This window comes from Gasterosteus aculeatus, chromosome 2 (assembly GCF_964276395.1).
Source record: "Gasterosteus aculeatus chromosome 2, fGasAcu3.hap1.1, whole genome shotgun sequence".
NCBI lineage: Eukaryota > Metazoa > Chordata > Actinopteri > Perciformes > Gasterosteidae > Gasterosteus > Gasterosteus aculeatus.
The window spans coordinates 8,034,979-8,250,177 of record NC_135689.1 but is presented as its reverse complement, the minus strand read 5'-3'; the positions used below and the strand labels follow the sequence as shown (position 1 = coordinate 8,250,177).

The following is a 215,199-nucleotide window of genomic DNA, read 5'->3' as shown; positions in this document are numbered from 1 at the left end:
AAAGATTTGGTAATTTTACTGAACGAGATTCAAAGAACCGAGTCGGTAAAATTATCCGAACTTCCCATCACTACTTCCCTCGACAACAGCGGGCAGGTCGGGGCGCGCCCTTGACAAAAGAGGGAGATTGGCACTAAAGGCCCATGGGCTGCCAGGGCCCTCCGCCCCGCCCACTTCTGATATCTGTAGGACAGGTAACCATGCAGACAGACGGCGTCACACCTGTAATTATTCCTTCACTTTTGTACTTCAGGACCAGACTCACCTGCTCTTGAGCTGGCGCCGCTTCCTTCTAACCAACGGATTACCAGACCTGCCTCAGTCCCTTTGTCGTGAATACCATCTCGCATTGTCAGTGTATTACGTCTTAAAAATGTTATTTAAAAAAAAAGAGAAAAACTAGTCCCACTTCAAGAAAAAAACGGCATAGTGTACAAGAAAAGTAATTGATATCATTGTAGCTACAGAACAATTATATTAAAAAATATAGTGAAGTCTAAAAATGGCAAAGCGCCATCAAAAAGCCTCAGTAAAACATGTCAGAAACGTAATAGTCATGGGGGACTGTAAAAAGGTCATTCAAAGTAATGAATATGTCAAAAGAAGTCATAGTAGTTTGCAGGAAAAAATGTAATAGTATGATGAAAGCAATCCTTGTTTTGTATGTTGAAAAGAATCAAAAGTCATAAAATAATATGTCAGATAAAGGTTAGTATGTCATAAAATGACATTAAAAATGTCCTAAAAGTCATAGGATTGTCACAAGTCACAGCATTGTAATTAAAATAGTTATAGTTATATCAGCAATTTCATTTAAAAAAATACAATAGATGATATAGAATTTCACAAACACCAACACCAGATATATTAACGCAGGTAAGGTTCTGACTTGATAGGCTATTGGTTGTTTTACTTAAAGCATCCAAATGATTACTTCACTCTTGCAAGTCAATAAATAAAACAAACTGCATTAAATGCTGGTTAACAACCTCCCGTCGTTCCTCTGCACCGCCAGCAGAGGGCCTGCTGACTCTGAGCTTTGGTGGAAGACCTCATCAATGAGCAGTGTTGGGAGAACTGTTTGAATCGCCTACTTAAGTGATAGTAACGATGATAGCATATGGTATTAAAAGTTTACTTCTACTCTGCTGCAACTAAAGGTTTTTGCATCTATAATTCCACGTAGACAGAAGTATTTAGGTACCAATAGCAAACACACGTGTAAAAAAGGCTGATTGGGCGTGACGTAATAGATTACATTTTTGTATAAAATTATGTAAAAGCAGCATTCTTAGTTTAGTATACTGGCTTATGCAAAGGCTAATTTGTAAAGTAACTCAAATAAATGTAGTGGAGTGAAATGTACAATATTTCCACGAGAAAAGTACTTCGCTCAGGTTCACTGCTCGACGGTTCTTCTAAACACATCTGACCTTTTACTTTCACATTCATTTGTTTAGGTTTACCAAAGACAAATTCTATTCAAATCAGTTCCGAGTGCAAGTTGTAACAAACAGAAAATGTCGTGCTGAAGAGGAGTTTGTTCACCGGACTGACTGGAAACAGAAGGTATGTTGATTCATAGACGAGTTCCATCCTAATTGATCCTTACTAATTAATGAACTTATAAGTTCCTACATCTAGGACAGCGGCAGTGCAAAGCAGACAAAACAAATTAACTGTGAAATTTGAATAGATCTCAAAAATACCACGTTAATAATGTTGAATGCATCTTCCACTCGTTGGTATTAAACACAGTGCATCTTCTAGTGCTCATGATACGTTCATTTATTTACATGCACCAAAACAACATGTTGCATTCTGTTTTTGTTTTTTTAAAAAGCATACGATACAAATTTTTATTTTTCCAAAACCATTTCCTGGACGAAAGGTACTACTTCTTACATGATTAAAACTGCTTAGTCACCGAGCTGAAGTGGACTGCAAACGAAGACCTTCATGTACAATGTGCGCAATGCGCAAATAAAATGCAAATAAGTATAAAATCTGACTAGCAGATGTCAATCAAAACTCTTCAGTGGGAAAAGGTCACGGTGCAGCTCACAGCCCCATCCCAGAGGGAAACACAGCAGCACCTGTTAAAAGGAAGGAAACCGCTTTCAGTCCAACCGATTACGTTTCCCAGGAACTCCTCTATTCTGACCTCAATTGTTACATCAGCATCAAATTCATTGTTACGCCGTACTTTTTGGGCTACCTCGACCGTCTCCTGTGTCCGACTCTGGAACTTTCCAGTCCAGCTGGCGACCCTTTTCGTAGAGTCCCTTAAGCACCTTCCTCACTTCGTCGTTCCCCCCTCCGCGACTCAGCTCCAGGTACTTCCTGTATAGCTGCAGGGCGGTGCGTGCATCCTCTATGCTGTCGTGGGTTTCCCCCTGGATGTTGAGCTCTAGGACCGAAAAGAAAAAGACAACCACGCTGCATCTCAACCTTCGATGACTTTATGCCCAATATTCGCTCCTTTTGATCCGTTTTCTAGTCTTTACCAAACTCCATCTGACTCTTCAGCGGCTAAATGCTCCACCAAGTTTACCAGCTACTTACTCACTTTGTCTCTCTACTGCAGAGCACAGAACTTTTTCACTGAAAGCAGCTGCCTTGTGCGACTGAAAACCACACTATCATCAGTGAGATGGAAACTGAACAGTAATCTGCCGTAAAGCTGAACAATGAGCTGAAATATGCTTGGGTGCCGCGTAGAATTGGAGGAACTGTTAATCATAAGCAGCGTATTGAGCACACCCGCCTTCACTTACCTAGGAAGTACCAGGCGAGGAATCTCAGAGAAATCATCCTTTTGCGAGGTAAATGGAACAGGTAGACCGTGTCGACGACTTGGTCCTTCAAAACCTTAGAGACAGAAAGGAAATGTCTGCATTGCATGTATGAACTACATAGTAAAACGAAATGAAATCAGGCCTTAGCTTGTGAAATAACATACCAATAAATTAATAACCCGAAAGTCCTTCTGTAGACCGTGACCAACGAAGCGAACTCCGGTGTCGATGAGGAAGCGCAGCTTCAAGTAAGTGGACTTCAGCGTGGTCAAATGCTTCGAAGAGATCTTTGCATCCAGGTCTCCTGGTTTGATGCCAGAATATTGAGTCAAATAGTCGACCACCTGGAAGGACAGACATTCGCAGGTGTTAGCGGCCCACAGCGAGAGCGGCTGTTTCACGGGAAAAAGGTACGCTACCTCTCCAGGGTTAATGTTTGACTTTCATTAAAACTAACAAATAAAGTATTTCCTGTCAAGCTGTAAGAAAGTACGTGCAGTGTCTCTTGTCTTGTAACTAAACCAATAATCAATCAATCTTTACAATCTGATGTCAATAAAGATTGGTACATTTTCTGTGATGCTTACGTCTTGTGGAACAGGAACAGAAAACAAAAGACAACACGGTCCAACCTGTGTTGATAAGCTACACGTTTCAGAACTTCCCAGAACTGCTTTATCACCGTCACAGACAAAATGACACAATGAAGGAAACATGATCACATGATGTTATCAAATAAAAGTCTCGTCCTTGAGTGCAATGGGCTTTCCACAACATTCAATGCTTCCTGTAAGGGGCACGTTAACGGGGGGCTTCCTCGCTGTTTTACACTGACCTGCTCCTGAGTCGATATGTAGTCATCGATGAAAGGGACCCCCTCGTTGGGCCCCTGACCCCTCACGCAGGTGATCCTGGCCACGGACATCTGACTGGGCTTGATGGTCGACTTGGTGCCGTCACTGCGAAGCTCCGCCTCTTCCTGCAGAACACACAATCACGAGGGTGAATCGAAATGTTCCACCACAACAACAAACCGCATTAGTATGAGAATCAACACACTGTACATTATAGAAATGGTTGGGTTACGAAAACCCGGACACACCTGGTTGAGCGTGACAAACTCAGCGTCCAGCCCCACCAAGTCCCCGGCCTGCGGCATCTCGCTGACCATGAGGGGGATGAAGGTGGCGTGACTCTTCCTCTGCTTCCGAGCCAGCGAGGCCTCCGTCAGCAGTACGCTGGCATCTATGGGGTTTTTAACTGAGACAAACCCTCAAAGCATGAGCGGGCGGAGAACACGCAGAAAACCTGCACAGAAATCCACCCGATTTGTTTGTCTTAAAACGTACTGCGCAGGTCGTATTTGGTGTGGTAGTTCCTCTTGGCATAATACAGAATGCCTGGCACCTTCCAGCTCACATCAAACTGGGCAGCTTCGGTCTTTAACAAAGAAAAATGGAACACTTTGACATGACTGGAAGGATGGCATCTCTCAAGCATAAACTCAATCAAGTACTTACCTTGTCAATTGGCTCGATTAAGAAGTCGTTGAAGAGGTACCATTGCTGATGTGTGACTCCCTGAAACGGAAACAGATTTTCTCCAGAAAACAAAACCCTCAAACGAACTTTGTCTCAACCTGCAGAAGCAAGTATCTGTTGGACCGTATTTTCCGATCCAAGCTTGGCTCACCTCTTTTCTTTGATGGTAGGTCTCTCCTACTTTGATGTGTGCAACCAAGTTTCCACCCGTGCGAGCGTCCAGGATGTGCGGCACAGTGACCACCAAGTCGTAGACCGACGCGCCCTCCTCCTCCTCCTCAGCGGAACTTAGCTGATGAGAGAATGTAAAAAACGATGCCCGTTGCATGTGAGTCTTTGCACGGTACAAGAGTCACGGTGGGTGTTTTGATGGAGATCTTTGGCGTTCACCTCCTCTCCTTCAGGCCAGCTGCTGATTTCCAGTCCCTGGCTTTTGCTGATGGACATCTTGAGACTCAGGGGGATCCACACGTGTCGCAGATCCTCCGCTCGCGTGTCAAAGGTGATGCCCTCCATACTGCAAACGCCCTCCCCGCTGCAGGGGATGCAAAGCACTGTGAAAGGGAAGTATCTACTATCCACACTCTACTGAATAATGTGTCAATTGATCAAATCCATAACTGCCAAACAGGTGAGCCTCTCAAATTTAAGATTTCCTGCTCATCTCTCTCTTAGAAGGTTTTACAAGCTTGAAGATGTGTGGGGGAATTGCAAAGGGCCTTTTCTTTAAACTATTGATGGTATAGAGACACAAGCGTGAAATTAAATGATTTCATTAATCAAAAATATGAATCTGTAAAAGAAATGACTAACATTGAAAAACTATAACATCTTATATAATATTGAGTGAAGAGCTCTTACTCCAAGCACCACTCGGTGGGCATTGGCAGGGGCGGCTCTTTAGGTTTTGGAGGTTCCATGGCTTCTTTCTTGATGGCCTTATTGAAGGCGTACTGTGAAGAAAGACAAACCACATTTACGGAATGACGACGGATATGTTATGCATTCGATTAACTGTATTTGTAACTGCCATAATGGAAACAAAGCAAGTAACGAGTGTCATTTACCTCCGCTTGAACCTTCCAGAATTCCGCCTCTTTAGCACTGTTCACTTCGCAGTTGATGACCAGAACATCTGGGAGACATCGGATGTTGCGTGTCTGCACCTAAAGTGGTGCACAGAAACACTTGTGATGCAGAAAAGACTTATTTAAGATCACAAAGGTATATGCACCCGAATGGAAGCTGTAACTCACTGTGGGTTGATACTTCTCACAGTTTTCACACCACGCCTGGGTGCTCTGCTCCAGACAGATGCTTTTCTTCAAGATCTCAGCAAAGTCATATTCTTTCACTGTCTTTTCTGGCGAGTCAAAGTTACAAGAGCGCAGTCAACCGTTAGCTATTATTATTTCACAGTAACGGGCGAGAGGTTATACATGCACTTGACTTTCAAGGCCAAGCTTGAGGGACCTAACGAGTCCATCTGTAAACAGCAGTGTGAACGAGTGCCATGGACTCACCTTGAGAGTTCTGCTCGGGGTAATGCATGGTGAAGAGCAGCGAGAGGGAGGAGCGGACCGTCTCCTTGCCACAGCGACACAGGCTGCTGTTCTCCACCTCACATCCAAATAGTTTCCCGATGGCGGACTCACCAGAAGATCCCAGAGTACTGCGGAAATGTGTCGGACACATTAGGTGACCGCTTTTACACCTCCAGACTCGATGTGGGTGCATGACAAACCCTTCTCTGACCTGCTGCTGGCTCCCCTGTAGGCCTGCGGGCCCTCCTGCTCCTGCGTCTCCTGGTGCAGCTGGGTAAGAATGAAGCGGTTCCAGCTCTGGATTAAGCGGCCGAGTCGCGCCTTCCCCGTTTGCTCGTCTGAGTCGGCGAGGATCAGACCCAGCGCCGAGGCCTCTGGGATGGTACGAAACGCTCGGAGGAAGTTACTGGCCTTGAGGAGGCGGAGAGCTCGGATTAGGAAATCTACACGGCGTGCAATGGGAAGTAGCAACACGATCAGAGAAACATTTTCAGGCAGCTACCTGACACGGGTCTCCGCGTGACAGATCCAACATGTGGAAAAGGAAGCCAAGCTCACAGGCCAAGCAAAACTCCTTCTGGCACAAATGATTCTGCACCAGGTACCGGATTGGCTCCAGGAAATATAGTACCTAGAGACGGGAGACAACAGCCAAGCACCAGGCAAAGAAAACCACGTCTTTAAAATCATCTCTACAACTAAAATACACAAAGAATCGTCCTCGTTTCTTACCTGAATCATGCAGTTGCAGTAAGCATTGGGAATGTGAGGCTCCAGACCAGCAAACAAGGTCCTGTTGTAATGTTTGAAGTCAAAGTCCTCCAATCCAAGTTTAGAGTATTTAATTGTGACCTGATCCGGCACAAGGATACAAACATATTCTTACACACAGCAACAGCAAACAAATGATTAAAAGAGGATTGTTACTTTTTTCCAAAAGTGCTTTTATATGAAAACCAATGACGAATATGTTGAGTCCAACCTTTCGGTACTTTTTGGGGACCATGTAAAGGTGTGGCTCTTCATCACGTCCAATTGGAGATTCAGGGACCTGGTTGTAATTATCATAATCCAGTTCCACGTCTTTAATTTTGTAAGGAACCTGAAAGAAGAAAAAAAATAGACTGTTGAAATCTTTAAATTAATGTGACACTAAAGAGCCTAATTTTTTTTAAATTTTCAATTTAGTACGGATAACACAATAGTGAGACCGTTAAAATAATGTGTTTTGTTTGCATCTCGACGGCCATACATCCAGAAATGCCTGTTTTAAAAGTAGTGGAGGATCTACACCGTTAGACATACCTGGTTCCGAGGACGGGTGCGAGGATTTGCCGCATAACCAATAAACCCAACTGTTTTTATAGTGCGCAGGATTTCCGGGTCCACAGGAGGAGCTCGTCTGTTGGAAAGAACTATATTAGACCTCATTCATAAACCGGCCGCACCAACCAACTTGTTCCTAAGTGCCTTGCAGCAGTGATGAAGGAGATTGATTCGACAATTTTTCCCAAGGCGTCCAAACTTCTTGTAGGAGTCACGTGCAATTAGTCTGCTGTTATTCAAGCCAAAATACATTCACTAATTGTTTGTTTCAGAAAATGAAGCAATTTCACGTTTGGTTCGAATTGCAGAACCTTGACTCTGCATTGCGAAACAAAGGCTAATATGAGTGCGCATTTGATGAATCCAACAATGGCGCACTCATATGTATGAAGGGAAAAAAGCATTGGCTAACCACGGCCGCAGAAAAAAGGAAGGAATACATTCCTAACAGCGACGCTGTGGTCTATACCGTGTTCATGAATCAGTTTGATTTTTTTTTTCTAAAAGTAGTGATTGTTGTTAATTTCTTCTATCGTCGACAAATCCCACGAAGAGACAACAAAAAAACAGCGTGTTTGTCTGTCCCTTGGTACTTTCCGACTTCCCTATCTTGTCCCAAGCCGTTGGGTTCTTACTGAAATTTGGGAGCCTTAGCTAGTAACATTTTGAACAAAGAATCGCTTAAAACCGTGGGAAGAGGAAGTCATATTTGCTGGGAACAATTTTCAGCCACATATTGGATAATTTTTTTGGAATGGGTTTGTGGACCAAAGTAAAGCTCCAACATGCAACGGAAAAATGTTGTTACTGTTGCTGTGAATAGGGTTGTCACGTATAACAGCCGGTGAGGTACTTGTGACTGTGTTACCTCGGGCTGGGTGTAGCCATTGCAGTGGACCACTCCGACAGCAGATGCTCGGTGCTGGTGAGCGGCATGGGTATAATCGAGAGCGGCAGCAGATCGTGGTTCCAGTCCAACTGAGGCAGCGTGTCCACAAGGCAAGGCAGAGCAAAATCCGTCTCCCTGGAGTAGTCATTAAATGACACCTCCGGAGCATCAGACCACAGGTGCACGCATCCACCCGAGTCCCCGAAGGCCAGGGCTTGTTTGCTGGACGATACGTCGAAACTCATGAGCAGTTGTCCTACGGTGTTGACGTGAAAAATGTCCGCCATATTGGCGAGACCGGTGGGCTCACAGAACTGGCACTGACCTTCAGAAAGGAACAAGAGGAAGGACATTATTCACATTTTAAAACTTATAACACGATGAAGACTACTCGAGGAGGACCCCACGCACCAGTCTGTGAGATGATTGCCAGGCGTGATGTGTAGGTGGGAATGAACCGCAGGAACAACGGGTCCACGTGCACCTGAAGCGGCGTCACTGCTCGCATCATACGGAGGTCATAGACCATGAGGAACCGGTCGCATGCCAACCCATTCATTCCTCGGCTGGAAAACCCGCACGCAGCCAGCAGGTTTCCATGAACGTCAAAGTCTGAAAGGCTGCCAGAGAAGGCGTCAAACTCGTGCTCTGTTTTGAAGCTGCGCAAGTCCCGAAGGGTGATCTGTTTTCAACCAGAAAGGGAAACTAAGTGCTCTGCCAGCCGGAAAAACAGCTCTTTTAGAAACTGATTTCATCAAGTTGTTCTTACCTTGCCAGAAGTGTGGCCACAGTAGAAGTAACGACCCGTTTGGCGCATTATCGCCACCCCAGGCAAATTAACACTGAACTGTGACAAGAAAGTAGACAGTTGATTACTTACTTGTATGTTATTTTATATAATGTGACAAATGATGTCCTATGGTCCAGTGCTGTATGCATAGATACGTATGGGTATTGATAATCGTTCACCTTTTGGGTTTCTTGAACAGTATTCAAGTCAAGTTCAACCGCATAGTTTTGTAATCCACCCATGAGCAAGGTGTTGTTATCAGTCATAAGGAGACTGTGCATATCGGCTCCTTCGTCCATCCTGGATTGTACACATACACAATAATCAAAAACATCTTCCCATCATCAGAACCCGGGTCCCCACTGACTGACTCATCACATTGTCCTAAAGGAAATCCCCCTGCACATCCCTTCATACTCCATATTTAAATACACTTTAACACATTTACATACACTGGTTATCTGTTTGCAGGTGCACTTCATTTTTATTTAGTTATGCTTCTATTTTATATTCTTCGGTATTTGATTATAAATTGAATATGTTCATATTTCCTACATAGTGTTGTCCAAAAACTTATTGTATTTTTTGTCCAATGAACCACTCGCAATGTCAAATTCCTTCTATGTCCAACATACTTAAAGGCAAAAATGTTCCTGTTGCTGATTCCTGATAGTGATTATCGTACAGCTGCAGTTCCTCAAAAATCCATCACAGCACAAGAACAATCGGTTCAATACTTTGAGACACTTACGGGTAATCAAACATTACAAGGCCGCCACGAGTGTGGCATTTGAGGTTAGACTTCGAAAGGAACAGGACGCCCGTTTCCAAACTCTGAATGTGTCGAATGTCGTCTGATGCATGCGCCTGGAAAGAAGAATGTCGGCCCATCGTAGGTCCAAAGAAGGAGGTTACATGACCCTAAAGAGAATGATTAGAAAAACAAGATGGAATGACAAATAATTAATGCATTCAACATGAAGCAGACTGAAACGTGCAGGCTGTGCTACACTTTGTCTTTGGCCACTCTTTTCCATCACAAACGTATCCTGATCTTACTCTGTGGTTTCCCATCCAGAGCATTTCCTCCTGGAGATCAAAATGTGTTGCTGTGACGGGGATGCCAACTTCAGAAACCGCACTGTGTAGTTCTGAAAACATCCCCTCCATAAGGTGCACGGGCTCGGTCCCCGTCCCAGAGAGTCCCTCCGGGTCGAGCTCCACACCCTGCATCAAACTGGGGTTTAGGTGGGGGTCCATGGAGGGCTCCATCCCCGCGTCCAGTGTCCCGTGAAGCCTGGGTGGGTAGTCCCCCATGCCGGCGTCGAGACCGTCAAAGTTCATCATAAGTAGGTTTCAGCTAAATCAACCTGCAGATGAACAACAACAACATTACGTACCGTTAAATAACAATTACACCGTAGCAAGTACATTGATTTCACTTTCTCCTCATCTTCTGGCTTATTCTCATGGTGGCTCTGACTGGGGCTCTCAGAAGCTACTGTTATAGCTAACTGCTAGCGACACTATCCAGAGCCAAAAGTTAGTGTGTATTTGTGAAATGCATAAAATAAACGTTACAGAAAGCTAAGCTAACTTTTTCTCTACTCAACACGCGTTAGCGTCGGTCGCCGTTGACGGTTAACGCAGGCTAATCCGGCTAGCTAGGCTAAAGCTAGCAGGAAGCAGACAGGCAGCTTCTAGACACAAAATATCCGCATTACTGAAAAGTGTGTTTTTCATGATTACTGAATGACTCGGAATATTAATATGAGGTTTACACCAACCTCTTCTCTTGATAAGATAGAAGTCCATGCTCACTTCATGCTCACTTCACTCACAATAACAACACACAATGAAAAAAACACTTCCGGAGCAAACAGGGCTGCGTTCAAGGGTCGCAGTGTTTGTAAGCGTTTAGTCTTCAGAGACAAAGTACATGTAATTGTTTTTTTTCTTTGTCATCTGTACAGCCACTGCACTCAATTCGTACTGCATGTGACAATATTACTTCAATAGAGTTAATACTTAAAATAAATGGAAAATCTCGTGTTTATAAACTTCTTGACGGCTTCATTGTAGTTGAATCTGAAAAAACGACAGTAATAAATAAGAATTACGTTTAGCTGACAGTGTTTTGCTTGTAAAGGAGTATTCTTGGTGTTGCTACTTTTACTTAGTTAAACAATCTGAGTACCTGCACTACAGGTTATTGAGATAATTTCAGAAATATCACATTTGTATGGCTGAAGCTGGATCTAAATTCAGAGCTAAATGAATCTATTCGATGATCATCAGAAAATGAATTGACAGCGATTTCAATGATTGCTAAATGTTTTATATCATATCTAACAACAACAACAACAACAACAACAACAGTAACAGTTACATTTATAACAGGACATTTGAAGGTATCCCTTAGGTTTTAGCAATTTGTAACAGTATTTTTTGTGGGGTTTATTTATTTTCTTGAGCAAACATTGATTAATTGTGAAAATAATCAGACAAATATTTTCCAATACATGTGTTAAGTTGCATCACAAACTTAATGGCAATTCTGTGCTTAACTATTTATGACTGACTCCTGCTGTGACTTCACTGTCACTGATTCAAGTTGAACATTTGCAACAAACACATGGTGCACTTTGGCCTTATGCCTGTTGCATGTGTTTATATTTATCTAAACACATGCACATAGTGTGTTATTGTAATTATGTGGAAGGAGGGCATAGCAGTATAATAATTTAATTGTAGAGAGTAACTTGTACACATGACAATGAATACCTTGAATGTTGAATGTCCTTACGTTCAGTACAACACAGGCGGAGCTATTTACTGTGTGTAGTGAGGCAACACAAAGGGGAAGATTAAGGAAGCCTTCCCATCACGTTTTCCTCTCCCCCCAAGGCTGCGTTCTTTCCCCTCTGCTCTTCTCCCTGTACACAAACAGCTGCACCTCCAGTCACCAGTCCGTCAAGCTCCTGAAGTTTGCGGATGACACCTCCCTCATTGGACTGATCTCTGGTGGGGACGAGTCCGCCTACAGTTGGGAGTCTGACCATCTGGTGTCGTGGTGCGGCCAGAACAACCTGGAGCTCAACGCTCTAAAGACAGTGGAGATGGTAGTGGATTTGAGGAAGAGCAGAGCCCCACCCTCCCCCATCACCATGTGCGACTCCCCCGTCACCACTGTGGATTCCTTCCGTTTCCTGGGCTCCATCATCACCCAGGACCTCAAGTGGGAGCTGAACATCAGCTCCATCACCAATAAGGCTCAGCAGAGGTTGTTCTTCCTGAGGCAGCTGAAGAAATTCAACCTGCCAAAGACGATGATGGTCTACTTCTACACGGCCATCATCGAGTCCATCCTCTGCTCCTCCATCACCGTCTGGTACGCTGCAGCCACAGCCAAGGACAAGGGCAGGCTGCAGCGGGTCATCCGCTCTGCAGAGAGGGTGATCGGCTGCAATCTGCCGTCCCTGCAGGACTTGTTCGCTTCTAGGTCTCCGCAGTCAGGTTCATGAACGGAGCCAGGTCCCCCACTGACTGACTCTGACATTCCACCGGTCACTTTCTTTCACACTGCACACGTCACTGACACTTGTTACTTTTCACTTGTCACTTTTGTCAGTTTCTGTTAGCTCGTGCACTTTAGTTTTTAATTTTTAAATATTTTTAACTTTAACAGCTTTTTTAAATATTCATTTATGTTAAAAAGACCCATCGCCTTATATTACTAACCCATAGCATTATTTTATTATTTTTTATTTTATTCCTTGTGCACTGTTGTCTTGTCGTCCATTGTCGTACTGTCTGCTGTTATGCACCAACCGCCAAGTCAAATTCCTTGTATGGCTGACATATTATGGCAATAAATGTTTCCTGATTCCTGATTTAAACTAAATTTCAGTTGAAAGGGGTTTCTCTGGTAAGAGGGACAGATCGTGGACACAGATGGAAATTTTGTCTAATCTGTAAAGATGACTCTGTAAAGCTCATTGTGACTCCCAATTGTAAAGGTTAATCTCACTTCCTCGACACAGACATCGATGTGAAACCTGATTAGGAGACATTAATGTTGTGATATGTCACAATAGGGTCACACACGTTCTAGTTATATGACAGGTGTAAATTGTTTTTGGTATGAATATTGAATATATGTCATCAAAGCAACCCCAAAGTGACGAATTGAGATCACAAAAATGTATAAGTAGAATAAAATTAGAATACAAATAGCCTCGTTCATAATAGCTCATGTTAATTAACTTTAACTATTGTGATCATAACACACAATCAGTCTTTTTCAGGATTGGAAATTAATTCCATCTCATGTGTAATTGTTTAGCTCATTACATTTAGTTTAGTTTAGTTAATCCACTAAAATCACCTTGAAAGAACACATTTTGCACAAGCTGTACTTTTAGTTACCTGAACTGTATTTGTAATGATGTCATTATTCGATTATGTCATCTTTATAAGGCATATTTAATCGACTCTTCCCCTTTTTTTTTTACCTGTTTACCTGTTGGTAATATAATCTGACCTCACCTTTTCTTGTGTTCGTTACCTGTAATATGGATTTGCACTGGACGTGAATTTGCGGGCTTTTGAAGGTGCGGTTTATTTCACGGATATAAAAAGCAGCCGCACGCTGCACAGATCGCTCACATCACTCCGCTCACAGCCGCTGACCGGACGCAGCTCATCATCAAACAAGACCCGACGCCAAGACGCCCCAAAAGACGACATGGATTCTACTTTCAAGTCGTTCGCAGCGCTTTTCCTGCTTGTGGCGGCCGCGTCCTGCGCTCCGACCGGCCACATTCCGAGAGACGCATGCGGGGATGTGCGGAGCAGCTCTCAGCTGCTCAACCGTGTTGCTCGAATGGTTTCCAAAGAGGTACGTGTGTTTTTGTTTTTATTTTTAAGTTTATTTCATTATTTTGCATCATCAATGCAAATACACATCGCGAAACATTGGTGATAAAAATGTCATATGAAGCCTCATATTTTCTTTTGATGTGATATATGCTTTTTATACAGGTTTTATTTTGAAGCATACGTGTACACTGTTTTTTACCGTCAGTTAATCAAAATGTTTTATTTCAATGCTATCATTAGTGTTTATTTAATTCGTGATACAAGTTCAACACTTTTGCCAAAACATCTAAATACTATTTAGTACAGTGTATTTGGTCATCGTGGTGCAGGGGGTAGAGTGAGTGTGCTGGGGTTGGAGGTTCGAGTCCCAGCTGCCCCACGTTTCAAGTCGAAGTGTCCCTGAGCAAGACACCTAACCCCTAATTGCTCCCTGGGCCAAATGTGAAAAGCCATGGGTTTAAAGTGTAATGTAAGTCGCTTTGGACAAAAGTGTCTGCAAAATGACCTGTAATGTATTTGAACAGTACGTGATAATGTCAATATTTACCAAAATAAACACTATGTTGACTGAAACATGAACATTATAGCAGCATTCATTGATTCATATGTTTACTATTTTCCATTTAACGCAAAACTCTTACTGAGCCTGTTTGTCTCAAATGGATTGTAGGCACGAAATGGATCCAAAGACATAAGCAATTTCTACACTACACTCCTCTGGATAGAGGCGCAAGATATGTGTGGCCCTGAGAATCTCAAACAGGAGCCTGCGGTAAGAAACACATAACACATTAATTGTATCCTGCAGTGCCACTAAAAACTCAATGGACGTAAAACAATGACATTCTTCTCAAGTCTTCCTCTTCTCCTCCTCTCCTTCCTCAGACATGTCTTGGGAAGATGCTCAACGTCCTAGGGACCTACATCTCTGAAGTGGAGAGGGTTGCTGGATTTCCAAGCTGCTCAGAGTCTGTCCGCAAAGTGAAGCCGCTCATGCAAAAAGTGCTCAAAGACATGCACAAATGTGTGAGCACAAAGCTAGTGAGGAATCACCCGAGGGTAAGCTCAGTCGCATGAAATAAATGTTGCAGAAAAAAACGTACATTGGGAAATATATAAAGCTTAATAGCCACCCATCAGTCAGTAATCTGTGCCGCATCTATTAGGTACTGTTGGACAAACTTTTTTCTTTTTCTTTTTCTGGCCCAACAGGAGTCGCACACCGGTGAAGAAGTGACTGATCCCATTCCATTCTGGCAGGAGGATCTGCGGTGCTACTACATCATGGACCGACTGTTCTCCTTCTCCATTCTCAGCGCCCGAGTCTTTGCTGTTGGTGATCCGGCTCATCACACAGACGGCTCGGCTCAAAATTGCATGTAATGCATATGAAATGTTTGCTGATGTACAGCTTTTAATTTTACAAGAACCTCACGTGATCACATTGATCAAAGTATCTAGTACAGCCTTCTATGGCTGACGCATCTACAAGTGTTCCCACTCTTGTTGTTCCCACGTGGAAAGTATTTCCAATGGAATTATTATCTAACATATTTATTCAAATCATATTTAATAATGTATTTATTGATATTTATTCAGATAATTTGTTGTTTCTATGTCCTTTTTTCAAGAGAATAAATATAATATTCATAACAGGCATCACTTTTATCATTCATGTGTTGTGGTTCATTAATGTTGTCCCAGTATTTTTTGATGTTGGTTTTTCTTTTCACTGACAAACATTTGTGGTAAACATTTAATCACTCTACTCAATTACTGCACTTTCTGTGAACGAATAACTAAATAACACCCAAACAAATATGCTGAGACAAGAAGGAAGCTGTGCTTTCCTGAAACAGTCCTGTTGTTCTCCGGAGAACCACAGCTTCCTACTTCCTTCCTTCCTTCCTCATTATAGTGCTCAGTTGATCTCTTTCACTCATTCTGATGCAATGTTGTCTCAGTAGTAATTCTCTGGAAAACAGGTGGCAGCAACCTGATTTCTCAACGAGGAAGTGTGTTCTCCAAAGGAATTAATATCCATGTCCTCATCTTGCCTTTGAAAGAATAAACTCCCATATGTGTGGTCATCAGCAGGAGGAGTGACATCATGAATGTCACAGTCATTTAGCACTTATCTTCAGCAGCACTTTAGCAGCACTTATCTGAGAGAGAATGATGAAACGCTCAAATGAGTTGCTCAGCAGAAGGAACTAAATTGTAAAACAACAGAAACAAAAGTAAAGTTGATATAACAGGGCATATAGCAGTAAAGGCACCTTTACTGCTCACCCTAATAAAAAAACAAACCTTGAGGTATCTTACATTTGTTTTTGATCTCAAGCTGCCGTGATGGAGTAGCGATGAGCGGAGGCAAGAAGGATTTTTTTTTGCATGAATGAACATATTGATGTTACAGTAGCTTGTGTTTGCATGAGGGGGGTGTCAACTGAAATGTCAATATGCTATAGTAAGTTACGTGTGAGATTTTATGATATGTAAAAAATCCGGCTTACTGTTTTCTGTTATGTAAATAAGAATTGATTACGATGCAGAAGGATACTGTGTAATTTGTGTCAATAACATTATCAGAAATCATTCACAATAAGGTAAACAAAGATAAAATGTTCAAATAAACACATGTGACTTGACTCGCAAACCGGTGTCCCGTGCATCTAAAGACGAGTCATCTTTGACGTAACTTAGCTAATTATATTTCTCCCCTCTCATGCTTCGGGGAAGTAATCTGCTGAGCGTGCTGGGAATAGCCTGTGTGTTTTGGTTTTTCTTTCCCCACCTGACGCAGTGATTTTCCCTTGTCCAAAATATTTCTTCTCGCTATGTATCTGTTACATTACATTATTACATTACAGGTCATTTAGCTGACGCCTTAAGCGACTTACATTGCATTTTTAACCCATGGCTTTTTACATTTTGGCCCGGGGAGCAAGTAGGGGTTAGGTGTCTTGCTCAGGGACACTACGACATGGTACATGGTGTTTGAACCGCCAACCACGTGGTTCCCGGCGCACCCGCTCTACCCATACGCCACCGTCGACCCACCTGTTGCAATGTTGATTATTGTACCATGCGCTTGGTTTACTTTACTTCTCCTCCTTTGGATGCAAAGTTAAACCTCAGTTAAAACAATGCAAGACAACTTGCTGAGAAACTAAGACGAGAAAAAACGGTCTAGTGGTACTTTGCTCAATGGTTTATAGGCATTGCATTTTTGTTTGTGAGCTCCTCAACGATATCCATTGCATTTTAAAGGGTAGATGTATTTGATTTGTGTTTTTAGCCCTCAAGGGGGAAAACTGGTAAATGCATACATTATAGCATTTAATCAAGGTTAACAGATAACACAGTTGATCTCCCTGGGATACAGGTTTAGCAGCATTGTTTTATTATTCTGATCCTGATTTGTCAGCTACTTATTTAGCTAAAAAGGCCGACAACAAAAAAGTCCCATTGGGTTATTTCCTTAATAAAGTTCTTAAGAAAACAGGATAGATCTGGGTGTCAATATTATGAAATAAAATGAATACACAGTGAATTGATCCATATCTCCTACCCCTTTGCAGTCGAGTAAATCTGTTAAAATAGGTTGTTAGCTAAATAGATGTTATTTGATAACCTGGACAACAATGGAGCTCTCTGGCACAGAGGGGAGCTATATCAGGCTTTAATATTACTTCTTAGTGGAGTATATTTTATAGTTATACATATATAACTACAAAAACTTGTGTTTCATTTTATTTTTATTGTATAGGTTTTGTCTAATAAACTGCCCATGAGGAGCAAATATAGCGATGGAAGAAGTATCAAGATAATTTAATTACGTAAAAGTACTCATACTACACGGTGAAAATACCCTATACAAGTGAATTTCTGTATTCATAACCTTACATCATTATTGTTAGCAAAATGTTGTGCTGTAAATTCCTTTACTTGTTATTAGTGATATTTCTAGATTAACATTAGTGCTGCAATAATGTGAATGTTGCAATATACTGCTTTAGTTTTTTAACGTTTTGCCCATTTCTCTCACCTTTGCATCTTATTCGTATCTTAATCTACATTCATGCATATTATACGAACAGTCAAACTTGTAGAGGCAGCAACATCTTGTAAGAACCCCAGGCCTTTAAAAAGTGTGATTGCAGCTTTGGGCTGCAGCGTCATCCACGTGATTCAACGCTGTAACGTTAAGATGCGTGTGTCTACACCTTAAGAAGCTTTGTTCTCAATGACGTTAAAACTATTGCTCACATTCACTGGGGGATGGTGGGACTTTCTTGGAGATCAAGTACTCTCTCATACGGGCCTCCCCACCTCTGTACTTGTCAGGGATGTGGACAGGTGTTCTCAGGCTGGAGTTTTTCTGCCGGAAAAAAAACGGAACCAGCGGGGAAGGCGGGGTCAGAGAGAAGAAAAAACAAGGAATTTCCTGTTTAGCTACGACAACACAGGAAGGTAAAGTTTGCTCTTTAACAATATTACCTTTTTTAACCTCCAAAGTTCGAATGGGCGAGGCTAATTTATTACGATTTAGCAGAGGCCTTTTTGGTTTACTACTTCGGTCACCTGTTAGCTCGTAAGCGGCCGTTACATCTCGATCAACGTCACTTCGAACTGACGTTAGCATGTCAACCTGTAGATAGCAGCTAAACTAGTAGCTTTCAAGCGAACGTTTTGTCACTTAAAACTACATTTCAAGCTGCATGTTAAACAAAGTGTTTTTTTGTGACGTGTTGCAGTTTTGTCCTAGTATAATATTTCAGAATTAAACGTTTTTGCTGCTTTATTATAGTTTTTGGTGCCGGTTGTTGTCTGAATGCTGCTTAAGACGTAACGCTAGCTGAGTGACGTAGTGAAGTTTGAGAGGAAGCGCTTGTTTAGTTACACAGAACAGTTCAATGGGGCGGTTTTTTTTGATATTTCGATCCAAACAACGATTAGTTTGTCGATAAATCGTTTAACGTTACACCAACTCGAGAGGGAACTGGTACCAAACCTCCGAATATCAATTATGCAGTGATATAATGGAAACCCCTTTTCTCTTACGTTGGACCAACTGTTTGTTCAAATTACACAGTTTTCTGTTGCTTGACTTGTAATTTATCGACAGGTGGTTTCAGGTTATTTTTGCTTCATTTACCAGGTCTGTACCTTGCTCTCTTATGAAATAAACTAAATGCCCTTTTCTTATTTCTTAATTTGTGTATGAACCCTTTCCATAAATCGGCATTGGATTCTGACTCTGCTCAAGGGAATTAGCCACAAGTCACAAATTGCAGTGTGACGTTCAAAACGTAATAACTAGTGAAAGGTTGGAGGGTAAAAAAAAAAGAAAAAGGACGGCACATGTCTGTTCAGAGTGGCATATTAAAATGTATAATTATTAAGGAACCAAAAAAAACAAAACATGGAACCAGTTGATATTGACTAATTTATTCATCAAATGTTTAATTTAGTCAGTTATGCCATTTTGACAAAAATGATTTTAAACATATTTAAAACGTAAAAATGTAAAACCCTCACAGGCTCTCAAACTTCCACTTACGAGGTGACGTCAGTCAAGTCTCCGAGGATTCAGAGTTTAGGGTGGTGATTGGGTCTATGAGACTAAAGTCCCAGCAGGGGATTAAAAAGTCTGTTGGGTGCCCCAGATGCTGGTTGTCAACATCCTGAAGTGTTACATTTAATCCCTCCTGTGTATTTAAGATGAATGTGGGCGTAGCTCACAGCGAGGTGAACCCCAACACGAGGGTGATGAACAGCAGAGGAATTTGGCTCACCTACCTGCTGTTGACCGTCGTGCTGCACATCGTCCTGCTCAGCATTCCTTTCTTCACCGTCCCGCTCGTCTGGACTCTTACCAACGTCATCCACAACCTGGTCAGTTGAAGATAGCTATGTATAGGATCCATCACAGATCGGATATATATCACTCACACCCACAGATATTTTTTTATTTTGATATTCATCCTTTCTAGCATCACCGGCAGTGTGAAACCATAGTGGTCGTCGCTTAAAAAGCAATGATCACAATATGCTGATGGAATAGTTTTTCATTTGGAGAAATGCAGTTAATCACTTTGTTTATTTTTGCATAGCTTAGCATAAAGACTGGAAACTAGGTAAAAAGTTAGCCTCGATCCAAGCAAGAGTTAACAAATATCCACTTACACGCACGCACACATACAACTCAATTTGATTAGGACGCTATACATCTGTTTAAACTGTAGAAAAAAACATATATTTCAGTTTTAAATACAGCAGTTATGTGCTCAACTAGTAAAAAATTTAGTATTTATTGGAAGAATATACGGGGGGGCATTAATCAAAATTTCCCAATACCAGGCTATCTGATGACCTTTCTAGATTAGCCAAATTAGACACCGTTTTCTTTTTTATATCCATCAACACTGTCTTGATGACCAGCTCTGCAGTCTGAGCGGTACTTCTTGAAAAAACAGCCTCTGTGGTTTGTCCTTTGCAGGTGATGTACCTGTTCCTTCACACAGTGAAGGGCACTCCCTTTGAGACACCCGACCAAGGCAAAGCCCGTCTGCTCACACACTGGGAACAGATGGATTACGGTGTCCAGTTCACATCTTCGCGCAAATTCCTGACTATCTCCCCAATTGTTCTGTAAGTATGATCAAAAAGTCCTCTGCAGCGCTGGGACAACTTGCGGCCTTTTTTTGTAACACAATCTGGAAAAAATGTTTGGACTTATTTACCTGTCGTCAAGCTTTTTGTTCTCACACATCTTATTTATTTTGATAACCATTACGGGATGTCTTGCGTCATCTCTCGGTTGAAGTTTTGCAAAATTTCCCTTTAATGAATCACACCTCAAACGCATTGTCTCCGAAACGAAAACAATGTTTTTGGTTGTATCTTGATAACGCTCTATTAGCTACTTTGAGTCACAGATAGTGATCTGTGCATTTGTACAAATCGGGTGACTGGGTAGTTGCCAAAAGTTATTTATCTGAGAAGCAAAATGACACTCTAGCGTCCGTTTCACTGTGGCTTTAAGATGATGCTCTTCAAAGAAACAAATGGAGTTTAGTAGCACTATGGAGAAGTTTTGCTGTGAGTGGGCTCCTTTTTTGTATTAGTTTCGACCACATGTTCATAGTCGATAAGATACATTAATAGTTTCACAATATTCCACCGATCAACAGTTGGCAGTAATGCATGAAGATATCAAACCCTTTGATGTAAAAGCCAATAAAGAGTGCCAGCTTTCAAACTTCTTCAAACTGCCACAGAAACGGCAACTTAGCTCAGCTATCATCACTTTCCCTGTTAGTTGTAGCTTGATTTGTTAGCTGTACAGATATTTTCATATTTGAGACTTGACCGTTTACCATGTTTGTTTTTTGCTTCAGTGCGAGGTTAATGCTAAATTGACACTATTCTTCTCTGCAGGTATATTCTCGCCAGTTTCTACACAAAATATGATGCCACGCATTTCCTTATCAACACAAGCTCCCTTCTTAGTGTTCTCCTCCCAAAGTTGCCTCAGTTTCATGGAGTACGGATATTTGGGATCAACAAATACTGACTGAACACTGAATTTTAACCACCAACGATGGACTCCTAGTTTTGTCTTCCTGCTGAACTACTAAATGTTTGGAGATTGAGGAGAAGAGAACCAGTTGGATTTGTCTTAACTGTACGGACTGTGTGGAGTATTATATGAAAGTAGCTGTTTCTGCTGCCTCTTGCAGCCTGAAAGAAAGTAAACGCACTGCCGCTTCCTTAGGAAAGTCATTATTTTCTTTGCTGACATTCCCGATGTATGTTTGTCAAAAAGCCAGACACTATGGCTTCTTGAAGGAGCACATTTAAAGTGTGTAGCTTTTGAATATGATGCTTATTACATTCTTGTCTGTCTCTGATTTCTGTTACAAGCTGCACTGGCTGCACGTCTGTAAACTGTGTCTGGTTGTTTCCGTGGGTGCAGTGTGATTCATGTGCTGAATGACACGTGCAAGTTTACGTTCATGCTTTTTCCTGATTTACTGTGAAGGATTTATTTTCAGTATGCATTCTACATGCCTACAATAAACACTGCAGTCTTGCTACCACACACATAATCATGTAATTTACTTCTTTTCTAAAGCTGAAAGTTGTTTCAAACTCATAAAATGAGCAGTTGAGAGCGCTACACGGCGGGAAGGCTTGGTCACCTTATCTCATCTTACCTTACCTTAAAGGTCAAGTAGAAACATGTCAAATTCCTTTCATGTGTAGGCTCGATTGTTGGCCAGTTTAATAACTGGGGGAACTCCAGACACTTTACATGACACAACGGTGCACAGGCCGTGAATGCATGTGCAATATGCTTGTGTATCCGAGGGATTCCCCCGCCCTCTCCCTCCTCTTCTGCATGCAAAGTGGCCAGTGAGGGTTCCCTGTTTGGGGAAGTAGGTTGTAGGAAATGCTCCGGTGGAGTATTCCCATCTGATCCCGTGAAACACGCAAATGACGCTATGCCTAATCAGCTGTTTCATACACGTGTTATCAACAGACACAGGTGTGTTCCCTGCCTTGAAATTGTGTGAGGACATTCATGTCAATGTAAAGCAGCCAGTGGTGGGATGCAGAGGGTAATTGGGCTAAATGTCATCAGATATGGCCCACTGAAACCTGAGAGTGGGAGAGAAAAGGAAGGATACAGTTTTCCAGCCCCACTTGAACAGCAAATGTTGAAGATCTACTCCAGTTCCATTCAAGTTACGTTATATAAGACATTAATCAAAATCAATAATGGCAATGGGTTATGTCATTAATCAAACAAATGTGCCCACATTTTATTTTGAAATGAAAATATCTGGTTTATATTATACACTGAAATGATCAAACATTCGATCCATTTGGAACAAACATGTTCCCTTTGCTACTTTTTCAAACCTTTTGGAGACTAAATTGATAAACCTTGCAGTAGAAGACAATAGTATTCAGATGTTGTCTAAAGGGAAAATTACAGATGTGCTTAAAAGCAAAATGCACTTAGCGTAGGTACCAGTAAAAAACAAAGTTATTTAGCACCAGTGTGGATTATTATAAAGTAGATGCAGCACTGTGCGTAGCGTTTTATGTTTCTGATCAAAGTAAAGCTACTTTTTTGACTCTGTTGGGTAGTTTATTTAGAAGTGCATTATAGTCTATGATTTTTTAATCCTGTAATATGTAAATCCTGATTCATAGTAACTACAGCTGTCGAATACATGCAGTAAATAGATCAATGTATCCCTCTGACAGGAAGTACAAAGTCACAAATATATTTTCGTATAGGATGAGTATCTAAAATTGTACAGTACTTAAGACATTTTTAAAATAATAAAAACGTGCTTTTGGATTTAACTAAAGCCAAGAGATCATGTTATTAACATCGCCACCTTTTATTTCAAATCTTATCAATACAATGATGCCAATTCATGCTTAAGAGTATATTTTTTATTCAAAATACTTTAGGTGAATACTTCATGTCCATTAAAATGAAAACAATTAAATACTAACTTGAACAAACATTTTCTCCCTGAGCTGAAAGAATATTAACCACAACCGTCTCATGCTGCGAGTTCACCGCAGGGAGAGCGTATCCCAGGCTTACGTTCAATATCTCTGCGATGAACACACGCTTCAAAAACTAAAAACTTTAAAACCTTTTCTAAGCTTAAGACAAACAACTAAACATCACACAGTAAAAAGTTCATTTCTGTGTCGCCATTTTAACAGCCCTGAAAATAAACTCGGCTTTAGTGCAAATTCTTTGAAATTACTTGCATATTATTAATACCGATGACAGATCTGACCACGCGCTGTTCTGTCTGTTTTTTTTTCATTCAGAGCCTGGACTCGAAGTCCAGACCGATATCACAATTCAGAGTTTTATTAATCCAACTTCCGCAGTAATCTGTCAGGACGCCTGGACATTTGCGGAGCCCCGGAGAGCCGTTTCCCCCCCGACCCCTCTGTGAAAAGGCAGTAATAAAATTGTCGCTGTTTTCGGAACGTCTTGTAACACAGCGGTCTCACTCGGGTATCACCATGGGCTTTATGTTGACTTGTTCCTCATCGTCGTCGTCTGTGTCGAAAAACTCGTCCTCAAAAAAGGATCCTCCAAAGCCGTATTCCTGTACGTGAACGGACACTTCATTTGACATCAAGTGAGGAGACCCTTCAATGAAATCAGCAAACCTGTAAAATACAGTGACAGTGTGTTCAGAAGTACCGAGATACTAAAACATTTTTTTACGTCAAACTAAAAGGGATATTTGGAAACACTTTGATGAAAAACAAGGCATGACTTATTGCATAAGAAATATGTGAAGGCACTAAAACAACTTTTTATCAACTCAAATCAAATCCCCTGATCAATAAGTAAAAAAGCTTTGATTAAACATTTGTTAACCATTGGATCATAATTTATTCTGCTTTGAGTAACAGTTAACCCCCATAGCTAACTATACCTTTTTACAAATATGTCAAAAAACATACAACATTACATCATTAATAGACTCATACATGAATGTTCACTGCACTTGAACACACTATTTTCCCACTACTTGTCAACCTGACAACAGCTGTGTGCAATAACTAACTTTAAAGTGAGAAACACAGATTTTGCATCCGTCCACTCAGCTTTCTCCATCAATACTGACGGACTGATTGCTGCAATCCACAAAATTTACCATCAACACTGATTTGACCGTGAATTTTCCCTTTGAATGTAGATATGTGTGTGTTGTAGTAACAGGGTTCAATTGACTCTGGCCAATAGGCAAATTGTAATTTATTCATTACACTTTAGCATTAGCGAATACTTTTATCGGCTAATATTTTTTATGCGTTGTAATCTTGGAGGAACATCACATCAGGACAGGCACCTTTTCGGGGACTGAAGCCTGGACACGGCCTTCCACGGGCTGAACTCGGGGCTGTTGCAGTGCTTCCTCAGCTCCTCTAGCGCTCGTAAAGTTTCTTCCTCCCCCTGCTTTTGATACTCTTCGTCACTCAAAAGGCGACGTGGCTCCGGCTTCCAGCGAACATACCCTTTGATTTTCCTGCACAACACAGCAGGAAATGTATATAGAACCAATAACTTGAAACACAGGGGATTATTAAGTCATTTTCAATAGTATCAAAAACAGCGCTTAGCAATACAGATTGGTGGGAACTTGTATAATGTGGGACACTTCTGTTTACCATCATTCAGCTCTAGTGCAATACATGGGATAACAGGAACGCTATATCGCACAAGTCTTTTTCGTGTATTGTGCTCTTACGCCACCTTCTGTCGGCTCTGTGCACACCCACCTGCATGCAGCCACCGTCAGAGACACCGGGTACTCCAGATTTTTCGAGAACACAGCTGCCACGATGATGGAGAATGCCACTTGCTGAATTTGAATTCCTAAATAAATCAGGAGTAGGCCTAAGAGCTGCAGCGTCCATGACAAGATGTTAATGCTCTTTGCATCCACCAGAGGGCCGTAACGGTAACACACAGCAAAAGTGATGAATCCCACCACTGCAACGTAACCTGACAAACACAAAAGGAGACATTTTGATCCTTTTTTTTTAAAGGTTAAAATACAGTGGATTTTAAATGTTAGACATACATTTAGATTGCGGGTCAACAGCACTCAGTATGTTTATTTTGGCTACTTAAAATAATGTGGAAATTATATGCAGACTATTTAAAAAACTCACTTTCAAACTACATTTTGCAACTGTATCCTGATCATTTAATAAAAATGAACATACAATCTCCAGTACATTAGGAATTATGTTAAATCAGTGGCAGCTGACATGAAGTCATAGCGTTGAATATTTATACTTGCAAAAAGGACATACAGCAGCATTAGATTGACTTTTTGTAATAAAACCAAAATGAAATGCTGTTTAACAAAAGACACCAAACACATAAAAGCAGTAACTTTGATTTACCCAAGATACTAACCAATATCCAACCAGGGTTTACATTCCAACAGAAGGAAAACAGCTGCTTATGCACTGTGACACTGATTTGAATGAATAAGGAAACAAAACAGTGTCTGGGTCTGTAGGACGGAGACGACACAGGGAGAAACCCAGGGTTTGTTAAATAAAGGCTGCCAGCAGACAGGTTAGGTTCACAGAGTCAGTCACCAAGACAACAGAACCAGAGTTTAAGTTACCTTTCTTTGTAAAACTAAAAAAGATTTTTCCCTCACTAAACCTGCTTTGTGAAACGGGGCCCAGGGGGCAGCTGCGATTAGTGTTTGAGGGGGTGTTAAATTTAGTGGAGGCTTATCAAACATGCTCACTAGTCTAAAAATAGCTAGTCTTATTTGGTCAGATGTTTCATACACAAGAAAGGGCATAGTCTGTAAAGTGTGAGGGTTGGTACCTAACACCACGTTCCAGTGGTTTTGCAGAATTACGCCGAGGTTCCTGAAGACCAGTTGGATGGCGTACACAGAAAACGACCAGCCGCCAACAATAAGGACATAAAAAGGGCTTTTCTGTAAGGGCAACAAGAGTGCAATCATTAAATATGAGGCCAAAATGATTTACCTCATAAAATCAATTCGTTGGCAAGGAAATTCCTTACCTTTGGCAAAAAGCGGGCCAAAATGAAAAAGAGTATAATGAGTGAGGCAATCATGCCAGTGCTCATACCAGCAGAGTAGAAGAAAAGTTGACTCCTTTATTGACGGGAGGGAAAAAAAGAATTACAAAATTGTTGATATAGTTGTAAAATCCTAACGATCAAAATGATGAGGCAAAATAACCTGCTGAGTGATCCTGCAAAGACAAACAAAGACGCTCCAGCGAGGAAAACCAAAAACAGGTAGATATCAAACTCTGAAAGGAAAAGGGGAAATTGCGTTGAATGAAATATATTAAATTACCAGAAAAATGTATTTGTCCTCACTTACTACGAAGGGGCTTGACAGTGTACTTGGTTTGGTCAGCAGGATCGACCTTGAAGCACATCTCCTTGGTGAACAGATTGACGTTAATAGAGGTTTCATTGTGCCGCTCTCGTAACAGGCTCTGGAACCAGCCCCAGATACTGAAGCGATCCAGGTCCTGCAGCTGCTCCTCACCCGCCACAGTTTCCACCTTAAACACGTTTGAACTCCACACTTGGACCTGTCAGACATAATCAGATGTTATGGACCCAATCAGCCAACTCTCCCCATCATTCTGTAGAATATAACTTGTTAATAACCGTTACGGGCTCGTCTTATTTATTTTTTTATGTCACAGATGATCATAACATTTTGTAACTTTAAACCACATGTTTGTTGACATTATCTAATTATTTTGGGACAAGTGCATCAAAATACATTTCTCGGTTCAGCTATTCACCATTTGTGCAACTTGCCTGAATTCTGGTCCACGTATGCCTCCAATTTGGAAACACTGAATTTTTGTAACAGAATCTGTTGGACCCTGACATGACGTACTCCTCTCCATCCCGAAGATCGGTCACGCGGAGTTGGTTACCTGCATTTGAGGAGAGCACAGATGCATTTAATACTAAGGTTGCATCACCTGTCGATGGATAAAATGAACTGTTCAAAGTCACAAAAAGCTGAATATTAAACAAAAGACGACTGTTTCCCTAAGCCACGTATTTGAAGGATACCGCCGGTATTGCATTTGTTTGCACTGTCGTCGTATAATTACCTCACACGGGTGTTCATTTATCAGTGAATATCCAACAAATCGCTGCAAGTTAAAACACGTTTGTGTTCAGTGACGCGCAGCTTCTATAATCAGCATGATCGAAGGGATCTGATGGCTGCAGATCATTTACGATTCAGATTTGTTCTCAGCTAATTTGAAACACTACCCGATCGAATTAAATGTCCCCCTGAACATAGAACGAATCCGAAAAACGACCAGCAGTGTCCGGGCGAAGCATCAAATCTCTTCTGTAGTTTTTACTTTTATCATAAAGCTAACGTTAGCTTGGCCGATGAAACTTGTTTTAAATATGCACCATATTACTTAAGGTCTCCATTATTGCTGTACAACACCGATTCTTACCTCGTTCCTGTAATCCGGATGTGTGCGGTAAGCAGAAAAGAAGCACTACTGAAAGCCTTAGTTTAGCATTCAGAGGGCTGAAACCGTTTGTCATTTTCATGCATCCCGCCATGATGAGCCTCCGTACTGCTCTGGCCCGCCCTTTCCGCCTCAAGAAAGATTGATTGAGTTACAGGCCGTCCAGCCAATCACAGAGTCATGATATGTGTCGTCATCGTTATTGTGCGTTCAATGTCTCTCCAAATGACAGTAGAGATAATCGTGTGGCTGGACTAATCTGACGGACGCAGCAGGTGCAGAACTCCAGATAGAAAGAATGACTTGAAAGCTACCATACCGAGATAAATGTTCATAAAATAGCTCAGAATTGGTCAGAGCTTGGATAATAGGTATGTTAGAGTTAGTCTTTGTTTTGGAAAAAAACTAAACCCTGTGTTCTCCCTCTTGTGGACAGCCAGTGGAAATGTCATCAACAGGCCTAAATACTCTTAATTCTTGCTATGCACAGCACCACTGCCCTGAACCAGACGCCTATATGGAGAACACCATTGTTCTCCATCACATGACACTGCATCCTAGCTGCTTTATCATTGTGGTCCACAGTTTACGTGCTTAAACTGAAGCCTTCTGCTATACATGTGTGATGTTTTTGAGGAACTAACAAAAATGTTTATTCATTCATTTCCTGAGCTTGTCTTGAAAATTACAGTAAACATTTACATTTAGCTGATATTATAGGTCCATTGTGCTTTTTTGTCAAAGATACAACTCACTGAGGCCTTTGTTTTTGACACTTGTAGCACAATAAGCAAACAAGCCCATCTGCAGTGAGACCAACTGGTCCACAGGGAGGGTCCCTGCATTCATCTTATCAGCATACATTTGAGAAGGAATGCAGCATGACTCCGAGGTAGCCAATGCTTTGATGAAACATAACACAAAGAAGAGAAAGGGAAATGCTGGAAATGTTGCAAATTCAACAATTTAATTATCAATCAATCACTTGCTGAAAATGGAAAAGTGTTTCATTCAAAGCATAAAAATGAGATTTGAATATTACTATTTTATAGTAAATACAAGGACTTTGGATTTGTAACAAAAGAACATTACTTTGAGCAAAAAGTCAACTGTTGAGCATTAACATAATATATAAGAATAAGCATATTGTCACATTGACAATGCTTCCCGCATTTGTTTGGTTTCATTTGACGTATCTAAGCATATTGCTTAAGACCACATTTATTCATCAGTTTGAGGATGTTGCTCAATTTGTAGAAGAGGAACTTCTAGACAAATTGTTTTTTTTATTTTATTCTACTGTGTGCTTTTGGAAAAAGGCTGAAGGAGGTTCTGAACCAGAACCCAATTTATAAATTAATTTGGGTGATGATGTTATTGCCAAAAATAAACACTTTATTTCAATATATTGTTCACTACATTTCCGAGTATATATATATTCATTTATATATGTATATATCATATATATATATATTTATATATGTCTATATTTATATATGTATTTATACATGTGTATATCATATATAAAAATAGTTGGTTTGAAGCATTAAGTAGAAGAATTACTCAAGTCATAATATCTCTGTAAATGTAGGTAACGGTACTTATGGAAATGTATTTTACCTTTCTTCATTATGTAGTATTAGTTTTACTGAAATAAACGACACGTATATTTCTTCCATCTCTGCGAATAACCTCGTTTGTAGCAGCGAGCAGACGCAGTTCACGTCTTTTGGAGAGTTGTGTCTTTAAGGAGGAGACCCTGAAGGCGGCATGATGCATTTCGGTCAATAAATGGAGAAGTAGAGGAGAGTGTGAAGAGAAGAAGTCGAGGGAGGAGCGACGATCAACGGCACAAGTTAACAGTTCCACACGCAGTCGTCTTCGCCTTTCATCGCAGGGTTTCGCAGACTTCTTCTTTTAAGGTACGCCTCATAAAACCGCCGAAATAATGAACTTTTTAAAAATTCTTTATGTTTGCCGTTGTGTGACGGAGAATGTTTGAATATTCTTTTCTAAAAGAAACAACGACAACAAAACAGGCGCGTGGATGGATGCTTTTATTTTCACCGTCGGGAATGAGGCGTTTCTGTCTTTCGTGTTTACGTTGGACTAACTTAGTTATCAAACCCTTCAAATGCAATAAGACAAGGGATCTGTGGATGATCTAACGTTAAGTTAGTTATGCGACAAAGCAGACATTGTTGGTGATTTAACGATCTGCTTCCTCCCCAAATCCATCCGGTCGATCCTTTCAATTCCGTGTTAAATAAAGTTCTGAGCACATTATTTAATAGCATTTTAAGCATTCTAATTTAAGGACTGTTTACACAAAGTAACTGGTTAAGTTGACTTTAAATTTAGATTTAAAAAAAAAGCCGTCGCTTTTGAGTTGTGGTTCATTATTGGCTTTATATAATCCAAAAATACTAACGTTAGTTAGTTCAGGGTTCCGGGCGTTTTTTGTTTTTTTTAAGAGCTTAAACTGTGAATCTGAAATCAATGACTCATTTTTCCTTCTGCTTCTTCTCATTACAGCTGATGTAACGCTAATGTTCATGACGCTCTGCCTTGAGAATGTGACAAAGCTGGCTTACATTTAAATCTGCATTTGTTTTGATCCAGAAAACCGATCCTTTATCAACCATGGCTGTCGAGGGCGGAATGAAATGTATCAAGTTCCTGGTTTTCTTTTTCAACCTAATCTTCTGGGTGAGTATTTGCTAACCACCCAACTCTTTAAATGTTTTCATCAGAAGGTAGTAGAGTGGAAAAGGAGGGCGACTGACCGTAATGTTACTCGTGTGGAGCCAAAACTGAATCCACAAGAAAGAAAACCGGAAATCAGGCCACTTTTATGTTGTTGAGAGTTTTTCACCCGGCTGTATATACAGATATCTGTCCATTTCTCCTTTTTCAGGCCCTCGTGACGTTGAGAGTGAACTCTAGTCCCGTTAACCTTCTTTCACGTTATATTCGTTCCAAAAATCACCTGAACACTTCGTGGCTTGTTTTCTGGGGGTGACCGCTGGGCCGTGTCTTTGTTTTGTTGAGCTTTTGCAGCCAGAGAGGTGGGGATGGTGGAACGGGAATCCCATGACCAGGTTGAAAAGAGTGACAAAACGGCATCATGTGACTCGTCCAGATCAACACTTTTTTTTATTTTTGACTCCGTTCCTTCACTCAAGCTGTGCTACTGAAAACTACACACAGTCAACTCTGTAGCGCGGAGCCAATCTCCGGGAATGATCTGTCATCGGAGGAAGTACTGAATGACACGTTGTATTTAGTTACTCTACACAGAGCACACTTACAAGACTTCCAACAAAGCTGATTTTCGTTGCTGATGGTGACACTTGCTGCTCGTGCTTTTGCGAGTATCTTTAGACTTTTGGTTGGACAAGACATTTGAAGATGATGACAACACACACACACACACACACACATTATAGACTGATTAAAATAATGATCATTTATAAGCAGTATCTGATTTAGTACATATTTGTAACACACTATGATGTAGTTGTAACCAAGTGTTTATAATCAAATATACTAGCGGCTAGTATATAAACCGATCGCGCCGCTTTTATCAACAAATTAATATTTTAAGATCTATCCTGGATCTCTGCTCTGTTTGCCTGGTCGTTTCACGGTTTCATGTTTTCCTACGTCAAACATTAGCCACTTATTTGACAAATATTTACATTGGTGTTGCCAACTAGTAGAGGGCCTCCGCTTCAGTGAGGGCTTAACATGAAAAACACACTACCAACATGGCAGCCAATCATCTAACATAAAGGCTCACTGTCTAAATATTGATGTCCTTGTTTGGTGTTCATTTTAAATGATACTAAAAGGGCACTCGCGGTGTTAAAGAAAGCGAACCATAATGTCAATATACTCTGGCATTTTTCCAGGTTCCTCCCAGATTCTTCATTCATCCATTCTACACCGTTTCACAGAGTTAGAGGTGATAAATTGTACCTCTAGCTTGCGGGCAGTTTAGTGAATCCTGGGGTTTATATTTATTTTCATCAAAGCGAGTCGACTATTTTGCTTTTTTTTTTTTTTTAAAGATGCTAAGAAAAAAACTACTGTCAAGAATCGACAAATTCAGTTTTCAGAAAAAGAAAACTGTCATTTCAATAAATGAAAGGACTCGTTAGGCCATACGATTATATTTAATTCATGCTATTATACATCAAGCCTCTTTAAAAAGCGCTATATAAATAAAATGTATTTATTTTATTATTATCTATTTCTGGCGATTGACTCAACTGACAGTTTGAGCTCTCCAGGATGAATTCATTTCCTGTCATGGAATTGCACCACAGCGTGATGCTCGATGATCAGCTCGATGATTCTCAAGCCCGTTGGTCCCAGCTGATCCCAGTCAAACCGTTCACCCGCGCACTCTTGTGAAAGCTTAAAATAACATGCTCTTGTTGCCCCACCGAAGGAGAAACTTGTGTTAACACATTATCATCTGATGGTTTCATATCTGCGTACGGAAACTGAGGTCCGTCGCAACTTCCTCAAACCGTTATTGCTTAATCAGTGATGTCTTCATATCTAAGAAGTTTGAATCTTTTATAAGCAAGTGAATATCTAATTGGTACATTTAAATATCCTTTATAGAGCATCCCTCTAAAGTTGATTGTTTTGTTTCCCACCTGTAGCATTTCCAGCAGGTATTTTAGGCAGTATGGCTCTATGGATGACAATGTCACTCTTTGACCGGATATGATATCGGCCGGATTACCGTGACATTTTATTCTGACTGATGTCTTCAGCCAGTGTTAATTAGCAGATGTTAACATGCTAACGCATAAAAAAATATACATAATACATATTTTACCGAACATTTGCGTAATGGCTCCGTCGATTTCATCATTATTGCGATTTCCAGAACTCCTGTCCCAGCCTGTGTGGAAAAGTTGTACAAATATATGAAATCGTTATCGAACCCTTCAAAGGAGGAAAGACTAATATTTGACCACGTTTAAGGGTGTAGTGGTCATCAACCATTTTTCACTGGCGTGATGGTGGTCAATGGGGAAATGCTTTTTGAATGCATTAATTACATTTTTCATTGCAATTCAAACCATATGAATTCAGATTCCGTATATAAGAGTAAATATTTTTGTTTCATTTAGCAATTCAATTTCAAAATGAGACATCCAGTTCCTAATCAAACTAAAAATGATTACGACCAGTCTTACATTGTGTTACTAGATCATCTGTCGGCTGAAAGCAAGAACGTTTGTATTGCATGGAAAAAAAAAAAAAAAGATCCCAAAAATTCCAACTTGAACTAACCATCCCCTTTTCTTTTTTTCCGCTCCAGCTGTGTGGCTTAGCATTGATTGTCGTGGGAATCCTGGTTCAAGTGAGTTTTCACAAATCTCTGACCATCCATGATGTGTCCGCCTCAGCAGCTCCCATTGTCATCATCGTAATCGGCGTGGTGATTTTCTTCATCGCCTTCTTCGGCTGCTGTGGTGCCTGGAACGAGAACTACTTCATGGTCACCACGGTAACTCGCGTAGTCTGGTGTCTGTTCAACCGTTCAGCAAAACGGCTCAATTGATGAACAAATAAATGTGTTCCGCAGCTTAGAATCCTAATTACGTTGATGTAAGTCACTTTAATTGCTCTATTTTCCCCAGTTTGCCATTTTTCTCTTCCTGATCATTGTTGTCGAGATTGCGGCAGTAATCGTTGGATACGTCTACAAAGACAAAGTGAGTGGAGAATCTTTTTTTTTTTTTTTCCTGCGACTGCACGTAACGCCCTGCAGAAGCTGCGATTTAACTTCCATGTTTTGCCTCCCACGTAGCTGTCGGCCATCGTCCAGGATAGTCTCAACGACATGATTTCCCATTACAATAACGGCACACCTGAATTCAGAAAGGGTTTGGATCAACTGCAGAAAGATGTGAGTTCAGCGTGACTTCTGCTACTCACTGTTTGCTGGCAACACCCTCACACAACACCGCTGCATCCTGTTGGTCTGCGCTGCATGACATGACGTTGTTACACATAGCACTGTTGACGCAGGTTATATCCTTTTACTTTATATTGCCGGCGTGTCTGTAACGGATCCCGTATATGAAAAGACGTGAAACTTACTGCAGGTGAATTTACTCCATTATTTTCTTTCTTCCGTTAAAATATCTTTCGTTAAACTCCATCGTAAACCACCACCGTAAGAGCTTTTTGCCCTTTGTCCTACGGGTCCATTAAACTAACTTACTATAATTTTAAGAATAAATTCGCATCTGTCAACAAGATCCGTACATTCGCATATGAACATTTCCTTTTTTACCTTTCAAAATAAAAGTCACTCCTTTTCCGGAAGGTCTCTGGGGTAATTTACAGTGTCCTTGTTAAATGTTTTTCACTTGATTCATTTGCAGTGGAAGTGCTGCGGTGTGAACAATTCCTCTGACTGGAATCGCTTTGAACCTAATAAAGATTCTGTGCCTGACTCGTGCTGTGTGACTGAAAAACCCGGCTGTGGAAACGGGACAATGAGAAACCCGGATGCAGTGCACCAGAAGGTATCCCATTCAAATGTTTTTATACATCAACATCATTTTAGATTAAAATTATTTAAATATGTTTTGTTTTTTTTTGTTTTTCAAGACTTTGGAAAGGAAATTGTACCGCTGACCAGTCAGAGCTCTCTGACAGACAAAGCTCCCATGTAAAAGTGGCAATATTTGTATGGGTCTGAATTCTTTTAAATTAATGGCAGATGCACCTGCGCACATTAATCTGTTGATGTATTGGTTTGTCTCGGGCGAGAAGAGAGAAGCTGTGTGTTGCAAAAAAAACAACGTTGCAGTTACACATGCTTTGAATGCTCTTTTAACTCATTATTTCAAACCTCCGATGGTACCACAGTTAACCACACCACTCACTACCAAACTGCTCACAAAGCGGGCGGCTTGTTGCTGGACACGGTCAAACATCTACCAACCTAAATAGACAAGAGAGGAAACCGGAGCTGGACATAAAGTAAATATTAGACAAAAGAAAGTCCAATGGGATACTAATGGTTCTCAGACGGGTGCATGCATGTGCATTAGACATCCGTGTGGTAAAACGTACCTCAAAATCTGTTGGTTGACTTTTTGGAAAACCAACATGGATTATATTGCTTTAAGAACAAGTAAAAGGCCAACGATTTCCAAATTTGGTGTCATATCAACACGGTAAGGCCACAACGTTAAACACAATTCAAATGTCTCACAATGAAGCAACAGGTCTCTCAAATGACAACTCAACCAGGAAAATTTCCAATTGGAATCAAACTGTTTTTTGTTGTTATTGTAGGGTTGTCGGGAAGCTTTGGAGACTTTGCTGAAGAAAAACATCCTGTGGGTGATCATTGCAGCTCTCGTTATTGCTGGACTGCAGGTACGCAACATCGATAACAAAAAGCAATCTGTAGATAAAGTAAAGAATGAGGGGCACAAATCCTTTCATTACTAAACTCTACTTCCTAATATTTCATTTGAAATAGTGATTTATTTTGATCTGTTCTGCTGCTCTCATTAATTCAAGCCGCAGTTGATTAAAGTGCATGTGTGTGTGTGTGTGTGTGTGTGTGGTCCTCTTTTAATTCCAGATATTGGGCATTGTGTTCTCCTGCTTGTTGATGAAAGGCATCCGCAGCGGCTACGAAGTCATGTGATTCATCTGCACACCTGAGGAGTCGTCTGTTCATGTTGCACTTATTGGGATCTTCATTAGGAAACGTTTTATATGTTCATCCTTCATATAGAACGCTGGTTCTTTTGTATTGATTTTGGATTATTTACTTCGGTTAACAATATGTTTAAATACTGTATGTATTTAGGAAATTACAGAAAACATTATTCTCCACTGTAATGTTCTGTTCTAAAGTTCTTCTTCAATATGTGAATTCCAACAGTTTTACTTGTTATTTTAAGACTTTCAATCTGTTTTTATGCTTGACTATTTGCCTGTTTCTGTTATTAAAGTCTTTAAATTACATCCGAATGGTAAATACAAACAGAAAATAACCTTTTAAAAAGGGTATTTATTTTCGACAGGGTTCCATTACAATATATATAATATTGGCACAGCAACACAACATTCAAAACCTGTTGAAGTAATATGTGTATATAATAGCTCCGGAGAAAAAGTAAATTACAATGCAAGACTTAAAAAATATATATGCGGTAGCTCCCGTAGGAATAATCATCTTTTTTTCTAAATGTTTAACAGAAAATAACTAGTCATATTGCAGATGTATTGTGCCAGACCTTGTGACAGGCGTAGGAAGTGCATGACATTTCCTATTTTACACTTTTAACACACCAAACATCAGCACTAATGACATGCAGTTCCATTTAGCAAAACACGTTAAATAGGTCTGACCAGAATAAGTTAGTGTTTTAGCTAAACTACAAACAATAAATTAAAGTGCCATCACGATTATTTTGCAATAGCTTTTTGAAGGATGTGCTGCACAGCAAAAAGTAAAATGAAATACAACACAAGCTTGAATGTCTTTGCAATTGCAAACATTGATTGGGGCTTTTTTCAATCTCTAAAGTATTCATCTTTTAGAAGGTGCTTTTGGGTAATTACTGACTTCAGGTCGACCAGTCCTGAAAAAAAATCTTCCGTAGAAACTGCAGCAAGAAAATTCCACTAGAAGCAGAATTATTAAATGTAAACTAACAGCGAAGCACAAAGTGAGGTAAATGTATAAGACGCTAGAGTACGTGTTTGATGTGTATGTGTGAAGACATTCTAACACGCCCACTTACAAGCGTTCTTTTTACGGTGTTTTAATGAGGAATGACTGAACATTTTTTAAGTTCCACAAGTCAAATATTTACAGCACACAAAGCGCTGATAAACTTATTAAACAATATCCTCTTTGTCTCTGTAGGTGAGTAATGATGTGCTTAGTAGTAAACAAATGACGAACCTGAGCTTTATAGTTGTGTGTAGCTTGAGATAAAGTAACAGGTAATCATTTTTCACCTCAACAACGTCACTTAATATAGTTTCAACGACTCAAAATCAATTTCAGTCCCCCTTGAGGGTCTGAATTAAATGAGAACTCAACAGCTTGTCTGAGTCTAAATGCACCGGCCTCATTGTGCAAATTCTAAGTAAAATTCCATACCCCTGCCCTGTTAAAGACAAAGAAGATTCATCCTATTTTTCCCATATAAATCCTGTTAATTGGGAATGTATTTGGCAAACGGGACAGTTTTAAGCCTTTTGGTACTATCAAGTTTTGGGCTGTTTTTCTTCATAAACCTCCTAATTTTGTCAAGAACAAGAAAAGAACGTTTCTTCCGTGGAAAAAAAGAGCGAAGTAGTGCTGCCGGTGCACATGGCAGAAGCTAATCACAAGAGCAGATTGCTGCTTGCTTCCTGTCAGTGTCGGCTGGCTGCGGTCGGGTAGTTGGCAGAGAGAAACACGATGCAGTGCAAAAGCAGCGACACCTCTGAGTCTGCAAGAAAAACAAACAAAAGAAGCACAACAAACAGTATTACATTTTAGAATAGACGCGTGTTTAGGAAGGAGGGGTTTAAGTAGCAGTACGACAGCTGGGAAGGGAGTTAAATGAGAATTTCAATACTAATTTTATATCGATGCAGGTGAACTCCATATCAGTCTGGTTACTCCGTAAGTGTAAGTCATTTAAAATAAAGCCATTTGCCAACGACTACAGGTGCATTGTGGATAATGCAGGAGTCCCGTATTGACGGAAAAAAAAAGAATCAAGCAATAAAAAAAATACAATAGCATCTATTTTGATCCTTTATCAACTGGCTCAAGGCTGTATTCTTAAACCAGTTATGGTTTAAATTTAAAGTGTGCAAACTTTAAAACTAATTCTACATTCAGAAAGAGGGACTTCAAACATCAGTTTAGCCTTACTTTTATTCTGTTGCACCAAAATATTGGCTTGGCTGCCTTTTTTTTTTACAAAAAAACTGCACATCCAAATGAAAATACCTTTCAGTGCAGAGGACACCTGAAGCCATTGGGATAACCACTCTCGGGATTGACTAATGCCAAGAGCATTTGAGTGGAGTCCCCTCACATAGCAAGCCTGAAAAAAAAGTATTTACAAAACAGCTTAGTAAGTTCGTCATGTAAATCATATCCTGTGAACATAAAGCGCTTCAAGTCGTGTGGAGCGACTGACCTGTCTGAGTTCCGATTCACTCAATTGGTGTGGGCCAAGCCTGCTGAGGGCCCGGTCCAGCTGGAGAAGCTCCAGCGCATGGCTGTTCAGCCGCCGGCCAATCAGGAAACCCGGGAGGCGAGGAGTCAGGAAGAGAAGCGGGCTGGCGTGCCTCTGACAGACAGGAGAGAGACATGGTAGTGATGTGAAGTAGCACGTCGCGTACACTGGATGAGTGATGCTTGTGCAGACGTTGGTGTGAGACGTTAGTGAAGAGGGAAGGTAACTGACCATCTGATCCACACTCATCCTGCGTATACCCAGAGGCGGTCCGGAAAACAGGCTGCGGACTGCGAGGATTTCAGACACTTTAGGATTTGCGCCACTTTGCACCTGAGATCGCACGGAGAAAACCGTTCATCAAAATATAGAAAAGATTTTCAGAAAGACAAAGTCAGAGCAAGTCAGAGAGAATATATGTGTGGCCCTGCAACAATAAAATGGAAAAATCAGTCTAATAATGTAATATATAATACTATATGAGTCGTAGAGTTAATTTTTGGGCAGAACCTTTACTTCCATTTAGAACACACTTAGGTAAATGTAGCTGATAATACTTCTGTACTTCCAATTCTTTCTTTTTTTTAACGCTTCAATTTACTCAAAATGAGTGCATGTATAGTTTAAGAATGAGACAGTACCGGTACATGAGTGAGTTGATCAATTTTGGTTATTGTATCGTTTCAACAACAACGCTCCTTTTCCCATTCACAACGTGTCGGATGCTGCTCCGCCTTCGAAGACCTTGTTCATGTTAGCAATTATGATTAGGCATATCCTCAACAGAAGAATGTATTTTATAGCCAGTGCAAACAGCGTGAAATTTAATTCACATCAATTATTTAAATATGCCAGCAAACACCCCGGTGGTGCATTATTTTTTCTCTCTAAATGAGACTAAAAACCGTCAACACGCCGAAAACTAGACTGTCTTCAGCTTCGTGGTGGTGACATGGTTGGGATTGTATTCAGGCTTCCAGAAACATGACACAGAAATATATCTTGCACCATAGAGTTTACTTTCTGCTCCAATCCAAAATCCAATAGAAAAAACAGTGGAAGTAGTATGATGCTCACTTTTGGGTTGGGCCTATCAAAACAAGCAATGTTGCGGTGCTTTTATTGTGTGAAATGAGAAGAATACTATATTGAGTATTCATATGACCAAAGTGCTCCGATATGTTCACTCACTTTAGCGCACAGGTTCTTCAGGTGACTCTGGAGCTGGCCGTCTTTGACCCGCTGGCTCGTTTTCTCGAGCCCTTTCAGCACTGGCCAGTGGTGCCGGACGCGGTAGGAGTGGTACAACCCGCGGAACTCTACCTGTTGCTTCGGAGTCCAGAAATGAGGGATCAGGAGCTGGCGGGGGAAAAAGTACCTGGCAGTGCACAGAAAGGGATGGTAGCAGAGAGAGGAGGGAGTGGAAGGATGGTTAAATATATATATGTCAACAGACACGATAAAGATGGACATTCCAACACTTAAATTAAAGAGCAAAACTAACATCACCATCAATAGTTTCAAATTGCTTTGCTCAATATGAATAAGAGGAATGTCTAATTATATGTAAATATGGTAATTTCAAAGTAACTCACATCAAGACAAAAACCAGGTAGTTGGCAAAGGGAGGGATCGATATCATCATCAGCGGAACAGCCTTCATTATGTCCCTGCGAAACTGTGTAACAGATGATAAATGAGTTTGCGAGGCAAACATTATAGAGCGAAAAATTAAAATATTGCTGAATAGTGCAGCTTAAACATCCAGAAAATAATTGTTTTCTGTGAAATCTGCTGCTGAATTTTAGACATTTGATGCGATTCATTTGTTTGTTTGATTAAAATGCAAAATCATACTGAAAAGTGTCCAAATATTATCAAAAATCCATTAGATGACAATCACTTTATCACTATGTATTTTACTCAATACCTGTTTAAAATCAGAACCATATTTAGATTTGATCAAAAGCGGTGGAGGAGACTGACCTGTCTGAGCTTCTCCATGTCCCTGTATGGCAAATCCTTATACTGCATTCCATCAGAAAACATTTTCATTTTGATCCTCTGCACTTCTTTCCCATCTTGCAACATTAGCTTGACTCCTGGAATGATTAAATTATTATTATTTTTTTTAAAAAGCCTTCAAACAAGATTGTAATGTGCAGCAACAACCAAAATAGCATGGACAACATGACACGTTATTTTGTCTCTAAAGCTCAGGTAGAGAATTCAGTGCTGTACATAAAGCTATGTTTATCATACATATACATAAGTAGTGCACTGCACTACAATCATGGAGAGCAATACACAGAACAGCTTTACAACAGACTGTGATCCTTTTCCTGAACCAAAATTCATCTGAAAATCTTAATATACCAATCATTCCTTTCCACCTTTAGCTTAAATTTAAACAAACAGCAAAAGATCAGTGTGACGGCTAAAATACATGTAGTGTATGTAAGATTATAAATACAGTATTCAAGATGCCAGTGGTGAGTTAACGATTGATCCTACCTTCCTTAAATGTGTGATAAAGATGATAAAAGCGGGGAAATCGCCTTTTGAGGAAATCTTCATATTTTGCATTTACACTCTGGAACTTGGAGACTACATATCGACCGATACCTCGTCTCACTTGGGATGATGAGTAGTGTCTGCACAGGGGCAACCTGTTGAACAGAATCTAAATAAAATCATCCTAAAAAAAGCATGCCAGAAATCTTCCATTTTGGTTTGTATATTTCAGAGAATAGAACACAAAAGTAATCAATGTAATACAATTAAAGAATTAGAGCAGAGGTCTTCAACGTTTTTCAAGCCAAGGTCCCCCAAACTGATGGCGAGGTGGAGCAGGGACCCCCTATTCTACGGAGTTTGGTCCGCCATCTTTTATTTTTGACGTGAGCATAAACGCGATCTGATTGGCTGGTGCCTGCGCTGTCGTATTCGAATGAAAGGAGCAGTGAGTGAACCGGTGCCCAGCTTGAGAGCTGCTGAGAGAAGCTGAATGTGTGTGTTGCGGACTGACAGATAACGTCTTCTCCATCAATTTATCCGTTCGCTTCAATATGTTGGATTCATGTTAATGTGTATTTCAAGACCATAAATAAAATTCTGATTATGAAGACATTTACATTTGTGGGGGGAAAAAATTGTCTTATCAACCAAAGATTTCGCGACCCCCCTGCAGTACCTTCGCGGACCCCTTGGGGGTCGCGGACCCCCTGTTGAAGACCTCTGAATTAGAGGGTTGGTATAGAAATATACAGAGAAATATATGAATTGTCAGTATGACAGGAAAACTTTTCAAAATAATTGACATAAACCCCCCCAAAAACATTTTGCCCGAAATCTGTCTAGCTACTTTAATACACTATATTGGGTTATGTGAAGAGAAAAACATGTTTTATTTTTATCATGTATAACCCTCTAGTATAACGCAAATAAAGGGTCCATTACTTATCCACTTGCTGGGTTGAAGAAAGATGGAAGATTAAAATAAAACAATAAATGTCAAAAGTCCATTTAACTTAATAAGTTAGTCATGACCATTTTTGACAGAGGACACTAACGTTACACCTCTAGTAGTTTTGAGTGTATAAAACCAAAATACACATAGTTTAATGATGCACGTGTTCCGATGAAACAGCAATGCGATATGATTTCAAGATGAAGTGGACAACATATCTTCCATCACATATCCGAGTTCGTAACGTTACTTCTCATTAAACACGGGCGGTTAAGTATGTCCGGATATGCAGCTAGCTTAAGTTAGCAAAGGTTCGAGTCAGATGGGAGAAAAACAAAGAGACACGTCGTGGACAGAGTGCAAAGCGTTTTCAACATACCTGGACTGGCAGGACACGTGAGGAGAGTAAAGGCTTTTTGTTATGGTGTTTGTCCTGAGACCACATAGTCGGGTCAAAGACAAATGGCTACACAGCTTGGTGCCGAACAGCGCCATGTTTCACACAGCAAACTTCCGCCTACGTTACCGTAATGACGCGCAACTACAGCAAGACCAGAAGTACATAGAAAGGCTTTTTTACCGTAATGTTTTTTGTGTACACGAGTATTCAAGATTATTTACTCTTATTTACATGTGTAAGTTGTGTTGCAACCAGCCTCTCGGACAATTCCAATTTTTAAAATAGTTAACGCTGCAAATAAATACAACAATAAAGTAGGACTTACATATTATGATAATACGGGTAGATGAAATTCAGCGTTCTGATTGGTTGAGAGTGAGTCATGGGGTGTGCATTATTGAGCGATACTGTACCGTTCCTGTTTACATGGTTACAAGTATTATAAAGCAATAAGGTACTTGGGGCAGTACTTTATCTTTAATAATGTAACAGTTCGAGGGTTGCCTCCCGTACCTTATTGCTTACATACATCAATTACACAAATATGAAAATATACAAACTCTTGCATTTATTTAGATTCCGCTTAAATGCTTTTTACAGATTTGATAGAAAAGCGGTTTTTGCTTAAACCGGAAATCACGTGACTTTACAAAGCGAGCGAAAAAATAAATTTGGGGCGGAACAACGAAATCCTTGAACCCGTGTAACGTTAATTACTGGCAGCGACCTGGAGAAAAGCGAAGAAAGGTCTCTATTATTTTGTTATTAGTGGAAATGGCATGTTTCAACAGACTATATTTACACTAGCTGTTGCAAACTTGTTGTAAATTTAAATTTTAAATTTGACGTTAACGAGGCGTCACGCCACGTTCTATGCTAGCAAACTTGGCAAACGTCACCAGGAAAATGTTTATTCATGCGCTATTTGAAGGCAATGTTTGGCGATTTTGAGGCTAGTTTACAGTGCAGCAATTGTTTCCTGAAAATCTGCCTTTATTGCAAAGTAACTGCCTTAAAATATGCCGTTCCGCCCCATTGATCGATCGTACCTAGGTAGCTAACGTCAGCAAGTTGCATTCCTGGTGCCTGATGGGGAAAAAGCAGACCTGTGATGCGGTGGATTACTTAACTTAATAGTGTAAAACCGTTAACAATAAATACTCTTCGTTCTGAAGTCATTTCATTTCGAAGTTTAATCAAAGCCGACTGCGTTCATACTTTGTTTTTTGTGGTACTTGCTTCCAAATATAAGTTAATTCCTGATTGGGTTTCTTTTCCCCAGGCGGCTAATCGGTCACCCACACCCACACACACACAACATCAAGCACGTGCACACGCGCACACAAACACACACACAAGCGCGGCGTCACGTAATTTAACTAAGGTAACGTTACTTAACGTTAGTATTTTGTTTCAAAGTAGTAAACGCTAATTGCCATACTTCTAAGAAAACGTTTTTAAAAGAACATATCTACCTCACAAGAAGACTGTAGAATTGTCTTTTTTGTTCATTCGGTGTCTTTGCCAGTTTCTTCTGTAGATCCCCGCTAGCGATGGCGACCACCATCACATTTGGAACCACCAGCTCTCCATGCAACACCGCGGCTGCCGGGAGAGCACTGGTAGAGGAAACTGGTAATAGTTGAGACGTGTTTCTACATTTAAATCTTGAGTTGGAGTCCTTTTGTAAATATTAAAGTGCGTAATGTGTTAATTTGTCCTGCGGCTTTAAAGATGAAAAAGGAGACAATGACCCAGAAAAACTTCTCCAGTGCCCTTTCGACAAGAACCACCAAATCCGTACCTGCCGGTTCCCATACCATCTTATAAAGTGCAGAAAGGTGAGTCGAGTGCTTGTTTACCGCAAATCCCATCAAGTCTGGAAAATATTGTAGCTTGACACACTGTACTGATCGGTTTATCGTATGATTGAACTGTAAATTTCCATTTCTGTTCCCCTCATGGACGTAGAATCATCCGAAATTGGCCAGTGAGCTAAAAACTTGCCCTTTTAATGCACGACACCTGGTCCCCAAGCATGAGCTGATGCACCACACCGAAACCTGTGTGGACCGGATATCTGTGGACACGGAAGACGGTATTACAACCACTTTGCTGTCTGTTCTGTTCCTGCAGAGTCACCATGTGTTCACAGTGGTTGCTAGTTGAATTCTGTCCTGTTTTCACAGGGGGAAGCACGGATAACGATTGTAACTGGCAGGTGCCACTCAGTACTTGGGTGAACCCGGACATGTCTGAGGATTGGGACAAAGGTATGATAACTAACCATAACTTGGTTTTACTCTGGGAATTTTGTGTGATTAGAAGAAACTCAATATAATGTGTTAAATGATCTATTAATATAATAGGGATCTTTTGGAGGTGCTGGTAGACGGATTGTCTTGAGAGTTGGGCTATTTGTATGCCGTCTTTATGCTAAGCTAACCGCTGTATGCTTCATATTAAGCACAGACGTGAGTGGTATGGATCTCCTTTAACTATTTGCACAAAAGTGTACTTGTCTGCTTTTACAGTAACTATCAGTGCTCGAGTTACAGAAATATTCAGTACATGGTGTCGGAGGCATTTTCTTATCTTATCCCCTTGCAGCCTCTAAACCGGTTTTGTCTTGCAGAGGCTGATAATGCTGCCCCTCCATTTGTGTGGGGAGAAACCACCTTTAATAACCAAAAGTAGGTGGTCGTCTCCTGCCAGCATTCCGCTTGCCACTTGTGCATGTTTTTATTGTACTTTTTAACGGTTTTGTCTCGTTTCCACGCAGACCGGAGGCGAGGCCCACCAACAACCTCGGTTCAAGTTTTAGAACTCCTAATACCCTCCCATGGTCTGGTTATAAGCCATAACGTACATGCCATTCAATTTAAAGCTTAATGTTTGGTGTATTGTAGTTATTCAAATATATTTCTTTTAATGTTTGTTCTTAAACGATTTTGCCCACATGCTTCAGATGGTGCAGTGTGGAGGACTTGGTCACCTAGTTAGTGGGGAGGTTACAGATTGCAACCAACTCTTGGTAGAGCTGCTTAAATGCTTCATGCTGTTCCTTTTTTATTGATTACTTTTGTTTAGTCCACTGGTGTGGGAAGTTCCCTTAATGCAGAGTATAATGACTGTTTGTTTGTGCGTGCTTTTGAAACTTTTTTTTTTCTTCTGTTTCGGTCATTTTGAATATCTTGTGGTTTTTATATTAAAGACATTTATTTCAAATAGTCGTTTTTGCTTAAAAAAAATCTCCTGTGCAAGGTATGAAATTTATTTAGGAAGATAAATTCTATTGAGCCTCGGGGACCACCAAATTACCAAATGAAACACAGGGCGGGACTAATATTTCAGTCTCCCTGATTATGGAAGCGGCCTCGTACAAATGGCGTCGCTGTCATCACATGTCCACTGGATGGCAGTGCTCTCCAAGCAGTGGCACCACCAACTTGCTACTTGCCTTTGAAATACTGTAAAAATATTTGGCAAGTATCAGGAAAATACTTTTTTACCCAATCGTTGCACACATACATTTTTTTTTTTTCTTTCTTTGACCCGTTTTAACTAATTATTTCATGCTTATTTGATTTGGTCCAAAGTGACTGTCACAATGCTTCATGTCAAACGAGCCACCTAATTACAAATCTGAATTATTCCAGAGATCCAAAGGAAATGCAATGTATGATTCTGTTTAAACACATGGTTTTGCATCGCCATTGCCAAATAACTAAGTATTTAAACTGTACATAAACATTTATTCATGAAATACAATGTTTTCCGATCAATGTAGTGAAGGAGGGGGAAAATGTTTAATATTTCCCTTTGTGATGTAGTGGAGGAGTTGATAGTGGCTTGAAAGACCTTATTTTTACTTGGCTACATTCCACCAGTGGACAGATGACACTAAGTGTTTGGATAATTGAGGCCGGCCAGCCAGAGGCCTCTATCACATCAAAGTGGCATTATTACTTGACAACTCTCTATCTTCGTTGTGGCTATTGTTAGAAGTGTTCAGACAGGCTTCTGTGCTGCCCTGTCAATGTAAGGATGAGTATGACTCCTCAGAAGAAAGTACATGTGGGCCGTCTGTTTGGAAGGAACCCAGGTGTCCATCAAGGAAGCCTTGCCATCTCTTCTTGGATGTTCTCTCATCTTCAACCTTGTCCGGCGTCGAGTTGCAACGGCTCCACTTGCCAATCCACAACTTCCCTTTCCCAGTATAGAGATATTAATGTTATTTGTAATGGATATGTAATATTTTCACCTGAGGATTAAAGAAGCACAAGGCATCTTGAGTAAAACCTACAAATACAATTTTAAAGGTGTGAAATGAGATGGCAGACGATCAACAACCACACCAGTAAAAGCATGTCATAATCCTGCATTTAAAAGAAGTCCACGTTACAAAAGTATTACTTTTTTTAGTGCTTTGTATACTGTTGGGTAGTTAAAGGTACCAATAAATCACACTTTATCAGCTGTCCTATGAATGACCACTTAGTAGCCTACATAAACATTGACTCACAGCATTTAAGTTTTGAATGCTTGCAATGTCCATTTTATCCTAATTAACATACAATTAAATGTTAGTCTAATCAATGATGAACATGTTTGTGTTTACAATAATACAATTCTTCCCAGGATGCTTTCTTCTAACATCACAGTAACAAGATCAGTAATAGATTAATAATAGATCATAATTGAAACAATAAGTTTGATGCCAAATTCCTATATAGGTGTCAACCAACATTCAATGAAACTAAATAGGCTCAGTACATCCTGTTCCAAACTTGGTATCCAGTACAAGATACCCAGAAAATCCGGTACGGCAAAGACAAACTGAACAACTCAACTCAACTTCAACTCTCATATTTAAATATCTTGATTCAAATACTTGTAAATATTGTCTAATTATGGCTTACTCCACCAATTTGGTTTGATATCCAATTCATTTTCTACAGACCTTTATATTCCACGAGGATGAATCCTACTGACTTTGTGTTCAGAATTTGTTCTTAGCCTTTTATATTTTTCAATCAGACAAAGTGCACTTTGTAATAACTGTGTCTTCTGATTGAGCTGTACTGTGACTTTAGTCCTCTCAAATGTGGTGCACATTGGAGTAGTTTTCTGTAATTTAAACACCTAAGAAAGGAAAAACAGCCCCGCAGCTTCCATATAGTATTAGCATTTTGCCACCACGGCCCACCCACCCCAAACCTTCTACCCCGGGGGTTTTAATCAGCGTGGCTGAACAATGGCGGTTGGGCCGCATCTGATACTGTAAAATAGTATTGGTGTTTGACCCCCTATAAACAGCTGCTAAGTGCAACAACACGGCCAAAAAGGTGCTTGTACAGAAGCAGGGAACAGAGGTGGCTGATAACCACGGAGACACTGAAAGGGCAAAATTCTGTGGGCATACATACAATCGAGAGCAGCAATTCCCAAAGTGTGGGCCGCGTCCCACTGGTGGACCGCGAAGGTACTGCAGGTGGGCCGCGAGAGGTCATTTACAATAAATAAATAAAATGTTTTTAATTTTCAATTTTGAAAAGTTTGAAATTAATATCAAAATATTTATGATGCGGTTAACCGATTAACCAATCGATTCTTATATATGGATCAATTGGTTAATCGGTTGATCCATACTGGTTGTACAAGGCGCTCTGCCAAACATGCCAAAGCTCGGTCTACGACGGCGAGATACTGAGCGGGCGCTCAAGCGCGTGAGATATGCAGCTTGTTTCAGGGCGCGCTGGAGAAACAAAGCTGTCGTTCTTGCCGAGCATTTAATGAGATTAAAGAGCGAGAGACGGCGCCCTTATCTTTACAGGAGCTGAACCATCTTAACGGGGAAAAAGTTATTCTAAAAGGGGCCCTTGGCAGGCGGCGTGGCTGGAAAGCAGCCGACGTTTTAAGGCGTGGATGGCAAGATGAAAAATGTTCTAAAATAAGTAATTCATTGAAGGTGCGGCTTATTGTGCGGAAAACACGGCACATGAGCTCCGGAGAAAATGGTATACAAAACATACATTGTCGGTTAATACATTTTTAGTCGGTTAAATTCTTAAGGCCATTTAATCCTCCCTAGTTTATGTTTTGATCAGAGTTGTGATTAAAGGTTTGGGTGGGGCGCAAAAGATTTTTTGATTTCAAATTGGGCCGCGGCATTCTTGAGTTTGGGAACCGCTGATCTAGAGTATATTAAGGGGGTATGAGAGACGAGATGGGGTCGATTAACCTCCAACTCCTGGTTTGCCCTTTCAGCTTGGTCATTTGTGTGCGTTGGGGAAACTGGAGTGGATGGTTGCGGAGCCACCAATGGTGGAGCAGAAGGCCCTGCATAGTCTTGAGAGTATGTTAGAAGGTATGACCCATGGGGGTGGTGGGGGCTCAAATTCTATCTGTAAAACTCTCATCACCCTCTCTGATCCTCACCATGTGATAAATATACTGCATGTCAAACTTTCAAAAAATCCAAGCCCCCTGGATTAGAAAAGGGCAGAGTGAATGAATCTTGATGGGGCTTCCCCTTGATAGTCTCTGCGCGGCGATAGAACTCCATCTTTTTTTCTCAGGAGGAAGAAGTCCAAAGTTTAAGCGGAAGGAGAGTGGCCGTAGGATTCCTGCACGAGATTAAACAATCTGATTCTCCTAGTCGTCTATTTCATGTAGGCGAGAGGGACACGTAGTGCGGAAGGTGGCGTCCGACATGAATTCGATCGCAAAGTCTACCGAGCCAAGAAAACATCCTGGGGTAATGGCACAAGCAGCAAATGGGTAAACGTATATAACGAGCGTTATTAAGATACGCCTATGCCTTTTCGTGCCAGGTTAATTGTGTTGGAGCAAACTGCATGGATTCTGCACACGATACACAACACTACACAAGAATGGCCTACTTCTTTTGGTTCTTTGGGAGGATCCGTCTAACTTGACCATTTTTCTGTTTGGGCTAAACTAAACCGGAATTGTTTGTGCATGTTTTGATTATATTTAAAATGGCAGAAAACATCATTTGTGTCATCATTGCCTTCATCCCCTCATGTCCTCTGACTGGATGCTGAAGGGAAACACAATTACCTTTTGATCTACAAGTGGAATGAGAAGACTGGCCGCAATAGAGGGCTAGCTGGTTAGCATGCTCATTTCAGCAGTTCATGTTAAAACAACCACCTTCCGCTTTGTTACAAGTAGTTCAATGGTTGCTGTGGTAGGAAGACCTGGTGAAGAGAGGAACTGAAAATAATTTGAATTTCCTGTATCCCCCTTGAAACTACCTAAGAAAAGCACTAAGAGGAACCTCAATTGTTAGCTTTTGTGTTTAGAAAACAACAACGGCGCACGTATCAGAGCACGAGACTCCTTTCCAGCGGAACGCCTACTGGATTGACCACAATCTGTGCAACTCAAAAAACCTTGTTCCCAAACGTGACCACGTATTGCAACACAAAAAGTCTGAATTAAACTCATCGGGTTGGTTTGCTCCTCCTCCTCTCTGGTACTATTATTCTCATCAAAAGAATTCCAGTCTCTCTTCCCGTATAAAACAAACTGATTCCCTCACCCAATTCTCTTCCCTTTCTTTCTTGTACCACGCCTCTTTACACCTGGGGGGAAAAAGAGCCTCTGACTTGTTGTTGACTTTTGGGAGGGGACACGTTTAGCAGGTCTAAAATGGATACTGTACGCCTCAGCTTTACCCAGCAAACCCTCTGTTGGTAAGGCACACACATTCTCCCCCACATTTTGGGTTGTGTCACGCTGTAGGGAAACCTTGCCTAGTGACGGTATTGTGTAAACCGAGCGCGGCTCCCTCCACCAGAGTCACAACGTAAGCTATTTCAGCCTCGCTGTCATTGCTGGGCAGTCATAGCTGACCGACCCTTGGGTCATGGACCTCGAGGCAGGTGTTGGCACATTGCCTGTTTTGGACCACTATAGCGGATCTCAGAGGCCCACACACCATTCAAGGGTGCACCTCATTAACCTATACCGTGTTTTCTTCATATGACAAGATGTAGATGTACGTTTCAACGCGTGCACACACACACACAGACAGGTACACACCCACCCACTTTTAAGAGTGTTGCACTATACAATGGTGAAGTAGTCTGAGTCACTTGAGACGGCACTGGGAATTCTACCAGATTCTAAATAGAGACCAGCACATAACTTGGACGAAGGTGAACGAGGCTATATTTCTTCAACAACTGGTCTACTGCCAACAAAAGAAGCTATGCTTCACTCAGCCTTACAAAGCACACACATATCAACACACAATGAATATACACAACGGAAGATAAACAGGAGATTTACTTACTTACCTTTATATTAAGGGAGATACAGTGGGGAGAACAAGCATTTGAGACACTGCCGACTTTGCAGGTTTACCCACAAAGCATGTAGGAGCATTTTTGTCATAGGTACTCTTGTGTGTGACGGAATCTAAAACAAAAATACAGAAAATCACATTGTATGACTTAAAAAAAAGAGATTTTGCAGTTCATTGCATAACATAAGTATTTGATCACCTACCAACCAGTAAGAATTCTGGCTCTCACAGACCTGTTAGTTTATATTTAGGAAGCCCTCCCGTTCTCCACTCATTACCTGTATTAACTGCACCTGTTTGAACGCGTTACCTGTATAAAAGACACCTGTCCACACACTCAAACAAACAGACTTCAACCTCTCCACAGTGGCCAAGACCAGAGAGCTGTATAAGGACATCAGGGATAAAATTGTAGGCCTGCACAATGCTGGGATGGGCTACAGGACAAAAGACAAGCAGCTTGGTGAGAAGGCAACAACTGTTGGCGCAATTATTAGAAAATGGAAGAAGTTCAAGATGATGGTCAATCTCCCTCGGTCTGGGGCTCCATGCAAGATGTCACCTCGTGGGGCATCAATGATCATGAGGAAGATGAGGGATCAGCCCAGAACTACACGGCAGGATCAGGTCAATGACCTGTAGAGAGCTGGGACCACAGTCTCAAAGAAAACTATTGGTAAGACACTGCGCCGTCATGGGTAAAAATCCTCTGCTCAAGCCAGCGCATGTCCAGGCCTGTCTGAAGTTTGCCCATGACCATCTGGATGATCCAGAGGCGGTATGGAAGAAGGTCATGTGATGAAAATGGAGGTTTTTAGTCTAAACTCCACTCGCCGTGTTTGCAGGAAGAAGGATGTGTACAACCCAAAGAACACCATCCCAACCGTGAAGCATGGAGGTGGAAACATCATTCTTTGAGCATGTTTTTCTGCAAAGGGCACAGGCTAACTGCACCGTATTGAGGGGAGGATGGATGGGGCCGTGTATCGCAAGATCTTGGGTCGCGGCTGGGTCTTCCAGTATGACAACGACCCGAAAGACACAGCCAGGGCAACTAAGGAGTGGCTCCGTAAGAATCACCTCAAGGTCCTGGAGAGGCCTAACCAGTCTCCTGGGCCTACGAACTACAGGAAACGTATGATGTCTGTAATTGCAAACAAAGGTTTCTGTACCAAATATTAAGTTTGGCTTTTCTTATCGTATAAAATACTTATGTCATGCAATAAACTGCGAAATATTTTGTTTATTATTGATACAATGTGATTTTTTGGATTTGTTTTAGATTCCGTCACTCACAGTTGAAGAGTACCTATGATTAAAAATCTGCTTTGTAAGTGGGAAAACCTGCAAAATTGTCAGTGTATCAAATACTCGTTCTCCCCACTGTATATTGTTAATTCTATCTTTATATTGTTTACAAGTGCACTGGATCGTAAGAATGACAAAAGCAGTTGGAACATGCAGTCTTAAAATTTTATTTCATGTTTAGTCGCAGTAAAATATAACTTGAGTGTAAAAATAAACCCAAGCAAATTTCCCCAGTTAATCTGGCAACAACACCACCGATTTTAAAACAGATTCAAAATAATCTACATACAAATCCAGTGTGAAAGACAGTTTTATACATTATATTAGCTGCACAATGACAATTCATGATACATGAATTATACCACTGAATGTTTCTGTAGGTTTAACCTAGTGTAATACACAAAACCATATGGTGGCATTACATATGAAGCAAACTGGAGCTCTGTGAAGTATTTGACCTAAACTGAACTTTTTTCAACACTTTATTTTAAGATATCACATTAACGCATTGTAGGATATCTTATGTGCAATTTCTAAGTCGAAATATTGTTATTAAAAAAGCCAAATGATTCCGCGTTACATGCATATAGTTATAGTGCAGTTATAATTTGTATGGAATTTGTACCAGTTTAGGAAGTGCAATCATCTTTGTTTTTAGGGCACCTTATTGTCTGTAAGTTGCTTGTTTGGTCCATGATCTGGCCCGTCTGCAGAGTTGACAATTTCCTAGAAAAACAAACTACAAAGAGCATTTTGTGCCACCTCTACATATGTATTGCTTCTGCAACTTTTATAACTCATTTACTCATAACACAGAAAAGCCCTTTTCTTCTAGAGAGGTTTAATCCTTTAGGATTCTTCTTCTCCAGGATCCTCAGACTGTTCTCTTTGGCTGTTATATGAACTCCAGATTATAGATATCACAGGTCTCCAATCCCAAACTCAAAATGGAAGTGTATCCATGAAGATTTTGTCCACAATCTGTGGTGGTGGAACAAGATCCTCTAATTTAAGGTAAAATATGCGCTGGTAGCCTTCGGTGCACAGAGTCCTGAGCTCAGGCAGCTTCCCGAGAAGTCTAGACAAATAATTTGGCCGCAACAAGTCAGAGTCACAGCCTGAGATGTGATCTTTAAGGCAATCGATGAGCTGGTTCTGCAGGTCCTCCACACGTTTTGGCTCCTTGAGACCATGTCTGTCTGCAGAACAAAACAAGATACAGGTTGGATCCTGAAATAGTACTTTGGAACTGAAATGACAAATGAAAAGGTTTCCTTTTGCTTATTTGATTTTAATAAGCTATAAAAAAAGACCACAAGTCCAGGTTGATATAGGAAAATCAACCTGTTAATAGAACGTTGACTAATAAGTCAGATAATACACCACTAAAGCGGACACAAGTGTTAATGCTGCTGCATTGGAACTATTCCTTGGCTGTACATCTAAACGTGCATTGTGGTTATGTTTAGTGTGCTGTGGTATATTACTTCTTCTTTGCTCTATGGGGAACACTAGGTCGTGTTACATTCTGTCGTGTACACCTGTCGCAGCAATCTGCAATGTGCAACAGCCTTATACTGTCCCCATTAATGACACATTGTGCAAGTGTTCCTTTTTGACTAAAGATAACTCTCAATAAACTTTAAATCAGAAAAAAAGAGCTGGTTAAAGCCTGATATCTATAATTATAAAGGCGGATGTGTCAACTAATGTTGCAGGATGACGGAAGTTCTCACCAGTGATTATAACCAGGGCTGCAAGACATGAGCAGGAGGGAACGTCGAGCTTAATGCGACGGAGACTTTGAGAAAACTCCAAGATGGAGTCAATCCAGTCACCAAAGCCTTGGACGCACTGCGTCTTGTGAAGAACGACCCCATTACAGAAGATAAGCGTGTTCATTTCAGGATTTGACCTTTAAAAACGAAAACCAACGCATGTTAGTGATTTTATCAAAGACAAATCGGGAAACTTACACTTATATGTAATAAACACGATGACACTTTCATAGCGGGATGCACTCACCGATAAGCAAGACGCAAGATGAAGAGTTCAATGAATGCAGATTCCAGTAGCAGTTCCTGGTCTTCTAAGCAGAACTCAGAGTAACCCGGAATGCTCTTCGCCCACTTCTTGATGGTCTCCATTGAGGATGTGAGCAAGTCGTAAAACTGTTTGATGTCGCATGCCTCCACTTTCTGGTTGGGACTGACTTCGGTCTCGCCAAACTGAAATCGCAGACATCAGAGAGGTTGAAACTGACGCCTCAGTGTGTAATAAAATATTCCCGAAACTTGAAAGAGAGAAATATTTTTACCTTGGAGTAATCCACCTTTTCAATGCGGGGGTTTGAGTCGATGTGGGCCCTCACAAGGGACGCGATCATGCTCACTGGAGACACAGAGGCTGTCGCATCCTGGACCACCTTTGGCTTTGAAGGCAGACGACCTCTTCGTCCTTTGAGGCTGTCCGTTCTCACAACTGCAAAAATTGGTGCCAATTGTTGTAATCAGTTCATCTTCAGCATCCTATTTCTAGGCAATTCACCTGGGTTTGTACTGAACTCACCTTCCTTCACCATGCCCACAACTAGACACTTTTGGAAACGGCAGAACTGGCATCGATTCCGCCTCCTCTTGTCTACAAGACAGTCTTTGTTGGCGAGGCAAACATACTTTGAATTTTTTTGTACTGTACGCTGTGAAGCAAAAATACAAAGAATCACTCTCAACCTTCCTCCAGGACTGACACAACACACGCAATCTTTGTAGAGGAATAGGGTAATTGCATACCTTGAAAAACCCTTTGCATCCCTCACAGGTGCGAACCCCATAGTGCTGACAGGAGGCATTGTCCCCACATACAGCACAGCAGCCCTCATTCCCACTGGAACTCTGCAATTTGGGCGATACGGCCCCATCAAGTTGGTCGGTGCCATCGAGATGGCGTGCTTGTTCCATCCCCATGGCGGGGAAGGTCAGTGGTGACTGCTGAGGGTGCGTCGAGGTGAAGGCATCATGCTCTTGTAAGTGTGGTTGACCCAAATTGCACATGTCCTCCACAGCACTAAAAGGGAAGAAAGTGGGCTCTTGTGGCAGCGAGGTGTCCTCTGCCGCCCAGTACCCTGGATTGGGTGAATACGGCCCAAAGGCTGAATCCCAGTTGGACGCATGCTGACCCTGGAACCGGGGGGTTGGAGGAGACGAAGTCGACGCAGGGCTGCCAAAATAATCTGACCCACCAGGGGACACGGCCTCATCCAGGTAACTCAACGCGAAGGCGCCGGGGTAGCAGCCGTAAACCTGGAGGTCATCCAATTTCAGGGGGGTCTCCTGGCCGGACGATGAGGTGACGTTGGCAGGGGCGGCAGTGAACTGACAGGAATAGGCATCAAAGTCGCCACCGTGAGTGTCAACGAGGGAGCTGATGCTGGGCAAGGACGGCACAGAGAGGCGGTCCCCGTGGCTGCTCATGTTCACAGTCAGCTTGGCAATAAAGTCTTTGCTCTGAAGCTCCGGGGCGCCGAGGCTGTTCTCATAGAGCTGAGATCCATGCTGGGAGTGTATGCAAGTCATGGCTGCAAGACTGAAAAAGATGTAGTCAAAAACGTTAGAGATAAAAAAAAAAAACACATGGGTCTCACATGGGGCAGAATTGAGCAGCTGGGCCCTATTTTACTCTCCCTTTCTGTGCAATTTATAGAATATTATACCCCTACACAACACATTCTACCCCATTGTTTATTCTATAGTTATTCTGTACCTTACTGTGTATTCTGAACATCACTGTGCACGTTAATGCTTTGTGCTGCTGTTTAAATGCTGTACTGCATTTCAATGTCTCAGTACAGTCTGCAATGACCATGAAGTTCATAAAGTTTGAATCCAATTCAGGTTTAATACCAATAGACTTTCAGTTTTGGTCCAGAGCAATAAACAATGTGAGAAGTTAAAAGCAAATACTGCAACCGTTTTAACTAATACTTTATACTTCAATATTCATGTTATAAAGAAATGTATAGCTTTGTGCACGAATATGCTAAATATTGGCATAAGAAAAATACAATTTGCAAACAGTTCTACTCCAGTTATCATCTTCAATACCCAGTTTCTCGTGATAAATGGGTGTAGCACTGAAACATGCAGGAGCTGTGAATACTTCACTTTGTACTGCATTAAATGGGGAAATGGTGGCTACTTTCTCTTTAAATTCGTTGTAACTCCCAGGTGTTACTTAACTAAAAAAGAAGAGTTTCCGCATTCACGTACAGCGTATGTACGAATCATATAAAGACAACTCAAACATATTTCCTACCTTTTGGGTCCGTCTAAACGTTTTTTGAGTTGTATGTAATCCACAAACAGCCGTCAGTCATCTTCTGTGTATTCAAACTGAGGAGCAAGTCCCTGCGCACTCACGTCCCCGCACACACTTTTATACTCGCGTTACTGTACCCATGACGTCCGCGAGGTTTCCATACAAGGCTGCGCGGTGGGCGGGGAGATTTCCATCCGCTGGCCAATCACAGCGCGCGTTCGAGAGAATAGACGTCAGATGACGCACTTCGGGATTCCGTTGACGCGCGTATGCCGAAGAACCGCAGCATTGTCCTCCTCTCTACACGAACACGCGCACACACGCACACCCACACACCCACGCACACAGGCACACGACTAAACTCAATAAACCTGGATAGAACTTGATGTTTTGTGAAGCAGGACGTTTACACACCACCAGAATGCGATTAGGTGGCTCATGTTTTAATATTATTTTTTTAGTTTTATGTTTTTAAAAACTATGAGTTAAAAACAGGAAGAGACAGACGTTTCTATTTATATACACACGCCCACACACACACACACATACACACACACACACACACACTCACACACACACACACATTAGATGACAAAACTGCCCGTTACCTGCTACAGGACCTGCATGAAGTAGTTCTGCACCAGAGTTGGAGAAATGAAATGACACAAGGGGCTAAAGGTTTGCAAAGTGTAACCTGGCATGTCTTAATTTTACTGAAAATGTCTTAGGAAAAAGACAAAGAGGACAATATCCCCTGACGTGGTGGTTCCTGCTGTAAAGGCGTCTGCCGAAGAGTAGTGTAGTATTCTCGCATCAGAAAACTTGACATTAGGAACAGCAAGGAGCAAAAACAAGTTACTTAATCCAGCAATGTACTAAAACTGTGTTCCAAAAATTGTAATATGTTGTTCCTATAATTCTGTCCGTACAGGGAGGGAAAACGTCAGTTGAAAGCAGGCCACGCGCACACATGAAATAGAAATTAGCAAAATATTTGAGTAGAGGGACTCCGTTCTGTGGCACTGTGATCCTCGTTCTTGCTGTCTGTTCACGGCCATCGCTGCAAGATGGTTATCATGTGACTAACATGAGTTCCTTCACAACATTTTTGGCTCGTGAGCCCTTGGTGGCTGACTGCAGTGGAAATAAATCGCTGTCGCATTGAAGGTTTAATCATCTGTGATTAATGATCTCAGTTACCAGACAGACACGGGGCAGATTTTGTGACAGCACCTTTTAGGGCAGAGATTCATTTGAAACTACCACAGTAACAGTTGTAATGTGCATTTCTTCGTGCATCTGTCTGAGAGTTTCAACGTTCTGTGATGTGCAATAAATGTGTCTGCAGTAAAAGTACGTGCAACCCTTCTCCCACACAAGCACACACACACTGTACTTGTTATGTATTATCACGTGAGCGTAGCCACAGCTCAACCCGCCACCTGTTGCTCCTCCAGAGCGCTATTTTTGAGCTGAGAAGATGTTTGTCATTGTGGAGAAGTCCTCCAGTTCTTCAGGCCAATCTCGTCAAACCAGTAAAACACGCCTGTGCTTGTTTTTGGAGATGTTATTGATGTTATTGATTTTAAATCAGCCAAGGGACCAGAAGAACCACGTGGGAGACCCGCGTTGTAATGAAACTGATAACAGAGAGATCCCACCAGACAGGCCGACAGCTGCATGGAGTCAAATGAGAGCGTGTCTAATTACTGCAGTGGTGGCTGCAGACACAACTGGTGCACTTTGCTTGCTTGTCACCGTTTGTATTTCCCCAAAGGAGACAATGGACTAAATTATATTTGCTTTTAAAGTCTGGTATGGTCTGATCTAAATAGAATAAATGGCACAGTGTTTTCACCTTATGGCACCAGACCTAAAGTTTGGAAACCAAAGACGAAAAGAAAATGGGAGAGAAACTTTTCAAGGGATAGTAATGGATTCTTTTTTTTTTCATAGACCATAAAATTCCCACATATTTGAAAAAGCTGCTGCATCAATGACGGAAACATTACCAAGGCCATCTCCAGACTTCTCTCTTTTTTTAACCAAACATGCTGGGCAGTTTTCTGCGGCTCATACATTTACCAAAGGTCTGACATGTGTCCTTATCGGGTTTCCCTTTCCCGTCTCAAATGCAAAGAGCATCAGACATCACATGTAAAAGATATCACACATACAGTACCATACAATTGAACAAGAAGGTGTGTCCAAACCTTTGACTGGTACTACATAGATGACATAAATGATGATCTTAAACTTCAGAGCTTTTACTGTCTGTTGTTCTCAACTTGTGCTGACGTTTGCACCAAGGGGGGGGGGGGGGGGGCAGCTTCACATACTCTTCATGCCTCATCCAGTAGTCCAACATGACACTCTAAAGCATTGGTCAGCGAAACTGGCCTTCCAAAAATATTATCTGACTCACCAGTTTAGTTGGAAAATTGAAGGGTCAGAAAGTCTTTTGAAAAATGTACCGAATGAATAATAAAAACATTCATCAATGACATACTACATCTCCCAATATTGTTCAACCAGAGTGTTTGCTACGGCAAATTGAATGAAAACATATACAATTGTAATCCTAAACCAATAAACAAAGAACAAGCCGGCTCTAAAGTGGACAAAGCCGCCACCAGATGTCAGTTTTTTTAATGCCAATATTTATTTATTTTTTTAAATCTTTCAGTGTCTAACTTTTGGACTGATATAATCAAAGAGACGAGTAATGTTTAATAATAACGGCAAATTATGTCACAACTCTTGTATTCTTTAATGTCGCCAAACCACGGACATCAGCAAACGCCTGTTATTTGTGACTGTGACCTAAAACAATGAAACCACAGGGGAGCAGTTGATTGAGCGGATATCACAAGTCACTGAAAATGCCTGTCTCAATTTCCAGCGACTTTTACAAAATTAATTAAAGTAAAATATGGTTTGGTACGTTTCCTGCCCCGTCATTTACAGTCGCTGTGACTGATGTATTATGGTAAATTCTATTAGAAGTGTCAAGTGATCACAAGATAAATTTGACGAGATGCAGGATGATTAACGGGGATGGAAAGACGAGAAAAAAAATCTGTTCTGACTCACACATTGTTGTTTGACAGCATAGACAAGACAAGGCCATTTTATTTCAATAGCACATTTAAACAAAACGGCAGTTCACATAAAACCATTTAAGACGTCCTAAAAAGTTAAGAATTGATTGAAACATTAAAAAAAGATTAAAAAAAGACCATGTTAAATGCGCTGAGGGGCTCAGCAGACCTGCATACTGAATTACATTAACATTATTGATAAGAGTTGACATTTCTAAAAATTGATTGTAAGTATAATTTACATATTACTTAGTCGCTGGTGTCAATAAGTCTGTGAAGGTTCACAGTTTTTTAATCGTTTCACCGGGAAAACCCTTAGAGGGCTTTTGGATCTTCAAATTAAATTCAGAAAATGTTGTTTTTTTAATTTGGTGTGACCACAGTGACCATATAAGATGACATCCCCTGATATCGGACTAATGTTTTTGGTCTCATCCTCAACGACACTTAACCAACTCACAGCCAGAGGGCAGCATCCTGACACGACTGAAAGCCTCATCTGAGTACATTTCATAATCACAAGACTTCTCATCCATCTCATCCATCTCGTTGATTTATGACGACAGTGTCATTGATTGACAAACAAATTTAGCAACATATTAAGCAATTATAATATATATAATATATCTGTAAGGAAAAATAGAACATAACAATACTTGAAAGTAGGATAAAATAATGTCAACTAAAATCAAGAGTTATTTAGGAATCAAAAACCCCAGCACATCACAAACCACGGGACATTAAACATAACTAACATATGTCTCCTCAAGGACCTAAAGTGTAAGAAGTGAGCGATGGCCACGATTGACAAAATAAACTCCAAGTGAGAGGACGATTATGTTGAAAATAGGGAAAATTACTTCACGGCTGAGACCCACTGGATTAAAAAAAGATGCCTTAAATAATGGAGGATGTAAACAATTTACACATGTGATGTTATTCATTATAGGAGCTCATCACATTAATGCTAATATGAGAAACGGGCCTTCTGATAAACTCTCCACGGTAGCTGTCAGGGCTGAACAATTACTACCGTCCAGATGACATTAAGCGAAAATGACGCGAGGCTCAGCTGTGTCATCACCAGAGACATTTAATCACAGCGCAGTGTGAATAATGAGCACTTTCTTCATGCTTATGGATGTCACCCGGGTGGACAAAATCTTTTCTGTCATCCGTTTGCAGGTCACAAGAATGTCCCCCTTTGAGTCTTCCCACTCGCACATTCCTCTCTCATTGACTGCCCACACACACACACACACACACACACACACACACACACACACACACGGTTCTGCTGGACAGTCCAGCTCCGCGTTCATTCTCAGGGGCCAACATGTCCGTGTCACTGGGGCACAGTATTTAATAGTCTCCGGGCCCACTTTCTTCTCCTAGCTGTGGATTATTGAGCGACAGTTTATCAGATGAGAGAAGGTGGTGCGTCTTTTACCTGTAAACTCAGCCAGATGTTCCTGCTTGAAATAGTTTTTTTCACGTAAGGACCCACTATAAGATAAATAGCACCCCTCATGTATGTCCCAATGGAATGATTTGACATAAAACATTTTTCACACTTGTTGTTATGTAAATGTAATACATAACAATGGAAGGTATATGAATATATATTTTTTTAAACAGCATTATGTGAAGCCCTCAATTCTTTGGCCAAGCCAGAAAGCTAGTGGGCAGTGATGTGAACAGCCTCCCTATCTGCTCACAGCTCTGCACGGCCTCCGCTGTGGGCTGCTGGTGCCATTGTTTTGATTCCTCTCTGGGACAGTAGCCATCGGTGACTCACCATCAAGCCCCTTTTTCATCTTCAGTGCGTTTCCTCTTGTTTTTCCAGATACAGTTGAAATAGCCGGGGTTGTTGTCTCAAAGTTTCCTGGACCTGTTTACGGTCAGGAACCATTTGTTTAAAAGTAAGCGTGGGGATTTTATATCATAAGAGTGTGTGTGAACAGGGGTCAATTTTGCACTGATGCAAAGCGAAATCCCCGAACAATACAAGGCCCGGCCTGTCAGTATGAGACAGGGACTGAAGCAAACTCGTAGAGGGTGGAAGAGAAACGTCAGCAGTTACAGCCACAGCTGCCATTCAGATGAAAATGGATAATAGCTTTGCCCAAATGCGCTTATGTTTGGTCTCTTTTCAAATCACAATGAATTCCTCGGTCTCATCAGCGCACACTGCAGTCAGTGTGAGACGGATAGATGGACGTAGATGGAAATGTATGAAGAAGAAGAAAAGAAGGAGAAGGAGAATAGCCGACAAACCGCAGAGTGACTAGACAGACGCACAAAGTTCCTCCTTTCACCTAAACGTCCACAAAATAGTAATGTCACAACCTGCGGCGTCTACTTTCAAAGTCGTCATTCGCACCTTAACGTATCGTTTGTATGAATAAGAATTATGCGCGTGTGTGTCTGTTTGTGGGGGGCTCATTGTAACCACAGATGAGTCACTTCTACCTTCTCGGGTTAAGAGTGAGGGCCTTTGAGGTGGAATGAGTATGGGCCACTGCTGAATATTTTTAACTGCGTCAGAAAAAAAGAAGCAACTCACAGCGTGACGCCGGCCTCTGTACTGATTGACACCCACTGTGGCTTCATTTTCAATGTTTTTTGTGAGTCGTCCTCAGAACAGAGAATTTCAGCTAAATGTAATCTTTGTGTTTTCTGGGAACGTGGTACAGTATCTTTGGTCCGTCCTCTCTTTTCCTTGCATTGGAAAAAAAACACACAAAAAAAACAGTGAGTCAACATCCTCTCTCCTTTTGGGCAAACACCGGAGAGTACGACATTCTCCGCAGCCCAGGCGCGCTCTGCTCTGCAGACTTCAGACAGACACGCTGTCTTCATTTGCTCTGAGGTGGTGGGAGGTGACGAGTACTGTTGGCAGTACTCGCCTGTTGGCAGTACTCGCCTCTTGGTAGTATTCGCCTGTTGACAGTACTCTTTGGTCGGTGGGGACGTTGTATTTGCACGACGTACCCTGGGAGAAAAAATAAACCCTGTTCGGAACAGAGTGATCCGTACCACTTCCTGTCTGGAGACAGGAAGGAGTTACTGTAGTCCTCTTACTTTCAAACCCGGTGTGGACGTCTGATGGCCTACAGGTTATTATTTGTTTATTGAATTAAAAATTAAATGTTTGTGGTGTGTTTATGTGAAAAAGGTGATGCCTTTCTAAAAATATTTGCTGTTTCAGTTTCTAGTAAAATGTTTCGACCTAAACACACACTGTGTTTGAAGATATAACCCTATGACGCTTCCTGCCATTGTATTTGAGGACTTTCTCTTTTTTCGTCACACTAGCGGTTGTCAGAGGTTTCATACAACAACATTACATTACGTTTTCTCAGAAACTGTTTTTGTCACAAATAGGGCCTACAGAAGCATTCTCAGTACCACATTCTGTCTGTAACTGGAATGGTGATATAGTCAAAAATTGGGTAACAGGAGGGCAAAAGAGTCAATAATAATCTCTGTTTATGTTCACTTTTTCCATTGGATTCAAAACTCTGCTACCAGTCTCATTTTAGCAAGTTAGAACACATTAGCTACATAGCAATTATAGCTGCAATTTGATGTGATAAAATAAAATAAAAACAGTAAATAGTGGATTAAGTTCCCTTCCTGGTACAGACTTGTGTTTACTCTCCCTCTGTGTTGTGAGTGTGTGTGTGTGTTTGTGTGTGTGTGGATCAGAGAGGAAGCGACTAAACGTTGGCAGGTGGTTCCTTATCTTACTTTGTGCTGTCATCATAAAACAAAACCCCTTTTAGTAACAGAACTTCCAGTGGTACACCATATGTACTCCGCTGTGTGGCTAATACGTCTCAAATCCCTACAAATCAAAGAAAAGTCAGACATTAAGTTTAAGCTAAAGTTCAATCCAGATTTTTATCCTAATCTAACGTATTTCTGAAGCTTTCATGAGCAAGACATGAGAGAGATAAACGCAGAAGTTGATCCAAACACAGTCACATGTGTAGTAGCATTAATTCTACAACTACTAAGCCTACAAATGAGTCATTCCTTCATTCAAGCCTAACCGATACTTGTGTATCGGTGTTTTCTGTGTTAATGTCAAAGCTAAACCGTCATGACAGTCTGACATATGAGCAGCACAGGGAAATAAAACCACAGGCTAGTCAATGACAGAGGAATTCACACCCGTCACTCGCTTAAACAGGAAATAAATACGCTGTTAGAAACGGAGAGAGGTAACATCTGTATATGCATGTGTGTGTGTGTGTGTGTGTGTGTGTGTGTGTGGGCAGTGGCGTCATTTAAGTCTTATTTTGTAAGTGGAGAAAGCATGAATAGATATGATAAATAGAATGTGTTGCTACAGTAACTTTGTTAGTGTTAATGTAAGTTTTGGACGCTTCATTTCTTTTTAAATTTAAAACTGTTTTTATTTTATTGCAATATAGCTTTTTATTAAAAAGTAAATTAATAAGAAGTTAATTGAGAAAACATATTTTAGAACCTCAAATATATTATTTAATGTGTTAACTGTTATTTTTATACCTTAATGAGTCTTCTTGATCGAGCACCATGCATGTCGAATTGATCTTTTGGATCCTGCAGCTCTTGGAGACTTGTCGTGAATCGTATTTAGGATGGTTGATAAAATAAAAATCTGTCCAACCCTTAAATAAAAGGCATTGACTGCGTAACTGAGACGTCCATAGCAAGCTGCTGGGTGGAAATTATAAGCAGCAATGTCAATGAAGTGGCTGTAAAAGACACCAGGAGACAATAAGACCTTTAACGTATCAGATCCCTGCTGCTGCTGCTGCTGGGAAACACACAACAGGCAGAATCTTTATCTCAGATACACACTATGAAGAGCATGAGGATGTTGTTTCACTCATGTCATGCTGAACAGTGCTAAACTCTCTCTTTTATGAACATTTTTCGAAGTAAGGGGTATTTTTTACCTGTAACCTTTGACCCCTCATCATGTCGTTAACCCTCACCTGTTGTCTCTCGAGGCAGGTGTTTTTCGCCTGTGGTCTCTCTGTGTCATTTTACTGCACGTTAACTGTGCTCTCTCTCTCTTTGTCAAACACACACAGTGATAATCGCCTGCGTGCCATGCTGTCTTTTTTTGACCGTTGTGTTCTCTTATCTTGGATTTCCGTCACATTTGTCGACCACATCCCGTGACTTGACAGCCCGTTCTGACTCCCACATCACAATCAGATGCAACAGGCTCCAAGTGCCCCACAGGCCTCTGTCGCTTTGAGACACCGAAACCATTTCAGTAATATTTCAGAGTCAAACGGGAAAGTTTTTGGTGGTTTTGGCTGGTGTCCTTTCCCCCGTGCATGTGTTTTAAGATGCTGCAAGTCTGAAGGCATCAAGTCGCTTCCTTATTTTTAACATCTGCACCATTCCTTTGACCAGGGCCACAACGGCCCGTCAGAAACTATGACGCACGCCGTGTTTGAGAAAGAGCACTCTGGTCTGAGCTGTTTCACCACAGAGGCTCGACTGCGTCCTGCAGGCCCTTCCGCTTCCTCTTTCCTATTGCTGTTCCTTTAACACCACAGACCAGCGGCAGCAGGGACAGTTTTTGAGTTTTCCGTTACGTTCACCATTTCCTAACGTTTTACACAATACAAGTAATTATTTGAAGCAATGGTCTCCCTTTTCACTAAATAAAGGTGCTCTCTTTTTTCTGCCATGAGTTTATTTTTTGCCGCAGTATTTGCTTTTAGACACCAGTTTGTCTTTTTATTGATCCTATTGTTTTAAGAACACACCTTTAAAAAAATGTAACCTAAACGATGGAGAGAAAATGATTCTGTTCAAATTTCCAGATATTCTGGTCACAGTAAGACCCATTTAGGAACTAAAATCGGTAATTATACTTGGAATAATGAGAGAGAACAGCACATTCTTTGTAAAATAGTGGTGTTTTAACAGTAAGGCAACATCAACAAATGTGCAACAGCATTATTGGCTAGTCATCCCCCTATGCTAACTGCCCACTGGCTTGATGCTGACCCCCTTTGTTAGGTCATTGTCTCTGTTAAATGGCCCTTTAACTAATTGTTTTTAGTGTACCATCATCTTGAATAATCATCCCCTCGTTATGCATTCTGCCCCGTCGCTCTAAACCCACGTTTTCAAGCACCGGCAAACTCGCATAACAATCCCTCGTGTCACCCCCTCCCTGCTCGTCCTTAACGTGCCCACAACAGTCGGAGGGCTCCGCTCAAACACATGGCCGCATACCATCGCTCACCATCGTCAACAGTGCTAATGCATCTGTGAATGTGCAGCATAGAGGACAAAAGAGATCCACGCCGGAGAGGGTGACCGCCGTGACCTCACGGGTCAGCTGGGAGCCAGGTTTGAAAGGACTCTGACCAACCCCCGCCACACACACACAAACAGAGTGAGCGCTTGGACTACTGAAGTCACCATGGGAATATGGGAGCGTGGAAGAGAAGGAATCAGCATTCGTTTGCAGGAGCTGAAAGAAAACGGTTGTGTTTGGAATTTTGGGTCATGCCTGTTCGCCGCACATTCCTGTGTCACGGACGAAACAACAGCCTCCCTTCTGGATACCTCACGCCACAAAAAGCCTTGAAGCGTCCGAGACCAGACAACCGCCTCCAGAACTCGAGCGATAACATTCTTCAAAAACGGAGAGTTGTGGAGCCTTGAAGGCTCGCTATATTTAAAAGTATCACATGGAGTAGGAAGCATTTCCACTGGGGGGAAATTACAAACAGATTGTGGGAATTGTAGCTGCCAAACTTACATTAGCGCTCAGATTTTTAGGGGGAAAGACAAACTGTTGTGGCTTGTGGAATAAAATAGCTTTTCTTGCAAGTTCTACACAAAACAACAAGAGTAGGAAGATGACATAATTTATTTTCTGGAACCTTGACTTCAACAAGACAAAAACAGAATCAATATGAATAAACTAAAGTAGATATCACGGTTGTCTCTAACTAAATGTTGCATAAAAATTATAACGTGTCATTTACTCGGCTGTCAAAACAAAAATTGCATTGGGTAAAAACGGAGAAATCTTTTTCATTTTGTACAGTGACATGTTAAAAATAAATAAATAACTTAAAAAACTAAAAAGGAAAACAAAGGTTATTTACAGCTTGGAAACCTCGAGGGCCACAGAACATGTGGCCACGTGATCATTTGGTCGAACGTGGAGATGTGCGACCGCACAGCCATTAACTTTGGTCTCTCTACAATCTTCTCTTTTTTCTTCTTTGGTAACTTAAGTGGACAGTCGCTGGTGCTTCAAGTCTCTGGGTCTGCGGCGTTCAGCGCTTACAGTTTGCTCTCCTCCTCCTCTAGCGGTCGGTTCAACCCGGGGATGAACTTGAGGAGGCGCCTGCGGAAGCTTTTCTGTTTGGGCTTCCGCTGCAGCGAGCTGAACCCCCCCTGCTTCTCCCCCGAGGGGGTCGACTGCGATTGAGACCCCCTCATGTAGCTGCGAGTGCTGGCGCTGCGGGTCAGCTGAGTCTTGGCGGCGGCGAAGAGCTCGCTGGCCGGCCGCAGGCGTTGCTGCTGCCTCTGCGGCGGCTTCTGCTCTTTATTCTTGTCTGCGGCGCCGGTCGAGTCCGCCGGGTACAGGCAGGTCTGGTAGAGCGGGTCGTCCTCGGTGGCCGTGCTGAGGAAGCTGGCGCTGCTGCTGGTGCTGCCGGTGCAGCGCAGGGCCCTCTGAGCGGCGGGGCTGGGAGTGCCGAAGCTGCCGTACATCCCCGCCGACTCCAGGGACTCGTAGACCGCAGCGTCGCTGAGCACTATGCCTTCGGGAGAGAAGGGCACGGTGAGGATGGTGGACACGTGTTCTACAGGCATGCAGGGAAGTATTCAAACAGCTGAATGTTTGTCAGCTAGTTCAAAATGTAAATCATTGTTGCTTTTATGCAAGAGCATGGCAGATCAGCAGTGACACAGAGTGGGTTGAGATCACAAAAAGGACATTTCACTAATAAAAGACGTACCATGAACGAGCCTCTGCTCCTGCACCATCAACGACCGATATTCATCCCATTTCTCATGGAGAGTTTGCTACAAAAAGGAAGTGAGAAATAGGTCAATGATTGACAACCAAACCACAACAAACTATCAAAAGGTACATCTACCACAAAGTAACTTGTGTACAGTTAGAAACGATACTGCAGGGGTTTGTACAAGTTAGTTAAAACTAAAATCGCTCAACAGTTTACAGCTCATGTATAACAGACACTTAAAAAGTAATCAGTGAGGACACCGCTTTTCCTTCACGAGCTACCACTTGTGAAATACACAATACAGATCATTTTGAAATGTTATATTCACAAGAATAAATCACTACCCAGTGAAGTGGGCCTGTAAAAACTATAATGTTTATTTAGCGGTCGAAATAAATAAAAAAAATTGTGTAACCTTTTGGTAAAACAATTTGAGGAAACTATATGCAGAAACATAAATTCTACATTTTTATTTTCCCTGAAGCGCACACGTTCCCAGAAAAGCAAGTCAACTAAATGCAGTCCCCCCCCCCCACCCCCCCCCCCTGTAGTAACATGGACCGCACCATTAAGTGATGAATACAGTTTGTTCCTGCGTGTTGGGCAGCAGGTCAGTCTTTAAACCGTTGGATTACTCCCTCGGAGAGAGCGGCTCTCTCACACTGGTGGATTAGAGCGGCACAGCTGCCGTAATCTCTGGGGGGGAAAGCCGGCAGCTTTTTAACAGCCATGGGTTTGAGAATGTCCGCTGCCATCAGTGAACTGCTGATGCAACAGGTGGTGGTGTGGGGGGGGGGAGACAGGTGCGAAGGGAGGGGGTGTCATATCTAGTATGTAACATGCGTGTGTGTGTGTGTGTGTGTGTGTGGTGGACGGACACAAACAGGCCGACTCGCCGTCGACAAAAAAAGCCGCTGCAGCACCGGTGGAAAGAAGAAACCGCTCACCTTCAGAAACTGCAGCCGGGCTTCCAGTTCCGCTTTTCGGATCGTGTCGCTGTAAACCGTCTCCAGCCTTTAAGCGTGAGACCAGAAGACAATGGAGTTATTCAGCGTTATGGGGAAGCACTTATTAAAGCAACAACGTCGGAAAAGAGCAATAAAAATAAATGAAAAAAAAACATATGAAAAGGGTCTTTTCATGAGAGGCGGGAACGGGCTGGTGTCAAACAGTTTACAAGGGAGGGGGTTGGGGAAGGAACAGATACAATTTCCACTCGAGACACTTTAAGTGAACCAAATGCTTTGAGTTACACGAGTGGGTGACCGGTTTATAGAGCTCGTTTTCACCCCAACAGTTTACACAGACCCCAGTTGTGAGGGTAATTTGATGATGTCAGTCTATAAAACTGTGCCCACTGAGCCCCTCTGACGCGGTTCACCTCACATTTTCAGCAGCGGCTCTCGAGACGCCGCTAATTTTCCTTTTAATCTTTTACGAGGAGGATATGGAAGTGCGGTTCAGATTAAACACGCTCGGCACTCATCAGAGATGCTCAAGATACTTCAGCTGTGGATGACAATTTTTTAACGGAGTAAAATTTGGCATTTATATTTTTTAACTCTTGGCTTTTAAGCTGCCAGAAGGCTCGATTAAGGACTGCTGGGCGTTTGGTTGAACAGCTTCTGAACGCGACTCCTCCAAAACCTTTCCCGTCGGGGATTAAGGGAGTCTGTGTCTGGCTGTTTCAATAGCTTTCTGAAACAGAAAATTGACACCTTCCTCACACAAGACCAGTGCCAGCGTTTGAACTTTTCCTACAGAGCCGCCCATTCCTCTCACAATAATATCCGGCACTTTTCATGTGACCGACAGTGGGAGGGAGGGTCTGAAAACGTGGCGCCTTTTTCCCCCAATATCTCTCGTGCCTCTTCGTGCTGACCTGCTTTTAAACTTGCTCGTGTCGGTTCCTATAAATACTTCTGCCTTTTGAGGCAAAAGTCTGTGAAATGTCAATTTCCCACAGCCTGAGGCAACATTTTCCAATTGCTAACTTTGACTAAGCAACAACCCATAACACAAACATATGCAAATTAGCAAACACATAAAATCACTTAGATATCTTTTGGTTATATGATATAAAAAGGTATACGTTATTAAACCATTGGTTCTCAGTCAAAATAATGAACTCCTACACATGTAAAGTGACTTAAATTTGTATTAACCATCATTAAAAGTGAGAACTTCTAATTTGATTAATAGAACAATATCTCGGACATTAGACCCCTCTCTGTTTTGCGTCCCCTCTTTCTCTCTTTTTCCTGTTAGGACACGTCCCTCTTGTAATTTACATGATGTTTTCCCTTTTGCATTAACCTTTCTAACCACCTAGTCAGCCGCACAACACTCTTCTTTGTCTCTGCTTGACGATCAAATCACTTGCACTAGAATAAATGAAACACGTCCATTAATGAGGTGAAACCTGAAAGCTCTACAATGTGGTTTTTTTTCATCGGTGTACCTGAGTGTGTGTCCGCACGCCCGGATGAGCTGAACAATCTCCTTGTGCCGAAATCCCTCCACGGTGGCCTCGTTCACACTCGAGATGGTATCCCCTGAACACACACACACACACACACACATGCACTTTAATCAACTGCGGCTTGAATTAATGAGAGCAGCAGCCAACTGAGGCTTGTTTGATTCCAAATGAAACCTCGACACACGTGCAACACAAATGCGGAGGCGGCGCGTTAATGGAGTGAAGCCGACTTCAAGGCGCTGAAGCCATATTTGTTTCCTTTATTTCTGAGGCTCTCATTGCTCCACGTCGGACTCGTTAGATGTGGTTTGGACTCTCTAGCGTGACAGGAGCCTCCACCACGGTTCAGCACAAAAGCCCATTTTCCTCTTTTCAAAAGCCACCGCCTATTGTGCATCACGCGATCGTCACTGTGTCCGCCGGGAGACACGGGGAACAATAGAGCGAGCATGTGAGGAATGTATGGAAGTGAAACTGAAGTGACATACGCCAGTTAGATGAGGGGAAGGAGGCTGAGGAGCACCTTACTTCTTCTTTGGCTCGCTGACGGAAGCAGTAAGGCTGGGAGCGGCTGACGGAGCGGCTGACGGAGCGGTCACGAGTTTTTAAACTGACTTACGTTATCCACGGGCCTTATTTGGTCTGTGGCATTTAAAAAACAAATCCATTCGAGAAAGCCACTGGCTTTGAGACAAGAGAGCTTCTCCTCATCTCACGTCACAAAAATGCAATTTTACTTTTAAAAATTACTGTCACTCATTTGTTTCTATCTTTGAGTTTCTTTCTTATTTAAATGATGCACATATGGAAAAATTCATGATTGCCAGTTAAACGAACACTTCCTTTCAAACTGGCATTTGGGAGGTTGTCTGTGCTCCACTATCTCTCGCACGTGGGCGCGAGGAGCTTGTAAATATGCGTCTTTGTTGAATGGAAAATGAGGAGGCAAACAGTCGTGTTTGTACTTCCCTATAGCAGATGGCCAAAAAGACGCGTGTTCTTTTGTTGACGTATGTAGAGGCGTATTGGCTGCCAGAAATAAAAAGAGGGCAAGACACACACACACACACACACACAAAAAGCTCCTAACACACTCACTTCCCCTCAGGACTATAACGAATGTTGCTCGGGCCTAAAATAAGTCCATAAGAGAGAAACACAAACTCACCAACTTTGAGTCCTGCCTGCTGGGCCGGGCTGTCATCGTGCACCTTGCAAACGAACGTGCACATCTCAACAGAGTTCTGGTCTTGATGGTGCAGCCCGTAAGTCTGAAATAGACGGAAACAAACTATTGAAAAAGACTTCCCTCTACTTGATGTGCCGGTATTGTCTCACACAATGCGATTGATGTCAACAGTTTCGAAATAATGTGGCCATACACGACACCAGGCCGATGAACCGACGAATGACGAAGAGAGGAAGCCGTGACGGACGGAGCAGGAAAGCAGATCTTATCTCAACATGCAGCGGCGTGGCTTGAGGTTGAGGGAACTGTAGTGGTTCATGAATATCATCTGAATGCAGTTTGGTTGTGGTCAAAGATGGGGTCAAACACTCTATTGTGTCATGAAACATAGGCAGTACAACTCAAAGTTCAGCCTCATAAACACAGATCGTTGTTGAAAGCTAACCAGATATCACCTTCCTTAATATGCAGCTAATATTTGGTTGTCTTAGAAACCTTTTGTTGTTACTTCCCCATGTATTTGCACGCTCTTGCTAGTATTGGTGTGCCTCGTCTCTGTGCAGAAGGTCAGCGCTCTGCAGGCCACAGAGAGATTTCCCCTTTTCACGCGACCATCGGTCAGCCAATTCGCAATTGGAACTGTCGAGTTCCGTCCCTCAAAGGCGGTCGTTGTAACCCGGACGAGTGTCTTTTATGAAACATTTGCAATGATTGCGATCCCTGCGGCTCAATTTCCTCTCAGCTGCCTGGAAGATAAACAAAACCAGGCAAATATCATTTGAAAGCAAATAAAGAATTTGCATGCTGGAAGCCCAACTCCACATTGGTGCTAAAATAACCGGCACCCAGGGAAACGCGCGATTTAAACTCATGTTACTCCTTCTCTGCTGCACGTCCAACCGGCCCTCGTGATCTCACGTCCTCCTGGCGGCAGGAAGGGCGGGAACCTCCGTCCAAACCGTAAATAGAACAATACGACTCTTCCTCCGCGCAGTTCTCCCCTCACAGACACTCAAACACGGAACATCGCTGCTCAACCCGTGTTCGAAAGCTATTTAAAGAAATCCGTCTGCATGACAGAGTGAACGTTGCGAAGCGGCGCCGCTTCGATGCTACGGAGGGAGGATGCGGTCGGGCAAGTGCAGCGGGAGAGCGCAGCAGGTATGGCGCTGGAAGCCTGTGAGCAAACCGCACCGCTTCAAATACAGACGCTTGGAGAAAAAAACAACAACAACATATCTTCCCTCCAGTCATGGGACCAACATTAACACAGCTATTTGACTGATGCATGACCTTTCACCCGTGTCAAAGCAGGCAAATGCCGGGATTAAGAGATTTACATATTATGGTACAAGTTACAGCATCTGCCGACAGATGTGGACGATCAGGGGAATCCGGTTAAAAAATCACTGGAGAGGCAAACAACCCTTCTGGTGGATATTGCTATTGATCCTCCTACCTGGATCTCGAAACCAAACGACTCCTCTTCATTTTTCTCCAGGACCACCACCTTTCTGAAACAGGATAGAGACAATAAATCATTTCTTCAAGCAAAAAATACTTTTTTTAAGATGAGGCATTGCTGAAACAACTAATTTAGAGTAAAGAGAAGGAAAAAAAGACTAATAAATAAATGCATGAACTAAGCCCACCCATCGGCTTTCTAGGCCCATGATATTGATGTTAAAAGACTAATTTATGAAACCGCATTTTTGTAAATAAAGACAACGTCAGGATGAACAGGCTGTTTACGTCCAGCTCTTCACTCCTCTCTTCCATATCTAAACTGCACAGGACTTCTTCTGTGAAGCGGAATCCGGACGTCACAGCTACACGTACATTACGACGGCCCCAACGGGGCAGCAAAACACATGAAAATTCATGACGACCCTCAAAAGAATATCATGCCTAACAATGTTGTGGCGTGTTTGAATGTGGGCCTTTCACTGAGACGAGGCGGCTCACTAAAAAACGCTCAATGAGTTGATCTTGGTGAATTTTATTGGGATACTGATGTAAACTTTTTTGGCTCTATTTTTTAAACTTCTCTACTACGTGACATGAGAGGATATTCATAAGTGATCATGTAAGAAAAAAAACACCGGATGTTGGACAAATTAACAAATATTTTGTTGCTCATCAACATGTTAGTGGATGTGATTCTACTACGCTTTATTTATCTTTAGACATTTAGGCACTTTTTGAGGAACGCATCATAATTCTTTGGGCCAGGAGAATGTTGAGACAAAATATTCACCCATGGCTACTTGTGATCATTTTTAGGAGGAAGTCTTGAGGCGGAATCATATGGAGCTTAATGTTAGATGCCAGTGAGAGGATGAAGAAGATTTGTACCTTTGTGGTTCTGGAGTCAGTGTTAAAGGTTTCCACTTCTGCAACCCGCCACCCTGCGAAGAGAAAAACGAAACAACACATGAAGCGTGTCAGACACCTGCGTTACTCATGAGGGTTTCCCCCCCCGGACATTTCCAGGACACACCTTCCGTACACATCAGTGCATCAACCGCTTCATCGGTTCCTCAAAGCCATTGAGGCCTTGAAGGCCTTGAATGAAGGTTTAGAAACATCAGAGGAGAAAACCAGAAATGCGCGCCTGGCCGCTGTTTACTTCTCACAGTCACCACATCTTAAGAGCATCTAAACGTCGCCTCAATTTCGCGCTAAATCTGCTGCCTCCAGGCACTCGAACTGTTGACCCGTGTGAAACTTCAGGTCGCCTCGGAGCAGTTAGTACAGATTCCCGCCTATTTAAGAAACAATTAAGACACACTTGGGTTAAAATAACCACCACAATGACGGCATTGAGTGAAAAGTCAGCAGTGGGTCTGGACTCGGCCCTACCTGACGGTAAAAATAAGGACGGTACCCGTCCAGAAGGCTCCACTAAATCACTTACAATCAATCCTCGTCTGTTCCAACTCGATTATTTTCAAATGCTGCCCCGTATAAAAGGCCGCTGTGTGCTACAGTCTCTCGGCGCAGTAAAATGTTGCTTTCTTTATGTCCCAACACTCGCAGAATTGTCCCGCTCCCTTCTGAATGAGGGCATTTATTACTCTCTGAGGCCGACGGGGGTGGCTGGAGCAGGATCTCTGTGGAAGTGTTTGCACAATGCACTGTTGTAGCCCTTCCCTCCAGCCACTGCACACACCACGTATGCATGCATGTGTGTTTGTGGGTAACGATGCCTCTCCTCACTGTACACAGGGACACAAGTCTGTTGTAAACTGGTTTCCAAACGGGATGCCAGAAACACCAAAGGAGGTAAAGTTACAGAATTGAATACAGCTTTATCAGGCACACAATAGCCAGGAGAATGAGCCAGTTGACCCACAAGAAATGCAAGCCAATGTTATGCAACAGCGGCTGGAGCTGGTGTCATTCTGGATCATCGTCAGTTCCTACACTTCATTATTCAATTATGGATTCATCAATTAAGGCTTCCTTAAAGCTATCAGGTTAAAACTTTGGTTTATCTTGGATGAACCATACGCTCTTATTTTGAAATAAAGGCAACATGCATAAATGATGATTGGTTAAAAATACAAACCTTTATAATAATAGTTTTTTAATTTGAATATTGGGTTTTTGTGCTAATACCAGTGTTGTATATTGGTGGTATTAGTAGCACTAAATAACAATATTTACAACAAAAGTTTCTCATTTACCTACATGTGATTAATCTCCAAAATCCTATTATTGTAAATATATTTCATCACTCATCACAGGGAAAGGACCCACTAGTCTGTGAATTAACCTGAATTGGTTTTAAAATCCTCCTCATTTTAATCTGTACTCATATGAAGTACCTGAACCATCATTAATCAATTTCAGTGGGTGGTCCACACTTGCCCCTGGATGGGCTACCGTTGACCTTTCAGTGAAGATGACCTCTGTGAACCTGCACAGCCTCCCAAAAGGGAGGGATGGAATGATTGTGGTGACAAATAAAATAATCATGGGGGATTTCTGCATAATCCTAAATACCTTCATGAGTGGGTTGAAATCTGTCTGACTCACTATTGTGGTGGGGAAATAAAAAACAGAACTGGATTTAAAATAAAATAAACGGATACTTTTCATACTTTGTTTATGCAAGGAGACCTACGGATTTATGATGAACTTATATATGACGGTTTTCAAAAATGATAACACTGACTTACACATATTTTTTGCACTTTGCAAAATAAGCAATTTATTTGACTTATTTCAGAGAGTAAAAAACTCATAACTCGAAAAGACTATTTCATCTTAAAAGTGACATTTGGCAGCTTTTAACTGAACCAATAACTCGCGACTACTCAAAGCCACATGAGGGACACACTCGATTGTTCCACGCGCTCGTTTACCTTTTTGAAGTTCCTGGGCAGCGTCCCTCCAGAGTAAGCCAAAGTCTTGTGGTTGTAAACCTCCAAGGAGTTTGTCGGTAAGACAACAGTCCTGCAACTGTCTGACTTTGACGAGGGGAAATAAATGTCGCTGTCTTGAGATGCGGTTCCGCTCTCTGGCTCGCTAGAGTTCACCTTCTTCAGCCTCCTGAACGTCATGTTGAGCTCATATAACCAAAAAAAAGTTGTTGTTTTTTTTAAAAAGGTGACGAAAGCGTTGCGGAAAAAAATGATTATACAAAATATTAATAAAAATATCTTGTCCTCAGAGAAAGGAAAGAAAAGAAAAAGAAGCCCCCCCCCACTCCGAGCCTTGAAAGATGCTGACCGAGTTGTGGGCTTCAACGTGGAGCCAACAAACTACACTTTAGACTGGAGAGTTCCTCGTGAAGAGGCTGGGGGCGGGGGCTTTTGTTGTGAAGGACGCGGGTGAGTGCCAATAGGGATGTTGACGCGCATCCGTCTCTGCTGCCTTCAGGTGCGCCTCGGACGATTCGGTTTTCCATTTCGGGAAGTGTTTTGGTTTTGGGGTTCGCAGGCTGCTGTAAAATCCGGCGGAAAGTAGTGGTTTATATCCAAGAAATTGGGGGTTAAAATCAAGAAGGAATAGAGTACGCGAAGTTATAGTATAGCAGAAATATCATTAGTAATCACTTTAGTCATTATTAATTCGGGTCATTGATTAGTCGTTTAAATTATACCTTTTTCAAGCACACATGCCAAATATGTACAGGTCCCACCTTCTTAAACGTAAGAATGTAATGATGTAAGTGACTTTACTCAACTGGAAGATATTCATAGGATTTTTTAACCCAAAGGGGAAATTTAAAAATAAATGGACACACTGAGATTAGACTTTTATTAGTGCATCATGTTTTTCATATATGTTAAAACGTGTATTGAGGGGCCACTTAATGCTGTAGCATATTTGCACCAGCTAAGAATAACTCTGTAAGGCTGATATGTAACATTAATCTTTAATTGGGTTTCTTGTGTTTCATGTATCAATCTGACCGGCAGCTTCTTTGCAAAGTTTCCAAACATACAGCATGGCAGTGTTCATTTGTCCAAAATAATTTGAAGGCAACATTTGTTTCTGGCAGACAAACCTCTCATTAAACGTTAAGGGCAATATTACTCAGACAAAACAATATTTATTCCAAGCTAAATTCTTGCTTTGTTGAACAAAGAGATATGATGTACAACGAGGAGTTAAGGACTTAAAGAGGCAAAGAAAACTATTATTTTGAGTCAGTGGAGCAGATCATGTTGCTGCCACCAGACGCCCCCCTGTGGTAGGAGAAACAAACTACCACATTAATAATGAGCTCTAACGACCACTGGTCCAGACGATTTATTAAAATCTCCACACAGCGTGTTGTTTCAGGCAAGTCACATATACATCTTCCAGATATATTGAAATTATACGAGTAGGATTAAGCATTTAAATAATTTAGTTGGAAGTGAACATATCTTTGCTTGCTTCCGAACACACAGTTAAGTGAATTAATTCAATGGAGCAACATGCGTCCCTCTTTTAGTAATCATTCTCACATTACAGTTCCCAAAATAACTTTCAAGAATCTTCTAACAAATTAAATAACTGCAGTCACATTCTGAAATGTAATCTCCCCGAACCTTCACTTTAGATTTCGATCCGACACAAATACTTATCTGTCTTTTGGAGCATCTTTACAGCCCCAACAAAAATAACAACACAACATCGATTATGCACATCGGGCTCTCTAAAGTATTCTACTAAAGCCATCATAGAGAACAGATTATAAAAAGGCACATGAAGCTGAATATTGTTCCAGTAGCGTGAAATTCACACTAATTGTTACTTTAAGTTTGTAGAGAGAGCAGCGTTTCCACTAACTGTGAAGCACTGAAGCACAGAAGCAGCGAGAGAGTTTGGTATTGGTAAAAATACCAAATACCAAAGAGTACATTTGGTCAAAATCATTTTGTCACAACGCAAACTATTTCTTATCCGCCACTTGAAGTCACACAAAGCCATGCTTCGGTTATATGTTACAGAGATGCAGTTATCTTAACTTTGACAGTTACGGTGCAATTATTCTACAATATAAACATTCAAACTATTGTATTTTTTTTCTTTTGTAAAGTGTCATTCCTCTATTTACAGAAAAACATGTGTGCACGGCTGCTTCTGAGCGGTTTACTTGTAGTTGAAAAAACCAGCTGATTTTGCCTGAGGAGCCATCAACATACTGGCTTGATTCTTGTGTGTGATGTGAATCTGAAAAAGGAAATACAGAAAGCAGAATGTTAAGTAAATGTTGACACAATGAAATCAAAAACATTTCTACTGATGTCACTGCTGAAAAAAGGTTTGCTTTGATGTTCAGTTCATGTTCCTTAGGAGGAGAAATATGCGTTCTGTACCGTGCAGGGAGGCTGCATCCACGGCTCTCCATCTATCTGCATCGGTAAGGCTTTCTTCACCCTGAGGGTAAAGAGGAGCGGCGTCAGAGAACATCAAATCAATGACCCTAATGTGTAATTAAAATACCAAAAGAAAAGGCCGGCATGTGTAATTAATGTTATGTAAAGAACCGTGGGATTATCCTAAACCGGTGATCAAAGTCAACCGCAAAGCCATTGTCGAGACGTTTAAGGCTCAAAGCCGGACATGTCGGAGCATGTCTTTGAGGCCGTTTCTCACCTGATTGTAATCTGCGAGGTCTTGGCGAGCCTCACCGCACTCTTGAGCCCCGTGTATATCTGTCCCATCTCCATGGCTCCTTCGAGGCCGACGACTTCTAATCGACGGTCACTGAGATCTGGCCCGGGCACAAAGACATATTGAACATTCAATCGCTGAGACAATAACACATTTCGGTCATCATTTATATTCTGAATATAGTGGAGCATTTAGAGCCTTTATTCATAATTGTTCAGGTAATAAGGCAGATATGTTCCTCAGAAGCTTTTAGAGACCAGAAATAAACCCCAAAAGAGAGTCAATATCAGACAGGTGGACACAAAGACACACTCTAAATGGATGCTAATGGTCTGTGCATGCTGGATGTGTAACTGTCTGATAAACAAGTTCCCATACAATCTCGTCGTGTTTGTTGAGCTTGTTGTTGCTGACCTCAAATGGCCCGAAATAAATCAGTTAATGCAGTATTAAATACTAGACCAGCATGGAAACACGCCTTTAACCACGCCAGAGCCAGCGTCATTTACTGCACTTATTGATCGTGCTAAAAGACCATCTTAAAGAAACACAAATTGATTTTCTTTATGTCCACTTGGGAGCAGCGGATCAAGCAGAAAACGTTTCTCTATTCTTCGCTTCCTCTTTAAGCTCTGTGTGGTGCAGAGCCCCAGATAATGTAGGTTAAATCCCACATGCCCTCTGGTCTAACTAGCCAAAGACCAAATACCTTGGGAGGTAACTTTCAGGATTTCTGGGTCGACGATCACATCCGGCTCTTCCTGACTCGTCATTCCCTTCGCTTCACATTTTTTGGTCTCACCCCATAGGTTGGAGCCGCCGTGCATGCTGGGAATGTTTAGCACAGCAACCCCTTCTAGAGACAGGCTGCTGAGGTCCAGTGGAGTACCGCAGCACTGAAGGAGAAACAGCGGCAGGTCAGGGACATCACGCCTGTGCTCGGTGTGCTCGTGGGATTTTTTCTCACTGCAGAAGAGTTGACGCAGCCGATGCAGCTCACTCACCTCGATCGTTAGACTTTCGCTAAGTTTCTTACAGGAAGCGGAGATGGTTTCTGAAGTCGCAAATTCGAAATACCACAGCTTGTTCTTCATTCTGCATTCAGGAAAACAACAAAACAAAAAAGATTCTACTTTGCATGGAAAACTTTCTCCTGTTATCACAAAGCTCTTCAGGAGTCAAGGTGGAACGCTTGCTGAAACAAATATTTTCTGTCGCAACAGTTTTATTCTTTCTTTTTTTTTCACCGAAGACAGAAACAATTCAATTAAACTGACATTCCTCAGGTTTATGTTCCATCCATCCATCCATCCATCTTCAACCGCTTATCCGGGGTCGGGTCGCGGGGGCAACAGCTCCAGCAGGGGACCCCAAACTTCCCTTTCCCGGGCCACATCTACCAGCTCTGACTGGGGGATCCCAAGGCGTTCCCAGGCCAGTGCAGAGATATAATCTCTCCACCTAGTCCTGGGTCTTCCCCGGGGCCTCTTCCCAGCTGGCCGTGCCTGAAACACCTCCCTAGGGAGGCGCCCAGGGGGCATCCTCACCAGATGCCCAAACCACCTCAACTGGCTCCTTTCGACGCAAAGGAGCAGCGGCTCTACTCCGAGCTCCTCGCGAATGGCTGAGCTTCTCACCCTATCCCTAAGGGAGACGCCAGCCACTCTCCTGAGGAAACCCATTTCGGCCGCTTGTACCCGTGACCTAGTTCTTTCGGTCATGACCCATCCTTCATGACCATAGGTGAGGGTAGGAACGAAGATTGACCGGTAGATCGAGAGCTTTGCCTTCCGGCTCAGCTCTCTTTTCGTCACAACGGTGCGGTAAAGCGAGTGCAATACCGCCCCCGCTGCTCCGATTCTCCGGCCAAACTCACACTCCATCTTCCCCTCACTCGTGAACAAGACCCCGAGGTACTTGAACTCCTTCACTTGGGGTAAGGACACATTCCCTACCTGGAGTAGGCAATCCATCGGTTTCCTGCTGAGAACCATGGCCTCAGATTTAGAGGTGCTAATCCTCATCCCGACCGCTTCACACTCGACTGCGAAACGCTCCAGTGAGAGTTGGAGGTCACAGACGGAAGATGCCATCAGGACCACATCATCTGCAAAAAGCAGCGATGAGATCCGCAGCCCCCCGAACTGTAAACCCTCCTCCCCCCGACTACGCCTCGATATCCTGTCCATGAAGACCACAAACAAGATTGGTGACAAGGCGCAGCCCTGGCGAAGGCCAACCCCCACCGGAAACGCCTTCGACTTACTGCCGAGCACCCGAACACAGCTCTCGCTTTGGGCGTACAAGGATTGGATGGCCCCAAGCAAGGACCCCCTCACCCCGTACTCCCGCAGCACCTCCCACAGTATCTCTCGGGGGACCCGGTCATACGCCTTCTCCAAGTCCACAAAACACATGTAGACTGGTTGAGCATACTCCCAAGCCCCCTCTATGATCCTGGAAAGAGTGAAGAGCTGGTCCGTTGTTCCACGACCAGGACGAAAACCGCATTGTTCCTCTTCAATCCTTGGTTCGACTATCGGCCGAACCCTCCTTTCCAGCACCTTAGAGTAGACTTTACCCGGGAGGCTGAGTAGTGTGATACCCCTGTAATTGGCACACACTCTCTGGTCCCCCTTTTTAAAGAGGGGTACCACCACCCCGATCTGCCACTCTTTTGGCACTGTCCCAGACTTCCACGCAATGTTGAAGAGGCGTGTCATCCAAGACAACCCCCCAACACCCATTGCTTTTAGCATCTCTGGACGGATCTCATCAATCCCCGGGGCTTTGCCACTGCGGAGTTGTTTGACTACCTCAGTGACTTCCACCAGGCTAATTGACGATGATCCCTCCTCCGCCTCCAGCTCCGCCTCCACCAAAGAGGGCGTAGTAGTTGGATTCAGGAGTTCCTCAAAGTGTTCCTTCCACCGCCCGATAACCTCCTCAGTCGCGGTCAACAGGGTCCCATCCTTACTGTACACAGCTTGGATGGTTCCCCGTTTCCCCCTCCTGAGGTGCCGGATGGTCTTCCAAAAACACTTTGGTGCCGACCGAAAGTCCTTCTCCATAGTTACCCCGAACTCCTCCCATACTCGCTGCTTTGCCTCCATCACGGCAGAGGCTGCTGCCCTTCGAGCCTGTCGGTACACTGCAACTGCCTCTGGAGTCCCACCGGATATCATAACCCGGAAGGCCTCCTTCTTCAGTCGGACGGCTTCCCTGACCACCGGTGTCCACCACGGAGTTCGAGGGTTACCGCCCCTTGATGCACCTAAGACCTTGAGGCCACAACTCACCGCCGCGGCTTCAGCAATGGAGGTTTTGAACATAGACCACTCTGGTTCAATGTCCCCTACCTCCACAGGAATGTGAGAGAAGCTCCGCCGGAGGTGTGAGTTGAAAATCTTTTGGACCGGGGCCTCCTCCAGACGTTCCCAGTTCACCCTCACTACACGCTTGGGTTTACCGGGTCTGTCCCGAGTCTTCCCCCATCCTCTGACCCAGCTCACAACCAGATGGTGATCAGTTGACAGCTCTGCCCCTCTCTTTACCCGAGTGTCCAGAACATGCGGCCTCAGATCAGACGATACGATTACAAAATCGATCATTGATCTTTGGCCTAGGGTGCTCTGGTACCACGTACACTTATGAACATCCTTATGTTCGAACATGGTGTTTGTTATGGACAATCCGTGACTAGCACAGAAGTCCAGTAACAAACACCCTCTCGGGTTCAGATCAGGGAGGCCATTCCTCCCAATCACGCCTCTCCAGTTATCTCCATCGTCGCCCACGTGCGCATTGAAGTCTCCCAGTAGGACTATGGAGTCCCCTACAGGAGCCCCATGCAGGACTCCATTCAGGGTCTCCAAAAAGGCCGAATACTCTGAGCTGCTGTTTGGTGCATATGCACAGACAACAGTCAGAGTTTTCCCCCCCACCACCCGAAGGCGTAGGGAGGCGACCCTTTTGTCCACTGGGGTAAACTCCAATGTAGCAGCACTCAGCCGGGGACTTATGAGTATCCCCACACCCGCCTGGCGCCTCACACCATGGGCCACTCCGGAGTAGAATAGAGTCCACCCCCTATCCAGGAGTTTGGTTCCAGAGCCGAGGCTGTGCGTAGAGGTAAGCCCCACCAGATCCAACTGATAACGCTCCACCTCCCGCACAAGCTCCGGCTCCTTCCCCCCCAGAGAGGTTACGTTCCACGTCCCCAGAGCCAGCATCTGCCGCCCAGGTCTGTTCCGTCTAGACCCCCCACTGTCACTGCCACCCTTGTAGCAGCGCACCCGACCCCATCGGTTTCCTCCACAGGTGGTGAGCCGATGGGGAGTAGAGTGTTGGGCTGCCGCGTCACTCCTTCGGGCTGTGCCCGGCCGGGCTCCGCGGTAAACCCGGCCACCAGACGCTCGCTGTCGGGCCCTCCATCTGGGCCTGGCTCCAAATGGGGGCCCCGGGCTTCCTCCGGGCCGGGTAACTCCTTCCCTCTTCCGTTTTTTCATGGGGGTTTTGAACCATTCTTAGTCTGGCCCCTCGCCTGAGACCACTTTGCCAAGGGTAACCCTACCAGGAGCACAAGGCTCCCGACAACACAGCCCTCAGGTTCATAGGGACACACAAACCTCTCCACCACGATAAGGTGACGGTTCCCAGAGAGGTTTATGTTGTTTTCTTGAAATGTTCAAGGTGTGATTTTAAAACTGTGTTGCATTTCATTATTGTGCGAAATATATACAATAATATTTTTAGGTAACCATATCTTATGCGTATTCATTTCATGTGGCTGTAACCTTTTATTTAGGTGGAGAAAAAAAAACACTCTATAACTAAAACAAAGTTTTTCACCAAAATGTTGAATGTCTACCTGCTGTTAAATTTCTGGGGATGTTTCTCCCTCATTGTGTGAAACCGGTGGGCGATAGAGGCGTCCTGTAACCACAACAAAACACAGCAATTATCCAAGTGCCAAACTGAAAAACACTTCCTCTCTCGCGGGATTGAATTCTGTTAAACTCACCACTCCAATGGAGAAGTAATTGTTGATGATTTCATACGGCACTGGGTCGCCCTTCTCCTGGTTCTCATCCGGGATGACCTGCACTGTCCAGCGGTCCATCAGCACCTGAGAGCTCCCCTCGATATCTTTAAGAATACGACTCAAATCTTCACCATCGTATCCTTCAAAGAGAAGACACACATAAAGGCCGACGTGACTTATAAGACACAAATATGTGGAGAACTCGTTCAGTGATTCACGTTCAAACAGACACACACAAACAACCCAGCAACATGCATCTATGCAGCAAGCTGTTTTAATTTTTCATGACAAGGAAACACTCAAAGCTCTTGTCTTCTCACCTCCGCCCCATCGCAGGCATCGCGCAAGGTCATTTCCTGTGCCCAGAGGAAGCACCGCGACAGGTGGTCGCACCAGCAAATTGGCTTTGTCTGATAACATGAGAATGACAAAAGGGGCAATGCAAACAGGAAAACAAGGGTTTAATCAGGAAGCCCTTTGTGGGGCAGCCCCTTTTATAGAGTGATCGATCAATCTCACCGATCGCGTCCAGAATCCAGCCGACTGTGCCGTCTCCCCCGCACACCAAGATCCTGTAGTTCTGCAGATTTCGGAAGAAACTGAGTCTGAAAGACGGGGGAGATTATAAACAGCAGAGCATTTAGTATTCAGGACACTGTGGTCTGATAAAATGTAATATGTGGCTCAATTGATTCTAAAATTAAAAAAAAGCTTATTTCTATTTAATGCTACTAATAATCGGTTGGACTATCTACTCACCCTGGTGCAGGTCCGCCATTGCAAAGGTTGTGTACCTGCCGTGGATTCAGTAAATACTGAAATTTGTGCAGGACTCTGCAATACAACACACACACCAGGCTCAACAATATGAACGTATTACGCAGCCATCTTTTCACAAACATTTCCTTTTCTCACCTTTCTCCCTGCTTCCCACCACTTTTAAGGTTAACAAACACTAGAAGAGGATGGGTGTTTGGCACAGGGCTGATCTGTTGAATGATACGCACATTTTGTAGTTTGATTAACTAATTTAAATGGAACCCTGTCATTGTGAATATTAGGCATTGAATAGGCTTTGTTGGGAATAACAATAGTACCTGAAGCACTTGTCCATCAGGAGTCGTATTGAGCTCGCTGTCATCTGCTGCCCCCGAGCCGCCATTTTTCACATTGTTTGGTCTTTCCTTTAGGGACAAAAACAAAGCAAAATGTGTGAAAATGTTATAGATCTTCCTGGCTTTCAAGCTCAAAAAGAAAAATCTCTCTAGACCTCGCCACACAGGAGGGAGGGAAAGGTTTCTAAACAACAAACAGCCCTGAGCTGATGTTATGCGTTGGTGTGACAGGCAGTGTTTGTATTGCATGTGTGCCCGGGGATAATTATGTACCTTTATAACAGGATATATTGCCCACGGAGGCAGGATATGGTCTCTGAGGGGCCCACAGGTGCACTCCGTTGGTTCCTGGTCAGCACATTCATCATGACGCTGTAAAACATAAACAGTGACACGTCGAATAAACTTCCAGCATAACGGGGACGACGACTGACAGGATCCAAATGTATCTTTAAAGGGTTTTGCTTCAATTACTTCTCACTGTGTAAAGACAAAGTCAATTATTGGAGGAACGGGAGGGAACAAGCCGTTACAGAATGAATGTGGGTGCCTGGTAACACTAATGCATAATTTATCCTCATTGCTAAACATCAGTCCCACGTCAGCACACGTCCTCACCATCGTGTGGCACCACACACAGTGTTTGCCCGTTAAGCCTTGAAGGCTCTTGATCTTCTTCTGGCATTTTTCACACTTCCTGGAGTCACAGTTCCCACTCACCCAGTCGTGTGTTGGAACCTGAAATGTGAGATGAATGTTTTAAATGTGCACTCAGACTGCAAGCGTCACTGGGAATGTTGTCATGGACGCACGGGCATACCCCCGTTTCTTTCTTTGACTTCACATACGTCCTGGTGCAGGGGGCCGGGTTCCTGTTAGCACAGCGTCCGTGGACTGTGTATTTGCAGCCTGCACATCACATCACATAACTCAGCTGTTAGAACATTTTTACATCAATATCACGGCTGACAAGAGCATCAATCCAGAAAACGCCACTGCAATTCTCAATTTTGGCATTAGTTAGCTAGATGTCGCCCTCTTCTGGGGAGTTCTGGTACTCACAGGTGCAGCAGAGTCCTTGTTTCCTCAGACCCAGCAGCATGCTCTGGCACACATTGCAGTAAACAGGCTTATTGAAATGTTTCATCTTCCAAAGGTGCTGCCCGTCCTTTTGAGTCACCTGCCAGTCGAAGGAGCAATCGTTGACGACGATAATGAAACAGACAAAAAAATGAACATCACGGGGTGGAAAAAATTAATATAGAAAAGTAAATGTAGCAAAAGAAGCATATATATTTTTCCATTGTTAAAATGTGGCTAAAAATACACAAAAACCCTTTCAATCATAAAAACATTGGAAGGCCAATGTGCATTTCACAGTTATTTTCCACACCTACGCTTGAATAACCTTGCCTTAATGAGATGGCTGATTATGCAGTATGTAGAGGCTCTATATATAATTACATACAGGGCGACAACATATTCAAATCAACACTCAATATAATCTCAAATTCTCAACACAAGATTAGAAGGTTGCTTTCAATCCGTTTGAGCGGCCGGTGCTTTTATCTGGATTGCACCATTTGCACATTTTTTTCCCCCTGACATGATGAATCATCCTATCGCTTACTCCATGACACATAGCCAGCAGAACCGAGAAAAGGCACACAGCCACCGGGAGGGGCCTGAATTCATGCACCCCGGGCTTCAAATGTCCATTGGTGGCTAGAAATAGCCTGAGGGAAGTCCCTGGCATTGTTGTAGAGGCCAAACCCAGCAGCAGAGTCCAGTCTGTGGTTATAGACCGCCACAGTCAGCGGGTAGATACGCAGTCTGAGGGTAAGTGGCTGTTACTGGCAACGGAATAAACAAGGCTCATAGACCCAAGACAGACCTTGGCCTAGGTGTTACGTATACACCCAGTGTAAAATGATACATTTCTTTGGTCAAGTGTAGTTTCTGTAGATTGCTTCTTTTTGACAAGTCCTTTGTCAAATGTGGAAAGAGAGACTGCAGAGTAAATGGAAAACACTTAAGCACTCTAATGCTGCAGAGCTTGCATGAGAGGAGATGACATTACCACACCCTGCAACACTGAGTCAGCAAAAAGGCCCCTATCGTTTATGTGTCTATAAGGGAGGAGGCGAAGGACAGAGGAGCCACAAGAGCAGTTAAGAGGGTTTTACGACCTGCTGTAAAAGGAAATGTGTATCTGAGAAACACGACAGAGAGGAAAATGCTTCTATAGTACCTTAAGACCCAACAACACCAGCAAGGGAACGTTGTTCATGCCTCCCTCCACCCACTCCTCCAGAGACACTGTACCGCTGCTGTCGGCATCAATTGCTGTCATCATGTCCTTCAGAACCTGATGAAATGACATTTGATTGTAATAATGCAATCAGCACACAGACCTATATTACTTAGAAGAACCATATGGTCTCTGAAAGTGGTCTACGCGTGGGAGTTTGTGGATTTTGCATAGGTGCATATACCACCATATACCGGAGGCAATGATGTAAACGGTTTATCATAAAAACAAATGTTTCTCACTATACACACATTAACTATATTATCAGAGTAGTGCATGTGTGTGACACTTACTGGCCTCAGCTCTGACACATCCCATCCAAGGTATTCTGCAGCATGCATCATCTGAGCAATAATCCGATCCACTTCCTGTTTGAAAATCAACAGACTTGTTTTGGTATTGTGAGAGGTCTAATGCAGTCCTTCCGCAACTAAAACAGAACCTTTAATCTTTAATTTCACAGAACTTACAGAGCTGTCGAGGACTCCGTTCCCATCTCTGTCATAGAGCTTGAAGGCAACTACAGATAAAGGGGAAGTTAAAGTGCTGCGTCAAGTTATCACTCATGTTATCTTGGGCACAAAAGAACCAAAGGACTCACACTCCAGCTTGTCCCTGGGCTGTCCATCCTCCAGCAGAGAGAAGTAACACGAAACATCCTTCAGAAAGACCTCTTCTACAGGAGAGACAGAACGATGTCGGTCAACCACAGCTGCTCAAACGGCACCTCATAGGCTTTTGGGGAGACGTGAAGCTACGCCAAAAAGGGCCAGGGCATGAAGTGATACGGGCATGCAGAGAAGTAGCATGGAGACAGTGAGTTGTGTTAATACATGGTGCATAATCTCACTGGCATAATCTCCCTGGGTGGGTTCAGAGTTTTGGAAGGAGCAGAAGAGTCGCTGGCAAAGATCCACAGGAAAGTCCTCCACTTCTAAATAAGTCTTGAGGAACAGACGGAAGCCTTCTTCATTGATGCACTGCAAGAAAAAAAATAATCAGGAGACAGTTTTTTGTGAGATCTAGAATTAAATGTTGTAACCCTCTTTGTATGTGGGTGTGTCAACTTGTTTTGAGCTTGCGATTCATGTACTCAAATTGCATCCAGTGGGGGTTGAAAGGCATTTAAAAGCTTCAGGGTTTTCATGTCAAAAAGGCCAAAAAAAGAAACCCCTGAATCATGATGTTAGTCCATCTGTTTGGCTCGGTATTGGCCTTCCTTGCATCATAATATGCTGCAGGGCTAACAAGCAACTGTCCCTTGACAACGGTGAACCACAAACTCAATTCTTGTTGACATTATCAGATTTCCCCTGGTTGAGACCCATGCCGAGCTGCCCCAGTAATAAACCACAATGCTGCCAAATAACAAAAACAAAAAGGACAAAAAAAAGACAAATTAAACTAAGACCACGGAACCAGTATCATAAGTTAACACGCAGACCAACATCCACAAATTGTTATTCAGTGCGTTTTGACAGCTATGAACTAGAACTTTATGACAGCATTTATGCTTTTTGTCATAAATTTAAAAAAACATTTCCTTCCAATCATCTAATTACGCTGGCTGCGGCTAAATCATCCATCTGAAATCGCAGCAGTTGCTTCCTGCACAAATTAGTTGGCACTGTCACCCAGTGACACCACAGCACAGGAAAGATCTTTTTCAATCCCATTTGCGCTTACACTGCACCGAGCAGTTCGGCACAGCCCTGCTGCGTGGGCACGACTAGGAAGGTAATTCACAGTGGCGACACCGCTCGCCTGCCCTGAAGATATTTCCCTTGGACAGCTTAGTCAACGTGAACGATTGGTCTGATTCTTATTAATTAGCGCAGCCTAATCATTAACTGTTCAATATACATCAATCAAATGCCTCATTAAGCTGCTCCACTGAGACATGCAATTCAGTTCAGTCATTTCTGTGAGTGAGTTTTGGACCTGCGGGCGAACAGCAGGAGTCACCCCCCCTTCCCCTCACCTCTCCATGTCTGTGCCGGGCCAGACGACCATCTGCATCAAATTCCCTCAGCACGTCCTTGACTGTCAAGCGGCAGTCTGGAAGCAGAAACACGCAGGTCACACACACGTAAGCGTGGCTCTGAAAAGCAGATTTCTCACATATAACTCTACGGTGTGTTCTCATTTTAAAATGCCATGTTTTGGAAACATCTGGTACGCATGCAGTATGAACACACTAAGAATCCAGACTTATAAGGATAAAAACAATAAAGGTCTGCGTGCCTTATTTGCAAAAATATAAATACTGTGGCAGGCTACAACCTCTTCTAGATATGAGTGAGTGTATACGAGCGTGCGAGTGGGTGGAAGTGGAAGTGAAGGGGGGCGTTAAGCGCTGAGAAAGGGGCCCATCGTTCTTTACTCACATTCAATGTACTGCTGTAGCTGGATAAAGTCGACAGGGTTCAGTTCCTTTACTTCTGGCTGTGTGGGGGCAGACATGGTGCCTGCTTCTGCACAAACCGCCTGCCTGTGCGAGAGAAACAGTGAGACATAGACGGAGTGAAAAGAGAAGGTGGGCGCGTTGTAGCCTGCCTCTTTGTAGAACATAAAAGCACGGCTGCGAGCAAAAGATAGCATCTTCCATCTCGCTCTGTGAAATCCACGACTAGACAGGGAGAATTTCACCACGACGCACAGTTTGAGCGGCGCAGAGAGACGGACGATACGTGGAGCCGTGCCGAGCATCTGTACGCTGAACACGGGGTGCCTTTTTTCTTTTTTTGGTGAACACAATGAATGACCTTTTAATGACTTATTATAGCACTTGTTTCCTTGTTTGCTCTGAAATGGCGCTTCTCTGCCAAGAATTAACGGCCGGTGTTCTCACGTCTTTATTATCTCTCACCATCAGTAACATGTGACTAGCGACTGAAAACTGGGCCAAATGTTTGGTGGAAATGATGTCAGGTTAAAGCTCCCCATGATACTTGGACTTTAGGGATTCTCTGCACCTAAATTAGTTATTAGCTAGCTAATATTTCATTTTTATGAAACACCAGATACAGGGAGCATTTGGTTCAGTTCAGCTGGAAGTGCAATGCGGTAGAAAAATTGAGGTAAGAGAAAAAAACAAGTGTTTGTAGGGACCTCCCCTCCAAACAAAAAGGAGAAAATTAAATGTCATACAGAGCTGAGAGCGAGCATGTAGTTTGGAGTTTTGAAATAAACATAAAGTTCAATCATAATGGAGGAGATGGCCTAATAACAGGAAACAAAGAGACACGCGTATATGCATTAATCATTTAAGAAAGAGGAAATACAAGGTAATGGAGGGGAGAAAGACACCATCAAAACATCCTGTGTATTATTGCGGATGTCGATGCATGCCAGTAAAATACCAACGCACTTTCTGATCACGTCAAGGAGTTTTACCTGCCAGAAAATCGTTCCATGCAGATCTATCATCATCAAGCAATAGGACACTTTTCTCGGTTTTTAGGAGCTAACATTTGAGTTCAAGCAAAGCCACGTAATAGTTTGAGATTAAATAACACAATCTCCTCATTCGCAAACAATGGGGTTGAATTAATGAGCAATAAAATGCCTCTTAGTTGTTGTTTTTTAGGTCTGGCACAACTGGTAGCTTCTAATGGCTAACGTAAGCATATTGCAGATAGATATAATGGCAATTACTAATTAAATTGACTGACTTTTGTAAGCCACTTATAACGTATATAGTTTTCAGACTATAGATTTTTTTCCATCACAATGAATTGCATTACGTTTTGGCTTAATTACATTTGAAGGTACTGCGGTTGAGACAACAACCTCTCAAACCTGCACAAATTTTAATAGCCCACTGACAAATTTTTAAAAATGTATGGAAATCAATGGCAAATGGGGCCTGGAACACAGTAGGAAAGTTAAATGCGCAATGAGAATCCCTCAAATTCTAAATATACTGAACCTGGCAAACCATCTTTGAGGAGTTGAATTTGCACGTAGGCCACTGTAAATGTGATCATTCTATCATCAAATGCCCAAAACAGAAGCCCATAAAAGACAGTGTGGTGGTTTTCAGTCCTGATGAATAGGACCTCATTATAATAGGTTTTTCACACCGTTGTACGCAGGTGTTATAACAAATTTAAGTGCAGCCGGCGCAGGTATCAGTGACGGCTGCCTGATCTTCCGAGTACTTAAAAAGGACAAAGAACGTACTGCGAGAAAAAAAAATAATCTAAAATTAAAACCCACTCCTTACATGCCATTGTCTCTATTTGCGGTATATCTGGACTCTGAAAGGTTCACACTGTCCTCCCTTAATTCCCTAAAAGGTCAGCTGCGTTGCCTAGCAGTTCTGTTTATGCAGCCAATCAGGTGTGCCGGGTCTGTATCAGCAGCAAAGTGATACATGGAGGAATCATGAAAATCCATCTGGCACTGATCACCTGATCCTCTTTATTCTAAAAATATGATTCTACCTCCGTCTTCAAATGCCGTCAAAACGAAGTAGTAAGTAAAAAATAGAAAAGACGCCTCGTATTTCATAAAAATCAGAGGAGCTGTTTGTCCGCTCCTGTTTTCATGCTTTCCAGAGGAGCGAGTATCATCATCATCATCGTCGTCGTTGTCTGGTTCAAGAAGACATCAAGCCAATCTGAGTAATCTGATTCCTCACTTCCTGATTAGATAATGATTTGCATGCACATTTGCACAGTGGAAATCAGGACCAGTCAAAACACGGAGCATAGGAAGCATTTTATAACACTTATGGATCAACAGTATGAATATTTTAGGTGGTTGGAGAAGGGTCTGAGGCTTGTTAAGACTTAATACAGGCCAGGTCGCAAACTGCATCTTGGCCCAGCTATCCAAAAGGTTATACTGGTGAGCTTAATGGGAATTTTAGATGCTTGATGACGCATCGGTTAAAATGGCTTTATAGGAACATTTAAGAGGTAGAGGCTCTGCAGACGTGATAAAGATTTAAATGTCAGCTCTACTGACAAAAAAAAAGAGGTATGATTCTGTTCGAACAAAATGTAATTCCATAAAATCAGTACAGCGTTAACAATGCTGGACATATTCTGCACAACAATACACACTAGAGCTGCGCTCTCCTGGCTTTATGAGGGGCCACTAGTGGTTCTTCAAATAGAGGTAAAGAACCATTTTTAATTTAAAAAGGGTTCTTCAAGCAGCAACGGCTGCCTCACATAAACCGCTGGAAAACCATCTGTTTAGAATCACACGCGTGCCTTGACTTCTGACCAAGCAAATGAATAATACCAAAGTAACTGCTACACAAAACAATTACAGGGAAATAATTGCAGACTTGCAGTGAACAGTTCAGGTGGCATTTCCCTTCACACGTGACCTCTTATTGTCTAAAACTGTCAACAACCGTACGTCACTCTCTTCACCGGAATCCTCTCCAGGTAAACTTGGGCCACGACCTTTCTTTCAAAGCCGGCAAATATCTGCGCAAGATGTTATGACGCCCACGCCTTGTGTCATGGAAATGTGCTGTTTTGCAACAGCACTCGCAGGGTGCGAGCCGCCGACTGCCTCGCTCTGTGGTTGGAAAACACTGCGTAGGTTCTTCGAACAGAGAGCCAAGTCTATGTCTAACGCCGGGCCTGTGTGTTCCCCTCCTGCAAACTACACACATCTTCCCCGAAGTGTGTGTAGATTACATCAGGTTAGCAGAAGGGGAAGGGGGGGAGAGGGGGACAGGGGGGGGGGCGGACATGCTCCGTTGCTATGGAAAGTGTTTCCCTCCATCAGCTGCTCTCTGTCACATCAGAGCCACGAGTGACTAAGAGGTAGAACGAGGCAGAGAGGGAGGACGCCGACATGGGGAAGAAGAGAGAGGGGGGGGCAATCCGTCTAGCTGTGAGTCCCACCCTCCCGCCCCACCCGCCCGCGGATTCAACTCCACCTACGCAATGAACCGCGTTTGGCCTTCAAAACCAGAGGCCACGCTTTAACTTGCCTTCTACATGCAGACGCTACTGTGAGTCATTGCGTCAACACACCCTCACTGCTGTAAACGGTCTGTTTGCCTCGAGGAGAGACGGGGGAGGTGGGGGTGGTGGGGGGGTCACCCTGCCAGCCATGTCAGGAGTTCCACACGAGCAGTGCAGTAATGTGTGACTTCTTGGAACTATTATGGCAAGGAGCCACGCGTATGCAGCTCTAGAGCTGCAACCAGTAACCACGACTTCCCCTGGTTGTTTTTTTTCTTCTTTCTGTTGTTTAATTATATTAAATATTGCTGTTTTTTGTGTACTGAAGGGCGTGTTGATGAGCAGAAATAAAGTTTGAATATACCTTTGCTTCAATATGCGTCCTGGGTCCAGCTGGTGTATGATTCATCAAGTGAAAATGCAAAACCCCGGGGTTGAATCTAATGCGCATGCTAAACCGGAGCAAAACAGGGTTTCCCTCGTCTACTGCTATTGTGTGGACATGTTTGAATAATCGGCGGGTATGCAAACTACAGGAGGCTAAAGTTAGTAGAAACCCTGGAGAACCTCAAGCACAATCAACATGGGTTGTAAATCTCACCAAAACACTGAAAGGGAAAAACAACAAAAGACTTTCACCACAGAATGAATCACACATTCTTGGGAAAATGTGGGCGAGGCTCTGCTCACTCTCAGGCTTCAGAGCGAGGGGACTGCACATCACTCGGAGTTCAGACTTGAATGTGAATTATATAATCATTTTTTATTGTGTGTGTGGAGGGCAGCCTTATAGAACACCGCGCTGTGCTCAGGGAACATAAACCTCCAACCTGCTCGGACTTGAGGGAGTGCGTGCTGTCAGACAGCAGCCACGTGACCGTGATCCACAACTGAAAAATAAAACGGCACTTTTTTCAATGATTTGAACTGAGAGTAATGACTCGTGGGAGCGAAAGTGGTTAAAGTCATAGTCCGGAGCACAGGACTCCGGCATACTCGAGGGGGATAACTGAAGGAAGTCAAGGCTTACTAGAAGATACAAACTACTGGATTTAGAGAAGGGAAATAGTTTACAAACAGCATGTATTCCCACCATTCACACTAGCTATGCAAAATAGCCACAGCTGACATTTACAAGCCTAAGCGCAGATTGCAAAGTGTGGCTGCAGTTAAACCCTCTAATGTAAACCTTAACAATGGGAGAACCGTCCTGACTACAGTATTGATTGTCTGTGCCTGAAGAATCATGCAGATCAAAACAGATGAATTCCACAGAGACGCCACAGCTTTTAACTAATGTGATTGCAATAAAGACACAGCTCGAGCGGGAAACTATCACCTGGAAATGAGGTAGTTAAAAAGGAGAAAGTATCCGGTTAATCCTGTTAATTCGCTTTCCCAATTTGCAGACAGGTGAGAGGACTGTGGAGGAATTTGTTATCCAAACAGAAGACACAAACACAAAGGGAAGCTGCTGAGGTGTTTCATGTCCATTTCAACAGGGAGGCATCCTGCAACCTAATCTCAGATGGGTCATAAATCCAACCAGGAATGGGGCGGTTGACCTTTTCACTCAATGCAAAAGTGATCAATAACGCTGCAGCATGTGTGGTTAAATAAAAACGTACAGTGGAGTTCTTTGCATCTAAAGTATACACTCCTCCACCTGCTTCAGATCTCTGTGATCTCCCATCTGGGGTATGAAGGTCTCTATATAGCAGCTGCAAAGGGAACTAGAACCATGAGGTTTGAGGTTTTTGCTGTTGTTTTATTTAAGGGCAAATGAGCGTGCATTGGTATATCTGTGCTCTCTTGTCTGTTGTTCGGCTGAGTGAATTACTGCGCAATTATCACACGATTGACTATTCGCTCAGCGCACGGAGCGGAAAGCTTTCGATTCCTAAAATACGCAAAATTGTTGCAAAACAGTAGCAGAAATAAACACAGCAGCAGGCTGAAATGCCTCGGCTGTATTAGACCGCGGTGCAGTATCGTTCAGGGTTTAAACAGAAACTTCAATCAATCCGTAGAGTCCGGACCTCTTTACTGTTTGTATTTCATAATCATTTACCTTTTTTTATACTGTCGCCACTCGGTCGTTTCGTCTCAACGAGGTCGTCGTCGTCCGGTTCAACAAACCGGAACAAAAGAAAAATTTTAAAAACCTGCTTTCTGCTTTCTCGAAGCGGGTCGTTATAACTTCAAACGGCGAGAGAAACGGCAGCGGCGGGCGCGCGGAGTGGAAGCAGTGAAGTCACGCAGGCAGCGGATCCCTCCCGCCACAGAGCGCCGCCTCGGCCGCGGCGCGCGCTGCGTGCGCCGCGACACGCACATCCCGCGCAAAGTTGCGGGAGTGAACGCTCGTTTAAATGTATCGGTTAAAAAAATGCTACAGACGACTCGTCCAAAGAAACGGGGAAAGGGCAACAAAAAGCAGTTCACCGTGATTTTATACATTGTGTTATGGATTAATTGATTTCTCCATGTTCCATATCTTGAGAGCGTATGCAAATAACGTAATGTATCATGGACTCCTTACGTGCCATGATTTGGTGTTAACATGCTACAAGAGCATGACGCGTTAGCTCTGAGTGAGTGTAATACTACACGAATTACACTGAATATTCATTAAAAATAAAATTTGCTCAAACATAAAACCGTAAAAGGGAGGCCACTGTAACAAAAAAATTAAAATGAATGCTAGCTAACTAACTGTAGTTCAGTTTAACATTTGAGGGGTTGACGTTGGCATAGCCATGGCTAACGTTAGCTAAGGTAACATCACTTTTGCAAAAGCATATGAAGACGACTTCTCCGGATTTATAATATATAATGCATTTTTATAAATTAAAATACCCAAGAACATTATTCCCTTATACTTAATTGCCGATGCCGCCCTTGTACTTGTAATGCCTACCATAAATACATTATATATATTATTTCATTTTCAAACCATGTATTTTAACTTATTTTATTTCTTAGCTTTTTCTCAAAATGGTCATTGCTTTTGGACTACTTCTCTGGAATAGTTTGTTATAAAAATGACTTGAAACCAATGGGCATATTTTCAGTGTGGTCCTTCTTTTATTTAATGAATACTTCCTCCACTGGGCATCCAGGCCCTAAAAATGTGTACCGCACATGTTGTAGAAATGTTCATCAAAACAGATTATTTAACATATTCCGAGGTGTACTCAGAATGTGACTGCTGTACGCCTTACAGCGACCAACCACATCACAGGCTAATGTTTGTAGACAACAGGGTAAAGCACCGGATTTCACATTCCAGTGACCACAATGGCGAGGGATTAGGCTCCACAATGAGGACCAGGCCGGCACGAGAGCATAACAGACATGGAAAACATGTGGGTGTCTGGGCTAGACATAGAAAAGGAGAGTGACACAGGTCAGAGCAGACAGACCTTCGTCCCAATTTAAAAAAATTATTTCCTCTTTGAATTATATTGACCTGGAACAACAGCATTTCACATCTCCTCATAGCCCAGATTTTGGAAAACTTGTTTACTCTACACTAATGTTTTTATCTAATCCTTTCAGCCAATGTGCCCTGAAGAAATCTCCCACCCAGTGGATCTCTGATGACATGGTGTGGTTAAGTAAGGAACTGCGTTATCTTCATAATTAAAATGCTTAATATAAAATCTTATCACATTGAGGAAATATTCTTTTGGGATGAAGTTTGAAATGTTTTATTACTTTTTTGTCTGTACAACACAGTACATAACAGACACAAAACAAACAAAAACAGTTAAGAGGAAAAATAATAAAGGGTACAATATAAACTGATGTATACTGCACGTCTGTGGGCTTTCATACTGGGTGGTTGGAGTCGTTTGTCTTACTACAGCAATAACTGATCAATGGCGAAACATTTTACCCTTCAAAAGCTGTAAGAGTGACTTTACAAATATTTGACATTCTCCGAGCTATGGTTCGTGGTTTGCAGACTGTAAAGGAGAAGATCAATGACTATATTTCAACTGTCGGAAACAGAATTACCTAAAATATCTAGTGAATCCTTATGATTTGTCAAACAAATCTCATTATACACAATTTAAATCTCAAATGTTAAAACTGCTAGTTTAACACTTTAACTGGACCCAACATACCATACAGACTATATTTACAACTGAGGCAACAGAGAAAACACAAAATCCATTTTCTTCCTGCAATGAACTTCAAATGCACCTAAAAAGGCAGATTTCCATACATCAAATGGTAACATTTTCAAGCATGTTTGTGTAAAAGGCAACATAATAAATAAAACAAATGGCACAGAAGGTTTAGACAATCAAAACTCAGAAGCACAATGTCTTGTGGAATATTCACAAGAAACTAAAAACTAAAGCAAGCACACAACAAAAATCTTCAGAGTCAACAAATTGACAAAACAGAACTGAGATAAAACAAAAATCACAATCCAATTACAGTGAGCGGAATAAGAGAATGACATTTATAATTCAATATAGTATTTGTATTTACAAGCATTTATACAACAGAGAGCATTAAACTGGAGTTTAAGCTTATTACTATATTAGGACATGGAGCAGAACAATGAGATTGTTCACTGCACCAAAATATAAACCTTGTAAACATCACATCTCACCTTTAATCTCAGATATCAGTCAGATTAAGTTTCTATTAGCCAGGTTCCTAATATATATTTGTCCTTACTTTAAGGCATAGGTATCAAGCGTAGGATTGAGCCTCTTATAAGATATTCTTTGAAATAAGCCAGATTCAATCAGAAGGCTTTTTTTCGCTCCAAACGAGGAACGCTCTACTCGTCTCAGCGAAACCCCTCCCCCTCGCCGCCGGGCCAAACGTCTTCCCGCTCGCCTCTGGACCAGGTCAGTACGCTGTAAAAAGTTATAAGATCTCCTCCACTCCGTGTGCAAAGATCATCACCAGGCCCGGCTCCAGGATCATGTCCTCCCCCATATGCTGATTCTCGCAGGCCATCACCACCACGGCCTGCTTGCCAGGGATCCGCTTGGCGACGTAGTTCTCGTAGTAGCGCCTGTTCATCTGCCGCGTCTCCAGCGTGGCCAGACCCTGCGGCCAGTTTCGCTCGTGGGCGTTCTCGATCAGGTCGTTCACGATCGAGAGAGGACAGCCGCTGTCGATGAGGGAGCGCTTGATGACGGCCTGAAGCACGGCGTCGGGGGTGGAGATCATGCCCCCCCAGCGTGTCACTCTGGCAGGCTGCATGGAGTTCACCCACCTGAAGATGAGGTAAAAAGGGAAGATTAGGGACAGAGCGACAACTCTCGGACAAAGGTAATATTAAAATACAAGCATTGGATGGGGTGACATTTTACTTACTCCAAGATCTCGTTGTACTCAATGCTCTCCTCGAGGTTTTGGAGATTAGGATTAGCACTGCGGATTGCTCTCATGTAGGCTTTTAGCAGCTGAATGTCCCGTTTCTGGAAATTAAAAGCATCATCTATATTGACTGCTATCACAAAATACTCCAAATCAATTTAGAAAAGGGCCTATTAGTAATATTACTGATCCAAACTCTTTTCAGGACTCCAATCAATGCCATAGAGGATGCAAATGCAGAGCATGTTGGGATCCGCTATGTTTGCACATTTTAACACTAGCCTGTTTTTAAACAAAGCAATCATCATGATGGAGAAACATCCATATTTGTCTATATTAGTCCTGCTTCTGAATGTGTACGTGTGGCATGTTTAGCTGAGAAAAGAGAGTAGCCTTTACTATACGACAAATATTTGCAAAGCAAGTGAAGACGTAATACATTTAGAATTTCATTGATTTCCCAGACATCCTAATTAGACGGGCTACCTCGAAAGTACTTTTTCAACGGAACGATTGCGCAGTGAGCATTAAAATGTCAACTGAAAGCACTTTATTTTCCATGTACGCCGCACAGACATTCACAGGCCTAATGAATGAACTCTATTACCATTCTGCTTTTTACAGCACAGCCATCTTTACTTTGCAACCACAAACTAATCAATGCGGTCAAAGAAACCAGACTATGTCTACAGGCACCTACGAAGGAGTAAATAAATAAGAAACAAATGACTAAATTAAGGGTCTGATAATTCTTCATTGTAAAAGATACGATTAGTCAGGAATGGGCAAGATGTTGGTTTAAACAGATCGATCTGATTTTCTCATTAGTACACGATGGAACGAAAACATTACAACTAGCCAGAAGCCACCAAATTTGGGCTGTACTGCCAAATTACCCCCCCTTTAGCAGGCTTTTATTTCCCTTTAATTAGTCCGTATTCTCTTGGAAAGCCCTGTAATAGCAGTGCCTTATGGGGTAAACAGATAATTATATATTAACATTCTACTTCTTTGTTAGATAACTGTAGAGGGAAAAAACTCCTAGGTCTCATTGACGAATTAAGATAAAATCGAAGCCACAAATCCGCAGACTCACTGTCAATATAAAGTAATTATGGAACTATGCTCATGAACTTCAAAACCTGTTCCACAGCTTGCTACATACCATATTACATACCACATACCAAACTTAATAAAGTAGTTCGCAAGAAAAATAAGCAGGAAAATGTTCTTACTTGTTCCCCCAACTGGTGTTTATGCTCCACTACCGTTTTCTCCAGGTCCGCAATCTTTGTCTGTTGCTGCTGGACGACGCTCCGCAAGTGTTTAATACAGTTATGGTTGGGCACCTCATCTTTAGGCATCTCATGCCTGCAAAAGTCAGGGAGTAAATAGAGGATTTAGAAGAATACCATAAAGAAACACACACATTGAACAGTGACAAATATTCATCTTGGCTGAGCAACTGCGGTGTTCTGATTAGCTTCACCTGACATGTCCCTGGAGATTTGTGACGCTTGGGTTCCAAAGGGTTACTACAAATTAATAATTGACGTACCCGAGGGCTACGATGCATTGTTCCTCTCCACTCACCCACACCCCTCCTCGCAGTTGACAGGCCTTTTGGGGTTATGTTCACAGTCCTTGAGGTGCGATTGCAGCTGGTCCAGCCGCAGTGTGGCCGTGCAGCCGAAACCTGCGTTGTCACAGCTGATCTGAAGTTTGGACAGCATGTTACGCATGATGCGGGGCACCGGTCGAAGGTGAGCTAGCGTCACGACCGTGCGATCAACGGGACATATCTGCTGCTGGGCAAACCACTGCGTTATGCAGGCGTTGCAGAAGGCATGCTCGCAGTGTGGAGCCTGAAAGGAAAAAGGAGAACACAGAGACCGAAAAATAAAGCCTTTGAAATGCGCCGGGATGAACAGGAGTGGGGTAATCTTTCAGACAGGATCTTGCCTGCACTGGTTCTTCGAGCACTCCACTACATATAGGGCACAGCAGGTCTTCATCCACCTCCCCTTGGAACCTCGTAATGTCGTACCCCATGGTACATTACTGGTGTCCACAACCTCCTGGGGGGGAGACAACAACATCAAGGACATGTGATTTTCAGGCAAGTAAAAATGCATATGGTATAAATGTATATAAATACTTTGAACCTACCTCACTCATAAAAGGCCTCAAACGCTTCCATTCAGCTCTCAATACAAAGCTGATACATCACATCTGGCAGCTCTAATCTGTCTGGTGACACAGACACACCCACTGCCTGCAAAAAAACCAACGATATCCACACGGATTATTTGGTTTTCAATGTATTGGATGGCTTATTGTTTCGGCTGAGCTGCGATACACACTCTAGATGACATTATGATCCAAAGAAATGCTGCTTGCTTACAGACATAATTCAATTACCGGGATCTAGCGATGCATTCTGATCATAATCAGAGGCAAGCTGTGCTCTTAACCACGATACCTCGACACAAAAGGAAGCAACAGAGGGAATCTTGCAATGCGACATAAATATATTGGGTTATTAAATATATAAAAGCATGAAAGCACAGCCATGTTCGAACACATCCGAGAGCCAACAAGTGAAATCCTCGATGCGTGACGTTGGCGCGGCTGTTAGTGTGTAAAACAGCACCAGCCGAGATTCGTCATCCCAGGAGACAGTCCTGTTGTCCTGGGTGACTTGTCGTGGCTGACCTAAATTCCGTGAAAACGGTACACACCGGTTCGGAGGCGACGCACAGGTCCCCCCCTATCGCACTCAGCATGCCTTGCAAACAAGCTAACGCCTCCGAGCTAACGCTAGCTAACGTAACGTCTGTGATGTTTACTTCAACGTTGTACATTTACGCCGAATCGCAGGCTATTTGAGTTTGTGACGAGCTGCACTCGTGTCACGCTGAGCGGACACCACTAAAGCTGGAGTTCAGAGGTCAGCAGAGCTTTCTCACCATGAATTAAACGAGGCGAGCGCTTGCAGCTCAAAGTGTAGCGCTGGTAGCGCCTACTGTACCGTTGGTTTCCTCTGGACATTAGCCGTCCAGCTAACCGCTCAGTCCGGAGCGACTACGCCGACAAACGGCTCATTACGACCACGACCACCGGAAGAAAACGCTGTAACGGACTGATGGACTCACTTGAACGTGTAAAAGAACAGATCCTGATGCCGATGTTTGTGTGTTTTCTGACGCCCTACTGTTGCTAGTAGCTCGCTCGCTAGACACGTCCCGTGCTACATCCTACACCTCTGCGTCGTCGTCGATACGCAAGCGGGCGGATACGTCATGACGTACAGCGGCGGGCTTTTGATTGGTCCGTGAAATCAATCAATCAATGGAATCTTGGAAGCGTTTAATCATTTTGTTCAAAGAACCCTTTAATAAACACATTTTCTACTGTAGACAGAATTAGAAATACGCTTGATTACATAAAAAATGTTATATTTTACACTAGCTGTCATGCATCAGCTGAGCACTGTGATACTTTGTGTATGACTGAATGATGTGTGGAATTCATTTATAAATGAATTGATTTCGGTAGTGTGCATTTTCCCTGTTTGTGCAATGTGTTTCCAACATCAATAGATCGCTGCCTCATTTCACCTGCACGCGGACTTTTGTGTCGTTCAGGTTCGAGAGTAAACACCGCAAAGTGTTCTCAACATTTGTCCTCTTTTTGTCTCAATTCATTATTCCCCCCCCCCCAAAAAAGACACATTCTCAGCGATGCACCGTTGCAATTCCCTGTAGGAGACAAACCGTCAGGAACGGAGTAACAGCCAGCACAAAGACAGTAATTGCACTGCACCAGAATGTGACGACATGGCAGGACAGAAGGAGCAGCACATTGAAAATATGAGTCATCATCAGTCACTACCAGTGTTATTTTAAGTCTTCACAATGCCTGTAGAATTTAATCTAGCCCTCGGCAATGTTCGCCGCAGTTCACGGTTAATGGACAACCATGTGTAGATTTGTCTTTTTGACTTTGAAATTACATTTCTGACAAAGTATTAAAGTGGAACCCTGAAGATCCTTGTTCAGTTGTGACGTTTTCACATTGAAAATAATATTTGATTCAAACTTTTAAGGACAAATAGAAGCATTTTACCCCCCAACTGTATTTAGATTTATAGCTGGGAGCTAGTCCATGAAATTTGACAGAAATGCTAATTCCGGGTGAACGACGCTTGTAGAACTACATGATCCAAACCACTGATTCACCCTAAAAAAAAACCTTCAAACTCAAGAGGTATTTAGCAATAGCACTTTATTGAACACAAACAACCCTAAGCCACAATACTGAATGACAAGACCAATTGGCTGCAGCAAACATTTTATAAAATAGATTTAGGTTTAATGTCACTAAATTGTTTGTTTTTTCTTCTTCTTCCTTTTAACGTCAGAAAGACAGATGCAGGTTTTTCCAAAACAGTGAATGATCTTTTACATATTTAACATTTCTGTAACAAATCATCATTCACATGTTCACACAAAGGAATAACAAGGCAAAGTGCTTTCAGGATTGCATTGTCAAAAACAGAAAAACGAATGGCTTGAGGTTTAGGTGTGACATTAGGTGGGTGAGGAAGGGAGAAGGGAGGAGGAGGGGGGTGGGGCAGTGGGGACGGACCCACCCTGGTTCAGGTGTGGGTGGATGGGTTGTATGGGAGACCCTGGTCAGTAAACCTCAAACCTTTCACCTCGTCCTGTACCCCCGTGTGGTCAAACCGGATGTAAAACGTCAGGGCAGTGTGACGACAGGCGCCTGTGTAGCGGAATTTGGTTCGGCGTGGACAAACGGATTCAAAAAGGCATACGGCTCGAGGGGCTCAAACTCGCCCCCGTACAGAATTACGAATCCACCCCGGCTAATCTTCTTTGAGACCACGTGTGGTATCATTACAACAACTGCAGGGCAAAAATCGATCGCTGGCCCAGAATGAAGCTGTAAACGTTGAAATTATGCTCGACAAAAAGGGCTGGACAGGGACGTATACGTACAGGAGGAATCCAAAGAAATACGTGGTGTTCAACAAAAAAAGAAGAAAAAAAAAAAGAAGCCAATGCACAGTTGCTTATTTTCAAAAAAGATGACTCCTCTGACCATTCGCCACTGAATGTTAAAGGGGATAGACTATCTTTATAATCATAACATTGTCTGGCTTCACATTCCAGTGGTAATTTGTCGTATAAATGCTTCTCATAAATATTTATTCAAATAGACATATACACATACAGCACAACCAAGCACACCTTTTTTTAAATGTTTTACTACCATTGCTTATGATAAATCTGTATTCCTGTACTGCGAATAGATTTGTTTTACTTTTTTTGAAGTCAGAACAGGCGAAGCGACAAAACAATACTCACGGCTGCAAAACAAGGAGGTAGGAGAAATGCTACTGAATAACAGCGAGTGATGCTAACGTGATCGTTCACTTAAATAAATGCGAGACTCTGCTTCGGCTCAACTTCTTGGAAGTGCCAACAGTTGCTGTTCCAGTCAGTGTTTTAACAACTGCAACGTTAAATTTCCCCCTTTTACTGACCGCCGTAAACGCACACACGAGAACCCGAAGGCTCCAGATGAAGACTGGTGTAGCTGTTGTATTTATCTCAGAGGCCCCTTTTTTGCCTCACAAAAATTAAAATTGAGTCTTATCCTCGTGTTTTCTGCCTGGTCATAAAAATAGTCTAATTTCAACAGAGCAACTTCATTGCTCGTGTTGTCATCACAGGTGGAGAAGCCACGCTGCTGGTGATGGCATTGACTCCTTTACACACAGTAGAATAGTATATTTGCAGATTTGTAAATGAGGTAATCAGCGTTAGGCTAAATAAGGAACCCTGTCATTGACACACATGCCCACTTCATTCACCAGCAAAAAAAAAAAAAAAAAAAAAAAGATTTCCTCAATCAGCGGGACTAGAAAATCAAATCAACTTTGGAATGTTGGGATGGATGAGCTCAACGGTCTTTTTTTTGTTTGTTTGTGAAGCAGCACTGTAAAACTATTTGATTGTAACCCATCACATGCCCTGATTCAGAGTCCCTCCTCTGTATCTCCCCCAGATAAGCCACTCAAAAGCAAACAGGACACCCTTTTCTCTAACCGTCGCCCCACCCCCCTTCTTTTTAATTGCCGCAGCAGCAGATCGGGACCGGCTTTAAGTCCAGTTGCGAATGGATTGTTAACAGCTCGCCAGCTGCAATGAATAAGGGGCAACATCTACAGTGAAGAGGACTAAACGCAAGCACACGAAAAGGGACGAGCCGCTACCAAAATGTCACAGAACATGCAGTATTACATCCTTTCCTACGGTAGGCTATTCCTAATAGCACATTCAAAGGGGGCTCCTAATGGGTAAACTCTGTGATATGGCTCTGCTTTAGAGAAATCAAGCTTCGCTGCGAGAGGACGACTTTCATCCCGGTCCGTAGTCAAGTCTATAAAAAGGTGCTCCATCAAGAGATCGCTGCCTCATTTCACCTGCACGTGGACTTTTGTGTCGTTCAGGTTGGAGAGTCAACACCGCAAAGTGTTCAACATTTGTCCTCTTTTTGTCTTAATTCATTATCCCCCCCCCCCCAAAGACACATCCTTTGCTGGTGAAAACAAACGGCACTTTCAAAAAAGGGGAATGTTTTTCTAAAACCACAATCACAGGACCGCCAAGTAACAAATTCTGAAAACACATACGCTGTACAGAAGATATAAATCTCATGAGTTTGTACAAGCTTTAGGCTACACGCTGAAAAGGGAGGGAACACGCAAGAACCCTTAATGCTTAACATTGAAAACAAATATAAGGCATTTCATAATTTCCTTTTATCCGCATACATCACTGACAGCAGGTCTAAATATGTTTGAGAAAACATTTCATTCAAAAGAGGAAGAGGATGCATATACACATCTACACATGCAAATGAAAATGTCCGCCGGCTATAAACCGGAAGCCTAAAACTACAACAGCATCAAAGTCCATCAGCGAAAATAAAAATAGAAATTACGCACCTCCTCAAATCTGTCAGTCAACTTGTGCAGGCAGCTTTTAAAAGTCGGATATCACAGTTTTGAGAATGAAATACCAAAAACTCAAACACTCCCAAATGCCACCTCTCTGGACACAAACTGAAGGACCACTTGAGATCCTTCATGTGCTACAGATTAGTGACTTCTGGTGTTAACAAAAAGGGCATATTTTAATTTTTTTCTCTTTTTTCCTTCAACTGAGGAAGCGATAATAAGCAAAAAGGTTATTGCACTTTTTATCTTTTGTCTATTTCAAAACGAGGTCAGCTTGAGAGAAGAGGATTCATGCCTTAATGTCGTCGGTGAGACCACAAATGTTACGTCACTTCTACAGTATGATCACACAGTTATTAACACCGCACACAGCTACTATCGCAAACCCTACTCGTAGTCAGTCTAGCCTAAATAACACAAAACAATCTCTACAATCGATTTGCAACACAGTCACAACAAACGGTATGCCTCAACTCGATCTGCAATGCACGGACCGCCTCACAACTCCGCATTGAGAGCTTCCTAATCGTCGACGAACACCGTGGAGAACAAATCAGAACGAGGCTCTGAGATTCCAGACACTGGTCTTTCTACAGTTAATGTCGTACTGACAAAACTCGTGTTCTCGAGGAGTCCAGTGGGTTTTTTCCCCTTCGCGGGTTTGCCTAAAATTTGGTGTAAAGGCGCCTTGATGTTGGGAGAGCCAGCCGAGCCCCCAGAGGTGCCTTCTTTGGATTTGTGCTTTCGTACAACCGATCCCCCATCCAGTCAATGCTGGATGTGCCTGAAATCGCAACAGTAATGTGCATTTTATTCTGCCCGCCCCCCCCACTCCTCCCCAGACTAATACAGAAGGCTTTTCTTTTCTTTTTGTTCCTCGGGTCACATTGGGTTGAAATAATCAAGCTCAGAGGGAAAATGAGCCGTGTCGTGTACTTTCAGTGTAATTTTTTTTGTTTTATCCCATTATAAGGCTTCTGGGAAATACAAATGGAAGACCGTACCTTTCGGTAGTAACGAATAAAAAGGCACCATGCCACCACTGTGCTCAATATCACACAGGTCCTATTGGTGGGGGGGGGGATTAATAACCAACTGTTCAGGTGGGGAAGGTGGTCAAACTAGCATTAGTCAAACAGTCAAATTGTATCGTTTTGACTTTCAGAGGTAAAGTTTTATAGCTACTTTCATTCCCCGCCTTAAATTAGACTGAATCCTTTACCCTTTGACTCACGCAAGATAATAAGACTCATCTGTTGGTCGTAATGAAGAGAAAGAGTTAAAACCGCTTTTCTGTTAAAAAAAAAAAAGGGGGGATGTTCGTAAATGTTGTGACATGCATATATTGAAAGGTCTCTCACACACAAACTACAAGAGAGAAATCGACACCACTGGCATGAGAAGAAATCACAGAGGAGAAATGTCAGCGTCGTCACACAAAAGATCACTGATGAGGTAAAACTGCAGGTCCAATAAAAAGTACAAGGTGCAGTTGGCGGCCCGTTTGTAAGGTAGGAAACATGAGACATCTGCCCACACTGATCCAACGGTTTAAGCAGAATTACACTACCCACAAACTGAGAGACCACAACATTTCAACTCTTTGTTAGCAAAGCTGTACAAGCATTTTTGCAATATAAATTTACTTTCCATCCAACCTATTGTTTTTTTGAGGTACACCACTTTTATCTGCAGGGAAATTTGGGCTCTGGATGACACAGAAGCCGAAGTCGATTGGGGGGTGAATTCTGAATTTATTCATTCACAGTGGCAAATATGGCGATATCCTAAGCAACAAATCTCTGCACCATGGCAACCTTGAGCGATGTGCTACCTCAATAGACGTGTGTGCTTCTAGACACCCAAAATAAGCCATGAATTCTTTGTTTTACAGCAATCCAAGCAAGCGGTATAACTCGACAGATGTTGCAACTTATCAGGTACTGCCAGGTATCATTTCCCTTTTCAGCTTTTAAGGCAAAAGGCTCCAACAGTGGATCACAGAGTTGAATGGAAATTTGCCATTTACTTCAAGTAAGAACCGAGACATCCATTGAGGCAAATCAATTCTATACCAATATATGCTATGCTTTTTTTTTTTTGGACATCATTTTTTTTTCTCTAGGTAACGAACACACACACACACGCACGCAAGCACGCGCATACACACACCTTGTTTAACGCCCAACCAAGGGATTGCTTTGCCAATACCAAAGGGACCAACTTGTATTCTTCAAAAATGTCCAATTATACAATAGACTTTAACAAACACCAACGCGTTAACAAAATACTTGGATTTAAATACTAATATCCCATGCACAGATTTCTTAGACGAATATAATTGGACATGCAGCTCCAAACACAAAACTTTAATAACCCTGCCTACTTCTGAATTAGTTACTGACCAAGTAATAATGATTTATGTCTAAAGGCAAATAAAGGTTTCTATGGCACTAAATGGGTGTAGCTTAGGTGCATTTTTGTCAAATATAGGCTATTAACAAGTATGTGTGATCATATCTACTGTCGACCTCCCCCCCCCTTGTTTTACTGTAAGGCAATCTCAATGGAATGGATGAACGTGAATGTTAAATTCATCTAAACTCTTGTCTTCAGTTTACCTTGTAGGCTACACTCCACACAAATATATATGTATGGAGACAGAGAGATATTATACAACAGCAGGCCTATTCTCCAACAATGCCACAAAAAGAAAAACTATCCAGACCATCAATGCAGGAAGACGACTCTACATACTGTATCATTTGTAGAGAATTCAGTTATTACATGCTACCTGTATAGTCATATCTACACAAGACAAATGAAGAGCAACAGTTTAAAGTCGGGAGAAAGCTAATTATCCTGCTCTAAACTGACCCGACATTCATTTAGTTAGAAAAAGGTAATGGCTCAGATTTGATGGTCAGACTGTAAACTGCTGGAACGTATGCATAAACACATTGCTGATTTTCTAAAGAGGTTCTCTCCTCTCGACACATTTTTGGCAATTAGGCCTTATTAGTGACAAAAGATTATAACATCCAACCCGCATTTGAATCTTCCATTGGCATTTATGCGATGATTTAATGACTTGGCCTACACGGACGGCAGTGCAATGTTTGTGCTGCACACGATCTCTCACACACACACACACACACACACACACACACACACACACTCTCTATTGCTACAATTGGACTTTTCATTGCTTCGCCGTTTCTGACACCAAATATATTGTATACTCCACTCGCTTAGAATTGTTACGATATAAAAATTGTGATCTAGCTCCATGCACGATTACTCAAACATCACTGGTACGCGAAAAGAAAAAAGCCTGTATAAGAATACTGCAATACAACAAAGGGATTCAGTTACAACTTGTACAGTTGTAGGGGCTCTGTTTACTGGTAAACTCACAAGAGGAGAAGGAATAAAAACAAACAAGGGTCTGAGAGCACCTAGCGATGTGGTAGCGGGTTTGAGGAGCCTGCCTGAGGAGTCGGTTGAGCCACTCGACTGACTTTAAGCAACGGAGGCCACAGTCTGTGTGGCTAACAGTAGGCTGGGTGAGGAAACCTTGTCACTTCTTTTGGGGCCGGTTGTCCAGCCATAAAACACAATAATAAAGTCAGTGGGCCATACCCCGAAGTACTTGGAGACACTTTTTTTTCCTTTTATAAATAATGCATTATTAGAGTACAATTTTGTTACAGCCTTTGCTTGTCTGTTGGAACCCTACCTTCCTGTATTCAGCAGCAACACACATGCATGTAAACATAAGTACATACATTACATCTGCTCTATTTTGCACACTTTGAACCTGAATGTACTAAAGTGCGTTCTTGACTATCTAATTAAGTGCTGTGGGATTACGGTTAAAAAGGAATTAAATTATGGAACATCCCATCAAAAGAAGAAAAAAAAAAAAAAATGTAGACGTAACCATCCTGCTGAGATCTGATTGGATTAACAAAATTCTGCCTGCTGCTATTTCAGCACAGATCCTGAGATTACAAACCCTTTTGTACCTATCCCGAATGTTCATAATAATAATGTAGTTTTCTCATGAAATTCGAGAGAACAAAGGCCGGGGATCACCAGTTACAGACACTCCATTTCATGTCAGTCAGTTATGGAGGTCAATTGAAATGCAAACTATGAAAGTATGACACTGACAAATAAATGTACTGAAATGGACTTTGCCATTTTTTGTAAATTATGTCAAATTCAAGATTTTTTGCAGGGGTATTTAACGACATCTACCAGTCTAGGTTCACATCGCTCAGCCAGTCCACTAATGTGTGCAATTGTGCCACTTCATTACCAGCGGATATGACGTAATCACACCGATGACAACAATCCAACGCAGTGTAATTTAACCACCAGCAGATGGTCTATAAAACCCAACATAAAATAAGAACCGACAAAGTAGCATTAGATAGAACATCTAAAAGTCACAAACAGCTCTAGTGGTCCGATACAATCATCTTTAGTACCAGAAATGGAAGGAGACAATAACACGAACACCAAAAAAAAAGCACATATTTGGATTTCTGCTATTCCTGAAATCTAAACAACAGGTATTGGCCTAAGCAAAGATCCCTCTCCATTTCCCTCCAAGCCCCATCTGCCTTCATCAGGGATATCAACTTCATGGTCACTTGATAATCCCGGGGACATATGAACATACGCCGGGCAATTCCCCCTCCGAAAGAGACTATGAGTGCAACTGTGGTTCAATGCTGTTGCTCTCAAATGGGCGCAAAGATAGTCGCTCTAAGGGCTCATCTTATTCTGCCATTATGCGATCCAACTGAAATGATGTGTTACAGAAGGCATGGGTCAAAAAGGCATTTCATGAGACGCCGTAAAGGCAATCCAGTGCATTTGTGTTGACACTGACAGTAAAATGCCCCGGCACACACAGAGCCATTCGTTTAGTCTTTAGGTAATTTTCCATGAAATAATAAGGAACGAAAACAATAATCAAAAAACACATTCCAGGGAAATAAAAGCCCTTGTGACAGTGATTGTCTATTCAAAAACGTTAAACCAAAAAAGGCCAAAAGAAAATATTGCTTGAAAACTGCCCAATAAAAATAGCAAACATTACTCTTTAGCTGTTCAAATGGATCGGAGATGACCACCGAGACGTGGAGATACGAGCTAATGGATGTTTAAGTTCACCAGCTCCAAGAAATACTCCTTTAGTGAGTTTGTTAAAACCACAAAGCTGATGGCCGCTTCAACCTACAAAAAAAACAAAAAAAAAAGCGTCACGAGTGCCTAAAAACCCAAACTGATCGCTCCCTTTCAATAATTAGGCCTTCTGAATTTGGAAATCTTTCCCAAAAAAACACTGTTAAATAGATGGGAAATAAATTGAAATGGCTTGTTCATTTATGTGCTCAGATATATGAAGCTTTGATGAGGTGTTGTTGGCAGATATTACTAGGAAAGCCTTCATCTAGAACTAAACAAGGCCTCAGTCAGTCCCTATCCTACAGTAGTTCTCCAAAGAGAGAACCAGAGGCCAACGGACCCTGGGTGAAGATGAAGGAGCTGCTAAACGAGTTGACGAGGTATATCAAGATCTATTGTCTTTCTCTATACAGTACAGTTCATCTCAAATAAATAATTTATAGCCATAATAGTGTTGATCAACTTTGGTCATAAGTTATATGCTTCGAAACCGTCTAGCTTAACAAACACTTATTTAGCATCTTTAAAAACACGACGTCAGCATCGAGAACAAATCAATGTTGCGACGCTGACCCGAACATTGCTCTCCTTTGGAAGGAGACGTGCTAACGTGCTCAGCAGCATTACCAAATTAGTTTAAAATGCCAAACAATTCTAGGCCGTACATTTAAAGTACACTATGGAAATAACATCTTTATGACCTTTTTCCTAATTTCGGATTGTACTGTAGTACACAAGCATTGCACTCTTAATCAAAGTTTTCTATTTTTCCCTTGTGTGGTTCCTTCATAAAAATTCTAGGTTAACGGACAATTAAAAAGAAAAAAAAAAGAAAATAGAATTTAAAAGAACAAATAAACAAACTCTTTGATCATTATTTTGGGAAGGCTGTATGTTCCTCTACAAGGTCACCACAACTAAACATGATATGACTTATATATCGAGTGATATGAAGAGAAAGACAGGTGAGGATGCAGAGATCTCCATGCTCTTAGATGTCGGTTGTATAATTATGTCGGCATGGCTTTAAAGGGTTAAATGGTTTAGAGATGGCCAGATTGCTAGTGTTTATTTTGGATGCCACACTTCATCCGAGTGACCTTGTAGAACAATCGGCCTCTACATATCAAGCACTACCGGGAGATGGAGGAATCTAATTGCATATTAGGTTTGACTGCACCTCAAGAGAAGAACAAACACTCACACGCACGGACACACTCACACACATACACAGAACAGACATGTGGGTGGGTGCTCTCCTGGTCCTCTGGGCCATGTTAAAGGGAGCCCCCCCCCCCCTGGTGGTGATGATGGTGATAGCAGCTGACTGAGGGGGGCCACGATGACCTCACTCAGACAGACACCCGTCCAGCCCAACCGGCGCGCCGTGCCGGTCTTTGACGTAGCCGTTGTGGAGGCCGTTGCTCGGCAAGGGGGCGCAGGCGGCGGTGATGCCGCAGTGCTTCAGCAAGTTGAGACCCGTGGAGGGGGAGACGGTGGGAGAAGGGCAGGAGCTGGAGGAAGGGTCCCGCTGGGGGAAAGGCTTCATGGTAGAGAGGATCAGAGCCAGGCAGTCAGCCACGTCCTTGTTGGGAGCGCAGGCCAGGGCCGGGGTATGGCCTGATGGACAGATGACACATTCACATCAGACCGGCGACGATTCCTCGACCAAATCGTTTTCTCAAAAAATTCCAGATGCAAGTGCTTTGCATGAAGGGTTTGTTGCACTTTTGGCAACACCAAGCGTTAAAAGTGATATGTCAATGTGCTGTTTAGAGCCCGTTTACTGCCCCAAATTGGGCGATCTGAAACCATGCTGTGTTGTGGAAAATGATCACAAAACCCTCATGCTCAACGTACACAAAAATATCCAAACCGCAACTCCCTTTCAGGCAACACTTTATCTAATCGGCCTGGATGAGCTGTAATGGCTAACCAAGCGCCGACAGGCCTCACCTTCCTCATCCACAGCCAGCACAGTGGCTCCTCTGCTCAGCAGTGCCTGCACCACCGTAGCCAGGCCGTTACGTGCTGCAAGATGGAGGGGCCTGCAAGGGAATGTGGGAAAGAGTGTGAGGAACAGGTGGCAGATTGACTACAATAAAAACAGGTTAAGAAGACAAAGTCTTTAAGGGGCGGATGTAGACAGATGACAAACATGGCCGACAGTTTTAAAATGCCCTTTTTCTTGTAGATAGCTTGAAAGTATTGCGAACTTTCTCACATTTGCAGAGCGCTGTTGGTGGCATTTATGAGTGTTGGACTGTGGATTTCCCCCAGAATCAGCAGGGCACACATCTCGTGGGCCTGATGGACAAAACGAAAATAAAAATGAAACGTGTACATACTACTTGTTGTATCTCATTACATTCAGGTGTTAATACTTATTGGACCTTGCTGCAGGCCAGGTGCAGGGCAGTATTGTTGTTCTCATCCAGCAGTGTCAGGTCGGCCTTGGCCCGGTGAAGGAGGATGGCTAAGGGGAAAGCAAGACCGTTATTTCAGACTAACCAGAGTGTGACGAGTAACAGTGCCACGTATCGGCACATAAGAAACCCACAAGAATAACGGGTCAAAGACTTACCCACGGTGCCACTGTGTCCCTTGTCGGCAGCTACCATTAGAGCGGAGCATCCACTGTTGTCCACTGCGTTGATCTCGGTACCGTGGCGGAGCACCAGCTGAAGTCCCGCCACGTCCTCCGCAAATGCAGCGGCGTGCAGTGGGGTCCTACGGGCGCAGACAGAGACAGTCCAAACAATTACTCCACGATCAGTGCTATGGCTCCAGGGGCTGCGGCAGTGCAACACGCGAGGCCTTCACGGCAAATTACTTGATTGTTTTTGAAGGGTTTTCCACTATAATCTTTTCTTTTATATTTAGTGTCTTTCTGATTAGACTTATATTAATATTCTGTCTGAAAAGCTTTGCAGAATGATATTCATTTGCGCTGATGTCACTCAAATACACAGCACCGAGCAACAAAATGGGACCCATTCTGAATGTTTACAACTAAAACTGAAATATCTGACTTATGTTGTTTTTACATCACAACCGTATAGACATTTCTCCATCAATCGAGCGTTAATACCTTCACATTATATAGTGCTTAGACCTGCGTTATCATTAAAAAAAGATGACATTTCTGCATTCTCACCTTCCTTTGGCATCTCTGGTGTTAATCATGTGGACTCCGGCAGACTCCAGCAGCCTCTCTGCAGCACCGCTGTGTCCATTCATCCTAAAAGCAAGACCGGAGTTAAAACCAGACCTACTCGTTGTGTGGTTTCTTTAAAGACATTAGTTTTGACATGATGAGACATGTGGCGAAAGCCCAAGCTGGATACTCACAGAGCACAGTGCAGGGGCGTGAAAGGATTTCCCTCTTCATGGATACATGTTTTAAATTCAAGTAAAACCTCCAAACAGTCTTCATGCCCTAAGAAGAAACACACCCAGCATTGTAGACAACAGATGTGACAGTGACTCATTGCGACATTTAGGGATTAACCATTTGAAGTCGATCAAACCAAGCCAACCTTTGTAAGCAGCCCAGTGTAACGGGGTGTATTGTTTGTTGTCCAGCAGTTTGTCTTGGTGGTCTGTTGCCATGGCGGCCTGCACCATACTGGCCAGGATCTCCGTATGGCCTCTGGATGCGGCGTAGTGCAACGGTGTCCTACCCTGCACGTCCCGACACAGTGCGGACGCCTTGTGCTCCAGCAGGGCTGTCACACAGTCATCGTGGCCCAACACCGCCTGAACACAGACCAGAAAAAGGAGATGAGACCATCTCCATTGATACAAACAACTTGGACTGAGAAAAGTAACAATTACGTTAGACATTATAAATTGTGGACATCCTTTCCTCCTCTTACACCTTTTGATCACAGCAGCATGTATAAGATTTAAGCTACTTTCCTGGACAGAGATCTTGCCTTCCTAGATCGGTCTCAATGTTATTTAATAGATCACATTTGAAAAAAGTACCCCAAATAGCCACCCAATTGCCTGAGCACTGTTGCTTTCATCTTAATGACCGCTTGACAGATTGTGAGAGTAAGACTAAAAAAAAAAAAAATGGGGATTAAAACATCAATCCACTGCTGGATGCCAGCTGAACTTTTTCAAATAGATTCACATTTAAAAGCCGGAATTAACTAATGACTTCACCATTGACACCTTAAAGCGCTTCCCTTAAATTCCTAAAAGTCACAACCGAAGTCTTGAATGAGTCAATGTGGTGCAGCATGTTTGTCGACCTACCCCTCTGTGCAAAGATGTGCTACCCCTCTTGTCCTTGGCATCTGGCAAGGCATCCTTCTCCAACAGGTAGTGGACACAGTCAGTGTGACCTCCCAGAACAGCCAGCATCAAAGGGGTCCTGGAGGGGACAGAAGGAACAATTTATGCGGATTGGTTTGATTTGCTCTAGAGATTAAACCGTTTAGAATAGCTGAATATACAAACTGGAGCAGTGCTTTTCAAAGAAAACAACTCACTGGCCAAATTTGTCTGCAACATTGGTGAGATCTCCTTCCTCCCCATAATCAATCATCATGCGCAGGCAGTCTGAGTGACCGTTGGAGGCTGGTATGAAAGACACCACGGGAGATAATTAAAACACCCGTTCTCTGTAACTTACAAATGGTGACCATTAAGGCTGGCAACGGTGAGCTATATCGTTACATGGGAAATCTTCTGTATACCTGCAACATGAATCGGAGTCCACATGAGGCGGTTGTCATTGAGGAGACAGGAGGCTCCCTGAGCCAAGAGTACCTCCACGCAGCGGGCGTAGCCTTTCTGTGCAGCCAAGTAGAGCACAGAACGCCCCGCGGCGTCCTGCATGTCCACATAGGCTGCAGTCTCTGTCAGCACGCGCAGCGCCTGCCAGTGGCCCTTATCAGCCTGAGGGAGCAGAGGAGGCCGGTCACAACTTTGCATGTAGTCAGCATGAAGAGGTTGACAATAACCGGTTTAAACCAGAATTGATTAAGTGAGAAACACTCACAGCAAGATGCAGAGGACTGACTGGAATACTGCTCTCTATGTCTCCTAGTGCATTAAAGGACATCTCCAGGAGCTGAGAAATAGACCAATTGGATTTTTTATTTAATTAGATGAGGAGATAAATAAGCACCGTACACAAATATAAATCGAAAGCTGCACGTGAACGTGTTTTCATCATGCACAGCCTACAAAAAGGATCCCATTCATTAATGGTATTTGGCTAAACAACACGACTGGAAAAACATTTCACTCTATGGAGAAAATAATTGTGTAAATTGTAAATCTATTACATCTGCTTAAGTGGAATACCAGCATGAGCACATTTAACATGGGACATTTTGGGTTGTTATTAATACATGTGCAAAGTAAACTTGTGAAATGATTTCAGATAAAAAAAAAACATAAAAACTCACCAGCTCCAGGTTCTGTTTGTTGCCATGGTAAGCTGCATAGTGAACAGCACTGTAACCCTTCGAGTTGACCATCGATGGATCGGCACCGTTGTCCAAAAGATGCTCCAAGCAGCTGAAATTAGAGATGACCAAAATGTGCAGAGAGGGGATAAAGCATAGAGCGGGTCCCATCAGTAACTTTAAAAAGTTGTTGGCACGCAATTATATGGCAACTTGCATAAACATAATATAGTATAGCTGTCAAAATTAACGCGATAATCTATCAAATCATTATGGTCGGGATTAATGCTAAAAAATATACTACTTATAGTTACTATTACTGAAAGAACGTTTGGGAAACGTTCTGGCTAAATGCCGAGAGATTGTTGGCACTTTAAACACAGCCGTCAAATGATGTTGTGGAGGAGAGTTGAGCGCAAAATGCACGAGGACAACAGGAAGAGTCGCTTGTTCAAGATGTTCCACCCGGTGGAATTCTGCCTTGGAGATGATCAAATGTATTTAGTCGTTTGCTTAAAAAAAAAATACAACTAAACAGTGTCTAAAATACACGTTTTCTAAAGTGGTTACTTGTTCATTTATAAGATTTAGTCCTTCGAAGAAATACGGGCTTTTCTAAAATGAGAGATTAATTGTCGTTTTTTAAAATCTTTTTAAATATTGACAGCCCTACAATTTATGAATGAAATTGTGACATGTATACTACTTATCATGTGTATGTTGGGTATGCTTTGCAGGATAAATATGTTTAAGTACCTTAAATAGATGCCTGTGTGCATGAATGTTAATGCAATAACGGTTGAAAAAGATACTGTGTTTCCATGGCAACCGATACTGAGCCTTTACAACCATTCCGTTGAGTGAATTTTAGGAACAAATATTTTCTAATAACAAATTTTCTATGTTTATTCAATTTTAAGCCCTGATCACATTTTTCAGGTTTCAGTGAAGAAGGAAGGAAATCAAACTCACAAGTACGACTCCTTCGCCTCATCCTCGTCATTCTGATGGTTCCCAGAAAAATGACGATCAACTCTGAAAATCATAAGAAATGCTATGATCCAATAAACCTTCTTGTATTTCAGTATAACAAATCATTGCAAAACCATTTCTTAGCGTGTTGTGGAGATGGTTAGACTGCTATCTAACAGAAAATGTATGATACTCAAAAGTGAATGCAAATCAACTAGGAAATCAAACATTCAGTAGACATATGAGCAAAAAAGCTGAGAAAGATTGTGGTTAAATTTCACGTGACCGGGCTGCAGCACGACAGTTTGACACAGAAGGAGAGAGAACCTGCTGAAGGCTTGGGAGGCGGCAGAGTAGTGCAGGGGAGTACAGCCAGTCTGGTCAGGTTCGTTGACCTCAGCGCCGGCGCTCACCAGGGTCACAGTGCACTGGTACCTCCCATTAGCAGCCGCATAGTGCAACGGGGTCCTAAAAAGGGAGAGAACAATCAGTCAGAATAGTTACTTTAATTACTGTCACAGCAGCACCAAGTTAACACATTAAACACAGAGGAGGAGAAACTCACCTTCCCATTATGTCCCTCTTATTCAAGTCGGTACCGCTACTCAAGAGCAAGTTCAGACATTCAACATTTCTGTAAAGGAAAAAAGGATCGTGGAAAAGGAAATCAAGTTAGGGATTAAATGAAACGTGCTACCACAACATTATGGGTCATTGTAACACGACAAAGCAGATACAGCATCTTACCCTCCGGAGGCAGCAGCGTGTAGACAGGTCCTTCCGAAGTTGTCAGGGGTGTTTATGTCAAACCCGGCGGAAAGTACATGCTCCTTACTCATGGATGAAACTATACTGTACAGCTGACCTGTGGGGTAATGAGGTGACACGATGTCGGTAACTACGGCGTCAAAGCGCATTTCACGCAGGGAGATTTTGTTTGCAAATATGTGTGGAACGAAGACGAACCTGAGGAGAGTAACTTGCGACAACAGTCTGAAAACCCGTACAGCACCGCTAAGTGCAAGGGAAACATTCCACTGATTCCACGCCTGGGAATGACAAAACCACACGAACAGAATATTACACACCAAACAGTCATTGTGGAAAATGGAAACGAAGGATGCAATTAAGTTACTAATTTGTTATTTAATCTAAATGCAGATCTAAAACATAAGAAAATCTATCGAATTAACAGGAATTATAATTTAAGTAAAACTTTTAATTAACGCAGCAATACATTTGTTAATTTGTGTAATATCGGATATATTGGTGCATTTCTACATGTAACCCTATTTATAACAAACTTCCTAATTGGTGCCAAACAATACTTAATGTGTAATAAAGGCTTTACTGTGCACAATTAAACCCATCTGGAACACAACTTGAGGCTTCTTCCTGTACCTGGCCGTGTCTGCTCCGTTGGTCATGAGAGTGCTGATCAGCAGTTCGTGGCCGTACTTAGCAGCAACGTGGAGAGGAGTATTGCCATACTTATCCACACAATCAATTTCCCCACCTGGTGTTAACAAGGGAAGAGGGTTTATGCTAAAGACTCTTCGGGATAAACATCTCAGAAATCAGTCAGGCGGCACAGTCATCTTTACCGTTTTGGATGAGGATCTGAGAGCGTGTGAAGCGTCCATGAATGGCTGCCATGTGCAGGGGGCTCTTCCCTTCTTTGCTCTAATAAAAAAAGAATGATTCATTATCTTGAGTTTAGTTCGTAGGAATTACAATTCACAGATTTTGGGAGCAAGCCTCAGACAGCCGCTACAATCAAGGATCGAGGCCAGGATCCCGAAGGAGCATCTCAAACTTACAACTTAGCATGAATGTTTTGACAAGTTCTATGCAAGTTCTGTGCTTCTGCACATTAAAGTAGCTTCCACCCTGTCGGCTATTCACACATAGGAATATGATACAGTTTAAATGAGACCAGCCTCACTTGAACACATGTTAAGGAAATGTTCTTATTTCCAGCAGCTTGATACGTGTGAGATACAATGTTCCAGCACAGCACTTTTTTAACATTTTTTTTTTTAAATCTCCTATTTTGAAATAGACTTTAAAATCTAGGACGATGACCAATGACCATGACATGTGGTGCAGTACCACATCTTAACATTTCATTATCAACACGTCATGAACAGCAGGGAAAGTAAATGTCATTTCCATTTGAGACACATCTCATACCTGCTGGTTGACATCTGCCCCGTTGTTGACCAGCAACTCCAGACAGAGGGCACCGTTGGTGGAGACCGCAGCCAGGTGCAGAGGGGTGAAGCCGCACTTGTTTGGCTGATTAACATTAGCTCCATGGTTCACCAGCTCAGTAGCCACGGCCTCCTGTCCCGTGTAGCAAGCCACATGAAGCGCAGTGTTTCCGAAGCAATTGGGCTCATCAATCTGACGGCAAAACAAAAAACACCAGAAGTCAGTGTGCTTGAAACGCAGGAGTCCTACAAATCATTAAATAGTGGGACATTTCAGCAGGTAATAAAAGACTATCAATTTAACTATGTGACAGTTAATGGGCAGACAGCAATGCAGCGTAATCTGGCTAAATATAAAAAGCGTTTTATGACAACTTTATCACTACATATAAACCAAATCGCTCACCTCTGTCCCCATCCTCAGTAGGTACTTTACAATTTCAAGGTGACCACTTGCAGCTGCAGCATGGAGAGGTGTGTATCCCTGCTTATCCTTGCAGCTCTTGTCGGCACTACGGGAAACCAGCAACTTCACAATCTCTGAATGCCCTACGAGAAACACAAAAAAGGGAGACAACAATGTAGCATTATCTTTAACACAAATCATACTCAAATTGGAGGATTCAGAGCAATCACGCCACTAACAGAGTGGTCAATCGCTGATTGTTGTGTGTCTTTTACTTGGCGACATGATCAGACATTGTTTGAGTGAAACATGCCATGAACAATAGAAGCTTTTATCGCTATTCAACTATGAAAAAGTGCGCTGTGTGCAGAATTGGCAAGAGAGCGAAACTTGCTTACCCAAGTAAGCAGCACAGTGGATGGGCTGTCTTTCCTTCTTATCGATGGCACTCAGGTTGGCCCCTTTGTTCAGCAGTAGCTTCACCATCTGCAATAAATACAATTTTTAGGAAAACACAGGCTCTTGAGAAAAAAAATATCAAAATAGGGAGCCAATAACGCATGACTTGCCTCCTGGAACCCGCTCTGAGCTGCGTGGTGCAAGGCCGTTCTGCCAGTGCGATCTGCCATGTTCAGGTTGCTCAGCTGGGTCAGCAGGGCCTCTGCGCAGCGAGTGGCCCGGTTGGCAGTAGCCACATGCAGCGGTGTCTGCCAGAACTTGTCTCGCGCATTTGCCTCTGCTCCGCGCCTCAGCAGCAGACCCACTGCCCTCTGGGGGGGGGGGGGGGGGGGGGGGGGCAGGAAACCATCACAAGAGCTCAGAGCATATATTTGGATCTGCGGTTTGCTAGATTTCCTCCAGTCAGCACAGTATTTTGGTGCATACATGTAAATAAGTTATAAAGACATTGTGGGTTAATACATATTGGGATTAGAGGATTATGCCACCTGGCAGAAGATACAAGTTTATTGGTTACCTCATTCCTGGAAGCAGCTGCCCGGTGCAACGGTGTCAACCATACATGGTCTTTAGCATTTACAGTGGCACCTGGCAACCAAAAAAATAACGCAATTTAGAAGGTGGAATGAGCAACAACAAAACAAAAAAAATGCATGGTAAATTGGCAATGTTATGTTTGTTGGAGTGGTTGAGAAGAATTTGAGCATGCACCACACAGTATTTACGCAGAAGACTCAAAATGAACTCAAAGCCAAATATCACTGATGCATTTAGCTGTTCACTCACCTGATTCAATGAGGAGGTCCAATATATGGACGTCACCCACACAGGCAGCAGCATGAAGTGGTGTGCGGCGCTCTTGGTCCTGTGGGGATTAAATCCATTAAAAAGGGAATATGAGATTCAATCTTCAAGGATATGGGTAGCATGGCCAAAGTCCTTCGTTATGATAACCCGTTTGCATTGCAACTGCGGACAGATTATACATACCAGTGCATTGACATCCTCCTGTTTGTGCAATAATAGTTGAACTTCTTCAGCATTACGATTGAAGATGGCCTGTACCAGAGGAGGCTGCAAAACAGAAATAGCTGCTCAGTTACGTAGGATAGCACAACCATAACGTTGACTCGGAGCGACGATTCGTTACATTTTCTCTGCGCCATATTGAGTGTAATGGCTTAATGGCATATCGTGATGTTACATGTTGTATTCGCAGTAGCGTTGGGTACCGAATGCGATTCTTGTTTCTTTCCAAGAAATACACTGAGCCCTGGCTGAGGCCTGCAGGCCCTTGTCTATCGATTTACGTCAGCTAGCTAAAGCTGCTATGTAGCTAATTCTGCTACTCGGCCCAGAGAAGGGCCGAGACATGAGCAGCAACAGCCTTCGTGTTGACGTATGTATGCCGAACAGAATAGCAAATCACCGGTGATTGTTGCGATATGCACCTAAATAAGCACGCACGGCCAAGAAGCCATAAATGAAACGACCTGCTCCGCGGATAAGACGTAGCAAGCTGCGCACATGAACTGGGCTCCTCCAGCAAATAGACTGCGCCACAGCATAAACACGGGAGCGCTTTCTTTCGTCGTTACCTGGTCTGCAATGTTATGTACTCCCATCTCCCAAACTCAGCCAGGACGGAGCTCCTTCATGAGGATAAAACTTGGAGGTATATTGCGGTGCGCTACTGTATCCACTTTTCAGACTACACCCATAGTTAGTTACAAACAGAAATGCGGTCTTGATCTGTCACTGTTGTTGTCTGCATCCGATGTCTGCTTTGCGATACAGGCTACGACTGTGCTGGTCCGCCTACAGGCGTGGCGGTCTGTCTCCTCCCGCTTGAGAGCAATGGCGCCATCGTGCGAAAGGCAGCAGCGGTCCTTTTTAACACAGAACGGAGGTTACAACATGGAGGGCACTGACGTCTGGTCCGTCTGCGAGGTCAAGCGAAACGTTTAGGGTCGGCTGGTTCGGCACAGCAAAGACTGTAGTCGAAGCTCTGAAACCCGGTTGCTACGGATCATATTTTGTTGGTGATTTTTGAGAAAATAATTTGGACGCGTTTTATCTATCTGTTTTGTAGATGCCCTTCGCCTCTGTTGTCATGGAGATCTACCACCATGATAGTCGTCAATATAGTCGTCTAATAATAATCATTGATGATATTATCAATTATGGTAATACTTCGCATTACCTTTCTGAATAGAACACTTTTTTAACGTTTGAAAAAAAGAAAAAAAGTACATATATTGGGTATTGCTAGAATCGATTTATAAATTCATTAATGAAATTATGGTTTGGAGTGTATATGTTTAACATGATTTGACGTTAAATACACACCTTAAATCCCATTAAAACATGACCCTCCAACACAGTGGGAGGCAGCATTTCGAGCCAGGCTCGTTTGGCTCAACAGGAGATCAGCAGACCAGACCGGCGTTTCATTTCGCCGCAGAAGGTCGTTCACAGCTGGGAGTTATTTAGCACTATTTGCAACCGAAACCAGACCCACAGATTATATTGTATTGAACGTTTATAACTCTAAGTGCGTAGTGATGTGACTATTGCTGGAAAAAAACCCAGAGGGACGCGGGTGTCGGTCGCGTTTAGCCACTCGGGCTCGTTATGAAACATTGCTAGCGAACGTTGGCTAACGTGGCTAACGTTAGCAGCTAACGGACGTTAAGGAAGCTGCCGTTGGTTACGCTGACAGCTCTAAAAGCGGCTGGAGACGTTGCTGAGGTGACCTCACACAACCAGCCGGTAAACGCCAACCAGTTATTCGGGGCATTAGTAATAGTAACTTAGTATAGCTACGTTGGCGCTAATACACCCGTACTACGCAGGGTGTTTGAAGCGGACATTTGAAGCCTTCTGCCTTGGTCTTTTTCGACCAGACCCATTGCTCAGCTTCTCGGACCCAGGATCTGTGCTCGTTAAACTGAGTGGCTGACTTGATGGCAGCCACGGCCGGTGCCCGGCGGTTACCCATGGGCGTACGGACATTCAGTGACCTCCTCCACGTCGCCTGCGTGGGCACACCTCGCTCGTGTCGCCCAGGGGTGCTTAGAGGATGCCTGCGACAGAACATTAGGTAAGCTTGCCGCGGAAACTCAGCGGGTCGTACCAAGCTCAGTCAGTCAGTTAGCTAGCTAGCAATCTTTAGCATCGAAGAGTGGAGAGATTACAAGCCAAGTTAACGTTAAATTAACTTTGTCGGGGTTGTATGTATGTTTTCTTTAAAGTTAGGCCATTCTTAATTATGGCAAGCACTGGGATTCCTAGGAGGTCTCCCAGTTCATGCTTGATAATTCCTATTACATAACATTACGTATTCTATTACGTAACACCTAAACCTAGTTAACGTTCGCTAGCTATATGTTGTGTGGTTGTAGAGTTGGACACTTGTAAACTTGTGTGTTACAAGATTTGAGTAATGTAAGATTTATTTTAATTTTAAGTACAAACAACAAAAGAAGTCTTTATCTATGGCAGCAGTATTAATGCAAAAGCAACTAATGATAATTTCGGGATATTCTGAAGGCAGTATCGCTATTCTCAGTAAGTAGTGATGCAATAGTCATGACACATTTTCTTAGAATGTACAGATTACCTACTGGAACATCTAGTAGGTGGTGGTTGTCAAATGACATTGCGTTTTACTATCCACACAAGAGGCCCAACTCAGAAAATACCAGCACACCGAAAGCTTCCACCACCTCCTGGTTGACCCTATTGTGTGTTGTCATTGCCCTTAGCATCTGGTAAAGGGACCATACTGTCATGTTGTGGACTGTGCCTGTCGCAGGTGGCACTCTTTTCCAGAATGTGGCTCACAGAAAAATCTTTCGCTTACCTTTTTTAGACACTTGTCGTCATGCGGCATTTTGATGACAAGAACTCCCAAAGTGCTTTGCCTTCAAGACTGGGACACAATGACAGCTGCTCCTCCTCACAGCCGAAACTTCATCAGTTTCACCAACAAAAGGAAGGAGTACTCCGAGCGTAGGATACTTGGGTAATTCTCCAATATGTGCGACAAATAACTCACTTTTGTGTTGTTTTTTCTTCCTTTTTTTTAAAACCTCAACCGTCCAATGTGTTTTTTCTCAGCTTTTCTATGCAGGAAATGCATGATGTGGTGGCCAATGTTGACGAATACAAGCACTTTGTGCCCTGGTGTAAGAAGTCCCAGACCATCATGAAAAGAGCAGGCCACTCCAAAGCCCAAATTGAGGTCGGATTTCCTCCAGTGGTGGAAAGATACACGTCTATGATCACCTGTGTCCGGCCCCATCTAGTCAAAGTAAGTGTCAGTTCTGTAAATCATTGTATACCCAGCATGTCTATGGATTATGTATATTCTATAGGGCTACTATGTGAATGCAACTATGTTAAAATATTAGCACTTGACGAAAAGCAAAGCTGTCTTAGACACACAATAGTTATTAGTTTAAGCAGGTCATTTTTGTGATGCCAACAGCTACTTAATATCTATGTCTAATCAGAGATTTTTTTTCTGGGGGATTTTAGGCGGTGTGTACGGATGGAAAGCTATTCAATCACTTGGAGACGATATGGCGCTTTAGTCCTGGTATTCCTGGTTACCCTCGCACCTGCACGGTAGACTTTTCTGTAAGTAGCCCGCAGCTGGCTTCCTTTGATGCTCAATACCATTCTCAAGTCTGTACGGTACATCAGCAGATAATTACTTAGCTGAGGGAACCAGCTAGCCGGCCGGAGATGTCCAAACGACTCGTTAGGGTTTTTCGACTGGATGTGCTGTTTCCGGGGTCTCCTCTCCGTGGCGAGACACCAGGAATTCACTGTTTTTGTGGAAGCTTCACATCAGTGAAGTGTACGAGAAAGCAAATACATATTTCCCAAAGGGTTTGAGCTATAGCCGTTCAAACTATTGTATATTCGCCACATTTTACAGCATGCCTACTCCGTGTCATATACTAAAGAGATCATTTTTTTTCTGTCTAACAGATATCCTTTGAGTTCCGCTCTTTGCTGCACTCCCAGTTAGCCACCATGTTCTTCGACGAGGTCGTAAAGCAGAATGTCGCGGCGTTCGAGCGGCGGGCCGGTAAGCTCTACGGCCCAGAGACTCGTATCCCGCGAGAGCTGATGTTTCACGAGGTGCATCAGACGTGATCTCAGGAGCTCTATGTTCTCATCTGACCTTAAACCATACCAACTGTTTATTCCCTTTATCGACACAAACCTGCATGATGCTTCTTATTCTGCCGCCGCCTCAGGTCTGCAGCGCCACATAGACATTCAACTGTAGTAAGCTCTATATTGGAATTCCCGCATCAACACATTCTTGTTTATCTCCTCTGTGTGGTAAGTCTGTCAAATTTCCTCCACTTAAAGGATGCTTGTTTATCAGAAGGAACCCCCCTTTCACCTCACTTCCATGAGAGTTACAAGCTTTCTTTGTGTGAACGCAACAGTAAATCATTGCATCATCATGTTACCAACTATTATTATTATTATTATTATTATTATAGGGCTTTTATTTTTAAATGGAAAGCACAGTGACACTGAACAAAACATGCTTTTTGTTACTTAGAAACAGGCAAAGACTTTTACTCTCACCAGGGATCAAGGCTCGTTCATCGTGATCTCAGATATAGGCTACACTGACGCAAAATACACTCTGTGTTCTCTTTTCAGTTAACTTTCGCTCCTTATACCGTAATCTTTGCCTCCAAAGTGAAGTTTTTATCTATTATTTAGATAGCAAGACAATTATTCATTTAATGCTTTTTAATTTATTCTTCAGAGTTCATTTGCATATTCTTGCTGTTTTCTTGGGGTTCAAAGGAATGTTGTGACGTTATTAAAGGGCAACATTTTTCATGGGGAAAAGTAACTTCTTCATTAGTCCGCTTTGGCCTCTATTTACTTTTTGGTTTGGGACATTTTGCGTTAATTTGGATGTTGATGTGCTGTGAAAATGGTGTTTTTGAACATTTAAACTTCCGCGGTCAACTGCCTTATTTTACAGCCAATAACAAGTAACTATTTGTTGACTAACAGAGGGAGGGAAATCTTAACTTTGTACCAACAAGTACATGTGATAAACTGAAGACGACTGAAATACTCCATATGGGATTACAAATCTTTTCCAGGTTCTCTAAATGATCTGCTTCAAAACTTGGACATGATTCAATTAATTAAAACCTGCTGTGTCAAGATTAATATATAACTCCTGCTGTTAAAGTTAGTCTCTTTGTACTTCACAGTTCACTAAAGGTCATCAGCATGATGTTCCATTTCCATCATGTATATTAAATCCGTCTGGGCTGCAGAATAAAACATTCTAGATCATTTATCACTGTCTATTGCTTTCATGGTTATTTTGCGGGGAAGTTGAGTTCCACGTGCAAATATTATGCATCGAGCCAAAAACAGCATCTACATGTTGCATTTATGCTTGACTTTTTAGTATTTCTATTTCATATGTAAGGCTTTATTCTAAAGTACCTCGACTGCATCTGCCGTTTTAAGAGTTGACCGTGTTCAAGTTGCAAAATGTCAACGGATAAGTGTGTGTGTGTGTGTGTGTGACCTTCCTCGTAATAGGCAGTGCGTTATGTCCACATCTCATACCTCAATAGGGATATTTTCAAAGCTGTATTTGTTCGAAGGCTAACGTGTTTTGTTGTCACGGTGATTGGAAATGAAGGATAATTAATCAATGCACAAAGAATGTTAAATCAGTCCAACTTTTCAAAAGATATTGGTGCTTATGTCTTTATAGATCAATTATTTTGGACCGTATTAGGTATATTAGTTGTGGTTCTCATTGTCCAATGTGGCATAATGTAAAAGTGCACTTTTCTTTTTGCTGGACATGTTCTATATTACTGTATTGTAGTTGGCAATACTGTGTAAATTAAATAATCATAAATCACATTTACATAATATATGTAATCCCCTCAGTTCTCCAGCCCCAGAGTAAAAGCAGTTGTGTGAATGAGCATCACTACAGCAGCAGTCCGCTATGTACACAATGATGGACACACCTCACCACTGGCTGGAGAGTTGCTCCCAACAGAATATATTTTGCGTTCATTAACCTTGCACCTTTTCATCGACAAGCTTAAGTCTTCTTGTAAATACTGTGTGTATTTCAGAGCTTTATTTCAATAAAAAAGTGGAATTTGTTTGCAGTGTTGTAATTTGCAGAGTAAAAGACATTTAAATGCAGCGCCGCTGAACTTTAACCGAATGGTGTGATGTCAGAGGGCAACGTGGCGCTCCAAAAAGGCAGCTGACCGGCACAAGAAACCAGAGCGGGAGGGCGGTGGTGGTATTTGGGGCAGTTATTAATAACAGTGCATAGGAGCTGGGAATTTGTAACCTCGATCTTCTTTCTTAATGTCAATTGTATTTATTTAAACTCGGGCATAGTCAATCATCTTGTCACAGAGGAAGAAAAAAATAGGGCTAAGGGCATTACAGGAACATTGATGTCTCTGGGTATTCAAAGGATTGTTTAAAAAATGCAACCATCTAACCTTTGAGCGCTTCTGTTGTGACGCAAAGTGTCTATGTTTAGACATGAAGGGCAAAACACTGACCCCAAACCAGATAAGAGTCTATTGCAATTACTCTACAGGCCCTTTTTTTTTTTAAACTAAGAAAATGAGATGCAAGAAATGTTAATAAAAACGTTTCTTTTTATTGAGTTTGCCTCAAGTTTATCTTGCCCTTATGACACATCCAACCCCAAAGTGTTTCTCTGATCCACCTGCGACGAATAACCCCAGTTATCATACAACCAGTTCTCTATGATCAAAATAACCTTATCTGCTGAACAACACAACAAAAACAAACATGCCTGAAAGAAGATGGAAGCAGAGATTCATACGCGTGAAGTACTTTGTGTGGAGGGGGGGGGGGAGTGGGATGGAATAACTTAAACTACACAGAAATGGAGTGTTGGCAAACCCAGAACCTGAGAGCAAGCTTGAACTATGCAAGTGAGACGCCTGGAGAAACAGCACCAACTAAGCCCACAGCGCAAAGCAAGAGATCATGTATGTACAAGATAGCTGCAGTTTTCCTTTGTTCATGATCACAATGTGAGACTGGATACTACATTGTTGGTAATCATTGTGGTAATAACAAGCAAGTGGTCGCACAGAGCTCATACATTCAAGCTATTTATATATATATATACCTATGTACACAACGTATAAATAAAACCACAAGATCAGACCCAAAGATTATCGTTTTATACATTGTCAACACCAAAGAAGCTCTGTAAAAAGGGACACAATCAACCTGTGGGGCGGGGGGACGGGTCCCTACAACTAAAAATTAGGAAATCTAATCAAGCAAGTGCTCATTTTGGAGTAGTTGATGTTTAAAGCGCTCTCCTGTGGGGATAAAGTCAAACACACTCAAATAAGACAGGATCTTTACAAATACAAAGCCCCCTCCCACTTACATATTCAAGCTTGCTCTTAAGGATTTATCACAGGCTGCCAAATAGAACACCCTTTGCACAAATCTTTACTGTACATTCTTTATTCTCTACCATTCAGAAGACCTTTCGAGTAGAGAAACATTAAAAACAGGAAAGCATATTAACAAAGAATAATCATTTCTATATAGACGACAGTTATTTTGATCATAGAGCCAATACAGGTCGCTAGTAAAAGAAACATAAGAACTACAAGTTGGAGAAAAAGGAGGGATCAACGATTTAAAGGGGCAGTATCTTTTAACAGATTTTCACAATCTTATCTCTCTTAACAGCGTGGTCATTTTATTGCTGGGGACCTTAATTTGTCAACTGGAGTGTTCATAAATGGGAGTGAAACACATGGATGACTGGGAGGGATGACATCTGGGAACATTGCATAGAGGAAACTAGGTGGGGCGCCTGTATTGCAGGAAGAGGGTCTTTAGCTTTAGGATATGTTCAAAAAAAAAGAGTCACTGCATTTGCCAAAAGCAGCAAAAGGTCGAGTTAGGTACTTAACTTTAGATCTTTTAACAAACGCAAAAGTAAGTGTTGATCACCTCCACAATTCCCTTTGAATGCCACTGCCTAGTCATAGTTCAGACCCAGCACCCAGTGACACACACAGGCAGTTCACAGGGGATGCTAGCAGACATATAATGGGACATAGTTTTGAGCCTAGCATTGGTTACACTTACGAGTTTTGGAGACCTTAAAAGGGAAAAACCGTCTTTTTAACTAAACACTAAATGGTGAGACGGTTAAAAAAAACAAGGCCCTTCTTGTGTGAAATGACATTAAAAGCGTACTGTCTCTTTGAAACCCATTGAATCCCTGGGGTTGGAAATGACAGGGGGGAGGGGGTGGTGTGTGTGTGTGTGTGTGTGTGTGTGGTCGGGGGGGGGGTGAACCACTTATGCCTGCCTTTTGATGTTGCCCCCTTCCTCCCACACTGACCCCCGGCTCTTTTCAGGTGCTCCTTCAGCCTGACTTGGCTCCCACCAGTGTCATCAGTCCATCTGTGCTCATGGACTTGGGGCGCTCCAAGGGGAAGCCCAGGGCTCTACTCCACACCAGCTGGGCCAGCACGCCGAGGGCCCGGGACACGCCGAACAGCACAGTGTAGTAATTCATCTCGCTCATCCCGTAGTACTGCAGACAGATGAAAGAGAGAGGGAGGGAGTCAGGGCCGTCGGTGGCCACCGTAGGCAGACTGATGCGTGATCAGCACACGCCGCTCACCTGCAACAGCACTCCGCTGTGGGCGTCTACATTGGGCCAGGGGTTCTTGGCCTTGCCCTGCTCCAGCAGCACGTTGGGCACGATCTTATAGAGCTGGGCAACCATCTTGAACATGGGGTCGTTGGGCAAGTGCTTCAGGGCAAACTCGCGCTGACAGGTGTAACGGGGGTCGGTCTTCCTCAGGACGGCATGGCCGTAACCCGGCACAACCTGCAAGGGAAAAACCACAGGCCCTCATCTTCTGAACTGTGCTGCGACGACTCGGCATCGTAACATTTTAGAAGAATCATTCGGGTGGCAAAGGAAGGGTTGGTAATCTTCAAAAACAGATTTGTCATAACTCTGTAAAAATCTGGTACAAGTTGCTGTTGCAGGATTTAATCTTGGCCAGAATGCAACAACAGATGTCTATAATCTTTGGGTATTAAAAGGTGCATCTCAGGCTGCGAAACCCTATTGCCTTCGGTGTGGACCAATAACACTTAAATGATTGGCAGTGTGGCAGATATGACCATGTCAATCCTAAAACCACTTAATATTAAACGCAAAAATGTGTTCATAATGATGTGGTACATAACACAAATAGATAGCAGCCCGTTACAATACTTGGAGAATTGGTAGAGGAGGTGGCGTCTTTACCCTTCCAGACTTGAGGGTGTTCCAGATGTAATCCCTCATCTTCTCATCGGACACCTCTCCACCCAACTCCTTCTGCAGGGCTGTCAGCCACACCAGCACCTCCTGTGAGATGCAGAATATTAAACAATTACACTCAATTAACAGTACACTGTACACTGTTGACTGACTTTTTGATATTACGTCAGCTTGTAATTCATTCCATACAAGGCAAATGTTCAGATCAGATTTGCGTGGTACAAACCTGATTAGCGAGGCCGTGCAGAGGACCAGCCAGACCGTTCATGGCGGCGCTGAAGGACAGATAGGGGTCGGACAGAGCGCTGCCCACCAGGTGGCTGGTGTGTGCGCTGACGTTGCCTCCTTCGTGGTCACTGCGACATCACAAAATAAAAGGAAAGCATTCAAATAAAAATGCAAAAAAACATGTTCGCTCAATGATTCTCATGAGTGACATTTTGTCTGAGATTAAACAGACAGTGAACAGAAAGGGACAAACTATTTGTCAGATGAAATGGGAACCCCGGCGTCTTAATGAAACTCGTTCATGTGCAGTTTAAATGTGAAATGCATTCACCTTAGATGGCACGTTGTGTTTGGTACATAGGTGTGATGCCATAACAAAGTACAGATTGTGCAACATCCAATGACGCCAGTATTTATGGCTCTACATCCTTGAACTCGCACGAGTGCCGGCCAAAGCAGGAAAGCAGTAGAGGCAGCTCCACACAAACGTCAGCGTAAATGGCCAAACGAGACCAGTCTTACTTTGGTGTGAGGTGCCTTGAGTTATTGAGGTTATCTGAACAGTGTTTAATGGTCCAAATTGAGATGTTTTTAGAGCCTAGCTCTCTTGGCTTTATCAAATGTCATTCAAGTACATCCAGAGTGCTCCATCACTCCCTACTCCTTCAAGTACCAAAGCTGCATCATACTCTGAAAGGATTGCTGGAAGGTGCACCTGTGGATGGTGAGGTAGAGCCGCATTAGCTCAGTGAACTGGGCATCGCTGTAGCCCAGCATGTTGCTAAAGTTGTGGGACCAGTCCAGGTTTGAGTCGATGGCTCCGATGCTGCTGCCTTCGCGGTACAGGTTGCGGTAGATCTTGGCAGCAATGCAGGGCAGCTTGGCAATCAAGTCCATGGAATCTTCATAAGCAAACTATGGGAACCAACACAAAACGGGACGTAGGTCAAAGAATTCACGAGTCAATATTATCTCACTTCGAACAGACATTTCCACGTGCATGTCGTGCAGCCGCTCAAAGAGGAGATTTCCTGTACGAGTGTAGAAAAGAACTCACCTCCCAGTACTTGGACTTATGGACTCCCTCAGAGTAGGCCCGCGCAAAGCTGCTCTCGCTGTTCAGAGCTGTGATTGCGGCACTGAACTGCGACATGGGGTGCAGGTTGGTGGGGAAGTTATCCAGCATGGTGACGACGTGAGAGGGAAGTGCTGCTCTCTTCGCCCACTCTTTGGACACCCAGGTCACCTGGAAGGAACAGGATCACATATTACGAGTGGGACCCTAAACACGCTGCTCTATGAACCTCATGTTAAGAATACAATTTGAGCTGAACAGGTGCAGCTAAAACGGCTGAGTAGAATAGTGAAAGGTTGGGGCCGGCTAAACGGTGAAGGCGTGTTACCCAGTGTTTCACACACACACACACACACACACACACCAGGGCAACAATAATCATGTTGGCACTAGTATCAAGTTCTTGATGTTCTGTGAACTGATCTAATATTCATGACTCTGCAGGAAAACTGTGTGTGTCCATGTATACCGGCACTGACCGATGGAGAAAATGAACAGCTGCACTGCCCGCCCTCATTAACAATCTGGCACAATCATCTATATCATCTTTGAAGCTCCGCTCACCTGCTCCTCGGTGGGCACCTGTCCTGTGACCAGCAGCCAGAAGAGGCCTTCGGGCAGCGGCTCCTCGCCTCCTGGAGCTTTAGGCAGCAGCCCCTGGCACTCTGGAATGCTGTAGCCCCGGAAACGGATGCCCTTTGTGTCGATGGAGCGAAGACAAAATGGGTAAATTATCCGGAAGCGAGTGAGCCACCAATGAAGGTGTAATTTTATGTGGTGGCCTGTTAAAGTCGGTAATTGTTCTCAAATATTTTGGGGGAATGGCTTTGGAGGCAGGCCTTAAAAGACGAGCTCTCAATCTTGTTTAGTTTCGCGACTGGAGCTATTGCTTAGGTAGTGCAGTTACAGAATGAAATGGTTTGACACGAATGCACATCATTACTAGTGTAATATGCAGCTACAATAATCAACGTCTAATGTATTTTAAAGATTACAACACAACACGCAAGTTTGAGTCATCTTCTTACTCTGACACATCATCTACTCACTGACACGGACGTTTAAGTAAACCAAAAATATAAAAACGGGTGACTCAGTGGGAGAACTCGTAGTGTTAACCCCTACGCCCCACCCTCCACTACGTGACTCATTTCACTGTTTATCCAGTTTTTTCGTTTTTTTTGTCTTTGTTCGGTAGGGGTGGGAATCTCTTGGCACCTCACGATTCGATTCCGATTCAGAGGTCAACGATTCGATTCTAAACCGGTTATCGATTCTAAACTGATAAAACGATCGTCGATGCATCTCGATTTCCTAAAGTTTGCTACTCAGAGGTTGCTAATCACTTCCTACTTTATTTGATAATTAAAGAAAATCAGATGAATTACCTTCTCTAATTTTTTATAAGAGAAAAATAAATATTTTTCACAAATATGATTTTCTATCAATGCAAGAACCAATGCAGCTTGCATTTCAACACAATATGGAAGTAGCCTATGTCTGCTACCACTGAAAGCCACAAATGAAAGCTCTCAGCTTAATTGAGACAACTAATCAAGAGAAGTGCCTTCAGAGGAGGCACTTCTCCTCATCACAGAATGGTCTTGGCCCCAAAAAGCCAAGGGCATCCAAACTATACAACCTGTACAATGCTTTGTGCCACTTTTGAGGAAAACTGACCTCATCAGGATCCAACACAGAGGTCTCGTACACCAGACCCTTCATCCCCCTCATACCTCCATAGATCTGTGGATGGAAACAGAAGCATATAGTTAATATATCTATTAATTAAATAATATTTGTTTCAACAAAGGCAAGTGTAAAAGTGTAAGAAGACTATACCAAGAGTACTATACACTGTACTATGTTGGGCCAACGGAGTAGAGGGTGCAGGCCTGATCAGTAAGATCAGTGTGTTTACTTAGTTACAGAATTAAATGGTTTGAACATCAATGTACTTTATTACTAGTGTCATACGCAGCTACAATAATCCCAATTAAAGCATTTAAAAAGATTACGACACAAAGGTTACGTAAATTTGAGTCATCTTCCACTCTGACAAAAATGTAAAAACGGGTGACTCACAACTTCACAGGGGATAACTCATAGAACACGCCCAGGTCTTCAGTCAGATTATTCTAAAATCACTATGGCAACGAGCCAGAGGTAACAGGTGTAGTGAGTGAGGGCTATTGTACCCCGATGTGCATGTATTTGCACACATAATGGGAGCAATGTGCAGTAGGGGTCTGAGTGACGCAGGAAAGCCTCCCATTGTGGACCGAGGAAGACGATCCAACAGTGATACCTGACAGTTAATAAGGCCATGAAGGCCAGGACGGATTAAGTGACGCCAACATGCCCTTGACTAATCCACATCAATGTAGACGGCCTAGATGCGCATTCCTTCATTGTCACGTTTAAACGGCAAACTCCTCGGGAGTCACTCACCATGTCAACTGAAATCTGTCCTATGTTGGTTTTGCCATATTGTTGTTTAAAGTTTTTGATCCTTGTCTGTTCCTTAGGGATGAGGTCTGCTAGAACATCCTTCAGATTCTGTAAGGAAAAAAAGACACCAACCACTGAGAATGAAATACTTTCCTTCAATGTAAGCTGGTTTAAGACTTTGTGCAAACATTTTAGTTATAGGTTTGGGTTACAAACATTTTAGTTAAATAAAATCTGTAGGCTTAACAAAGGTTAGCGTGTTTCAGAATTATTCAAGTGTCTTTTCCAAATGCCCCTTACATTACAGAATAAGAACCAGGTTATAATCTGAAGCCTCAGACCCCCCTGCAGTGGACGTAGTCTACTTACAGTTGTTGATGCGCTGGCATTTCTGGCAGCCACAAGGAAGTTGGTGGCATTCTGCGAATCAGACCACCAAATAAAAGGATTGAGTATTAATAGCACAACCATACAATCTAATAAAAACACAAAGGCTAGAGCAGCGGTTTTCTATAAATCCACTTGTGTCCAAAAAAAATGTACAAAATCAGTTTCTGTATTGTGATTGGAAGGCATTTAAATGAAATGTACTTAAAACCTGAATTGTGACTTAGAAAAAGGGAGAACAAGATAAACAATTTCCATACGCCTTTTGTTAATAAAATAATTACTTAGATCAAACATTTTTCTAAGTTATATAGAAGCTTGTGACTGTTGCTTGAACTGGGAAAAGACTATGGGGAGACGTACAAGTTTAAAAACAAGAACTACAGGCCCCGTTTATGGAAGTGTTGAGACACTAGTAATGTCATTGAAAGCGCAGTAGTAACAAGTTGAGCTTGCTTCTGCTCACCACCGAAAAAAAAGAAAAAGACACCTGTCAGCTTGGAAAAATGATCAATGGGAAAAGGGGAGGAGTTTCACAATGAGATCTCCTAGTCACAAAAAACAAAAGGTAGGATCACAAATCAGCACTCACACATACTATCCAGCTGAGAGAGAAGGTGATTACAGTAACAGCTCAGGGCCTTAAATATACAGCAGCAGTTTTACTCTGTCGCTCCCACGTCCTGTCTGGGAGGAAGGTTACAGCAGCTCAGAAGGGTGAAGGAGTCAACCCATTTAATATGAGCCATTTAAAAGCCCTGCAACTCATCTGTAAACTAAACGAACCACACTAAGCAAAAACAAATTACTTTCAACAAAAAATATCAATCAACTGAGGCAAGAAACCATGTTGACATCACCACACTGAAACACTACTGTCCTTCCTCTCAGGGCATGAATCATGTGATCTGCCTCATAAATTCAAAGATACAAAACATTCATGTGCGACTACAAAGCAGCGCACTTCTGTGCAAAGATTACAGCTGATAAAAGTGTGAGACAGTTATATCTGCATATCGCTAATTACAAGAGTGATAGTAGGACTAGGACACCTCCACCTATGTCAAGAGAGGACACCTGAATCATACTACAGCAAGTATTCCGTGTCAGAGGTCAGCAGAGTTGGACACTAGGCTTCAGTCGGCGGAAGGTTACAGTCAGCACGGGAGGCCACTGCCACTGCCTTTATCGGTGATTGGGTGACAGGGGGCTGACCTGAGCACATGAGTCCCGGTAACATCATGACATACCAGGTTAATTATTAAATCAGTTAATCACACGCTTAAAAAAAGAAAACGTGCCAACTGAGATTAAGCATTTAAAATGCTGCAGTGGGACGTCTGGATCCACACCAGACCACGGGGACCCCCGACACGGTGTTTTGATACTTTAACGTTGTGGAGATAAAGATAATTGTCTGATATCGTAAGCTGAAGGTCGACCGGGGTTGCGTTAGACGAAACAAGAGCTTAAGTGGAGTTCAATCAGAGTGTCTGAAACCAATCGACAATAGTAGTTACTTATTAACAGCAGATACACGTTCGCATCGACTTAAAGGGGGTCTAACGTTGGTCGCTGACGTTTGGTTTTAAAAAAACTATTCAGACAGGCGGTGACTAACGTTATATCAGGCCAGCCCGAGTAGCACGTTGGCTAACCACAGGCACGTTGACACACGCTAGCAACTCAAAAAGGTTATTGCTATAAAAAATCTCTATACAAGACACATCTAGAGATCGAGGAAACTCGTAAAGGCCTTTAATCCGTTTTAGGAAACTATTAGCCACAGCATTTCACAATGTGGTTGGTACGGCTAAGCTAGCTAGCTAGCTTGCGATTACCTCACTGGCCGGCTAAACCTTTGCCATTAGCTTTCGCAGATAGCATCGACAACTTTGACTTCTAATGTGGCATCCACGCCGTTCAAAGTCCACTCACCTTTGCATTGAGGAGTTTAGGGCCTAACCTACTGACAGCGAGAAAAGACATTGTGTCTGTGTCAATTAGTTATTTCCAATCGTTCTTTAAAACTAAGGAAGCCGCTGCCAGTGCACCACGGAGCTGGTTGAAGGTGCCCCTCCAGAAAGCAGAAGGTTGAAGAGGGATTCGGGCCCGCACGTAGCAGGGACGTTGATTGGACGACGGGCTGAATCAGGCACCACAGCGTATTGCTATTGGATTGGCTGGGCGGCTTTTAGGTATAAGCTGATTGGATAACGCCCCTTTCTCTTTCTATGACGATGTGTGCGCACTCGGGGTCTGTTCAAGAAGGACGTTTTATGAAGTCTCTCCACTTTCCTATCCAGTTGAAAAAAAGTAAAGCGATACTTATTGAAGCTACCCATGCAACGACCTTTAACCTAGATAATGTGACGATGATCTTCCACGACACCAAAACTAGTGCTGCCTATGTGTAGGTACGGTTCAAGGGCGTCCTGTATGTGGCTCCAATACAAGAGACTCTGAGCTTTGCTGTTGAAAATGTAGTAATCAATATCAATGGGGCACGTTCAACAAAGATATTTGGTTTTCTGAATTCAATTATACTAAAAAATAATGTTATTTATGCTTTTTTTATTACCCCTTTCCAGTTTTCGTAGATTGCATGTATGTATGAATTATACTAAATTGTATTATTTTTGGCATTCTTATATCAGTGTTCATGATCTTTGTAGGCGTATAAAGGCTTAATAGCTGATATTTGTTCTGAATGCCACAACTTTACTTTCGCAGAGTTCAAAGTCAGTAGTTACCAAGTGTGAGCAAATGGAAGGATTTTTAAATGGCTATGTTTCACAATCATGAAGTGTAAAAGAACCCATCCATATTTCTGCTGTAAAACAAGATGTTAAAACGTTAACGTTGTCAATAATTGTTGGAAAATAGGGGCGGCCGGTTGTCTAGATTCAAGAACCATTCATTTTAAAACCCACTCCAAGCAGTCAACGTTTTTGATTTGGTTGATAGTTTAATAGCCAAGACCTAGATCAACTTTCTTTTAGGACTGTAAATTAACAGCTCAACAGAGTGTTCAAATAAATCATTTAATTCTGCGCATCACGATATGTTTTTAAATGGTAGCAAAACAGAAACATACTGTACTTTGAAATACAGTAAAAAAAACAGACAGTCCTACTTAGACGTTCTTGCAATCGTCCTTGAACCAGATCTTGCAGCAAAGTGATGCAAAAACAACAAGTGAATAATGTCCCCAAAATAAATTTGGCACATTAGAAATTATCCATACGGGTCATTAAACTTCGTTTAAGCAGGGAATACATTGTTCAAAAGACCTGAAATAACCCAGATTTATCTTACAGAATCTGACCAGCAGGGCCAAGTTGTATGTTGTCTTATAGTTCAGTATTAAAATATCTTACTTTGTAGGAATGGAACAGAGCATCAGAGAATGATCCAGTAATAAGAATTTTTCCCAAATATATTCCCCGGTTGTTGGCAGATTTCATATTTTTAACCCTAATGGGTGAAATATAAATCTGCAAAAACCCGTACAACTCTATGTAAACTAATCCACATCATGCAGCCATTACGACATGCACGTTTCAAAATCTTTGTAAAGGTTTGGCAGAATCAGTAGCCTTTTTTTCCACATCAGCTGAAGTAAATTTAGTAAACAAACTGTTTGAAACACACAGTATAACAGCAAACATAAATGTGTGCAAAACATTTTTCCAGACGTTGTAGGACGTGATGTGATATGTTTGGTCCCCACTCCTCTGCTCTTGTGCCTGGTAATCCGACCCAAGGTGATGCACGAAATGGCCTCCAGGCCAAAGTCCTTTAAGACAGCAGGAAGGGGCTCTGGGCTCAGTCATCTTCCTCCTCGTCATCCTCTACTGGTTCTAGGAAGGTGCTGCGCTTCAAGCAGGATTGGAGGTAGTTCACCACCGTCCGCTGGAAGTGCTGGATGCTGTGCGCCTCCCTCAGAACGTGGCCCTCATCTGGATACAGCTGCAGGGTATAATTGGCTTCTACCTTCACCAGTCGGCTCAAGAGTTCTGCGCTGTGCTGGAAGTGTACCCTCGCTTTGGCCAAACACACACACATACATTTCAATCAAAAACACAAAATAAAATTGTGTGTTTTACGTTAGCTCTTTTTGCTGATTTTAATGTAACGTTTCTTTGAGTACTATGCAAAGTGCTGTACAAATACAATGTATTATAATTATTAAAATGTAACAAAATCTCACCGTCTGCAGTTCCATGGAGGATGAGAAAATTCTCATCTTTTAGCTTGTTAACCTCCTCCAGCAATGAGGCAGTCTGAAACAACATGCCATCACAATATACACGTTTTATTAGGTACAGTAAGCCAAAACTAATGCTGTCCAACAGAACAGTCCAACAATATATCCCACCTTCATATTCATCATGTTAAATGTTTAGATTTGAATGAAACTGCATTTTTTTAGGGGCAAAAATAAATCTGTAAGTGAGAATATATCCGTAGCCTCACCGAGTACGCATGCTCCTCCTTAGCTGGAAGGCCCAGATACCTCTCTGAGAACGCAGCACCTGAAATAGGTGCAATAAATTCTCCTCAAACATATTGGTTTGATGTTTTGGTTTCGACACAATTGCAATTAAATTAAATTTGAATAGTTAATCATGTGATCGCAACTCACTATAAAGCCTGAAGTCAGTTATCGGGGCCACAGCGGCTGTGCATTGAAAGACTTTATCTGTTGCAGTTAGCATCTTCAGAGTTAAATATCCGCCAAATGCCTGCAAGGAGAAACCGAAAAATCAAAGCATGCGTTCGCTTTAATGGATTCAACAAGAGTTGAGTTTTCTTAATAAAAATATATAAAAAGCCGTGACCTTGCCATAGAGGATTATTCGGCGATCGTCAATGTAAGGCAGTTGCATCAACAGCCTGAGGATATATTACATTATTTAACCAGTTTACAGGCAACATTCTCCCATTGCAATTATAGAGCTTCATTTTGTTTGTGTGTCTAAACTTACTCTACAACTCCAAGGTAATCTTTGACTCTAACTGAGCCAAGCTTGCGCGGATCAACGGTGGTGGTCTTCTGTCCGCGGCCAACCCCGCTCCTGCCATCCACCCAGGCCAAGGCCACGTTGTGAGTGCCGGAGAGGACCTGAGGCCAGTCGAGGGAAAATTCCTCCGTCACCGACTGACTGCCAGGCACCCCGTCCCTGAGCGACAAGACCAACAGGATCAGCGAGTACGGAAAAAGATGCTGCAAAACAGGTGACCTAAAATAACTCTTAAACTGCGGTTTGTTCAGGGATGCTTACACGAGGACGAGCAGGGGGTGCAGGTTGGCCTCGTAACCCTGAGGTAGAGATAGTTTCAGGTGTAGATCTAAGGAAAGCAAACCAGTCAAATAAGGTTAAGTGGCCATGCATGTGTTAGGATTGTCGCTACATTTACAGCCTCTGCCTGAGATACTTCTGACCCTCGGAAGCACGTAATGATGATCTCTAATCTGTCCAAAACACAAAGAAACCTGCAGAATTATACTAAGACAATGATTGGCCCCAAAGCAGAGGCATGGCAGACAACAATAATTACCACATTTTTTACAAAATGAATTGGTTACTCTCCACCCCTACTATGTTTGTCCCTTCCAGGCTGAGACACTTGCTGCCAGTGCTTAAAATAGTCTGACTGCTTGAGAAGGGCACTCACAGTGATCTTTGAAACTGTATTTGTGTGTCCATTATGCTAAACATCAAACGATATGAACCATTCGTTTTCTTTGTCATACCATGGTTGTCTGCCGGAAGTGTCCTAAACAGAGTCTCAGGAAGCCTCTTGTCCTCCAGAGCTTTAGACAGAGGGCTGTTATCCTCCAAGATGACATATCCTACATGAGATTAAAGACCAGTGTGTCAGATTATTAATCCTAAATATCAAAACGATCAAAAGATATCAAAAGATTTATGTTGAGGGCCAAATCCTCATGATCTCCACGCCGACGGCTCAAACTGAGAACTGCAGGCAGAGGGCAGTGTTCACACGCCTCGGATTGAAGACTCTACGTTCTGGTGTGTTTGAATATAGCTTCCTCTGCAGGCTGTAGCAAGAAACTGCAAACAGGGTTGTGTGCGTGTGTGTGTGTGTGTGTGTGTGTGCGTGTGTGTGTGTGTGTGTGTCGTTGTATAATCCGACAAGCAGATGCAACACTCACTGGAGGGGTCCTTTGTACTGTGCACCGTCACTTTAGGTATTCCTGGGCCTGAGGAATTTTTCAAAAGAAAACATTCAAAAACCAACTGTCTGGAAGGCGTGAAGCTTCAGAGCTTACTGCTTGTCTTTTGTGTTTACCAATTACCTAGACAATAGAGGATGAAGTAGGATTGATCGGGGCTGAATTCAGCTTTGAAGAAGCGACATCCGTCTATGCGATTACAGGAGATGCAGCGGCGCTGAAACACTCCATCCAGGTCCACACTTGGACACAAGAAGAAAAGAAACAAGGGTTATTGACACACAACAGAGGAAAAGGTCAGTCTGGAGAGATTTTAGCAGCGGCAGGACAAGTTCAATTAATTGCCGAGATGTTACGGAAAAAGGTCGGTGCCTTGAGACCAACTAAGCAGTTGACTTTTGAGAAATAGGAATAATTACAGACCACATTTAAACAAGCGTCGGACTACATCATGTTGTGCCATCTCCTGAAGCCCAAAGCGATGTAAGCTGATAGAAAGACGCGAGGCTGATGTGGGAACAGAAAAGCGTGTCTTCCGTGTCCACACAGACGGCCGTAGTCCACTACGGTTATCCTCTCTTTTATTTATTTCTTGGCCTCGAGCATGAAGGACGTTTCACGTGTCAACACATCAACGTGCAGTTACTTTTCTGAATGCTTGCACAGCCAGGACGGCAATGTTGGCCACCTACTTTGTACCGAACAGAAACACATTGGATGATATTAAGGATATTCATAATGCTCAGAAGATAAACCTATTTTTATCATCCTCTGACTCTTCAGCTACCACAACCATGAATCTTAACTTTTCTACTAAAAGGATCTCCAAATCTACGTCTAAGATTCACTGGCATATATTGGCTGTAGACTCTGGTTCTACTTTAAGACCTACCAGCACAGCTTGTTTTCTCACAACAATAACAATAAACAATAATGTTTCTGCCGGAGTAAAAAAAATAGTGTAGATTCTTCCACCATTTCTGATGGAAGCATGTTTACCTGTAGAGGTGTCTGCTCTGTCGAGATTCCTCCGCGCTCAGGAAATAGCTGATGATTGGGAAATACAAATCACAGACATAGCAAGTTGTATATCAACACTGATCTCCTTTGGGCATCTTAGCCTCATCATAATTATTCTGGACTATCAATTATTCACGATGAGAAGACATAGATTTACATACTTCAGCATGTTAAATCACACGTACTTTGTAAAGCACCATTAGGGAGGGTGAATTGAATAAATCAAATGTGAAGTGAATGTGCATCAAAGCATCCAGCGTCAACTACCCACCTCGATTTAGAGTACCGTGAGACAGAAAGACAGGCAAAGAGCAAAGAGCTTTAGGGCCGCAAACACCTGACTAGATCTTCAATTGACTTTGCTTGACTATCTGTGATGCTCAGCCAGTCGGTTCATGGGGGGTTTCCGCCCCCAGCAGGATAAAAGCAGATTTAAGTGATTACATGCTCCGTTAAAACTTCACTAATCATTTAGCCCCTTTCAGCGGTGAAGCATTGCGACAAGTAAAGTCAAGGTTAAAGTAGTTTATTTAGGCCTTTTTCCTCACTGCTAGTTAAAGAACCTTATTTGTACCATTCACCCAGTGTCTGGCCTAACAAAGGAGTTTGTTATTCAGTAGCTGACGCGTCTAGAAATAGCTTTCTGCTTGGAACGAGAGACAATCATTTGAATGATGGCCACTGTTCCACTCTAACCCTTCCTGTATGTTCATAGTTAGGAGCCTCTAGCTGCTAACTGCTAGCTGTAAAGCCGTCCACACACACACTGAGACTGTCACGTACATTTTTCCAGCCTTCTCGTCGAGGGCACAGAGCGAAATGACGTCCCAGCTCCCTGATGTCAAGAAGCGAGCGGGGACGGAAGGGATGGCAGCCTGCGTTACAAAAAAAGAACTATGGGAAAGCCAGCTGATACACACGATTAAAAAAAGGCACAAGGATACAACACATCTGTGTCAAAGGAACGGGTAACAAAGCAAAAATACAGTTAAAAAAGTTAAACCAAATTAAGGCACCGACGACTACAAAGAGTGTCCAGGAACAGAGCGTTTTAATGGTGTGTTTTTCGACATCGGGGAAAAGGAAATAGGAAAGGAGATACGTATGATTTGACTATCACAGATGTCCCTTATGGTTTGCATGAGCCCAAAGATGTCTCAGTATTATTGGTTCAATATTCTGCCTTGCTGTCCATGTTCTGATCCCGTTTATTGGTCCCTATGTGTGTTTGAGGTAACAATGTGGGTTCTCACCTGTTCTGTGCCAAGAGGCCAAACAGCTATGTAACATATGCAAAACACATCAATAATCTGTCCACTAATGGCAAGATCGCACAATAAAAAAGATAATAGATCATCATAAAACTGCTCTCCTTGACACGCATTGATTGCTAAATTGTAAATAACGGAACTTTTTTTAATGATGCCAAGACCGCAACAGCCATTAAAGTAATAGCTGAAATGGCTTCTTAGATAAAAGGTGGTGTTTCAGTAATTAGGGACAAAAACAAATGCAAACCAATGGCTTCAATAAAAAAAAAAGAGTGCAGAGGATATCAAGCAAACCAGACTTGTAATCCCAGTGTTTTAACTGACTACTGTTAAAATGTCAATGAGCAATTCTCTCACAAATCTTTCAAGGATCGCCCGAGGAAGTAAAAGATTGCCTTCAAAACTGACCTGTGCGGAAAGACCAGCAATATGGTGAAACTCCCCTCGAGCGCCCTGCTTTGCTGGCAAAATTGTGTAGAACACAGAGCCGTCTGATGAAAACAACGGCACGTCCTGTTGAAGAAGAGTATCAAGTCAATAAGGGCATTCGACAGTCGAGGTAAATGTGCAATAAAACATGAGCAATACATACCTGTCGATTGTTTTGCATTATGTCCATGGCCATTTTGTGCTTCTTTTGATTTAGAATGTAGAATATAGAGAAATGTATTAATCACACTACTCCCAAAGCTAAAGCTAAGTAGCATTGTGGAGATAAAGCCTATTAATAATTTAAAATATAAAACATAGAAATAATAAATCATTGGCAATGAGTAACTGAAATCTGTGAGGATTTACTGAAAGGGAATAAGCAAGATAAAACTGCACCACATCCCGGAGAATTCGTCTCTTGCAAATGACCTTAAATATTAATCCAGCCAGTAGATGTCTGAGAGCTAACGGAAATCAATCCAAACTCCCGAGTGTAAAAGAAGCACAAAATTATATTAGAGTCATACATTGCAGCAGAGGCCATTTGCGGACTACTAGTGCGGAACGAGTGATGACCGCTCACCTCTGAGCAAGCCCCCGTGGTGGCCTCGCACACGCAGAGCACCGACTGGTTCTGGGCACGATTCAGCCAACGAACCGCGAGGCGGGTGCTGCTGATCCAGGTCACCATGGAGATGTAGCTGTCTCTGAAGAGGCGTTGCAGAAAAATAGTACACAGGCAAAGGGATTGGAAAGTGGTGCAAAAAAACAACTATGGAAGGGAATTTTGACACGAGCAATAATATCTGAGGTAGGTGATGTCTAAAGACTTTAAGGTTTATTCTTCTTTTACGAGGGGAAACACAATTATTTCAGTCCCAATGCCTTGGCTCTGGGTATCAGTAGCACAATGTGCTGATCCCATGCCAGTATTTAGGTGATGCTGATAATTCCTCACTGCGGAAGGAACTTTGATCATTATTTAATGTGCATGGCAGAATCAGGCCTGGTTTAACTTTTCAAAGCAACGTTGCATCCAAACCAAAATAAACATTTGAATACTACCTACTGTATTAATAAGTAATCTAAGTCAGCATCGGTGCATCTCTAGTTCTATTAAGAAAGGTGCAGTACCTGACCCTGAGGGAGTCCAGAGGCATCATCTCCAGAGTGTGAGCTGGACCGTATAGATTCACCACAAACAGACTGACTGATGGAATACTTGAACCAGCCTGTGACACAAACATGAAAAAGGACCAAATAATCAGGCAAATATTTTTAGCCAAGCTAAATAAGTAGCCATTCTCTACCACTTTGGTCCAGTCTGTACTGTCTTGACAATTTCTGGATGAATTGTAGGGTTTGTCACAAATAAGTTGATATTTAAAAGAGGATTTAATCCTTTAAGGAGGAATCATTGTGGCCTTGTTGCTTGTTTTTCTCTAGCTCTCATTTCTCCCATAAGGTTGACTTGTAGATTTGAGTGAAATGCCACTATGAAATGTATTGCATGTTGTTTGATACATGACATTCATGTTCCCCTGAAATGAATTAGAATAACTTTACTTTTCATCAAGTCACACGTTTGAATTGAATTTGAAAGTTTGTTCAAATACTTTGCAGCACTAATTCTCACCAGCCTCTGATGTCATATGTTTACTCTAATGATTAAGACATTACGACATTAACATGCCGAACTGATACAGGATATATCCCATGCACTGTATTTAATAAGTGGATGTAGTCACGGGGACGTTGCCCATTAGTTTGACTACACACTAACCCTTTTTACCTTGGGGTAGGGAAAGAGCACATTGGAGGGGTAGAGACCGCCCAGGAAGTGAGGTATTTCCATCACAGGTGTGGCAGAGTTGTTAATGGCGAGGTACGCCAGCCGAGCCCCGTCCGCAGACCACCAGTGGGCCACATGTGTCAGGAGCACCTCCTCTGTTTTAACAGACAGTGTAAGTTGTTACATCAGCTCGGAGCACGCACAGGAGGCGTGTTCAGAATTACCGCCGTCCCACCTTCATAAGTCCAGTCGGAGAGCCCGTTCACCACGTTGTGCTCCAGGTCGGTGGTTGTGAGACGCAGGTCTTTGTTGTTCACGTTCGGCCTGTAGTAGATATCTCCGTCAAACACGTAGGCCTGGGGCGGGGGGCGGGGGGGGGGGGGGGGGGGGAGGGGATGGGGGGCGCCACAGACAGACGGGACAAATCCGTTATCAAAGAGCGTATACGGTTGAAGGCTTCGTCAGCTTGAACCGAGCGCCTGTCGGACGCCGTCCAAGAGTGAATGATTCATCGGGCAGTACGAGTGAGAGCCAACGCATCTTCCCTTGCCAGTTAATATGGTGCAGACATAGAAGCCAAAAGCCAATTATAACACAGGGAGGGTAGATGAATTATATTATAAGTGTAAAACAATTCCATTATAGCAACACCGTCTCCGGCAATAACCCCTAAGATGGAGTTCATCTCAAAAATGACACAGACATGATGCTTATTGATCTCATAATTATGAAAATGATGTCAAAGGGCTTTGTTTTCATGGATTGTTGAGGTTGAGAAGATGTCCTTATCATAAGCTGATTCAGATGACGCAGGCGGGTTACATCAGGTAAACGCGAGAGCCCCCGGCTTACCAGCTGGCTCCCCTGAGGCCCCCAGGAAGCGTGTTGTAGCACTGACTTCTCCTTCTCCGGGGGATTAAGCTCAAGCAGATTCCTGGAACACACAAATACGCAGACATAAGCCCTCAGTTAGGGACTAGCGTCCTGTTTACAGCCCTCTGAGGTCCATCCATGCCGGTGTCCTTGAGCTTTGCTCAGGAGAGAGACACTGCACTGCGAGGACAAAGGAGCAAGATGCAGACAGAGAAATACAGAACAGAGGATGGAGTTGGAACATGCAAGAGTGCAACTTTTCTTTCTACATATTCCTGGCGGCACTGGTGTTCTTCCACCAGGACAGGCAAACATTTTCCTCCAAAGCATAACCAGGCAATGATCAATACTGCAGGTCCTCTTAAATTCCTTTATCAGAACCATTCATCAGAAGCTCCAGGGATCACCCGCAGCTTCCGCACCATTACAATGCTGAACATGAATCTCAGGCAGTGGAATCTAAAGTATATCACAAACCTTACGTTCGGTTATGGAGCCGAGAAAAACCACTGAAGAATGAATGCAGGTCTGACATAAACATGAGGCTCTGATTCGATGAGACACACTCTGGAGGGGAAGATTTTTAATCCGCGGGTCTGCTTGTATTGGTGACATGCCCAGTGCAGCCCATGCATTAGCATTCATGATTCCACCTACCCATCGGCCACATTGTAGATAGCATAGGAGGCTGTGAAGGACTGAGAGAACACCTGAAAGAGGTAGAGGATATCATGCACACAGGTGCACCGCACTTAGATGACAACACAAACACACGTATAAAGGAAACTAAATACAAATGAAACAAAGGTTGGGGAGGGCCCTGCAGAGACCCATCTTACAATTAAACAAATCCCTTGTATCCCTTAATCATTTCGAAATCCCTGCAAATCACTGAGTCAAGTGACTCATTGTATTTTGAAAGAGCGTATTATGCAGCAAAATTCAGAAACCACAATTTTTTTATATATAAGAATATTATTCTTATTCTTTCACCTAAAATAAGCCATAGAAGCAAAGTATATGGAAGTGTGATATTTTTACCAAGGCCAAAAAGATGGTGAGCGTTAAATAAAAATAATTTCAATTCATGAGGTTTTGAATACCACAAAAGGGGAGCCTTCTCGTGACGGCGGTAAACATCAGCCCATCCAACAGCAGCACGAGAGCATTCAGGTGAATGTTCCAGATAAATGGGCACATCTTCTGTTCCCGAAATGAAAACCACATCCTGATACGCTATACTAATAGAGAAAAGCTGATTTTGATGGTAAAAGGTTCTTGATTTCTGGCTTGTAGCTTGTGTTCACAAGTATTGACCGAAAACACAATGGTGATAACACTGTGGATCTGATTGTTTTTGCAAGTGGGTTACCCATTCAAGACAGAAACCAAGTTATACATTCTTAGAAATAGTGTTTTAACAGCTAACATCTTTCCCACCGAGATCTATAGTGGCTGGCAACCCCGACACCGGCATCAGCAGCTCGATGACTAAATAAATGAACACACTGAAGAAGACGAAGCGGCCACAATGAACGAATGTGTGCACGGGAAGGTGTGCGTGTCAACCAAAATTGACCTCAGCATTACCTGATGAATTCTGGGTAATGTATTGATTCGTATCATGTTTTTTTTTCTCATGCAACGGGTTGGAAATAAGCTATTTGCTCACTGGCCTCTGAAAGCCCGACCCTTCCGAACAACCAGTCCCCACAGAAATTAAATGTCACATCGTCATTACGGGACAGTTAGCGGCAAAATTGGATTTCTCCTCTGTGTTTGTCTGTTGCTAGAAAATGCATGGAAGGAAAAAACACAGCGCTGAAGAAAGAGAAATACGTTCTGAGGCCATCTAAATGAAAATGAAGATCTGTAACGGGGTGTACAGCTGTTACAACAGAAAAGAACTGCGAGGGAAGGAAGACGAAGGGCTGAATTGGTCCAACTATACAGGAAAAAGTGATGGAGGGAGATACAGAGAAAGAAAGGATTGTAAGGAGGAGGTACACAGAGAAAAGGACTGAAGTACCCATCGCCATGTGAACCACGTTCAATAAGCCGTTTATGATTGGTAAATGATCCCGGAGATTCCGCTCATGATTTAACATCATGGGGCTGCTGGCGGAGGCTGTACTTTATTGGGTGTTTGTGTTTGTCAGCGTGATAAACAGACAGAGACAGTGGGAGCATCTGTCCTGGAGAGGAAGATTGAATTCTAATGTGGCTGCGAGTAAAAAAATCATAAATCTTCCAGACCCCCCCCCCCCCCCCGCTCTCCTTACACCTCCCACCCACTCCTTTTTTTTTTACCAACCGCCCTCTACCCAATCTATGTCCTCAAAATGGGGGTGTGGGCATAAAACACAGATTAAACACTGATAAAACAGGTTGTTGATAACGTGTTAAAGGAGCTGCAAGGCACAGTTAATGTATATATATATATATATGTTCATATATGTATTTACGTAGTAGTGTAGTAGTGTATATTTTGTACACACTGCATGATCCACAGTACAGAGATCCCTGCATCCTTCCCTCTCATCGTTGTTCCTGCATCACACACGTTTCTTCGCAGCCCCACTAAGCTCTGTCTTTGATACCAGCGACCATCAGCATTTGCTGCAGAGTGTAGACACGACTCCGTTGGCATGTTATTTGTCCTTAAACTACCACCGTCTTGGTTGGAGGGTGTATTCACCGTCGGCCCTGTCTAAGAAATATGTGGTACTTCTCTTTCTTGTTTTCCCCCACTGGTGCAGAAGCCCATTTAAGTCAAACAGGCTTTAAGAAAAAAAAAGATTTGCCTGTACACAGGAAATCTAAGCTTCCTTGTTCATATGTGGCAAAATCCCCAATGCACTTCTAGGTATACCCTTTTATCCACATCCATTTATTTTCAACCACCGGGCACAAAAGACTCCCTAAAGCCTCCGGAGCTGACACAAAATCCAGAGAAGCCTTTTAACTTTACCCACAGCCTCAACATCCATTCCACTATACTGCAACATTCTCCTTTTGGCATCTGTTGTCATTCTTCGAACACCATTTCTGATTTTAACAGGGCAGTGTATTAGAGGGCAAATGGTGCATTTCCTATTTTCTGTCCAACTCCATCCTTCCCATGTGGCTTTGCCCGCTGCTCCCTCTGTTTTCTTTTTTTCCCCACTCTTTCTCTGCCAGTCTCAGCAGCGTGGTGCTTCTCTTTTGAACAGCAAAGCAGGGGCCGGGGCGCAAACAGCTTCAGTCAGCACAAATCCCCCCCAGAGATAGAGAGAACAAGAGTATCAGAGAGTGAGGAAGAAGGAGTGGGGAGGGAAGGACGGAGCGGGAAGGTTGAGGAGAAACAGGTCTGCACACAAAGTGTGAGGCAAAGTGAACATATCCGTTTCTAAATATTCAAAATTATTCCAGGTGGGGTGCCCACTGCCTTGGATTTCCCACAGAGTGAATACACACTGAGCATACAGATGAAAGCCGCCGATTCCTGCAAACATCAAAGACAACTATTGGGATTCATCTATGATAACCCAAAGATTGGAGAAGAGATCCAAGCCCTTTCTCTACAGAGGTATCTGAAAAGTGATTGAACACATGTTAATCACTGAACAATGCAGTTAAAATGGATTCAAACTGTAATACAAAAACAGGACCCCCTCCTCCCCCGCAGAAAAGGAATCACAAATGAGAGCGCGAGAGAGCAGCTAAACCTGCCTTCACGTTTTTAATAAAAAATCTGGTGCAAAATGTGCAGAGGGATTTGATTTCATCCTCATTCCGCTTCCCCCTCCATCACTGATTACTTGCAAATACCAAAACTTGCGTGGCTTTTGAGGAGAGACCCAACTATTTATGAATGGAACAGCTATTTGCAGAGTGGCCGTAGGAAGAGAGTCGTGAAGAGCGCCAAACGATCGGTTTGGTTTCGACTCCGGCGCTTGTGCGGAACCACCTGCAATTGTGATTCTCGTCAGCTTCTCATTCACATTCACCGCCGAGCTAGTGGGGCGATTTCATTATGCCGCTCTATAAAATATACCCCTCCATCTCCCAGATGTCCCCCTCCTCCAACACCCTCCCCATCCCCTGGTATCTGTGAGATACCGGGGGATCACTATCACTCACCAAGCTTCCCTCAGTCGCCTGCACCTCACGCCATCAGCCACTTTAATTATTCAACTCCCCATATGTTACCCCAGTCATGTGGCGGACGGTGTTATTGAGCTTATGAGTGCTGCAGTAGCAGAATCTGTACACACACACACACACGTTTCTTCCTCACCCTCCTCCTTCTTGTTATCGCTCCTCATCTCTGTTGTTTCTTACAGGCTCTGATTAGGAAGCATGTCAGCATCATTTTGCATCTTTGATATTAGGAGGATAATGAAGGTCCCGAATGACTTCCCACGATAAGGAACTTGACCAGGCTTATTCGGGAATAACTGTCAAGGATAACTTGACGGACTCACGTTGGCGTTCAGAGAAAACTTACCGGTCGAATGTTATACGCCAGGAGGACAGACGTCTTGTCTGCAGACACTTGAAATTTAGTAGCAGTCAGGTCCTGTTGAAAGAGTAGACAACACATCGTCAGCAACGTCTGTTTGTTTCCTTGTGGAGACAACCCTTCAAAGTCCTTCAATATGACACAAGTCTAGAGGGAAATGTTCACTGCTCTCTGATTTGCATCCTTTTTATGTTGCATGGTATGCATTCAATTGGGGCGCACTAAAAGGTCAGAACATTTAACGGTAAATTTGCCCGTTTACTCATATAACTGCTGAGGATTGTGTGTCAGAATAGCAGGCAGTATGCTAGTTAAAATACTGCAAATTGGGCCAGATGCAGTAGGACATTCTGGTATTAGAATCTGGCTTACTGCATCTGACAATCTATGTGTTGGGACATGCTGAATCTCTTTCTGGCATGCTAAAATAATGCATTTGTATTCAGAACGCACAAATGTTCTCCTGGATTACAGTTGTACTTTTAAACAGTTGACAGAACACGGCTATGGTTAGACATGGAGACCAAAAAAAACTAACTCCTGTAGAAAACGATTTAGCTTGTAATCACGAGAAAATAGAAAACAGTTCTCTTAGAATTAGACATTTTGTTGGAAACGAACAATGGCGTTTTGTTGTTTATAGTTTATAGAAAGCAGGGTGTAGGTATAATAAAATCGAATATTTAAGAGAACTCTGGTTTATTTGCCTGATCCTTGAGAAACAAACACATCACCAATATTGTAGGCAAGTAAAAATGTTTACAATAAATAGTAGAATCCTATAAAATGAATCTTCAAAGGCCCAAAGGCTAAGGATAATTTCGAAACAAAAGTGTAGATGAATCATAAGAGATACATTTACATGAATAAATCACTAAATAATAAATATAAATATGACAACTACTGTTCAACTATGCATCTTGTATGCATCTTGGTATTCACACAGGTATATACATTTTTCTGGAAGTAGTAAATAAAGAATAAACAAAAAATCACATCATAGCACTAAGGAACGACACATTGTCAACCTTAAGAACACAACCCCGCTTTAAGCGCCTCAGCAATGACCCATATAGGGCTGTCAGTGTCGCACGGAGGCGTTGGAAATGATGCCCCTGCTCGGGAAAGCCTCTTTGAAGCCACATGTTGAAAGGGCTCACAGAGCAGCCAGATTTTGGGGAGAAATGAGCTTAATCCGTCACTCTGCCAATTCTTTTTTTGTCTTAAGTGTGGGATGTGGAAAAGTGGGACTCTACATCTTCCCTTTCTCTCAATCCGGAAGCTCTATTGGCCTGTCGATTTGTCCGTCTGTGGATGTAAGCCAATCAAATTTGTACCCTGCTCTCAAAAGCCACGTTGTCGGAACTCACCAGGGAGCTGTTGTCCACAAGAGTCGAGGTGATGTTGCTGTTGAGGGTGAACGACAAGACTTGTCCTTCTCTCGTACGGAGAGCCACTTCGTTCTCTGACATGGTCAAGACAGGTCAGGAAAAGGGATCCTGGGTTATTAAAGTGATGGTCTAAGTCCACAGACAAAACCAGCTGCAAGGTCAGGTGAGATTGGCTTAAACCGACGTGAGCACTCGGTGAGTCGGGAGTAAGTTGCGGGACAAAATGCGAATCCTTACCGTTCAACCATGCCGCACAAGGGTTGTGAACTTTGAACTCGGCCCTCTCCAGATCCTCCATAGTGAGATGGGAACGGAGTAATAAGTGAGATTCATCTTCAGAGGGGAGAGAGGAGAGTTAACCATGTTATTAAAATGTATGTCGTGCTTCGGTTATAGAGGAATCGTTCCCTGCAGAGAAGACTGGAAGCAGGTTGATAGAGGGCTATGACACGCACCAAAGGTTGGCTCCCAATGTGCTCTCATTTCTTCTCTTTCTTTTTTTAAGGAGACGAGATTAGGAGCATATATGTCGCCTCTCAACAATCTACAACATGGCCGCCCCTGAGCCAGCGCCCTGTAGCTAAGTTAGCTATTTGAACTTTAAGTTATGGCAAGCAAGCTAACAGAGTTTTCCTCGGGGGGATCTGGGGGAGCGGAAAGATTGGTGTTTTGCTTCCGTTACGAAGCCGTCCATTGGGACATCGTTATCAGCTCATCAAGTGACGAGCGACGGCTGCGAGCTAACCAGTCCGGCACGCTCACATGCAAACATTCGCTAAATGTCAGCCACGCTATGTCGACAACTACAGATTGGATAACACAGACTTAACTACTCAGGTAGACATTACTCCACTATCTATCCTTCCTTACATATTAAATAGTTATTTGCGCGTTAACAGAATAACCACCAGAATAGAAATAGGTAAGATCGATGAGCCGACACACTCTCAATATAACAGTGTACATATGGCCCAAAAAAGGCCAGGAATTTAGTTTTTTCAAACCGTTTTCAAACAGATAATATAAGCAAGATATTGTATCTTCATTTCATCTTCATTTGAAGGCTTCAGATGTGATGGAAGCTGATCGCTTCATACCCCACAGACAACATAGAGTTCTATCGTTCTTCTCATCTAACCCTCTATCAGATAACCCATTTCCCAAAATATCCCTTTATTACCCCAAATTAAAACACAGCTCTCCTTTGCAGCTTTTTCTCCTCCAAACAGTTGTTCTTACCGGGCGTGAGGAGGATGACAGAGAGAATAACCAGTGACATAACAGCCAGGATCACCACCACGGCTATTCCTATGCCCTTCCAGTTCCGCGGGGGACCATCTGAACTCCCCAGGTCCTGATATGAAAAGAACAAACACAAACACACTGATGTGAGTGCCAGCACAGCAGAGGAGGAGGACATTAGTGCTGCTTCATCCCCACGATCTCCCAGAAACTCCTCCCTGACAGGCACATCATTACTGCGAGCCCCGGGGAGGCTACTGAGACCAGCCTTTGCAGAGTTACACTAATTTTCCGTATGAAAAATGCATGAAATTGTGGTATATTTGACAACTCAGACCTTGATCGCTGCAGCAATTTTGTCCGTGCTTTAGGTTTTCTATATCACCGCCTCATTTCACCTGCTACATGACTGATGGGCCATGTGGTTTTTCTACAATAAAAGAGGGAAGTGGTGGAAATTACAATGAAAAATGTGGTGCCTGAGTGCTTTTTATAGGAAAAGCTGCCACCTACTTCTTCTGCTTCGCTGGATCAGAATTTATTCAATAGCCCTGGATGACACTGTTAACGAGGCAATGAAAAGGCGGAAAAGTAGTTGGGGATATTTAACTATCCAATATACTATAGGCAAGGCTTCAGTTACCATCACCTCCTGTGTGTGTGATCGAGGAGAGCTGATGGAAGAAGCCACCATCCGTGTCCTTTACAATTAAACACAATTGCATGCGGTTCCACAGCTGCACTCTCCTCCACCATAACGAGTGGCTGCCACGGCTGGAGCCACACAGCCGCTGGGGGTGGTGGGAGTTACAATGACGTATGGCAGCTACACATTTCACTCCTCATTATGGCCGCCCCACCTTTTGGCTTAGCGCCCCGAGGCCCCACCTGTCCAGATCACCTTCCTGCGGGCATCAGGGAGACAGGCAGCTGAAGGAGGGAGTCTTTGCTCGCTGGTCAACAGATTGCTCCTCCCAGGGTGACACCATCTGTCTCTGACTCAGTTGTATTGGCTGCATCTATCATATCCTCTCCACGAACATGCACCTTTTCACCTCAATGGACCATCTGATTTATGATGGTATCTGATTGGTATCAAAGTGCTGAAAACTGAGAATGCACTCATAGAACTGGAGTCAAAATGTCTTTTAAAATCCATTTTAGGAAAAGTGAAACATGAGAAATTCATGCGGGGACTGAAGAGCGAAAGGTCAATGCAGTTAGAACAGAAGCAGAGAATTTATCCTTTATGCCTCTGTGTGCCATTTACTTTGATGAAAATCCTCTATTCACAATGGATTTTTTAAATCCTTTTGAAGTTGTCTCTTTTTTTTGTGGAAAGCAGTTTTACTTAACACCCATAACAAATGGAAGACAAACCAAGTCTGTTCAATTGCAACTGTTTGCCAGCACAGATCGCCTGCCAAGGTCTCATCTTTAAATAATCTCCTTGGCTACAGTATCATAGCATGTTCCAATTAAAACCACAACTAGTTTTCACCTGAAGGGACAACTTTGAAGTAATGTTGGGACCTTCAGGGCCGGCCAGACCCTGCGTATCTGCACTGGCCTGTCCAACACTTCTTTTCTCATTCTGCTGCCCTTTCAGCACACAACGTCTCCACCCTTATCCTCCTATCAGAGAATGAAACCCCCCCCCAGTCTATGAAGATTTTGGGAGTAGTATGCAGTCAACATGGACGGATCTTCGTCACTCTCTGTTAACGGAACAAAATGGGTTTATGTTGCATGACATTGCAGGATCTGATAGTAGAATTGGGCATTTTAAAATCAATTCCTGAACTTGAATGATTCCACCACATAGGACGAGGGAATGCAGCACAAGCGGCAGGTGAACGCATGACGAGTCTGGTCCGCGTGACGGGCAAGGCATCTAGCAATCAGGTTTGCTTCAGAGAAAGATCAAATATGAATCAAAGGGAGCCTCTGCAATCCCACACGGGTTGGAGGATAGACGCTTTGATGAGGTTTCAGTCAAACACCATGTAGGAAAACTTAAATCAAAAGGTTATGTTCTGCTAACATTCCTGAAGGAGTACCCTTGAGATCTTTTCTTTAAGCCAAACCATGAAGAGCTGCATTAGAGAAGAGCTTTTCTGTTTGGCAGCGGAGCAGAACTTTTAACTCAACCCAATGAGAGAATCAATGAGGAGTACAGTGGTATAAATCCTGACCGAAACAATTAATAGTGGGAATGCAGAGATAAATTAGACTCCTAGGAAAGATTCCCTCCGTTGAACACAATTTCTTGCCAAATATTTCAGCTCCATATGGAACACGCAGACCCGTTCTCACCCTCCTATCATTTCAACTCAACAATCACAATTATCGCACTGCAACTGTAAGTTAAACGGCACGCAAACCGATTCCAGATAGCCAGCGTTATTCTTCTCAGAGCGCCGCACACAAAATCAAACAACTACGTTTTAATGTGCCCGTTAAAGAAAAGCAAGACACACTTAAACCTAATTTCTCCATCTGCGCAGCGAACAACACAACTGGGTTGTGCAGCATCAAGGCGGTGCTGAGAGTTCATAAATTAGGCTCTGGAGACCTTCTTAACTCCATCTTCTGTCTTTGATGCATGGAGCATCCAGCGATAGATAGAGAGCAGATGAATGAAGGAACCATTGCGGGGTTGTTTAGGGCTTCCGCTTCTGTGTTTGCAAACCTCAAAAGCCCCTTTTGGCATCATGCAAAGATGTTTATTACTGACATGAAATCGGCAGACGGATCAATGGTGTAATCACCAGCATCAAAAAGCGGACACATACAGCACCTCAATGTAATCTATGCACTCCTTCCTTTAACGACACTATGGGATTGCTCACGAGGGAAAGCTGGAGATTGCCAGGTAACCCACGTATGTCTCACTAGATCAATGTCTCTTAGAGCAGGCTGTATCTCAAATGAGATTGGGATAAATAGTAACCCATGTGCTGTAATGAATTACTACAAATCAATACGGATTAACATTCATTCATCCCATTCAGTGAAATTGCTTTGTCCTCTGTGCCACTAATTCTCCATTTCTTTTATTAAAAAAATGAATTAAAGAAAAGTGGGTGATAAAGACACCATATGAGACAAACTCTGCAGACATGTTGGCCTCAAGGCTGTTGCCAGACAATGCAGCACAAGCCTTTGTAAAATGAAAGATCTGCTGCTTCACCCTCTGGCGCGGCAAAGCCGTTCCGTCTCAGTCTTTTCAGGCCCCCCATCAGGCATAAGAAAATGACTGAACAAAAGGAGTACGACCATGTACGAGGGAGGTTTTCGTCACCACATCCAGCCGCTCACAGTGGCCAGTTCCTCCCACCAGGAAACAAGCCGCGTCAGAGAAATCCGTGGAGGGGAGCTGCAGTTTACACGATGTGACTAAGACGAGACATACCCTAGAAATACCCTCACAATATTGAATAGGTTTACATTATGCTATTATACAGTAATATAATACACTTGTCACATCAGTGCTGAGGATGAATGTTAAAATAATATCCACTTCCAAAAACATCTAATTAAATGATTTGAATAATTTTCTTCCTCTCTTTAGGGATTAACTGAAAGCATTATGCATTTCCGTGGCTTTCATATTTGACACAAGTAATTGATGTTCACTCCTATGTATCATGGTACGCGTGACACCATGTATGACACAAGCAGCAACCCATATTATGCCATGAATCACTGCGTGTTTTCACGGACGCAGAGCTGCAATCGCAACCCAAGTTGGCCTCATTAAATGCTTTGCAGTGGGAAGAACATTGATTAGAGTTGTGACATGAAGTGTTGGAGCATGTGCTGGTAATGGATTGTTTATAAGCCCCGCAGCCTCGTGTGGTCCCTTCTCAAGTATGACAATAATCCTGCAGTAGTGTCACCCAGACTCTTACAGCAGGTTCAACAAGTCATCAAGTAAAGGTTAGTGTGACACTTGATGTCACACATCACAGTGCAGATAAACTCTTAAACGCTTTCTCCAAAAGTGTAGCTCAGCTCATGATTTAAAAAATCTCTCAAAAAAGATGACGGTTTGCTGAGATGTCTGTTAGGACTCACTTTCCAGGGTTTTTTATTTGTTGGACAGTGGAGAAATTTGAGAGGAGAGTCACATCTTTGGACAATGCCTGATGCAGACAGTTTGATTCTAGGAAACAGCGTCTGTTAGAGTTACGTAAGTGATGTAAATCCAATTAAAAACAAAGTGTGCCATTTATTGGCGACGAAAAGAGATAACCGCCTCGATTAAACACGCCGAAGTCACATTGAAGCAGGTGTGCATGCTCATTAAAATGAGAGAGCTGCATTAAATAATTTACATTATGGATTTTTCACTTAAGCCGGCATTTGGCGTAATCAATGAGTGTTAATAGTGTGAGCCAAAAACACAAACAGAGGATGTATTGACTAACAGTCTTTGTTCAATGACAATACAACTACACAGCAGAGGGATAATCAATCACACACAGTGAAGGCTGGAGGTTTGAGCCCCGTAGTCACTGTCAACGCATTGGCTGCTTTGACATTTTGTATTGTATTGGGAGTAAAAAAAGAATTATATTAACGACGATATCGGGAAAAAAGTGTCCATGGGACAGAGGGACAATATGAGTGAGAGGCTGTGGACGTCGAGTTTACCACAGCAGCCTGCACCGCAGTGCACAGAGTCAAGGCTGGCAAGAAGATGAATATTGGTGGAAGAGATTGATTGATTAATCATCGCGTTGTGTGGGTGCACATGAAGAATTCCCCACTGCATCGGAGACTACGCACAAACACACACGCGCACACGTTGGTCCTAATCTGGGGAAAAAACAGGGATCGAACAATACAAAAAAATAAAATAAATAAATAGCCCACACGTACCAGCTCCGTAGTCATGTTTTGTTGAGTTGTGGCAATCATTGTAATCCGCAACAAGGCTCTGCTGCCTGCGGAGCTTCAACACCCGTCGAGCGGCTGTACTGTTGTCTCGCGGAGCTTTTTCTGCATGCTGCTTCTTGCAAGTTTCTCTCTCTCTCTCTCTCTCTCTCTCTCTCTCTCTCTCTCTCTCTCTCTCTCTCTCTCTCTCGCTCTCTCTCTGCCCCCCCCTCTCTGCACGGATGACTCTCGTTCAATCATCGCATATTTCCAATCTGTGTAAAAACTGCTCAGACAGCAGGTGTGGTGGCACCAGGCGACGTACATCAGTTGTTCCAGCATTACTGTAGTTGATCAAAATAAAGTTGTTATGACTAATTAACAGCCCTTTCTACCCGTAACGTATTTATCTTTTGGTGCTCTCGAAACGTAAATCATTTAAATGTCTTAGTTTGTGACTTAATAGTTATAAAAGTGTATCGTTTTATTAAAATGAAATAACATAGCCGCTAACTAGTGTATATACGAGGTTTTTAATTAGGAGGAGTAACGCTGCAGTGACTTCATTTCTAAAGAACGTTCTTTGAAAGACTGAGTATTAATCATAAGTAACTTACATTTTACCTTATACACATAGATGATCGTGTCGCTTTCTATATGCGTTGGAGAAAACAATTGCAATTTGTGAATTGTAATTTATTTAAAAGTGTCGAGGATCCTTCGGTGCTACGGATGCAGGACATTAGTTACCCTTTAGCCACATCTTACTGACATCATCTACTCAGTGTAATAAAACACAGCTTCTACAGAGTCGTTATTTTCCCACTTATTCAAGGGAAAAAACGTTTCTTCGCCAGTATGGAAAACATTTTGAAAGTTATTACCGGAAGTTTAACGGTATTCTCTTTCTTCAATTTGACATCTGTTTGTTTCTTTGATCATAGACTCATTTCTAACATTGTATGTGTAAACAAAGTAAATGTATACAATTAGTGGCATTTATTGAACTTGTTTCTAATTGTTTGGGCCTTTTTATGGAACGGACGATAGAACGTCACGGCGGTTTTGTTTTGAAAAATACGCACCGGAAGTTCTCGACTCCAGCGCAGTGGTCGTCGCTCATTGGCTAGCGGCGAAATTTGAAATACAACGCGCTCATTGTAATTGTGACTGCGGAAGGATGTGGAGCGAAGTACGACACGGTGGTCGCTAAAAAAAACAAAACAACAACGGGAAAAAGAATATTTGTGCGTTTAACACCGCCGACAGGGTTTCGCTGGCCAACATTTCTTCGGTACCGAACTGGTAGGTAACAGCTCCGAGCTAATTCTTGCTAACATGCGAGCTAACTTTAAAAAGTAACCGGCGTGACTTTTTTCAACAATCGCGTCGCCGTTGGAAATGCTAAACTAGCGGCTACGCTAAAGGCATCGGCGAATCAGGATTAACATAATGTTCAAATGAGCCCGTGGGCAGCTCACAGCGGGGCTATTTTAAATGCTTTGTTCTTGTTAATTCCCGGTTCCTCTTCACGTTTGCCAGATGTTTTCATTTCACGCTTGCTACGTTGAAAATGAGCCGTACGCTAGCATCATCTCACGTTGTATAGAACCGCAACCCCTGTTCTGTGAACTAACTGTACATTATGCCTCTTTGTCTGTAGCTGTAGGCAATCATGCAGGCGTCTGTGGAGGTCCTTCAGGCTTTATATGATCAGCTGAGGACGCAGGTTGATCTTCTCAACGAGAATATTGAACCCAGTCAGTACCTTTTTTTTTCTTTTTTCTTTTCTTCTTTTTTTCTAATTCTTGGGTTTATCTTTACTATCTACCATCCATCATCTGAGACTTCGGTTCCCTGACACGCTATCATGTGCATCCTCTTTCCCAGACTTCATCCAGCTGGCACAAAACTTTGATGACTGTCGTCGCAAGTGGCTGAGGTCCGAGCAAGAACTGGGCTCGTGCAAGGAGGTGCTCACCAAAGCCGAAACCGAGAGAGCATCGTTGGAGGTCAAGCTCAAACATGCCCGAAACCAAGTCGATGTCGAGATCAGGCGCAGGCAGAAGGCCGAGGCTGACTGTGAGAAGTTGGTGCGTAGGATGACGAGCGGCCCATTTATTGGTTGCCGTTTGTTGATTTAGTCTGCTGTTTATTCAAGAAGTCTCATTTGTGCTTTTCTTGCATTTCTTCATCACAGGACCGTCAAATCCAGCTGATCCGGGACCTCCTGACTAGTGAGGGATCGTCCAACAGCATCCAGCTGAGTGCAGAGCAGCGCTCCGCTCTCGCCTTCCTGAACACAAACGCTCAGGCAGCAGCCAACCTGAATACCAGCCGAAGGTGACAAACCCTGTTTTTTCTGTTGCTGGAGATATGATGCAGAGTTCCATGTTCATGGTCATTAACCATCCCCTTGTCACACTTTCAACCCATACTTAATTTCAGATGCATTTCCTTTTGAGATTTTTTTTTATAGATGAAGGAACAAATAAAACAATGAGGCAAGTGGAGATAAATTGCTGACTAACGTGACAAATATTTTCTGTTGCTTCTGATAGACTGACTACGATAGATGAGTCCGCCTCCATCTTGTCAGATATCAGCTACGACAAAACGGATGACTCCCTTGTAAGTACTTCCCCTTTCGCTGTTGTGTAGAGATAAGATAACATGATGTACGGTATCAAGGGTTCTGATGCGCTTCGTCTGTGACAGGACTGGGACTCCTCCACTGTGAGGACCGTGCGACTGAAGAAAAGAGAGAAACGGGTACGTCGAGAGCATGCGCACCAGTTCTCTTTAGATATTTGTGTTTGGAAGGTCGGCCTTATGTTCACTGGAGATACAGATGTCGTGTCTGCTGCCTTGATTTCAGCGCTCCTCGAGAAATCATGTCGACGGTCCACCGGTCGCCTCCAAGCGGTCTCGGTCTACAGGCAGAACTTCAGGGGTGGTAAGGAAAAGCACTGTGTTTGGTTCCACTTCTTAAAATGTACCGTTTAGCCCTTAAGTGGTCTTGTATGTTGTTTTCTTATTGTTTTTATTTGTGATAGGGGAACGAGACCCTCGTGACGAGGACCACAGTCACTGTCCCTGTGAATGGAGGACCTGTTGAGGCCGTTTCTACCATCGAGAGTGTTCCATATTGGACTCGCAGCAGGAGAAAGACCGGTACGATTTTTGTTATAAGCATGTAAGCTTGATTTATGATGGACCCCCTTTTTTTCATGTGTGGGTCAACTATTCCAGGCCAATATGATGGAAGCCAGTTTAAATTACCCTGCTAACTTGATTCTTTGAGCACAACTTGATTTGGGACATTTATATTGATTTTTTTTAATTTTTTGGCATCTACTGTGCGGGGGGCCCTGCTGTGCTTTCGCCAAAATAAAAATGTGGTTCAATCAACCTGATTGCAGCATTGTAATTATTGTAATAGGTGTCTTGCATAAGAATATGCGAAAGCTGGGATTCAACAGTCTTTGTAACTTCAGTGTTCATGGCAGGCAATGCATTAATATTTATTTTTTGTCTATTTCCCAGCTGCCATGGAGTGGGACTCTGAATCTGTCCAGTCCGAGGATGTCTTCAAGCAGCCCGGCAACCCCGAGGGGGAAAGAAAAGTGGCGCCAAGCACTCCGCAGAACCAAGCAGGCGGCCGCCTTCACGAGTTTGCCTCCAAAACTGTACGAATACCATTTAAACCGACTAGAAAAAAGCATTTAAGGACAATGTCCATTGCTGCTGTGTGGCCAATTGGTTTGATCAAACTTGACACAGAAAGCTTTTTATTAATTACTCCTAAACTTTTATGTCTGTGCAGAAGAGCGTTCTTATTTAGCTGAACATGAAGGTGGTTGTTGACGCACACTCTACCAGCGTCCTAAATAGTGTTTACTGTCTTTCTATAGGTCATTAAACCGGAATCGTGTGTACCTTGTGGAAAGAGGATCAAGTTTGGCAAGATTTCCCTGAAGTGCCGTGACTGCAGGGTGGTGTCTCACCCAGAGTGTCGCGAGCGGTGCCCTCTGCCATGCATCCCCAACCATGGCGCCACGCCGGTCAAAATCGGGGAGGTGTGTGTAACTGAGCGTTTCCTCCCTAATTGCTCTCGTTTACTCCCAGTGCTGACCGATTTTTTTTTTCTTTTTTCCCATCTGTCATTTGTTCCCAGGGTGTGCTTGCAGACTACGTGTCGGACGTATCGCCCATGATTCCACCTCTCGTGGTGCACTGTATTAGTGAGATCGAGCAACGGGGCCTGCATGAGGTGAGTGTCGTCCTTATGTGCACAAATGTGGAAGTTGGTAAAGCCTCATATACCAGCAGTTACCTGTTTAATGTCTTCTCCACAGAGAGCTGTAACTAAGATGGGACCATCTGTTCCTGAGAGTTTGAATTCCTAATTGCTCCAAATGTCTTGCTGCCCACCGATTAAATAATTGTACTTCCTCTCAGGCCGGGCTCTACCGTCTGTCCGGTGCGGATCGCACGGTGAAGGACCTGAAGGAGAAGTTTCTACGCAGCAAAACCGTTCCGGTGCTCAGCAAGGTGGAGGACGTCAATGCCATCACTGGCCTCCTCAAGGACTTCCTGAGGAACCTCAAGGAGCCTCTCCTCACCTTCCGCCTCAACCGTACATTCATGGACGCAGCCGGTGTGTGTGTGTGTGTGTGTGTGTGTGTTTGGGTCGTGCTAGAAAAAAAACTAAATATATTGATCTTTTGTCTGTTAGTCTGCCAGTACATTTGCTTTGGAGTTGATGAACATGCCCGGCCTCCCTCTGCTAACCAAATAGTTTTCTTTGTTTCCTTTCAGAGGTTTCTGATGATGACAACAGCATTGCTCTGATGTACCAAACCATCAGTGACCTGCCACAGCCCAACAGAGACACGCTGGCTTTCCTAGTCCTTCACCTTCAGAGGTCAGTACAAAATATAATACCAAATACATTTGATAACAAAGTAATTCATTTGGCTGTGATGCCTTGTGTGTCCCTCCTACAGACTCATGGTTGTGTATCTGTAACTGACCTTTTCTGTTTGGTTTTACTGTACCCTCTTAATTAGTTTCGGGCGACTGGCTTTAAGCAAAGCTGTGTGTCTCATTAACTTATTCTACACAGGGCAATGCCTGTGTTGATTTAACCCATGGGTCTGAGATATGGTGTCATTTGGAATGTACCCATAATTGTAATCATACATTGGAGCGCTACAGACGAAGGCTGCCATCCTTATAAAAACCTCCACGCTTAAGCAGAAGTCATTAATCACACCAGTCTTTTTTGTCTCTAAAGTTAACTCTTCTTCCTCATCCTCATTCCTTCATGGAATGTGGGTTGGGGAATATTACCGGTCCATCGTGGCTATGAAAAAAATTATATGCTGTGCAAATTCCAATTGCTGGGAAAGGGATCTGGCATGCGCAGGAGACGTTACTTCAACATGAAAATTAAAAAAAACATACACTTCCTGCTGTTGTATTATTATTACAGCTATTATACCTCTACCCCTTTTTAGATTAGGGTATTTTATATTTATCAAGGAGACATAACTGAGTCCTAATAAAATCTTTCAGAGTCGCTGTCAGTTTGGACACCAAGATGAACATCAGCAACTTGGCTCGAGTGTTTGGACCGACCATTGTGGGTCACGCAGTTCCTAACCCTGATCCTATGACAATCCTACAGGACACCAAACGACAACCTAGGGTGAGCCCGAATGAAGTGTCCCGTCTATTGCGCATCGTGTTTCTTCTTAAGTCGCATAATGAGGTCGAATTGTAATGTTCCTATTGTAAAAACGAGCGTTGTTCAGTACTACGTGTGCCGGACTCCTGTGGGGCAGCAAACACCTGTCATGTGGATAACCAGATAAATGTAGCCTTGTTTTTCCATCGTGTCGTGAGCGACATCTTGTTGTTCTGCCGTGAGCCTGATGCATCTAACCTGCAGCCATCCTTTTCTCGAGTTTCCTTGAGAATGTAAGACCGGCATGTTGGATTCTGCCACTGAAATGATCAGTTGGACTAGTGCAATAGTTACAGAATCTAAATTAATTAAACGGCTGCTTCCAACCGCAAATGCAATGAAAAATGGCCTCTAATTTACCTAAAAGCTTTTGGATAATATTGTATTTGCTGTCAATCAAAATGTTTACTGTGAGGCAAAACTTATGTTGCAAAGTCTAGTTTAAATTTGAAATATAATATACCATAAGTATATCAACATTGGGATTATTAATTATCCCACTAATTAGGAAAACATTCTTTTAACCATACATAACGAGTTACTGACCGAAAGGCAAAGCATTGGATAATCCTACAATTCAGAGGCTCTGCATGTTACAATAAACTCTAAGTAATTCCCTGCTGTCTTGCCCTGGGCCTCTACAACACGCATTCAGCATCAGAGGATGGGGCAACACACTGAAATTACCCTGATTTCTTTTGCATTCTCTCTAATCTCTCTGTTCAGGTCGTGGAGCGTCTGTTGGCTCTGCCCGTGGATTACTGGGTCCAGTTTGTGAATGCAGGAAGCTACCCGCCCAACTTGGACCACCTGATCATTGAGAACGCAAACTGCTATGCCACCCCCGAGAGAAGTACGTGCTCACTACACCCTGTGTGGGGCTTTTTTTTTTTCCCTGCAGTGTTTGCTATGCGAGTCTGGGATACTGTTTTTTGCTGGTTGATATTTCAATGTAATATTTGTCCTGTCGCAGTGAGCATGCTGGGACCTCTGACTACTCCGGAGCACCAGCTCAATAAAACCCCCTCCTCCAGCTCCCTGTCTCAGCGCATGAAGTCCTCTCTGACGCCCAGGTAAACACAAGCACATGCCCTCTCTGCACGGTTGTGACATTATTTCCATAATCGGCGGGCCTCATGCAAGAACGGCTCCTTCGGACTAGTTTGTTCTCAAGTGAGAACTGGCCGCATTCAGCTATTTTAGCAATTAATCTAATGTTTTGCGCTCATTATTATGAAGTCAATTTGAGCTGGAAAAGTCTTTTTTAATTACGTTAAAATAATCCTGATTGACGTGGCAATTTAAATTAAAGGCCAAGCTATTTGTAAATGTATTCATATCACTAACGATATGATCATTTATATAAATTAGCCCTAGGCTTACTGTGGCAGACGTTTTTCCTATTGTACCATCTATTTCAGTGACAGGGCATTAACAGCGCTCAATATTTCCCCCCATAATGTGCTGAATTCTACTGATGAAACTGGTAAAGATTAAAGACTTTCTTATGGTTGTTGGAAAGCGGGACTTAATTGGCGTTGGGCCTAGGACGTATGGCCCTATATGGTTTTGTTGGTGCAGTACTTATACAATTCTCATGAGCGCATGCATTGTGCGATTGTAACGATGCAACAGTGCTGAGATTTCTTTTTTGTGTTGCATTATTGTATCAATGCACTAAGTATGAATCTATCGATGTAAAATATCCGTATTGTAAATACAAATGAGACCCAAATAGTTATTGGATGAGGTCCAACGATCTTAGAATTACTTCCACCTCTGACATGTCGTGTGCTGCTGATACAGATGTTTAGCGGATATCTGAATATTCTCAATACTGTTCACTGACTGATTCATTTTATTCCTAATTCAATTAAATGTCCTCATGTGGAGTTTTTTTTTTTTTTTTTTGCAGATTCGGGAGCAAGAGCAAATCTGCAAATCAAATTGGACTTTCTCGTCAAGGGAAATTCTTTGCATCTCCACTCCTTAAATAATCCAAAGCAACTTCACTTGACCTTTTCTTTATACAATAACGACCAATGAATGCTTTCTTTGCATTTATGTGGAACGGTACCGCTTTAAAAACGGCTGTAAACACCTTCAGAATTTAAGTCGTTAGTGTTTTTTGCAATAGTCAATAGTTGTGTTTTGCGTGTTTGTAAAAGGCTGATTTTTTTAACCTATATATGCACATTTGTGTGTCTTAAGAGCAAAATGTTTAACAAGACATTTGGCTCTCACCTCTTCACACATGGAAATCTGCTGTTTATTTTTTTTTGAGAAAAATTCAAGATGAAAATATGTACTGTATATGCAGTTTTATTGTGACTCCTAAATCCAGTTCTTTCTTTAGACAGTGTTTCAACTCATGTGTCACTCAGAAGTTGAATAACTGATTCCCAAGCATGGCATTCTAGAGTTTTTTTTTAATGTTTAAGCTCCATTTCTTTTGTATTTTATTTGTCTTTTATCCTCCAGAGAATTGTAATAGTTTTCCTTTTCATACTTCCACCAGTAGTTAGACGTTGTTGATATGGATTTGCTGAAAGCTCGACTCCGTGTGAGGTTGTTGATTGGCATTAATCTCTTGAAACAGAAACACTGTTTTAATATCTTCACTTGCAGTTGTGTTAGTCCGGTCAGTGATCATCAGGAATGTATTCTAGTTAAGACTTTAATTTCCTCCAGCTCCTTTTGCTTGTCTAATGTTTATTGCGCTCTGTAATGTTTGTACTCCGGGTGGATGCTTAGGAGCAGTCTCATGCGAAAGGCAATTACCTTGTAAGATTAGCCAGTTAAATTGTCGTGGCATTATTGGTTCAACTATTGGCACACATTTTGTACACACGCTAGAATTCATGTTACTTTTAAAATACACTTCTAACCTTTTACAACCAAGTGTCTTGTGTGTCTCTCGGAAATTTGTTTGTGCTTTAACCTCACTTTCTGAATCTAAATGTTGCAGGATGTAAAGAGCTTTTATGATCCAGGGTTTACTCTACTTTTAATAAAGCAGATTAAGACACTTGTTATTCCAAAAACTATGAATATAGAAACATTTGTCTATCATAGCTTACACGGAAGGCTTTTATGTAAAGATGAGGTCAATTTATTATACAGAATAACTAGACTTTATTGAAAGTCTACATGGTAACTTTGTCAGGCATTTATTGGTACAACAATATCAAAATTTCGGCCACGGCCAGAGAAGGGGAGTGTTCTTGACGTAGTCTTGGAAGCCCGGGTCCGAGCCCCACTTCCTGACGGCCTGCTTCTCCAGGATGGGGATTCCGCTGACGTAGCGCAATAGGAACCAGAGGAAGAGAGGCGACGCCACGCTCAGATACTGAGGGCCCTCCATCACTGACGAGGCCGAGAGCCACAGCCCTGACCACTGCAGGATCTCCCCAAAATAGTTTGGATGCCTGCTGTACGCCCATAGTCCACTCTGGATGAATTTCCCCTGGAGCCACATAAAAAAAAATTAACTTCCGTTCTTCACAGTAAATGACGCATCAAAAGTTGCACGAGGTCCGTTAACTCACAACGTTATCCGGGTCACGCTTGAAAAGCAATTTCTGCTGGTCGGCAATGGCTTCGGTAGCAAAGCCGAGGCCCCAAACAGTCCAGCCAATGTAGTCCCTCGCGCCCAGAGGCACGTCCCGCTTCTCAATGTTCAGCATGAGTGTGGGCAGGAGCGTCATAAATACCCACATGGCTGAAAGAGAGGGAGGGGAAATGGAGCATCTTTAACCAGCCTTGCTTTTAATACGAACATGAACTAATCTCGTGGCGCTTATCTTGCCACAAAAGTACCTTGAACCGTCCAATATATAAAGAAAGTCCCTGGGCTGTCTCTGACATTGTTGAACCTGCGATCCTGGCCGTCCTTCAGGATCCGCATGAAGAGGAATGTCCCCAGCCTGGAGAGAGGACACAGTTAACGGACGCTTCCATTAACCAAAGGCATTATTCATTAACCTGACGTTAAGCTCTTCGTGTTAGTTACTCCTCCGAACTTTCCAAGGAGACTTCGAACTCACACAAAACTCCGTAGGTGATAATAAAATATATTAAAGGAATGCCAGCCCTCCGTATTTTATTCCCCTGTGTAGGGGGGGGGGTCCAAAGCTGCCTTACTTACCTGAGTCCCCACGCGGTCACCAAACCAGTCTGCACCTTTTGGCGGACATGACTCGCTCCTCCCCAGACACGACTAAGGTGGGCGAGGAGTATAAAGGTGCCCGATCCTGTGAGAGAAGAGAGAGAGACTTGCTGCAGACTCGGGGCGATCGGGACATGGCGGACGGCTCTACTAGTTGCAGATCAAGGCGTGTTCAATAAATCTTTTACTCAAGGTGCCGCGGACAATTGGTTCCAAAGTTCAAGGGTAAAATATCCGGGAGAGCAGCACAGAGTGGAGGGCAAGAAGAGGACGAGTCAATTCGTTTGTGAAGTTAGAACTGGTAAGCTGCTCTGTTTTTATTTGAAACAACTTTTATGAGAATTATCTGGTTGGACGCCTGCAGCTGCCTGGAACTTCGTCTTTGCCGGCACACTTTGTACGCTGAGCACTTGTCACGGGTGACGCTCACACTGAGAAGTAAGATTATAACGGCAAATTATAGGCATGGTGTTTCCGTTATTGATTAGTCTGCTAAATCTATAAGATGTCAGGATGGGGAAACATGGGGATCACAATGAGCAAAAGCGCCCAGGATTGTCATTTAGCCGACGCTTTTATCCAAAGCGACTTACAATAAGTGCATTCAACCATAGGGTACAAACTCAGAAGAGCAAGTAAGCCAATTTACAATTTGCTGTAGATAAATTGTACTTCTAATGCCACTTAAGTGCTACAAAATAGTCTTTTAGTGGAGGTAGAGTCTGAAGAGGAGTGTCTTTAGGAGGACACCCTGCCGCTGCTTGTCCAGTCTATCATTTGACTTCCGGTCTTGAGCAGAGGTTTTCAAAGCAGTAAAACATTTTATCGAATGGGGTGTGCCCAACATCTGAGCCGAGGACATTTATTTGTGTATGAATAATGTTGTGGCGTTTTAACTGGAGCTTTTACCACTGCAAAGGTAACACCAGGTACGACGAATCACTAGTGAGGAGACAGGCTGTGTCCTTTCTCAATTTGGCCTCTCAAAAAAAAATTTGCAAAATTGAAGTGAATTGGGGCCCCCTTTGCGTTTCAAAAAGGCGCCCCCAAGATCCCGCTGAACGCCCCTGCGGAGACGCGCACCGGTTGCGCGGATTGGTGCGGGGACGCGCACCGGTTGAGCGGATTGGTGCGCGTGCTGCTTCCTATAATTGAAGGAGGAGCTCCTCGGTCGTTTCACAACAAAGCTGCTCACGGGTTGCATAACTGTTAAAGTTCGACATGTAACGCTAAGTACCCAATGACACCCCGCAGAGCTGAATCGCAGTCGTCTAACGTGGATGCGTCTCACTTTAATGTGATGTTAAAACAATTGTCAGGCTGCAAAGCAACAACAACAAAAAAAAAGGAAAACAGCGCGCACATGGCGGAAAATCGATATTCACAATTGTCCGAGTGTATTAAACTTACCTGCCAAATCATAGAACTTCTCGGTTCTGAAGGCTGCGGCCAGAGCCCAGCCGGCCCACTGGATGCTCAGGTCGGTGGCGGCGCACTTGATCAGGGTGCTGCCCATGATCGCGTCCTTCAGGTCGGCGAGCAGAGCAAGAATCCGATCGGAATGTGTCATGGGAGCCGCTCCTCCTCCTCCGACAAACCGCTGTGTTTAAAGTTCACCGCTGTCGTTATGTATTTCCCGGGTAGGGGCGAGGCCGCGGGGAGCTCTGGGTAATGCAGTTCACAAGAGGATTAATGCGGTTAATGAGTCGGAAGGGAGCAGCCAGGGGTCACTGAGTGTGGAGGAATGACAGGTTTTTAGAAAAGGAATAATCGGTTAAATGTCCCTACAACAATAGCCCAAATAACTGCGGCCATTGATTTAGATAATATGACATGCATTGATATTTTTGGTTGTATTTATTTAATCATATTTGAAGTTCTGTCACTCTAAATGTTAACAGCAGATGTTTACATGGTGATATAAAAATACCCCATTACAAGTAAAAGTAAAAGCCATGCTTTACAAATGTTACTTGAGTGAAGTATTATTGGCAGGAAAACAGCTGTTGGCTTTATTTGGAATAAAATGATGCTGGATTATTACTATTATTAGTAATATTGTGATTGTGGTAAAAAAAAGTGGAGCTCATTTGAATTAATCAACATACTGTAAAAGAATCTCACATTTTATGAGATTATCATCTGTTTTGTTTATACAAATCTGAAAAGCATAACATAACATATATAATACAACTCTGACATGTGTAAATCTGCTGCATATAGAGTACTTTACTTTGAGAAGAACCAAGTTGGAGAAAAACTTTCATGCAGGACTTATTACTTCTTATATTGTGGTACTTAAGAGTATAGGATCAGAATACTTTTTCCAACACTGCTGAGAGGCATCAGTGGTCCCAGCGGCATGAGGACTTCTCTTCCTCTGCTCACTGAGTTGAATATTAAGAGGTTATTCAGTTATGCCTCACTCTCCTCATTTTTCTAACGGTATCATGGTATCATTAAATTTAGATGCTCATAAATGTTCTTATGAAAAACCCACAAGAGTCAAGTGTTAAAGTGAAGTGACACATTAGTCACAATATCTTGGAATTATAACAAATTGATGTACAGTGTTTGTGCAAAAATAAATCCAATTGTAATACAAGTATATAGTTATGAATATGTAGTATAATGAATATATAGCTACACTTCACAATATTAATATGAACTATCGTGAATACAAATAGAAAGAAACCATCACATAGCATGTAATAAAAAAGAACAATAATAATATGTATTATGCAGCTTCATGTGTTAATATTACTACTTGTACTACTAAAGCCATTGTCTTGATATTAATTTATATCAACACAATGATGTAAATCCGATATGCATAAGTCTCTATTGTGAGCTCTGGAGGTCAGAGAGGGTGAACACATTTCTTAATTGGGTTAAATATGTGATCCAAAGGACAATTCTTTCTTCTGTTTCCCTTCATCGTTCAGGAATAAACACATTCAAGTCAAAAAATGGCCGAGCGCTCAAGTCCAAAAGGCAACAATGGTGACTTTGGGAAAAAACTGCAAAGACAGCTGAGCAGAAGCAAAGAAAAGGTAACAGTCTCCACGTTTGGTTTTCCCAAAAGAGAAAGAAGGTATCGCTGTGTAGCTGTTGCTTTGAGGTATTTGCTTTTTCTCCAGGTACGGCAAAGGTTGGGGAAGACGATGGAGAGCAGAGATGACCACTTTGAACAATGTTTCCGACAGTTTAATGACCAGCAGGTAATCATTACCGTGCTTTAAGAGATAAAGAGATAAGACACATTGAGTAACTTCCTGTGTAGTAAACGTCTGAACAGTTAAAAAAAAAAAATCTTTTAGTGTACCACAAATATATTCCCATGGCTGTCTCTACTGTTTATGTAAACACAGGGATGATTTATACTAAGAAAACACAATGAAATTCATAAATCTTAAGACTGAATTATGCAAACCTGTTGTCTATTCGCAGACTGATGGGAACCGAATGTACAAGGACCTGAGGAACTACATCAATGCAGTTAGAGGTAAAAAAAAAAAAAAAAAAAGCCCTTTGCATGTAGATTTTGCAGATTTGTATCCTCTGCACGTCTCACGTGGACGTGACTGCTTTTCACAGACATGCGTGAAGCTTCCAGACGCCTTTCCCAGTCTCTGTTTGATTCTTATGAGAGTGATTGGGCTGGAGAGGAAGACCTCGGAGCCATTGTAGAGGTCAGTACAATCATCAGTGATAAACTACAGCAGCGCTGCATGTTTCTAACAAGGACAAACGGCAACAGGATTCACACATAGCGAGGGGACCAAAACCCATTCTTTCTCCCTCTCTTCATGCATAATTAATTCAATATTTGTGCTGTGCCTTTTGATAAAGGGGGAGGACCTGCTGTGGAATGACCTCGAGGTGAAGCTATTAGATCAGGCCGTACACACTATGGAGTCCTACGTGAGCCAATTCCCAGACGTCAGGGTAAGACGAGAGGAAGCCAGCGTGCAAACAAACAGGAGTGAACACACAGACAGACAAAAGGCCCGAGAGCAAACATGCAAAACCCTACAGAGACACACAAGCAACCACACACACACTATCTGAGCAATCCAATACCCACGCTGCCGTACTACTTCGGATGCCAGACAAATATTTGTCTCTGCCAAGAGGAGCAGGATGTGCTGCTGCATCTGGTGAAGTATCCCAGCCTGCCTGCTTTTCTGTCTGTCCTGACCCGCAATCCTTTTTGAGATGACAGCAAGTACGTGCTCCTCAAGGGCTGCTTGATACCAAAAGTGTGAGATTTTTAATGCATCGCCAATCTTTTCCTTTCTGCAGGAGAAAGTAGCAAAGAGGGGGAGGAAATTGGTCGACTACGACTCTTCCCGTCACCACCTGGAGGCACTGCAGACTGCCAAGAAGAGGGATGACGTCAAGATCCACAAGGTTATTTAACATATCTGTTTATTTATTTTTTTAACTGTGCCTTTCAATGTTCATATGCACAAAAATACATTTCCAATTTTCACTCTGAAGGCAGAAGAAGAGATGAATACGGCCAAAAGCGTCTATGACGGGATCAACACTGAGTTAAAACAGGAGCTGCCGTCGCTCTTTGAAAGGTTTGTCAGAGTGTTTTCTTCTGTAATCATATGTAAAGATAAAGGTATGCACGTGTATTACAGCGCGGTTTGTTTTTCTCCTCCGTAGCCGCATTGGATGCTTTGTGACGGTCTTCTCCGCTGTTTCCAATTTAAGAGACATCTTCTATAAGGAAATGAGCATGGTGCGTTTTTCTTTAGTTAGTAGGCAAACAATACACATTGTTGTGTTTTTTTTTTTTTTTTTAATCTTATTTGACAATTTTGGTCTTCTTTCAGCTCAACCTTGATCTAAAGAATGTGATGAACGAGCTGCACGCTCAGCACCCGGATAAAACTTTCGCTTTGAACCGAATTCAGCGGTAGGTTTTTCTTTTTAACGACGCTTTAAATGACAATCATTTTCACCAAAAAGCTGTATCATCTTCTCATGCTAACCAAAAATGCCAATATTTTCACACCGATAGAAAGATTCTTATTCTGGAAGGAATTATTTTAATAAGTGAATGTCTCCATTTGGGGCTCAGCCAAATATTCCAATCATTCACTGGCTTTTTTTGTCTTTCTAATACAAACACAATTCAGGCACGGCTCCCTGAAGAGACGAAGCCTGACGTCCCCCAAGGCCTGGAAAGCCAGCTTCTCCGAGTTTCACAAGGGCTACAGTCCCAGACCTGGCCAGAGGTTTAGCTTCAGGTCCCCGGACAAGCCTCGCCACAGCACTTTGTCCAGAGAGAGCAGCATGCGCGAAGTCTCCATCTCACAGTCCGGAGACCTGGACGCGGGGTCGAGCCACGGCGAGGTGTACAGTTCTCACGCACAAGGGGACGCCGCGGCCGGTAATGGGCTTGGGTCTGGAGGGGACGGCAACGATGCGGAGGAGGCGACGGGCTTGAAGGAAGAGGCGTCCGGGCCCAAGCCTCACGCAGGATCTGGCAACCATGGAGAGAGCGGGAAAACTCCGCCGAGCGAGAGCAGCTGTGAACTGAACAACTCCGTTGGTTCAAAGAGCTCGGAGCTCCAGCTGTCCGCAGCAGACAACGGGCCGCTGCACATCGATGAGGGAGAAGACGGCTCCCCGGGGGGCGGCACACCAGAACCACGTGCGGTGGAGAATAGTGAAGCTTCTGGGTTACATTCTGACACGCAGGGCCCGGGACTTCCTCACAAGGTGTGTGGTTTAGCGAGCTGAGCGATGGTGACTCAGACCTTCTGTTCGATAGTGTTTTCGTCATGACTCATCTTTCACATGACTTTTCAGGATGCTGCGGCAGAAAAACAGGCTTCTCCAGACTCAAAAAGCACAGAGGTGTAAAGTGTTCAGACTTAAGGTTGGTATGATTCATGCATTATTATGGATCTTATTGTTTCCACCACTTCTCCATACATCCATGTCTGCCCTGTGTTCTATTAAACAGTGACGGAGAGGAGATTGAAGTCAACAGCTGTAAAAGGAAAACAAATATGGAGACAGACTCACTGAAATTTAAAACTCTGATTTCCAGAATGATAGACATGTGCGTCTTGTTGTTCATTTTTCTTATTTATCTTTTTTTCCAGTTTTACATCCGGTACAGTTCATACTATGGTAAATGTTTTATTTTTGTAACCATGTTGCCATGTTTTATTTTAAGTTTAATTTGAAAAGTATAGATCTTAGATAAGTTTTTTCCACACGTTTCATTATTTTCTCCCTCATCAAGAGTAAATGTTAGCAGACATAAGGTAAACACCTTATTATAAAACCAACCTACTGACTAAGCCATGGTCACAAATGTAACTGTACTGTGCACTCCATTTTTCCATTTTCGTTATATAAACATGAACGTATTTTTGATCTTTTTCACTTACAAAGCTGAAATCAATTAATTATCTAAGCACTGTCAAGATACATCATTATGTAATTCTGAACATTTTTTTTTTGTCTCAATTATATTCAAATTTGTTGGTTATGGCGAATTATAGAAAAAATGATGAAATACGTAAACAATAAATTGTTTTGTTTCAATTGAATTCAAGGTGTCAATTGGCTGCGGTTCCTTCTCTTCCAATAAAAGTTTTGAAAACGACAAAAACGATGAGTTCTCACTCAGCCAACATTTCTCATCTTTTTGTCATTGCGAACCTCCCAAAAATTGCATTAGTTTGCTTTGATTGATTTGCATAAGAACATTTACTAGTTTATTTGAACCAAATGTTGGGCAGTCTTTCCTAGATTCATTCAGTGAAAGAAATGTTTGTTTTTGCCTAATTTATTCAAAGAAAGAGAGATCTGAAGGGATTTACCTCAGATGTGTTCTGTTCGGCTGTCTCAACAGTTTTATGTTGGCAGTCAGAACCAGGACACAGAAACCACATTACATTGGCAGGCATTAACAATCTACTGAGCAGTGTCTATATCAAATATATATATGCATCCTCTTATGTTGTGTTTAGCCAAATATAACTGACTATTATTATTTTACAGATTTCTGAGGTGTATCTGTCTGCCTGTGCAAACAGCATTAGTGAGGGGGACTTTGTGTCAAAATTGTCAAACTAACCGTTATTTCGTCCCCAGGAAAATGTCAGCTTCTGGTTGGGGGTTAAAAACAAGTTTGTTTACCAGGCAGGAAGGATGTAGGGAGGGTGCGACTCGAGAGTCCACCAGCACAGTGCTAGTTTCAGACAGTTTGGTGTGGGGAGCAAAACACCCCATTGCCATTAAAGCCTTAAAATCTGAGAAAAATGTTAAATCTGAGAGGGCAAAATAAGAGTGCAGCAAATGAAAGAGGCTGCCGAGTGGCCAAAACCTCTTTGAACTAAAAGTTTGTGTATCATACTTTGCTGTGAAGAATTCAACGATTATTAATTCATGCATTCATTAAATTGTTCACGTCCATGTACTTTAATGATCCGTTACCCACAAACCTAAAACACCTTCAGGGTAGAGAAAGGTCTATTTCATATACGACTTTTATAATAGATTGACATCCAAAATATTATCCTGTTTCTCATTTTTAGTTGCCCATCATCTCCATACACGATCTTTGACATGGAGAGAGAGGGGGGGGGAGAGAGGGAGGTGCGGAAATGGAGTTCTCTGCGTGACTCACTCGCGAGTACTTGAGGGGAGAAAAGTAAGCAGCTTCTTACTGTATTTCATCGACGCCCCAACAGACTCACACGAGCGCCTCGGACCTGAAACTAAAGTCGGTCTCAGGTGCCGGACGTCAGCGCGCGGGGACCGGAAGTCGCCCCTTAGAGCCAATAGTTTGGCGTCGCTGCAGCCAGGTGAGTTTTAGGTGAGTTTAGGTGAGTTTTAGGTGATCTCCCCCGACAGCTGTGATGAACAATGTCTGATTGTTCGGCGAGAAAAATACTCCCCTGAACGCAGCGGTGCGTCTTCTTCTTCTTCGAGGTTATTTTGTGTTCAGTAAACTAACTTTAATCGGGACGAAGAAGAGACGCACCCCCCCCCCCTCCTAAAAAAGGTTAAACAAAGCGTCACGTGGTCGGTATCAGCGGCCTGACCGGTTAATTTCTAACGTGGTTTCTTAATCATTGTTTGACAACGTTTGCGGAAATGTTACTCAGTCATGTGGTTGTTTTATTGGTTTGATTGTATTGTTTTGTGTTTGTTTTCAGGGGAAGTTTGCCTGTGAGTTAACTGGCACTAATCATGAATAGTAAGTCCACCTTTTTTGACTCCAGTGTTTCAATGACCTTTTTCTTATTTGTTAATACCTTTTAGAATCAAGTTGGTACAATTAAATAAAATGACATCAAAAGTGCTATACTTAGTACTCAAATATTGAGGTTGTTCTACTTTTCTGTAGTCTTTTAATTGCATCCTACCTTATAACTATTGGCTTAACGATTATCGTTATTTGATTTTAGTTGATCAGAATCCGTATCATTTAGTGTAAAAGCAATAATAAATTACAAGATCCCCTGGCCAGGGGACGCCAACAGTGGTCTTCTTTGGCTCGACCATCAGTCCAAACCACACAATGTTCCATTTTGAGTAATTCCTGATTAATGAGTCGTTGCGTCACGGGGGAAATAAACTGGCAGGTTTGTTTCAGAGCCAGACCTTGATAACCAGATTACTGTGTGACCACGCTTCATACTCCCTCCTCGGCCAGCAGCAGCTATGCGGTTACACAACTCTCCACTAGCAGACTGTGTGCTGAAGATCGCTCCCTGTGACGTTTGACACATTCCTTTCATCTTTCAGATTCAAATATGGCCCCTTCGACACCACTCCCCACAAATTTCACAAGTTTCACAAAGGGTAAGTGCACTGTCGTTCCTTCTTTTTTTTTTTTTCTTCTTTTTTTTTAAATGTAATATTCATGATATGTACACACTTGGCTTCTAATCTCAGCGTTGCAGCCAACAAGCATCGTGATATCTTAACCGTAGATGATGATTCATCAACCCGTGTCATGCTTGTGTTTTGTCCAACATCAGATATGAAGCTTTTAACGTCAGCGCCCACACAGGCTGACGCGACCATGATTCAGGGTAACTCCTACTTTATTATTTCACTTCATATATTTTTTATGTTTTAATTTATGGCACGCAAACCAGCCTCCTCCTGGAAATGCGCTAGGCCCCTGCAGAGAATAATCCAAATAACTTTTTTTATACGTCGTCTGTTGGCGGTAACTGGTGGTTTTAATGTCCTCGTTTTATTCCCTCTTCCTTAGTGGTGACGACAGCAGCCCCCCATAGTTCAGAGGCGGTCGTGGCAGGTAAATGGTCGCACTTCAACATGAGCCTTTTCCCTCAATGTTTTGAAAAGTGGATTTTTTTTTTTTACCTTATTCCTGCAGTGGTCGTTGTCCTCATCCTGCTGACAGTGGCTGCTTTCGGCTTCCTGCTTTACCGGTATCTCTGCCACAACAAAGGGGACTACAGGACGACGGGGGAGCCGGCTCCGGGGGAGGACCCCGACGACGAGCAGAATAACCAGGCCGCCAACGAGAAGAAGGAATACTTCATATGAACGGGACAGTGCATCATTCTGTGTTTTTTTTATTTAATTTTTTTTAAAGGGAAGGCCAGGACTTTCTGCACACGGGGGCAGAGCCGAAAAATGTATGTGTTGAGAAAAATGTGCACAAGCAGTACCAAAGATAAGATATTTAGGCTGAGAGTGAAAATCAATGGATGGCGAGACAACGTGTGCGTGTGTGTTCGTTTTAGGTGAGCAGAGCTATGCATGAAACAAGTTGCGCGCTTTTAGCGCGTCAGTTACACGGTCAGTCAATAGCTGACACTTTATCAGCCATGTTTCAGTTTTCCTCTACTATTGGCAGTATGTTTGATTCTGACAGTTTGTTTCCCCAAAAAGCCAACCTGTTACAAGGCGTGTTACGAAGCTGTTGCGGGAAGTTACTTTTATATTGATTTGCTTGTAAAAACTATAGTTTTTTTACGCCATTTTATTTTTAGTATAAGGTAGTTCAAATCATTGAATTCCGCCTGAGCGTTCGCGGTACCTGGTTTTGTATTCTTCCTTGCCATCTGAAATAAATGTGGATGGATATAAAACCTGTTTTGGGGACGAGTGCCATTATACAGTGTGACAGCTGGAAGTGATGTTTAATGTGTTTGAAGATAGTCGGTCAGAAACCTACAACGTGATTTTTAAATCTGTGCTCACCACTCAAATGTCATACATGTAGCCACATCAACAGCGATCCCATACAAAGTAGCACATGTTCAGTCTTTGTTGACATTGTTGAGTAGCTTAGCTGACACAATGGCAAGCTGTAGCATCAACAAGGACTGAATTTGATGGGCTTCAGTGAAGCAGGGATTCATTGTGGACTGTTGGATTGAAATGCGGGCTGCAAGAAACTGACAACTGTAATACTCGGGTAATATTTGACAAAAATACAGATCCATATTTGACTCAATTCCTTTTATATCAAAGTGACAATATTTGAGTTATTGACTCTTTCGTACAGTATGTATACTAAACTAAGGTGGGAGATAATTGTTTATGACAAAGGTGATATTGGTATTAAGGCCAAGCAAGTAGCATCCACTCAAACAATCAAGTATGTTGGTTAGATGATCGGTTACCTGTGATGCAGTCCGGCCGGGGAAAGGCAACACTTAAGCTATTATCACAACAAAACAATAACCAAAAATCCCAGGTGTTATCTCAGGTCACAATTTCGAACTTAAACCCGCCTGGTTCTAATACAATGTATATGTATAGAAAATTAAAACAAACATGCATTTCAAATTTCCAAAATAACCTTTATTCTAAACTTACATTTTAAATTTTAAGTTTAGTATAAAAAAGTTAAGTGCACCTAAGACCTTTTTCGTCCAAAGTATTCCATCTTTTTGACACTCATCTTTAGTAATCTTAAAAGATAGAATGTGTACCAAAGTCTGTCACGTTACTTTAGTACATCTATTTTACAATGTGTTGTAAAGAGAATCCCTGAACTATAAACGTCCATAATCCTTCAACAAAGAGTAATCCATTGGCTGGCTGTGGTTGGCATAGCATCTACTCGTCAGCTGTAGTTTACAGTGCTTCATATTGTTGGGACAAAGCCACTATTATGCTGTTTCACAAACCAGAGATGAAAATAATAAAACCGTGAACTGAATCAATCGTTTTTTTCTAAAGTTTTGATAGCTGCGGCCTCTTCCCCAGCAGAGCTGTATGAAACGACAGTATGATTGAGAGTAAATGAACATTGAGCCATTTAAAGAACCCCAGTGACGCGTCGCTCACGTCCAGTAGAGTAGCTTTGTCTGAGCTGCTGAAAGGAATTCATCGGATGACCGCAGCGCACTTTTCAGACAGCTGCTCTCTCCGACCCGAAACAAAAATAACTGAATGTCGCTCGACAGCAACAGCGGATTTTCTTTTTCTGGCGGCCACAGCTGTTAAAACTTGATCTGGCGTGTCGGATACCCAGTGACACAACGCTACCGGACACCAAAATTAAGGATGTCTACACATATATACGTTTATTGTATCCATACGAACGTGGCGAGTTTCCGGAGAGCTTCTTTAAGATTGTATTGTGCAGATTCTAAAGTTGAATTAACCGCACAAAAAATGGGTTGCAAATGAATGTGTGTGTTATGAGACACTACGTTTCATTGCATACACTTTAAGGCTACCAAACAGCATGACACATCTCAACTTTACTTTCAAATGGACTTGACTTTTCTAAAAAGGGTCCAGAAATCCCAGTTATTCTTTTAAGCCATGAAAACATAAAAAAGTAGCCCCTAGTCTGCACAACAACTCATTAGTGTGCATCTCTGATAAAACACATTTAATACAATATGACATAAGTGCAAAATGATGCATCAATTTAAAGATTTGATTAATCCACATAATGTGACATTAGCACAATAACTAACAATTTTATTCATGTCAAACTGAAGGTCTAACAACTCATACCTGCTTATTCAGGGATGTTTGCCTTCAAATAACAACATTTTAAGTAATAACCAAACGTAAGTGCATTGTAGACCAAATTAATAATAAAACCAATCATACTTGGTTATACAAAAAAAAGCATCAGCCTAACCAGTCGTGTAAATGAGGAAAGTAATGAATGGAAAAAAAAGAAACACTGAAATATTTATTAAAGTTTCTTCAACCTTTTCAAACGACAAGAAACTAATGCTATCACAAAGGTGACACTTTTCTACGGTGAATAAATACTTTAAAAATTGGATTTATGTTTCTAAATGATACTGTGTGAAAAAACAAACAGTGGAGAGTAGTTCTTGAAGTCTGTACAATAAAACATTTAGTGTATAAACTCTGGGTATCCGACTGTGAAATAGAAACAGGAGAAAAGAAATAAAAAGAAATCTAAAAATGTTACACCAACCACCCCTTCCTATTCAACTTACTATTTGGATTTACTTTAAATTTCTTTCCTTTAAGTTTACTGAAGTTAATTTGCTTGAAATTAGGGCTACCCCCAGTGCTCTTTGGCACTTCACTATGTTCATCTACAAATTGCCCAACAAGGTACAGTAAACCACTTTGGATATTGCATGAAATCTTTTCTTAAATTATTTGCTTAATTTAATTTACAAGAGATTTAAATGTAACAATCTGTCAGTTAGACTGTACAATTAATTTGCTGTGATATTTTAAAAGGACGAGACAATTCTAGCTAAAGCATCCCAGAAGCTTCTTTTTTTTGTATAGTTGAGATGTAAATTTCTCATCATCATACTGGTATTTACATGAAACTGTTACACATCTATTAATTGAACTACAGTAGAAGTTTTCAAAAAAGACAAATGGAATTTTTTTTTTTTGCACGTTAACTGCAACTTTGTAACTGCGTTTCACTTTCACGATAAAGCAGCTAAACTATAGAAGGCGGGTCGGATATTTCAATATTTAATTTACGTTGCTTTTACAGGTATACAAGAACATCTCAATGTAATTTGTGATCCATTCGATCAAAGGAGACCAGGTCTCTTGAACAAATACAGATGCCTGAAAGAGGTCCAAGCTGGAATGATCAAAAGGGGTTAAACCCATTAAAGACTACTATGGAATGAATTCTACGACATTAAAAATTAGCATTTGTTCTCTTCAGGCAGTGGCATTCATCATTTGATCTCTGGGTCAGAAGTGGAGTACTGTACCTTTTAGAAGGGCGCTAAAATATTACATTCCGTTAGGTGATATCAGTATTGTGGCATGGCCAAGCAGCCTGAAGAGGGAGGCGTATGGGATGGGGGAAGAACTGGGGCATCATTTGGGGCAGGGACACGGTTGAGGCATGAAGGAGGAGTTGAGGAGTTGCTGTTACCAGATGGTATAACCTCCGCTGGATCCACCCAGGAAGAAGTTGTTCTTGCGCTGTGCCATTACAACATTGGCCCCCTGCATGGCAGCCAGCTGAGCTGCATTGGGGGGGTGTCCAGGAGGTGGGGGCTACAGAAGGGGAGACACAAGCGCAAGCATTGGTAGTTGATCAACTTCGGGATTTTACAATTGTCTGCAATAGTAACCTAACTGCAGGAAATCAGAATAATTGGACTTGGCGGATACTCACTGGGATGGAAACACCGCTGCTTGCTGTGAAGCGAGCACCAGCATCAAAGCCCCCATCTACCATCACTGTTGAACCAGGGGGGTACATGGCTCCCATTGGATAGTAAGCCATTGGGACATTCTGGCCCATTTGCCCAACCTGCATATGTGGCTGCATGGGCATAAACATCTGAGCACCAGGGTAGTGAGAGGACATCTGTGCCACCTGACTGGGCACCTGATGAGGAAGCATGTATCTGGGCTGGTATATCTGCAGAGAGAGACACACGAAACATAACTGAATTAAACTGGCTCCCTGAGAGTATTGTGTCCCCACAGGATACATGAATGTACTAATAGTTACCTCAGAATACGCAGGTGGTGTGTCTGTGTAAGGAGGTGCCTGAGGAGACATTTGCATAGCAGGAGGGTATACGGGTGCAGAGCTCTGCTGAGGGTACACAGCCTGCTGAGGATATGAACCTGCAAAACATAATTTTACTTTAAGAAAATGGTTTTAGTTTAGCTTCCACAAAGGCTGACGCAGAAAAATGCAAAAATAATTTGACGTTTAATATGTCCATGAAAGAGAAAATGTCTTGTTTGTTGTCAGGAATGAATGTGACATTGATGACAGGTAGTCCCAATTCCAGGGCTCAATGACCGTGAGATCACAAGTAAGATTTATTGTACATACAAATATATAAAAAAACGTAACTGGGAATTAATATAAAAATAACCCAGTTAAATGACTATTTAATTACAGGACTAGGATCTAAAAACGAAAAAAAAAAACATAACTGCATTAGGCGAGCGTGTATAATCCATCTAAATAAAAAAATGTAATCCTTAGTCGATTATTTGACGCAGAATAAATTCAGATAATTGATTAAAAAGCACAACTGGTTAAAAAAAAAAAAAAAAAAAGATGGTCCGGTCCCACTTCCCCAAAGTGGATATTTGACGTTTTTCTATATATTATCATTGTGCTCCTCGAATTAACGAAAAACGTCTTGGTCCATCTGCCGTAGCTCCACAGAGCGAATACTCGATAAAACAATCGGTAATAAACCGATCATAAAAACAATCGTTATTTACCGGCCTCGGCGCTTCAAACCTCGGTAGCAACAAAGGATCCGAGTATGTTCAACAAACGTGCTTACAGCGGGGGGGGGGACAAAACACGTTACATCATGCACATATTAACGTAGTCTACGTCTACGAGCATTGCACGTGCAGAGCGGATTGAAATGATGGATACAGATTCGGATCCCCTCGCGTATGTGAAGTAAAACGGTAAAAATCGCGTTAGCTCTGCCGTTACATTCTGCTCGCTTGTTGAGTGATGGTGGCTAACCGGGAAGACGTGAGCCCGTCACTAACGCCGCGGCGATGTAAGGTCGACAGTGCCTTTCGGCGTCCATTGTCATTATTTTTTCGCTATTTTGTAATAAAACACACACCGGCGATCGACGTGCGCGCTTCGACGGTTAGCCACATAACGACCGTTCGTCGTCACGCACGGAGCTAAACGTGAAGTCCGCTCCGGACGGCCGTGGCCACGGCTCTTCGCCTCCGGTTTAACCGTCAGCGCCGTAAAAACGGACAGCTGACTAATTACCCAAACGGGGTCTGGAGAAATACCTTTGTTGTTCATTGTTCTGGACTGATGCGGCGACTGGGGAATTTCAGGTTAAACGGAGCTCGGTGTATCTTGTCACGGCCTTAGAAACAGGTTACGGCTTCACAATCATTCACTTCCTTGTTTTTCAGCTTCTTGTTGTTGTGGAAGTGGTGACGTCAGCCGTTCTCTATCTGTGGTTCGACGCACTCGGTGCTCTGAGGGCGCGCGCCCCCTACAGACAGGAAATATACTACGGGGATTTGGAGAGGGACTAAAATGGGGATCTGATGTCTTGCTTGAGAAGACAAAATAATCTTATTGAGTTTGGAAGCTAAAGAAAATATACCGGTTGATATCTAAACAGATAGATCGACACACTGGTGGAGAAATAGATGTATAGCAGTTTCACAACAGCCAGGTAACACATGACTGATAAGACAAACCAGCATGTTTGAGATATGGTAGATATTTAAATTTAATAATAGGAATACAAAACAATTATTAGAAATTTAGCTACAGGTGAAAATAAGGTCAGTGCCTGATATTCTGTATGGTAAACATATTGTCTTGTTTTGATGAGTAACTATATTTCTGTCTTGGAATTGCAGCAAACTGTCTGTGTTAACCACACACAAAAGGCCTGTGTCATACGTCTTGATTTGTCACAGTGGAAAAAGCACACCTTCATTTATATATTTATTTAGGTGTCCCCATATGCCATTGGCGGTGTGACATTTAGCGAGCAAACACAATACCCAGACAAGTGTGTTTTTTTGGGGGGGGATTGTATGGTGAACTATATTGTTGTCTACGGATTGATTCGATTCTTTTTTGTGTGTGCTTCCTGTCGTGTATTGATATCCATATCTCATCAAGACAATGACGTTATTTTCCAAACATACAGCTGTATAATTTAAGTGCTCTAGTCACTAATATGTTGAGTTAAACATAGGCCACTCTTGGTGTGTGACACCATGATTCCACCGTTTCATCGCTTTTATTCGGTACGTCCCCTTTAAGAGAACGACGGCACCTCGCAGGACGAGGCAGACATTTTTCAATGCGAGATTTTTCCGTGCATAAATTATGTTCATGACGTAGTGCTAAAGGCCAATTTTGTTGCAATTTAGTCCGACTTTACAGCTCAGATAGGATTTCGCGAGCCACCTCAAGGTTTTTTTTGATTATCTAAGCTGTTGCAGAGGAGGCCTCGTCATTAAATATTAAGGCAGGAGGAGATCCCAACGTTGCAACCCTCCTTATCAATGCAAATGCCTCTTTTGTGTGCAGTCACAGCGCCCGTCTGGGAGCTGAGGTGAATTTTTAATTATGTGCGACTGAAACAAACTGTGACCAGGACCTTTTATAAAAAAAAAAGCGGGGGATTACAGAAAACAAGCTGCGTTACCGCGGTAAGTTGAACCCGATAACCGGAGTCTATTCGAGCCCGCTCCTCGCGCGCACAGCGGCGAAATGGCGAGAGGAAATGAGTATTTTGGTTAATATGCAATGCTCGTAATTAGCATAATTTATATATTTATGATAAAGAGAGGGGAAATACATAATATTCGGTCTCTGGGCACGGGTAGAGGTGGCGTCTTCCGCCTGCTCTTCGTGGTTCGTGCTCGTCTCCAGAAGTGGCCGCCGCGGCGTGACTTTTACCGGCCCGGGTTGGGGGTGGGGAGCTCAGCAACACCCGCTGAAGTTTTTGACAGATGCCCGTTTCTAACAGGGCATTGCAGCAGGATATGCACCACCTTTTCTTTTTTTTTTACTCATCTGCGATGGAAACGTATTTACTCCTCGGTGATCGGCGGGTTTCTTCCCGTTTTTGCGCAGTTGAAGTGCAACACAACACTGCTCGTGCTCCAAACAGTCTCCTGCAATGACAGACAGACCCATGATTTCTCTCCTTCGCATGTGGGTTTGTTTGTTTTTTTTTTTTTACGAGGATTTGCCCCTAAATCTGAGGTCGTGGGGGTCAATAGGCGGTCAGAGAAACTTAATATTTATTTGTCTAACGGCTGCAAAACATTTGAATGTGTGGGTTTTGTGGTAAGTGAAATATCACCTTTTATAAGCTAGGTTGTAGTGTCCGATAAAGGATTAGAACAACAAAATATGACCCCCAACAACAAAAACAATAGAAGCACCGAAGTTCAAAACAGGGTTCAACACGCACCCAATAAAAATCAGACAAATCTGACACAGATCTGCTCTGAGTCTCAGGACAGCGAACGCACAGTCCCCCTCTTGTGTCTTCAGCCTGGACCGAGTTACAGCTGTTGGGCTTTATTCGGGGCACCGAGAGGCTGAGCAGAAATGAACTGAATTATCACCGTCGTACTCCGGAATAAGATTGTCCAAAGCCTAGTGGATGAAGAGTAAGATCTCCAGGAGTGTCTCTAAATGTTTGGCACTTAGCATAAAAAAATCTATCTGTACTGTAAGACAAATCTTCTCGACATTACCGCTCTTTGGTTACCGCCTCGGAAAACCATTTGCCAACATTGACATTTATATATTTTCTCTTCTATATCTTTTGCCCTTTCACTGCTCAACGTAATAAAGTAAAGGAAGCATCCCCACATCTCCAAACATGCCTTTTGGTTCAAAAATGCTTTTTAAAATCGTCTTGCACATCACTTGCACTTCATTGTATTTGTAATTGACATTGTGGCAGAAAAACAACTTCCCCAGGGGGACAAATGAACTTGTACTTTAATTGAATGCTAAATTGAATCAGAAGCCAAAGAAGTCACAACCTAACAGAGGACATGTGAGAGCAATATGAGGTCTTAGTGATAAGCCTTGCAGGACCAACTGTAAGCGGGTATCAGCATCTCGGCTTAGGCAGGAATAAAGAACATCAGAGTAGTTTTAGCTGCAGGATAAAATAGCATAAATCAACATTGCAAACTACTTAAAAGATAGCAGTGGGAATATCTTTGCAATATACTCCAGGGGAAAGTAGAAGGCCTGAATAACTGTCTTGACAAACAATGTTCTATTAGTGGCCGATCGAGGGGGGGTTTGAAGGATTGTTAGTAGAGACGTTGTCTGGGGAAAGAAACTGAACCCACACAGTCTGTGTGATTTAATAAAAGGGGAATTTAGAGACATCCTTGAACTAATCTCGGCGAGACACTTGTACAGAGCACTTAAGGTTGAGAGGTCACCAGACCGATAGACAAGTATAGTTTTATCAGTGTAGCAATGGTAAAACACACAACCAAACTGACGGATCCAGTGCCCTTGGTAGTTGTATTTTTTTAGTGTAATCACCTTTTTGTTTATCCAGAATGTCAGGGAGACTGTGACTGCGGTGGTGCAGCGAGCCATGAACTCCCAGGATGCCCCTGCCAAAGATGCCCCGCTTACAGTCAACGAGCAGGTAACATTCACCTGTCTGTCAAAACACGACCAACAGCATTCTCTTCCCCCCGGAAGCCCCTCTCAGACACTCCTCTCAGACTTATGTCGCCTTCCAGTTCTTAGCTGCCGTTTTGCTCCCGTCACCCCTCCATGTGGCAGTGCTGCTTTTTATGTCACAAAGGGGCGATTGGTTCATCTGAGTGGGTTTTATCACCTAATAATGCCTGCTGCTCTGTACTTGTGAGGGTTCCTGGTCTTTAAACTGCCATGCTTAAAAATGACTTGTGGGTTTTCTCCATGGAGCAGACAATAGCAATGCCCTTCGCTGAGCTTGAGGAAAGCATTGCTTGAGCTGCTTGTTGGCTGATGCTCTTATCATTGCTTGTCGTGTACTCATGCTCTTTACATTTGTGCCCCCCAGTGTGTGTTATGTTTTGTTTTGGTGTCATTGTGTCCTAACATGTGCTCGGCTTCTCTGTTCTCCTTAGCCATTCACTGTCTGACTGCAGAAGTCTTTTTTCAGCCATTTAAATCCTGCACTTTGAAATTCCCTGCAAAAACTACCAGGTATGCATCCTCCTCTTCTCTACCTGCATTGTGTCTCTGCACCTTGTCCTCCAGACCAGGTTGTCTTGCTGCCTCTCCTCTAGTTCTTTCATGGTTGCATACCAGGAATCATCAGTTAGATCAAGTTAGGGTTTGATTTGACCATATTACAATTGTTTCTTTACATAAGGGTTTCACAAACTGCTAACACACTTGTAACAAATCCACTATAAATTCAGTAGAACCCCGATCAAAATAAGTCTAATACAGTAGCTTAGCACTTGGCTCATCTCATATTTTTCTCCTAATTGCTGCGCAGGTCATTGTGATGTCAAGCCATGAGACCATTCGTGTACTGGAGGTAGAGGTCGATGCACCTCTGCCATCGTCATTACCCGATGGGAAGATTGAAGTCAAAGCTGAGGAGGGATCGGCTCGACCTGCAGAGCAAACGGAGGACGGCGGCACACACGACGACCCTGATGTGACCCTGAGCACCAGGGCGGCGGGTAAGTCACGGTGGCGGCGGACGAAGATTGATGGCAGATGACTCGTTATTCATACATACATGGCACAGTTTAAAATGTTAATAACAGCCGTTCAAATGTCAGTAGGAACCGACCCTGGCTTTGCTCCTGCAGTGCTGGGCGAGCAGCAGGTGGTGTCTGTTGAGGTTCCTGCACCTGCTGTCCAAACGCTGACCCCCTCTGTGCCCGTCAGTCTGCCGCTGATGCAGCCCCAGGCCGCCATGCCCATCGCTGTACAAGGATGTCCACAGGTATTTTACACACCCACTCGTCAGTGAAGGAATGGTGGAGTCAATAGATTTGTTTTGTTGTCTGTCCCGTTTATACTTTGCCCAAAACCAGCTAGTAGAGTGTTGACCAACTATTGGTCTCCTGCATGCACAGTTCTTTGTGTTCCAGGTATAAAACAAGACATGATCAGGGGTTATCCGAACCCAAATCCTCACAAAGAACAGAACTTTTACCAGCTCAGGAATGGTTTGATTTTCTTGTAACAACCCAAGCATTTGTGTGGTTTGGTTCAATGTGTTCACAAAGTCTTCATCATAGTTGTTCAATATTAATTTGTTTACTATTATACTGCATTAGGTGCTGACCCAGGAAGGTTTGGCCACTCTGATGACGAGTATGATGGCCCAGACAGGATCTCTGGGGCAGCCCTTGCTCATCCCCATCAGCATGGCGGGTTCCATCGGGGGCCAAGGAGGTCTGGCTGTTCTCACTCTCCCCACCACCAACGTAGCTACTCTCTCTGGGCTCACAGCAGCTAACGCAGCTGGAAACCTTCTCAAACTGCCCTTTGCCGGCCTCCAAGGTAAAACACACTCTATATCTGTATGCGTGCTCCTCGTGAGTCGCACAGTGACTCGTTACAGAACAATAATAAGTGTCAAATCTTTACTCAGCTGCGACAGTCCTGAACTCTGTCCAGCCCCAACTGCAGACAAGCCCTCAGACCATGTTCCAGCCCCAAGCTGCCCTACAGCCAGTGCAGGTGACATCCCATCCAACGCAGGTGACCAACGCACAGGTGACCGGCGCTCAGGTGGCCTCGCACGCCAGCGCGGTCTCTCAGTCCAACATATCCTTAGCGGCCCTCCAGACCGCGGGACTCTCCATCAATCCCGCCATTGTAAGAACACAGCTTCAACGACTTGTACTTTCTTGGCTGTTTGTTGTGTGATGTCATTCATGCAATGCACTGATTGTCCTGCGCTTCTTGCACATGTTCTTTATTTATGCTCAGATTAATGCGGCGTCTTTGGGATCTCAGCCCCAGTACCTCAGTTCCCTCACCTCCACTCCTATCATCACCAATGCAATGTCCAACATGGCGGGAATCACAAGCCAGATCATCACAAATGCCCAAGGACAGGTGTGTGCCACACACTAGTGCTTCTCAACTTAGTTTGGATTTGAGTTATAGTGTTTCTCTACACCTTCAGCTAAAGAAAATATGAGGATCTTTTACAAAGAAAATAACATAATTCTTGGCCTGTTGTAGTCATCAGGCCTTCAAAGACTTTCACAAGAACGCAAAGCCACTGACAGTTTTCATTTGGATGCATATTATTTGGTAATCACACCCTCTCCAAAACTCCTATGTGTTGTGTTCCCTCAAAATAAACCCAGCCTCAAGTTAACTTAAATCTATCAAGTCAGAGGAGCATAAGATCACTTCTGCGAAAACTGATTAGCCCTCTCAACAACTGCATTGATCTTACCATTGTTGCAGCTCATTGGAGTAAGTGGTGTAGTTTGTTATTTTGTAGGTTGTAAGCAAAGACTATAAGAGACATTATTACAGTATTTTATTTGTAAATGTCTAAAACAAATTCAAACTATATTTACAGGTCATTGGAACCCTCCCTCTTTTATTGAACCCTTCTCTGGCTGGAGCGACTGCAACAACCACCCTCCAGGGTCTCCAGGGTCTCCAGGGTCTGCAGGGTCTGCAGGGTCTCCAGGGTCTGCAGTGTATACAGGGTCTACAGGGTATACAGGGCTTGCAGGGTATACAGGGTCTGCAAGGCCTGCAAGGCCTGCAAGGCCTCCAGGGCCTCCAGGTCCAGACTGTTACCCCACAACTGCTTCTCAACACCCAGGGCCAGATTATTGCCACAGTGGGGAATGGGTCAGCAGTTGCAACTTCCACTGCAGTTCTGCCCAAAGCCGCTGCTCCGCCAACATTTACCAAACCCATCACACAGGTAACAAGGTCAAAAAGGACGGTCATTTCAGCCTTGACACTTAAAAGCTGGAACCGACCAACAATTGCATGTTATCTCATTTGTGGTTCCTTAATGTATTGAAATGATCAAATTTACTGTCATTCGCATCATTGCAGGTTTGCAGTAATTTATTTGTTCCCTCCCAGGCTTCGGTAACAACTGTGTGTCAGTCACCGATTGTCATCGCCCCGCAGCCGTCTGTACTGAGGAATTCCACCACGCTCTCAACCGCAGTGCCCATTAGCTGTGCAGACATAGCAAAAGTGGGACAGCTTGTCAGCAGTATGTACACCTGCTTCTCATATGCAAACATATATCGTTTTAAGTAGGTAGGTCATTTAAACCAGATTCCACCTCAATTGTAGAACCCCAGCAGGTGGTCAGCAGCGAGGAAGGCATTAATCTGGAGGAGATTCGAGAGTTCGCCAAGAATTTCAAGATCCGTCGGCTGTCCTTGGGGCTTACTCAGACACAAGTAGGGCAGGCTCTTACTGCAACTGAGGGTCCGGCCTACAGCCAGTCTGCCATTTGCAGGTGAATTACTCCCCTGTTCATGTTGGAAGCTTTCTTCATTTTTTTCTCTCTTAATAAAGTGTGTAGACAGTGCATTTGATATGTGCACACATATGATAGTTTTCATTCATGCAATTTGAAATTGTAATGCTAATAGGACATAAACATCAGCTCATATTCTCGTCAGTGAAGTAGTGAGAGGAATTGAAAGGAAAATGGACCTCAAGGTGAATATAGTTTAATATGTACAGCAATGAAGTCATAATTGTATAAAGAGCACAAATATTTTGACCTTTTTCAATGGGTTGGTTAAAAGCTACTATCACAAATAAGTTTGATATCTTAGTCACTTCCCTGCCAACTGCTTCTTGGTTCTATACAACGTGTCTTTTGCATTTACCTTTTCGTAATGCAGGTTTGAAAAGCTGGATATCACACCCAAGAGTGCTCAGAAGCTGAAGCCCGTGTTGGAGAAGTGGCTGGCCGAGGCCGAGCACTGGAACCAGAAGGGCCAGCAGAATCTGATGGAGTTTGTTGGCGGTGAACCATCCAAAAAACGCAAGCGGCGTACCAGCTTCACACCACAGGCGATCGAGGTTCTTAACTCTTACTTTGAAAAGAATGCACTGCCAACAGGTCAAGAGATTACCGAAATAGCGAGAGAGCTAAACTATGACCGCGAGGTTGTGCGAGTGTGGTTCTGTAACCGACGGCAGACGCTGAAAAACACGAGCAAGATCAATGTATTCCAGGTCCAGTAACGACCTCGTTCTGGGGGGGTTCGCCGCGGACGTATGGGGCGTTTTTGGAAGTTGAACATTTAATACGGCAACACAGTTGTGAACTGTGTTGTAACTATAAGCCAAACTCCATTAAGGACTATGTACTTTTATAGAAAATAAAGGAAATTACACATACTTCAAGTGTAGTGACAGAGTACTAAAAAAAAGAAGTTCATAATGTACTTTAAGACTAGTTGTGTATACAACTCCCGTGTGGTGGGTCTCAGTCAGACGGCATGGGTCCATTATCATATATAGTAATGGTAATACAGCGATAACAACGTCATATTTAAAAACATTTTAACTTTTATACAGGTGATTTTATAGAAGGTCTCTCTTTGAATAATAATAATAATAAGTGGCAGTGCATTGAGTCACATTGATTTTAGTCACATTGTTGTCACTGTGTCACAGGGAGTGACTTTATGCTGATATTTGAATAACATGCTTTTTTCACCACGATTATGGTTTATTTTGTATTCAAGTAGTACTTGTACTACATGAGCAGCTTTGCAAACACAAGCCTCTGTAGACTGAACGTAGGCAATGGCATATCACCTTATTTCCATCAGAGATTGTCGTCTAATTAATGCCAAAATGGACGTTGCTATCTATGGAACCTTAACTCCAACATTTTTTGGGGACAATCATGATTTTGATATCTCTTATTGATAATCACAAAGGTGAGCTTAACATCTGTAGTCATTTGTAGAGTAATTTTTTATGTTTCTTGCACAACACGTTTTTATCAAAATATTATTATCGATTGAGATATTGCTTATGACACAACTATAAACTGCTTTTTTGTATTTCATAATGTTTGTTTAATTTGAGAGTTACTAATTGTGAGTGGAATGTGTGTAAATTCACCCTTTTTTACACTTTTTGTTTAATGTGATGAAGATACTCTGCGAGTATCTTGTGTTTCCTCTTCATTCACGGTTGTAACTGTTCTCTCACTGGTTTGAAGGTGGTTCTGCAGCATTTGTTTCAAATCTCAAGTCCAATTTGGACTATTATGAAGGCAGTTTAAAACATTCTGGCATTGGCCAGAAACATTAGCAACAGGTTTTTAAATATTCCTACTAACCCCAATATTAATTTAAAAAAATGCAATTATCTGTTTAGCCAAGACAAAGGTTTTATGTTATGATGACCTTCAATCTGCATGAATAAGGAGAGTGCCAATGCTAATACTTCAAAAAATTCTTTGCACTTTAGTGACAGTAGGGACATTAAAAGGGATACTAATGGTTTATGTACAGCGTAGTACATACAGGTTAAGTTTTTATGAATATGGGAGAATTTATTTTCCACTTTTTAATGTTGTTGAATCTTTGCTTTGCAAAATGTAGCAGTATTAGCAAAACTGCATTCATTCAACTAAAAATCAACATCTATCCCTTACATTGATGTAATTTTATTAAGAAATTTAAAATACTGCAATTTAAATGTACAAGCTAATATGCATTGGTCCCATTTTTATATTCAATGGTGCATTTTTTTTTGGAACAATTTTAAACAAATGGGCCTATTTTGCAATGGACATACATGATGCATAAACATTCAAAATTATAAATATTACAAAGTTCTTGCTCTAATATGTGTTTTTCCTTCTGTTCAATATGGGAGGACAATGTATAATGTTGTTTAATATACTAAGTTATCACTAGAGAAAAGAAGAGCTAATTTACAGAGTTTGGGTCTTTGCGAGAAAAGAGAAAAAGTGGAGCTGGATGTTTTTGTCATTTTCTGTCAGACAAATAAACCCTGGTTTTATTAATCCCTACTTGTTTTTTTGTTGTGTATTGATTTATTGTAATGGTTGTAGTTGACAGTGAACCCTAACCGACATAAAAAAATTAACTTAAAATATGGTTTGGATTTTAACAAAACGCCCCTTCTAAAAGCAGGACACTCCCTTCTCCAACCACCAGCGAAGGGCGGCGGTAAAGAGCAGCAACCCTCTCGGCTACCACTGAAATGACACGAAGAAGAGTGAGAAACGGAAATTACGGCGGCCGATGTTCCCTAACGATGCTAGATAAACAAACAAAATCAATACATTTTAAGACATAAACCTCGGATTCTGAGCTAATTCCGACACGTATCTATGTATAGACATGTATACCAGGAACAACGTTTCCCCGTGAATCCCTAGTAAGTGAGGCAAAGAAGGGCTAGCAATATTCTCGCTAAGTTAGCAGTGAGGCTATGCAGCTGGACGCGGTTAGCTCGTCATGTTTATTTTAGTGCTGGGTCGAAGGAGCACGACATGATGGCATGAAACCGTCGCAGTGTTAGCAAGTAGCCATCCTCTCACTAAAAGGTATGGGTTGCCTCTTTTTGATTTAATTACGTTATTAAAGTAAATAGTAGAACTATACTTTGGACGGGCATCAGTGAATGGTTAATTCCTGTTGATATCGCGTTCTTCTAACGAACACAAACGTCACGCACATTTCTCTGCTTACCGACCCTCATTCAATGAACAATAAACTTTAAATATTTTCACCATCTCCACTGAAGATTGGAAACGTGTCGTAAGCTGTAAACATAATCGCACTCCCGAGAGACCTGCTGATCGTCACCATGGCGTGGGCTCTGAAGTTGCCGCTCACGGATGAAGTGATCGAGTCCGGACTGGTGCAGGACTTCGATGCCAGTCTGTCGGGCATTGGCCAGGAGCTCGGTGCTGGGGCATACAGCATGAGGTACTGTACGAGCGTGGACGTGTTGATCCCAGTTCTTTAACGTCTGCCGTTGGACATTAGTGGTGCTGCACGTTGATCCTCAACAACAACAACAACAACCGAAAAGCAGAAAGTGTAATTTGGTTTGATTTGTGAGCCATTTGAATACAGGGCTGACATTTGGTTAACAAATGGAAATCGCCAAAGTGAATCCTCCTTCTGTCATCACTTTCTCAAGTGTGTGGAACTTTACCACCATCATCAAATTTAGGTCAGTTGTGATTATTTCACTTTCATATTTTTAGAGCTTTTGCAATGTATTTGGGCTTTGTAGTTTGCTTCTTGTATTTATTTTTTCAGTTATTTTCAAAAGCTTTTCATGTGCAGAGAATACGCATATATATTTAGATATAAAGATATTTGATATATTTCTAAGATAAGGAATTCAACTTTTTGTGTGTGTCAATGTTAAGTAGTCAGACCCCTTTCACTTTTTCCTTTGGAAGTGGAAGGAAGCATAACAAAGAGTCTGCTGCTGCTTTGAAGGCTCTCAAGAACACGCACACTCGGAGCAGAAGGGCCCTTTTAACCTACTTAACCTCAGAACCCGTCGCCAGGGTTGAATGGATTTTTCTTAGCCAGAAGCTGTAAAATATTTCTCGTCAATTATTCGTCTTTCTGACATCTCTGTTTCTATGTTCTGTATCGTAACTATCTGATGTGAAGTCCTGTACTTAGTGATCACTGAATGGAATATTAATCAAAACATGCAGATGAAGCGCAGAGCTTGGTGACTATCGGAGAACGATTACTCGTTGGTGAATCTTGAGTTGGGTATTCGACTTCTCGTAACACAATGCAGATATTTTTGGGGTACTTTTCAAGAGTTTAATGTCTAAAAAAAGTAGATATTTATGACGCTTTGGCTGAATTGCAATTATGTGAGAGACATTTAGCTTTTGCTGACTCAAGTGCTTTACTGGAGAAAGATCTCTCTTGTTTGTGACCTTTCTTTGCTGGTTAAGTGCTCTGTTAAATGAGGCCATACATGCTGCAAAGTGTACGTCTGTTCCTGAAATTCTTTTGTCGAGGGGGTTTGGGAGACAGACTTGGTATTTAGTGGTGTTGGCACCTTTGTTGCCTCCAATATAATTAATGAACTGCGAAGCGGAAGAACCCAATAATATATAGTACCCAATAGTTCTAAGACTTCATTTGACTCAATATTATTATTTTTTTTATGATATGATATGGATTATTTTCTGTCCTTACAATCCAAAAGCAAAATGAATCTTCTGTATACTTTATTATGGGGGGGTGGATCGGACTCTGGCAACTCACTAACAGCTTGGTTCTTGGTCTCTGTTCTCCAGCGATGTGCTCGCCCTCCCCATCTTCAAACAGGAGGAGTCCAACCTGCCTCCAGACAACGAGAACAAGATCCTTCCCTTTCAGTATGTTCTGTGTGCAGCTACTTCGCCAGCTGTTAAACTGCATGATGAAACACTCACCTACCTCAACCAAGGTCAGCATCGCGATCCATGACACACTTCACTTTGTCATATTTATGTAGATGTATCAACCAAAAGAGCCATTTTAAGGGCTAATTCACAAAAAGGTGGCACAGCTTTTGCTGCTACACATGTACAAATATGACAAAACTGTCCCTATTAGTAACTGCCTTGTGCGTAAATGCATACTGGTTACTAGCTTAACGTTGCTGCTGCAGTGGGATCTCTGCAGGCATTATACTTAGTAATCACAAATCTCTTGAACAAGGAGAATGAAATTCATATTTTCCTCATATAAAAATGCATGGTGTCCTCTGAGCGCACATGTCTTGCATAATGAAAAAAGTGTGAGTCCGACAAGAGCCAGCTCCTTATGAGCCGACTCACTCGGCTTTATGCACATGTTTACCTTTATTTTATTAAATTAGGATGGCAAATTATGCACAATTCATGGAGCTATCAGCGCCCGCAAATGCTTCTATGTGAACTGTTGACATTTCCAGATATTCTATTACCTGGTAGACTGTATATCAACATGGACACATTTGTAAAAAAAAAAAAGAACTTGGAAGTGGAGGGGAAAAAATCATGAAAACATTTTACAAAGTAGTCTGTTTTTGATATAGTGGCACCATCATTGATGCAATCTGTCTGGCAATTCACCCTGTTTGGTAGTTTTACACTGAAATTTTAAAAGTAATTTACCGTTTTTTATGATATGATATGAAATCATGATAATCTTGTTTATTGCCCTTCGTCATGCTGCTACCATCGGCGACGGACTTTACCATTATTACTTTTTGCGAAATAAGTGAGATATATAATTATCACAATCAATTATTATATATTATTATGAATAATACATAATCATTTTGCATAATAATCGAGAACTCTTTATAAATAATGCATTATTATAATTAGTCCAGCTTCAATGGTTGGACTTCAACTGTTTCTTCCCTATACGGATGTGTCACTGCAGGGCAGTCCTATGAAATTAGAATGCTTGACAATCGGAAAATTGGAGAACTCCCGGAAATCAACGATAAAATGGCAAAGGTATGATCAGGTCATAAACCCGCATGCATAACTTAGCACAGGGCTTCACATATTTGTCACAATAGCATTAACATGAGCTGCCTAACGCTTTCTAAAAACGAATCTCATTAAATCTCAGAGCATCATCCGTGTGGTGTTTCATGACAGACGGCTTCAGTACACCGAGCACCAGCAGCTGGAGGGCTGGCGCTGGAACAGGCCCGGGGATCGCATCCTGGACCTGGGTGAGCACCAAATGAACAATGCATGTCTACTTTGATGGCTCCGAGAGGGTGTGGTTCTCATCTAATATATATTGGACTTGTGTGTGCATAGATTTGTTGCTGTGCAGCCTTGTATGCATCGTTAACAGTCCAGTAGTTTTAGGCCAACATCAAGATGTTGGCCTCATTTATGAGTTCAGTGTTATTAGAGGCCGGCAGTATTATGGAGCAGATGGTGTGCAGCGAGAACTCCTCTGATAACGGCCTGTTTTGTGTTGCAGATATCCCCATGTCCGTCGGCATAATCGACCCCCGGGCTAACCCTACTCAACTTAACACTGTGGAGTTCCTTTGGGACCCTTCAAAAAGAACCTCCGTTTTTATCCAGGTAGCATGACGGACCACACTTCTGTTTTGCTTTAATTACTTTCATTCATTGAAAGACAACCTCAGTAGTCAGAGGCATTTCTCCCCACTTTGGCATCACAGAGCTAAGCTTGTTAACAGTTAGTGTGCTCACTCCGATTACTTGACATTTTGCACAAATAAAGGCAGTAATTACTAATACAGTTTTTCCTGTTTAGCTCTAGTTTAATATAACTTACCTGTGTTTTATGTGTTTTTTAACACCCACATTCCTGTACTGATTTACATTTTATATTGATTTCCTCCTAAGGTACACTGCATTAGCACAGAATTTACCATGCGCAAGCACGGAGGGGAAAAGGGTGTCCCTTTCCGAATCCAGATAGACACTTTTAAAGAGAATGAGAATGAAGAGTACACAGAGCACCTGCACTCGGCCTCCTGCCAGTTCAAAGTCTTCAAGGTGAGAGCGAGGCCACAATTCCAATAGTTTGTTATCAATGACCCAAATGACTCTCATGTGACACTTTTCAGCCCAAAGGTGCAGACAGAAAGCAGAAGACTGACAGGGAGAAGATGGAGAAGAGGACGCCGCAGGAAAAGGAGAAGTATCAGCCCTCCTACGAAACCACCATCCTGACTGAGGTGAGCGCATTGGTAATGTATTTAAAGTCATATGATCGGATAAAGAGAAGTCACCAAAATGAAACCATAAGAAGGTCAATGACATGAACAGACCCTGCTGCTGTAAAATATGAGGTCTTCTAAAGGGACTCTGACACCCGGAAACACCATCAGGGTTCCCCACAGGGAAAAGCCAAAATCAGCAGGAGATGAAAAGAAAAGTTCTCATTTTACCTTCTTTTTTTTTTTAATGGTCGGGAAAGCGGCAGCTTGTAACTGGTAGCAGCAGAAGTATATCCGTGGAGTCATTTGGATGCAACAACAATAACTAAAATGTCATTCTCTTGCAGTGCTGTCCCTGGCCTGAGGTCACGTACGTCGGCAACTCCCCATCGCCTGGCTTCAACAGCACACCCAATAGCTTCCCAGTGCCAGAAGGGTACGAGTGTTTCACTACGTCTGTGAAACCATCACGACGAATGCCGCTTGAATTGACTCCACCGTTTAATCCATGTATTCGTTTAGGGTGTTTCGGTTGGTGAGGAGCACACGTGATGTTTTAGATTCGGCTTAATCTGGAATTCTAAATATTGCCATTGCGCTAAAGTGGTACATTTTTCTTCCTTTTCAGAAACGGATCACCAAACCATCAGCCTGAGCCGGTCGTTCAGGTGGCAGATGTAAGAACAAGTGTATTTTTCACTCCCTGAACCACTGCATATCAACTTCGAATAACATAATCAAAGCCCTAACCCTCCGCAAGATGTGAGGATAGTAATGATAACCCAAAAACATGAGGCCAGCAGGAAGCAGGTTTTGGACTTCAAAGGGGAGATAAGTCACTTCTCACTCACAGTCAATTTAATTCTGACTAAAGAAGGACTACTTGTTCAATCATGACAATGTTGGCAGTATTTCAGTGTTTGGACTCCCAGTCCTGCCAGTCAAGGTTTTAACGGCTCGATTAAATGTATCTTTGGTGATGTTGTAAAAGTTGTCATAGACCATGCGCGTGTTGAGAACTAGGTGGTGTCTCTCATCGAGTGATTTCAAAAAATCTTTAAACACTTGATTCAGCACTTGCATCAAACCTATCGGGGTACTTTTCTATAGGACAAAACTAATTCTGATTTATAGTCTGATATGCGTGATGCAATTTTGCATATCTAGTGACACCGTATGGAAACTCTGGCCGTGTATGTTTTAGGTTAAAGGACAAAATCTTGAAAACAAAATAAGATCCAAATATGGTCTGGAAGCGTGGCGAGGACAGTCAGTAACTGTTACGATGTATAAAATGAATTAAGGGGTGCTGGAATATTTACATTATACTTTGTTCGTACAAACATGCCATGAGTTTAATTTTGTTTAGTCCCTGTGATTTCATACGTGACTCTCTGAGAAGACGTGACTCTGTTCAAGACCAATTCGGCTTTCTGTTTCATTATTCCTCCTCAGAATTTGTTACCCACAGCAACACCACAAGATGCACAACAGTGGCTTTTAAGAAACCGCTTCTCCCCCTACTGCCGGCTCTTCACCAACTTCTCAGGTAGCGCCGCTTTTCAATACAGACTAGCAAATCTAACAAAGGACGTTTTCATATTTCTGTAGCAACATGACACAATTCAGTAATGTCTTCTTCAACTCTCGAGCCACAGCTGCATGAGGTAAAACATGCACAAGGAGAAATACAGAGCTCCTTCGGTCTCACTTTTTGGAGAGCCTTGTTAAATGATCCCTTAATTATCATCTCATAGGAACTCGACAACAAGGAAAACACACGGATAATTACATCATCCACGAGACCTTCACTGCATCTGCGTGAATTAATCCATAGATATATATACATGAAGCCAACCGTGTTACATATTCTGTGCACTTGCTTTACATTTTGCAAAGCCGGGGGCTATGTGGACATTGGTCTGGTGAGCGCTGTTGTCGAGGAAAGGGGGTTACGCTCTTCAGCGAGGTCTTGTTTTCTTGTACCAGGGGCAGATCTGTTGAAGCTGACCAGGGAGGACGTCATTCAGATCTGTGGACCAGCAGACGGTATAAGACTCTTCAATGCGCTGAAGGGACGGTGGGTCTCCTGTCAATCCGATCCCATCGTGCAATACGTCAACGCCCCAGTACATCCATAGTGAAGGGCATGTCGTCTTTTCTCTCTGCGGGCGCTGTTGGCAGGGTGGTGCGCCCGAGGCTGACCATCTACGTTTGCCAGGAGTCTCAGCAGCCGAGGGAGCAGCAACCGAAACACGAAAATGGAGATGCTGCCGCGAACACCTTCTTTGGTCAGTGCACACTCACGGCACCACGTCAAAATGTTAAACATCGGAATAATTGTGCAGTAATTGCTTCATCATTTTTCATTCTTTCCTTCCCAACTGTTATGAGAGTTTGAGAAGATTAATATCAATCTGACGTCTGGCAGCAAATGTGACATGACATTTCTTATTTGCCTGTAATCCGCCTCATGGGGGCCATTTAGCCAGCCGGGACTGTGGAATAGAAATATCTGCCATCATAAGTTCCATAATTTAGTAATAAGATGCAATATCCTAAGAAATAAAAATAACCACGTTAGACAGAATACTGTAGACAACGCTCTATGAGGCTTTGAACGTGGCGCCGGCTGCTAGAGGCAACATTCTTACACATGTAGAAGAGTTCACTGTATCTCTATTATAACTATACTACTGATAATGTAACTATTCTGAAGGGCTGCCAACCTAAAATCTTTTTGATTAATATTGTCTATTTTATATCGCAAACAAATAGGAATGGAATTGTGTGTCTTTGTACTCTTTCTCTGCAGTATATCACGCCATTTACCTGGAGGAGCTCACAGCTGCTGAGCTGACAGAGAAGCTTGCTCAGCTCTTCAACATCTCACCCAGGCAAATAAATCAGATCTTCAAACAGGGTCCCACAGGCATCCACGTGCTGGTCAGTGACGAGGTAAGCGATCCTTTCTGTAAGTTGGGTATACACCAGGATTCCAGAAATGAAAATTAGACCTGTCCGATTGTCATTGAACCCGGCCTCCCGAGTTTCCCAACCACGCCGGGTGTCGTGTCGCCATGGTGCTTTCAGATGCCGCTAAGCGACATAAAAGCCACTTTACCTTCGGGAATCCAGTTCAACTGTGCCCAGAGTTCCTTTTAGTCATCGATGATGCAAAACATGAAACATTTGCTCTCTTTCTAACAGATGATTCAGAACTACCAGGATGAAGTATGTTTTGTTTTGGACACAATGAAAGGTAGTTGAGTGTGGCATTAACGTGTTTTCTATATTTAACGTGATGCCTTGATGTTATAAATGCAGGTTTATTTATAACGCCCTCCCCCGACTATGTTTTTCCTTTTCCTTCCCAGATGACACAAATGACGGCTACCACATCATCTTGAAGTGAATTCCGCGCGGGAGAATAGCGTCGTTTTCTTCTTTTAGACTCGATCCAGTCAGCCCCCGTAGAGCTTCATATTCTTCCTGGAATATGTGGAGGCGCCCGCCAGTACCGTCTTGAGGCTGCGAGGACGATTAAGAGACTGACGCACCCGGCCCTCTCCTTACTCTACCTTATTGTCTTACGTTTGAGGTAGTGACCGTCACCATTGTGTCCCTTAAGTGGTTGCATTCTCCTTGGTTGCTCTTGTCTGGTGAAGGAGGCCTACGGCTGCGGCCCCTGTTTGTTTGTTTGTTAGCTGAGCATCTGGTCTACCAAAGCTATGCGCTTCAGAAACATTTTGTCCTCTCTTTGAACACCAAATATGCAAAGAAAGTAATAATCGCAGCGGACAAAAAAAAAAGAAAGACGGTTACTCTGACAGTACTTGTTCAGCTGTCAATACGGTCTGATTTCTGCTCCTGTTTTGGCCCATTGAAGCCAGTCTGAGGAGAAACACGGTATGGCAAACACAATCGCACAGCCCCATCAAAGCACCACGAGAGGCCTCAAATCGGGTTTGTTGGTATCCAGCTGTCCTCAATTACATCTGTGATTCCTTTTAAAAAAGGGATTAATGTTGGTCTTTCACTGGATTGCAATGTCACTTTTGAGGAAGGAAATGCTTCTTTCTTTTTTCCAGACTCCCAAACACGGTTAAATCTTTGTAGTTTTGGTGTAGAGCTCATTCTGGCACTGGCGGTTGGTACCGATGATGATGATGATGATGAAGCAGTGGCTGTGTGTGTGATCTCAGTGGCTACACCTCCTCCATGTGTTTTTATTATGTATGTATTATGTAAATAGGTCACTATTTTAAAAGAAATTGTTTCATATGGAATCAAGTGTTTCTTTGGTAGGTTGAGAAAACAACACGCTTAACATTATTGTTTTTGGATATCACCACAGCAAAGTACTAATTTGTGTAATCGGTCACATCAGTCTGCATGTGAAAAGAGATGGTTAGTTTATGTTCAGTCAGTCCATTGTCCTGCTTGACATTTTAGACCCGGTGTTCTCAGCATTATTAAAATGCGTACCTGTGAACTGGCCACTATCTGTTGTCTGTGTCCTTGAGGTGTTTGCAAAGAATAAAAAATGAGATTTTTATTCATTTTTGGATAAATATTGCAAATGTTATTAAGCTCACCTGGGAAAGAAACATTATTATCTTTCCCTTTTGATGGACATATGTGGGGACGTACTGTAGCTTTGACACTACAGTAATATTCTACACTGCAAATCACAGTGAGTCTGGTTCATGTTGCATGTCATCCGCATCAAGACGCCTTCGCATTTTGAACAAAGAAAGGGAAGGAAAAATGACTCCATTTCCCAGCATGCCCCGGTGCACGGCATGCCGGTGATGTCACAATAAGTATATATACGGTTACAGGGAAGGATTTCTTCCTCCATTGTTACATGGTAACAAACGGGGCCGGGCCGACGGCGAAACGGGGAGAAAGGCGTCTTCTCGTTGCAACATTTTGACACCAATCTGAAGGGAAACAAGCGGCCAAATTCCGCGTAAAATGCGAGACAACAACGAAACGAGCACCGCCGACTGAACCCGCCCCGGCGAGAAAGAAGGATAAACGAACACAGATGTCAGCGGATTTCTCCATCGCAAGCATTTTTTTTTATACTACATCAGGAAGATAAGAGATTCGGCTTACTTAAATTATTCACGTTGCACCCAAAATGTCTGGAAGTAAATCGCAGCCGATCCTATGACGTTCCCTCTTTCTGCAGCCTGCCCGTTTTCTTCTAAACAGAAAGACATGCAACATTTTTAAATAAAGCCACACAGGTCTACCACACAGCTCTCCGGCTCTCTGACCGCCCCCCCACCCCCGAACACCGACCACCAACCCGCGACAGATCAGTGTGCAGAACAATGAGCACGGAGCACAAGTAGCCCGGCGCAGACACGTTCAAGTGTCGCAAAAAAAAATTTGACAAGTCGATTTCGGCCACATTTACTTTGTTTCCATTTGCACCGCGGCCAAACCCCAACACCAGCAAAAAGCAACTCATAGGGCGTTAAAAGATTGATGTGCAGCCAACATTTTGGAAAGGGAGACGAGGAGACGACCCACTACGAGTTGGTTGGAACAAGGGTCCCTGTTTGTATCCCAGGTAAGAGAGTTTAGTATTTCGTGTGTGTGTGTGTGGGTAACTGGTAAACTGGAGAGAGGGCGGTTGAGCTGTTGCCTATTACTCGGATACCTCTCCCCCCCCCCATCCAACAGTCATTCGCTGCATGCACACAGTTAAATACCCACCAGCTCTGAAGGTGAACAACGTGCTAAGAAGTCACAGTGATTCTATTCAACTCCTTCCTTTTAGAGCAGCAGCAGCAGGGTGAGCCGGATCTCCACCAGGGAATTGAGCCTGCCATCAAAATTCAGCCTGTGCTCTATTTGCCCCATTCATGCTGGGGGTCCCCATGTGGAACGTGGTTCACATTCTGGCTTTAAGCGTAGGAGCATCTCGGCCGAACACGTGAAGACGTTGCAGCCCCTTCAGATGAATTAAATACAACAGATGAAGATTTAAAAAAAATAATACTATTCAAAATTGCAACATAGATGAGAAATCCACATTCAAATCTGAATTTGACTGCAGTTTAAATGATTACAGCTACAGCATCCATCCATTATGCTCCAAGGCATGGATTAAAACATGGTGTCATCGTCTTAGTTTGAGACATTGCATCCTATTTTCTTTCACTTGTTCACACGTCTCAGCAAAATGACTCCGGCTGCAGTCGGATCATTGTTCACTGTACTCGGAGCAGCTCACCGTTGTTTCTCTATTAAGCTTGAAGACAAACTATGCTGTACGATTGTGGAATGCTCATTAGTCCTTTTAGGGCTGGGTTTTTTTTTCCTTTGAGAACTTGAAAAGAAATGCCTTATTTGGAGTCGTCCGAATAATGAGTCAAGATGCAACACTCGGCTGTCAGAAGCATGTGACATGTTAACCCAGACCCAGTTAAAAAAGGGCCTCATAGAGACGTAGAGTTGCAAAGTAAACCAGTAATTACCTGTATTAAGGGATAATATGACCAGCTGATCTTGAGCACGCTGTCTTTGTGGAATGTCGGCATGATTTTTCATTTATTTGGATTGAAATCACTTGGTGAAATGTAGTTTCAACACAGACCAAAATATAACATTAACCTTGATTGACCTCCACCGATTCAATGGTGTCGACCCCCTCCGCGTTGTTTATAGCAGAACTATATGCAAAATTTTAAAAAAAGAGTTAGAAGGCATCAAGATCATTCGCTTCAGTGCTCTGTGCATTAACCATGCTTTCCTAGTTGCCATGGGGACGTTTCTAGACTTCATGATTTCAAAGCATTTCATGTGAGATGGGGGGAGAGGAGGAGAGGAGGGGGGGAGGAAATGATGGAGCTGAAATACAGATGACAGATGAAAGGAGACAAAACAGCGGATGTTACCGGTTTGTTTTTCTTCCTGACGCGGGAACAGTTTGTCTTTAAGCCGTTCATTTAGTGAATACTATAAGACACCAACAAATAAGACGCACTCTCCCGCTCATTGATCAAAGGGTTTTGAATCATCCACCACGAGCGGCACTTTTCCCACATCTTTTGGTTCTCATTTACTAAAGAACGAGTGTTCTTGCCTTTGTGCTCCTCTGTGTAGGTGGATTATTATTCAAAGGGCCTCTAAGCGCATACCTGCTAAAGCCCCCCCCCCCCCCCCCCTCTCCCCTCTCCTACAATGGAGCAAGACATACAGACATCTTCTTTTTGTGGTCATTTTGTGTATCTAGTCATTTATTTTTTTGTGATTTTTCCATCCCTTGTTATTATTTGTCGCGATTATCCTTGTGAGTTCCTTTGATTCTCCTCCTGGCGAATAATACGTGTCTCTTTGAGGGATACTTTTGGGTCCAGGCAGGAGATGTGGGTGGGTGGGTGGGGGGGCGGTGACACCCTGAGCCCCTGGGGCCTGTACCCGGTAGGCCCGCTCAGTAATCCGCCCGTGCCTCCGTGCCCTCAGACAACACGTCTCCATGGAGGCAGGTTCGTCCCTCAGCCTCAAACGAAGATATGAAGAGGTGGACAACAACTCTCCATTCTCCACACCTAAAGACTCCGACGATGACATCTCCAGCAGCGACAGCGCCGACAGCTGCGACAGCCTCAACCCGCCTTCCAGCACTGCATTTACCCGTAAGGAACAGCAGGAGACAAACGTTAAAGGCAATACACTCTTAAAAACCCCACTCGGACCATTCATTAGTATGAGTTTGTGTCGATTACTCGTGTGTAACATTGCAGCCCAAATGCCCCCCGCCCCACACCTTTTCCCAACTCCAGCCACCTCCATCCTCCGCCAGCACAAGCCGTCACCGGGGGGGAAGCGGGTGCGTTTCGACGTGGTGACGGTGTACTACTTCCCCCGGCGGCAGGGGTTCACCAGCGTGCCCAGCCAGGGGGGCAGCTCTTTGGGCATGGCCCGCCACCACTCCTCCATCCGGCACTACACGCTGGGCGAGTTCGCCCGCGAACAGGACTCCAGCCACCGGCACACGCTGCGCCAGCACCTGCGCCAGGAGAAGCTCAACGCCCGCAAGATGAAGGTACGTCGCAGCAGGCCGGGGCGTCATCGGCGGCGTCTCTGCTTTGAATGACGGAGATTCAGCTTGTTTTGTTTTCATGAGCCGTGTTTCACTTGTTACTTATTTGCTTCTCACTCGAAAAGCAAATTGTTTCTCCATTTGCTGTGGTGGGAGGTTACTTAATATTTATACATGATATCTTACAGGTTCCTTTTCTAAATGTACATTATCCATCTAATGTGGTTTCCTACTCCAGTAAATTTGATTCATTTCCTCTGTACGGTTAACGATGTTACCTCCCTGCCTATCGTAGTCCTTACTACAGATCCTCCCCTCAGTGACTCAGCTTCTTGCCACACATGTGTCTTACTTTTACAAAAGAAATCTGTTACAGCGGTCGCAATGCCGCACATAAAAAATGAGCCGCCGCTCCGACCATCCTGCCAAGTGGATCTGAATGGGAATGTCCGTTTTTCTCCTATTTCATTTCTATGGGTAAAACTCCCCCAAAAGTCCTCAGAAGAAGTCCCAAAACATTTGCTGAGCAGAACCGTTTCGTGTTCTTCAGCATTAATTATCTCAAGACGCATCAAATGTTTCTTTTAAAAAGTTTGAAATATTGAATGAATACAACTCTAATTAGCTTTGGCAGTAAAATACTGGCTATGAACCCCAGCCCAATATTCTGTCTGTTATATCTATCTATATTTAGTTATGTGCAATTTTATTGAAGGACTTTCCATTTGGATCGTGTATTTTCACATTGTAGCTGGTGTCTTTACTTAGATAAAGGATCTATGCTGAATTTAAATACTCTACACTTGCTGTATTGTAATTTCAATTGAACTTCTCTCTCTCTTAATCACGCTCACTCTCCTTTTAGACAACATGTCTCCCCAAGCCGTTCTTACTTCAGACCAACTATACAGCCGCTGCCCGTCAGACGATGGCTCTGGTTACAAAATGCATTTCCTTGCCTTTTCATGGAAACTTTTCAGATGGATAATTCTGCTGCACTCGAGCTTTAAATAGGGCTCCGCTCTCCCACTCACGACTGTCACCCACAGCTGACGAGGAACGGCACGGTGGAGTGCGCTCAGGCGGACCTGCTGACTCTGGAGGACGTATCGGACGAGGACCTGGACGTGGACGGCGTGGAGGTGGACGACTGCTTCTTCCTACAGCCGCTGCCCACAAAGCGCCGGCGGGCCCTGCTGCGGGCCTCCGGCATCGCCCGCATAGACGCCCGGGAGAAATCTGACCTCAGAACCATCCGCCTCTCGCGGGAGGAATGCGGCTGCGACTGCCGCTTGTACTGCGACCCTCGCCACTGCGGCTGCAGCCAGGCCGGCATCAAGTGCCAGGTGAGGGCCGAGAAGATGCCGCTGTGCCGCCAGCCGAGGCTCGTAGGAGGTTTCAATGCTCAGTACATCATGTGTGCCCTGATATCCATACTTCCTGTTTCCAAGGGCCTTTTTTGGGCCCAAAACTGATGGCTACTGTAATTTATTACAATAAAGGCTGTATCTCTCTTTATTGTTCAGAGCTACAACATACTGAAATAACTCTACTCTGATAATAAACCTTAAACCTTTGATGGTTTCAATGTTCCAGACATCCAAAATTGTTGCTACCTTCCCCATCTCAACCCAATTTATCATACAGTAACCTGATTTTCTCTCTCCCTTACTAGTTTAGCACTTGGCTATATGAGTCGGTGACCTTCTCCTCTTGTAGTAAAATCAAACTTTCATCCCCAGGTGGATCGGATGTCATTCCCATGTGGCTGCTCCAGGGATGGATGCGGCAACGCAGCGGGCCGCATCGAGTTCAACCCCCTGCGCGTCAGAACTCACTACCTGCACACCGTCATGAAGCTGGACCTGGAGAAGAGGAGGATGCTGATCCAAGGGCCCGGAGACCAGTACGCCGATTCTGACCACATGTCCTCCCCCTCCTCCACTTGCCCCGCTTCTCCCGACCTCCCTCTGGTCGCCGGCCTGGACTCTGAGCTGAAGGTGAGCGAGTCGCAGGCCGCGGTGGAGGTTCAGGATCTCCTGGCGGAGCAGGACATTCTGGAGCGGGAAAACGAGATAGCCGTGTTGCACCTGCAGAGCGCCGAGGAGCAGGAGAGGCGGGAGAGGGAGGAGACCGGAGGTCTGGCTGAGCAGCCTCTCTGCCTCCTGCCCGGTGCTTTGGGAGGGCGGCTGCCCGAGCAGGCGGATGCGCTGGGCGCGGAGCAGGTCCTCCTGCAGGGGCCCTTCCCCACGGGGGCCACGGTCCTCTGCGTCACCGACAACCAGGAGGAGAGCCCCTCTGAACTCCTCAAGGAATCCACCTCTCTCCTCTACTACCAGCTCAGCCCCATAGAGCCCGAGGCCTTTGAGGCCCGACCCAGAGCAGAGGAGGCTCAACCGCACGCAGGAGAAGAAAGGAAACGAGCAAGAGGAGGAGGAGAGGAGGAGGAGGAGTCAAAGGTTCGCAAGCCTGAAGAGATCGAATACAGGCAGAGTTTAGGAAAGTCTTTGACCGGTGTGATTCTGCGCTCGGGGGGCAGCGCGGTAGCGGTGGAGGAGAGGCCCCCGAGCCCCCAGCGGAGCCTCTCCCAAGTGCACTGCCAACGGGAGTCGTGCTTGGTGGCGGAAGTGAATCCGCTGCCTCCCGAAGTTTAGTTTAAGCTTCTCTGCAGATGTTTTGCACAACAGCTTCATCTAAGGTGAAAGATGGAGAGAAAAAAAAGAAAATACACGTTTCACATTTATCACTGCTTATCATCGAAAATATTACAGGTCACAATCCCCTGTAGCGACTGAATTATGTGGAGGCTGAGTACTACAATACGTGAGGGAAGGGGAAAGCTGAAAGCACATACAGGCCACTCCCCAGAAGTATTATGGATGCAGTTACAAGGCGACATTGTACATTATTCTCTTGGGGGTGATGAATGCGGCCTTAATGGATATGAAAACATAAGAAACATTTGTGTGTAGGAAGTGGGGCTTTGTTCATTTCCAACGTAGCAAAAAAACTGAAAAATACAATGTGTGAATGCTGACATAAGCCTTTTGTTTGATGATGTTTAACACTATCAACACTAAACACTAACTTCTTTGCAGCGTGCAGGAAGCTTGGTTAATTCAGGGCCATTGGCAAGCGTTTTTGAGAAATGATCAAGCAATTTTGAACAGACAGCCAAACGTGCACCCACAAACACGTATTTGTTTTAATAACATTTCTTGAATTAGTAATATTAAAACATTTCTGTTACAGTCAGGACCAGACAACGCTGCATGTGACAACGGCGCACTCACGCGGGTGCGTTTAATAGCATGCGCACGGTCATCTATACGAGAGACAATGGTGATTGACTGTGAAAAGTTTAAAGGAAGCCCCCCCCCCACACAAATGAGAGTGCAAATTGATCATACCGATAAAGAAGAATACAGCTGAACGTAACACAAAGAGGGACATTTGTGAAGCATCCCGGTGTCATCTGTGTCAGAGCACTTACCCGACGCCTCCATAAGTCCGCTCGCTCGCAGGCAGCCGGGGAGCACGTAGAGGCGGAGGCTGCGTGAGCCGCCGAAAGCCATCGGCGAGCCGATGAACGGCCATCCACAAGATTTAGGCTGACGTGCAACTGCATTGCATCTTATACTCGAAATCATAAAAATGTCCGGTTTGAGCTGATGCCTGTTTGCCAGCCGGCTGCTTTCGAAGTGGGTTTTGAGCCCTGTAGTCGCGGCGAACAAGTGCCATCAAGCCAAACCAAGGCCTCTGAGTATCATCCCTCACAAATATACCTAATAATCCTGGAAATACTTGTATTTGTGTACTGTATATGTGTTTGCAATGTGCAAGACGGAGCCGAGGTTGCTGCTTTTTTCTTCTTTTAAAAAGAATCTGCATACACATTGTGAACAGAGGGTGTTTTGGCTCTGCTGTAATGAAGGTACATCAACACAGAGCGGCAGACTAACACTGGCCTTAGTGGTTGCTCTGGCTCGCCTCGGGCTGCATGTGCAATGCAGTTAAATGTAGTTACAATGATCTGATATTACTTATTATTTGTGTGTTTGTGGATTAGATACTGTTGGTTTGAAGTCCTCGCAGTCCTTCCTACTTTTGTATGACAGGAAATTGCTTTCATGGGCTTCTGCCACACCCGTAAAACCATGTAGTCATGTGAAATTCCAGAACAGATCTTCCAAGGCCTTCGCCTCTTTTAATAAGTATACTTAATAAGTATACTTGTTAAAAGGGCGAGATGCTATAAGGACGAAATGGATCAAGTCAAATTCGTGAGAAAATAGCATTTAAAGAGTAGTTATACAAAATGATGTGATTTTACTAATTTATGAAACAGATGAAAAACAACCTGAATTTGTATATTTTATGTTTAAGCTGTACAGTATGTGTGTACTTTACATTAGCGTGTCAAAGTGAGAGAGAAAGACTATCCTACGTGTGCATGTACATGTGTATGTACTGTATTATGACTAAAGGGGGAATATTAGTGAGCATACATATTTTATTCCTGAAAGATGCTGATGTTACAGATTTACAATCCACTGCTTTGCCCCCCCTCCCCGAGCCCCCCGACCCCTCAGACGGCAAATCATTAATGCGGCCATTCTGGAGTGAGGTGTGTGTGTTCTGTCTTTAAATGTGTTTGTTTAAGATATGTCAGACTAATACTGATGTGCGTAAGTATGCTGAGTCTTCTAACACTAAACCAGTCCTTTTGTTTTGATCCCTAATATCGCAGCTGCTTTTTGGGCGACAACTTGTCAAACACAAGATGTGCCGCCGTGTACGAGATGCCTGATGTATTTCTTTGCCTTTTTATTATCATTTTTTTCAACTTTCTTAATATGAATCTGCTTAACAGTTGCACCAAAGCAGTGGTTTCAAACCTAATTAGCAGATGCTCTCAAGCATCACGTTTTAACAAAGCGGCGTAGTTATTGTGAGGGTTAGGATTAATTGTCGGCCTTTTGTGTGTTTCACGTGACTCGCCTTGACATCATACCGTCTTTTAGAATGGTGATGATTAGAAGCTGCCTGTTGTTGTCCTTGGCTTTCTTTTGATAGACAAAGGTTTGGGACCACTGCCATCAAACCAACACCATTACACTACGTGATTGTGTGTTTCTCTGTGTGAGAGGGGTGTGCGATTGTTGTAAACAATAACACGTTTAGACTATCTAAAAGCTATGGGGACTACTCTCATGCTAACTGTGGACAAAAGTTTTTTTTGTTTTTTTTTATACAAAATAAAAAGAATAAAACACTCACTTGAAAAAGGATAATGTGTTATGCCTGTTGTGTTGATTTAAGCATGTAATTAATCAATTTTCGTGATTTCACCGTTCTCAATCATAGACTGCATTGCAGGAGGCAGCAGGGGAAACCGACTGTTAATTTAAGGAGACAGCGCAAACTATTATTTAGATATAGAATCTAGCTATAATGCAAGTAATACCTTTCTATGTCCTCTGCGTGTCTCATGAACAATGAACCAGATCTACTGCATAATGGGAGTGTTTTGCTGCAGACTCAATGAGCCAATGCGCCACGCGACAAGCTCAATATTATTAGACTTTAATGAGACGGGTGAACGGGGGGCTCCGTCGTCCTCCACGGGTCACTGTGCAATCGCATCTCTTCTTCACTGCAACTGGAGGCAGACTGCATGAGCTGCGTTGTCCCCTCGCGAGTAGAGTAACGTAACCGTCAGCGAAACAGACAAATCACTTGGTACTCTGCTGTCTGAGAAATACTTCTGTTATGTGTATTTTACTGATGTTTCAGACTGCGAATAACTCAAGAGGCGGTCCGATAGGCCCCTACACAGGGCAGCCGTTCTGACGTGTCACGGCAGGTAAAACAGGTATAATCGTGAAGGTAAATTGACAAAATGAGAGTTGCACCTGAGCTCACCATGGTTCATTCTATTTTCTGCATCATCCTCATTCAGTCGGCACAATCGCGGGGCCCGGCTCGACCACGCAAAAGAGCGCCATGATTAACGTTATTAATCGCACCTGTGTTTACAATGAGCAATGCATAATCATCGTAACACACAGCTGTTTGTGAGCTTTTGTTGAGCTGCCCACCTTGCCGATAACGATAAAGTCTGCTTCTGCTAGTCTGGCATTTTTTTCCCCATTAGCCACTCTGTAGTTTCTGACAGTAAGGAGCTGTGACTCGGGTGTGAGATGCAACCGTGTCATGGAGGCAGTATTTGCTTTGGAACCCAAAGAAGCCCCAGTGTGAAGTTGTGTCATTAAATGTGTCCTTGTCCAGACACTGGAGGTCATGACAGACTGTCTGCTGGATGCAGTACACTCTCTGACCACTAGGGGAGGGCCTCTACCTACAACTGACATCTTTTATTTTTATATTGCCCTAGCACCAGATGCAGTTGAGGGGCTCATTTCAGGAGTCTGTCTTTTTTTAATTTATTCTTTTATTGCTCACAAATGTGAGTTTGAAGGGCTTTAATTTTTAAACCTTACATCACATTGTCCTTATAAATGTAAGCGTCACACTCGCTGCACTCCTTCTAAAGGCAACCTGCTCTCCCCATGTGTGTCACACAGAGGACTTATTCACTGCAGTTGTTCCTCTGAAATTGAGGCATTGCATCTTATCCATGCCAAAGGATCATCGTACATCTGGAGATAAAGCTCAACGGGTTTAATTTACTATGTGATGCCACTTTCTCAAACCTGCGTGTAGCTTTCCACTCCTACTGAACTGGCTTTGATCCCTCAGAATAATCACCAGCAGGCAGTAACATCTTTTAATCGCCTGTGCTGTCTTACAGTTTCAAGGTGGTCTCTCGCGTTTCACTGTGTACAACCACTGACCGTGTTTGGCAAAATACTTGCTTACTTCAATGGCAGGAAGTTGCTCTGCAGGATACACACTCACTGCCATGACCGATACCAAATACCGTTGGCCCCCGGTACAAACAATAGTGGCTCAAACGACAACTTTGACTAAAAATTCCCCTAGTCATCAATGCCAGTCACCACGTGCCATCATTCAGTCCAAGCCCAGACACAATATCACAAACGTGCAGGAACAAATTACCTCTGGAACCTCTGGAACAATTGTGGCTGCAGTCCACCGATACCAGAACTATGCATCATCTGTTTTACCCTTCCGGTCTCTTGCTTTCTATTGTTTCACTCATCCAATGGCCGGAAGGACTCAGCCGGGCCTGATAGCTACCAGGGTTGATGATGGAGACCAATCTGGAGCCCGTGGAAATATTTGGAGAGGCCATTAAAAACCAAACACTTCACAATCAGAGGAGAGAACCCTCCCAGAGCCGTCCGAGTGTGTGTTGACAGATGTGCAAAACAAAAGCTTTATCTGGGCTTTAATACGACTGTTGTGACTGGGCCGAGCCATCTAGAACAACTGGGCCTTAGGAGTGACGTACGTGAGATGGAAAGATGCCATCACCCCTTCACTCCAGTCTACCCGTCTGTAAGTGCTGCTCCAGCGCCTGGAAAGAATGCTCCCTCTTTCCCTCTCTCTCTGTGACGCCAGTTCTGGGGCATCATAAGGCCTTCACCGAAACCAATCCCTTTTAAATGGCACTATTCATAAAACCAGCTCACGGTATTTCTGCTGGTCCGCTGCCGTGCTCCTCACATGCTGCATGGCTGAACTGAGTAAGACCCTCCGACACAACGTCCACTCTGTGCGCTCGGGACAGAAATTGGGATAAAATAAACAATGAGGGCCGTGAACTTTAAAACAAAACCAAAAGCTGCTCCAAAAGTGCACGGACAATCCATCAACATAGACAGTCTACATATGTGGTGCTCGTTAGCAAAATGCAATACACGCACAATACAAGCACAAATGCTTAAATTATAATACTGACTTGCTCATGCTAATGTCAAGGCATTATATCACATTGGATTGATTTTCTTAGTTTTTTTGTATGAAGTAAAAAAAAATCAGATTCCACTCTACTGAATAGGAATACAACTTATCTAGTGGTAGTAAATATTTATAGTATATAATATAAAAAACGCCAGGTTTTGGCGGAAGGTGGAGGAAGGAAACGCGAGTGTGCTCGCTCTACGGGCGCCTTTTCCTGCACATCACTGCGGGGATGCCTCAAGGATGGCTGCTTATCAGAAACTGGGACTCTGGGAAGCAAATATTTTATCAAATAAACCAAATATCTACTTCCAAAAGCGATCTAAGTGAGGGCACTTACAAAATCCATATATGGATTTCCCAAAATATTGATCCATTTAAGGTATTACTAAGGAAATTCCCATTTATCATGATTTTCCCAGTAACAGCTGGCTGTTGCCACAGAAGGAGGGGGATGGGCTGCTAACAGGAAGAAGTAGCAAGTATCAGTGGGTTTTTAAATGGTAGCAGGCAGCTTTATTCTAGACAAGGCTTGTCTGTATTTATGTGTTCAGAGGATGAGAAGCCTCTTTAAGTGCTGCTGAGATTATGTGATTATTCATAAATCAAAGTATATCACTCATTTGACAGTTTATTCGGTAAAATGAATGCAGTCTAACACAACAGTCCTCCAATACATGACGATAATGTTTACTATCATTTTAGAAGATGCAGTCTGCAGTGCTGTTGAATTCTATTGCTCTATTATTTACTTCATTCATATCCATTTAATCAGCTTTTTTTTGCTTTCAAAGTAAAAGCTTTTAATTTGTCATTTGGGATAGTTTTCTCTGTGCATCCACGTGTAACAACACAGTGAGGCTAAAACCAGAAGATTTCTATTAAGTCATCAGTCTTTGGGTGCAAGATGGCACCGCCAGGACTGGCAACAAGTGGAAACTGAACAAAAGCAAAGCACGGCAGCGTAGTCGAGTGATTCAAAGCAGCACCAGAAAAACAGCTGTGTGTCCACAGCTGTGTAAAAGATGGTGCGTCTTGCTCTGCCTGCAGGTCCCCAAAGGACATGTCCATCCCGGCTACATCCAAGTTCCCCAAGGAAAAATCTAAAGGTCCATACACTGTGGAGGAATAAATAGCAGGCAGTTTCTGCCCCGTGCATGTGTTTTTATTCCGTGTTCTCGCATCCTTTCGGTCCTGTAATAAAAATCATCCCATTAGCTAAGCAACTGGCGGCGGGCCCGGCTTCCCTGGAGGTGGAGGTTTAAATATATATATATGCTTCCATAGCCTCATAACAACAACCAGCGGGGAAACCTCAGAGAGAAGAAAGGTGACTTCATATAAGAAGTATTTGTAGAAAGAGGAATCTGCATCTACAGTGGGACCTTCTGAAGAAACAAAACTGGCTTTTATTTTGTTGAAAGTGTAGAATTATGTTGGTTGTTGACTGTATTTACTTACATGATTACATCTATTTTATTCACGGCATTACAGCAGGTCAAATAATGTTTTATATTCTAATTGCACTTTCTAACAGTTCTGTAAGCACTCGGTTCTGCTCATGACCTCGATGCTGTGCCGTTGGGGTCACATGATCAACAGCCTGTGGTGTTCAGACTTCATGTTTCAGATGCGGTGGGAATAAGAAGAATATCATGTTTTTCTGCATATCTGGGAAAGGATGTGGAATCACTTCCTTTCCATGTGCCCTACTCCCCAATGGACAATTAAGTGAATCACATAAAAGTCCCTCATTGCTTAGTGGCAAAAGTCAACCCCCCCATCACGACTGGAGAGTCACCCCCCTGCCTTAATTAATACCATATTCCTACAGTACTGTTTTGTGTTTTTTTCTTTCTCTTGCTGGGTAAAAACTGGCACTGATAATCACTCTCAGCAGGGGTCAGTCGGTGGTGAATTTTATAGTTCAGTTTTCAGTAGCGCTCTTGTATTTTGATGGTTTTGCCCAAATGTCGTCATTTCCTGTAACAAAGGGCTTCACTGGTCGACATGTGAAAACAACGCTTTGGCCTGTCGTCTCTGTGACGAAGAGTTTCCACACCGAGTGTGTGCCTGTGTGTGTGTGTGTGTGTGTGTGTGTGTGTGTGTGCGTGTGTGTGTGTGTGTGTGTTGGGCTAAAACTTTCTGTCATGGAAACATATATGCAGAAGCAGAGGAGTGTGTTAGGGACGTCCGAGGGCGCTTTCCATGT

The 215,199-nt window shown here is 42.8% G+C and overlaps 22 protein-coding genes across 46 annotated transcripts; 10 read left to right on the top strand and 12 right to left on the bottom strand.

Annotated features, from left to right (window-relative positions):
- Positions 1–1,767: 1,767 nt before the first annotated feature.
- pan2 (poly(A) specific ribonuclease subunit PAN2) lies at positions 1,768–10,816 on the bottom strand. Of its 2 annotated transcripts, none has more exons than XM_040193878.2 (26): positions 10,676–10,816; positions 9,948–10,258; positions 9,640–9,809; positions 9,068–9,188; positions 8,868–8,945; positions 8,510–8,780; positions 8,078–8,423; positions 7,189–7,285; positions 6,866–6,985; positions 6,616–6,735; positions 6,386–6,514; positions 6,095–6,294; positions 5,863–6,011; positions 5,596–5,702; positions 5,407–5,505; positions 5,201–5,292; positions 4,730–4,874; positions 4,491–4,631; positions 4,319–4,378; positions 4,148–4,238; positions 3,901–4,058; positions 3,634–3,777; positions 2,963–3,142; positions 2,778–2,871; positions 2,207–2,410; positions 1,768–2,096 (listed from the first exon to the last, which is right to left on the bottom strand). In XM_040193878.2, exons 2-26 carry the CDS (start codon positions 10,233–10,235, stop codon positions 2,062–2,064), a joined length of 3,639 nt encoding a protein of 1,212 aa, XP_040049812.1. In that variant the 5' UTR covers positions 10,236–10,258; positions 10,676–10,816; the 3' UTR covers positions 1,768–2,061. The 2 variants fall into 2 exon arrangements, with proteins under 2 accessions (XP_040049812.1, XP_040049813.1); XM_040193879.2 differs by having other exon boundaries at positions 2,219–2,410; positions 10,676–10,790.
- A 7,094-nt stretch (positions 10,817–17,910) lies between these two features.
- Positions 17,911–21,886, top strand: ormdl2 (ORMDL sphingolipid biosynthesis regulator 2). The gene is made up of 4 exons (XM_040193928.2): positions 17,911–18,245; positions 19,497–19,670; positions 20,275–20,426; positions 21,216–21,886. The coding sequence occupies exons 2-4, from the start codon at positions 19,497–19,499 to the stop codon at positions 21,349–21,351; spliced, it is 462 nt and encodes a 153-aa protein (XP_040049862.1). The 5' UTR covers positions 17,911–18,245; the 3' UTR covers positions 21,352–21,886.
- Positions 21,887–23,178: 1,292 nt separating this feature from the next.
- nemp1 (nuclear envelope integral membrane protein 1) lies at positions 23,179–28,037 on the bottom strand. Its single transcript, XM_040193927.2, has 9 exons — positions 27,840–28,037; positions 27,172–27,293; positions 26,720–26,936; positions 26,573–26,645; positions 26,392–26,485; positions 26,188–26,302; positions 25,113–25,338; positions 24,683–24,859; positions 23,179–23,993 (listed from the first exon to the last, which is right to left on the bottom strand). Exons 1-9 carry the CDS (start codon positions 27,949–27,951, stop codon positions 23,828–23,830), a joined length of 1,302 nt encoding a protein of 433 aa, XP_040049861.1. The 5' UTR covers positions 27,952–28,037; the 3' UTR covers positions 23,179–23,827.
- A 1,314-nt stretch (positions 28,038–29,351) lies between these two features.
- cd63 (CD63 molecule) lies at positions 29,352–35,879 on the top strand. The gene is made up of 8 exons (XM_040192851.2): positions 29,352–29,779; positions 30,480–30,566; positions 33,202–33,390; positions 33,524–33,598; positions 33,694–33,792; positions 34,274–34,417; positions 35,196–35,279; positions 35,491–35,879. The coding sequence occupies exons 2-8, from the start codon at positions 30,501–30,503 to the stop codon at positions 35,554–35,556; spliced, it is 723 nt and encodes a 240-aa protein (XP_040048785.1). The 5' UTR covers positions 29,352–29,779; positions 30,480–30,500; the 3' UTR covers positions 35,557–35,879.
- A 26-nt stretch (positions 35,880–35,905) lies between these two features.
- letmd1 (LETM1 domain containing 1) lies at positions 35,906–42,265 on the bottom strand. The gene is made up of 9 exons (XM_040192850.2): positions 41,950–42,265; positions 40,616–40,770; positions 40,088–40,203; positions 39,697–39,779; positions 39,293–39,479; positions 38,333–38,434; positions 38,063–38,215; positions 37,870–37,966; positions 35,906–37,360 (listed from the first exon to the last, which is right to left on the bottom strand). The coding sequence occupies exons 1-9, from the start codon at positions 42,063–42,065 to the stop codon at positions 37,284–37,286; spliced, it is 1,086 nt and encodes a 361-aa protein (XP_040048784.1). The 5' UTR covers positions 42,066–42,265; the 3' UTR covers positions 35,906–37,283.
- Positions 42,266–42,443: 178 nt separating this feature from the next.
- gtsf1 (gametocyte specific factor 1) lies at positions 42,444–45,198 on the top strand. 2 transcript variants are annotated; one of them, XM_040192854.2, is made up of 7 exons: positions 42,444–43,354; positions 43,499–43,605; positions 43,705–43,811; positions 43,942–44,068; positions 44,160–44,243; positions 44,606–44,663; positions 44,753–45,198. In XM_040192854.2, the coding sequence occupies exons 2-7, from the start codon at positions 43,524–43,526 to the stop codon at positions 44,832–44,834; spliced, it is 540 nt and encodes a 179-aa protein (XP_040048788.1). In that variant the 5' UTR covers positions 42,444–43,354; positions 43,499–43,523; the 3' UTR covers positions 44,835–45,198. The 2 variants fall into 2 exon arrangements, with proteins under 2 accessions (XP_040048788.1, XP_040048787.1); XM_040192853.2 differs by having other exon boundaries at positions 42,616–42,717.
- Positions 45,199–51,767: 6,569 nt separating this feature from the next.
- On the bottom strand, positions 51,768–56,072 carry nr4a1 (nuclear receptor subfamily 4, group A, member 1). Its single transcript, XM_040192849.2, has 7 exons — positions 55,931–56,072; positions 54,409–55,201; positions 54,185–54,314; positions 53,934–54,097; positions 53,642–53,844; positions 53,353–53,531; positions 51,768–52,815 (listed from the first exon to the last, which is right to left on the bottom strand). Exons 2-7 carry the CDS (start codon positions 55,189–55,191, stop codon positions 52,559–52,561), a joined length of 1,716 nt encoding a protein of 571 aa, XP_040048783.2. The 5' UTR covers positions 55,192–55,201; positions 55,931–56,072; the 3' UTR covers positions 51,768–52,558.
- Positions 56,073–65,914: 9,842 nt separating this feature from the next.
- Positions 65,915–75,896, bottom strand: tamalin (trafficking regulator and scaffold protein tamalin). The gene is made up of 8 exons (XM_040193489.2): positions 75,085–75,896; positions 73,070–73,122; positions 72,174–72,228; positions 70,694–70,796; positions 69,505–69,598; positions 67,991–68,057; positions 67,035–67,101; positions 65,915–66,836 (listed from the first exon to the last, which is right to left on the bottom strand). The coding sequence occupies exons 1-8, from the start codon at positions 75,280–75,282 to the stop codon at positions 66,355–66,357; spliced, it is 1,119 nt and encodes a 372-aa protein (XP_040049423.2). The 5' UTR covers positions 75,283–75,896; the 3' UTR covers positions 65,915–66,354.
- Positions 75,897–76,461: 565 nt separating this feature from the next.
- dgkaa (diacylglycerol kinase, alpha a) lies at positions 76,462–94,701 on the bottom strand. The gene is made up of 24 exons (XM_040193487.2): positions 94,308–94,701; positions 88,688–88,791; positions 88,282–88,358; positions 87,151–87,280; positions 86,902–86,976; positions 86,771–86,820; positions 86,594–86,668; positions 86,241–86,357; positions 85,052–85,169; positions 84,810–84,898; positions 84,608–84,727; positions 84,263–84,361; positions 83,972–84,058; positions 83,790–83,863; positions 83,634–83,708; positions 83,394–83,479; positions 83,195–83,284; positions 82,854–83,014; positions 82,701–82,765; positions 78,835–78,925; positions 78,540–78,726; positions 77,813–77,930; positions 77,533–77,593; positions 76,462–77,386 (listed from the first exon to the last, which is right to left on the bottom strand). The coding sequence occupies exons 2-24, from the start codon at positions 88,761–88,763 to the stop codon at positions 77,306–77,308; spliced, it is 2,202 nt and encodes a 733-aa protein (XP_040049421.2). The 5' UTR covers positions 88,764–88,791; positions 94,308–94,701; the 3' UTR covers positions 76,462–77,305.
- Positions 94,702–95,930: 1,229 nt separating this feature from the next.
- rnf41 (ring finger protein 41) lies at positions 95,931–100,900 on the bottom strand. Its single transcript, XM_040192732.2, has 7 exons — positions 100,741–100,900; positions 99,755–99,860; positions 99,548–99,663; positions 99,179–99,450; positions 98,821–98,956; positions 97,583–97,686; positions 95,931–97,481 (listed from the first exon to the last, which is right to left on the bottom strand). The coding sequence occupies exons 3-7, from the start codon at positions 99,635–99,637 to the stop codon at positions 97,127–97,129; spliced, it is 957 nt and encodes a 318-aa protein (XP_040048666.1). The 5' UTR covers positions 99,638–99,663; positions 99,755–99,860; positions 100,741–100,900; the 3' UTR covers positions 95,931–97,126.
- Positions 100,901–109,106: 8,206 nt separating this feature from the next.
- ankrd52a (ankyrin repeat domain 52a) lies at positions 109,107–121,418 on the bottom strand. Its single transcript, XM_040194137.2, has 28 exons — positions 120,910–121,418; positions 120,302–120,385; positions 120,098–120,176; positions 119,829–119,899; positions 119,422–119,622; positions 119,251–119,338; positions 118,853–118,995; positions 118,427–118,639; positions 117,838–117,916; positions 117,635–117,749; positions 117,200–117,282; positions 116,981–117,098; positions 116,799–116,867; positions 116,561–116,701; positions 116,234–116,296; positions 115,262–115,373; positions 114,850–114,921; positions 114,545–114,746; positions 114,338–114,425; positions 114,102–114,219; positions 113,375–113,594; positions 113,187–113,274; positions 112,993–113,076; positions 112,420–112,565; positions 112,229–112,311; positions 112,060–112,142; positions 111,792–111,883; positions 109,107–111,455 (listed from the first exon to the last, which is right to left on the bottom strand). The coding sequence occupies exons 1-28, from the start codon at positions 120,934–120,936 to the stop codon at positions 111,184–111,186; spliced, it is 3,234 nt and encodes a 1,077-aa protein (XP_040050071.2). The 5' UTR covers positions 120,937–121,418; the 3' UTR covers positions 109,107–111,183.
- On the top strand, positions 121,162–126,501 carry coq10a (coenzyme Q10A). Of its 2 annotated transcripts, XM_078090056.1 has the most exons (6): positions 121,725–122,062; positions 122,218–122,414; positions 123,186–123,338; positions 123,434–123,626; positions 123,854–123,955; positions 124,313–126,501. In XM_078090056.1, exons 2-6 carry the CDS (start codon positions 122,278–122,280, stop codon positions 124,478–124,480), a joined length of 753 nt encoding a protein of 250 aa, XP_077946182.1. In that variant the 5' UTR covers positions 121,725–122,062; positions 122,218–122,277; the 3' UTR covers positions 124,481–126,501. The 2 variants fall into 2 exon arrangements, with proteins under 2 accessions (XP_040050075.2, XP_077946182.1); XM_040194141.2 differs by having other exon boundaries at positions 121,162–122,414.
- A 498-nt stretch (positions 126,502–126,999) lies between these two features.
- On the bottom strand, positions 127,000–136,115 carry cs (citrate synthase). The gene is made up of 11 exons (XM_040194139.2): positions 135,784–136,115; positions 133,828–133,878; positions 133,459–133,566; positions 132,688–132,753; positions 131,572–131,703; positions 130,990–131,178; positions 130,648–130,847; positions 129,931–130,060; positions 129,690–129,791; positions 129,051–129,260; positions 127,000–128,960 (listed from the first exon to the last, which is right to left on the bottom strand). Exons 1-11 carry the CDS (start codon positions 135,832–135,834, stop codon positions 128,790–128,792), a joined length of 1,410 nt encoding a protein of 469 aa, XP_040050073.2. The 5' UTR covers positions 135,835–136,115; the 3' UTR covers positions 127,000–128,789.
- A 678-nt stretch (positions 136,116–136,793) lies between these two features.
- On the bottom strand, positions 136,794–157,649 carry LOC120829755 (inactive dipeptidyl peptidase 10). The gene is made up of 25 exons (XM_040194138.2): positions 157,463–157,649; positions 152,573–152,687; positions 151,571–151,666; positions 151,313–151,407; positions 149,928–149,999; positions 146,096–146,148; positions 145,418–145,499; positions 144,801–144,921; positions 144,566–144,720; positions 143,908–144,005; positions 143,357–143,480; positions 142,934–142,975; positions 142,750–142,854; positions 141,854–141,945; positions 141,050–141,097; positions 140,174–140,292; positions 140,030–140,077; positions 139,607–139,705; positions 139,134–139,200; positions 138,837–139,031; positions 138,690–138,744; positions 138,494–138,593; positions 138,325–138,383; positions 138,059–138,131; positions 136,794–137,891 (listed from the first exon to the last, which is right to left on the bottom strand). The coding sequence occupies exons 1-25, from the start codon at positions 157,499–157,501 to the stop codon at positions 137,674–137,676; spliced, it is 2,370 nt and encodes a 789-aa protein (XP_040050072.2). The 5' UTR covers positions 157,502–157,649; the 3' UTR covers positions 136,794–137,673.
- Positions 157,650–158,517: 868 nt separating this feature from the next.
- racgap1 (Rac GTPase activating protein 1) lies at positions 158,518–166,105 on the top strand. Its single transcript, XM_040193526.2, has 17 exons — positions 158,518–158,761; positions 159,120–159,216; positions 159,347–159,549; positions 159,657–159,799; positions 160,018–160,087; positions 160,175–160,228; positions 160,335–160,412; positions 160,513–160,630; positions 161,003–161,145; positions 161,371–161,535; positions 161,634–161,729; positions 161,918–162,116; positions 162,278–162,383; positions 163,037–163,169; positions 163,935–164,061; positions 164,182–164,281; positions 165,124–166,105. The coding sequence occupies exons 2-17, from the start codon at positions 159,132–159,134 to the stop codon at positions 165,203–165,205; spliced, it is 1,902 nt and encodes a 633-aa protein (XP_040049460.1). The 5' UTR covers positions 158,518–158,761; positions 159,120–159,131; the 3' UTR covers positions 165,206–166,105.
- A 214-nt stretch (positions 166,106–166,319) lies between these two features.
- On the bottom strand, positions 166,320–169,040 carry LOC120829441 (uncharacterized). Its single transcript, XM_040193535.2, has 5 exons — positions 168,787–169,040; positions 167,356–167,461; positions 167,028–167,134; positions 166,757–166,929; positions 166,320–166,674 (listed from the first exon to the last, which is right to left on the bottom strand). The coding sequence occupies exons 1-5, from the start codon at positions 168,944–168,946 to the stop codon at positions 166,396–166,398; spliced, it is 825 nt and encodes a 274-aa protein (XP_040049469.2). The 5' UTR covers positions 168,947–169,040; the 3' UTR covers positions 166,320–166,395.
- Positions 167,466–174,019, top strand: bin2a (bridging integrator 2a). 2 transcript variants are annotated; one of them, XM_040193532.2, is made up of 13 exons: positions 167,466–167,677; positions 170,322–170,429; positions 170,517–170,597; positions 170,827–170,881; positions 170,974–171,068; positions 171,229–171,324; positions 171,682–171,789; positions 171,880–171,965; positions 172,054–172,129; positions 172,224–172,306; positions 172,530–173,115; positions 173,206–173,275; positions 173,363–174,019. In XM_040193532.2, exons 2-12 carry the CDS (start codon positions 170,346–170,348, stop codon positions 173,257–173,259), a joined length of 1,404 nt encoding a protein of 467 aa, XP_040049466.2. In that variant the 5' UTR covers positions 167,466–167,677; positions 170,322–170,345; the 3' UTR covers positions 173,260–173,275; positions 173,363–174,019. The 2 variants fall into 2 exon arrangements, with proteins under 2 accessions (XP_040049466.2, XP_077946155.1); XM_078090029.1 differs by having other exon boundaries at positions 167,675–167,814.
- A 928-nt stretch (positions 174,020–174,947) lies between these two features.
- LOC144388446 (small cell adhesion glycoprotein-like) lies at positions 174,948–177,485 on the top strand. 6 transcript variants are annotated; one of them, XM_078090047.1, is made up of 6 exons: positions 174,948–175,217; positions 175,572–175,612; positions 176,164–176,220; positions 176,400–176,453; positions 176,639–176,683; positions 176,765–177,485. In XM_078090047.1, exons 2-6 carry the CDS (start codon positions 175,606–175,608, stop codon positions 176,935–176,937), a joined length of 336 nt encoding a protein of 111 aa, XP_077946173.1. In that variant the 5' UTR covers positions 174,948–175,217; positions 175,572–175,605; the 3' UTR covers positions 176,938–177,485. The 6 variants fall into 6 exon arrangements, with proteins under 6 accessions (XP_077946173.1, XP_077946176.1, XP_077946178.1 ...); XM_078090050.1 differs by having other exon boundaries at positions 174,972–175,228; XM_078090052.1 differs by having other exon boundaries at positions 174,998–175,217; positions 176,654–176,683.
- Positions 177,486–178,181: 696 nt separating this feature from the next.
- On the bottom strand, positions 178,182–182,834 carry dazap2 (DAZ associated protein 2). 2 transcript variants are annotated; one of them, XM_040193537.2, is made up of 4 exons: positions 182,623–182,834; positions 181,343–181,461; positions 181,001–181,249; positions 178,182–180,879 (listed from the first exon to the last, which is right to left on the bottom strand). In XM_040193537.2, exons 1-4 carry the CDS (start codon positions 182,633–182,635, stop codon positions 180,751–180,753), a joined length of 510 nt encoding a protein of 169 aa, XP_040049471.1. In that variant the 5' UTR covers positions 182,636–182,834; the 3' UTR covers positions 178,182–180,750. The 2 variants fall into 2 exon arrangements, with proteins under 2 accessions (XP_040049471.1, XP_077946164.1); XM_078090038.1 differs by having other exon boundaries at positions 181,001–181,461; positions 182,623–182,820.
- Positions 182,167–192,365, top strand: pou6f1 (POU class 6 homeobox 1). 13 transcript variants are annotated; one of them, XM_078089986.1, is made up of 12 exons: positions 182,178–182,274; positions 185,904–185,996; positions 186,466–186,544; positions 186,843–187,032; positions 187,135–187,301; positions 187,639–187,864; positions 187,956–188,182; positions 188,297–188,425; positions 188,904–189,260; positions 189,428–189,563; positions 189,647–189,815; positions 190,210–192,365. In XM_078089986.1, the coding sequence occupies exons 4-12, from the start codon at positions 186,852–186,854 to the stop codon at positions 190,553–190,555; spliced, it is 1,938 nt and encodes a 645-aa protein (XP_077946112.1). In that variant the 5' UTR covers positions 182,178–182,274; positions 185,904–185,996; positions 186,466–186,544; positions 186,843–186,851; the 3' UTR covers positions 190,556–192,365. The 13 variants fall into 13 exon arrangements, with proteins under 13 accessions (XP_077946104.1, XP_040049456.2, XP_077946112.1 ...); XM_078090003.1 differs by having other exon boundaries at positions 182,210–182,274; positions 187,138–187,301; XM_078090000.1 differs by lacking the exon at positions 182,178–182,274 and adding an exon at positions 183,588–184,014 and having other exon boundaries at positions 187,138–187,301.
- A 152-nt stretch (positions 192,366–192,517) lies between these two features.
- On the top strand, positions 192,518–201,532 carry tfcp2 (transcription factor CP2). 2 transcript variants are annotated; one of them, XM_040193529.2, is made up of 16 exons: positions 192,518–192,905; positions 193,106–193,290; positions 194,643–194,794; positions 195,760–195,836; positions 195,955–196,060; positions 196,321–196,427; positions 196,716–196,868; positions 196,940–197,050; positions 197,380–197,468; positions 197,661–197,709; positions 198,488–198,581; positions 199,022–199,112; positions 199,217–199,323; positions 199,848–199,990; positions 200,243–200,294; positions 200,410–201,532. In XM_040193529.2, exons 2-16 carry the CDS (start codon positions 193,169–193,171, stop codon positions 200,445–200,447), a joined length of 1,491 nt encoding a protein of 496 aa, XP_040049463.1. In that variant the 5' UTR covers positions 192,518–192,905; positions 193,106–193,168; the 3' UTR covers positions 200,448–201,532. The 2 variants fall into 2 exon arrangements, with proteins under 2 accessions (XP_040049463.1, XP_040049464.1); XM_040193530.2 differs by having other exon boundaries at positions 192,567–192,905; positions 193,106–193,540.
- A 343-nt stretch (positions 201,533–201,875) lies between these two features.
- csrnp2 (cysteine-serine-rich nuclear protein 2) lies at positions 201,876–210,388 on the top strand. 2 transcript variants are annotated; one of them, XM_040193527.2, is made up of 5 exons: positions 201,876–202,619; positions 204,518–204,720; positions 204,838–205,100; positions 206,147–206,443; positions 206,840–210,388. In XM_040193527.2, exons 2-5 carry the CDS (start codon positions 204,531–204,533, stop codon positions 207,749–207,751), a joined length of 1,662 nt encoding a protein of 553 aa, XP_040049461.2. In that variant the 5' UTR covers positions 201,876–202,619; positions 204,518–204,530; the 3' UTR covers positions 207,752–210,388. The 2 variants fall into 2 exon arrangements, with proteins under 2 accessions (XP_040049461.2, XP_040049462.2); XM_040193528.2 differs by having other exon boundaries at positions 201,881–202,619; positions 204,518–204,690.
- Positions 210,389–215,199: the final 4,811 nt, after the last annotated feature.

What these genes read in the sequence shown, in the direction of transcription:
- bin2a (XM_040193532.2), top strand. Translation starts at nt 170,346, where the DNA reads ATGGCCGAGCGCTCAAGTCCAAAAGGCAACAATGGTGACTTTGGGAAA. An exon ending in ACCTCGGAGCCATTGTAGAG is followed by an intron (nt 171,069 to 171,228) that starts GTCAGTACAATC and finishes CTTTTGATAAAG; the next exon opens with GGGGAGGACCTGCTGTGGAA. An exon ending in GCCCGGGACTTCCTCACAAG is followed by an intron (nt 173,116 to 173,205) that starts GTGTGTGGTTTA and finishes ATGACTTTTCAG; the next exon opens with GATGCTGCGGCAGAAAAACA.
- letmd1 (XM_040192850.2), bottom strand. Translation starts at nt 42,065, where the DNA reads ATGGCGCTGTTCGGCACCAAGCTGTGTAGCCATTTGTCTTTGACCCGA. An exon ending in ACATGGAGAAGCTCAGACAG is followed by an intron (nt 39,780 to 40,087) that starts GTCAGTCTCCTC and finishes TCTGTTACACAG; the next exon opens with TTTCGCAGGGACATAATGAA. An exon ending in GTGAATCGGAACTCAGACAG is followed by an intron (nt 37,967 to 38,062) that starts GTCAGTCGCTCC and finishes CTTTTTTTTCAG; the next exon opens with GCTTGCTATGTGAGGGGACT.
- pou6f1 (XM_040193515.2), top strand. Translation starts at nt 184,112, where the DNA reads ATGCTCGTAATTAGCATAATTTATATATTTATGATAAAGAGAGGGGAA. An exon ending in ATGATTTCTCTCCTTCGCAT is followed by an intron (nt 184,523 to 185,903) that starts GTGGGTTTGTTT and finishes TTGTTTATCCAG; the next exon opens with AATGTCAGGGAGACTGTGAC. An exon ending in CGCTTACAGTCAACGAGCAG is followed by an intron (nt 185,997 to 186,842) that starts GTAACATTCACC and finishes ATTGCTGCGCAG; the next exon opens with GTCATTGTGATGTCAAGCCA.
- gtsf1 (XM_040192854.2), top strand. Translation starts at nt 43,524, where the DNA reads ATGGCGACCACCATCACATTTGGAACCACCAGCTCTCCATGCAACACC. An exon ending in AGCACTGGTAGAGGAAACTG is followed by an intron (nt 43,606 to 43,704) that starts GTAATAGTTGAG and finishes GCGGCTTTAAAG; the next exon opens with ATGAAAAAGGAGACAATGAC. An exon ending in ATCTTATAAAGTGCAGAAAG is followed by an intron (nt 43,812 to 43,941) that starts GTGAGTCGAGTG and finishes TCATGGACGTAG; the next exon opens with AATCATCCGAAATTGGCCAG.
- LOC120829755 (XM_040194138.2), bottom strand. Translation starts at nt 157,501, where the DNA reads ATGATTGCCACAACTCAACAAAACATGACTACGGAGCTG. An exon ending in TAATGCAAAACAATCGACAG is followed by an intron (nt 142,855 to 142,933) that starts GTATGTATTGCT and finishes CTTCTTCAACAG; the next exon opens with GACGTGCCGTTGTTTTCATC. An exon ending in AGGAGGAGCATGCGTACTCG is followed by an intron (nt 138,132 to 138,324) that starts GTGAGGCTACGG and finishes ATGTTGTTTCAG; the next exon opens with ACTGCCTCATTGCTGGAGGA.
- pan2 (XM_040193878.2), bottom strand. Translation starts at nt 10,235, where the DNA reads ATGATGAACTTTGACGGTCTCGACGCCGGCATGGGGGACTACCCACCC. An exon ending in GCTGGCCTGAAGGAGAGGAG is followed by an intron (nt 4,632 to 4,729) that starts GTGAACGCCAAA and finishes TTCTCTCATCAG; the next exon opens with CTAAGTTCCGCTGAGGAGGA. An exon ending in CGGTCGAGGTAGCCCAAAAA is followed by an intron (nt 2,097 to 2,206) that starts GTACGGCGTAAC and finishes TCCTTTTAACAG; the next exon opens with GTGCTGCTGTGTTTCCCTCT.
- coq10a (XM_040194141.2), top strand. Translation starts at nt 122,278, where the DNA reads ATGGCAGCCACGGCCGGTGCCCGGCGGTTACCCATGGGCGTACGGACA. An exon ending in TCCGAGCGTAGGATACTTGG is followed by an intron (nt 123,339 to 123,433) that starts GTAATTCTCCAA and finishes GTTTTTTCTCAG; the next exon opens with CTTTTCTATGCAGGAAATGC. An exon ending in TCCGGCCCCATCTAGTCAAA is followed by an intron (nt 123,627 to 123,853) that starts GTAAGTGTCAGT and finishes GGGGGATTTTAG; the next exon opens with GCGGTGTGTACGGATGGAAA.
- cs (XM_040194139.2), bottom strand. Translation starts at nt 135,834, where the DNA reads ATGTCTTTTCTCGCTGTCAGTAGGTTAGGCCCTAAACTCCTCAATGCA. An exon ending in ATGCCAGCGCATCAACAACT is followed by an intron (nt 133,567 to 133,827) that starts GTAAGTAGACTA and finishes TTTTCCTTACAG; the next exon opens with AATCTGAAGGATGTTCTAGC. An exon ending in GACAGATTTCAGTTGACATG is followed by an intron (nt 132,754 to 133,458) that starts GTGAGTGACTCC and finishes TTCCATCCACAG; the next exon opens with ATCTATGGAGGTATGAGGGG.
- LOC144388446 (XM_078090047.1), top strand. An exon ending in TTTCACAAGTTTCACAAAGG is followed by an intron (nt 176,221 to 176,399) that starts GTAAGTGCACTG and finishes GTCCAACATCAG; the next exon opens with ATATGAAGCTTTTAACGTCA. An exon ending in TTCAGAGGCGGTCGTGGCAG is followed by an intron (nt 176,684 to 176,764) that starts GTAAATGGTCGC and finishes TTATTCCTGCAG; the next exon opens with TGGTCGTTGTCCTCATCCTG.
- dgkaa (XM_040193487.2), bottom strand. Translation starts at nt 88,763, where the DNA reads ATGTCTGCCCCCACACAGCCAGAAGTAAAGGAACTGAACCCTGTCGAC. An exon ending in ATGTGTCAGAGCTGAGGCCA is followed by an intron (nt 86,358 to 86,593) that starts GTAAGTGTCACA and finishes TCATTTCATCAG; the next exon opens with GTTCTGAAGGACATGATGAC. An exon ending in GGTGGGAAGCAGGGAGAAAG is followed by an intron (nt 83,709 to 83,789) that starts GTGAGAAAAGGA and finishes GTTGTATTGCAG; the next exon opens with AGTCCTGCACAAATTTCAGT.
- ormdl2 (XM_040193928.2), top strand. Translation starts at nt 19,497, where the DNA reads ATGAATGTGGGCGTAGCTCACAGCGAGGTGAACCCCAACACGAGGGTG. An exon ending in CCAACGTCATCCACAACCTG is followed by an intron (nt 19,671 to 20,274) that starts GTCAGTTGAAGA and finishes TGTCCTTTGCAG; the next exon opens with GTGATGTACCTGTTCCTTCA. An exon ending in ACTATCTCCCCAATTGTTCT is followed by an intron (nt 20,427 to 21,215) that starts GTAAGTATGATC and finishes TCTTCTCTGCAG; the next exon opens with GTATATTCTCGCCAGTTTCT.
- dazap2 (XM_078090038.1), bottom strand. An exon ending in GCAGCGGTGTTTCCATCCCA is followed by an intron (nt 180,880 to 181,000) that starts GTGAGTATCCGC and finishes CCCCTTCTGTAG; the next exon opens with CCCCCACCTCCTGGACACCC.
- tamalin (XM_040193489.2), bottom strand. Translation starts at nt 75,282, where the DNA reads ATGACGTTCAGGAGGCTGAAGAAGGTGAACTCTAGCGAGCCAGAGAGC. An exon ending in TGCCCAGGAACTTCAAAAAG is followed by an intron (nt 73,123 to 75,084) that starts GTAAACGAGCGC and finishes TTCTCTTCGCAG; the next exon opens with GGTGGCGGGTTGCAGAAGTG. An exon ending in GCAGGCAGGACTCAAAGTTG is followed by an intron (nt 69,599 to 70,693) that starts GTGAGTTTGTGT and finishes GTGTGTGTTCAG; the next exon opens with GGGATACCATCTCGAGTGTG.
- ankrd52a (XM_040194137.2), bottom strand. Translation starts at nt 120,936, where the DNA reads ATGGGAGTACATAACATTGCAGACCAG. An exon ending in CAGCTGCTTCCAGGAATGAG is followed by an intron (nt 119,623 to 119,828) that starts GTAACCAATAAA and finishes CCCCCCCCCCAG; the next exon opens with AGGGCAGTGGGTCTGCTGCT. An exon ending in TACTGAGGATGGGGACAGAG is followed by an intron (nt 118,640 to 118,852) that starts GTGAGCGATTTG and finishes TTTTGCCGTCAG; the next exon opens with ATTGATGAGCCCAATTGCTT.
- tfcp2 (XM_040193529.2), top strand. Translation starts at nt 193,169, where the DNA reads ATGGCGTGGGCTCTGAAGTTGCCGCTCACGGATGAAGTGATCGAGTCC. An exon ending in TGCCGCGAACACCTTCTTTG is followed by an intron (nt 199,324 to 199,847) that starts GTCAGTGCACAC and finishes CTTTCTCTGCAG; the next exon opens with TATATCACGCCATTTACCTG. An exon ending in ACGTGCTGGTCAGTGACGAG is followed by an intron (nt 199,991 to 200,242) that starts GTAAGCGATCCT and finishes TCTTTCTAACAG; the next exon opens with ATGATTCAGAACTACCAGGA.
- cd63 (XM_040192851.2), top strand. Translation starts at nt 30,501, where the DNA reads ATGGCTGTCGAGGGCGGAATGAAATGTATCAAGTTCCTGGTTTTCTTT. An exon ending in TTTTCAACCTAATCTTCTGG is followed by an intron (nt 30,567 to 33,201) that starts GTGAGTATTTGC and finishes TTTCCGCTCCAG; the next exon opens with CTGTGTGGCTTAGCATTGAT. An exon ending in GATACGTCTACAAAGACAAA is followed by an intron (nt 33,599 to 33,693) that starts GTGAGTGGAGAA and finishes CCTCCCACGTAG; the next exon opens with CTGTCGGCCATCGTCCAGGA.
- rnf41 (XM_040192732.2), bottom strand. Translation starts at nt 99,637, where the DNA reads ATGGGGTACGACATTACGAGGTTCCAAGGGGAGGTGGATGAAGACCTG. An exon ending in AACTGCGAGGAGGGGTGTGG is followed by an intron (nt 98,957 to 99,178) that starts GTGAGTGGAGAG and finishes TGACTTTTGCAG; the next exon opens with GCATGAGATGCCTAAAGATG. An exon ending in AACACCAGTTGGGGGAACAA is followed by an intron (nt 97,687 to 98,820) that starts GTAAGAACATTT and finishes TTTAATTTCCAG; the next exon opens with AAACGGGACATTCAGCTGCT.
- racgap1 (XM_040193526.2), top strand. Translation starts at nt 159,132, where the DNA reads ATGCAGGCGTCTGTGGAGGTCCTTCAGGCTTTATATGATCAGCTGAGG. An exon ending in CAACGAGAATATTGAACCCA is followed by an intron (nt 159,217 to 159,346) that starts GTCAGTACCTTT and finishes CCTCTTTCCCAG; the next exon opens with ACTTCATCCAGCTGGCACAA. An exon ending in AGCAACGGGGCCTGCATGAG is followed by an intron (nt 161,730 to 161,917) that starts GTGAGTGTCGTC and finishes ACTTCCTCTCAG; the next exon opens with GCCGGGCTCTACCGTCTGTC.
- LOC120829441 (XM_040193535.2), bottom strand. Translation starts at nt 168,946, where the DNA reads ATGACACATTCCGATCGGATTCTTGCTCTGCTCGCCGACCTGAAGGAC. An exon ending in GAAGTTCTATGATTTGGCAG is followed by an intron (nt 167,462 to 168,786) that starts GTAAGTTTAATA and finishes CTTCTCTCACAG; the next exon opens with GATCGGGCACCTTTATACTC. An exon ending in TATATATTGGACGGTTCAAG is followed by an intron (nt 166,930 to 167,027) that starts GTACTTTTGTGG and finishes CCTCTCTTTCAG; the next exon opens with CCATGTGGGTATTTATGACG.
- nr4a1 (XM_040192849.2), bottom strand. Translation starts at nt 55,191, where the DNA reads ATGACTTGCATACACTCCCAGCATGGATCTCAGCTCTATGAGAACAGC. An exon ending in TGTGGGCATGGTGAAGGAAG is followed by an intron (nt 54,098 to 54,184) that starts GTGAGTTCAGTA and finishes CAATTTTTGCAG; the next exon opens with TTGTGAGAACGGACAGCCTC. An exon ending in AAAAGGTGGATTACTCCAAG is followed by an intron (nt 53,845 to 53,933) that starts GTAAAAATATTT and finishes CTGCGATTTCAG; the next exon opens with TTTGGCGAGACCGAAGTCAG.
- csrnp2 (XM_040193527.2), top strand. Translation starts at nt 204,531, where the DNA reads ATGGAGGCAGGTTCGTCCCTCAGCCTCAAACGAAGATATGAAGAGGTG. An exon ending in TCAACGCCCGCAAGATGAAG is followed by an intron (nt 205,101 to 206,146) that starts GTACGTCGCAGC and finishes TGTCACCCACAG; the next exon opens with CTGACGAGGAACGGCACGGT. An exon ending in AGGCCGGCATCAAGTGCCAG is followed by an intron (nt 206,444 to 206,839) that starts GTGAGGGCCGAG and finishes TTTCATCCCCAG; the next exon opens with GTGGATCGGATGTCATTCCC.
- nemp1 (XM_040193927.2), bottom strand. Translation starts at nt 27,951, where the DNA reads ATGGCGGGATGCATGAAAATGACAAACGGTTTCAGCCCTCTGAATGCT. An exon ending in CACTGTCAAGCCCCTTCGTA is followed by an intron (nt 26,646 to 26,719) that starts GTAAGTGAGGAC and finishes TTTTCCTTTCAG; the next exon opens with AGTTTGATATCTACCTGTTT. An exon ending in TTTGCAGGATCACTCAGCAG is followed by an intron (nt 26,486 to 26,572) that starts GTTATTTTGCCT and finishes CCGTCAATAAAG; the next exon opens with GAGTCAACTTTTCTTCTACT.